The sequence below is a fragment of the Dendrobates tinctorius genome, unplaced genomic scaffold, assembly GCF_039654945.1.
Source record: "Dendrobates tinctorius isolate UK_male_01 unplaced genomic scaffold, ASM3965494v1 ptg000070l, whole genome shotgun sequence".
NCBI classification, from domain to species: domain Eukaryota; kingdom Metazoa; phylum Chordata; class Amphibia; order Anura; family Dendrobatidae; genus Dendrobates; species Dendrobates tinctorius.
In genome coordinates this window covers 91,956,214-92,244,571 of record NW_027361738.1, presented here as the reverse complement: position 1 = coordinate 92,244,571, position 288,358 = coordinate 91,956,214, and the positions used below count along the sequence as shown (strand labels likewise).

General features: G+C 42.8%; 4 protein-coding genes and 1 long non-coding RNA gene across 5 annotated transcripts; 1 reads left to right on the top strand and 4 right to left on the bottom strand.

Annotated features, from left to right (window-relative positions):
* Positions 1-8,088: 8,088 nt before the first annotated feature.
* Positions 8,089-13,764, bottom strand: ARL4A (ARF like GTPase 4A). The gene is made up of 2 exons (XM_073582126.1): positions 13,613-13,764; positions 8,089-11,379 (listed from the first exon to the last, which is right to left on the bottom strand). Exon 2 carries the CDS (start codon positions 11,320-11,322, stop codon positions 10,720-10,722), a length of 603 nt encoding a protein of 200 aa, XP_073438227.1. The 5' UTR covers positions 11,323-11,379; positions 13,613-13,764; the 3' UTR covers positions 8,089-10,719.
* A 37,737-nt stretch (positions 13,765-51,501) lies between these two features.
* Positions 51,502-162,279, bottom strand: SCIN (scinderin). The gene is made up of 16 exons (XM_073582125.1): positions 161,951-162,279; positions 155,142-155,296; positions 150,667-150,828; positions 114,115-114,264; positions 101,067-101,156; positions 95,796-95,928; positions 87,152-87,240; positions 80,526-80,741; positions 79,540-79,661; positions 75,172-75,262; positions 58,501-58,671; positions 55,923-56,100; positions 55,157-55,278; positions 54,917-54,994; positions 52,309-52,369; positions 51,502-51,902 (listed from the first exon to the last, which is right to left on the bottom strand). The coding sequence occupies exons 1-16, from the start codon at positions 162,141-162,143 to the stop codon at positions 51,769-51,771; spliced, it is 2,145 nt and encodes a 714-aa protein (XP_073438226.1). The 5' UTR covers positions 162,144-162,279; the 3' UTR covers positions 51,502-51,768.
* A 28,186-nt stretch (positions 162,280-190,465) lies between these two features.
* On the bottom strand, positions 190,466-240,437 carry LOC141095801 (scinderin-like). Its single transcript, XM_073582123.1, has 16 exons — positions 238,356-240,437; positions 236,267-236,421; positions 232,676-232,837; positions 221,100-221,249; positions 216,960-217,052; positions 215,868-215,994; positions 208,090-208,178; positions 207,419-207,634; positions 201,818-201,939; positions 200,829-200,919; positions 196,886-197,056; positions 195,826-196,003; positions 195,420-195,541; positions 193,966-194,043; positions 193,218-193,278; positions 190,466-190,885 (listed from the first exon to the last, which is right to left on the bottom strand). The coding sequence occupies exons 1-16, from the start codon at positions 238,540-238,542 to the stop codon at positions 190,752-190,754; spliced, it is 2,136 nt and encodes a 711-aa protein (XP_073438224.1). The 5' UTR covers positions 238,543-240,437; the 3' UTR covers positions 190,466-190,751.
* On the top strand, positions 193,967-255,554 carry LOC141095802 (uncharacterized). Its single transcript, XR_012233475.1, has 3 exons — positions 193,967-194,105; positions 250,534-250,786; positions 255,347-255,554. It is a non-coding gene; the product is annotated as an uncharacterized lncRNA (long non-coding RNA).
* On the bottom strand, positions 242,902-287,746 carry LOC141095800 (scinderin-like). Its single transcript, XM_073582122.1, has 16 exons — positions 287,271-287,746; positions 284,183-284,337; positions 281,241-281,402; positions 274,525-274,674; positions 256,275-256,367; positions 255,313-255,439; positions 255,105-255,193; positions 254,531-254,746; positions 252,058-252,179; positions 249,770-249,860; positions 249,263-249,433; positions 248,234-248,411; positions 247,598-247,719; positions 246,510-246,587; positions 245,783-245,843; positions 242,902-244,734 (listed from the first exon to the last, which is right to left on the bottom strand). The coding sequence occupies exons 1-16, from the start codon at positions 287,461-287,463 to the stop codon at positions 244,601-244,603; spliced, it is 2,142 nt and encodes a 713-aa protein (XP_073438223.1). The 5' UTR covers positions 287,464-287,746; the 3' UTR covers positions 242,902-244,600.
* Positions 287,747-288,358: the final 612 nt, after the last annotated feature.

Sequence of the window (288,358 nt, the reverse complement as noted above, 5' to 3'; positions counted from 1 at the left end):
GCCTCTGCACAGAGTGATCTGTCTTGTAGCCATTTTCTCCAAGCCTAAAAGAGGGAATAAACATGAGAGACGACTATGCCAACAAGACTACAGGTAATGGAGCTTTGAAGGAGTGGAGATGACTTGGGTTGGGTTACAAAGGCTTATCACAATGTTATATTCACTTCTCCAGAATCTCATTGCACTTGATCCCCATCCTGGACTCTAAGCCCCCTTTATATTTAGCGATGCACCAGCGATCCCGACCATGATACGACCCGGTCAGGATCGCTGGTGTAAAGCCCCCTTAAGATGTCATTCAGCAGCCTGGAGTCATTGAAGTGATAACATGTAAATGATACGATTCTGTCAAAACATCTTTTGCATCGCTGCTTCCGTATAATGTATCCCGTGCTACATTCCACAGAAGTCCTAACACGCCGTCCATGTGAGTCTGTGACCAGCTGTTCGCTGTGTACTCATACTGTACACCGACATCTCGTGCAGACCCCCGTCACCTTATAGTACATGCCACAGATTCCTCTATCCCCAGGCTTTGTTTTGACAGGATATGAATGGACGTCTATTATTGACATTGAAGCAAAAACATTAGTATAGCTGAAAGGCGACGTACACTGTGACTCGGCTAACCCCAAATACGAAGTCAAAGTGGGACCCTTCCTTTAGAACCTCCTCTTAAAAATCATAGAAGTTAAGGACGCCTTTGACATAAAATAAATGCTTTATTTTTTACATGTTATTGGTTATCTTTGTGTAATAAACATTTCAATCTGCGATCTTCATTCTTTCATTCATTTTCAGACCTTCTGATAAGCAATTTGCAGCCTGATCCAAGTTTCAGATTTTTTTCCTTGTGTGAGTGTCTCTCCCAGTAATATAGGATGGATATGAGATCCGTGGGTCAAACAGTATTGTAGGCTGGATGTGAAGTCTGCATGCCTCTCTGTGATATTGGCTGGAAGTGAGGTCTGAATATCCTCCACTAACAGAGGAGGATGTGAGGTCTGTGTGTCTCCCTGTAATATAGGCTGGATGTGAGCTCTGTGTGTCTCTCCCAGTAATATAGGTTGGATGTGAGGTGAGTGTGTCTCTCCCAGTAATATAGGCTGGATGTGAGCTCTGTGTGTCTCTCCCAGTAATATAGGCTGGATGTGAGCTCTGTGTGTCTCTCCCAGTAATAAAGGCTGGATGTGAGGTCTGTGTGTATCTGCCAGTAATATTGGCTGGATGTGAGGTCTGAATGTCCTCCAGTATTATAGGCTGGATGTGAGATCTGTGTCTCTCCCACTAACATAGGCTGGATGTGAGGTATGAGTCTCTCTCTCAGTAATATAGGCTGGATGTGAGGTCTGTGTATATCTAGGTTGCTTCTGACTTTACTACCTTAAGGCCCCGTTACATTTATCGATGCACCAGCGATCCCCACAACGATATGACCCGGTCAAGATCGCTGGTGCATCTCTAAATGGTCACTAGTGAGCTGCCAAACAGGCAGATCTCACCAGCGACGCAGCAGCGGTCGGCGGTTGATACTTACCTGTCACATGCAGCGAAGGTGACGTCTTCCGCCTGCGTCCATGGAGTCGCTCGGCGGCGCCAGCAGGAAGCCGGCAACGAGAAATGAACCAGGCCGAGCTTGCGCGATCAGCGATATCCAGCGGGGAGTCGGGTCGGAGGTTTGGAAGTCATTGAGAGAGGATTCCTGGTCACCGGAGTGGCTCCATTTGCTCCTTCATCACATCGATCGATGAGGTTGTGGTAGGGATTGTGGAACTCCTGATGGGAATGTCAGAACTCAAAGTCGCCCTTGCTCTCTAATGGAGAACACCCAGTAAAAATATTTATCAAGAAATTATCTAAAAATGCCCTCACTTTGATGGTGGCGCAGACATGGAAATGTCACTTCTGGATGTGGGAGACTCAAGAACATCAGGATCTACATCAGTCACCGAAGTGCAGAATCTTCCTTCTGAATGTTATAATATATAGGGTAGCGGAGGGTTCATTGAGTTCCAGAACGTGGCAGAAGGCATGTAAAGGTTATGCAAACCTTCATAGAGAATTAATTTTGTTTAATTGTTTATTTGTTTCTTAAATGCAAAATATACCAACTTTATAAAAGTTATATTAAAAACGTTCTACCATTTTACTGCTGTAGACTGTAAGTCCTCCCTCTAGCTCAGTGCTTTGGCAAAACTGTTGGAAACCCCTCCAAGCTCTTGCTCAGTTCTGATGTCTCTCTTTGCGCTCCACTCCAATTTATCAGCATTAGTAATAGCAGCAGGGAGGTGGTTCTTAGCAAATCTCCATGGTGAGGAGAGGGTAGGAAGCATGAACAGTCTCAGGGAGGAGCAGAGAATACAGGCTACAGATAAGAAGGAAAGCACAAGGCAAATAAGTACTGGAAAGAGCCTGTGCTTTTATATAAAGCCCCCTTCACACATAGCGAGATCGCTAAAGCGTCACCGATTTTGTGACGGAACAGAGATATCAGTAGCGATCTCGCTACATGTGACACCTCCGACCCAACTCCCCGCTGGATATCGCTGTTTGTAGGATTAGGGACCGCAACTCAATGCTCAATTCTAAGCCGGTGTGTAGGAATAGAGTGCTACAAAAGCAACAGTCGCCCTGATGCCTATGGGCCCAATGAGCCCTTAACAACATGGAGCTCCAATTTTATAAATGGAACATGGTGGGTGGAGAAACCTGGTCCTGATTTTTAAGCTGGACTCTCTCTTTGAAAGCTTCATACCCGTGTGGATTCTTCCCTGTTGTGAGCTCATTTTTTCGGGTTTGCCTCTGGCTTCTGGTGAGGGTTATGGAGCTGGCTGTGCTGACAGAGGAGTAGTGAGTTCTCTATCTCGACTCCCTCTGTTGGTGAAGGGAGGTAATGAAGCTGATCTAAATGGCAGAGACCGGCCACATGAGGAGGAGGACTGCAATTGGACATCAGGAGTTTCTGATTGGATTTAAGGCAACCAACTCCCTAGTTTCTTGCTGGTGATTTTTCCTGACTGTGGCTCCTGGTTTCCAGTTTGGTTCCTGCCTTCCTAAAGCTAAGTTTTCTCTGCTATTGTTCATATGAGTTTTTGTCTGGTTTAGTTTTTGTGTTCAGCCAGCCCTGGCTGGGACTGGGCTGAATCCCCATTTTGTCTCTGATCAGTTGATCTCTTTTGCTCTGTCTTCAGAATATACCTGAGTGCTGATATAGTGATTTGAAGTCTAGTGACTTCAGGGCCTTTTTCTATCAGACGTGTTGGACATTCTTTTTGGCAGGGTTTTTTGCGTGATTGCAGATAGCAGCTTTTCTTTCCTGTCCTTTCTAGTTAGCGAGGGCCCCATCATTTGCTCAGCCTTTCTATCTGTGTCTGTGTTTTCATCTTGTTTCACCAACAATACATGTTGGGGGCTGTCTATTGCTTTGGGGGTCTGCTCTGGGGCAGTTTAGATTTTCCCTTTCTTTCTTTAGGCTTATTTAGTTCTCCGGCCGTGACGAGGCGTCTAGGACCAACGTAGGCACGCTCCACGGCTACTGCTAGTTGTTGTGGATAGGATCAAGGGTCTGCAATCCGCTAGTTACCAACCTCTCCGGTTTTCTGGGCTTAGCTTGCTTTTTGTTTTTTCCTCCTCGGTGACTCATTCATAACACTTCCCCTTATTATCATCCTAATTCCATAAATATTTATGCAAATTGATACTTTGCTGCACTGCAGCTCTGGGAAAATCTCATTACTGCCAATTAGCGCAGTGCATGAGCCGGAACGAGGCGCGTACCTATTTGTTCTGTCTTATAAACTGAGAAATCTGGTGGCAGCTAAAATCACTTAGCAGTTTCCACATTTCGTCAGCTGCCATGTAAACACGTAACGACGGATAAAGAGAGAGCGAAAGTTGCAACCAATTAGTGGAATGACTGCAAGTTACATAAGGAGTAATGAGAACTGTAGAGATCAGGGCGGAGTGATATAATAACCAAAAGACGACAGATACAAACTTCAGCCACTGAACTTCCCAATGACTAAGGAAGAAGCCGAGGAGGAGGAAAAGGACACGATGTAAAAGATCTCAGCTTGTTCTTTGCACATTCGTGTTTACATACAAAGTTTGATTCAATGGTGTCCCATCTTGAAAATTCTCAGAAGGGAGTGGTCAGAGGATTGAAAATAAAAATACACTTAGGCCGGGATCACACACAGCAAGATACGGCCGAGTCTCGCAGGTTAAAACCAAGCTCTGGCGCCGGCACTCTGGAGCGGAGCGTGCAGCCGCACAGCAATACATGGAGCTGCACGCTCTGCTCCAGAGTGCCGGTGCCAGAGCTTGGTTTTAACCTGCGAGACTCGGCCGTATCTCGCTGCAGTGTGACTCCGGCCTTAGGGTCCAATTCTCCATATTTTATTTGCTTTATTCATTATTTAATTTTCACTTTATATAAGTTGATGGGTGATGTCCCAGCCTATATTCACACATCTTTTTATCACGGCAATGCACACAGCAGACACTGGTCTGACCCGATCTCAGAGACTTCTGACAGGCGGCCGCTCCGTGCATCATGGTCCATGTTCAGACAATGATAAAAGGCTAGAACATTTCGATTTACAAAATGACACCCATCAAGCCCCATTTTCAAAGGACCATGTAGGCCTGAACCATGTAGCCTGGGAGCGCAGCAGATATTTTTCTGCCCTTTTAATTTTTGTGCTGTTGCATTCGACCATTTTTTGTGCGTTTTATACTACAGGATCAATAAAGCAATTCTTTTAAAGAACCTCAGAAAATGAATGTACCGGTAATTACTTTGGAGTGTTCCAAGTTAGGAGAATATCCACGTTGGGACGCCATCGATGACCTAGTGATGCCGGGATAGTCCTACAGCCACTATGAGGCCTCTTCTCATTAACTACATGGATAAATACATTTGTTATATGGGCCCTTGTTCTTCACAATTACAAAACCTGGACCACCCACCTAACTCACAAAATTGCACTGGATGATCAGGTTTGTTTTTTAATCTTGCAAGGGATTCTATTATGCTATATTCCAGAATTCTTGCGTTTTCTAGACAATCAGATGCTTAAAGGAATTCTGACTTTTTCTAACTTGAGATAGTTTGGGAATTGTTATATAAGCAATTTGTTAATACAAACTCACAGAATGTCAGCACAAACCTTGTGGTCTGATGGAATGAAAAGAATTTAGGAGACACTAACAAAATTCTTCACTTTCCACCATGAAGCGTCCAAATAAACAAAACTCCTGCGTGAAATAACAGATCAGTGTGAAACAAAAGAAAAAAAAACAGGGGCAGCTTCTGTGCTGCTCCCCAGGATGTCAGACTGCTGGTGAGTTATGTTGTTACTGTTTTGACTGAGGCATTAGGGCGATTTCTCTACGGGGAAGTGGGCAAAAACTTTCAAAAAGGGACTCCACATATGGACTTCTACTTATGCCATGGATCTGAGTGGCCTGTGCACCCCAAAGGTGAAGCTGCAGGTGCTGATGACTAGGATGGGTGCAGGATGCCTGCTGATGTAGAAGTGAGCGGTGGTGGAATAACCCTTTAAGTCACATGTTTGTGGCCTTGTATATAAGCAAATGCCAATAATCCAGATTACCCTATAAAGTAGATCTGTCACTATACAGCCTGAGCAGTGTGTGAGGGAGGGTGCCCGCTTCAGTGTGTTGCTTCCCTGCCAGAAAGAAGTAGTGGAGGAAGAGTAGCCGACGTCCCGGGGCACCAAAAATTCTATTGAAACATTTTCATAGCAAAATCAAAGGATAGGATTATCTCTTAAAGATGCAGAAAATTTATATTTTTGCACGTTCCTTTTTTCCTCCCCTTCTTCCATGAACCTTCAAAACTTTGCCCCCTATGTTCATAGCTATATGAATCCACTTGTCTATACTGAATGATTTGTAGTTTTGAATTATGCCATTTACGTTACCATATAATGCACTAAATAGAATTTTTCTGTTCAGGGTTTCAAGGTTACATCATTCATTGTACAAGGAAAGGCCCTAGCAATAGGATTGTCCAGATCAATACAATTACTGTGAGGCCAAATTCGGGTCCTTTTTATTTTTATGTATTAAGTTTGTAAAAAAAAGTTCCAGTATATAAAAAAAAGTTTCTATTTATTTTCTAACATTTTTCATTTTTTCAGAAATTTGTATTTTGACTTTTCTCCCATATGGCATTTACCTTAGGGGTTAGGCTCATAAAAAAAAAAGTTTTACAAGTGACAATACTTTTTTTGTAACAGAAGCATGGGTGGAGAGGGCGATTCAAGATTATGCTTATTTACGTCAATATTGTTAAAGACAAACTCTGCTCCCAAAGGTAAAAAGCTTAACTTTATACTGTATTTTTAACAGCCCTGTGTGTCTGGAGTCTGCAATCGTCTGATCACTTGTACTACAGGGCGGGCCATTTATATGGATACACCTATATAAAATGGGAATGGTTGGCGATATCAACTTTGTTTGTGGCACATTAGTATATGGGAGGGGGGAAACTTTTCTAGATGGCGGCCATTTTGAAGTCAAGTCATTTTGGATTCAACTTTTTTCCCAATGGGAAGAGGGTCATGTGACCCAAACTTATCGAGAATTTCACAAGAAAAACAATGGTGTGCTTGGTTTTAACACAACTTTATTCTTTCATGAGTTATTTACAAGTCTTTGTTTACAGCCATTGACCTGACACAGAGGTGGACACGTGAGGAGCGGATAGAAATTGTGTTGATGCCTGGTGAACGCAGTACCCGGGTCATTGCAGCAGATTTCAATGCAAGACGCCCTATGCAAGAAAACTGTCACCATTCCCATTTTATTTAGGTGTATCCATATAAATGACCCACCATGTATATACTGTAAATGCCGTATGAAGCCCAAGAGGAGCGCCAAAATGGCTCCATTCCTCAGTCCACTCCATACACATGTAATGGTACATCATGGAGCAGGAAGGGAGTTAAAGGATAGTTTGAGAAATAGCTGGTCTGGAGGAGGAACACAAATTGTAAACATCACCCCATTTTATTTTTTTTTTTAAAACACATTACAATGGCTGCCACCATAAGCACTCGTGCACACAACTGTGCTATCCGTTGTTTTTAATGGCTCGTACTGGTTCCCATGTTATTCTATGGGGTTGTGCACATTTGATTTTTTTTATCTCAGTGGTCCGAGGCATGAACGATTTACCTCTGAAAAATCAGATGTTGGTCATTTATATCTGTGGGTCTAATACCACAGACCATTTGGTTATCATCCAAGTGTGGTCTGATTTTCACACTGACTGAAGGTGGAGACCTTTTTCCCCCTGAGCAACACTGAGAAAAGTCGTACCAGATTTGTCTTACGGTCACATAGCCCTAGTAACTAAAAGTGATCAGGATTTTAAAGGAATTTACACACTGACATGGCAGAGCTGAACATCAGACCGCCATTGGTCAGCGAGACACCATTGCAGGGGCCCTGTGGACCATCATCTCAGGGCAGCAATTTACAGAAAGTCCATGATCGCTATACCGGTCAGCTCTGCTACATCCGAGTATAAATGTGTGTATATACACATACGTGTGCACGCGACATACAGCACCAGAGACTGAGCTGTGATGTGATGACCCTGCAGGTGGCGGCCATTTTGTTTTTCATTATAAAACAGACATCACCGTAACAAACACGTGTGCAGGCTGTCGCACGTGTCTGACAGTGGTCGCAGAGCTGTCAGGCAGCTGCCATAGGGTAATATATAGATTTAAGGAATAAAATGAAGTGTAATATTTATCTAAAGCAGATCACATCTTAAAGGAGATCTCCATTTCTTGATTAAAAAGCCCATAGCAACCACATTCTCATGGCCGGCCAGCAGACATTAGGACATGAGAGCAGCGATTAGGTGGGCTGTTGTACAGTCATTAATACACAAGACAGTCAGGGGCTGCGGTAATGATCTACATATTGTGGGTAAGGGATGAACAGGTGACGCGAGGCCTAGTACATTGTTGGCCTGCTCTACACCTTCAATAAGCTTTATTTATACAATCCTGGAGAACAATTAAACATCAGGTTCAACAACCAGAGTTGTGAAGATGTAGAACTTTATTCAAACATGTCAAATAAATATATTTAAAAAAAATATCAGCTTTTTTACATTTGTCTTTTTAATGACTTGGACAGAAAAGTTGTTGTGCACATTCATCATATTATTGACCAGTTGTTAAAATCCATGACAAATATAGGCTGTCGTTTTCTAGTATCAGCCAAGTCAATACCCCGTCATTGGCAGGAAGTACAATGTAAATTCATCACAGATCGACCTCAACACCGGGCAACAAGCAAACCAGGTAGAGAGAAAAACAAAAAACAAAAACACATGGCTGCTTTCTTCCAAAATGACACCACAGATTGTGTGGAAATGTAGCTCAGCCCCATTTAGTTAAGAGAAAAAAAAAAAAAAGTTAGGGTCACACTTTGCCAGTTCTCCTCCCAGAACTCTACTCAACTCCAGGTCAGCCTAAGGCGTGCATCAGGGCCACACGCGCGCATCAGGGCCACGCGCGCGCATCAGGGCCACGCGCGCGCATCAGATTAAGAGGAACTGAAAAGATTATATAGTTTAGTCAACCTCCCAACCCTAGAACTGACGCAGCAAAGAAGCATCCGGCAGCCATTTTGAACCTCTGAATTGTAAAGAGCTGTGAATATGTTGGCACTATATAAAGATTATTTGAGTGAGAGGGAAGGAAAAAAAAAAAAAAAAAAAAGTGGTAAATCAAAATTTTTTACATTTGACCAAAAGTTATGCGATTCACTTCTCATTAATCTCTAGAAAACTAAGATAAATGAGGCACCGTTTCTGAAAGAAAGCAGCAAATGTATTTTTCCTTTAATCCCACACTAATGGTGGATCATGGGGTGGGGAGAGGATAAAGGTGGTCTGATCACCAAACAAATCTGCACATCTAAGGCTAGTTTCACATTTGCATTTAAGGCCGCAACAGCGGCCTGCGCACGGCTGCCACTAAGCCCCGCCCCCTGCCGTGCCTCTGCCAGCAGCTCCGCCTACAGGCGCATGATGCTGCATGCGTCCCCTACCTTTAGCACTGGGGACACAGGCCGTGCGCAGGTATGCGTTTGGCGGCGCATGCATCCTTTTGACGCTGCGCCGACCGCACCAATATTGCAACAGGTTGCGTTAGGCGCTGGTTGGCACAGCGTCAAAAGGATGCATGCGCCGCCAAATGCATACCTGCGCACGGCCTGCGTCCCCAGTGCTAAAGATATGGGACGCAGGACGCATGCAGCGTCATGCACCTGTAGGCGGAGCTACTGGTAGAGGCGGGGCTTAGAGGTAGCCATGCACAGGCCGCCTTAAACGCAAATGTGAAACTAGCCTTAGGGCCTTGTTTCCCTACCACTCAGATAACGTCTACATACAATACAGCGCCTATGACACAGCAATGGTGGGCGATTGCTCTGCATTAAGTAACACCGGTGACCAAGGAAAAAAAAAAAAACAATTAGCACATTTATTTTCTTGTAGGCATGGTTGACCCTTTAGAGTTGAGGCTAAATTGGAAGCAACTACCGAAATGTCAGCAAAATTCACAACTTTTCTGGGGCTTTTGCTAAATTTAGCGCTTTTTTTTTTTTTTTTTTAAAGTATGGCATTTGGTTTTCTCCCGCCTGCAAAGATTTTCACTACCTGTTGCAACCATTTGAGGGTGCTCTTTATTAAAAGGGGTATACAGTAAGGAGGTGACAAAAGGAGAACTACCGTAGGTGGAGCTAACTGTACCATAACAATTATACCTGCTACTTTCATCCCACCCCTCCCCAAAATACACATTTAAAGAGTAAAAAAAAAAAAAAATTGTTACCATCCATATTGTGCTTCTGTACCAAAGTATCATGACTTCTAAAACTGCACCCAAACAATGACGTCATTTTAAAGAGTGGCTTTAAGTTAACTAAACTTATGTCAAGTCTCAATATTGAATTATACGTGACCTTTTCACTCCAGTCACAGTCAAAGCTGCATTCGTGAAACTGAAAAATAAAATACAAAAATTCTGGATGCAGCTTTGGCTGCAATTGGAGTTTATATAAAATGAGATTATCTAAACTAGTGTGAGAAAAGTGAAGGAAGCCATGTTGTAACACAGGACATGGAATTCCAGTCCCCCCCCCCCCCCCATCCATAGACAATTCATTGATTTATTTAATGCACAGCATTGTGAGGTCACAAAAAAATTTACACCTAAAAGAAAAAACAGAAATCATTCATGCACTGCATGAACGAGTCCTAAAAGTAAAGATCTGCGTGGATTATATCCGGCCCCCCGCGCCGATATAGTTGGAATGGTGGATACTGTATAAGATCAGGGAGGGCTGCGAGGAACGTCTGATGACCCATTTCATCTCCACTGCGTCTCAGAAGCATTCACTCTCCTGAAAAGGCTTCATACAAAAGTCAGCACCTTGCAAACATTCACGAGGCCGCGCGCACCCGCTGACGTACACGGTCGGGTCTCCTGGTGCTTACACGACTCAGACGCCGCGAGAATCACTGCACGACTAGAAATTAAGATGGAACGTAACTTTAACACCAGCCGGGTCCAGGGATCCCGACCTAACCCTGGGTAACGTCAGCATACTGACGGGCAGAACTACGCCGTTTTGCCGCGCTCCACGGACCCCCGCGACGAGCTTTCATCTCTTTTTCTTCTGCTGTCGGAGCATTTTCCTTCGCTTTATGATCATTTCGTAGAGCTTCTCAATGCCCTCCCTCAGGCCGTCCCCGATAATGGCGCAGGTGGGCTGGAGGTGCCACGGCGTGGACGAACTGAGATCGTTTAGCGCCAGCAGCTTCTCAATTTCTGCCAAAGATAAGGAGTTCCTGAGGTCTTGCTTGTTAGCCACAACGAGAACCGGGACTCCTTGGTTCTCGGAGATTTTGGTAATTTTGTACAGTTCCGTTTTGGCTTCCTCCATGCGTTCCGCGTCCACAGAGTCCACCACAAACACAATCCCATCCGTGCAGCGGGTATAAGACTTCCACAGCGGCCTCAGTTTCTCCTGACCTCCAACGTCCCAGAAGTGAATGGTAACAGATTTGGAATTGCCCAAGGGAACTTTAATCTTCTCCGTGTTAAATCCTTTGGTGGGGACGGTGTTGACAAATTCGTTAAACTGTAACCGGTACAACACGGTCGTCTTACCGGCGCAGTCCAGACCCAAAATGACAATGTGCAGCGCCTGAAACGGAGAGATCCCCGAAAGGATAGGAGTCTGCTCTGAAAGGCCATTTCCCATGTTGTAGAATACTATAAAACCAGTTTGAGAAAATCCAACTCTATTCCAATAAGTTGCCTAAATAAAACAGAAAAAATAAAAAAATAAAAATTAATAAGACATAAAAAAACCTGAGAAATCAAATAAATTTAATCAGGTTAAATTCAGTGAAAACAAAATGCTTTTTGCATTGTGAAGCAAACACCTAGCTAACATTTGTCACCGTGTAGCCCCAGCCCAAGACGGTGTTCACACTGACGGCAGTGTGCATGTATAAAAAATTCACAACATTTGAAAGGAGCCATAAAACAGTGAAAAATATAAAATCACAAAGTCAAGTTTTTAGGACTGAAGTCCAGATTTAACTTGATAATTGACGCAGCAGAAGAAAAAATATAAGTGCAAATTTATTAGTAAAGGAACAGAATATAAAAAGTGTCCAATTAGTAAGAAGTTATTTTAATGAAGGGTGCAGTTAACTACAGCAATAGAATATATTGCATATTGATATTACTGAAGTATGGATTTAACCCATCATAGTAACAGTATACAGGAAAAAAGAACGCAAGAATTAAAGATAAAGAAAGAATAGGCAAATACTGCACTCGTGTGTATTTTAATAGGGTGCGGATTTAAAATGTTAATTCTTTAAAATAGGAATGAGTAAGGGTCTATGGACCTCAGGAGAGGTAGGAGCGTGTGAGGCTGCGCGGTGCACGCTTACTAATGTATGATGGCAGCACTAAATTATGCATGTAGGCACCAGACCGAAGACTCAGACCAATACATGGATTATGACTGACAGCCCAGAGCTGCCAAATAATCCCACCGCCCCGGTATCCCTCCGGCTGATAATGGCCGCTCCTGGCGATAGTGTGCAGAGAGGAAAAACAAATCCTGCAGGAAGAGGGGTGATGGCTCGGTTAAGGACTCAGTGCTACATCACCTTACGCCGCCTGTGGGGGGGAATGTTTGGGGCACTGGGAATGGGCCCAGCCGGGAATAGTTTTACTGGGCCAAATGTATATATAAGGCCCACCGGGTGCAGAGACACTGCGGCATACTCCATGGGGGGCACACGGCTCATTAAGACCGCCATACTGCAAAGCTGTCAGGTCACGTCAGGAGTTAAATAGACAAGGATTAACTAATAACACCCCCTACCATCCCAATGCACTAAACTGCTATGGGCCAGTCACTTTACAGTATGCTTACAGGGGTTGGAAGACTATTGCCACTTCTTACAATCAGGATGTGCAAAAGTTTACCCCCCCCCTCTACTAGTCTGTACATCATGCACTTATCTAGACCAGTGACAGGATAGTAAGTGATCCTTTCATGTATAAAAGCAGCAAATGACTGCTGAAGTATGTGTACCACCCCCCCCCCCCCCCCCTATTGCACATTATACATCTAAACCCACACCATGGCATAAAATCCAGCTGACATAGATCAATGCGTTACAAGACTACTGTCAAAACACAAGGAATGTGATTGCAAAAGTATCTACACCCCTGTATTAGTCTAACACAGGCACAATGCACTGATCCAGGTCAGCCATATTGTGGTGCAAGGATTGATGCAAGACTTGTCACTAAGCAGCTGAAAAGTATGTGCACCCACAACACTAGACCTCACCTGGCAAATCCACTGATCTACAGCCACATTTTAATCTGTGGATTTTTTTTTTTTTTTTTGGCAACTGTGAAAACAAGCCAGGTGCACAAGTATGTGCACCCCAACCCTACCCCTTTCAGTTTGCACTGTAAATACAATCCACTGATCCGTCTCTATGTAGAGGTCTAGTACAACTGTCTAAAAGCAGGGAACACCCAGATGCAAAAATGTGTGCACCTCAACAATCCTGGTATAATACAAGAGACCACGCAACAGGTGACAGCCAGTATTTAGGAGGCTAAAAGTACAAAAGTGTAAGCACCCCATCGCTAGATCAGACCAGTACAGCTAAAAGCAGATTCTTATCAACCAAAAAATAAGGCAGTTGTAATAAGTATGTGCACCCCAGTGAGAAGGCGATCCTACCAAGTGCAACTATTGCAGAAGTATGCGCACCCCAGTGCTACATCACATCGGCTTTCTTCCTAGGATAACAGAGCAGGTGATCCCAGCATACCGCAAAAGTATGCGCACCCCAATGCTAGATTGCTGGATCATATGGCAGGTAGACCGGTCTCAGACACCTTAAAGGGACAACGCTGCCTCAACTGGAACGCAAAAGTCTTCACATCCATGCGCAAAACGCCCTATAAGCTGGTAACCGGTGAGGTATGACGAGGATCCGGAGCCGTACCTGTGCTGCAACGGTGGCCGCGGTGCTGCAGAGTCCGCACACACAAAAACCGACCTCTCCCGGCGGCGGCGACAGACTGACAGCAGCGCGGCACCAGGCGAGAGACACAGAGCCGAGCCACGCCCCCTCAACCAAGGCGCGCGCGGATTGGTTGACGAAGCACTGCCCCCTTCATGGCCTTGTCTCGCCTTCTCATTGGTCCAGACTCCTGTCCGTCATGTTTATTGTCCAGTTTCACCTGTTGGCGCCAAATAATGGTCGTGACTGAGACAACAATGCACGACAGATGGCGATACCGGCGGCCCCTGGAGGCTGCAAGCGACATAGAGGAAGCAGGAGTCGGTGAATGATGTGTCATACAGAAATTGTCATTTAACAAGGCCTCGAAACTAATACAGACCTTACACCCTCCCCCGAAACCTGTACAGACCCCAGACTGGACCCCAAAACTAATACAGACCTTACACCTTCCCCCAAAACCTGTACAGACCCCAGACTGGACCCCAAAGCTAATACAGACCTTACACCCTCCCCCAAAACCTGTACAGACCCCAGACTGGACCCCAAAACTAATACAGACCTTACACCCTCCCCCAAAACCTGTACAGACCCCAGACTGGACCCCAAAACTAATACAGACCTTACACCCTCCCCCAAAACCTGTACAGACCCCAGACTGGACCCCAAAACTAATACAGACCTTACACCCTCCCCCGAAACCTGTACAGACCCCAGACTGGACCCCAAAACTAATACAGACCTTACACCCTCCTCCGAAACCTGTACAGACCCCAGACTGGACCCCAAAACTAATACAGACCTTACATCCTCCCCTGAAACCTGTACAGACCCCAGACTGGACCCCAAAACTAATACAGACCTTACACCCTCCCCTGAAACCTGTACAGACCCCAGACTAGACCCCAAAACTAATACAGACCTTACACCCTCCCCTGAAACCTGTACAGACCCCAGACTGGACCCCAAAACTAATACAGACCTTACACCCTCCCCCAAAACCAGTACAGTCCCCAGACTGGACCCCAAAACTAATACAGACCTTACACCCTCCCCCAAAACCTGTACAGACCCCAGACTGGACCCCAAAACTAATACAGACCTTACACCCTCCCCTGAAACCTGTACAGACCCCAGACTGGACCCCAAAACTAATACAGACCTTACATCCTCCCCTGAAACATGTACAGACCCCAGACTGGACCCCAAAACTAATACAGACCTTACACCCTCCCCTGAAACCTGTACAGACCCCAGACTGGACCCCAAAACTAATACAGACCTTACACCCTCCCCTGAAACCTGTACAGACCCCAGACTAGACCCCAAAACTAATACAGACCTTACACCCTCCCCTGAAACCTGTACAGACCCCAGACTAGACCCCAAAACTAATACAGACCTTACACCCTCCCCTGAAACCTGTACAGACCCCAGACTGGACCCCAAAACTAATACAGACCTTACACCTTCCCCCAAAACCAGTACAGACCCCAGACTAGACCCCAAAACTAATACAGACCTTACACCCTCCCCCAAAACCAGTACAGACCCCAGACTGGACCCCAAAACTAATACAGACCTTACACCCTCCCCTGAAACCTGTACAGACCCCAGACTGGACCCCAAAACTAATACAGACCTTACACTCCCCTGAAACCTGTACAGACCCCAGACTGGACCCCAAAACTAATACAGACCTTACACCCTCCCCTGAAACCTGTACAGACCCCTGACTGGACCCCAAAACTAATACAGACCTTACACCCTCCTACAAAACCTGTACAGACCCCAGACTGGACCCCAAAACTAATACAGACCTTACACCCTCCCCCGAAACCTGTACAGACCCCTGACTGGACCCCAAAACTAATACAGACCTTACACCTTCCCCCAAAACCTGTACAGACCCCAGACTGGACCCCACAGCTAATACAGACCTTACACCCTCCCACAAAACCTGTACAGACCCCAGACTGCACCCCGAAACTAATACAGACCTTACACCCTCCCACAAAACCTGTACAGACCCCAGACTGGACCCCAAAACTAATACAGACCTTACACCCTCCCCTGAAACCTGTACAGACCCCAGACTGGACCCCAAAGCTAATACAGACCTTACACCTTCCCCCAAAACCTGTACAGACCCCAGACTGGACCCCAAAACTAATACAGACCTTACACCCTCCCACAAAACCTGTACAGACCCCAGACTGGACCCCGAAACTAATACAGACCTTACACCCTCCCCTGAAACCTGTACAGACCCCTGACTGGACCCCAAAACTAATACAGACCTTACACCTTCCCCCAAAACCTGTACAGAACCCAGACTGGACCCCAAAACTAATACAGACCTTACACCCTCCCCTGAAACCTGTACAGACCCCTGACTGGACCCCAATACTAATACAAACCTTACACCCTCCCCTGAAACCTGTCCAGACCCCTTACTGGACCCCAAAACTAATACAGACCTTACACCTTCCCCCAAACCCTGTACAGACCCCAGGCTGGACCCCAAAACTAATACATTCCTTACACCCTCCCCTGATACCTGTACAGACCCCAGACTAGACCCCAAAACTAATACATTCCTTACACCCTCCCCTGAAACCTATACAGACCCTGAAACTAATACAGACCTTGCATCCTCCTCTGAAACCAGTACAGACACTAGAATCAACTCTGAACCTAATACAAACCTTACCCCCCCCCCGAAACCTATACAGACCCCAGACCTGTTCTCAAAAGCACTACAGACCCCAGACCAGTACCCTAAACTAATACAAAGCCCAGACCAAACCCCCAAAACTACTACAGACCCCAATGGACTGGGAAAGTGTGTACTTAGCATCTCGCTCTTGGAGATTCGCCTTCTGCTTCTGGAGGTTTCGCCTTTTCTAGGGACAGATCAGGAGTTGGTGGTTATTGCACTTGTTGGCGGTGATGGTCGCACCAAACATGAATGGGTTGAACATGGGCAGCGGAGTTAGTCTTTTCTCTGTTGGTATTTTCCACTTCTTTGAAACATTTATTTAGCATTTGCCCCCTGATGTTTTTGTGTTTTTGGTCTCGGGTAGTAATGACGATCCTAATGATACGTCAGTTCAAGCATCTGCTTATGTGACGTGCAACTAAAAACAGAATGGGGTAGAAAGTGGCACGTGGTGGAACTTCGCTCCTCCGTGTCGCTTTTTCCGCTATGTGAGGAATGTCACATGGACGTGTTGATATCTGCAACTGCGCAGATAATTATCCAGTAATAAGATCAGTGAGGCCATACAGTGCCTTGAAAAAGTATTCATGCCCCATGAACTTTTAATGTTAGACCCACAAACCTAAATGTATTTTATTTGGATTTTATGTGATACCAACACAAAGTAGCAACTGTTAGTGAAGTGGTTTTCCAATTAATTTATAAATATAAATCTGAAAATTGTGAGGTGCATTTATATTCATCCCTTCTGTAGTCTGATACCTCTAATAAAAATTCTAAGCAACCAATTACCTTCATAAGTCACAACTGTAATTAGTAAATTGAGTCCACCAGTGTGTGATTCCTTCTCAGTATAACTATAACATTAGGGATTGAATGGCATCATGAAAATCAAGGAGCCCACCAGACTTGTCAGGGATAAAGTTGTGGAGAAGAGTAAAGCAGGTTTAGGTTATAGAAAAATATCCCAAGCTCTGAACATTTGAGCACTGTTAAATCAATCATCCAAATAATGGAAGGAGCATGGCACAACTGCAAACCTATCAAGGCATGGCCGTCCACCTAAACTTACATCCCAAGCAAGGAGCGCTCTAATTAGAGAAGCAGCCAAGAGCCATGATGACTGTGTTGGAGCTGCAGAGATCTACAGCTCAGATGGGATATTCTGTCCACAGGACAACTATTAGTTGTACACTCAACAAATCTGGCCTTTATGGAAAAGTGGCAAGAAGAGAGTCATTTTTTAAAACATAAGAAGTCCTGTTTGTAGTTTGCAAAAAGCCAAGTATGAGACACAGTGAGTATGTGGAAGAAGGTGTTCTGGTGAGATGGAGACGGAAGGAGAACATTTTGGCCTAAATGCAAAATTCCATATATGGTGGAAAACTTAACACTGCACATCACCCTGAAAACAACATCCCCACCATCACAGATGGTGGAGGCAGCATCCTGCTGGGGGAGACTTTTCTTCAGCAGGGGCAGGGAAGCTGGTCAGAGGTGATGTGAAGATGGATGGAGCTAAATACAGGGAAATTCTGGAGGAAAACCTGTTAGAGGCTGCAAAAGACGAGACTTGGGTGTAGGTTCACCTTCCAGGAGGACAACGACCCCAAACATCCTGCCAGAGCACTGCTGCAAGTAAGCCATGTTTTCATGCACTAACAGTAAGCAGTAAACTTGAAAAAGATGATAAACAGCAACATAAGGGTATTAGAAAGCAAACAAAGCTTGTAAATGTAGACACGTTTCCATTCACTGAAAGCAAGATCTTGACAAGGACTATTTTAGAGCCTGTATTAGAAAGTTGCAGAACTTTTCTGTAGTTATTAGCTTGGGGAGCTCTCTGCTGTCTGTAGCCCCTGACTCCTTGAGAAGGGAGGTAGTAGTAATCGTTCCCCCTCCTGCAGTGATACGAACCATTGCTGACTGTTTCCCTTTGTGTCCTCGACCACTTTTACTTTATGTCTGTTTCCAATTAATATTAATTATTTTTTTTTGGTAGGTTTAGAATTAGTGTATAACCGGACTGACAACCACACCTGCCGCACCCGGGTGTTCTGTACAGTAGGTGAGGTGTTGGCTTCTTCCCGCACCCGCTGGGCTGTACTTTGCTCATTTCAGCAGGGGATGTTGCAAGTTTGCTTTCTATGTGTAGATGAAGCTTCATCAGTGCACAATGAAAGGTTCTGCAAATTTCCAATAGACTTTTGGCCCCAGTTCATAATTTTTTTATTTTAAAGTCACTTTTTTCTTGCCATATTTGCTGCAGTTTTTTTTGGCTCCAAATTCTTCAGAAGGTGCTCATAAATTGGATGCAAAAATCCAATGTTCCCTTTTTTGTCTTTTATCTTTTTTTTGCGCCGTTTTAAAGCGAACGAGTCACACGACCCAATAAATGTCCTCAGAATCTTTTCCCGTTTGTGCCAAAATATTCTACCACTCCGGGAAAATTGGAGTAACATTTGCGCAGAATTGTAGCGACTTTTTACAAAACCATAAATAATGACTCGGCTGCAAACTTCTGGGTTGCAAAGCCGCTCTCACAATGGTGAAAAAAAAAACAACAACAGCAACAACAACATGGCCAACAAGGAGAAAATAAGCTTCAATACTAGGTGCAACTCAAAAGAAGAATTTGGCCCAAATGAAAGACAGACTTAAAGCACCAAAAACTAAGTAAAAAGGCACAAATGCAATAATAAATTGGGCCCTTTGTGTTTCAGCTCCTAGTTCTTCTTTCTGTCACTGAATGGGGTCATTCTTTTTACACTGGAAACTCCTGACTAAAAGTAACCACAGGGATGACAGGTTTTATCTTTTGTCTTGGGCTCTAGATTAAGGCTGTGTACCCACGTTGCGTTTTTTAAGCGTTTTTGCCACTGCAGAAACGCTTAAAAAATGCATTCCCATGCAATCCTATGGAATTCCGCAGTTGCTGTGCCAATGCTGCACATTTTTCCGCTGCGGAATCGCATAGCGGTAAAATCCGCAGCATGTCCATTAATTCTGCGGAATCGCTGCGATTCCGCTGCCATAGGATTGCATTGAAACACTCACTTTAGGCATGTGGCTATGCCCACCATGTGTAAAGTGAGCGCTTCATGTGCGGATGGTACCCAGGGTCTGGCGAAGAGGACACTGTCCTCCATGCCCTGGGTGCCATATTCCTGTAAAAAATAGAATTAAAATAAAAAATAGGGATATACTTACCCTCTGTCAGCCCCCGGAGCCCTCCCGGTCCTCATTGGCGCTGGTGGCAACTTCCGTTCCCAGGGATGCATTGCGCGAATGACCTCTGATGACGGCAATGCATCCCTAGGAAGTTGCCACCATCGCCAATGAGGACTGGGAGGACTGCATAGGCAGCATCAATAGTAAAAAGTTGGTCACACTTGTCAAGCACTATGTAACTTAACGTTTCTTAAACCGTCTTACTACCCAGAGATTTTAACAACTTGGCAATTTTTATTTTTTAGTTCTATTTGATGACCTAAAAGTAGAATGCAAGTAATTTAAATCATCCAGAATAATAAATATATATCTAAAAAAAACTCCTACACTTAGGTAGGAAGGAAGGATCATCCCCGCGCTGCCGCAAGAAGAATTCCAAAAATTGTAGAGGTTTCAGCGTGGTTTATTCTACGCGTTTCAGGGTTCAGGTGACCCCTTCATCAATATTTGTGCTATGTCCTGATGAAGGGGTCACCTGAACCCTGAAACGCGTAGAATAAACCACGCTGAAACCTCTACAATTTTTGGAATTCTTCTTGCGGCAGCACGGGGATGATCCTTCCTTCCTACCTAAAGGTACCGTTACACCTAGCGATGCACCAGCGATCCCGACTAGCAATATGACGCGGTCAGGATCGCTGGTGCATCGCTAGGTGGTCGCTAGTGAGCTGCCGCACAGGCAGATCTCACCAGTGACATCGCTGGGGTCGGGGGTCGCTACTTACCTGTCAGACGCGGCAATCCTGCGTCCTCCCGCCCGGCTCCACGCGTCGCTCGTCGGCGCCACAGGAAGCCCAGCAGGAAGTGGCCGACGAGGAATGGTCCAGGAGCTTCTCGCGCGACCAGCAAAAACCAGCAGGGGAGCCGGTCGGAGGTAAGTATCACATGCAGCGATATCGCTAGCAATATCGCTGCAACGTCACAAAATCGGTGACTTTACAGCGATATTGCTAGCGATATCGCAGTGTGTAACGGGGGCTTAAGTGTATGCTTCAACCAGGTCCTGCACTGACCTGTGGATCTGCAGCAGCCGCCATTAATATATGTCTTTCCTTCACTCTCACCAGGTGAGTAGTTCTCTTGGTGGGCAACTCTGTGTAACGTTTGATAAGACCCTATTTGCGCTTTTGTGTCTCCCTCTTTTCCCTGATGAGATTTGACTCCTGTCAAACATACACCGTGTGTTTTCTCAGTGGCCCGGCGAGGTGAACGATGCAATCACGAGCAGGCATTTTTCTCTGTCATCGTCTGATCTTATGTATGATCACAAGGGTCAATGCACATTCACTTAAAAACGAGGCCTATTGTGATATCTATCGCCATTCCATTATGGATTTCTCACATTTTCCTCGCGGACTTGCACTTGTAAAACGTCCACTGACCGGCTACTTTTTTTTGGGTGGTTTAATAGACTTTTTAAATGTTAAGATCACATTTTTTACCTATGCACACAAAACGGTCAGTGTGTCGTTGTTTTCAGCAGCGCATTATTTTGTGCTCCTGAAAACAATGACAGTGTGTGCATGAGTAACCGGTCAGCACTTTTCCCAATAATTGTGTAATGTAAGTTCAGTGTTAGATCTAATGAAAATCAAAGGAGGTTCTTTCCTTTAACCAGGGCTGTGGAGTCGGAGGCAGAGTCATGGAGTTGGAGTCGGAGCCCATTTTGGTGGAGTCGGAGTCATGGAAATTGAGGAGTCAGACTTGGAGGTTTGGCTTACCGACTCCACAACCCTGGTATGAGGGAGTCAGAGTTGGTGTCATGGAAATTGAGGAGTCGGAGTTGGAAGTTTGACTTACTGACTCCACAACCCTGGTATGAGGGAGTCGGAGTTGGTGTCATGGAAATTGAGGAGTCGGAGTTGGAAGTTTGACTTACTGACTCCACAACCCTGGTATGAGGGAGTCGGAGTTGGAGTCATGAAAATTGAGGAGTCAGACTTGGAGGTTTGGCTTACTGACTCCACAACCCTGGTATGAGGGAGTCGGAGTTGGTGTCATGGAAATTGAGGAGTCGGAGTTGGAAGTTTGACTTACTGACTCCACAACCCTGGTATGAGGGAGTCGGAGTTGGTGTCATGGAAATTGAGGAGTCAGACTTGGAGGTTTGGCTTACTCACTCCACAACCCTGGTATGAGGGAGTCGGAGTTGGTGTCATGGAAATTGAGGAGTCGGAGTTGGAAGTTTGACTTACTGACTCCACAACCCTGGTATGAGGGAGTCGGAGTTGGTGTCATGGAAATTGAGGAGTCAGACTTGGAGGTTTGGCTTACTGACTCCACAACCCTGGTATGAGGGAGTCAGAGTTGGTGTCATGGAAATTGAGGAGTCAGACTTGGAGGTTTGGCTTACTCACTCCACAACCCTGGTATGAGGGAGTCGGAGTTGGTGTCATGGAAATTGAGGAGTCGGAGTTGGAAGTTTGACTTACTGAATCCACAACCCTGGTATGAGGGAGTCGGAGTTGGTGTCATGGAAATTGAGGAGTCAGACTTGGAGGTTTGGCTTACTGACTCCACAACCCTGGTATGAGGGAGTCGGAGTTGGTGTCATGGAAATTGAGGAGTCGGAGTTGGAAGTTTGACTTACTGACTCCACAACCCTGGTATGAGGGAGTCGGAGTTGGTGTCATGGAAATTGAGGAGTCGGAGTTTGAGGTTTGGCTTACTGACTCCACAACCCTGGTATGAGGGAGTCGGAGTTGGTGTCATGGAAATTGAGGAGTCGGAGTTTGAGGTTTGGCTTACCGACTCCACAACCCTGGTATGAGGGAGTCAGAGTTGGAGTCGGTGTCATGGAAATTGAGGAGTCGGAATTGGAGTCGGAGGTTTGTCTTACCGACTCCACAGCCCTGCCTTCAACTATCAATCTACTAATTTCAAAAGCTTCTAGGTGGTAGGATGGTGCAGTTCTGGTTTGGAGGATGGGGGTGGGAGCGCTCATTTGCATTGCACCCTCTTTACTTTCTCCCCTTAGGCTTTGTTTTGGCACAGTGGCCCGAGAGCAGGGGAGCGTCACCCATGTGCTCTGCAGTCATTGTGACAGACAGGGTTTTACACCACTAAACTGCAAGACAGAATGAGATATTAAACAACCGCAAGCTCAAAAACTCCTCATCTCATTGGTCAGCTGGAGACGGCACGACGGGAGGTGTCTGTGCTCGTTTGTGGCCCGGGGTTGTTCTTGTATTGTGTTCTATGGTCACGTGGAGCAAAGTTAGGCATGTTATTACTTTTAATGTCTTTATGTATTTTTTTTTCATGTTTTTTTGGAAGCTATTCCAAATCTGTGTGTTGCAAATAATCCAAAAATGGGCCCTTTGTGGAGCAAGTAGGAGCAGTCTTTAAGGAATAAATTAAGTGATGATTTAGAATGTAACGCTCTGTTCTCTCTTCTGACCTGTCAACAGATAGGGAATCGGGATGTTTTCTGCCCTGTGAGCAGACAGGACAGGTGGAAATTTTAATCGACATATGAACACAATATAAGGCTATGTTTACACTGAGTTTTTTTTTCAGGAATTTTTGTAGCGTAAACTCTCAAATCCTCCTCCAAAAACTACTTTGAAAACTCTTCCAATTCATTTCTATGGCAAATCCATTATGCTGTTTATATGAGGTTCTTTATTTTGTTTTTTTTTTAATTTAGTCAGTTTTGAAATACTCCTGGAAGGGGGGACAAAAAGGCATGTCATTACTTTGAAGCGGATCCTTATGGAAACCTCTCCAAGCCTAGGCATTATCCAATGAAAAGGCTGCAAAAAAAAAGCTGTAGTAAAAGAAAATCTCTTCCAAAACCACATCAAGAAAAGAAAAACTCCTCCAAAATGTCCTGAAAAAAGGTTTCCTGAAACGTACGTTTTTTTTGAACTTCCGAAAAATAAATTAGTGTGAACATGTCCGAAGGTGTCCCAAACGCTGCATCACCCCTCCTGTGTATTTGTCACTTTTTTTTTAGCAGAGTTAGGCTATGTGCACACGTACCGGAACTCTCGCGGAAATTACCGCGAGAATTCCGGAATTCCATTCCGCGGGAAAATCGCATTTTAAATTCCCGCGATTTTCCCGTGGAAAAACTAGCATTTTGCAAGCGTAATTAGCTTGCAAAATGCTAGCGTTTTCCAAGCGATCTGTAGCATCGCTTGGAGAACTGATTGACAGGTTGGTCACACTCGTCAAACATAGTGTTTGACGAGTGTGACCAACTTTTTACTACTGAGGCTGCCTATGCTGCATCAGTAGTAAAAGATAGAATGTAAAAAAAAATAAAAAATGGTGTTATTCTTACCTTCCGACGTCCCGCGCATCCGTTCCCAGTAATCCTTTGCGAAAATGCCCGCGATGACGTCCGTTCTCGCGGGATCGCGATGTCTCGCGGTAATTCGCGATGACGTCGCGCGAATGACCGCGAGACTTCGCGATCCCGCGAGAACGGACGTCATCGCGGGCATTTTCGCAAAGGATTACTGGGAACGGGAGCGTGGAGAGAGGCGGGAAGGCTGCGCGGGACGTTGGAAGGTGAGAATAACAATATTTTTTATTTTAAATTCTATTTTTTACAGGGATATGGTACCCAGAGCCCAGTGGACAGTCTCCTCTCCTCCGGACCGTGGGTACCATCCACAATTGTTCTGCTTACTTTCCGCATGGTGTGCACAGCCACATGCGGGAAGGAAGCGGAACAATGCATTCCTATGGGTGCGGGATCGCCGCGATTCCGCAAATTAATGAGCATGCTGCGTTTTTTACCGCGAAGCGATTCCGCCGCGGTTAAAACCGCAGCATTAGCACAGCATTGCGGAATCCCATAGGAATGCATGGGATGCTTATTTTTCGCGTTTTTGCGGCAAAATCGCGCGGTTAAAACCGCCGCGGAAACGCGAAAAAAACGCCACGTGTGAACTCAGCCTTACTGAGAATATAGGGAGGGAGCTGCCGTCCTGTGCTGCTAATGACCGGACAAAAGGAAAACAGGTTTGCAGCAGATGGAATGGAGCAAGGGAGGGAGCACAGATCTCAAAATTGACTACCAAAGACAATCTTCTGTAGATGTTTACACCTAGCCTTAGGGTGCCATTACACTAAGCGACGCACCAGCAATCCCGGCAACGATACGACCTGGTAAGGATCGCTGGTGCGTCGCTACATGATCGCTACATGGCCGTCAAACAGGTAGACGTACCCAACGACGCAGCAACGATCCAGCGATCCCTATAAGGACCTCGGCGGCCGTTGGGACCTTGTCACACAGCTGCGATTCTGCCAACTCCCACCTGCATCCATGAGTTCTGAGTCGCTAATGAGGTCACTCGTCGGTGTCAAACACAGCGATGCGTGCTGGCTAGCGGGACACCAGCGATCAAAAAATGGCCCATGACATTTCTGCACGATCAGCGATATCGCAGCAGGGGCCTGGTTGCCGCTAAGTGTCACACCTAGCGAGATTGCTGGCGAGGTCGCTGTTGCGTCACAAAATCGGTGACACTTCAGTGATCTCGCTAGCGATCTCGCTATGTGAGACGGGGCCTTTACAATGAATAAAGAAAAGTATCAGGAGCGGCCGAGGGACCACGTTACATATTTGCCACCTGTCCTATTACGGATTTGGGCTCTGTTATATAATGTTCAGGTGTTAATTAACATTTCCACTTGGTCCATCAGCTCGCAGGGCAAAGACTAATGTAAGGTTGCGTTCACACGTTCAGGTTTTTTCGCGGCGGTTTTTAACGCGCGATTTTGCCGCAAAAACGCAAAAAAACAGCATCCCATGCAATCCTATGGGATTCCGTAATGCTGTGCTAATGCTGCGGATTTTCCCGCGGCGGAATCGTGTCACGGAAAAATCCGCAGCATGCTCATTATTTTTCGGAATGGCGGCAATTCCGCCCACATAGGAATGCATTGTTCTGCTTACTTTCCGCATGTGGCTGTGCCGACCAATGCGAAAAATAAGCAGAACATTTGTGGATGGTACCCACGGTCCGGAGGAGAGGCGACTGTCCTCCGTTCTCTGGGTACCATATCCCTGTAAAAATAGAATTAAAATAAAAAAATCGGGTTATATTCACCTTCCGACGTCCCTCGCCGCGTCCCCAGGCTTCAGCGATACACGCGGCAGGTCCCGTTCCCAGTAATGCATTGCGATGACCTTTGCTGACGTCGCGTCTCGCGATGCTGTAGCGGACTGCGACGTCATCAAAGGTCATTGCCGCAATGCATCACTGGGAACGGGACCTGCTGGAGCATCGCGGAGGCCTGGGGACGCAGTGCGGGACGTCGGAAGGTGAATATAACCCGATTTTTTTTTTTATTTTTTTTTAATTATCTTTAACATTAGATCTTTTTAGCACTGACGCTGCATAGGCCGCCTCAATAGTAAAAGGGTTGGCCCATGGGGGCAAAAAATGTTCTTTACGGACACATGAATAGGTCGGTCAGCTGAATTCACCAGGGGAATATACGGGTGACTACACACTTTCCCTGGAGCTGCTCCTCAATGGAGTGTATATGCCTTGACAGACAGACCAAGGTTGATCTCTCTTTGCTGCTGAAAAATCCGATGAGTGTTTCAAGTTGAAACTGCTTCAAAAAAAGCTCATTTTTTGAGGAGTTTTCTTAAAAGTTTTTCTTTCCCTGAAGCGCTCTTGCAAACCCTTTTAATTAGACGGTGCCGAGTTTGGAGAAGTTCCTTTCAGCATCTGTTTCAAAGACGTAACATCGCGCACTTCTGATAAATGCCTGGTAAAAAGAAGCTTCTTCAGAAAAAAAAAAAACCTCGTATGAACAGAACAGTGGATTTCCCATAGAAAGGCTGTGCACACACAGCGTTTTTTAGCGTTTTTTTTAGCGAATTTGCCAATAAAAATGCTAAAAATAAGCTTCCCATTCATTTCTATGCATTTTGCAATTTTTGTGCATATTGATGCTTTTTTTACCGCGAAAAAAACGCTTTGCGGTATAAAAACGCAGCATGCTCATTAATTTCATGGAGTTTTCCACATTTCTGGCTATTTCTATGGGTCTGGAACCGCGCGGAAAAAAAAAGCATAAAAACCGCGCGTTTTTTGCGTAGAAAACGTGCAGAAAAAAGCGCGCGGTTTCTGGGAAGGGAGTCCGGTTTTTAAGCAGAAATTTTCTGCTACGTGTGTACATAGCCAAATAAATAGGAATTGTTTTTGAAACCGATTTTGAAATGAAAGTGTATCAGCTCGAGAAAATATAAAAAAGCTAGAAAAAAACTGTAAGGGTATGTGCACACGGTGCGGATTCTGCTGCGGATCTGCAGCGTTTCTGCAGCTGCGGGTCCGCAGCAGATTTAGGTGCGTTGTACAGTACCATTCTTTTCAATGGTAAACTGTAAAACGCTGTGCACATGCTGCGGATTTTTCCGCGCAGTTTTGTCCTGCGGATTTATCTGCGGATTTTACTACAAAATCCGCAGAGCCAAAAAACTCTGTGTGCACATACCATAAATGTGGCCTACAAGTTGCCTTCTGGGACATCAATGACATAAATTAAAAATGACAAATTGCTGATCGATTTCTACCGGAATCTCAGGCCACATCTTGGCTTCTAATTGATGGGATGTACCGTGCATCTAATGTGCTTCACGTGAAGTTCCAATGACGGTAGCTTACAACGACCAAAAACAAAAATCCAACAAGGCTCCAAAAATGTCAGTTTCAATTAGGGCTTGTCCATGATGGAATAAATCTTTAAAAGTTTGTTCTCGAATGTTAGAGAAAAATTGTGGATTATGGTAAAAATACGTAAGTGCATGTTTAAGTTTCCTTGGCAAGCAAACCTCAAAGAGAAACATCTGCCCAGTATCTTTCACTAAAGTGATCCAAACAGATGGACGGCCTGTGACGGATGAAACCTCTTTTCATATCCTCTTTTGTATATCAAAAAAAGCCATACCTTTTATATAGATACCACTTATTTTATGGCCTTTGTTTTGGAGGCAGATGCCTCCACAACCGTTATGGCATATAGGACAATTGCCTATCTTTAGGTTCTTTCCAATGGGAAAATAAAACATCAAAAATGTCATTGTGCAAATATTTTTGAACAATACATTGTAGGTTTTTCAGCATATTCTGTTCATTCAAAAACTCAATTTCCAAAGTTTTTGGGGGGGTTTTTGAGGACTATTTTTTGGAGCTACTTTGTTTCCAAAAATGCCTGAAAAAATCAAGTAAAAATCATTCGAAAGATTATTTTGCTTCATTCTGTTGTAAAGCCACTTTGCTGGTGATGTGCTTTTTTCCCTTCACTCCAGCCTGTTTTCACCTTCATGACCTGGACAAATTTTACAATTCTGACCAGTGTCACCTTACATGTGGTAATAACTCTGGAACGCTTCAACGGATCTGATGATTCTGAGATTTTTTGTTTTGTGACATATTGTACTTCATGGCAGTCTTAAATTTGTTCTATGTGAATTGCGTTTATTTGTAAAAAAAAAATCAGAAGTTTGGCGAAAATTTAGCAATTTGTCAAACTTTTCATTTTTATGCCCTTAAACCAGGGAGTTATGTCAAAGAAAATAGTTAATAAATTACATTTCCCACTGTCTACTTTACAATCTATATCTATAAGCATATATTTTTTTAGGAACTTAGAGGGTTTTAATGTTGAACAGCAATTTCTCATTTTCCCAACAAAATTTACAAAACCATTTTTTATTTTTTTGAGAGACCACATCAAATTTGAAGCAATGTTGAGGGGCTTGTATGACAGAAAATGCTCAAAAGTGACACCATTCTAAAAACTGCACCTCTGAAAGCGCTCAAAACCACATTAAAGAAGTTTATTAACTCTTCAGGTTGCTTCACAGGAAAAAAAAAATCATTTTTCAAAAATTAACATTTTACTTTTTTGCACAAAAATGTAATTTTAGTCCCATTTTTTTTTGTTTTCACAAAGGTAAGAGGAGAAAATAGACCCTTAAATGGTTGTGCAATTTCTCCTGAGTACGCCGATACCCCATATGTGGGGGAAAACTACTGTTTGGGCGCATGGCAGGGCATCAGACTTTTTGAATGCAAAATGACCTGGAATCGATAACGGACGCCATGTTGCATTTGCAGAGCCCCTGATGGGCCTAAACTACTCCTTTATTATACCCCAGGACACAGTCTGGTTTGTGGACCTGTGTGGAGGTGCCTTATACAGTGGTGGGGCTGATGCCATCATCTTAAAACCATGTATGGTGTTCAAGAAAAGGACATCCCTCTTGTACTTGACCAACAGCATGTTGTCGCTACATTGGTTTCTGCTCTCACCTTTTTTGAGCAGCTGCCCAATTATTGACCTAGGGAGGCCTCTCTGGTTTTTGCAAATAGTATTGCAGGCTGCGGTAATTCGCCCTGAGAGGGACTTGAAGAGTGGGATGCTGGTATAAAAGTTATCTATGTAGAGGTAATAACTTTGATCCAGCAGTGGGTTCACCAAATCTCGCACAATTTTTCCACTCGCTCTGAGGACAGGGAGACGTTCAGAGTGTTGACTCTGGGTGTCCTTCCCTTCATAAACCCTAAATCTGTAGGTGTAGCCTGAGGTGCTTTCACACAGTTTCTACAGCTTAATTCTGTACCTGGCCCCCTTACTGGGCAGGTATTGTCAGAATTTGACCCCCCCCCACTTCCCCTTGAAATGGATTAGAGACTCATCGGCACAGTTTTTTTTTCGGGAATGTACACCTCAGCAAACTTGTTGCTGAAGTTATCAATGACCGGCCGAACAAAAATCGATCAAATCTGGGGTCATCTCTGGGAGTACACTGTGCATTATTGTTGTAATGTAAAAATTTGTGGATGACCTCAAAGTGTTTACTGGTCATAGCCATGCAGAACAGTGGAGTGTTGTATAGAACATGAACTCTCCAATATTGCCAAAGTTCTGGCTTCTTCACTATTTTTTTGTGAAGGGACAAGGTCCCAACGCTTCATTATTTCTACTGCATCTATGGGAATCCAGATAGAGAATGATGAAGTTGGATTTTGGGTCAAAAATTGCTGGGCATAAAAATTTATCTCTGGCCACCATGAGGTTTACAAAATCTTCAGAGAAAAATAGTCTGAAAAAGTCGACTTCTGTGACGCCAGTGGTGTCACATTGGATTCCTGATTGCGCCACAAAATCAGGAATCTGTGGCTCATAATCTTCACGAGGTGAGGTCCATAGGGGGTCATAAACGGTGGGCACCGGCTCATTTGTGTCCTGGCGTGTCTGCTTGACTGGTCATCCCTAATCAGTGCTCGGGGGCTGCAGGACCCATAAAAAATACTGCCAAAAATCAAGCGATCAAGTACTAACCGATGCTCAACGGCAGAAGGGATAGAGAAGTGATTAGGTAGAGTTGTCAAGAGGGTGATTGGGGTGCATTAGGGAAAAATGGAACAGGAACAGATCAGTAACGTCTTTGTGTCATGATACAGTTATCCCATCAAGGCCTGTAATTACTCTGAGCGCTTCATCGCCTTGATACCTTCTAGCGTAGAATTGTGACTGCATGTGGCCTAGTGTGAAGGTCTCACTGGTTTGCAACTCAATTAGAGTCAGAGAATGGTAGAGTTGGAGGGGACCTCCTGGGACATCTGGTCCATCCCCCTGCTCAAAGCGCAGGATTCACTAAATCATCCGAGTCAGATGTCTGTCTAACCTCTGTTTGAAGACTTCCATTGAAGGAGAACTCACCACCTCTCGCGGCAGCCTGTTCCACTCAATGATCTAACTGTCAAAAAGTTTTTTCTAATATCTAATCTGTGTCTCCTCCCAAAATCTGTCGATTCCAGCTTCATTTAAGGACACATCTGGTTTAGACGATATGCAACATAAGTACATTTCCTAGGATTCTAGCGCCAATCAGTGCTGCGGCTGGTGCCGCTTGCTGTTGCCTGGCTCCAGCCTATGAACGGTGCTGTTATAGCACCGATCATAGCTGGACTCCAGCGTTTTAGGTGTTTTAATTGCCTGAAATACTGAACTCGCTGTGATTGGCTGTTCACAATTGAACCGCCTATAACAGCGATCTGAGTTGTGGGGGCGCAGCGAAACTCTCCGTGTCCCAGCGCCCTGCTGTTAGAATCAGCAAGCACCTTAATGCGATCACCGTGCATTCGGTCACAGTGATGCAGTTTAGCCAGGTCGTATCTATACGTCCAAGGTAGGGAACCCCTTCCCAGGCAGGACGTATGGACATATTCAAGGTCATGAACGGGTTAAAGAACGCCTGGTGTAAAAAAAATAAAATAAAAAAAAAAAGCGCTTGTCACTGATGGAATCCACTCCCAACTAGGCACTGTCGAATTAGAGGGCTGCAGGAAAAAAACTTTCAAAACGCTTCAAAAACTCTTCAAAAGATTTCCCGAAGAATTTACTAAAGCAGTTTACTCTTGAAAAACTCATCATTTTTAAATGCCTCTAAAAACTGCATCTGTACATTAGTGTTTATGGTCAAAAGAATTAATTTTTTTTTAGTTTCAAGAAGAGACATATAATAAGAGGGAAAATAATTTACAAGTACAGAAATGACCCATAGAAAAAGTAAAGCGTTCTTTACCATAAGAACTAATAATCTGTGGAATGGTTTACCTCAGAAGCAAGAACTGCCGATTGTTTAAAAAAATAAAAAGGTTTACATACTTTTTTAGTAATCTTTAGTCTAGTGGATTGATAATTGGGATTAGGAAACAAAAATTAGCTTTTCTGGAGCAGATAATAGCATGCATTATGGTTATACATATAACCCTTCCTTTTATCCTTTACCATCTCTTGGTTGACCTTTTATCTTTTTTCAGCCGTATTAACTATGTAAACCTCATTATGGAGGTTCTTCTCCTTAAGGCCCTGTCACACTAAGTGATATCGCTATAACGTCACTGGTTTTTGTGACGTAGCAGCGATATTGCTAGCGATATCACTATGTCTGATACCTCCGACCGCTCCCCCGCTGGTTATCGCTGATCGCGCGAGAACGTCCTGGACCGTTTCTCGTCGTCAGCTTCCTGTGGCGCCGACGAGCGACGCGTGGACGCGGGTGGGAGGACGTCAGGATCGCCGCGTCTGACAGGTAAGTAACGACCCCCGAGCGCCGCTATATCGCTAGTGAGATCTGCCTGTGTGGCAGCTCACTAGCGACCACTTAGCGATGCACCAGCGATCCTGACCGCGTCATATCGCTGGTCGGGATCGCTGGTGCATCGCTAAGTGTGACAGTACCTTTACAAGTAAGTTTTATACTCCTTTCTATATCTTCAGAAAATCCAGATGGCCAAGAAAAGTTCTCTGGCCAATTGGTAAAAAAAAAAAATAACAACCTGGGGTGTTGTGTAACCCCATGGCGGTTTCCTAAGAGCACTTAAAATGAAATGGATATTTTAAATTTACTGTGATTTTAGGCAATGCAGCACAAACATTTTAATTGTTTACTCTTTCTCTGGAATATATAGTGTGGATTAAAAATGTATGCAACGCTTTAAGAACACTGGAAGTGATGATGACCAATATATTTTCCATTAGGCCACAACTATAATTAGTGAAATCAACTTGTCTGCTTTATGGAATGAAAATTAGAAGTTTTAAATCTGATTTTATTTATTTATTTTTTTTTTATTCTCCATGCTCTACGCTACTGCACTGCTTCCTTTAGAATGGCTGCTACTAGAGATGAGCGACTTTGCCTTTTAGAGGGTCGAGTCGGGTTTCATGAAACCCGACTTTCTCAAAAGTCGAGTCGAACAAAATCGTCCGACTATCGGGGAAAGTCGAAGGCCGACTGAAACACGAAACCCAATGCAAGTCAATGGGGAAGCAAAGTCGGCAGGGAGTGGAGGACACCTACATGCCGGACCCCTTTTTTAAAAAGTGCGCAAAATCTCTCTCACCGGACGCTGCACATGTCATCTTGTTGCCCATAGTGTACGTCCTTGTTCGGCTGAAAAAAAAAAGGCACGTGCAAGCATTCTGTGAAATCCGAATTTGGCGCTCTGCTCAGTGACCGCATGGCCGACCTCACGCTATGGTTGGGTTTCGCTCGACGAAACCCAACTTTGGCGAAAGTCGGCGACTTTTGAATCTGACCGACCTGTTTCGCTCAACTCTATCTGCTACACATAGTTTAAAAATAGTGTATTAGGAAAATAGTTTATTAGGCAGTGACAGAGAGTGGGCAGCACGGTGGCTCTTTGGTTAGCGCTGTGCTGGGGTCCTGGGTTCGAATCCCACCAAGGACAACATCTGCAAGGAGTTTGTATGTTCTCCCCATGTTTGCGTGGGTTTCCTCCGGGTACTCCGGTTTCCTCCCACATTCTAAAGACAGGGAATTTAGATTGTGAGCCCCATCGGGGACAGTGATGATAATGTGTGCAAACTGTAAAGCCCTGCGGAATATGTTAGCGCTATATAAAAATAAAGATTATTATTAAGATTATTATTATTATAAGCTTTGAAAAGTTGGGAGGAAGAGAGGGCTTCTTCTAAATGAATCTGAAAGATATTTTCTGGCAATCTAGCTACAAACAGGACTAATCATATTTCCATGATGGCAATCTATATACCTAAAGCTTTATTTAATAAGCGTGCAGTAGATTAAAGGTGACCTCCTGCACGTGGCTGCATTTATTTATTTTATTGTATTCAAAAATAGCAGCAGCAAAGGAAACTGATTAACTTCTTCCTTGCATAATGTAATCAGTATAAGACTCTGTAACGGTGATTTCCCCCCAGAGCAAACAGTTGTCACCAGGTTCTGTCTGACATCAGGAATCTGCTCAGATCTTCTGATGTGGATACAGTTTGTTGGAAAATGTTAATTTCAATCATCAAATCTTCCATTCCGTTCTCTACGTATTTCCTCCATGAAACTTCCAGCGCCTTCACTTGCTGCTCTGTGGTTTAATCAGGTCTGTGGAGCCAAAGCTCCTGACTCCCTACTCTGGACTCCACAGCATTGCCTCACATACAGTGCAGCACAGATTCATCTCCACTAAAAAGCTTAGAACAGGGACAGAACAGACATTTATAGGACATTTCATGACTTTCCCAAATCATTATGAAAAAACTTTACAGCACATCCTGCACTGAACTACTGAACCCAATTTATTATATTTTTTTGGAGTCGGTCCATTTTATACCGACTCCACAACTCCGACTCCACAGCCCTAGTTTCCATCTAAGCTTTGCTTGAATGAGACAATTGTAAAAGTTTACAGAATGCGCATATTGCAGAATAATAGCCAACTGTACACTGAAAAAAACTCACAATGAACAGCCCAAGGTAAGGGGAAACCAAAATGTTGTGTAAACGGAAGAATAGACAACAGATTAGAATTCTTGTACATAGGAGCAGTATTATAGTAGTTATATTCCTGTACATAGGGGTAGTATTATAGTAGTTATATTCTTGTATATAGGAGCAGTATTATAGTAGTTATATTCTTGTACATAGGGGGCAGTATGATAGTAGTTATATTCTTGTACATAGGGGCAGTATTATAGTAGTTATATTCCTGTACATAGGGGTAGTATTATAGTAGTTATATTCTTGTACATAGGGGCAGTATTATAGTAGTTATATTCTTGTACATAGGGGCAGTATTATAGTAGTTATATTCTTGTATATAGGGGAAGTATTATAGTAGTTATATTCTTGTACATAGGGGCAGTATTATAGTAGTTATATTCTTGTACATAGGGGCAGTATTATAGTAGTTATATTCTTGTACATAGGAGCAGTATTATAGTAGTTATATTCTTGTATATAGGGGAAGTATTATAGTAGTTATATTCTTGTACACAGGGGCAGTATTACAGTAGTTATATTATTGTACATAGGGGCAGTATTATAGTAGTTATATTCTTGTACATAGGGGGCAGTATTATAGCAGTTATATTCTTGTACATAGGAGCAGTATTATAGCAGTTATATTCTTGTACATAGGGGGCAGTATTATAGCAGTTATATTATTGTACATAGGGGCAGTATTATAGTAGTTATATTCTTGTACATAGGGGGCAGTATTATAGCAGTTATATTCTTGTACATAGGAGCAGTATTATAGTAGTTATATTATTGTACATAGGGGCAGTATTATAGTAGTTATATTCTTGTACATAGGGGGCAGTATTATAGCAGTTATATTCTTGTACATAGGAGCAGTATTATAGCAGTTATATTCTTGTACATAGGGGGCAGTATTATAGCAGTTATATTATTGTACATAGGGGCAGTATTATAGTAGTTATATTCTTGTACATAGGGGCAGTATTATAGTAGTTATATTCTTGTACATAGGGGCAGTATTATAGTAGTTATATTCTTGTACATAGGAGCAGTATTATAGTAGTTATATTCTTGTACATAGGGGCAGTATTATAGTAGTTATATTCTTGTACATAGCGGCAGTATTATAGTAGTTATATTCTTGTACATAGGGGCAGTATTATAGTAGTTATATTCTTGTACATAGGGGCAGTATTATAGTAGTTATATTCTTGTACATAGAAGCAGTATTATAGTAGTTATATTCTTGTACATAGGGGCAGTATTATAGTAGTTATATTCTTGTACATAGCGGCAGTATTATAGTAGTTATATTCTTGTACATAGAGGCAGTATTATAGTAGTTATATTCTTGTACATAGGGGCAGTATTATAGTAGTTATATTCTTGTACATAGGAGCAGTATTATAGTAGTTATATTCTTGTACATAGGGGCAGTATTATAGTAGTTATATTCTTGTACATAGCGGCAGTATTATAGTAGTTATATTCTTGTACATAGGGGCAGTATTATAGTAGTTATATTCTTGTACATAGGGGCAGTATTATAGTAGTTATATTCTTGTATATAGGAGCAGTATTATAGTAGTTATATTCTTGTACATAGGAGCAGTATTATAGTAGTTATATTCTTGTACATAGGGGCAGTATTATAGTAGTTATATTCTTGTATATAGGAGCAGTATTATAGTAGTTATATTCTTGTACATAGGAGCAGTATTATAGTTGTTATATTCTTGTACATAGGAGCAGTATTATAGTAGTTATATTCTTGTACATAGGAGCAGTATTATAGTAGTTATATTCTTGTACATAGGAGCAGTATTATAGTAGTTATATTATTGTACATAGGAGCAGTATTATAGTAGTTATATTCTTGTACATAGGAGCAGTATTATAGTAGTTATATTCTTGTGCATAGGGGAAGTATTATAGTAGTTATATTCTGGTACATAGGGGCAGTATTATAGTAGTTATATTCTCCTACACAGGGGGCAGTATTATAGTAGTTATATTCTTGTACATAGGAGCAGTATTATAGTAGTTATATTCTTGTACAGTCATGGCCAAAAGTTTTGAGAATGACACAAATATTAATTTTGACAAAGTCTACTGCCTCATTTTTTATAATGGCAATTTGCATATACTCCAGAATGTTATAAAGAGTGATCAGCTTAACAGCAATTACTTGCAAAGTCAATATTTGCCTAGAAAATGAACTTTATCCCCCAAAACACATTTCAACATCATTGCAGCCCTGCCTTAAAAGGACCAGCTAACATCGTTTCAGTGATTGCTCCATTAACACAGGTGTGGGTATTGATGAGGACAGGGCTGGAGATCAATCTGTCATGATTAAGTAAGAATGACACCACTAGACACTTTAAAAGGAGGCTGGTGCTTGGCATCATTGTTTCTCTTCTGTTAACCATGGTTATCTCTAAAGAAACACGTGCAGTCATCATGGCACTGCACAAAAATGGCCTAACAGGGAAGAGTATCACAGCTAGAAAGATTGCACCTCAGTCAACAATCTATCGCATCATCAAGAACTTCAAGGAGAGAGGTTCCCTTGTTGCCAAAAAGGCTCCAGGGCGCCCAAGAAAGACCAGCAAGCGCCAGGACCGTCTCTTAAAAGTGTTTCAGCTGCGGGATCGGGTTACCAGCAGTGCAGAGCTTGCTCAGGAATGGCAGCAGGCAGGTGTGAGTGCATCTGCACGCACTGTGAGGCGGAGACTCTTGGAGCAAGGCCTGGTCTCAAGGAGGGCAGCAAAGAGGCCACTTCTCTCCAGAAAAAACATCATGGACAGACTGATATTCTGCAAGAGGTACAGGGAGTGGACTGCTGAGGACTGGGGTAAAGTCATTTTCTCTGATGAATCCCCTTTTCGATTGTTTGGGACATCTGGAAAACGGCTTATTCGGAGAAGACCAGGTGAGCGCTACCACCAGTCTTGTCTCATGCTAACTGTCAAGCATCCTGAAACCATTCATGTGTGGGGTGGCTTCTCAGCCAAGGGAATGGGCTCTCTCTCAGTCTTGCCTAAAAACACAGCCATGGATAAAGAATGGTACCAGAATGTCCTCCAAGAGCAACTTCTCCCTACCGTCCAAGAGCAGTTTGGCGATCAACAATGCCTTTTTCAACATGATGGAGCACCTTGCCATAAAGCAAAGGTGATAACTAAATGGCTCAGGGAACAAAACATAGAGATTTTGGGACCATGGCCTGGAAACTCCCCAGATCTTAATCCCATTGAGAACTTGTGGTCAATCATCAAGAGACGGGTGGACAAACAAAAACCTTCAAATTCAGACAAAATAAAAGCATTGATTTTGCAAGAATGGACTGCTATCAGTCAGGATTTGATCCAGAAGTTGATTGAGAGCATGCCAGGGAGAATTGCTGAGGTCCTGAAGAAGAAGGGTCAACACTGCAAATATTGACTTGCTGCATTAACTCATTCTAACTGTCAATATAACCTTTTGTTACTCATAATATGATTGCAATTATATTTCTGTATGTGATAAAAACATCTGACAAACACACATAAAAACCAGAGGCCAGCAGATCATGTGAAAATATAATATTTGTGTCATTCTTAAAACTTTTGGCCATGACTGTACATAGGAGCAGTATTATAGTAGTTATATTCTTGTACATAGGGACAGTATTATAGTAGTTACATTCTTGTACATAGGGGACAGTATTATAGTAGTTATATTCTTGTACATAGGAGCAGTACTGTAGTAGTTATATTCTTGTACATAGGGACAGTATTATAGTAGTTATATTCTTGTACATAGGGGACAGTATTATAGTAGTTATATTCTTGTACATAGGAGCAGTACTGTAGTAGTTATATTCTTGTACATAGGAGCAGTATTATAGTAGTTATATTCTTGTACATAGGAGCAGTATTATAGTAGTTATATTCTTGTACATAGGGGACAGTATTATAGTAGTTATATTCTTGTACATAGGAGCAGTATTATAGTAGTTATATTCTTGTACATAGGAGCAGTACTGTAGTAGTTATATTCTTGTACATAGGAGCAGTACTGTAGTAGTTATATTCTTGTACATAGGAGCAGTATTGTAGTAGTTATATTCTTGTACATAAGGGGCAGTATTATAGTAGTTATTTTCTTGTACATAGGAGGCAGTATTATAGTAGTTATATTCTTGTACATAGGAGCAGTATTGTAGTAGTTATATTCTTGTACATAGGAGCAGTATTATAGTAGTTATATTCTTGCACATAGGGGGCAGTATTATAGTAGTTATATTCTTGTACATAGGGGCAGTATTATAGTAGTTATATTCTTGCACATAGGGGGCAGTATTATAGTAGATATATTCTTGTACATAGGGGCAGTATTATAGTAGTTATATTCTTGTACATAGGAGCAGTATTATAGTAGTTATATTCTTGTACATAGGGGCAGTATTATAGTAGTTATATTCTTGTACATTGGGGCAGTATTATAGTAGTTATATTCTTGTACATAGGAGCAGTATTATAGTAGTTATATTCTTGTACATAGGGGGCAGTATTATAGTAGATATATTCTTGTACATAGGGGCAGTATTATAGTAGTTATATTCTTGTACATAGGAGCAGTATTATAGTAGTTATATTCTTGTACATAGGGGCAGTATTATAGTAGTTATATTCTTGTACATTGGGGCAGTATTATAGTAGTTATATTCTTGTACATAGGAGCAGTATTATAGTAGTTATATTCTTGTACATAGGAGCAGTATTGTAGTAGTTATATTCTTGTACATAGGAGCAGTATTATAGTAGTTATATTCTTGCACATAGGGGGCAGTATTATAGTAGTTATATTCTTGTACATAGGGGCAGTATTATAGTAGTTATATTCTTGCACATAGGGGGCAGTATTATAGTAGATATATTCTTGTACATAGGAGCAGTATTATAGTAGTTATATTCTTGTACATAGGGGCAGTATTATAGTAGTTATATTCTGGTACATAGGGGCAGTATTATAGTAGTTATATTCTTGCACATAGGGGGCAGTATTATAGTAGTTATATTCTTGTACATAGGGGCAGTATTATAGTAGTTATATTCTGGCACATAGGGGGCAGTATTATAGTAGATATATTCTTGTACATAGGAGCAGTATTATTGTAGTTATATTCTGGTACATAGGGGCAGTATTATAGTAGTTATATTCTGGTACATAGGGGATAGTATTGATGGTTATGTTTTTTGGTTAGTATTATAATTTTTTTTAGCTCTCTTTATAACTGTTCACCAAACCCCTCTAGACACACTATGACTGGACAGGTTGAGATTAGCAATGAGGGTTGACGTGTTATCATACTCAGGTGTTATCTTGCTCGGGTGTCATCCTAGTATCTATGGCGTGCTTGAATAATATGTTCGCGTACGCGCAGCTGTATGATATGAGGCTGTTAGACATGCAGCTGCAGGGACTGGAATATACAGTATTGTCCGAGCACGTTCGCTCATCACAGACGTGGCATAGTTGTGTCAGCTGTAACTCGTCTTCATCAATATGATCCCTCTGCGTAGAGGATGGATGGACAGGCCACTCGGTGATCGCCTCTCCTGCCTTTGAAGCTGGAATATCAGCATTTATAAGATTGTTTGTGTATTTGACCCTTTTTGCTGAATTTCCTTCTCTCAGTTTGTCATCCTTCTCTTCAGCAGAGCAGGCGGGGAGCAGTGGAGGACAATATCACTCATGACCCCACTGAGCAGATTATCCTGCCCCTGCTGACAGTGATTTACACCAGATACTGGGACAAGTGCTGCAATTATCACATGTCTGCCAGATCTGGAAAGAAAGAGGATTTCAAGGCTTTGACCAATGCAAATACTTAACTAGGCCTAAATTTGTGATCCCGGGGTAATTCACATTTTCGTAAGACAATGGTGTTGTGTTATTCCTAGTATTACATAATGGGCTAATCTCAGCTGCCTGTAATAACCCGACATGCTCAGGAATTACGTGGTTATATAACTTCTGCTCCTAGGTGTTTATAGATTCCGCTACACGGAGGTAAACGCTGCTACTTACCGCTAATTAGTAAATGGCCTCAGAATTCATTACTCATTCATACCATTGTGTATGAAATACTTGATAAAAGATAAACCAAATTTTTAAAGAAAAAAAATAAAGTGCGAGTGGTTTTTATTTATATAGTGTTTGGGAGAACCCTGAAGAAGCTCTGTGCGAAACCGCTGCAAATTCTCTGTGTACAGGCCAAAAAAAGGTGGGCATATAGATACCCCAGTTATTTTCACTGGACTTGATAATCATAGTGCTGCTGTTTTATGGACTGTATTATAAAGGTTTTTTGGTAAGAAATATAGAGGCCTGCACCCACCATCTATAGGGATGGGAGCTGCCTTTACTTTCTATCTGTCTAGATATGAGACGGAAATATGTTAAATAAAGTGTTACATTGTGTTCTTCTGTCCTCATGTCATTAGGTGATTTGTTACCATTTCACACTGTTGTGTATTATTGTCTCATCATTGCGGTATAATTGTGGCGTCATATGTAGCACATGGGTGAATGTGAGTCTGCCATCCTGTACACATAGTGTTAGCTGGGATGATACTCCTCCTGGTATCTGCCCAAAAGTTTCCTGTGTGCTACAGGGCTCTTAGTCTTTCACATGAAAATTACTTTGAGTTTCTTTGCAATTAACATCTCATTGTCTTTTAATTTCCTCCCGAGAATTGCTGGCAAGGTCATCTCCATAGGGGCAATGCTGCTGTGTACAGAATGTGGGGTGAATCTGGGACAAAATGGCTCATGTATGGTCCTTATAGACATCTGAACTATATGGAGAAAAATATCAGAAACTCTCTCCAGCCTCCCAGATTCCTGCTTGCTGCGCTCGGAGGATTGAGCATTCAGTCCTCCAGCATGGTCGCGCTGCTTTCCCGGATTCTGAGCTCTCTGGTGCTGCTTAGGGGTAGGTGCACACGTTGTGGATTTTTCCATGCGGATTCTGCAGAATTTCCCCTGCGTTTTTACACCTGCGGATTCCTATAATGAAATAGGTCTAAAAACGCTGCGGAATCCACACAAAGAATTGACATGCTGCGGAAAATAAACCGCTGCGATTCTGTGCGGGATTTTCCGCACCATGTGCACAGCGGATTTGGTTTTCCATAGGTTTACATGGCACTGTACAAGGCATGGAAAACTGCTGCGGATCCGCAGGGCCAAATCCGCAACGTGTGCACATACCCTTATTAGGCAGCTTTGCCTCGGCAACATCGGAGGAGTACAAGGACACTGAATATGACCGGCAACATCAGAGGAGTACAAGAGCACTGACTATGACCGGCAACATCAGAGGAGTACAAGGGCACTGACTATGACCGGCAACATCGGAGGAGTACAAGGGCACTGAATATGACCGGCAACATCGGAGGAGTACAAGGGCACTGAATATGACCGGCAACATCAGAGGAGTACAAGGGCACTGACTATGACCGGCTCTAGAACTGCGTTTGTCAATAATATAGCAAACATCTAGCAAGCCCGCGCTCCTTGCCTCGTACTGCGGCAACTCTTGTAGACTGAATAGGTGGCTAGGAACCAAGGCAACAAGCAATAAACTATCAGATTAAATCTTTTGACAAGTGGCAAATTGCAAACTTGCTTGTTTTTAAGCATTTAAAAAGTTGAGACAATTCCTGATATTTTCAAAATGGTCTGACTGTATAATGATCCATGGAAGCCGTTTTCCTCCGGTTAGTATAGGAGCCTGGGGGCCTCACTGAATGTCATCCCTTTGTCCTGATGGGACATATTGCCAGGGGTCAGCCTGAAGGAGCAGGCACACAGGTATCGGGAACCTGTCTGCATGGCTTTACATGTGGAGATACTTGTAAGGCTGTACGGGCGCCTTTCCCCTAATAAAAAAATTATTTTTTTTTCTTTAGAAATGTAGAATAGAAACTACAAAACTTAATAGCAAAGCCACAAAAAGAGGACTGAAAATCCTCAGAAAATCAAAGAATTAATACAGCAGAAAAGGGTCCGTAGTGCTCACCTCCCCAGGTCTCCGAATGAACGCACAAACCCATGTAATAAAGATGGCGGCTACACAGGTGCAAACTAAGACCACTCACAGCCTACTAATACATAGAGGGGCGGAACTGTGAAAATGCGTTATTACATATGGATGTTGCGGTGCGGTTGTATAGAGGCCACTACCAGTCATTATAATTGTAGAGTAGAAACTACATGCAAATTAGACAGGAAGAGCACTGGGTGCGTGTCAATGCACGTAGACTGCATCTTCTGAGTGCACTGACCACGCCCTCAGTGCACTTCCAGCCTGATTTGCAGGTAGTTTCTAGTCTACATTTATCATGACTGGCACGTCAGATATGTAGAAATAAGGTATACTTTGTATTGGGAGAAAAGCCTCTATACAACCGCACCGCTACAGCCATATGTAATGATAGGCAGATAGGTTCCCTTAAAACAAATTCTTTACTAAACTACTTGCAGTATGATAGGTAGATGTTGACAATATGTCCTCTTGGCCATACCAAGTGTGTCACATTCATGCCGGCAGAATTTGCTTTACTTATCACATTTTTTCTCCAAATATTGGTGGTTTCAAACACTGCAACTTATGTATCAACCAAAGGTTGTAGAACATGTCACACGTACAGTATTCTCTACTAAATCTGCCGTAAACCTCCCAAAACAATGGAGCTCCCAAACACCAGAAGATGCCCCCAAAGTCGGGAAACTTAACCTCCATCTCTTAGCGACCTCTTTTCCAGGGCAGCACCGAGGACATTTGCTCTTCACATGGCCTTCCCTTCCATCTCTATGAATTAAAGAAAAGCCAGAAATCCAAGACACTTTTGTGAAGACCCCACCATTTTCAGATGCATCTCTATCAGAAGTTCATAAAATAGAAATTCGAAATCCATTAGAAAGAATCTGGATTTCTTGGTGAAGGTTCCGGTGGTGGGGTGTCGGGACGCAGCGCTCCCCTGTGACTGCTCCCTATCCCTTGCACTGTGATATTCAGGACTTGTGACACATTAATTAGGAGCTTATTACATGTTCTTCACTGATCCCTTAATGGAACATGGTCACGTTAACCTCACAAAGGAAGAAGCAGAATGTGGAAAGTGCCATCATGCAGAGTGCAATGCTGTTACAGGGGCTTCATCATTTTAGTGCAAAGGACAAAAATAAGCAGTAAATGGAATCTGAGGATGTGAAGGCCACGCGTCCCCTCTCCTACGCTTCACCCTGCCGATGTGCTTCATCTAATTAGTTTCTAGGATAAGTAATTGCAATAAGAATAAGCTTTACCAGAAAGTCACTGTATATGGAGCCAACATCCATTAAGGCCCCATCACACTAAGCGATATCACTAGTAATATCGCTATAAGGTCACTGGTTTTTGTGACGTAGCAGTGATATCGCTATGTCTGATACTTACCTCCGACCGCTCCCCCGCTGGTCGCGCGAGAACGTCCTGGGCCGTTTCTCGTCGTCAGCTTCCTGCTGTGACGACGAGCAACGCGTGGAGCCGGGCGGGAGGACGTCAGGATCGCCTCGTCTGACAGGTAAGTAGCGACCCCCGACCCCTGCGATGTCGCTGGTGAGATCTGTCTGTGTGGCAGCTCACTAGCGACCACTTAGCGATGCACCAGTGATATGACGCGGTCAGGACGTTATAGCGATATTGCTAGCGATATCGCTTAGTGTGACAGGCCCTTTACAGTGTAAGGAAGATTATCAGACAAACCTCCCCACCCCCACATAAGATCAGCAGCACACATTCCAGATTCTGGGATTAGCACCATATCTTCCTCTTTTTGGTATTACTAACACTTCCTTCTCTTGGAGTTGGCATCATCCCTTCTTTCTCTGTGATCCGGATCACCTCTTTCTTTTGGGAAGGACATCACATCTTCCATGTCTTTAGTTGGCTACACACCTTTCTCGTGGTGTCTGCTGGCATCTACCTCCTCATAGGGTCTGCTGTACATTCTCTTTTTCTTGAAATCAGCAGCACATCTTACTCATTTTGGGATAAGCACCAAATCTTTTTAGCATAGACCATACATGTTTCTCTGTTTCTCCTCTTGCCAGTGGTTGCACATCCTTCTCTTGGGGTCACCTGGCATCTACTGAACTTCTCCATAGTGTCAAATCTTTTTAAAATTGGCTTTATTTCTTCTTGCTCTTGGGATCCGCAGAACATTTTTTTTTCATAGTTAGCATACATTGCTCTTGGATCGGTTGCACAACACCCATCACTTGGAATGGGGTGCACGCCAACCTTCTTTCTGCTTCTGTAGCACACCGTTCTCCTCTTGGGGACGGCTGAACACCTTACTCTTGGGGTCGGCTGCACACACCATCCTCTTGGGGTCGCGGCTGCACACCTTACTCTTGGGGATGGCTGCACACCTTCCTCTTGGGGATGGCTGCACACCTTCCTCTTGGGGATGGCTGCACACCTTACTCTTGGGGATGGCTGCACACCTTACTCTTGGGGATGGCTGCACACACCATCCTCTTGGGGTCAGCTGCACACACCATCCTCTTGGGGTCGGCTGCACACCTTCCTCTTGGGGTCGGCTGCACACCTTCCTCTTGGGGTCGACAGCACACCTTCCTCTTGGGGACGGCTGCACACCTTCCTCTTGGGGTCGGCTGCACACCTTCCTCTTGGGGTCGGCTGCACACCTTCCTCTTGGGGACGGCTGCACACCTTCCTCTTGGGGTCGGCTGCACACCTTCCTCTTGGGGACGGCTGCACACCTTCCTCTTGGGGTCGGCTGCACACCTTCCTCTTGGGGTCGGCTGCACACCTTCCTCTTGGGGTCGGCTGCATACCTTCCTCTTGGGGTCGGCTGCACACCTTCCTCTTGGGGTCGGCTGCACACACCATCCTTTTGGGAACGGCTGCACACACCATTCTCTTGGGGTCGGCTGCACACACCATCCTCTTGGGGTCGGCTGCACACACCATCCTCTTGGGGTCGGCTGCACACACCATCCTCTTGGGGTCGGCTGCACACACCATCCTCTTGGGGTCGGCTGCACACACCATCCTCTTGGGGTCGGCTGCACACACCATCCTCTTGGGGTCGGCTGCACACACCATCCTCTTGGGGTCGGCTGCACACACCATCCTCTTGGGGTCGGCTGCACACACCATCCTCTTGGGGTCGGCTGCACACACCATCCTCTTGGGGTCGGCTGCACACCTTCCTCTTGGGGTCGGCTGCACACCTTCCTCTTGGGGTCGGCTGCACACACCATCCTCTTGGGGTCGGCTGCACACCTTCCTCTTGGGGTCAGCTGCACACCTTCCTCTTGGGGTCGGCGGCACACACCATCCTCTTGGGGTCGGCTGCACACCTTCCTCTTGGGGTCGGCTGCACACCTTCCTCTTGGGGTCAGCTGCACACCTTCCTCTTGGGGTCGGCTGCACACACCATCCTTTTGGGAACGGCTGCACACACCATCCTCTTGGGGTCGGCTGCACACACCTTCCTCTTGGGGTCAGCTGCACACACCATCCTCTTGGGGTCGGCTGCACACACCATCCTCTAGGGGTCGGCTGCACACCTTCCTCTTGGGGTCGGCTGCACACCTTCCTCTTGGGGTCAGCTGCACACACCATCCTCTTGGGGTCGGCTGCACACCCTATTCTTGGAATCAGCTGAACATCTTGTGGTGAGCTGAACATTTTTCTTTTGGGTTCGGTTGCACATCTTCCTCTTGTGGTCAGCTGCATATTTTCCTCTTGAGGTCGGTACCATATTTTCTTCTTGGGGTCAGCTGCACACCTCCTTGCTCTCGGGGTCAGCTGCACATCTCCTTGCTCTCGGGGTCAGTTGCATACCTCCTTGCTCTCGGGGTCTGCTGCACACCTCCTTGCTCTCGGGGTCAGCTGCACACCTCCTTGCTCTCGGGGTCAGCTGCACACCTCCTTGCTCTCGGGGTCAGCTGCACACCTCCTTGCTCTCGGGGTCAGCTGCACACCTCCTTGCTCTCGGGGTCAGCTGCACATCTCCTTGCTCTCGGGGTCTGCTGCACACCTCCTTGCTCTCGGGGTCAGCTGCACACCTCCTTGCTCTTGGGGTCAGCTGCACACCCCCTTGCTCTTGGGGTCAGCTGCACACCTCCTTGCTCTTGGGGTCAGCTGCACACCTCCTTGATCTTGGTGTCAGCTGCACACCTCCTTGCTCTTGGGGTCAGCTGCACACCTCCTTGATCTTGGTGTCAGCTGCACACCTCCTTGCTCTTGGGGTCAGCTGCACACCTCCTTGCTCTTGTGGTCAGCTGCACACCTCCTTGCTCTTGGGGTCTGCTGCACACCTCCTTGCTCTTGGGGTCGGTTGCACACCTCCTTGCTCTTGGGGTCAGTTGCACATCTCCTTTCTCTTGGGGTCAGCTGCACACCTCCTAGCTCTTGGGGTCAGCTGCACACCTCCATGCTCTTGGGGTCTGCTGCACACCTCTTTGCTCTTGGGGTCAGCTGCATACCTCTTTGCTCTTGGGGTCAGCTGCAAACCTCCTTGCTCTTGGGGTCAGCTGCATACCTCCTTTTGGGGTCAGCTGCACATGTAAGGGGGTGAAGAAGAAGAGACCAAAAGAGGTTACCTTCCCTGCTCCTTAACCGGAACCACTTAGCCAGACAGCAGGGTTGCCGGGGGGAAGACTTTCTGCCCTGCACCGACTGGACCATGTGACTGCAAGCGGCAGGGAGGTAGGAGAAGAGGCGGTGGACCGAAAGGTGTGCAGGCAGAGGGTGCGAAAGCAGAGCGCGCCAGGTACGGAGCAGAGTGCGCCAGAGAGAAAGCAGGCTGCAGTACCATGCTCCCAGAGAGAGGAGGCTGAGATACGAGCCATAGTGAGAGCTGTAGTTGAGCACATGAACTCGGGAGCCTCCATGATCAGAGGGGACTTTCCCCTGACAGTGCAGAGACTGTGACCTGAGAGCGCAGCCCCGGTGACCGCAGTGACAAGCCGAGACCCCTGAGTGTGGCAAGTTGACTGCCCAGAGTGTGTAGCATCGTTACTGCAGAGTGACTGTCAGCCTAACTTACAGAGACTTAGAGCAGGAGAGTTCAGCAGCCTGCTGCCAGCTTCAATCTGAGAAGAGACTGCATAGATTTAACCCCGGAGTTCCCAGTTTCCAGGAGACTGAGAAAATAAACCCATTAACCCTTGGTCTGTCTCAGTTCCGTGGCGACATCCACAGTACCTGCAGGTTATTACACACACCTCCTAGCTCTTGGGGTCAGCTGCACATCTCCTTGCTCTTGGGGTCTGCTGCACACCTCCTTGCTCTTGGGGTCAGCTGCACACCTCCTTGCTCTTGGGGTCAGCTGCACACCTCCATGCTCTTGAGGTCTGCTGCACATCTCCATGCTCTTGGGGTCAGCTGCACATCTCATTGCTCTTGAGGTCTGCTGCACATCTCCTTGCTCTTGGGGTCAGCTGCACATCTCCTTGCTCTTGGGGACAGCTGCACACCTCCTTTCTCTTGGGGTCAGCTGCACACCTCCTTTCTCTTGGGGACAGCTGCACACCTCCTTTCTCTTGGGGTCAGCTGCACACCTCCTTGCTCTTGGGGTCTGCTGCACACCTCCTTGCTCTCGGGGTCAGCTGCACACCTCCTTTCTCTTGGGGTCAGCTGCACACCTCCTTTCTCTTGGGGACAGCTGCACACCTCCTTTCTCTTGGGGTCAGCTGCACACCTCCTTGCTCTTGGGGTCGGTTGCACACCTCCTTGCTCTTGGGGTCAGTTGCACATCTCCTTTCTCTTGGGGTCAGCTGCACACCTCCTAGCTCTTGGGGTCAGCTGCACACCTCCATGCTCTTGGGGTCTGCTGCACACCTCTTTGCTCTTGGGGTCAGCTGCATACCTCTTTGCTCTTGGGGTCAGCTGCAAACCTCCTTGCTCTTGGGGTCAGCTGCATACCTCCTTTTGGGGTCAGCTGCACATGTAAGGGGGTGAAGAAGAAGAGACCAAAAGAGGTTACCTTCCCTGCTCCTTAACCGGAACCACTTAGCCAGACAGCAGGGTTGCCGGGGGGAAGACTTTCTGCCCTGCACCGACTGGACCATGTGACTGCAAGGGGCAGGGAGGTAGGAGAAGGGGCGGTGGACCGAAAGGTGTGCAGGCAGAGGGTGCGAAAGCAGAGCGCGCCAGGTACGGAGCAGAGTGCGCCAGAGAGAAAGCAGGCTGCAGTACCATGCTCCCAGAGAGAGGAGGCTGAGATACGAGCCATAGTGAGAGCTGTAGTTGAGCACATGAACTCGGGAGCCTCCATGATCAGAGGGGACTTTCCCCTGACAGTGCAGAGACTGTGACCTGAGAGCGCAGCCCCGGTGACCGCAGTGACAAGCCGAGACCCCTGAGTGTGGCAAGTTGACTGCCCAGAGTGTGTAGCATCGTTACTGCAGAGTGACTGTCAGCCTAACTTACAGAGACTTAGAGCAGGAGAGTTCAGCAGCCTGCTGCCAGCTTCAATCTGAGAAGAGACTGCATAGATTTAACCCCGGAGTTCCCAGTTTCCAGGAGACTGAGAAAATAAACCCATTAACCCTTGGTCTGTCTCAGTTCCGTGGCGACATCCACAGTACCTGCAGGTTATTACACACACCTCCTAGCTCTTGGGGTCAGCTGCACATCTCCTTGCTCTTGGGGTCTGCTGCACACCTCCTTGCTCTTGGGGTCAGCTGCACACCTCCTTGCTCTTGGGGTCAGTTGCACACCTCCATGCTCTTGAGGTCTGCTGCACATCTCCATGCTCTTGGGGTCAGCTGCACATCTCCTTGCTCTTGAGGTCTGCTGCACATCTCCTTGCTCTTGGGGTCAGCTGCACACCTCCTTCCTCTTGGGGTCAGCTGCACACCTCCTTGCTCTTGAGGTCTGCTGCACATCTCCATGCTCTTGGGGTCAGCTGCACACCTCCTTGCTCTTGGGGTCAGCTGCACACCTCCATGCTCTTGGGGTCAGCTGCACACCTCCTTGCTCTTGGGGTCAGCTGCACACCTCCTTGCTCTTGGGGTCAGCTGCACACCTCCATGCTCTTGGGGTCAGCTGCACACCTCCTTGCTCTTGGGGTCAGCTGCACACCTCCTTGCTCTTGGGGTCAGCTGCACACCTCCTTGCTCTTGGGGTCAGCTGCACACCTCCTTGCTCTTGGGGTCAGCTGCACACCTCCTTGCTCTTGGGGTCAGCTGCACCCCTCTTTTCTCTTGGGGTCAGCTGCACACCTCCTAGCTCTTGGGGTCTGCTGCACACCTCCTTGCTCTTGGGGTCAGCTGCACACCTCCTTGCTCTTGGGGTCAGCTGCACACCTCCTTGCTCTTGGGGTCAGTTGCACACCTCCTTGCTCTTGGGGTCAGCTGCACACCTCCTTGCTCTTGGGGTCAGCTGCACACCTCCTTGCTCTTGGGGTAAGCTGCACACCTCCTTGCTCTAGGGGTCAGCTGCACACCTCCTTGCTCTTGGGGTCTGCTGCACACCTCCTTCCTCTTGGGGTCAGCTGCACACCTCCATGCTCTTGGGGTCGGCTGCACACACCTTCCTCTTGGGGTCAGCTGCACACCTCCTAGCTCTTGGGGTCTGCTGCACACCTCCTTGCTCTTGGGGTCAGCTGCACACCTCCTTGCTCTTGGGGTCAGCTGCACACCTCCTTGCTCTTGGGGTCAGCTGCACACCTCCTTGCTCTTGGGGTCAGTTGCACACCTCCTTGCTCTTGGGGTCAGCTGCACACCTCCTTGCTCTTGGGGTCAGCTGCACACCTCCTTGCTCTTGGGGTAAGCTGCACACCTCCTTGCTCTAGGGGTCAGCTGCACACCTCCTTGCTCTTGGGGTCTGCTGCACACCTCCTTCCTCTTGGGGTCAGCTGCACACCTCCATGCTCTTGGGGTCTGCTGCACACACCTTCCTCTTGGGGTCGGCTGCACACACCTTCCTCTTGGGGTCGGCTGCACACACCTTCCTCTTGGGGTCGGCTGCACACACCTTCCTCTTGGGGTCGGCTGCACACCATCCTCTTGGGGTCGGCTGCACACCTTCCTCTTGGGGTCGGATGCACACCTTCCTCTTGGGGTCGGATGCACACCTTCCTCTTGGGGTCGGATGCACACCCTATTCTTGGAATCAGCTAAACATCTTGTGGTGAGCTGAACATTTTTCTTTTGGGTTCGGTTGCACATCTTCCTCTTGTGGTCAGCTGCATATTTTCCTCTTGAGGTCGGTACCATATTTTCTTCTTGGGGTCAGCTGCACACATTCTTGCTCTTGGGGTCAGCTGCACACATCCTTGCTCTTGGGGTCAGCTGCACACCTCCTTGCTCTTGGGGTCAGCTACACATCCCCTTGCTCTCGGGGTCAGTTGCATACCTCCTTGCTCTTGGGGTCTGCTGCGCACCTCCTTGCTCTTGGGGTCAGCTGCACACCTCCTTGCTCTCGGGGTCAGCTGCACACCTCCTTGCTCTCGGGGTCAGCTGCACACCTCCTTGCTCTCGGGGTCAGCTGCACACCTCCTTGCTCTCGGGGTCAGCTGCACACCTCCTTGCTCTCGGGGTCAGCTGCACACCTCCTTGTTCTCGGGGTCAGCTGCACACCTCCTTGCTCTCGGGGTCAGCTGCACACCTCCTTGCTTTTGGGGTCAGCTGCACATCTCCTTGCTTTTGGGGTCAGCTGCACACCTCCGTGCTCTCGGGGTCTGCTGCACACCTCCTTGCTCTCGGGGTCAGCTGCACACCTCCTTGCTCTCGGGGTCAGCTGCACACCTCCTTGCTCTCGGGGTCAGCTGCACACCTCCTTGCTCTCGGGGTCAGCTGCACACCTCCTTGCTCTTGGGGTCAGCTGCATAATTTCTACATCTTGGGATTGCAGGACATCTTCGTCCTCTTGTCATCTCAGATTTGTTCTCTTTGATGGGTGTTTTCTTTTCGTATCAAATTAATTCCCTTCTTCCTGTGATTTGCACATCATCTTCCTCTTGAGATTGGCTGCACATCTTACCTTTGTATACCTTTCTAATCAATGGGACAGGCAGCGCACCGATTTCCTCTCGCTGTGGGAGTTATCAGTCTAGTTAGTTATCAGCACCCCTTCCTGAGGGCCGTGACACCTTCCTTTTCTTGGGATTGTCACGCTCCTGTTTCTGTATATTTGCTCCATCACACATTTTTACCTAGAGTGGGTTAGAGGTTATTCATTGAGTTTCTCATATTCCTGGTGGTCTTGAGTAGTATAGCTGTTGCTACCTAGGTAAATATTGATATCTGTGGTCCTTGGTTATTGTGGATTAGTTATGGGTTTATTAATATCCTATCAGGATGGTGGCTGGATAAGACCAAGAATCTGTTTAGAGGACAAGATTTACATCTTCAGCTTCTTTTTATAGTTTTATTTTTTAATTCTGTCCATCACCACAAGGGGGAGCTCACTGCATTGAGTTCAATGAGAGCTGCATAAACCTTAATCATGAATCCGTATGCAAGGAGCGCCCCCTGGTGGCGGCAGAAATATCTTTTTACAACACAATAACTTTTTTCTCCTAAACAGTGCACAAAACTGGGACATAAAACTCTTGTTCTGAAACTTGTACTTTTATTAAACATTCCAAACGCATAAAAAGAAGTTTCTGAAATTAGAAAACCCATGAACATAATGAAATTTTATTAAAAAGGTAAATATTGCAGAAATGTAATGTAATATTTGTAACATGTTTATCCAAAACAGCCACAAAAAGCAGCACCGGAGGGAATCGCATCAGGGAATATGGCTATATGGCTGGAGACAAGTGGATATTTGGATATTGGCGTCCTCATGTTTCCAGGTTCTTGCACCTTGTCTTATTGCTGCCACCTGCTGAAATCCCAGCCCAGGAACCATCCAGTGAATGTTGGGGGTTCATGTCCCTGTTTCACGGTAGTAATGGGGATTCGTTTATCTCTTCCAGATGGATCGGTGTCAATGTATTGCTTGGCTGGAAGAAAAGAGGAGACATTTCTAGTGACTGTCTACTGTAAGATAACATTAGAGAGCACAGTAAAGGCGCAGTATAGAGTAGAGAGTCAACAGTGACATCTGTAGGTTAAAAGTAGGTACTGCACTTTATCAAAATTAAAACATTGAGCAAATCAAAAGGCGAAAGAAGAATCACAGAAGAGAGGAGAAGGAGAAGGAGCCTCATCTCTGGAGCTTCAGACTTCAGGTGGAGACTTTTCCCTTATTCCACTCTACATGAATGTAGCCATTTTATTTACCTTTATATGACGGTATACAGTATGTCCACTACGTCGCAGACATTTCCTTACCTGAGTCCGGCCTCATGTTACTCATTGTACAATGACACCAGCACAATCCTGATCTACCCGGGGTCAGATTCTTACCTGACTTCAACGATTCTTTCTTCTCTACTTCATTAGCATCTTTCCCGATCCATAAGAAAATCTGAGAATAAAGAAAAAGTCAGTGAGCGGCAAGAAGACCCTGCCCAATACCGGCGACAGCTACGAATACACGATATGTATGTATAAAAATGGTGACTGTGCCGGAGGAGATTATCATGTAAAGCTGCACCAAGACATAAGGGGCAAGAAAGCTGATAATGGCAATGTGAGAAAGCCAGCAACCAAGCTCATACAGCAAACTGCACTGTAATTGTGATACAGTGTACATAGGGGCAGTATTATAGTAGTTATATTCTTGTACATAGGGGGCAGTATTATAGTAGTTATATTCTTGTACATAGGAGCAGTATTATAGTAGTTATATTCTTGTACATAGGAGCAGTATTATAGTAGTTATATTCCTGTATATAGGAGCAGTATTATAGTAGTTATATTCTTGTACATAGGGGCAGTATTATAGTAGTTATATTCTTGTAAATAGGGGGCAGTATTATAGTAGTTATATTTTTGTACATAGGAGCAGTATTATAGTAGTTATATTCTTGTACATAGGAGCAGTATTATAGTAGTTATATTCCTGTACATAGGAGCAGTATTATAGTAGTTATATTCTTGTACATTGGAGCAGTATTATAGTAGTTATATTCTTGTACATAGGAGCAGTATTATAGTAGTTGTATTCTTGTACATAGGGGCAGTATTATAGTAGTTATATTCTTGTACATAGGAGCAGTATTATAGTAGTTATATTCTTGTACATAGGGGCAGTATTATAGTAGTTATATTGTTGTAAATAGGGGGCAGTATTATAGTAGTTATATTTTTGTACATAGGAGCAGTATTATAGTAGTTATATTCTTGTACATAGGAGCAGTATTATAGTAGTTATATTCCTGTACATAGGAGCAGTATTATAGTAGTTATATTCTTGTACATTGGAGCAGTATTATAGTAGTTATATTCTTGTACATAGGAGCAGTATTATAGTAGTTATATTCTTGTACATTGGAGCAGTATTATAGTAGTTATATTCTTGTACATTGGAGCAGTATTATAGTAGTTATATTCTTGTACATAGGAGCAGTATTATAGTAGTTGTATTCTTATACATAGGAGCAGTATTATAGTAGTTATATTCCTGTACATAGGAGCAGTATTATAGTAGTTGTATTCTTATACATAGGAGCAGTATTATAGTAGTTATATTCCTGTACATAGGAGCAGTATTATAGTAGTTGTATTCTTATACATAGGAGCAGTATTATAGTAGTTATATTCTTGTACATAGGGGTAGTATTATAGTAGTTGTATTCTTATACATAGGAGCAGTATTATAGTAGTTATATTCCTGTACATAGGAGCAGTATTATAGTAGTTATATTCTTGTACATAGGGGTAGTATTATAGTAGTTGTATTCTTATACATAGGAGCAGTATTATAGTAGTTATATTCTTGTACATAGGGGCAGTATTATAGTAGTTATATTCTTGTACATAGGGGGCAGTATTATAGTAGTTATATTTTTGTACATAGGAGCAGTATTATAGTAGTTATATTCTTGCACATAGGGGCAGTATTCTAGTAGTTATATTCTTGTACATAGGAGCAGTATTATAGTAGTTATATTCTTGTACATAGGGGACAGTATTATAGTAGTTATATTCTTGTACATAGTGAGCAGTATTATAGTAGTTATATTCTTGTACATAGTGAGCAGTATTATAGTAGTTATATTCTTGTACATAGGAGCAGTATTATAGTAGTTATATTCTTGTACATAGGGTCAGTATTATAGTAGTTATATTCTTGTACATAGGAGCAGTATTATAGTAGTTATATTCTTGCACATAGGGGGCAGTATTATAGTAGTTATATTCTTGTACATAGTGAGCAGTATTATAGTAGTTATATTCTTGTACATAGGAGCAGTATTATAGTAGTTATATTCTTGTACATAGGGTCAGTATTATAGTAGTTATATTCTTGTACATAGGAGCAGTATTATAGTAGTTATATTCTTGCACATATGGGGTAGTATTATATTAGTTATATTCTTGTACATAGGGGTAGTATTATAGTAGTTATATTCTTGTACATAGGAGCAGTATTATAGTAGTTATATTCTTGTACATAGGAGCAGTATTATAGTAGTTATATTCTTGTACATAGGGGCAGTATTATAGTAGTTATATTCTTGCACATAGGGGGCAGTATTATAGTAGTTATATTCTTGTACATAGTGAGCAGTATTATAGTAGTTATATTCTTGTACATAGGAGCAGTATTATAGTAGTTATATTCTTGTACATAGGGTCAGTATTATAGTAGTTATATTCTTGTACATAGGGTCAGTATTATAGTAGTTATATTCTTGTACATAGGGGCAGTATTATAGTAGTTATATTCTTGTACATAGGAGCAGTATTATAGTAGTTATATTCTTGCACATATGGGGTAGTATTATATTAGTTATATTCTTGTACATAGGAGCAGTATTATAGTAGTTATTTTCTTGTACATAGGGAGCAGTATTATAGTAGTTATATACTTGTACATCCAGAACAGAACCCTGAAGTCTTACAATACCTGTTCCCATGTGTCCAGTAACATGACGTCATCTTCTGCCAAGTCTTCTTGTGTAAATTCTCCTGGGACCTCTTCGATCTGAGTTTATATAATAGATGTCAGGGATAAGTACTTTATAGGAATGAAGATGTTACACTCTCCCAATGATTTATAAAGTTTTACGTGATTTTCTGCGTTATGATGATAATAATAGATACAATTTATATTGTATTGGTTTTTGGTGAAAAGCTTCATACTTACCACAAATCTCCCAGACTTGTTTGAGCAGCCATAAAGCCGTGGTGGGTGATTTGCAAGCTGGGATCCGAGGAGCTCAGACGTCTGATACGATTTTTTACCTCCCAGGGAGCTCCAGAAGTCATCTACAGTCAGGAAAGGTTTCCAAGAATTGCATGTCACTAGACTGTGTTTAAAAGTTTTTTCTTTATATTTTATGCCCGATCATCGTAAACATGAAGCAGCTCAGTTTTCATATTATATACTTTTGATACAAGTATCTCAGAAATTAATACACTTTTTACTTTTTAATGTGGCTGGTTCAATATGACAGTGTGGCTCCTTTAGATAAGGAAGGTTGGCCTCTTCTTCCTAGGCTATGCTCCATTTCTGCCCCTTGATTGTGATTTCAGGCCCTACATCTGAGTCTGCCGTGGTCATTTTGTGGATGGGCACATTTTCTATTTAGTATAGAGTATTTCTTACATATAAGATAAGACAGATGTGACTTCATTATCCAATAGTTCAGCCTCCACTGACTTGAAAGGGTTTACCCACAGTTACAACCTATCAACATGACAGGAGAAAAGTATCTGATCATTGGGGATTCCAACAATCTCCAAGAACAGACATCCCGTGTTGGCCATCTAAATCGAGCTGCTCTCGTGCATGCTCGTTACCACTAATTAAAGGTCATGGGCCTGAGAAGAAAGCCAAGAGCAACTTCATTCATCAAAAGCTAATTTAAAAAGATTTGCTTATTAGGATGCAAATAAAAGAACCTTCAGACCTGGCTCCTGTCCTTCTTTTATCCGTGTCGTCTTGCATTTGAGGATATTGATGATATATCCTGCTCCCTTCTCTTCTTCTCCGCTCGCGCCTCTTCCTGTCCACTCATAGCCAGAATTATTCTTCAGTTTCAATACAAACACATCATTGGAATTCAGCGAGGTGGCGGCTGCATCTACCTGAAAATACAGAAAGAAAAGTATTAAGAAATAATGATTCCACGTGTCTTGTCTTCCATTGTACTCACTTGTTGAAGGACAATTGTAAAGTTATCTCCATTGTAACTTCAAATAAACATTAAGTTGTGTGTTACACACCACCAAATAAAGGAGGGAAAAGAAGAAGGGGAAGAATGTTATGTGAGCAGTAAGGGGATGTGAGCAGAAGGGGGATGTAAGGACAAGAAAGGAAGGATGAGATGTGAGCGGGAAGAGGATGTAAAGACAAGAAAAGGAAGGATCAGAAGTGAGCGGGAAGATTGATGTAAGGACAAGAAAAGGAAGGATCAGAAGTGAGCGGGAAGAGGATGTAAGGAGAAGAAAAGGAAGGATCAGAAGTGAGCGGGAAGAGGATGTAATGACAAGAAAAGGAAGGATCAGAAGTGAGCGGGAAGATTAATGTAAGGACAAGAAAAGGAAGGATCAGAAGTGAGCGGGAAGAGGATGTAAGGAGAAGAAAAGGAAGGATCAGAAGTGAGCGGGAAGAGGATGTAATGACAAGAAAAGGAAGGATCAGAAGTGAGCGGGAAGATTAATGTAAGGACAAGAAAAGGAAGGATCAGAAGTGAGCGGGAAGAGGATGTAAGGAGAAGAAAAGGAAGGATCAGAAGTGAGCGGGAAGAGGATGTAATGACAAGAAAAGGAAGGATCAGAAGTGAGCGGGAAGATTAATGTAAGGACAAGAAAAGGAAGGATCAGAAGTGAGCGGGAAGATTGATGTAAGGACAAGAAAAGGAAGGATGAGATGTGAGTGGAAGAAGGTTGTAAGGACAAGAAAGAGAAGGATGAGAAGTGAGCGGGAAGAGCATGTAAGGAGAAGAAAAGGAAGAATGGTATGTGAGCGGTAAAGGGATTTTAGAGGATAAGAAAGGAAGGATGAGATGGGAGTGGGAAGAGGATGTGAGGAGAAGAAAGGGAAGGATGAAATGTGAGTGGTAAGAGGATGTAAGGACAAAAAAGTGAAGGATGAGATGTGAGCGGGAAGAGGATGTAAGGAGAAGAAAGGAAGGATGAGAAGTGAGTGGGAAGAGGATGTAAGGAGAAGAAAAGGAAGAATGGTATGTAAGCGCTAAGGGGATGTGAGCAGAAAGTAGATGTGTGGACAAGAATGGAAGGATAAGTTGTGAGCAGGAAGAGGATGTAAGGAAAAGAAGGAAGAGATGTGAGGGATAAAAAGGGAAAGATGTAAGAACAGGAAGAAGAGTAGGGTGTAGTAAGGGGGTGTAAGGAGAAGACAGGGAAGGAAAACAATGGTGAAGGGCATCTAAGGAAGAAAAGAAATAAGATTTTAGCAGGAAAAGGATGTAAGGAGAAAATAAATAAGCAGAAGGGGGATGTAAGGAGAAGAAAAGGAAAGATGAAATCTGAACGGGAATAGGATGCAAAAAGAATAGGAGGAAGAAGAGGTGTTGGTGGGAAGACAATGGAAGGAAAAGATTTTGGGAAGAGGATGTAAGATCAATAAATGTAGAATGAGATGTGAGTGGGAAGGGGATGTAAGGAGAAGAAAGGGAAGAGATGTGAGTGGAAAGAAAGGGAAACGTAAGACTAGGAGGAAGATGAGGTGTGTGCAGGAAGGAGATGTAAGAAGAGTAAAGGAAAGGGAGAGAAGGTAAAGGAAAGAAAGGGGAGGAAAACATACACAGGGTCAAAGGACAAAAAATGAAGGAAGAGGATGTAAGAATGGAAATATGAAATTTGAGCAGGAAGGGAGTGTAAAAAAGAAGAAACAAGAATGGTATGTAAACAGGAAGGGAATATAAGCAGAAAGGATGATTTAAAGAAAAGATGTGATCTGAACAGGAAAAAAAAAGGATGCAAGGGGAAGAAAGGGATTGAAAAGATTAAGGGGAAAGACATCCAAGGAGAAGAAAAGAAAGAAGAGATGTTAGCAGGATGAGGATGTAAGGAAAAGAAAGAAAACCATGATGTTGGAAGGGATGTCAGGAACTCAAAAGGAGGGATAAGAAGCCGTCTAGAACAGGATTTAGGGACCTGAAATTCAATTATTTAAAATAAGCAGACAGACAAGGAGGAAGGTTCAGAATCTAGAGGTAAGTGTGTAGGAAAAAGGAAATGAAAAATAAGTGGTGAAAGAAAAGATGGAAAGCATGGGGCATGGGAAATGGAAGAAACTGAAGTTGTGTGCATGCGCCGAGTGCCCTGGTGATTGACACATTCATGAAACAGCATTTCCCCCTGGAGCTGGCCATCTCCCTTGAACCATGGAGGTGCTTTTTCTCAGGGCAAGTTCTCCCACAAGGAGGTGCACTTGGATGAGATGGTAATATTGTCCTGGCACTCTCTCTTCAAGTTCCCACTTCTGCTTCGTCTATTATAAATTTCCTTCCAGGTAGTTACCTCCATTATGCGTGTGATGAAAGACAAGTTCCTGCGGACCTGGAAGAGTCTGACCGCTCTGGGGGGCGCCTGACCCCCTTTTCTGGATGTGCCATCTTTGTATATAATAAGAGGCTTTTCTTTGAACAAGCTCAATAGGTGAGAAGGTTCCTTTCCTTGTGTGACTCGGACCTGAAATAGGAAGATATAAGCGCGGTATTTATAACACTAGGTATTGCTGCATTGATACTTCGATTTCTTTTTTTTTTATTACTGTTGATGGTTTTCATTTTTATATTTGACTAGTTCATTAATTCTAAAAAATATTCTAATCAAACATAATAAAAAAAAATCCTGAAATATTAGTTTTCACATCATCCACTGCAGCACACAATAACCTGTCATTTCCAGTTCTTTCATCTCAGCCGTCAGCTTTGCTGTGTAGACTGGGGAAGAGTTATCAGAGTCATCTCATTAACATTAGATTGGGCAATATTAGGAAATCTGGGGTCTGTATTGTAAGGGGATCTTGTCTGGGGTTGAATTAATTTAGGGGGTCTGGTTAGGGGTCTGTAGTTATTTAGAAGGTCATTTTAAGGGGTCTGATCTAGTTTTCTTAACTTTTAAGGACTTTAGTGCTTATAACCTAGGTGTTCTGTATTTATTTAGGGGGGTCCATATTTTTTAAGGGTCCCGCTTATTAATAAAAAGGGTCTGGAAAATTATCATTTTTCAGTGTGTGTTTCTGTGTTTCTACTGTGTGGTCTCTATTAATTTTCAGGTGCACTAAAAAGGGGGTTACATGTTCTGTTTATGTATATGGGTGGGACATTAAGCCCCAGAATTTTGTGGCTTTATATTCCATCCTTTTCGGTTCATTACTCTCCACTTTAAGTCTCAGAATTACCTCTCTATCCACCACATTTCATTCTTTTTCTGGGATTTCGTGATGTTTTTGTACAAAGCAGTTGATAATATTTGTACAATTGTAGCCGTGTCCTAGTTTATGACAAAGGAGGCAGCGCACAAATGATGTGAGGAGGACGGTGCAATCTCAAGAAAGAACACAAAGGAATGGCAGGACGGCGTCTTTTCAGGTCTTAGTAACCATGGTAAAAAATAATATGACCCTTCAATCCTACTGTTTTATGACCTCGCAGCTTCTCACTTTCCAGACAGTTTCTTAAGTATGAAAAAGGTAGAAAGAAAAGTAACCTGCAATTTTATAACTGGACTGAGAGAGCACTACAGAATACTGATATAAAGGGGAGAGACGCGGCGCAGCATGAGGCCAAGGTAATCCTGACACCATGTTCTTCTCATATTGCACCAAGAAAAGATTGTACATCTGTAGCCCAAAATGAAGCGGGTTGCTTTCAATTCACATTTGTAATAAAAAAAAAAGAAATATTTAAACTAAAGTAAATACACAATAAAGCAGGTAAGTAAAATCTTCCATAAAAAATAGAACAAAAATAAACAAAAAAAAGATAAAATATAAAAATACAATATATATATATAGACACACACATAAATTATCCTAATAAACCATTAAGATTAACAAAATGCAAAGTGAAATAGCAAAACAAAAATCTTTCATGAAAAAAGCAAAATTAAACATAAAATTATACAATAAATATAAACACAAAAATTTAAAATAGAATAAAAATATATAAACATCTAAATCCCATAAATATTTATCGTCTCTGCCCTTATTATTCAATTCTATTCACTTGTACAAAGTCAGGGATTTTGTAAGATTACAGTCAGGTGTATGAGTAACTGTGGCGCCCCTGAGGGTTCAGTCGCCACAGAGGTACTGCACCTCCTCCTGAGGTGTGGTGCCCCACCATCCAGGTAAGGTGGAGACACCTGACCACGCTCCAACACGTGCACCCCACACAACATAGTAGTGTAGCAAAGCACCTTTGGTGGCTCCCTGCTTGGAACACGAAGCGTGCTGGGAGGCGGGTGGAGTTTAGTTTTGCATCAAAAGAGCAGGAAGCGCTTAGGATTCAGTCAGTTTGTCACAGGAGTCTGACGAGGTCAGTCTGTGAAAGGAGATCCCCGGAGTGGGATGGATGAAGGAAGTGCTGCAGCCGACCTCAGTGACCTGGGTCCGCTGGCACAGGAAAGGAACTTTGATAGAAAGCCTGACTCTCCATAAGAAGGAAAGGTTAGTACGGAACGTGAGGAGAAGAAGAGAACCAAGGATCAGGGTTAGAGAAGAACCCTTCCCAAGTTCTAAGCGCAAGGCCGGGGTCCGGTCCCCGAGGTTGTACGGATACTAATGGTCCTGCAGCAGACACCGGAGGAATAGAAGTTGTCACCACTTTATTCCCACACCAGACTTGGGGGCACAAGAGCAACGATAATGAGCCGGGACTAGGTAGCAAGGAGTCCCCGAAGCAGGCTACAGCTGTCTGCCGTACAAGTAGAGTTCATAAGAACATCAGACAGGAGGAAGTCCAGTGTAACTCAGTACTGTGAGTACTTCACTAAAGGCGCTAAGAGGGACACGTTCAGAAAAGGCACATATGTTGGCGGAGTGTTGGAAAGGAGTACTTCATCTTGCCTGGAGGTTGGCTGAGCTCCTGACCCGGAGGACACGGCACGGATGCGGGCTCTTGTGCCACAACAGACTGTGAGTAAAGCTTTGGAACTACATGCCCCGGTGTCCTCCACTTATTCCTGCGTCAACCTGCCCAGCACTGCTACATCCCCTGCGCCCGACACTACACCATCTCACTGCTACATCCCCTGCGCCCGATACTACACCATCTTAGGCTGGTTTCACATTTGCGTTTTTTAGCGCTGGAAAAAAACGCATACCTGCGCATGCGTTTTTTCCCCTATATTTAACATGGGTGCGCATACCTGCGCGCTTGTAAGCGCATGTATGCGATTTTCATGCGCTGCGTTTTTTTGGGGTGTGCGTTGGTATTTTCCAGACGCAGCATGTTGCATTTTTTGGCCCTGCAAAAAAGCGCATGCGCACATATGCGCACGTTTTGCGCTAAAAATGGCCATTATAGCCTATGGATGCGCATATGTGCGCACTGGCATGCTCATGTATGCGTTTTTTTGCATATGCGTTTTTTTTTTTTAACCATGGAATTTAGGGGTTTGGGTTAGAGTTAGGGTTAGTTAAGGGGGTTTAGGGTTAGGGTCAGGGTTAGGGTTGGGGTTTGGGTCAGGGTTAGGGTTAAGTATGGTTTGGTTAAGGGTTAGGGTCAGGGTTAGGGTCAGGATTAGGGTTAAGTATGGTTTTGTTAAGGGTTAGGGTCAGGGTTAGGGTTGGGGTCAGGGTTAGGGTCAGGGTTAGGGTTAAGTATGGTTTTGTTAAGGATTAGGGTTAGGGTCAGGATTAGGGTTAAGTATGGTTTTGTTAAGGGTTAGGGTCAGGGTTAGGGTTAGGGTCAGGGTTAGGGTTAAGTATGGTTTTGTTAAGGATTAGGGTCAGGGTTAGGGTCAGGATTAGGGTTAAGTATGGTTTTGTTAAGGGTTAGGGTCAGGGTCAGGGTTAGGGTCAGGGTTAGGGTTAAGTATGGTTTTGTTAAGGGTTAGGGTCAGGGTTAGGGTCAGGGTTAGGGTCAGGGTTAGGGTTAGTTAGGGTTTAGGGTTTGGGTTAGGGTTAAGTATGATTTGGTTAAGGGTTAGGGTCAGGGTTAGGGTTAGTAAAGTCATGGTTTGGGTAGTGTGAGGGGCCACCTAAAAATGTTGGAAAAAAGTGCAAACGCGGTAAAAACGCACTAAAAACGCATACAAATGCATAAAAACGCTGCGTTTTTTTCATGCATGCTCATAAAAATGCTTGAAAAAAACGCAGCAGTTGTATGCTTATGTATGCGTTTTTTCAATGCGTTTTTTTGCGGGAAAAACGCGCTGCAAAAAAAAGCAAGTGTGAAACTAGCCTAAGTGTCACTTCACATACTCTGCCCTGGGACTTCAGTCCTGCCTGTGGAGGGCTATAACATCATTGCTGCACCACACCATTTGTCCCAGAGGATCTGCAGCGTTGGCTTAACATCTTCATTGCCAAACACCACAGGTGGCGTCACAACTCATTCATTCTAATCATCATAAGCACACTGAACATTCCCCCTTTTACAATGGGCGCCCTGGGCCACGGGCCGGGTCCCAGCTGCCGTGACATCTCCCATTGAGGCTCATCGGGCCCGATACCGAGTACCCCGCTGCCCTGGGTGAGTGCGACCCATAACCGATTATACCAAGCAGGTGATAATGATCATCATGCATGAAGGTTGAAACACAGGCGTTAACAGAAATAACTGTATAGGAGGCTTAAAAGTGGGTGAGGAACAGCAAAACTCTGCTACAAAGGTGAGGGTGTGGAAGACAGTTTCACGTTGCAGGTCATCCACTATGGCAAGACTCAGCGCAGCAACAAAACGCAAGGTAGTTATACTGCATCAGCGAAGTCTCTTCCAGGGAAAGATTTCACAGTTTCTAGATGTAACATAACATAGTAACAGTTTTGAAGGCTGAAGGAAGACCTTATGTCCATCTAGTTCAGCCTATTTTTAGTGCAGCTGTTCTGCATTGTTGATCCTGGGGAAGGCAAAAAACCCACAGAGTAGAAGCCAATTTTCTCCATAGGGAAAAAAAATCCTTCCCTTAAGCTGGGTCAACCATCTACCTATAATATTCTGTTATTCTTAACCTTCTATACTGTTACTCACAAGAAAAGCATCCATTCCTTTCTTACATCCATTCAGTGAGTTGGCCATCACCACTTCCTCAGGAAGGGAATTCCAGGGCCTCACTGCTCTTACCGTGAAGAACCCTCTTCTATGCTGGTGCAGAAATTGTCTTTCCTCCAAATGAAGAGAATGCCCCCTTGTTCTTGTCACAGTCCTTGGTACAAACAGTTCATTGGAGAGATCTCTGTATTGCCCTCTGATATACTTGTACATATATATTAGGTCTCCCCTAAGTCTTCTCTTTTCTAGAGTAAATAGACCTAATTTTGATAACCTTTCTGGGTATTGTAGTGAACCAACTCCATTTATCATTTTGAACCCTTTCAAGTTCAGTAATGTCTTTCTTGAGCACTGGCGTCCAAAATTGCACACAATCCTCCAAGTGTGGTCTGACGAGTGATTTGTACAGAGGGAGAATTATGTTTTCATCTCGTGTCCCCAGACCTCTTCTAATGCATCCCATGACCCTATTTGCCTTGGTGGCAGCTGCTTGACACTGGGCACTCCAATTTAGCTTCTTATTGACTAAGATGCCTAAGTCTTTTTCCATGTCTGATTTCCCCAGCAGTTTCCCATTTAGGAAGTAATTGTAGCATCTGTTTCTCCTTCCCATGTGCAGAACCTTACACTTATCTGTGTTAAACCTCATTTGCCATTTTTCAGCCTAATTCTCCAATTTACTCAAATCTGTCTGTAGTTGCAAACTGTCCTCCTTTGTGTTAACTACCTTACATAGTTTTGTATCATCTGCAAATACTGATATTTTACTGTGTAAGCCATCCACTAGATCATTAATAAATATATTAAATAGTAGGGGGCCCAATACAGACCCCTGTGGTACCCCACTAGTAACCCTGGCCCAATCGGAGGATGCCCCATTAATAACCACTCTTTGTTTTCTATCACTAAGCCAGCTCCCTACCCATCTACACACATTTTCCCTTAGCCCAAGCTTTCTCATCTTACTTACCAATCTTTTATGTGGGACAGTGTCAAATGCTTTAGAGAAGTCGAGATAAATGACATCCAATGATTCTCCTGGGTCCATTTGAGAGCTTACATCCTCATAGAAGCTGATCAGGTTAGTTTGACAGGAGCGATCCTTCATAAATCCATGTTGATATGGAGTTAAACATTTATTAACATTGAGATATTCCATAATGGTATCCCTTAGAAACCCTTCAAAAATTTTACCCACAACAGATGACAAGCTTACCGGCCTATAGTTTCCAGGTTCCCTTTTACACCCCTTTTTGAATATTGGTACCACATTTGCTTGCCGCCAATCAAAAGGAACAGACCCTGTTTCTATACAGTCTTTAAATATAAGGATATACCAAAAAGATCAAGGAAGCATAATGCCATAAAATGTAATTTACTTTATTGAATGACGTATAACGAAGATAGACATAAAAAATAGACATAAAAAGAGATGGATATATCGGTGGATATCACTGGTACAAATGTGCTAAACATGTACAGATACACAAAAAATGATATACCTAATAATCCGATGTCGAAGATATCGTGACCAAGTGTATCAATAAGGGGTATAAGAAGTATATAACGTATGTGCATTCTTAGGCGACTGGTTTGAAAAATGCTGTAGTAATATTACTATCAAGAAAGAGGGCTATAGGCATCCATGGCAGTGATATGGCCACCACCCAATATATATGACCCAAATGGCCAAAAAGAGCTCTTAGCAGCTGATACATTAATAAGGCCAAGTTAAATGCACAACATTACTATAATACTTAGGACAAAAATTCATGTCCAAATAGAGAGGTAATGATATATGTATTCACCCCCTGTCACCGCTATGACACTGCATAGACACATATACTATTATAATATAACACTGCTATAATTTGGACAACCCAGTCCTAAAAAAGTGCTAATAGTGCAAAATGTAAGTCTGCTGTCACAGCTGTAACATAAAGTAAACGTGCAAAAAGAATAGGCCAGAATGTTCAATGATTGTAAATGCGCTATTTTAGGCAATTAAAAATGCCAGGTAGCATAAAGTGGTATATACCCACATAGTCATATCACAGACATGGTACAAGGAATGACACAGAGTGTGCATAGCATATAAGTCCCCATAGAAATGCTGATAAGCCCCCTTAATTTAAAGCACATATGACCTGAGATACCGCGGTCCCCGGACAAAGTATTATAGTAATGTTGTGCATTTAACTTGGCCTTATTAATGTATCAGCTGCTAAGAGCTCTTTTTGGCCATTTGGGTCATATATATTGGGTGGTGGCCATATCACTGCCATGGATGCCTATAGCCCTCTTTCTTGATAGTAATATTACTACAGCATTTTTCAAACCAGTCGCCTAAGAATGCACATACGTTATATACTTCTTATACCCCTTATTGATACACTTGGTCACGATATCTTCGACATCGGATTATTAGGTATATCATTTTTTGTGTATCTGTACATGTTTAGCACATTTGTACCAGTGATATCCACCGATATATCCATCTCTTTTTATGTCTATTTTTTATGTCTATCTTTGTTATACGTCATTCAACAAAGTAAATTACATTTTATGGCATTATGCTTCCTTGATCTTTTTGGTATATACAGTAGTTGGGGAGTGCCATGTATTTTCAGGCCCGAATTGTGGATATTTAAATATAAGGAATAGAGGCCTGTCTGTCACATTACTTAACTCCCTTAATACCCGAGGGTGAATGCCATCAGGGCCTGGTGATTTGTCAATTTTAATCTTACTAAGGCGGTTCTGCACTTCTTCCTGGGTTAGGCAGGTAATACTTAATGGGGAGTTTACATTATCACTCTGCATTTCCCCTGGCAAATCCTTTTCCTGTGTGAACACTGTTGAGAAAAAGTATTTAAAACATTTGCTTTTCCCACATCGCTCTCTATGATTTCACCCTCATTGTTCTTTAAAGGGCCGACACCATCAATTTAAATCATTTTACTGTTTATATAATTAAAGAATAGTTTGGGGTTTGTTTTACTTTCCTTAGCAATGAGTCTCTCAGTTTCCACTTTTGCTAAATGTATTTGTTTTTTACACATTTTATTTTTTTCTCTATAACTTTTTAATGCTTCTTCATTGCCTTGTTGTTTTAGCTTCCTAACTGCCTTGTTCTTGTTATTTATTGCCCTTTTTACATCCTTATTTAGCCACATTGGTGTTCTCCTGTTCCTAGCCCTTTTATTTCTGTACGGTATGGCTAGCTTGCAGTGAGTGTGTAAAACTGATTTAAATATTTCCCATTTATTTTCTGTGCTCCTATTTTTGAGGACATTGTCCCAATCAATTCGGCAAAGGTCCTCTCTAAGCTGATCAAACTTTGCTTTCCTGAAATTCAACGTTTTCGTAACCCCCTTCCAGGGCACCTTACTGAAGGACAAGTGGAATTGTGTTATATTGTGGTCACTGTTCCCTCGGTGCCATCGACTCGCACTTCTGTTATTCTATCTGGCCTGTTGCTTAACATTAAGTCCAGAAGGGCCGTCCCTCTAGTTGGGCCCGGCACAAGTGGTGACAGATAATTATCCTTGGTCACTGACAGACATTGGTTTCTGAGATACGCAGGTTTCAGTTTCCCAGTCTGTGTCGGGGTAGGTGAAGTCCCCCATAATAATCACCTCATTGGGATTTGCTGCTTTGTCTATTTGTTTCAATAATACATTCTCAGTGGCTTCTGTTATATTTGGTGGCTTATAACAAACCCCTATGAGGATTGTATTACTTTTCCCTCCTTGTATCTCCACCCATAGAGACTCCACCTCTTCATTTCCCTCTTGTATATCTTCTCTTAGTGTGGGCTTTAAAGTGGACTTTATATATAGACAGACCCCACCCCCTTTCCTTTTTATACGATCCCTCCTAAACAAATCATATCCTTGCAAGTTAGCCACCCAGTCATAGCAGTCGTCTAACCATGTCTCAGTTATTCCTACTAGGTCGTATTTTTCCTCATACATTACCAACTCCAGATCTTCAATCTCATTGGTCAGGCTTCTTGCGTTGGTCAGCATGCAGGAAAGAAGTTTTGCTTCCTTTTTCTTAGCTTCCATCTGAGTACCCTGTCTTGGGTCCTCTTTACCACATCTAGTATCCTTGATTAGTTTGTCCTTCTGCTGCATGTTCTTGTCTGCTGTTTTTCCTCCCATCCCCACTTCTAGTTTAAAGCCCTCCTGATGAGTGTGGCAAGTCTTCTGGTGAATGTGTACAGTTCAAGCTAATTTGAAGAAGCAGCAAGAAAAGGAGCAAATTTATGGGCAGTAGATGCATTGGTTGGCCAAGGAACTTAGTGCAGCGGATGAAAGACACATCATGATTACTTCCCTTCAAATGGAAGATGTCCAGCAGTGCCATCAGCTCAGAACTGGCAGCAACCAATGGGACCCAACTACACCAATTTACTGTTCAGGGAAGTCTGGCCAGAAGTGGTCTACATGGAAGAATTGCTGCTATGAACCAAGACCTTCCACATGGAAACAAGAGCAAGTGACTCATCTATGCATGAAAACATAGGAATTGGGAGCAGAAAATGTCAGCAGGTCTCTGGGCTGAGGAATAAAATGTGAAATATTTGGCTGTAACAGAAGCAGTTTGTTCTCCGGAGGTTGGAGAGCGACACGATAATGAGGGTCTGCAGGAACAGTGACACAGTGGGGGTCCGGCAAGATTTTGGCTACATTTCAGGAAATGGTGTTGGGGACTTGGTCGGTCAGGAGTAATGGTGTCTTCAAAACTGAGAAATCCAGGCAGACACTTATCCATCATGTAATACCATCAGGGAGGTATCAAATTTGTTCTGCAGCCGAACAACGACCCAAAACCTACAGCCAATGTCATTAACGTGAATCTATCAGCAGGATTTCACACCCTAAACTATTTATATGAATATGTAGCTCTTTCATAGATAAGTCCAGCAATATCTTTACAAGGCCAGTCCGCTCCTCCATTACTGAGAAATCAGCATTTTAATTGATATGCAAATAAGGCTGAAGAGCTCTGGTAGATCTGAAGCCTTTTGTCACTCCAGATCTATTTCCCGCCAAGCTCCATCTCCTCTTGCTTGACTGACGGCCTCTGTGCTACTATGACTTCAGGCAAAGAAGCCATCAGTTAAGCAGGCGAGGAATAGAGCTGGAGTGACAGAGGATTCAGATGTACAATAACTCTCTGCAAGTGACAACTCCTTAGAAGAACTGATGAAGGCAAAGGACGGTCACCAAATAGTGAATTTAAATTTCACTTTGTGTGAATCGATTTTCATTAATTTTAATGAGGGTTTGTAAAAGGGGAGAAATCAGCAGCAAAATTTGACGTCCTCCAGATTCTAAACCTGCAAATCAGGTCGGCTTCGGGTTCTTGTTTTTTCTACAGGAAGTTGATCTTATCCAATTTGCTGCCACTGTGTTATACTGTGGGTATGTTTCCTATAAATTCCAGGCACCTACACCATGTGTATAAAAGCCCTAAAAAAAGTTGTTTTCTCTTATGTCTCTACAATAGAGCATGTGGGTATATTACAGTATGGATATAGGTAAAAAAAACCGGAGCTAGCAGAACCTAAGCAGAATAAGTGGGACATCTACTGGTGAATCTTTGTACTGCATGCATAAAATCTGTTTCACCCAAGCCCCAAGTTTATCATTTTAAAGAGGGGTGAATGACTGATGTGCTGTTCATCAACTCTTACAAAGAAGAAAAAAAAAAGTTGTAAAATAGTCCAGAATAATAAAAAAAATGGCTACCTTATGGTATAGTCACTAACTGCTCTTCCTCATGATGAGAACTAAAGCCACACCTGCCCATAGCAGCAAATGAGCAGCTGAGTTTGTGGCAACAGTGAAGTTTTACCGGTAAGATCCTGCACTTACTGGTCCCTGCAGGTGGATAAAGATTTCGACCACATTCGGTAGGTTAAGGCCTCTTTCACACATCAGTTTTTTGCCATCAGTCACAATCCATCGTTTTTTGAAAAAAAAAACGGATCCAGCGATGGATTGTGACAGATGGCCGCACGTTTCATCCGTCATCCGACGGATCCGTCGGAAAATCTTTGTCCGTCGGGAGGAGACGACGTACAAAGGAACGTTTTTTGTGAACGTCAAAAATTCGGACAGCGACGGATCCAGCGCCGTCCGTCGTTGGCTGTAATGGAAGCCTATGGGCGCAGGATCCGTCGCTGTCCGTCAAAAGTCGGATTCCGGAGACGGATTCCGTTTTTTGCAACTGAGCATGCCCGGAATAGTTTTTTCCTTTAATTTAACCCATGCAGCTGCATTTTCCATTCTGGCACATAGAAAATTTCTCTCTCTCTGGGACAGCGATGATGATGTCTGTAAAGCGCTGCAGAATATGATGGCGCTATATAAGTGAGTAAAATAAATAAATCCCAAAGATAGAGCCTCCACTGTCCATGAGTTCATCATTGCAATGAATGGTATGATAATGTGGAGCAGTGCTGTTATTTGGACTAACAGGTTTATCTAAGGCTGGGTTCATATTGCGTTTGTGGGCAGCGTTTAACGCATCCGTTACATAGCGGCATTAACGCACTAATAGACTGCAATAGACGAGCGCATCGCCAACGCATGTCATAATTGGCATTACATTTCTGATCCTGTACTGATCCTGAATAACATCCTGTATTATACTCCAAAGCTGCACTCACTATTCTGCTGGTGCAGTCACTGTGTACATACATTACATTACTGATCCTGAGTTACCTCCTGTATTATACTCCAGAGCTGCACTCACTATTCTGCTGGTGCAGTCACTGTGTACATACATTACATTACTGATCCTGAGTTACCTCCTGTATTATACTCCAGAGCTGTACTCACTATTCTGCTGGTACAGTCACTGTGTGCATACATTACTGATCCTGAGTTACCTCCTGTATTATACTCCAGAGCTGCACTCACTATTCTGCTGGTGCAGTCACTGTGTACATACATTACATTACTGATCCTGAGTTACCTCCTGTATTATACTCCAGAGCTGTACTCACTATTCTGCTGGTACAGTCACTGTGTGCATACTTTACTGATCCTGAGTTACCTCCTGTATTATACTCCAGAGCTGCACTCACTATTCTGCTGGTGCAGTCACTGTGTACATACATTACATTACTGATCCTGAGTTACATCCTGTATTATACTCCAGAGCTGCGCTCACTATTCTGTTGGTGCAGTCACTGTCTACATACATTACATTACTGATCCTGAGTTACATCCTGTATTATACTCCAGAGCTGCACTCACTATTTTGCTGGTGGAGTCACTGTGTACATACATTACATTACTAATCCTGAGTTACATTCTGTATTATACTCCAGAGCTGCACTCACTATTCTGCTGGTGCAGTCACTGTGTACATACATTACATTACTAATCCTGAGTTACATCCTGTATTATACTCCAGAGCTGCACTCACTATTCTGCTGGTGCAGTCACTGTGTACATACATTACATTACTAATCCTGAGTTACATCCTGTATTATACTCCAGAGCTGCACTCACTCTTCTGCTGGTGCAGTCACTGTGTACATACATTACATTACTGATCCTGATTTACATCCTGTATTATACTCCAGAGCTGCACTCACTATTCTGCTGGTGCAGTCACTGTGTACATACATTACTGATCCTGAGTTACATCCTGTATTATACCCCAGAGCTGCACTCACTATTCTGCTGGTGAAGTCACTGTGTACATACATTACATTACTAATCCTGAGTTACATCCTGTATTTTACTCCAGAGCTGCACTCACTATTCTGCTGGTGCAGTCACTGTGTACATACATTACATTACTGATCCTGAGTTACATCCTGTATTATACCCTAGAGCTGCACTCACTATTTTGCTGGTGCAGTCACTGTGTACATACATTACATTATTGATCCTGAGTTTCATCCTGTATTATACTCCAGAGCTGCACGCACTATTCTGCTTGTGCAGTCACTGTGTACATACATTACATTACTGATCCTGAGTTACATCCTGTTTTATTCTCCAGAGCTGCACTCACTATTCTGCTGGTGCAGTCACTGTGTACATACATTACTGATCCTGAGTTACATCCTGTATTATACTCCAGAGCTGCACTCACTATTCTGCTGGTGCAGTCACTGTGTACATACATTACATTACTGATCCCGAGTTACCTCCTGTTTTAAACCCCAGAGCTGCACTCACTATTCTGCTGGTGCAGTCACTGTGTACATACATTACTGATCCTGAGTTACATCCTGTATTATACTCCAGAGCTGCACTCACTATTCTGCTGGTGCAGTCACTGTGTACATACATTACATTACTGATCCCGAGTTACCTCCTGTTTTATACCCCAGAGCTGCACTCACTATTCTGCTGGTGCAGTCACTGTGTACATACATTACATTACTGATCATGAGTTACATCCTGCATTATACTCCAGAGCTGCACTCAGTATTCTGCTGGTGCAGTCACTGTGTACATACATTACATTACTGATCCTGAGTTACATCCTGTATTATAACCCCAGAGCTGCACTCACTATTCTGCTGGTGCAGTCACTGTGTACATACATTACATTACTGATCCTGAGTTACATCCTGTATTATACTCCAGAGCTGCACTCACTATTCTGCTGGTGCAGTCACTGTGTACATACATTACATTACTGATCCTGAGTTACATCCTGTATTATAACCTCAGAGCTGCACTCACTATTCTGCTGGTGTAGTCACTGTGTACATACATTACATTACTGATCCCGAGTTACCTCCTGTTTTATACCCCAGAGCTGCACTCACTATTCTGCTGGTGCAGTCACTGTGTACATACATTACATTACTGATCATGAGTTACATCCTGCATTATACTCCAGAGCTGCACTCAGTATTCTGCTGGTGCAGTCACTGTGTACATACATTACATTACTGATCCTGAGTTACATCCTGTATTATAACCCCAGAGCTGCACTCACTATTCTGCTGGTGCAGTCACTGTGTACATACATTACATTACTGATCCTGAGTTACATCCTGTATTATAACCTCAGAGCTGCACTCACTATTCTGCTGGTGTAGTCACTGTGTACATACATTACATTACTGATCCTGAGTTACATCCTGTATTATACTCCAGAGCTGCACTCACTATTCTGCTGGTGCAGTCACTGTGTACTGTTTGGGTAAGAATACAAGGACAGAACAATGGAAAGGACACCATTGTAGGCATTTACTACAGGCCGCCTGTGCAAGCTGAAGATATGGATGAACTCTTTATGCATCAAATGGCCAAGTTCTCCAAAAAATATGACATAGTTGTCATGGGAGATTTCAACTATCCAGACATTTGTTGGGAATCTCTCTCAGGCAAAACTAACAGGTCAAGGAAATTCTTATCCTCTCTTGCTGACAACTTTATCTTCCAAAAGGTAAAGGAGAAAACAAGGGGAACTGCTACCTTGGATCTAATCCTTATAAACAGGGAGGAAATGGTTGAGGAGGTAAAAGTGGCTGGGACCCTAGGAGGTAGCGACCATGCTATTTTAGAATTTTGGATAACTAGAGGCGGAAGACCTGTGAAGACTCAGACGTCAAGGTTAGATTTCAGAAAGGCAGATTTTAAGGGATTCAGAAAGAGAATTGGAGGGATCCAATGGCTGGATATCCTTAAAGACAAAAATGTCCAGGAAGGATGGGAAATCTTGAAAAATGAAATTCTCAAAGCACAGTTGTTAACAATTCCGAAAAGAGGGAAGAATAGGAAGCATTTAAGGAAACCAGGATGGATGAACACAGAACTTAAGCACATGCTAAAAAGGAAGCAAAAAATGTTTATAAAATGGAAAGAAGGAGGCATATCTAAAGAAGAATATAATGCTGTCTGCAGAACCTGCAAGGCACAAATCAGATTATCTAAAGCTGAAAATGAATTGAGGCTTGCAAGAGATGTCAAAAGCAATAATAAAGGATTTTGGGGATATGTCAAAAGTAAAAGAAAAGTCAAAGATGCTATAGGATTTTTACAGGATGAAAATGATGAAATGGTAAGACAGGATGTTGAGAAGGCTGAACTTTTAAATTCCTATTTTGCATCTGTTTTCTCTCAGAAAGGAAATGTAACATCAACTGTTATTCACTGTCCTATTAAGGGAATAGAAGAATCCAGGATATCTATAAACAGAAAGATAGTGAGGAAACACTTAGCTAACCTAAATGTATTCAAGTCTCCAGGTCCAGATGAATTACACCCCAGAGTACTGAAGGAGATAGCAGAAGACATTTTTGAACCCCTCTCTATAATCTTTGAAAATTCTTGGAGAACAGGAGAAGTGCCAGAAGACTGGAGAAGAGCAAATGTTGTTCCTATCTTCAAAAAGGGGAAGAAGGTGGACCCAGGCAACTATAGGCCGGTGAGTCTGACTTCTATACCAGGAAAGATCTTTGAACAAATTATTAAACAACATGTATGTCAATACCTGGATAAGAATGAAGTGATTAAACAGAGTCAGCATGGGTTTGTAACTAATAAGTCATGTCAGACTAATTTAATTTCCTTCTATGATGGTATTACTGATTGGGTGGATCAAGGAAATGCTGTAGATATAGTATATCTTGACTTCAGCAAAGCATTTGACAAAGTCTCTCATACAATCCTTATTGAAAAAATGACTAAGTATGGAATGGACAAGGCAACTGTTAGGTGGATTCATAACTGGCTTAGTGATCGGACCCAAAGAGTGGTCGTAAATGGCTGCACATCCAGTTGGAAGAATGTCTCAAGTGGGGTACCACAGGGCTCTGTCCTGGGCCCTGTATTGTTCAACATCTTTATCAACGATTTAGATGAAGGAATTGAGGGTAAACTGATTAAATTTGCTGATGACACAAAGCTAGGAGGGATAGCTAATACTAGAGAAGAGAGAGAGAGGATTCAAAAAGATTTAAATAAACTGGAGCAGTGGGCAGCAACTAACAGAATGGTTTTTAACAGGGAGAAATGCAAAGTACTACATCTGGGCAATAAAAATGAAAAAAGCATATATAGAATGGGAGGAATAGGGCTAAGTGACAGCACATGTGAAAAAGACTTGGGTATACTAATAGATCACAGACTGAATATGAGTCAACAGTGTGATGCAGCAGCAAAAAAGGCAAATGCAATTCTAGGATGTATTAACAGAAGCATACAGTCTAGATCACGTGAAGTAATTATTTCCCTCTACTCCTCTTTGGTCAGACCTCATCTGGAATATTGTGTCCAATTTTGGGCACCACATTTTAAAAAAGACATCAACAAACTGGAGCAAGTTCAGAAAAGAGCGACCAGAATGGTGACCGGTCTGCAAACCCTGTCTTATGAGGAAAGGTTGCAGGATTTGGGAATGTTTAGTTTGCAAAAGAGAAGACTGAGAGGAGACTTAATAGCTGTCTACAAATATCTAAAGGGCTGTCACATTGTAGAAGGATCAACTTTATTCTCATTTGCACAAGGAAAGACTAGAAGCAATGGGATGAAGCTGAATGGGAGGAGACACAGATTAGATATTAGAAAAAACTTTTTGACAGTTAGAGTGATCAATGAGTGGAACAGGCTGCCACGAGAAGTGGTGAGTTCTCCTTCAATGGAAGTCTTCAAACAGAGGCTGGACAGACATCTAACTGGGATGATTTAGCGAATCCTGCTTTGAGCAGGGGGTTGGACCAGATGGCCCAGGAGGTCCCTTCCAACTCTACGATTCTATGATTCTATGATTCTATGATTCTATACATACATTACATTACTGATCCTGAGTTACATCCTGTATTATACTGCAGAGCTGCACTCATTGTATACAGTTCCATGCCAGGCATAACATTTAGTTCTGCACACATTTCGCCTGGTTTCTGGGCTTCTCTGTCTTATACATCTGTCTAATAGCAGTAAGTTGTGTAATTGTACATGATGGTAACATTGACAGAGACCTGGACTGCTTGTCCCCCCAGAGAGCGATCCAGCTGCACGGTCAGAAAGGCTGAGGTGGTCAGCTCGTCCCTCGTGGCCTTCGCTCCTTGCCTGGAGAGGAGTAAAGACAGAGAATCAGAATGGCGTCATGTTATAGAGCAGCAGGACAAAAACAACTGAATAAGCAAAGTGGCGTCAATCGCCAGGGAACAAGTTATTATCTTACTCCAACCCTTCAATCTAAAGCACAAAACCTCCATTGTATCCTGTACTCCCTAAGTTATACCAGATAACGAGGTGCCGAATCTCAATTTTACCTTAGACCACCAGGGGACAAAATATTAGCGCCTTTATATACCTTTTTTTCACAGGTACTAACTTTCTTATTTACATCAGACCGTCAGAGAAAAAAATATAAGAATCCTCTCATATTACCTAGAACATCAGATATCAAACTCTTATTTCTCTAGACCATTTGCAGATGAGATATTAACTCCTTCGTGTAGTAACTGGCACTAAATTTCTATTTTACTCAAGACTACCTGAACAAAATTTTAAGTCACTTCCACCCACTAGACCACCAGGGAACACAATATTATTAATTATATGTCATCCAGGTACCAATCCTCTTTTTCACTGTAGACTACAAGTGTATAAAATACTAATTCCCTTCTATACCGCAAACCGCTAGATATTAACCCTCTTATTTACTCTAGACCACCAGGGAACAGGGAATGCCATATTAACCATTGTGTAGCCTACACCTCCAGGTACACAGCCTCTATTTTACTCTAGAGCACCAGGAAACATGGTATTTTCTCACTCCCATACACTAAACTACCAGGGAATATTTCATCCCTTATATATCCAAGACCAACACCTCCTGTTTTAATCTAGGCCACCAGGGAATATAGTATTTTTCACTCATATCGTCTAAACAAGCAGGGATCAAATTATTTAATTCTTTAGATTCCAAAGATTATTAAATATCAATCCAGTATTTCACTCTAGACCATGGGTCCTCAAACTACGGCCTTTTATCCGGCCCCGGGCCAGGCCGACATTAAACTGCACTGATTACAGGGTTGACGGGCCCTGTTATCGCGGGCGGGACGAGGCGCCGAGGAAAGGCGTTGAGCAGCCCTCAGTATGCAGCAGAGACCACACAGCCGACGTGATTATCATCACGTCACGCCGCCTGTGCTGGAAGAAGATGGAGATGAGCGGGCGCCTCTTCAGAGCAGCAGGGGACATTGGTGAGTACTGTTTTTTTCTTTTTAACTCCGGGTCCTATTGGGGACCTGTGCTGCATAATGGGGACCTGTGCTAAGTATTGGGGACATTTATCTGCCTTTTGGGGACCTGTGCTACCTGTTGGGGACCTGTGCTGCCTATTGGGGACCTGTACCTGCCTATTGAGGACCTGTGCTGCCTATTGGGGACCGAGTGCTACCTATTGGGGAACTGTGCTGCCTATTGGGGACCTGTGCTACCTGTTGGGGACCTGTGCTGCCTATTGGGGACCTGTACCTGCCTATTGAGGACCTGTGCTGCCTATTGGGGACCGAGTGCTACCTATTGGGGAACTGTGCTGCCTATTGGGGACCTGTGCTACCTGTTGGGGACCTGTGCTGCCTATTGGGGACCTGTACCTGCCTATTGAGGACCTGTGCTGCCTATTGGGGACCGAGTGCTGCCTATTGGGGAACTGTGCTGCCTATTGGGGACCGTGTGCTACCTATTGGGGACATTTACCTGCCTATTAGGGACCTGTGCTGCCTATTAGGGACCTGTGCTACCTACTGGGGACATTTACCTGCCTTATTGGTGACCTGTGCTACCTTTTGGGGACCTGTGCTACCTATTGGGGACCTGTGCTGCCTATTGGGGACCTGTACCTACCTATTGAGGACCTGTGCTGCCTATTGGGGACCGAGTGCTGCCTATTGGGGAACTGTGCTGCCTATTGGGGACCGTGTGCTACCTATTGGGGCCCTGTGCTGCCTATTGGGGACTGTGCTGCCTATTGGGGACTGTGCTGCCTATTGGGGACCGATCAGGCCGCATTGATGGGCACTGCTCAGGCCGCATTGATGGGCACTGATCAGGCTGCATTGATGGGCACTGATCAGGCTGCATTGATGGGCACTGATCAGGCCGCCTTGATGGGCACTGCTTAGGCCGCATTGATGGGCACTGATCAGGCTGCATTGATGGGCACTGATCAGACTGCATTGATGGGCACTGATCAGGCCGCATTGATGGGCAGTGATCAGGCCGCATTGATGGGCACTGATCAGACTGCATTGATGGGCACTGATCAGACTGCATTGATGGGCACTGATCAGGCTGCATTGATGGGCACTGATCAGGCCGCCTTGATGGGCACTGATCAGGCTACATTGATGGGCACTGATCAGGCCGCCTTGATGGGCACTGATCAGGCCGCCTTGATGGGCACTGCTTAGGCCGCATTGATGGGCACTGATCAGACATTGATGGGCACTGATCAGACTGCATTGATGGGCACTGATCAGGCTGCATTGATGGGCACTGATGAGGCTGCATTGATGGGCACTGATCAGGCTGCATTGATGGGCACTGATGAGGCTGCATTGATGGGCACTGATCAGGCTGCATGGATGGGCACTGATGAGGCTGCATTGATGGGCACTGATCAGGCTGCATTGATGGGCACTGATCAGGCTGCATTGATGGGCACTGATCAGACATTGATGGGCACTGATGAGGCTGCATTGATGGGCACTGATCAGGCTGCATTGATGGGCACTGATCAGGCTGCATTGATGGGCACTGATCAGACATTGATGGGCACTGATCAGACTGCATTGATGGGCACTGATCAGGCTGCATTGATGGGCACTGATGAGGCTGCATTGATGGGCACTGATCAGGCCGCCTTGATGGGCACTGATCAGGCCGCCTTGATGGGCACTGCTTAGGCCGCATTGATGGGCACTGATCAGACTGCATTGATGGGCACTGATCAGGCTGCATTGATGGGCACTGATGAGGCTGCATTGATGGGCACTGATCAGGCCGCCTTGATGGGCACTGCTTAGGCCGCATTGATGGGCACTGATCAGACTGCATTGATGGGCACTGATCAGGCTGCATTGATGGGCACTGCTTAGGCCGCATTGATGGGCACTGATCAGGCTGCATTGATGGGCACTGCTTAGGCCGCATTGATGGGCACTGATCAGACTGCATTGATGGGCACTGATCAGACTGCATTGATGGGCACTGATCAGGCTGCATTGATGGGCACTGATCAGGCTGCATTGATGGGCACTGATGAGGCTGCATTGATGGGCACTGATCAGGCTGCATTGATGGGCACTGCTTAGGCCGCATTGATGGGCACTGATCAGACATTGATGGGCACTGATCAGACTGCATTGATGGGCACTGATCAGGCTGCATTGATGGGCACTGATCAGGCTGCATTGATGGGCACTGATCAGGCTGCATTGATGGGCACTGATCAGGCTGCATTGATGGGCAGTGCAGTCTGTATGTCTCTGTGTGGGAAATTTTATTGCTGGTATATTGTTTTTGTAGCGCTGTATATATGTTGGTATTTTACTATTAGCAATTACAATGATATCAAGAAAGAGAAAAAATTGACTCGAAGTGTAGAATATTCGAAGAGCCCAAAAAATCGGTAAGTTTGATGATTTAACTACTTCTTCATTTTTAATATTGTATTTGTTCCTATTTTGTTTTATTATTTCTAAATAAGATATGTGCAGTGTGCATATGAATTTGGTCCTAATTTTTTTTAAACTATATTCCGGCCCTCCAATGGTCCGAGGGACCGTGATCTGGCCCCCTGTTTAAAAAGTTTGAGGACCCCTGCTCTAGACCACCAGGGAACACAATATTCACTCCCTTATGTACTCTAGATTGTCTCTATTGTACTTTAGATTTCCAGAAAATTACATATATACACTCTTTATATATCCTTTAAAATAGACCATCAAGTTTTGTGCGGCATTTTCTGCCCTAGACCACAAGGAAATACAATATTAGTGCCCTAGACCATCAGGACTATGGATATTGAAGGGCTTATCACGCGTTGGTCAATGCATCTTAAATCCATAAGGTGACGATTCTCAGCACCCCCTCTTTAAAAAGACTGCACCACTCCAGCTAGTTCAGCCTTCATATCGTCTTGCGGACTGGTCCGTACTCGCCGGTGACATACTTTTTGTAGTATTGCAGCATCTCACTGCTAAGAAAAGTACCACACAGGTCAGAGGTCAGCCCCCCTCTGATCTTAAAGCATCACTTTATAAGTTGAGAACATCCCTTTAATGCTGGTTAATCCGCCGTACATTACCCTAAGAGACACCTCAGCTCACCAGGTGTATATGATCTGTCCTTTGGGGTAAGTGTAGAGAATAATGTAACAGTCTCCTCCAAAAAACTGTCCATAGGTCCCCGGGTCTACAGGGATTCGTCCGCTGCTCTCAACTCGCCAAATCTAAAGGAAGCAGAGAAAAAAAAAGAGAATCTGAGGTCACTAATAACAGGAAGCTACTGCAGAATTCAAAATGCAGCTCTGGATGTGACTGGAGCATAAGAGAGTAAGAGAACTAGAACTCTAGTGACCCCTATTGGAAGTATCAAGCCTAAAAGTCATTATTGAGCCTTTAACGAGTCTTGTCACATGACTCAGGATAAAAGGCAAAACAGAATCTCAATTTGCAGACATGAGTTTCTGGGTGTTGCCCCTCATCAGTGCAAATATGAGATCTGATTTGGGTAGGTGAGAGGCTTAAGAATGGGATCTAAGGAGTAATGTTTCTCTCCTTGTGGAAAGTGACAAATGAGGCCTGACATGTCAGGGTGAGGATACTTAAATGCCATGCATGTTCCTCTGGGAAATTAAATATGCAAATTGTCTCTTCAGAGAGGAAGAGGGCTAGAACTCTAGTGCCCCCTATTGGAAGTAGCGATCCTAAAAGTCAATATTGACCCTTTAACAAGTCTTGTCACATAACTTAGAATAAAAGCCGAACCAGAACCTCAATTTGCAGACACAGTGTTTCAGGGTATTGCCCCTCATCAGTGCAAATATGAGATCTGATTTGGCTAGGTTACAGGCTTAAGACTGGGATCTATGGAGTAACATTTCTCCTTGTGGAGAGTGACAAACCAGGCCTGGCATGTCAGAGTGAGGAGACTTAAATGGCATGCATGTTCCTCTGGGAAATTAAATATGCAAATTGTCTCTTCATAGAATAAGAGGACTAGAGGTCCATACTCCACAATAGGTAGAGCTAGAGTTCAAGTTCTTTCTCTATGAAGAGGAAATTTGCATATGGATCATAAGAGACAGTCTAACCTCGACTTTTCCAGATCCGTCATCCACCATATTGTGCTGGGCGGCCATTTCTGGGGATTCATGAAGTTTGGAGGCGTCAAAATCGACCTGCTGAATTTGAGCTATTCGTTCTGTGACGTAAACCTTCCCGAAGCCGTCACTCTGGTCCCGATCCTTCCAATCTCGGAAGAACTGTTTAAAAATGGGAGTCTCCCCTCCTTCCGGAATCACTTGGATCTAGAAGAAATGACAACGAGATGCTTCAGGCAATTGGTTGCGATCTACTGAGAAAGGTGCGTAATATCAGAAAACTGCTGAGAATTTGGAAGCTGAGATCGGGTGTGCTGTATGTTGGGGTACTAGAGAGAGAGGCTTCACCTCTACTTTCCTTTTTGACTCCCAACAGTTACATTTTTTTGGTTGTAAAATCCAAAAAGGACACAATTTATGCACATACACCCAGGGGCATCTCTGCCAGCATCTCCAGCCGGAGCGAAGAGGGGGATAAAGTCTTCCCCAAAATAGCTGTCAGTTACAATGTCCTCTCCATATGAATGGGAGGCGGCCAGCTCGGACCCCCCTGAAGGGGCCAAAATAGAGTGAAACCTGATCAGTCCATATAATACACGCCATACAGTGCTACTGGCCATACCAGGTGGTCTGCCAGGGATTACAGACTGGGAAAGGTCCATTTCGTGACATTGTTTCTAATGGGACAACCCCTAATTGGTTAATGTTCATTGTTCCTTTAAATCAGGTTCTTGCTATGGAGAGAACTCTGAGCGTCAGATGTGTGAGCCGGTCCGGACTTGTAATCTGCTGGGATTAGTGCTGCACTGATCAGCCATGATGTCATATAATGCTGGAGGGGCAGGATTTAGGTGGAGTGATGATGATGATGACGATGATGATGATGATGGCTGCACATTCAATAAACTCAGAGGCTACAACTCCAGACCTGTTCCATACTTGGAGCAGCACCTTCATCAATTTAGTAAATTAGGAATAATCTGCACGAATAAATGGGATCCTTAGAGAAAAACCATAAGAAGCGTATAAATCCTGTATACCATACCGTAATCTCGCCAAATGTACTGAATAGTTCTGCTCCTCCTGTCAATGACATAGATGCAGACAGTACTGCCTCCCTGACTCTCCTTGTAAATCATGTAGGTACAGACAGTATTGCTTCCCTGACTCTCCTTGTAAATGATGTAGGTACAGACAGTACTGCCTCCCTGACTCTCCTTGTAAATCATGTAGGTACAGACAGTACTGCCTCCCTGACTCTCCTTGTAAATGATGTAGGTACAGACAGTATTGCTTCCCTGACTCTCCTTGTAAATGATATAGGTACAGACAGTATTGCTTCCCTGACTCTCCTTGTAAATGATGTAGGTACAGACAGTACTGCCTCCCTGACTCTCCTTGTAAATGATGTAGGTACAGACAGTACTGCCTCCCAGACTCTCCTTGTAAATGATGTAGATACAGACGGTACTGCCTCCCTGACTCTCCTTGTAAATGATGTAGGTACAGACAGTACTGCCTCCCTGACTCTCCTTGTAAATGATGTAGGTACAGACAGTACTGCCTCCCTGACTCTCCTTGTAAATGATGTAGGTACAGACAGTACTGCCTCCCTGACTCTCCTTGTAAATGATGTAGGTACAGACAGTACTGCCTACCTGACTCTCCTTGTAAATGATGTAGGTACAGACAGTACTGCCTCCCTGACTCTCCTTGTAAATGATGTAGGTACAGACAGTACTGCCTCCCTGACTCTCCTTGTAAATGATGTAGGTACAGACAGTACTGCCTACCTGACTCTCCTTGTAAATGATGTAGGTACAGACAGTACTGCCTCCCTGACTCTCCTTGTAAATGATGTAGGTACAGATAGTACTGCCTCCTTGACTCTCATTATAAATGATGTAGGTACAGACAGTACTGCCTCCCTGACTCTCCTTGTAAATGATGTAGGTACAGACAGTATTGCTTCCCTGAATCTCCTTGTAAATGATGTAGGTACACACAGTACTACCTCCCTGACTCTGCTTGTAAATGATGTAGGTACAGACAGTATTGCTTCCCTGACTCTCCTTGTAAATGATGTAGGTACAGACAGTACTGCCTCCCTGACTCTCCTTGTAAATGATGTAGGTACAGACAGTACTGCCTCCCTGACTCTCCTTGTAAATGATGTAGGTACAGACAGTACTGCCTCCCTGACTCTCCTTGTAAATGATGTAGGTACAGACAGTACTGCCTCCCTGTCTCTCCTTGTAAATGATGTAGGTACAGACAGTACTGCTTCCCTGAATCTCCTTGTAAATGTTGTAGGTACAGACAGTACTGCTTCCCTGAATCTCCTTGTAATTGATGTAGGTACAGACAGTACTACCTCCCTGACTCTCCTTGTAAATGATGTAGGTACAGACAGTACTGCCTCCCTGACTCTCCTTGTAAATGATGTAGGTACAGACAGTACTACCTCCCTGACTCTCCTTGTAAATGATGTAGGTACAGACAGTACTGCCTCCCTGACTCTCCTTGTAAATGATGTAGGTACAGACAGTACTGTCTCCCTGACTCTCCTTGTAAATGATGTTGGTACAGACAGTATTGCTTCCCTGACTCTCCTTGTAAATGATGTAGGTACAGACAGTACTGCCTCCCTGACTCTCCTTGTAAATGATGTAGGTACAGACAGTACTGCCTCCCTGACTCTCCTTGTAAATGATGTAGGTACAGACAGTACTGTCTCCCTGACTCTCCTTGTAAATGATGTAGGTACAGACAGTACTGCCTCCCTGACTCTACTTGTAAATGATGTAGGTACAGACAGTACTGCCTCCCTGACTCTCCTTGTAAATGATGTAGGTACAGACAGTACTGCCTCCCTGACTCTCCTTGTAAATGATGTAGGTACAGACAGTACTGCCTCCCTGACTCTCCTTGTAAATGATGTAGGTACAGACAGTACTGCCTCCCTGACTCTCCTTGGAAATGATGTTGGTACAGACAGTACTGCCTCCCTGACTCTCCTTGGAAATGATGTTGGTACAGACAGTACTACCTCCCTAACTCTCCTTTTAATTGATATAGATACAGACAGTACTGCCTCCCTGACTCTCCTTGTAAATGATATAGGTACAGAGAGTACTGCCTCCCAGACTCTACTTGTAAATGATGTAGGTACAGACAGTACTGCCTCCCTGTCTCTCCTTTTAAATGATGTAGATACAGACAGTACTGCCTCCCTAACTCTCCTTGTAAATGATGTAGATACAGACATTACTGCCTCCCTGTCTCTCCTTTTAAATGATGTAGATACAGACAGTACTGCCTCCCTAACTCTCCTTGTAAATGATGTAGGTACAGACAGTACTGCCTCCCTGACTCTCCTTGTAAATGATGTAGGTACAGACAGTACTGCCTCCCTGATTCTCCTTGTAATTGATGTAGGTACAGACAGTACTGCCTCCCTAACTCTCCTTGTAAATGATGTAGGTACAGACAGTACTGCCTCCCTGACTCTCCTTGTAAATGATGTAGGTACAGACAGTACTGCCTCCCTGACTCTCCTTGTAATTGATGTAGGTACAGACAGTACTGCCTCCCTAACTCTCCTTGTAAATGATGTAGGTACAGACAGTACTGCCTCCCTGACTCTCCTTGTAAATGATGTAGGTACAGACAGTACTGCCTCCCTGAGTCTCCTTGTAAATGATGTAGGTACAGACAGTACTGCCTCCCTGACTCTCCTTGTAAATGATGTAGGTACAGACAGTACTGCCTCCCAGACTCTACTTGTAAATGATGTAGGTACAGACAGTACTGCCTCCCTGACTCTCCTTGTAAATGATGTAGGTACAGACAGTACTGCCTCCCTGATTCTCCTTGTAAATGATGTAGGTACAGACAGTACTGCCTCCCTGACTCTCCTTGTAAATGATGTAGGTACAGACAGTACTGCCTCCCTGACTCTCCTTGTAAATGATGTAGATACAGACAGTACTGCCTCCCAGACTCTACTTGTAAATGATGTAGGTACAGACAGTACTGCCTCCCTGACTCTCCTTTTAAATGATGTAGATACAGACAGTACTGCTTCCCTGTTTCTCCTTGTAAATGTGTGGCGCCCTTGAGGCTCAGTCGCTACAGAGGTACTGCGCCTTCGCCTAAGGTGTGGTACCCCACCATCCTGGTAAGTTTGGAACTCCTTTCCACGCTCCCATACCCGCACCCCACACAACTGGGTAGTTCTGCACAACCACATAGCGGCTCAGTGCTTAGAGAGTAGCAGAGCACCTCTGGTGGTTCCCTGCTTGGAACACTGGATGTGCTGGGAGGTGGGTGGAGTTCAGATCCATATAAAAGGTGGGGAAGGTTTAGAATTACAAGTCAGTCTGACAGGAGGTCAGGCGGGAGTAGGACAGTCAGTCAGGAGAGTCTGAGGACGGGTCCGAGGAAGGAGTGCTGCAGCTGCCTCAGTGATCTGAGCCAGCTGGCACGGGAAAGAGAACAGAAGGAGAAAGACGGAGAACTGCAACCTAAGCTTCCATAGGAAAGAAAGACAAGTACGGAATGAAGGAGTAGCGAGAACAGAGAGGAGATGTGGGTTGGTCCCCGAGGTTGTATGGACACTTATGGTTCTGCAGCAGACACCGGTGGAGTAGTTGGCTGTAAATGCACTACTCCCATCTAAGACTTGAGGCACAACAGCAACACAGATAGAGAGCCAGGAGTGAGGCGTCCCTGAAGCAGGCTACAGCTGTCTACCGTGCAAGTAGAGTCCTAGGAACATCTGTCAAGAGGCATTCCAGGGTAACTAAGTACTGGAGTGCTTCACACCACAAGGCGCATTGGCGGAGTTGTTCAGAAAGGTACATGTTGGCGGAGTGTTGGAGAGGAGAGTCCTGACTTGCCCGGGGGGTTGATTGAGTCTCTGCCCCGGAGGACACAGCACGGAGGCAGGCACCAGTGTGTTCCATGAACTGTGAGTAAAGCTTTGAAACTGCAAGCCCTGGTGTCCTCCATTCATTCTCGCGCCAACCGACTCAGCACCACTACATCTGGGTACCATCCTCCACACCGCCTCTCCTGATTTATTACAACTACATTGCCCTGGGACTACAGCTCCACCTGTGGGGAGCTACACCATCTTTGCTGCACCATATCATCAGTCCCAGTGGATCTGCATGCAGCGTTGGCTTACCATCTTGCTTGCCAAACACCACAGGTGGTGTCACGAACTATCCATATAAACTACATTACAAAACCACCATTGACTTGAGCGCCCAGGGCCACGGACCGGGTTACCGCTGCTGTGACACATTCCCCGGACACCGGCCCGGGAGGGCGACCCAAATGATGTAAGTACAGACGGTACTGCCTACCTGACTCTCCTTGGAAATAATGCTGGCACAGACAGTATTGCTTCCCTGACTCTCCTTGTAAATGATGTAGGTACAGACAGTACTGCCTCCCTGACTCTCCTTGTAAATGATGTTGGCACAGACAGTATTGCCTCCCTGACTCTGCTTGTAAATGATGTAGGTACAGACAGTACTGCCTCCCTGTCTCTGCTTGTAAATGATGTAGGTACAGACAGTACTGCCTCCCTGTCTCTCCTTATAAATGATGTTGGCACAGACAGTACTGCCTCCCTGTCTCTGCTTGTAAATGATGTAGGTACAGACAGTACTGCCTCCCTGACTCTGCTTGTAAATGATGTAGGTACAGACAGTACTGCCTCCCTGACTCTCCTTGTAAATGATGTTGGCACAGACAGTATTGCCTCCCTGACTCTGCTTGTAAATGATGTAGGTACAGACAGTACTGCCTCCCTGTCTCTGCTTGTAAATGATGTAGGTACAGACAGTACTACCTCCCTGACTCTGCTTGTAAATGATGTAGGTACAGACAGTACTGCCTCCCTGTCTCTCCTTATAAATGATGTTGGCACAGACAGTACTGCCTCCCTGTCTCTGCTTGTAAATGATGTAGGTACAGACAGTACTGCCTCCCTGACTCTGCTTGTAAATGATGTAGGTACAGACAGTACTGCCTCCCTGACTCTCCTTGTAAGTGATGTTGGCACAGACAGTACTGCCTCCCTGACTCTCCTTGTAAATGATGTAGATACAGACAGTACTGCCTCCCTGACTCTTGATATAAATAGTGTCGGCCAAAACATAACAAAATATAACAATAAGTACAACCACTATCTCTTTTATATAATCACAGACTGTACTACTTCCAAATCTTGTCCCATAAATAAGATGGCACAGATAGTACTGCCTCTTTCTAAAGCTGTGAATAATTTAGGCACAGATAGTACTACCTTGCGGTCCCGTAGGCTGGAGACCACTGATCTAGAAGTCAGACAGGGTCACCTCCAGCACTGGGCTGTCCAGACAAAGTCACCTGGGAGCAGGTTAATCTGTTTCCAAACTTTTTCTCTATGTAATACGGACATTTGTGCCACAAGCACTGATAGGAACAATAAAAGCATCTCACAAATGGTATGACATTATTTTACCACTAGGAGGCGACATAGTATTCTTTATTTTATATTATGCCCACCATGGGTTCTAATGAAGACACAATGGAAGTAACAGGGAGGAAGACAACAGCAGTACCTGAGTATTGCGGGCGTAATTCATCTGCTGTATGAACTCCTCGGCGGTTTTCATGGCCGCTTTCCTCTCATTCACATTTGCATTCTTACCTACGTGAGCAAAATCAGTAAGTGGAAAACTCAGAAATGTCAAATCTCAATTAATAAACATGAAAAGAAAAAATGTTCAAAGGATTTTAATGAGACGAGCACAATAGTTAACGAGTCTCCAAGGCCCGGACAGAGGGACAGCGGCCAAATACAGGGAACGTCAGCTCTGCCGGACATGGCACTGACGGGTCCCTTCCTGTTACCTCAATCCCATAAATGACCGCTGCGATGTGATAATATCAAGATTACAGCCAAGAAAAGGAGGAGAACAAGGACTGTCATTATACTGTACCTTTATGTTTCGTGCATCCCAAAAAAGAAAGCGAGGATCCTAAAACAACTCCATTAAATGGTTAAATGTAATAGATTACAGAGAAAATTATTAATATTATAGTAGTTATATTTTTGTACATAGGGGCAGTATTATAGTAGTTATATTCTTGTACATAGGAACAGTATTATAGTAGTTATATTCTTGTACATAGGGGCAGTATTATAGTAGTTATATTCTTGTACATAGGAGCAGTATTATAGTAGTTATATTCTTGTACATAGGGGGCAGTATTATAGTAGTTATATTCTTGTACATAAGGGGCAGTATTATAGTAGTTATATTCTTGTACATAGGAGCAGTATTATAGTAGTTATATTCTTGTACATAGGGGAAGTATTATAGTAGTTATATTCTTGTACATAGGGGCAGTATTATAGTAGTTATATTCTTGTACATAAGGGGCAGTATTATAGTAGTTATATTCTTGTACATAGGAGCAGTATTATAGTAGTTATATTCTTGTACATAGGAGCAGTATTATAGTAGTTATATTCCTGTACATAGGGGCAGTATTATAGTAGTTATATTTTTGTACATAGGGGCAGTATTATAGTAGTTATATTCTTGTACATAGGAGCAGTATTATAGTAGTTATATTCTTGTACATAGGAACAGTATTATAGTAGTTATATTCTTGTACATAGGGGCAGTATTATAGTAGTTATATTCTTGTACATAGGAGCAGTATTATAGTAGTTATATTCTTGTACATAGGAACAGTATTATAGTAGTTATATTCTTGTACATAGGGGCAGTATTATAGTAGTTATATTCTTGTACATAGGAGCAGTATTATAGTAGTTATATTCTTGTACATAGGGGCAGTATTATAGTAGTTATATTCTTGTACATAGGGGGCAGTATTATAGTAGTTATATTCTTGTACATAAGGGGCAGTATTATAGTAGTTATATTCTTGTACATAGGAGCAGTATTATAGTAGTTATATTCTTGTACATAGGGGAAGTATTATAGTAGTTATATTCTTGTACATAGGGGCAGTATTATAGTAGTTATATTCTTGTACATAAGGGGCAGTATTATAGTAGTTATATTCTTGTACATAGGAGCAGTATTATAGTAGTTATATTCTTGTACATAGGAGCAGTATTATAGTAGTTATATTCCTGTACATAGGGGCAGTATTATAGTAGTTATATTTTTGTACATAGGGGCAGTATTATAGTAGTTATATTCTTGTACATAGGAGCAGTATTATAGTAGTTATATTCTTGTACATAGGAACAGTATTATAGTAGTTATATTCTTGTACATAGGGGCAGTATTATAGTAGTTATATTCTTGTACATAGGAGCAGTATTATAGTAGTTATATTCTTGTACATAGGGGCAGTATTATAGTAGTTATATTCTTGTACATAGGGGGCAGTATTATAGTAGTTATATTCTTGTACATAAGGGGCAGTATTATAGTAGTTATATTCTTGTACATAGGAGCAGTATTATAGTAGTTATATTCTTGTACATAGGGGAAGTATTATAGTAGTTATATTCTTGTACATAGGGGCAGTATTATAGTAGTTATATTCTTGTACATAAGGGGCAGTATTATAGTAGTTATATTCTTGTACATAGGAGCAGTATTATAGTAGTTATATTCTTGTACATAGGAGCAGTATTATAGTAGTTATATTCTTGGACATAAGGGGCAGTATTATAGTAGTTATATTTTTGTACATAGGAGCAGTATTATAGTAGTTATATTCTTGTACATAGGGGGCAGTATTATAGTAGCTATATTCTTGTACATAGGGGCAGTATTATAGTAGTTATATTCTTGTACATAAGGGGCAGTATTATAGTAGTTATATTCTTGTACATAGGAGCAGTATTATAGTAGTTATATTCTTGTACATAAGGGGCAGTATTATAGTAGTTATATTCTTGTACATAGGAGCAGTATTATAGTAGTTATATTCTTGTACATAAGGGGCAGTATTATAGTAGTTATATTCTTGTACATAGGAGCAGTATTATAGTAGTTATATTCTTGTACATAGGGGGCAGTATTATAGTAGCTATATTCTTGTACATAGGGGCAGTATTATAGTAGTTATATTCCTGTACATAGGAGCAGTATTATAGTAGTTATATTCTTGTACATAAGGGGCAGTATTATAGTAGTTATATTCTTGTACATAGGAGCAGTATTATAGTAGTTATATTCTTGTACATAAGGGGCAGTATTATAGTAGTTATATTCTTGTACATAGGAGCAGTATTATAGTAGTTATATTCTTGTACATAAGGGGCAGTATTATAGTAGTTATATTCTTGTACATAGGAGCAGTATTATAGTAGTTATATTCTTGTACATAGGGGCAGTATTATAGTAGCTATATTCTTGTACATAGGGGCAGTATTATAGTAGTTATATTCTTGTACATAAGGGGCAGTATTATAGTAGTTATATTCTTGTACATAGGAGCAGTATTATAGTAGTTATATTCTTGTACATAAGGGGCAGTATTATAGTAGTTATATTCTTGTACATAGGAGCAGTATTATAGTAGTTATATTCTTGTACATAAGGGGCAGTATTATAGTAGTTATATTCTTGTACATAAGGGGCAGTATTATAGTAGTTATATTCTTGTACATAGGAGCAGTATTATAGTAGTTATATTCTTGTACATAAGGGGCAGTATTATAGTAGTTATATTCTTGTACATAGGAGCAGTATTATAGTAGTTATATTCTTGTACATAAGGGGCAGTATTATAGTAGTTATATTCTTGTACATAGGAGCAGTATTATAGTAGTTATATTCTTGTACATAAGGGGCAGTATTATAGTAGTTATATTCTTGTACATAGGAGCAGTATTATAGTAGTTATATTCTTGTACATAGGGGGCAGTATTATAGTAGCTATATTCTTGTACATAGGGGCAGTATTATAGTAGTTATATTCTTGTACATAGGAGCAGTATTATAGTAGTTATATTCTTGTACATAGGAGCAGTATTATAGTAGTTATATTCCTGTACATAGGAGCAGTATTATAGTAGTTATATTCTTGTACATAAGGGGCAGTATTATAGTAGTTATATTCTTGTACATAGGAGCAGTATTATAGTAGTTATATTCTTGTACATAGGGGGCAGTATTATAGTAGTTATATTCTTGTACATAGGGGGCAGTATTATAGTAGTTATATTCTTGTACATAGGAGCAGTATTATAGTAGTTATATTCTTGTACATAGGAGCAGTATTATAGTAGTTATATTCTTGGACATAAGGGGCAGTATTATAGTAGTTATATTCTTGTACATAGGGGGCAGTATTATAGTAGTTATATTCTTGTACATAGGGGGCAGTATTATAGTAGCTATATTCTTGTACATAGGGGCAGTATTATAGTAGTTATATTCTTGTACATAAGGGGCAGTATTATAGTAGTTATATTTTTGTACATAGGAGCAGTATTATAGTAGTTATATTCTTGTACATAAGGGGCAGTATTATAGTAGTTATATTCTTGTACATAGGAGCAGTATTATAGTAGTTATATTCTTGTACATAAGGGGCAGTATTATAGTAGTTATATTCTTGTACATAGGAGCAGTATTATAGTAGTTATATTCTTGTACATAGGGGGCAGTATTATAGTAGCTATATTCTTGTACATAGGGGCAGTATTATAGTAGTTATATTCCTGTACATAGGAGCAGTATTATAGTAGTTATATTCTTGTACATAAGGGGCAGTATTATAGTAGTTATATTCTTGTACATAGGAGCAGTATTATAGTAGTTATATTCTTGTACATAAGGGGCAGTATTATAGTAGTTATATTCTTGTACATAGGAGCAGTATTATAGTAGTTATATTCTTGTACATAAGGGGCAGTATTATAGTAGTTATATTCTTGTACATAGGAGCAGTATTATAGTAGTTATATTCTTGTACATAAGGGGCAGTATTATAGTAGTTATATTCTTGTACATAGGAGCAGTATTATAGTAGTTATATTCTTGTACATAGGGGGCAGTATTATAGTAGCTATATTCTTGTACATAGGGGCAGTATTATAGTAGTTATATTCCTGTACATAGGAGCAGTATTATAGTAGTTATATTCTTGTACATAAGGGGCAGTATTATAGTAGTTATATTCTTGTACATAGGAGCAGTATTATAGTAGTTATATTCTTGTACATAAGGGGCAGTATTATAGTAGTTATATTCTTGTACATAGGAGCAGTATTATAGTAGTTATATTCTTGTACATAAGGGGCAGTATTATAGTAGTTATATTCTTGTACATAGGAGCAGTATTATAGTAGTTATATTCTTGTACATAGGGGGCAGTATTATAGTAGCTATATTCTTGTACATAGGGGCAGTATTATAGTAGTTATATTCTTGTACATAGGAGCAGTATTATAGTAGTTATATTCTTGTACATAGGAGCAGTATTATAGTAGTTATATTCCTGTACATAGGAGCAGTATTATAGTAGTTATATTCTTGTACATAAGGGGCAGTATTATAGTAGTTATATTCTTGTACATAGGAGCAGTATTATAGTAGTTATATTCTTGTACATAAGGGGCAGTATTATAGTAGTTATATTCTTGTACATAGGAGCAGTATTATAGTAGTTATATTCTTGTACATAGGGGGCAGTATTATAGTAGCTATATTCTTGTACATAGGGGCAGTATTATAGTAGTTATATTCTTGTACATAGGAGGAGTATTATAGTAGTTATATTCTTGTACATAGGGGCAGTATTATAGTAGTTATATTCTTGTACATAGGAGCAGTATTATAGTAGTTATATTCTTGTACATAGGTGGCAGTATTATAGTAGTTATATTCTTGTACATAGGAGGCAGTATTATAGTAGTTATATTCTTGTACATATGAGCAGTATTATAGTAGTTATATTCTTGTACATAGGAGCAGTATTATAGTAGTTATATTCTTGTATATAGGGGACAGTATTATAGTAGTTATATTCTTGTACATAGGGGGCAGTATTATAGTAGTTATATTTTTGTACATAGGGGCAGTATTATAGTAGTTATATTCTTGTACATAGGAGCAGTATTATAGTAGATATATTCTTGTACATAGGGGGCAGTATTATAGAAGTTATATTCTTGTACATAGGGGGCAGTATTATAGTAGTTATATTTTTGTACATAGGGGCAGTATTATAGTAGTTATATTCTTGTACATAGGAGCAGTATTATAGTAGATATATTCTTGTACATAGGGGGCAGTATTATAGTAGTTATATTTTTGTACATAGGGGCAGTATTATAGAAGTTATATTCTTGTACATAGGAGCAGTATTATAGTAGTTATATTCTTGTACATAGGAGCAGTATTATAGTAGTTATATTCTTGTACATAGGAGCAGTATTATAGTAGTTATATTCTTGTACATAGGGGCAGTATTATAGTAGTTATATTCTTGTACATAGGGACAGTATTATAGTAGTTATATTCCTGTACATAGGAGCAGTATTATAGTAGTCATATTCTTGTACACAGGGGGCAGTATTATAGAAGTTATTTTCTTGTACATAGGAGCAGTATTATAGTAGTTATATTCTTGTACATAGGGGGCAGTATTATAGTAGTTATATTCTTGTACATAGGAGCAGTATTATAGTAGTTATATTCTTGTACATAGGAGCAGTATTATAGTAGTTATATTCTTGTACATAGGGGGCAGTATTATAGTAGTTATATTCTTTTACATAGGAGCAGTATTATAGAAGTTATATTCTTGTACATAGGAGCAGTATTATAGAAGTTATATTCTTGTACATAGGGGGCAGTATTATAGTAGTTATATTCTTGTACATAGGGGCAGTATTACAGTAGTTAGATTCTTGTATATAGGAGCAGTATTATAGTAGTTATATTCTTGTACATAGGGGGCAGTATTATAGAAGCAATATTCTTGTACATAGGAGCAGTATTATAGTAGTTATATTCTTGTACATAGGAGCAGTATTATAGTAGTTACGTTCTTGTACATAGGGAGCAGTATTATAATAGTTATATTCTTGTACATAGGGGCAGTATTATAGTATTTATAATCTTGTACATAGGGGTCAGTATTATAGTAGTTATATTCTTGTACATAGGGAGCAGTATTATAGTAGTTATATTCTTGTACATAGGGGTCAGTATTATAGTAGTTATATTCTTGTACATAGGGACAGTATTATAGTAGTTATATTTTTGTACATAGGAGCAGTATTATAGTAGTTATATTTTTGTACATAGGGGGCAGCATTATAGTAGTTATATTCTTGTACATAGGGGCAGTATTATAGTAGTTATATTCTTTTACATAGGGGCAGCAATATAGTAGTTAATTATATTCTTGTACACAGGGCAGTATTATAGTAGTTATATTTTTGTACATAGGAGCAGTATTTTAATAGCTATATTCTTGTACATAGGAGCAGTATTATAGTAGTTATATTCTTGTACGTAGGGGCAGTATTATAGTAGTTATATTCTTGTACATAGGAGCAGTATTATAGTAGTTATATTCTTCTACATAGGGGCAGTATTATAGTAGTTATATTCTTGTACATAGGAGCAGTATTATACTAGTTATATTCTTGTACATAGGAGCAGTATTATAGTAGTTATATTCTTGTACATAGGGGCAGTACTATAGTCGTTATATTCTTGTACATAGGAGCAGTATTATAGTAGTTATATTCTTGTACATAGGGGCAGTATTATAGTAGTTATATTCTTGTACATAAGAGCAGTATTATAGTAGTTATATTCTTGTACATAGGGGCAGTAATATAGTAGTTATATTCTTGTACATAGGAGCAGTATTATAGTAGTTATATTCTTGTACATAGGGGCAGTATTATAGTAGTTATATCCTTGTACATAGGGGCAGTATTACGCCACCTGAAGAAGGAGCATAGCGCTCCAAAACGCGCGTCGGGGTGACGCTGGTACATCTTCTGCTCTCATCTCCTCTCCCTATTGCCGTCGGGCTAAACTAGGTATGTTTAACTATACATGTACTGAGAGTTAATAGAGTGCCTCCATATGTTAGCACCGATCTGTGCTATTTCATCTAATATTATGACCCATTTATTAATGACATGGGGGTGCCTACGTGTTTGTTTAAACACTATATTTTCTAGCTGTGATTTACACTCTATTTGAGATGTCTGAAGCATGTGTCAGCGTCTTGGGCTTTTAGCCAATTTTCACATTGTGGTGATTTGCTCTTTTCATCTGTATGCTTTTTATAATAAAGAATCTTTTTATGGATATTTCATAATAATTTTGGACTTGTTGTCGCTCTTTTTTCTGTGTGGTTTGTGTTTACATTTGCGATTAGTCCGTATTTTGGTCCATTACCTTGGCACCATATTTATCTAGCATTGGTCCTATGCATTCATATATTATGATATTGGTGCTTTTGTTGAATTGTTTTCTCATAGGGGCAGTATTATAGTAGTTATATTCTTGTACATGGGGCAGTATTATAGTAGTTATATTCTTGTACATAGGAGCAGTATTATAGTAGTTATATTCTTGTACATAGGGGCTGTATTATAGTTGTTATATTCTTGTACATAGGGGTAGTATTACAGTAGTTATATTCTTGTACATAGGGGCAGAATTATAGTAGTTATATTCTTGTACATAGGGGCAGTATTATAGTAGTTATATTCTTGTACATAGGGGCAGTATTATAGTAGTTATATTCTTGTACATAGGGGCAGTATTATAGTAGTTATATTCTTGTACATAGGGGCAGTATTATAGTAGTTATATTCTTGTACATAGGGGCAGTATTATAGTAGTTATATTCTTGTACAGAGGGGCAGTATTATAGTAGTTATATTTGTTAATATAGTATGTAATATAGCATTTTCTTCCTTTTTCACAATCTGGTATTCAGAATATAACGTTTGGCTTTAGAAATGACTTTTATTTGCTGTAATCTTTTTTTTTTCAAGTCTGGATGAAGCCCTCTGTAGATTTCTATCTCCCCGGTGATCTCGACGACACTGATGTCTTTGAATGTCGCTTTGTATGAGGAGTCTATGATGTCTCTCTGGTTATGATTCAGGCACTTGTTGCGATCACATCGTAGTACCGCCATATGGCGCTGGATGCAACAGTAAAGCTGAAAACTTGATGATTTGATCACGACACAAAACGCGTCGGTAGTATAAACAGGAAGCCTGACCTTTCCACACAAAGATCTTTTTGTCCGCGGAGTGGTCCAGGATGAAACATTCCTCGGAGATCAGCATGGCTTGGGAGAAGGGGTTTTCTTCAGCGACCACAGAGACCTTCATGGACCCGCTGGCATCAGACACCTACAATGGGAAGAAGAGAAAGATTTAGTGGGCCAGCACAGCTGATGTCAGCTTACCCTAGTCCAGTAGCATCTGGCTGTGAGCCATTCAGCCTGAGTGGCTGATAACAGAGAATAATACATGCATTCTTTTTGCAATAGCAATGAAGAGGCTCCTGGGTTCCTGCCCCTTTAAATAGTTGGACAGCACCGACAGGAAAAGGTTATTTGAGAATACAATGTTTCTTTCCATATGCTGCTCACAAAAACCATGAAAAATGTGTCCCACATGGTGTCCTGATTATTCTGGGTCTGTGAATATAAAGTGAGGAACATGGAGGGATCAGATGCCTGGAGGGAAGGATCCGATCCCACTTCTGCTAAAGAAAAATCCCCAATAAATTCTTGTCAGCTATTAACTAGTTAAATCCAATTTTGTTAAAATGTGGAAACAGTCAGAATCCTGAGCAGCAAATGCACCTAGCTGCAAAAACTAAGAAAGTGGTGGGGTTTTTTTAAATTCCCCATCACATACAGAATCTTTGCTTGCTGTCAGTGAAGGGGACATATCCTGGGGGACATCCATGTACTGAGCACAGGTCGATGATCTGCAATGCAGGGGGCCAAAATCCAACACATGTGAATAGGGCCTTAAAGGGGTGATCCACGCCCTTTAATTCCACCATGGTGACGCCAGCTGCTCACGAGTTGTCGGCCGCCTCTAGCCTTACTGATTGTTCTCACCTACACTGACACACTGTAACAAATCCCCAGCCATAGTGTTAGGTCTGCACTGACTTTTAATAACTTACGGTTCACTGACAACAAGCAGAGATCTTGACAATGATAAGAAGTAACATTTATTAGAAGGTTGCAGAACTTTCCTTTAAGCACTAGACTGGATGTCCCCATTAAGAATGACCTATTCCACAGTATTTCTTCCCCCTATAGGCGGCATATTATATATATATATATATATACAGTTGTGTGAAAAAGTGTTTGCCCCCTTCCCGATTTCCTATTCTTTCGCATGTTTGTCACTTACATGTTTCCAATCACCAAACAAATGTAAATATTTAAATACAAATCAATAAAAAGTTTGCGCTTAAAAATGAACCCTCTAGTCTTATACTATAATTTCCTACAGTAACTAGCGCCCCCTACAATTTATAATACTAAATATAAATATTACCAAAGATAACATAAGTAATCACAAAATGCAGTTTATAAATGAAGGCCTTTATTATTAAGGGAAAAAGAAATCTAAACCTACAGGGCCCTGTGTGAAAAAGTGATTGCACCCTAAGCCTAATAACTGGTCGGGCCATCCTTAGCAGCAACTGCTGGACTTGCTGGTGTGTTTTGGATCATTGTCCTGCTGCATAATCCAAGTGCTCTTCAGCTTGAGGTCATGAACAGATGGCTGTACATTCTCCTTCAAGATTTTTTGGTAGACAGCAGAATTCATGGTTCCATTTACCACAACAAGTCTTCCAGGTCCTGAAGCAGCAAAACAGCCCCAGACCATCACACTACCACCACCATATTTTACTGTTGGTATGATGTTCCTTTTTGGACATGCCGTTACTTCTACTCCAGATGTAATTGGACATACACCTTCCAAAAAGTTAAAATTTTATTTAGTGAGTCCACAGAGTATTCTCCCAAAAGTCTTGGGGATCATCAAGATATATTCTGGCAAAACTGAAATCAGCTTTTATGCTCTTATTGCTCAGCAGTGGTTTTCGTCTTGGAACTCTGTCATTCAGGCCATTTTTGCCCAGTCTCTTTCTCATGGTGGGGTCATGAACACTGACCTTAACTGAGGCAAGTGAGGCCTGCAGTTCTTTGAATCTTGAGGTGGGATCTTTTGTGACCTCTTGGATGAGTCGTCGCTGCACTCTTGGGTCATTTTGATCAGACGGCCACTTCTGGGAAGGTTCACCATGGTTACATGTTTTCACCATTTGTGGATAATGGTTCTCACTGTGGTTTGCTGGAGTCCCAAAGCTTTAGAAATGGTTTTAAAACCTTTCCCAGACTGATATATTTCAATAACTTTGTTTCTCATTTGTTCCAGAATTTCTTTGGATCCTGGCATGTCTAGCTTTTAAAGAACTTTTGGTCTGATTCACTTTGTCAGGCAGGTCCTATTTAAGTGATTTCTTGATTGATAACAGGTATATGGCAGTAATCAGGCTTGTGTCTGGCTAGCGAATGTGAACGCAACTTCCAAAAGATGTAATAAACCACAGTTAATTTATGTTTTAAGTGGGAGGCAATCACTTTTTCACACAGGGCCCTGTAGGTTTGGATTTCTTTTTCCCTTAATAATAATAAAGACCTTCATTTATAAACTGCATTTTGTGATTACTTGAAACATTTAAGTGTGACAAGCATGCAATAGAACAGGAAATCAGGAAGGTGGCAAACACTTTTTCACACAACTGTATATATAGAGCTCCGAGTGTTTACTCAGATCTTTCCTCTGCAAGAAATAAACACGTAACATGATTTACATGACGAGGGCGCCGCTCCAGGAAACATCTCCGCTCCTGGGGGAGAAGTCTCCATATACTGATATGCAGCAGTCAGTTCTATGGAGGCTTCTGTAAATGTCTTGCTAGCTTTTATCTTGATTTTTCTATAAGTCAACAGGTATACCTTTAATTGTTTTTTTAATGATTTTCGGCAATTTTTTTACCTTCATTTAAAAATATATAAATCGTTTTTGGAAGTGTTAATGCTGACAAAACGTGCAAAACATCAGCCATTGCAAAGTACTGCGCTCCTTAAGGCTATGTTCACACAGCGTCCTTTAAACTCAGGTGAACCTGCAGTTTTTCAAGCTGAAGACACTTCTGTAAACTTTATTGTTTTTGTTTTTTCCTGGCACGTTGGACATTTTTTATTTTCCTTTTGTGTCATTTTTTCATTAGTTTCCTGAGCATTTTTTGGCCTTTTTTTTTTTTCATTTTCCTGGTTGTTTTTTCCCCACTCCATTGAATAATGAAGCAACTGTAGCGTTCAACAATGGCAAGGTTCTCAAAAAAACACTGGACATCTTCCGAGCTTTCCCATAACTTGCATTATAAATGCAAAAAAACACCAGAAGAATCAACAGGTCAATTCTTATAACCCCTTGTAGAAAATTAAAGTGGCTAAAAAATGTTCAAAAGCCTGAAGATGTGAACAGCGTGATGTTATTACATAGAAAACAACAGAAAGATTCTTTCAGGCAAAGATCGGAGCGAAGTTGCCTGAAAAATATGTGTCTATTATCTATCTATCTATCATCTATCTATCTATCATCTATCTATCATCTATTATCTATCTATCATCTATTATCTATCTATCATCTATTATCTATCTATCATCTATCTATTATCTATCTATCATCTATAATCTATGTATCTATTATCTATCTGTCTATTATCTATCTATCTATCATCTATATATCTATTATCTATATATCATATATTATCTATCTATTATCTATCTATCTGTTATCTATCTATTTTCTATCTATCTATCATCTATCTGTTATCTATCTATTATCTATCTATCGTCTATCTTATCTATTATCTATCTATTATCTATCTATCTATTATCTATTTATCTATCTATCATCTATCTATTATCGATCTATCATCTATCTGTAATCTATCTATTATCTATCTATTTATCTATCTATTATCTATCTATCTATAATCTATTATCTAGCTATCTATCATCTATCTATCTATCTATCATCTATCTATTAGCTATCATCAATCTGTTATTTATGTATCTATTATCTATCTATCTATTATCTATTTATCTATCTATTATCTATCTATTATCTATCTATATATCCATTATCTATCTATCTATTATATATCATCTATCTATCTATCCATTATCTATCTATCTATCTATCTATCTATCTATCTATCTATCTATCTATCTATCTATCTCTATCTATCTATCTATCTATCTATCTATCATCTATCTATCATCTATTATCTATCATCTTTCTCTCCAATTAAAAATAAAAAAAATCCAAAATGTAAAAAACCCAAGAGAGCAGGACTTTCTCTCTTTTTTCTAAGCGATGGTGTGTGGCGCCATTCTCCCTCCAGTACAGGGTGTAGTTAGTGCTGAGTCCACTCAGGAATTACTGCTGAGCTTATTGCAGGGGGAATAATGAATGGTCCACAATTCGTGCATACAGACCCCCTCCCCTTCATTGTTCTGTCGGTACAGCTCGGACCTTCCGCACCCCTTCTGTTGCTGGCATGGGATATTGTCACATGTCTTAGAACACAAGCTTTGCCGTCGCCACGTGCTCCTATTTAGGGCTAATGAATTGGGGGTTTTCCAGTCCATGAAGCAATTTTGGTTTTATAGAAGATTTCTTCTCAAGTAACAGAAGAAATACAGAATTCTGGGTAATTTCTACTTTCTTCTATTTTTGCATATTCCATAGTAAGAAACATCGGTAATCAAGATACTGTACATTGTCCTTTAACTTGTCTACAAAATGCCCATATAAGGAAGACTTTGTCCTGCCCCTGAGTATTCCCGATACCTCTGATTGGTTAAAGAGTTCATCATTTGCACAATAATTTATAAGTTATAGATGATCTTGTACAGGGGACCGCACACGGATTCCTTCTGGGGAACCTCAAACCTTCTAGAAACCCCGCCAAGAAACATTAGGGACCTCAGGTATTAAAGGTGGCGGATTACCCACTTGTACCTAAGTATTAGTGATGTAGGTCACTCCCCCAGTCATCAATCCCACCTGATGAAACTGAAATTGTGGTGTAGGTAGGTATCGGTACCGCACTGCCCCACCACTAGGGGGAGCTGGCAATGTTTGACATTATTCAGGTGCCACAATGCATATGGACACCCAAAACTTCCATCAATGTTACATTATGACATGTCACCAAGAAGAATATAACTGCGAGAGTAGAAGGCGTAGGAACTGCTATGGGGTCTGACAACCTGGGGAGCTAACTCCACTGTTAAATGAGCCCCTAAAATAAACTGTAGTAACAGTCCAATCGTGTGTTAAGGGGATAAAGACTATTAAAGGAGAGACCTACTATTGGTGAACTGCTATGTACCCCAAAAAACTTGTTTCACCCCCAAATCAATGTAATTCTTTCTTACCATATAGAGTTTCGCCATCTTCCTGTTTGTAACATCTGCGACATCATCATTGTCATCTCCAGCCGGGAGGCTCGGCTTCTTACCCAAAACCTGAAGAGTTAAAAATACATCTTAACATTATCAGGTATCAGTCCTCCTATATCATTCTCTTTCCTCTGTATATTGAGATGGTTCAAAGATATGTGTAAATTGTGGAGACCTTGAAAGAAAGCTGCTGCTCTAAGGCTCATAGGGGTTGGTGGTCCTACACTACCTACTGTAAATAGTTATAGTGTTTCCAAAAGAGACTACTAGAAAGAAGGTCACTGCATGAAGATTTTTACAGCCACCACTATGGGGAACACACTATTTACAGATTTATAGAGACACCGCTAGGTGGAACTCACTGCATACAGATTTATGCAGCCACCACTAGGAGGAGCTCACTACATATAGATTTATACAGTCACCACTAGGAGGAGCTCACTACATATAGATTTATACAGCCACCACCAGAGGGAGCTCACTACATACAGATTTATACAGCTACCACTAGGGGGAGCTCACTACATACAGATTTATACAGCTACCACTAGGGGGAGCTCACTACATACAGATTTATACAGTCACCACTAGAGAGAGCTCACTACATACAGATTTATACAGGCACCACTAGAGGGAGCTCACTACATACAGATTTATACAGCCACCACCAGAGGGAGCTCACTACATACAGATTTGTACAGTCACCACCAGAGGGAGCTCACTACATACAGATTTATACAGTCACCACTAGAGAGAGCTCACTACATACAGATTTATTCAGGCACCACTAGAGGGAGCTCACTACATACAGATTTATACAGCCACCACCAGAGGGAGCTCACTACATACAGATTTGTACAGTCACCACTAGGAGGAGCTCACTGCATACAGATTTATACAGGCACCACTAGAGGGAGCTCACTGTAAACAGATTTATACAGCCATCACTAGGGGGAGCTCACTGTATACAGATTTATACAGCCATCACTAGAGGGAGCTCACTATATACACATTTATACAGCCACCACTAGGAGGAGCTCACTACATATAGATTTATACAGTCACCACTAGGGGGAACTCACTACATATAGATTTATACAGCCACCACTAGGGGGAGCTCAGTACAAAGAGATTTATACAGTTACCACTAGAGGGAGCTCACTACATACAGATTTATACAGCCATCACTAGCGGGAGCTCACTACATACAGATTTATACAGGCACCACTAGGGGGAGCACACTACATATAGATTTATACAGTCACCACTAGAGGGGGAACTCACTACATATAGATTTATACAGCCACCATTAGGGGGAGCTCACTACATACAGATTTATACAGCCACCACTAGGAGGAGCTCACTACATATAGATTTATACAGTCACCACTAGAGGGAGATCACTACATACAGATTTATACAGCCACCAGTAGAAGGAATTCAGTAGATACAGATTTATACAGCCACCACTAGGGGAGAGCTCACTACATACAGAATTATACAGCCACCACTAGGGGAAGCTCCCTACATATAGATTTATACAGTCATCACTAGGGGGAACTCACTACATATAGATTTATACAGCCACCACTAGGGGGAGCTCACTACATACAGATTTATACAGCCACCACTAGAGGGAGATCACTACATACAGTTTTATACAGCCACCACTAGGAGGAGCTCACTACATATAGATTTATACAGCCACCACTAGAGGGAGCTCACTACATACAGATTTATACAGCCACCACCAAGGGGAGCTCACTGCATATAGATTTATACAGCCACCACTAGGTGGAGCTCACTACATACAGATTTATACAGCCACCACTAAGGGGAGCTCACTACATACAGATTTATACAGCCACCACTAGGGGGAGCTCACTACATACAGATTTTTACAGCCACCACTAGGGAGATCACTACATACAGATTTATACAGCCACCACTAGGAGGAGCTCACTACATACAGATTTATACAGCCACCACTAGCGGGAGCTCACTACATACAGATTTATACAGTCACCACTAGGAGGAACTCACTACATATAGATTTATACAGCCACCACTAGAGGGAGCTCACTACATACAGTTTTATACAGCCACCACTAGGAGGAGCTCACTACATATAGATTTATAAAGCCACCACTAGAGGGAGCTCACTACATACAGATTTATACAGCCACCACTAGGGGGAGCTCACTGCATATATATTTATACAGCCACCACTAGAGGGAGCTCACTACATACACATTTATACAGTCACCACTAGGGAAGCGTCACCAACCAGATACTTTAGGCGCGGGTCCTGTGTAGGGACAGATTTGTTGTCTTATCCTTGTTCTGCAGTTTACTCAGCCTAATGGTGCCTAATATTGATTGTGGGAGTTTTCCAGCACAGGACACATATTAGCAGTCAGCTAGAAACAAGAAGTCAAACAATGCGACAAAGGCCACCCCGACGTCCGCCTTAAAGGTAAACACTCCGAAGTTCCCATGTTCATGATAAAAGTATCTCCTGGAATCGATACAATACAATTCTAAAGAAATATTCTGTATTCGTTGAGACTTTAGATGCTACTCCCCTAGGACTACCAGGAAGCCCTAGACCACAAACGTTGCTGATATTAACGTTTCCATCACCCTAGACCACCAGGGCTATTACTATTGACTCCTCCCTACCCAACATAATATATTAAGGATGCAGCCAATTTTTACATTTTCTTTATTTCCCAGAGCCATAACTTTTATTATTTTACCATCAGCACAGCCGTATGAAGGTTTGTTTTTTGCGGGACCCAAATCAGCGATTATAGGCCCCAAAAGGAACTGGATGTAAACAGTTAACGGGGCCGAACAACACAGCGCCGTTCATTATGCAGTGGTCATTCCTGTGTACTGCAGCCCAGCTCCTACTCACTTCAACAAGAGCCGATCAGAGGGGGTGACAGGTGTCGGACTCCCGCCGATCTGATATTAATGATGATTGTAATCATTGTAGTCTTAGCACTGCTCCATTTACTACAGTGGGGTATAAGTGGCGAATGGACGGTGCACTGACGCACGTCCATGCCTGGGGTCACACAGGGATCCATATTCGCAGGTAATAGACACATTCCTCCATTTATGTCCTCGATAATCCCCCTGGATATTGTTCTTCTGCAATGTGAGAGCAGCACAGACGAGCCTTTCCCACAAGCAGGCGTAGTCAGGGGTGGCTCCGAAACGCGGCAGGAGCTCAAACCCAAACCCAAATAAGATCAGTTGCTGGGAGTTGTAGTTTCACAGCGGCTGGAGCCGCTGGCCATTTAGGAATTGCACTACGAGCAATAAAGCCTGTCTGTACAGGAGTGATTGGCTTGACAAAGAGGGACAAGGCGAGCAAATCCAGCTGCTCAGCACCCAAGCCCACAGCCTCTCAGTGGCATCGCCCCGGGTGTAGGGTAGAGAATTGCTCATAAGGCCAATTCCATAATATGTAACATTGGCTCCAAAATGTGAAGCCTGTCCACCATTCATTACGATGCATCCTGAAGGCTCAAAATCATCTGTGTCCTTTAGGGGTTAACTCCACATCTATGCAGAGCATTTACTGCAGCTGCAGGGCCGGGCGTGAACATTTACTAACACGTATTTACACAAATATGTGTCATAAGGCAAAAGACTTCATGTACCGCCACCGCCAAACCAAAGCCATTAACATTGGAGAAAGCTGCACAGTACAACTTCTCATTATAGAGATCTTCCAGTATAATGTACCGCACAGTACCACTTCTCTGTGCAGAGTACTTACACTCTATATAGTATGACCGCACAGTACCACTTCTGTACAGAGTACTCACACTCTATATTGTATGACCGCACAGTACCACTTCTCTGTGCAGAGTACTTACACTCTATATAGTATGACCGCACAGTACCACTTCTCTGTAGAGTTCTTACCTTCTATATAGTATGACCGCACAGCACCACTTCTGTACAGAGTACTTACCTTCTATATAGTATGACTGCACAGTACCACTTCTCTGTACAGAATACTTACACTCTATATAGTATGACTGCACAGTACCACTTCTCTGTACAGAATACTTACACTCTATATAGTATGACTGCACAGTACCACTTCTCTGTAGAGTACTTACCTTCTATAGTATGACCGCACAGTACCACTTCTGTGTAGAGTACTTACCTTCTATAGTATGACCGCACAGTACCACTTCTCTGTATAGAGTACTTACCTTCTATATAGTATGACAGCACAGTACCACTTCTCTGTGCAGAGTACTTAAATTCTGTATAGTATGACCGCACAGTACTACTTCTCTGTAGAGTACTTACCTTCTATAGTATGACCGCACAGTACCACTTCTCTGTAGAGTACATACCTTCTATATAGTATGACCGCACAGTACCACTTCTCTGTAGAGTACTTACCTTCTATAGTATGACCGCACAGTACCACTTCTCTGTAGAGTACATACCTTCTATATAGTATGACTGCACAGTACCACTTCTCTGTAGAGTACATACCTTCTACATAGTAAGACCGCACAGTACAACTTCTCTGTAGAGTACTTACCTTCTATATAGTATGACCGCACAGTACCACTTCTCTGTGCAGAGTACATACCTTCTATATAGTATGACTGCACAGTAATAATCTTTATTTTTATATAGCGCTAACATATTCCGCAGCGCTTTACAGTTTGCACACATTATCATCGCTGTCCCCGATGGGGCTCACAATCTACATAAGTACCACTTCTCTGTAGAGTACATACCTTCTATATAGTATGACCGCACAGTACCACTTCTCTGTAGAGTTATTAACTTCTATATAGTATGACCGAACAGTACCACTTCTCTGTGCAGAGTACATACCTTCTATATAGTATGACCGCACAGTACCACTTCTCTGTAGAGTTCTTACCTTCTATATAGCGTGACCGCAGAGTACCACTTCCCTGTGCAGAGTTCTTACCTTCTATATAGTATGACCGCACAGTACCACTTCTCTGTAGAGTACGTACCTTCTATATAGTATGACCGCACAGTACCACTTCTCTGTAGAGTTCTTACCTTCCATATAGTATGACCGCACAGTACCACTTCTCTGTAGAGTTCTTACCTTCCATATAGTATGACCGCACAGTACCACTTCTCTGTAGAGTTCTTACCTTCTATATAGTATGACCGCACAGTACCACTTCTCTGTGCAGAGTACATACCTTCTATATAGTATGACCGCACAGTACCACTTCCCTGTAGAGTTCTTACCTTCTATATAGCGTGACCGCACAGTACCACTTCCCTGTGCAGAGTTCTTACCTTCTATATAGTATGACCGCACAGTACCACTTCTCTGTAGAGTACGTACCTTCTATATAGTATGATCACACAGTACCACTTCTCTGTAGAGTTCTTACCTTCCATATAGTATGACCGCACAGTACCACTTCTCTGTAGAGTACGTACCTTCTATATAGTATGACCGCACAGTACCACTTCTCTGTAGAGTTCTTACCTTCTATATAGTATGACCGCACAGTACCACTTCTCTGTGCAGAGTACATACCTTCTATATAATATGACCGCACAGTACCACTTCCCTGCAGAGTTCTTACCTTCTATATAGCGTGCCCGCACAGTACCACTTCCCTGTGCAGAGTTCTTACCTTCTATATAGTAAGACCGCACAGTACCACTTCTCTGTAGAGTTCTTACCTTCTATATAGTGTGACCGCACAGTACCACTTCCCTGTGCAGAGTTCTTACCTTCTATATAGTATGACAGCACAGTACCACTTCTCTGTGCAGAGTACATACCTTCTATATAGCGTGACCCCACAGTACCACTTCCCTGTGCAGAGTTCTTACCTTCTATATAGTATGACCGCACAGTACCACTTCTCTGTAGAGTACGTACCTTCTATATAGTATGACCACACAGTACCACTTCTCTGTAGAGTTCTTACCTTCCATATAGTATGACCGCACAGTACCACTTCTCTGTAGAGTACGTACCTTCTATATAGTATGACCGCACAGTACCACTTCTCTGTAGAGTTCTTACCTTCTATATAGTATGACCGCACAGTACCACTTCTCTGTGCAGAGTACATACCTTCTATATAGTATGACCGCACAGTACCACTTCCCTGTAGAGTTCTTACCTTCTATATAGCGTGACCGCACAGTACCACTTCCCTGTGCAGAGTTCTTACCTTCTATATAGTAAGACCGCACAGTACCACTTCTCTGTAGAGTTCTTACCTTCTATATAGTGTGACCGCACAGTACCACTTCCCTGTGCAGAGTTTTTACCTTCTATATAGTGTGACCGCACAGTACCACTTCCCTGTAGAGTTCTTACCTTCTATATAGCGTGACCGCACAGTACCACTTCCCTGTGCAGAGTTCTTACCTTCTATATAGTAAGACCGCACAGTACCACTTCTCTGTAGAGTTCTTACCTTCTATATAGTGTGACCGCACAGTACCACTTCCCTGTGCAGAGTTCTTACCTTCTATATAGTATGACCGCACAGTACCACTTCTCTGTGCAGAGTACATACCTTCTATATAGTATGACCGCACAGTACCACTTCCCTGTAGAGTTCTTACCTTCTATATAGCGTGACCGCACAGTACCACTTCACTGTGCAGAGTTCTTACCTTCTATATAGTAAGACCGCACAGTACCACTTCTCTGTAGAGTTCTTACCTTCTATATAGTGTGACCGCACAGTACCACTTCCCTGTGCAGAGTTCTTACCTTCTATATAGTGTGACCGCACAGTACCACTTCCCTGTAGAGTTCTTACCTTCTATATAGCGTGACCGCACAGTACCACTTCCCTGTGCAGAGTTCTTACCTTCTATATAGTAAGACCGCACAGTACCACTTCTCTGTAGAGTTCTTACCTTCTATATAGTGTGACCGCACAGTACCACTTCCCTGTGCAGAGTTCTTACCTTCTATATAGTATGACCGCACATTACCACTCCTTATCTATGTGTTGTGTGGTTGCCAGCATGCTTACATTGTGCATACACAGTACCACCCCTTATCTATACATTATGTGTAATACTTGCAATTAATGATTACATTGCACAGTACCACTGCACTTGGTGCTCAATCTACTGTTATATTATAGGGGTTGCCCCTTATCTGTTAGGCTGGGGTAACTGATTACTGGGGGGTCTGACTTCTGGAATCTCCATCCATCACTGAGAAAGGGGCTCTGGGACCTGAGCTCCGCCATGAATGGAGAGACTCATGCTCGGCCTCGGCTTCATTTATTGTGAATGGGACTGTCGGTAATAGCCCAGTGCAGGACTCCACTATTTCACGCAGTCCCATGGAAAATGAACGGAGCAGAGTCCGAGAGAACCCCATTAGCTAGGAAGCCACAGATCAGAGACCACCATATGGAGACAGAAACGGCAGCAACCTCTCTTAGACAGTCTATAGGGTATGATATACAGAATTTTCTAGACAGGACAACACCGTGCACCCAAAGTAATAAAGACACGTAAAAATAATTATGGATCCATCAACAGGAGCTTGTTAGTGGTTTCCAGGAGCCGGTATTAAAAAACATGTCTGCACCCCAATAGATTGTTCCCACGAGAGGAGGAATAAACGGTCCGGTGACTTGTAGACGTTGTGAGACGTGAGGATGTGGTCGCTGCACAGACGCCGGGAAATCTTCCTCTAACGTGGTGTAATATACCAGAAAATACGAGAAGTGTCCGACACACGCTCTACAGATTATGTGATGACTGGGCGAGAAATGAAGGGCGTCCTGCAAGAGCAATCCCCAACACCAGCGAGGAATACACAGCAATGTCACCACTGGAAGATCTCAGCGTCCTAGACATCAAAACACATGAAGATTGTCTCTACAGTAAGAGCGGTCACACTATAGAGCTGTGTACTGTGAGAGCGGTCACTCTATAGAGCTCTGTACTGTAAGAGCGATTACACTATAGAGCTCTGTACTGTGAGAGCGGTCACACTATAGAGCTCTGTACTGTAAGAGCGGCCACACTATAGAGCTCTGTACTGTGAGAGCGGTCACACTATAGAGCTCTGTACTGTAAGAGCGGTCACACTATAGAGCTCTGTACTGTAAGAGCGATTACACTATAGAGCTCTGTACTGTGAGAGCGGTCACACTATAGAGCTCTGTACTGTAAGAGCGGCCACACTATAGAGCTCTGTACTGTGAGAGCGGTCACACTATAGAGCTCTGTACTGTAAGAGCGGTCACACTATAGAGCTCTGTACTGTAAGAGCGGTCACACTATAGAGCTCTGTACTGTAAGAGCGGTCACACTATACAGCTCTGTGCTGTAAGAGCGGTCACACTATAGAGCTCTGTACTGTAAGAGCGGTCACACTATACAGCTCTGTGCTGTAAGAGCGGTCACACTATAGAGCTCTGTACTGTAAGAGCGGTCACACTATAGAGCTCTGTACTGTGAGAGCGGTCACACTATAGAGCTCTGTACTGTAAGAGCGGTCACACTATAGAGCTCTGTACTGTAAGAGCGGTCACACTATAGAGCTCTGTACTGTAAGAGCGGTCACACTATAGAGCTCTGTACTGTAAGAGCGGTCACACTATAGAGCTCTGTACTGTAAGAGCGGTCATACTATAGAGCTCTGTACTGTAAGAGCGGTCACACTATAGAGCTCTGTACTGTAAGAGCGATTACACTATAGAGCTCTGTACTGTAAGAGCGGTCACACTATAGAGCTCTGTACTGGAAGAGCGGTCACACTATAGAGCTCTGTGCTGTAAGAGGGGCCACACTATAGAGCTCTGTACTGTAAGAGCGGTCACACTATAGAGCTCTGTACTGTAAGAGCGGTCACACTATAGAGCTCTGTACTGTAAGAGCGGCCACACTATAGAGCTCTGTACTGTAAGAGCGGCCACACTATAGAGCTCTGTACTGTAAGAGCGGTCACACTATAGAGCTCTGTACTGTAAGAGCGGCCACACTATAGAGCTCTGTACTGTAAGAGCGGCCACACTATAGAGCTCTGTACTGTAAGAGCGGTCACACTATGGAGCTCTGTACTGTAAGAGCGGTCACACTATAGAGCTCTGTACGGTAAGAGCGGTCACACTATAGAGCTCTGTACTGTAAGAGCGGCCACACTATAGAGCTCTGTACTGTAAGAGCGGTCACACTATAGAGCTCTGTACTGTGAGAGCGGTCACACTATAGAGCTCTGTACTGTAAGAGCGGCCACACTATAGAGCTCTGTACTGTAAGAGCGGTCACACTATGGAGCTCTGTACTGTAAGAGCGGTCACATTATAGAGCTGTGTACTGTGAGAGCGGTCACTCTATAGAGCTCTGTACTGTAAGAGCGATTACACTATAGAGCTCTGTACTGTAAGAGCGGTCACACTATAGAGCTCTGTACTGTAAGAGTGGCCACACTATAGAGCTCTGTACTGTAAGAGCGGTCACACTATAGAGCTCTGTACTGTAAGAGCGGTCACACTATAGAGCTCTGTACTGTAAGAGCGGTCACACTATAGAGCTCTGTACTGTAAGAGCGGTCACACTATAGAGCTCTGTACTGTAAGAGCGGTCACACTATAGAGCTCTGTACTGTAAGAGCGGTCACACTATAGAGCTCTGTACTGTAAGAGCGGTCACACTATAGAGCTCTGTACTGTAAGAGCGGTCACACTATAGAGCTCTGTACTGTAAGAGCGGTCACATTATAGAGCTGTGTACTGTGAGAGCGGTCACTCTATAGAGCTCTGTACTGTAAGAGCGATTACACTATAGAGCTCTGTACTGTAAGAGCGGTCACACTATAGAGCTCTGTACTGTAAGAGTGGCCACACTATAGAGCTCTGTACTGTAAGAGCGGTCACACTATAGAGCTCTGTACTGTAAGAGCGGTCACACTATAGAGCTCTGTACTGTAAGAGCGGTCACACTATAGAGCTCTGTACTGTAAGAGCGGTCACACTATAGAGCTCTGTACTGTAAGAGCGGTCACACTATAGAGCTCTGTACTGTAAGAGCGGTCACACTATAGAGCTCTGTACTGTAAGAGCGGTCACACTATAGAGCTCTGTACTGTAAGAGCGGTCACACTATAGAGCTCTGTACTGTAAGAGCGGTCACACTATAGAGCTCTGTACTGTAAGAGCGGTCACACTATAGAGCTGTGTAGTGTAAGAGCGGTCACACTATAGAGCTGTGTACTGTAAGAGCGGTCACACTATAGAGCTCTGTACTGTAAGAGCGGTCACACTATGGAGCTCTGTACTGTAAGAGCGGTCACACTATAGAGCTCTGTACTGTAAGAGCGGTCACACTATAGAGCTCTGTACTGTAAGAGCGGTCACACTATAGAGCTCTGTACTGTAAGAGCGGTCACACTATAGAGCTCTGTACTGTAAGAGCGGTCACACTATAGAGCTCTGTACTGTAAGAGCGGTCACACTATAGAGCTCTGTACTGTAAGAGCGGTCACACTATAGAGCTGTGTACTGTAAGAGCGGTCACACTATAGAGCTCTGTACTGTAAGAGCGGTCACACTATAGAGCTGTGTACTGTAAGAACGGTCACACTATAGAGCTCTGTACTGTAAGAGCGGTCACACTATAGAGCTCTGTACTGTAAGAGCGGTCACACTATAGAGCTGTGTACTGTAAGAGCGGTCACACTATAGAGCTCTGCACTGGAAGAGCGGTCACACTATAGAGCTCTGTACTGTAAGAGCGGTCACACTATAGAGCTCTGTACTGTAAGAGCGGTCACACTATGGAGCTCTGCACTGTAAGAGCGGTCACACTATGGAGCTCTGCACTGTAAGAGCGGTCACACTATAGAGCTCTGTACTGTAAGACCGGTCACACTATAGAGCTCTGTACTGTAAGAGCGGTCACATTATAGAGCTCTGTACTGTAAGAGCGGTCACACTATAGAGCTCTGTACTGTAAGAGCGGTCACACTATGGAGCTCTGCACTGTAAGAGCGGTCACACTATAGAGCTCTGTACTGTAAGAGCGGTCACACTATAGAGCTCTGTACTGTAAGAGCGGTCACACTGTAGAGCTCTGCACTGTAAGAGCGGTCACACTATGGAGCTCTGCACTGTAAGAGCGGTCACACTATAGAGCTCTGTTCTGTAAGAGCGGTCACACTATAGAGCTCTGTACTGTAAGAGCGGTCACATTATAGAGCTCTGTACTGTAAGAGCGGACACACTATAGAGCTCTGTACTGTAAGAGCGGTCACACTATAGAGCTCTGTACTGTAAGAGCGGTCACACTATAGAGCTCTGTACTGTAAGAGCGGTCACACTATAGAGCTGTGTACTGTAAGAGCGGTCACACTATAGAGCTCTCTACTGTAAGAGCGGTCACACTATAGAGCTCTGTACTGTAAGAGCGGTCACATTATAGAGCTCTGTACTGTAAGAGCGGTCACACTATAGAGCTCTGTACTGTAAGAGCGGTCACACTATAGAGCTCTGTACTGTAAGAGCGGTCACACTATAGAGCTGTGCACTGTAAGAGCGGTCACACTATAGAGCTCTGTAATGTAAGAGCGGTCACACTATAGAGCTCTGTGCTGTAAGAGCGGTCACACTATAGAGCTCTGTGCTGTAAGAGCGGTCACACCATAGAGCTCTGTACTGTAAGAGCGGTCACACTATACAGCTCTGTACTGTAAGAGCGGTCACACTATAGAGCTCTGTGCTGTAAGAGTGGTCACACTATAGAGCTCTGTACTGTAAGAGCGGACACACTATAGAGCTCTGTACTGTAAGAGCGGTCACACTATAGAGCTCTGTACTGTAAGAGCGGTCACACTATAGAGCTCTGTACTGTAAGAGCGGTCACACTATAGAGCTCTGTACTGTAAGAGCGGTCACACTATAGAGCTCTGTGCTGTAAGAGCGGTCACACTATAGAGCTCTGTACTGTAAGAGCGGTCACACTATAGAGCTCTGTACTGTAAGAGCGGTCACACTATAGAGCTCTGTACTGTAAGAGCGGTCACACTATAGAGCTCTGTGCTGTAAGAGCGGTCACACTATAGAGCTCTGTACTGTAAGAGCGGTCACACTATAGAGCTCTGTACTGTAAGAGCGGACACACTATAGAGCTCTGTACTGTAAGAGCGGTCACACTATAGAGCTCTGTACTGTAAGAGCGGTCACACTATAGAGCTCTGTACTGTAAGAGCGGTCACACTATAGAGCTCTGTGCTGTAAGAGCGGTCACACTATAGAGCTCTGTACTGTAAGAGCGGTCACACTATAGAGCTCTGTACTGTAAGAGCGGTCCAATTATTTTTTGTGATGTAATATTGCAATCAGTTGAATGATGCTTCTTGCTGGATGTATTAAACATAAAAGTGATGCAACAATAACACTATATCTGTTACAGACAAACCTCAGCACATGAGTCAATGTCTGCGGCACGATAATCATGTGACCACTGACCGTCCTCACACGTCTCTGGTGATATGGGACGAGATATGGTGTTTTTTTTTCCAGTATAATAAACAATAAATTACCCAGAATGCACTGAAGCTATCACAAAACTCTGGAGAAACTCTTACATAAATATACGTGTGCCACAATTAGATCAATTAAAGGGGATGTCACAATTCCGGTGAAAACGGGTTCCTTCCATCTTTTATTGTTTCTTATAGATTGCAGTCAGGGATCTGTCATTTCTTGGCCATAATGACCTTCAAAACATACATCAATTTAATAAGACTTGTAATACCCCTTTTCGGCACCATCGTTAGCAAATACTTCCCATAGGTATCAATGAAACAGTGCCCCCATCTCTATGAATGTGAAACATTATATTCATATGTAGGAACCAATGTAGGAAGGTTTATATGTGAAATATTTTGGGACATTTTGTGCAAATATCTCACGACAGAGAGAAGTTACACAATTTTTTTAAATTTTATATAATTTTTTACTATTATCTATAAAAAATAAACTCTATACAATACCTTAGTGAGTTCCGGGGGTTCGCTGCCCTCTTCCACCACTACAAGGCCCGCTCGCCCCTTCCTCTCGTTGTCGCGTATTCCGTTGGCTACTTGCGCGGCCTTGTAGCGCTCGTACTTGTTGCACGTCGATCCGCACCACTGGTAAATCACCTGCAACAGAAGAACGCTGTGTGAATAGGCAAAGATTGCTCCGGTTCACCACATTCACAATATTTCTGGAAATGAAGCAGAGCTGAGTTTGTTACTCAGCACAGAGTTTTGTAGGTAATTATTGTATTTTGCGCTAAAAAAAAATTAAACAGTTTTACAATTGGGTTTAATTAAAGATTTTGCACCATTTGCCTTCTATAGCTTCTGTGCTACATTGTCTATTGCTGGAGTTAACTGAGAATCTATCAGTGAGCTCATTGTGCCGGTATGTGAAGAGCGTTTGTAGTTCTTATATCTTGTCTTTTTCTGAGCTCCTTTCCCCTGATTTCTGACCACATCAAAGTGTAATGTGCAGGGAAACAAAGAGCCTGTAAAGCCAAACAGTGCAAAATCTTTAATGAAGCCCAATTGCAAAAATGATTCTTTAAGTCCGAGATACACGTATGCAATATAAAAAACAAGTCTCCAAAGGAACAAAAAAATCCCTTTAAGAACTCTTCATGCCTGATTATATAAAGAGGAGTCATCCACCAAGCCGCACACAAATTAGATGTTAACCCCTTAATAAATGCCCCTTAGGGTTAGGGTGTCTGACGTTTCTTACATGAGTGCTCCTTCTCCTCTAATGGTCCAGAAGGCGGACTCACGTGAGCCCCCCCTTTGCCATTAATAATGCAGAGAGGACCACCCAACTTCAACAGGATGAGGAAAGCCTCTCTTATCCTATGACCCCTCCTGTACTCTGCACCTGTTGACATTTACGACCAAGCTACAAACAACTTTTATTGCGATTCTGTGTCTATAAAGCCATATAGCTCCGCATAGGAGCTGCGTACACAAAACGACAAAGGTTTCTGAGATCAAGCTTTGTTTCGCAGTGCCGCCTTTTTATTACTTTAGATACAACGTAGCGATAAAAGTGTTCCGAAGTAGACGTACGCTCCACCTCTGCTACCCGCATTCCTTTTATATGTTGCATTTTCTTGAAACACTGACTGCTTTTTTATAGCTCATATCTACACATGGAAATATACGACATGATGAATGGCCGAGCCGCGGTTATTAATTGATATATTTATAGAGGCCTCTAATAAAGGTCATCGTCTTTATGACTGCGCCGAGTCAGATGCTACTTCTCTAATCCTACTCCAGAAACGTAATCGAGTTGTTGTTATTATTATTATTATTATTATTATTATTTATTGTTATAGCGCCATTTATTCCATGGCGCTTTACATGTGAGAGGGGTATACATAAAAACAAGTACAATAATCTTAAACAATACAAGTCATAACTGGTACAGGAGGAGAGAGGACCCTGCCCGCGAGGGCTCACAATCTTCAAGGGATGGGTGATAATACAGTAGGTGAGGGTAGAGCTGGTCGTGCAGCGGTTTGGTCGATCGGTGGTTACTGCAGGTTATAGGCTTGTCGGAAGAGGTGGGTCTTCAGGCTCTTTTTGAAGGTTTCGATGGTAGGTGAGAGTCTGATATGTTGTGGTAGAGAGTTCCAGAGTAGGGGTGATGCGCGAGAGAAATCTTGTATGCGATTGTGGGAAGAGGAGATAAGAGGGGAGTAGAGAAGGAGATCTTGTGAGGATCGGAGGTTGCGTGCAGGAAAGTACCGGGAGACGAGGTCACAGATGTATGGAGGAGACAAGTTGTGGATGGCTTTGTATGTCATGGTTAGGGTTTTGTAATGGAGTCTCTGGGCAATTGGGAGCCAGTGAAGGGATTGACAGAGGGGAGAAGCTGGGGAATAGCGGGGGGACAGGTGGATTAGTCGGGCAGCAGAGTTTAGAATAGATTGGAGGGGTGCGAGAGTGTTTGAGGGGAGGCCGCAGAGCATGAGGTTGCAGTAGTCAAGGCGAGAGATGATGAGGGCATGGACTAGGGTTTTTGCAGATTCTTGGGTGAGGAATGAACGGATGCGTGAAATATTTTTGAGTTGAAGTCGGCAGGAAGTGGAAAGGGTTTGGATATGTGGTTTGAAGGAGAGATCAGCATCAAGGATTACTCCGAGGCAGCGAGCTTGTGGGACTGGGGAGAGTGGGCAGTCATTTACTGTAATTCATAGGTTCGTAGGGGGGGTCACGTGAGATGGGGGAAAGATGATGAATTCTGTTTTGTCCATGTTGAGTTTCAGATATCTAGTGGAGAAGAAGGATGAAATAGTGGACAGACATTGAGGGATTCTGGTTACTAGGGAGGTGATATCTGGTCCAGAGATGTAGATCTGTGTGTCATCAGCATAAAGATGATACTGAAAGCCATGAGATTCTATGAGCTGTCCCAGGCCAAAGGTGTAAATAGAGAACAGCAGGGGCCCTAGGACTGAACCTTGTGGGACTCCGACAGATAGGGGGCGAGGTGAGGAGGTGGTGTGTGAGTGGGAGACGCTGAATGTCCGGTCTGTTAGGTATGATGAGATCCAGGAGAGGGCCAAGTCTGTGATGCCGAGGGATGAGAGGGTCTGTAATAATAGGGAATGGTCCACTGTGTCAAAGGCAGCCGACAGGTCCAGGAGGAGGAGGACAGAGTAGTGTCGCTTGCTCTTGGCAGTTAAGAGGTCATTGGTGACCTTAGTAAGGGCAGTTTCAGTGGAGTGGTGTGACCGGAAGCCAGATTGTAAGCGGTCGAAGAGGGAGCAAGAAGAGAGATGGGAGGACAGTTCAAGGTAGACGTGTTGTTCCAGTAGCTTGGAGGCGTATGGGAGAAGTGATATAGGGCGATAGCTAGATACAGAGGATGGGTCAAGAGAGGGCTTTTTGAGGATAGGTGTGATGGAGGCATGTTTAAAGCTTGAGGGGAAAACACCAGTTGTTAGTGATAGGTTGAAGAGATGGGTTAGGGTTGGGATGAAGACTGTGGTGAGGTTTGGGATGAAGTGGGATGGGATCGGGTTGTTTTCAAAAGGTTAAACTAACTTCCGTAAATACTTAACATATTAGAAAAAAAAAGCAGGAAACTTTTTTTTTTTTTGTTACAGGGACAGCGCCACTCTTGTCTGTGTGGCTGAGTCTGGTATTGCAGCTAAGTATTACACATTTGGAAGTGTTAGATATGTATCAGATGAACAATAATTAAGAGGGAGAATGTGCCACATGTATCACTGGCGTTCCTTTAGGGTTTGTGTCCACATTCTATTGTGTAAGAATCCCTGTTCCAAGCTCGGCCCCACAACATGCATTAGGCAGAGAAAAGACACTCATTTTTCCCTTGCTGTTCTTTTAAGAACTATCATGAATCGTCCTTCCTCTAAAAGGAGCTTTTAATTGTGGCTGAAATGTTGGAAGTCACTAAAGTGTTTACTATAATCAGGAGAACATGTCAGCGAGCAATAATGTGTGTTTACTGCAAGAGTCATAATCACTGCTGACGGATATGTCACCTGAGAAATGAGCCGTGTACAGAACATATAATCACTATTTATCATCACATCGGATAGTCCTAAAGGACGTAATATCTACATAAACTGCATGAAAGCGCATAGCCCCATGTACATATTATTAAACAGAATGGTTCCCTGATCAAATATACAAAAATATACAGATTTATACAGAGGTTTACTATAATAGTAGTTATATTCTTGTACATAGGGGGCAGTATTATAGTAGTTATATTCTTGTACATAGGAGCAGTATTATAGTAGCTATATTCTTGTACATAGGGGCAGTATTATAGTAGTTATATTATTGTACATAGGGGGCAGTATTATAGTAGTTATATTCTTGTACATGGGGGCAGTATTATAGTAGTTATATTCTTGTACATAGGAGCAGTATTATAGTAGTTATATTCTTGTACATAGGAGCAGTATTATAGTAGTTATATTCTTGTACATAGGGGCAGTATTATAGTAGTTATATTCTTGTACATAGGAGCAGTATTATAGTAGTTATATTCTTGTACATGGGGGCAGTATTATAGTAGTTATATTCTTGTACATAGGGGCAGTATTATAGTAGTTATATTTTTGTACATAGAAGGCAGTATTATAGTAGTTATATTCTTGTACATAGGGGCAGTATTATAGTAGTTATATTCTTGTACATGGGGGCAGTATTATAGTAGTTATATTCTTGTACATAGGGGCAGTATTATAGTAGTTACATTCTTGTACATAGAAGGCAGTATTATAGTAGTTATATTCTTGTACATAGGGGCAGTATTATAGTAGTTATATTCTTGTACATGGGGGCAGTATTATAGTAGTTATATTCTTGTACATAGGGGGCAGTATTATAGTAGTTATATTCTTGTACATAGGGGCAGTATTATAGTAGTTATATTCTTGTACATAGGAGCAGTATTATAGTAGTTATATTCTTGTACATAGGGGGAGTATTATAGTAGTTATATTCTTGTACATAGGGAGCAGTATTATAGTAGTTATATTCTTGTACATAGAAGGCAGTATTATAGTAGTTATATTCTTGTACATAGGGGCAGTATTATAGTAGTTATATTCTTGTACATGGGGGCAGTATTATAGTAGTTATATTCTTGTACATAGGGGGCAGTATTATAGTAGTTATAGTCTTGTACATAGGGGGCAGTATTATAGTAGTTATATTCTTGTACATGGGGGCAGTATTATAGTAGTTATATTCTTGTACATAGGGGGCAGTATTATAGTAGTTATATTCTTGTACATAGGGGGCAGTATTATAGCAGTTATATTCTTGTACATAGGGGCAGTATTATAGTAGTTACAGTATATTCGTGTACATAGGGGCAGTATTGTAGTAGTTATATTCTTGTACATTGGAGCAGTATTATAATAGTTATATTCTTGGACATAGGAGCAGTATTATAGTAGTTATATTCTTGGACATAGGAGCAGTATTATAGTAGTTATATTCTTGTACATAGGAGCAGTATTATAGTAGTTATATTCTTGTACATAGGGAGCAGTATTATAGTAGTTATATTCTTGCACATAGGGGCAGTATTATAGTAGTTATATTCTTGTACATAGGGAGCAGTATTATAGTAGTTATATTCTTGCACATAGGGGCAGTATTATAGTAGTTATATTCTTGTACATAGGGGGCAGTATTATAGTAGTTATATTCTTGTATATAGGGGCAGTATTATAGTAGTTATATTCTTGTACATAGGAGCAGTATTATAGTAGTTATATTCTTGTATATAGGAGCAGTATTATAGTAGTTATATTCTTGTACATAGGGAGCAGTATTATAGTAGTTATATTCTTGTACATAGGGGGCAGTATTATAGTAGTTATATTCTTGTACATAGGGGCAGTATTATAATAGTCATATTCTTGTGCATAGGGGCAGTATTATAGTAGTTATATTCTTGTACATAGGGGCAGTATTATAGTAGTTATATTCTTGTACATAGGGGGCAGTATTATAGTAGTTATATTCTTGTACATAGGGGGCAGTATTATAGTAGTTATATTCTTGTACATAGGGGGCAGTATTATAGTAGTTATATTCTTGTACATAGGGGCAGTATTATAGTAGTTATATTCTTGTACATAGAGGCAGTATTATAGTAGTTATATTCTTGTATATAGGGGCAGTATTATAGTAGTTATATTCTTGTATATAGGAGCAGTATTATAGTAGCTATATTCTTGTACATAGGGGGCAGTATTATAGTAGTTATATTCCTGTACATAGAGGCAGTATTATAGCGGTTGTATGTTGTATATATGTCTTTGTAGCACTTTGATACCTTATAGCAGATACTAGTCTCTTGTGTCTGTATAACTTGGATTATTGCTCTTCCATAATTATAATTATTATAATTACAATACCCAGTGTTGTTTTTGCTGGTGCAACTTTCAGCTGAACTCAGGAAGATTTTACCTGATTATATATACAGTATATATATTATATAGATAAGATATAACAAGCTTAATCTGTCATGTTGGGGAACTTTATGTCTTTTGGTATTTTTCGTTTGTGGCTTTCACTCTTGTTCCTCTTCCTCGTCCTATGATGATATTTAGTGGCTGTTAATACTGAAACCGTGACAAGTACTGAGATTTTTTACAGGATGTAAGATAATGATAATTCTCTTCTGTATTTTATAACCTGCAAAGCAAAAACTAAAATGACTCGCAGATCTGGTTCTTCTACATTACTGAAGTTCACTTGCCAAGACTTTCACATTTCTTCGCACCTGAGCACAGATGTAATATTCGAGCCTGACTGTAGCTTTTGACATTTGCAGCATAAGGACATTCACCCATTGTTTCTCTTTCCATTTATACTTTGATTTGGTAACTTTTTTAGTAAACCAAGGACAGCTATAAGTTAAAGAAGTATTGCCTGAACTGTACATATCGACGTAGAGTGCACTGGAGACCCTAACACTTTTCTCATCAGTTGTCCATGGCCACTGGACTAGACGCAAATATCTTGCTTATTTATTTATTTATTTTTTTAAGAGATCTATGCTCCACTATTTTTGGCCCCATAGTTACACATTCTTTGGATAAGCTTTGTGTTAATTAATAAAATCTTGTCTGTCTGCCGTCACCACTAAATCCAGTTTATTGCTTTATTATTATGTTTAAAGTATAACTTATATATAATGAGCTCCTGAGCTCCCTCTAGTGGTGGCTGCAGGCAAGTAGAATGTTATCCTTTAGCTCACGTCTATACAAGGAATTTAAGGTTCAAGGAAACTTGAGTCTCCCAGAGTCTCCACCAATTGTCAGGATATAACAGCACAATAATTAGCAGATGTTTTTGGAATATATTGAATTAAAATAATATAAATTTGTTCTGTAAAGCTATAAAGAAGTAGACTTAGCAAAAAATAAAAAAGATAAAGTCAGCCCCATATTGGCTAGGTCTGTGTTGGCATAATTCATGCTTGAAAATGTTTGTTATGTTTGTCTGGGAACTGTGTGACGAGAGCAATCACACATCTTATCCAGGTCGGACACATCCCATTTCTCATGTCCAGGATGGGGCTGATGATTGAGGATCCCGGTGTTATGCTCAAGGAACCTTCTGGAAGAGCTGCTTTACGGGAGGTTGTGGGAGGCTTCACCAGGCACCTATGAGATTGGCCAACCTTTCTGGTAGTCTAGTAGGGATGAGCAAATGGTTATCACTCGAGTGTCACAGAGCTCGGATGCTCGTTGTCATGGTTTGAACAGGGTTCTTGCCCTGCACTCACAGGGTTAAGTGTTGGTGGCCTCTTTCTGGATCTGGGAGGGGTATTTATACTCACTCTTTACCAGGGTTCTCTGTCAGCTATACTGTTGTTCTGGTGTGTCTGACCCCTGGTGTGCGTGTATTCTGTGTTGCTTGTTTGCTTCCCATGTATGACCCGGCCTGTTCCCTCACTCTGTACTCCGTCTCTCGTTTTGGTACTATTGTCTTCTCCGGTTCTGACCTCCTGGCTTGGCTATCGTTACTCCGTTACAGTTTGTCCCTATAGTACTGTCTACTGCCCGTTCTGGTTTTCTGATCTATTGCTACGTCCTGACTATCCATTATGTCTAACCATTTGGTACTGTCGTGCGATCTCGTGCGTTGATCTGGTTTCTGTCTCTGTCTATGCCCCTTGGTAACACTGTCCAGTAGTTACCTTTCTAGGACTTTCCCTGCAGCTCCTAGCTCTGTGGCACTGAGGCCACGCCCCCAGCAGTCACGTGCTTCGAGGTCCTGTGAGCCTGGAGCATGCATCGTCACCACTGCTGCCCTGCTCCACAGGTATCTTTGTGCACAGTTTTTGTACTCAGGACACACGCACTGGCTCAGTGAGCAAGTGCAGTGCGGTGTTCTTGACACTCGTTACTTGGCAAGCAATGGGCGGTGCTCGATGTAAAACTCGAATCCCCACCCTGCATCTTTGGTGCATGTTAGTTAGCCAATAAGCATGCAGGGATTGCCTGCCAGTCACTGTAATGTTGTAGCCATCTTGGTTGTGGCATTACTGTGGTTGACTGGCAGTGTCACATCATCAGAAGTTATAAAAGAACAGGCACCGCCTGGCTCGGCACATTTGCTTTGTTTTTTAATCTGCCTGATCCTGAAGGCTCTTTACCTCTTTCCTATACTATGTACCATTAGACATCAATCTCCACATTTTGAGGCTAAATGGCCTTTAGGCCCCTTAGGAACCAGGATCTTGGTTTTATACAACCTCTATGGCTATGGCCCTGTTGATAGAGACAAACCTACACCACCTGGTATCAACTTATTCCTTTTATGAAGGCAAGTGTGCACTTCTATGGGGAAGCCAGGAGAGATGGTGGTCTACATAAAGGCGCTGTCCAAAGATCTGCCTAAAGCTGTGGAGATCCTGGCCGACATGGTTCAGAATAAGAGACTTGAGGGAGATACAGGAGCTCAACTCTAACTTCGAGGAAGTGAAATTTGACTATCTACAGCCAACGCATTTCAAGGAACTCCCCTTGGACAAATTATTGTGGGCTCATTAGAAAATGTGAAGAGGTTCTCACAGGTCTATCTTTTTGAGTACATCAACCTATATTCTAGCAAACAGCTTCCCATTGCTTTTTATTGGCTTTGGTAACCGGCTTTGGAAGTTTCTTCCCAAATACTGAGTGCACAGATGCTAAGATGGCACCAACATCGCACCTTTAACAGTTATTACCTCTTTCCAGTTTATCACTCACCTAAAACGACCACCTGAAGTATTTCGCACAACAATACACTCAAAAACATAGACTCAAATACACAAAAAAGTGTGAAGAATGAGCTGAAGAATGGATTTTTTGGAGTCTATAGCTATACCAAGAGATGTGGTTACTCACCACAGAGGAATAATAATAATAATAATAATAATTTTTATTTATATAGCGCCAACATATTCCGGAGCACTTTACAATTAAGCGGGGACATGTACAGACAATAAATTCAATACAAGTTAAGACAATTCAAACAGTGACATTAGGAGTGAGGTCCCTGCTCGCAAGCTTACAATCTACAAGGAAATGGGGGGACACAGTAGGTGAAAAGTGCTTGTTATTTCAGGTCTGGCAATTATAATAGGGATTTTCATATAAAGCTGCATGATCCGGTCATCAGCCCGTGTGTTTAAGTGCAATAGACAAGTATCAAATGCAGTTATCATGTGCATGAAGGGTGTGGAGACAGATGAATAGTAGGGTGCAGATTCAGAATAATATTTGGAAGGAGGGAACAGGGCAAAGTTAGCTTGCTGAGTAGTTGATGTGGTAGGCTTGAGAGGAAGAAGAATACTAACAGCAAGTCTAGCTTAGTTTTGCTTTTCGTCACCAAAAAACCTTACATGGTTTAAGGTACACTAAGTTTTGTAAAAAGACTCACATCTCTTCAAGTTGACCACAGAATGCTACCATTTCCTTGCAAGATGCACGCACTAGTAATGTGAGCATATATCTTATGAGAATCTAAAATTAAAATTTTGTGGCAAAAAACAATAAAAAAGACATGTCTACCACCATCCAGTAACTCCAACTCAAAGGCATCTATTTATTGGGTTTCCTGAACTGAAGGAAAGTATATCCAGATTCCATATCACAAATTTTCTCAGTCCTATTACTTGAAAAGGTGGTTTAGCCACATTACTTCTGAGCAACTGCACACCTACGCGAAATATAAGCCTTCACGGGGTATTCCCATCTCCATGATCCTATCCCAATATATAGTAGGTGTACTTCTGAATATAGGTATTTGCTAATATTATTATTACTAGATGGAGGCCGGATGCTATGGCATCGGGAGGGTGGTAATGTCACGATGGGGGAAGGCTTTGCAGCGTTGAGAATCTCTCCCCCCCATGTGCTCACCCTCCTATCCACTCTCTCTTTCCCCATGTGCTGACTTCTCCTGTCTGTGCTCTCTTCTTTGACCTGTCTACCCCATACGCTATCCCCCTTGTCTGCTGTCTCTCTCCTTCCTGTGCTGTTTTCTTCCCTCATGTGCTGTCCCATTTGAGCTGTCTCACCCCAGCGTCTGACCGTGTACAAAGCATACCACAGCTCCTGGGCAGGGGAGGAAGCAAAAGACAGTACTGACATTACAGCAGGAGATCGCAGAGGATACATTTTGTGAGGTAAAATATTGTTTAAAAACAGTCAGTGAAATATTTTATCTCACAAAATGAATCCTCTGTGATCCCCTGCTGTAATGTCAGCATGGTCTTTTGCTTCCTCCCCTGCCCAGGAGATGTGGTATGCTCTGTACACGGTCAGACACAGACAATTTTTAAAATTAACTTTCGTTCGTGGGAAAACCCCTTTATTGTGACCGGCTTCCTCTGCCTGTAGACACATTGCGTATCTGCCACCAGGATCAGCCGAATGATTCACTGCACCTGCGCGGAATTCGCGCTGGCATAGTAAATCAGACCGCCACCATCTTTGTGCAGACAGATAGCGGCGGTCACATTAAAACTGCGCATGCGCTCCTCCTATACAAAGATGGCGCCGGTCAGTGAATAACTCGGCTGATCCCGGCGGTGGCGTGTTCGCAATGGTGTTCCGAGTACGGCATATACAGTGTGTGTTTGTGTGTGTGTGGTGCGACGGTGTTCTGCTGGTGGCACCGCATAAGAGGCTGGTACCACCAGCAGTTTCCATATTGAGACACCCATCACTTGGGTGTCACAATATGGCAGTCGGTGAACTTCTGCCACTTGGAATTCTGGGATCCGGACACATCTGCTTTGAGCAGGGGGTTGGACCAGATGGCTCAGGAGGTCCCTTCCAACTCTACGATTCTATGATTCTAACAGGAAATTAACACATTACAAGGTAATTATATATTAGATTACACCTACTACATATTGAAATAGAATTTTGGAGATGGGAATATCCTTTTAAGGCTCAAAATCATAATGACATACCAAAATAAAAGCAAACACAAATGTATGTGTGACTTTCACTATTATAGTTAAGATCTAGGAGGAAAATTGATGTTTTCGAAATATTTTTATTTTCCGAAGTAGTTCTAATTGTATCCTAATAAACTAAAACATATAAATATATGGTTTGAAATAAAATGATAAGTAATCCCTTAGAGTAAGGATCATGATGAAGTTTTAAAAAACCTCAATATATTGGTTCAATTTTTACTTGCTATCAAGAATTTAGCTGTAAAGAGTACAGCGGTAGCAACTAGGTATCTCAAAAGACATAAGAAAATACCAATATTAAAAATGGAGCACTATAATTTGTGGCCATTGTTATCAATTTTAGATCGAGTCCTGTGAGCTTCAACTTACACTTCTCTGAATTATTATTTGTTTAATATAACCATTACTACATAATGTAGTCAAAGTTTCCAAGGAACCATATCTCATTTTACAACTGCCACAACAGGCAGCAGATGAACCAAGATGTACTCAGTTTTCCACAATCATAAATTACTTCAGTTTCTTTGCTGTATTTCAGTTCTAAGGTTGTAATTGTACACATTCCTACTCCATATAGATTTCATAGAGTCTATAACAAGCACTGTTCTTATCACTGGGGCAGTGTTATAACCCATGACGGTTCCCTTTTTTTAACATTTACTTATTAATATACTTCAGTCTGCATTGTGATTGCTATAAGTGTGTGCTAGAAGTGTGAAGATTAATTTAAGAATTAAAACCAGAAGGATGTATACAGACTGTGCCCTGCTACCTGCCACCATCGCACTCTAACAAGCATCTCTATTCTTCCGACAGGTATGTCCATCCACCCAGCTCTCCTGCTCTCCTGCTGTCTGTCTATGAAGGACACACAGTGCGTCACCCAGCTTTGCACATAGACTTGCCTCTGCACCTAGCATTCACATGGTATGTCCATCCACCCAGCTCTCCTGCTCTCCTGCTGTCTGTCTATGAAGGACACACAGTGCGTCACCCAGCTTTGCACATAGACTTGCCTCTGCACCTAGCATTCACATGGTATGTCCATCCACCCAGCTCTCCTGCTCTCCTGCTGTCTGTCTATGAAGGACACACAGTGCGTCACCCAGCTTTGCACATAGACTTGCCTCTGCACCTAGCATTCACATGGTATGTCCATCCACCCAGCTCTCCTGCTCTCCTGCTGTCTGTCTATGAAGGACACACAGTGCGTCACCCAGCTTTGCACATAGACTTGCCTCTGCACCTAGCATTCACATGGTATGTCCATCCACCCAGCTCTCCTGCTCTCCTGCTGTCTGTCTATGAAGGACACACAGTGCGTCACCCAGCTTTGCACATAGACTTGCCTCTGCACCTAGCATTCACATGGTATGTCCATCCACCCAGCTCTCCTGCTCTCCTGCTGTCTGTCTATGAAGGACACACAGTGCGTCACCCAGCTTTGCACATAGACTTGCCTCTGCACCTAGCATTCACATGGTATGTCCATCCACCCAGCTCTCCTGCTCTCCTGCTGTCTGTCTATGAAGGACACACAGTGCGTCACCCAGCTTTGCACATAGACTTGCCTCTGCACCTAGCATTCACATGGTATGTCCATCCACCCAGCTCTCCTGCTCTCCTGCTGTCTGTCTATGAAGGACACACAGTGCGTCACCCAGCTTTGCACATAGACTTGCCTCTGCACCTAGCATTCACATGGTATGTCCATCCACCCAGCTCTCCTGCTCTCCTGCTGTCTGTCTATGAAGGACACACAGTGCGTCACCCAGCTTTGCACATAGACTTGCCTCTGCACCTAGCATTCACATGGTATGTCCATCCACCCAGCTCTCCTGCTCTCCTGCTGTCTGTCTATGAAGGACACACAGTGCGTCACCCAGCTTTGCACATAGACTTGCCTCTGCACCTAGCATTCACATGGTATGTCCATCCACCCAGCTCTCCTGCTCTCCTGCTGTCTGTCTATGAAGGACACACAGTGCGTCACCCAGCTTTGCACATAGACTTGCCTCTGCACCTAGCATTCACATGGTATGCCTTTCAGCTAACCCCAGCTTACCCCAGTGTTATTTATGACCTTGTTTACTCTGGCTTGATCATATACATCTGGTCCACTCTTAATTGTCTGGCCAAGATGAGCAGAGACCACTCCTCTCTGCTTCACACCTGACTGCACTTAGTTGTACATATATTGCAGAGTACAAGTCTGCATAGACTTCAGTCTGCATTGTGATTGCTATAAGTGTGTGCTAGAAGTGTGAAGATTAATTTAAGAATTAAAACCAGAATTGAACCAGAAGGGAACTGAAGGTAACTGGACACAGTCACTGTAAACAATGTTTCTGTTTGTTTTCACTTTCACCCCAATAATCCTTCACTTTCTGCTAATTCCCCTAATCCCTACTCCTAGTAAGGAACTGTTCATCTCTTCTTCAATCCTCCCCATCCACCTCACCTCCGCCTCAAAACTGTTCCTTAACATACAATCCTCTGTCTCCAAACACAGACAGCCCCCTCATGCCCTCTCCTGCTCCCACCTGCTAACACTTTCTCTGCTCCTTCTCACTGCTGGTGATATCTCTCCAAATCCTGGTCCTCCTCACCACATTCCCACAGTCATTTCTACCTCCCATCCACGCTCTATCACAACCTTCCGTAACCTCTCCAACCTTATACCCATTCACCCAGCCCCCGCTTCCCCAGTCCCACTAACAGGAGCTCTGTGGAACGCTCGCTCTGTCTGCAACAAGCTTTCCTACATCCATGATCTTTTTGTAACTACCAAACTCTCCTTCCTCGCCATCACCGAAACCTGGCTCACCCCTTCTGACACAGCCTCTCCTGCTGCACTTTCGTATGGCGGCTTCCACCTTTCTCACACCCCCCGCCCCAGCAGCAAACATGGTGGAGGAGTTGGTTTTCTCCTGTCAGATACCTGCTCCTTCACCCCAATCCCACTGCCACCCTCTGTTACCCTCCCTTCCTTTGAGGTGCACTCTGTGCGCATCTACTCCCCCTCCAACCTCCAACTGGCTGTCATCTACCGCCCCCCAGGGCCAGCCACCACCTTCTTTGACCACTTCACCACCTGGTTACTTCATTTCCTTTCCGCGGACATCCCTACTATCATCATGGGCGACTTCAACATCCCCATTGACACTTCCCTCTCAGCTGCCACTAAACTTCTATCTCTCACTTCCTCCTTCGGCCTCACTCAATGGTCTTCTACAGCCACCCACAAAGATGGCCACACACTGGACCTCATCTTCACCCGCCTCTGCTCCCTATCTAACCTCTCTAACTCACCTCTTCCTCTCTCTGACCACAACCTGCTCACATTCTCCTCCCTCTTCACTCCATGTCTACAATCCCCACCCCACAAACTTTCACACCCTCGCAGGAATCTTAAACACCTTGACCTACACTCATTCTCCGAATCCCTCCTCCCTCTTACAGATATAAGTTCCTTACACAATGCGGATGACGCTGCCGCTCTATATAACACCACAATAGCTGTAGCTTTGGAATCCGCTGCCCCACTTACACATACCAAAACTCGCAAAATCAACAGACAGCCCTGGCACACCAGCCTGACCAAAGAGCTGAGGCGAGCTTCCAGGGCTGCTGAGCGCAGATGGAAAAGATCCCACTCCAACGAGCATTTCATCGCATTCAAACAGTCCCTCACTACTTTCAAGACCACACTCGCCACAGCTAAACAAACCTACTTCTCATCTCTCATATCCTCCCTGTCTCACAACCCTAAACAGTTATTCAACACCTTCAATTCTCTCCTCCGCCCCCCAGCACCTCCTCCCTCCCCACTCATCTCAGCTGAAGACTTTGCCTCATTTTTCAAGCAGAAAATTGATAACATCAGGGACAGTTTTGGTCAACAACCCCCAGAGCCCTTCCTCCCGACTTCCCAGCCCTCCACCTTCAAAACCAACTTCTCCACCATTACAGAAGATCGACTCTCCACTCTACTCTCAAGATCACATCTCACCACCTGTGCACTCGACCCGATCCCATCCCACTTCATCCCAAACCTCACCACAGTCTTCATCCCAACCCTAACCCATCTCTTCAACCTATCACTAACAACTGGTGTTTTCCCCTCAAGCTTTAAACATGCCTCCATCACACCTATCCTCAAAAAGCCCTCTCTTGACCCATCCTCTGTATCTAGCTATCGCCCTATATCACTTCTCCCATACGCCTCCAAGCTACTGGAACAACACGTCTACCTTGAACTGTCCTCCCATCTCTCTTCTTGCTCCCTCTTCGACCGCTTACAATCTGGCTTCCGGTCACACCACTCCACTGAAACTGCCCTTACTAAGGTCACCAATGACCTCTTAACTGCCAAGAGCAAGCGACACTACTCTGTCCTCCTCCTCCTGGACCTGTCGGCTGCCTTTGACACAGTGGACCATTCCCTATTATTACAGACCCTCTCATCCCTCGGCATCACAGACTTAGCCCTCTCCTGGATCTCATCATACCTAACAGACCGGACATTCAGCGTCTCCCACTCACACACCACCTCCTCACCTCGCCCCCTATCTGTCGGAGTCCCACAAGGTTCAGTCCTAGGGCCCCTGCTGTTCTCTATTTACACCTTTGGCCTGGGACAGCTCATAGAATCTCATGGCTTTCAGTATCATCTTTATGCTGATGACACACAGATCTACATCTCTGGACCAGATATCACCTCCCTACTAACCAGAATCCCTCAATGTCTGTCCACTATTTCATCCTTCTTCTCCACTAGATATCTGAAACTCAACATGGACAAAACAGAATTCATCATCTTTCCCCCATCTCACGTGACCCCCCCTACGAACCTATCAATTACAGTAAATGACTGCCCACTCTCCCCAGTCCCACAAGCTCGCTGCCTCGGAGTAATCCTTGATGCTGATCTCTCCTTCAAACCACATATTCAAACCCTTTCCACTTCCTGCCGACTTCAACTCAAAAATATTTCACGCATCCGTTCATTCCTCACCCAAGAATCTGCAAAAACCCTAGTCCATGCCCTCATCATCTCTCGCCTTGACTACTGCAACCTCATGCTCTGCGGCCTCCCCTCAAACACTCTCGCACCCCTCCAATCTATTCTAAACTCTGCTGCCCGACTAATCCACCTGTCCCCCCGCTATTCCCCAGCTTCTCCCCTCTGTCAATCCCTTCACTGGCTCCCAATTGCCCAGAGACTCCATTACAAAACCCTAACCATGACATACAAAGCCATCCACAACTTGTCTCCTCCATACATCTGTGACCTCGTCTCCCGGTACTTTCCTGCATGCAACCTCCGATCCTCACAAGATCTCCTTCTCTACTCCCCTCTTATCTCCTCTTCCCACAATCGCATACAAGATTTCTCTCGCGCATCACCCCTACTCTGGAACTCTCTACCACAACATATCAGACTCTCACCTACCATCGAAACCTTCAAAAAGAGCCTGAAGACCCACCTCTTCCGACAAGCCTATAACCTGCAGTAACCACCGATCGACCAAACCGCTGCACGACCAGCTCTACCCTCGCCTACTGTATTATCACCCATCCCTTGAAGATTGTGAGCCCTCGCGGGCAGGGTCCTCTCTCCTCCTGTACCAGTTATGACTTGTATTGTTTAAGATTATTGTACTTGTTTTTATGTATACCCCCCTCACATGTAAAGCGCCATGGAATAAATGGCGCTATAACAATAAATAATAATAATAATAATAATAATATATTATCATTTTATGTATGAGAATTTTTTTAATGAATGAGATAATGATTGTACATCATTTTGCCTAGTACGCTGCAGCATTTTAATATGTTTTTTGTATACGGTATATACAGAAAACAGAAGTGTTTTATTCTTTCATATATTTGTAACAATATTGTCATGATCTCAGTGCGGGTTTGACTCGCACACGTGGGGTTAATGTCTGGAACCAGTGCTGATGACTGGCATTTCTGGGGTTAAAGGTTGTGATCCCAGTGCAGGCTTACCTGCACACCTGGGGCTATGATTGTGGCCTCTCTCTGGTTCTGGGAGAGGCTTCTTATAGCCTCAGGATGTTCCCATCCCCATCAGTTATACTCTTGCCCTTGGCATAGTGTGGTGACCCCTGAGTGTGTTTTTGCTGTGTTCTGGTTGCTTGATAATCTGTGTATGACTCGGTCTGTTCTCTGGATATTGCTTTGGATTCTGCTTGGTTCCTTCTATGTCTGTTTGGTTTTGACTGCTGCTTGGCCCTGACTATCCGCTCTGTCTCATCCTTGGTACGTTACTGCTATCTCTGTGTATGAACCCCGTTTTGCCTGACTCTGAGTAATTCTGTATAGTGTCTTTCCATCTCACTAAGCAGGATGCTAAGCCCCGCCCCCTTGCAGTCACATGACCGTAGGTCCGGTGTCTGCTTGCTAAACTTCAGCATCCACAGGTCCTGTGCATCGGTACTTTCCGGCTGTACCTGCCCCCGGGCCCCCCTACAGTGCGGGTGAGTCCCTGCTCAGCAGAGGCTGCACGCCGGCGTTGACAGGATCCTGACACTCAGGACACGCGCACTGGCTCAGTGAGCAAGTACAGTGCGGTGCTCCTGACATTATAACTGACCAGTAAGTTTTTGGTGGGTTTTTTTTTCTCTGCTGAGAAATATGGATCCCATACAATCTCTTGCTGAGCAAATGAAAAATCTGAGTCAGATGTTTCCAGGTTTATCTCTGGAGCAGCAAGCTCTGGCTCATTCTCAGCAGCAGGTTTCTGAGACAGTGCGGGGAGCTCTAGCTGCTGGGTCTCTGGGGGCTGGGGCGAGTGATGTTGTTTTGGTGTCCCCAGAACCACCTGCTAAACTGCCTGATTTTTTTTCTGGGAACAAAAAGGAGTTCAGGGTCTTCATGGAGGGGTGCAAACTCTTCTTTAGTTTGAGGCCACGTTCCTCTGGGGACGAAAGTCAGAAGGTTGGAGTCATTGTGTCTCTGTTAAGAGGGTCCCCACAAGCTTGGGCTTTCTCCCTTCCTCCCACTGCCCCTGAAAGAGTGTCTGTGAATGCATTTTTTGAGGCCCTTGGGCACATACAGTGGGGCAAAAAAGTATTTAGTCAGTCAGCAATAGTGCAAGTTCCACCACTTAAAAAGATGAGAGGTGTCTGTAATTTACATCATAGGTAGACCTCAACTATGGGAGACAAACTGAGAAAAAAAAATCCAGAAAATCACATTGTCTGTTTTTTTTTCCTTTTATTTGCATATTATGGTGGAAAATAAGTATTTGGTCAGAAACAAGCAATCAAGATTTCTGGCTCTCACAGACCTGTAACTTCTTCTTTAAGAGTCTCCTCTTTCCTTCACTCATTACCTGTAGTAATGGCACCTGTTTAAACTTGTTATCAGTATAAAAAGACACCTGTGCACTCCCTCAAACAGTCTGACTCCAAACTCCACTATGGTGAAGACCAAAGAGCTGTCAAAGGACACCAGAAACAAAATTGTAGCCCTGCACCAGGCTGGGAAGACTGAATCTGCAATAGCCAACCAGCTTGGAGTGAAGAAATCAACTGTGGGAGCAATAATTAGAAAATGGAAGACATACAAGACCACTGATAATCTCCCTCGATCTGGTGCTCCATGCAAAATCCCACCCCGTGGGGTCAGAATGATCACAAGAACGGTGAGCAAAAATCCCAGAACCACGCGGGGGGACCTAGTGAATGAACTGCAGAGAGCTGGGACCAATGTAACAAGGCCTACCATAAGTAACACACTACGCCACCATGGACTCAGATCCTGCAGTGCCAGACGTGTCCCACTGCTTAAGCCTGTACATGTCCGGGCCCGTCTGAAGTTTGCTAGAGAGCATTTGGATGATCCAGAGGAGTTTTGGGAGAATGTCCTATGGTCTGATGAAACCAAACTGGAACTGTTTGGTAGAAACACAACTTGTCGTGTTTGGAGGAAAAAGAATACTGAGTTGCATCCATCAAACACCATACCTACTGTAAAGCATGGTGGTGGAAATATCATGCTTTGGGGCTGTTTCTCTGCAAAGGGGCCAGGACGACTGATCCGGGTACATAAAAGAATGAATGGGGCCATGTATCGTGAGATTTTGAGTGCAAACCTCCTTCCATCAGCAAGGGCATTGATGATGAAACGTGGCTGGGTCTTTCAACATGACAATGATCCAAAGCACACCGCCAGGGCAACGAAGGAGTGGCTTCGTAAGAAGCATTTCAAGGTCCTGGAGTGGCCTAGCCAGTCTCCAGATCTCAACCCTATAGAAAACCTTTGGAGGGAGTTGAAAGTCCGTGTTGCCAAGCGAAAAGCCAAAAACATCACTGCTCTAGAGGAGATCTGCATGGAGGAATGGGCCAACATACCAACAACAGTGTGTGGCAACCTTGTGAAGACTTACAGAAAACGTTTGACCTCTGTCATTGCCAACAAAGGATATATCACAAAGTATTGAGATGAAATTTTGTTTCTGACCAAATACTTATTTTCCACCATAATATGCAAATAATAGGAAAAAAAACAGACAATGTGATTTTCTGGATTTTTTTTCTCAGTTTGTCTCCCATAGTTAAGGTCTACCTATGATGTAAATTACAGACGCCTCTCATCTTTTTAAGTGGTGGAACTTGCACTATTGCTGACTGACTAAATACTTTTTTGCCCCACTGTATATGATGAGCCTGACCGAGTGCGATTGGCAGAGGACATGGTGATGAGTGTCTGTCAGGGGAACACTCGGCTGAGTGGTTTTGCACAGAATTCCGCCGCTGGGCCGCAGAGGTCTCTTGGGACGACGCCGCACTCCGAGGACTCTTTCGCAGAGGCTTGTCCGAGCGGTTACAGGATGCCTTGGCATTACATCCCCCACCTAACTCTCTCGAGGACGCCATGACCCAGGCCGTCCGGATGGACCGCAGGCTGCGGGCCAGGGGGGTGATGCAGGCGGAGACTCCATTGTTCCCTAGTGGAAAAGAGACTGTTTCTGTACCCATGGACGTAGGGGCTCTCTCCCTGAAGGAAAAGGAGAGACAACGCCGGAGAGAAAAGCAGTTATGCTTCTACTGTGGTAAAACGGGACATTGGAAAAGGGAGTGTCCTGATTGTCCATCCTCAACCCGGTCGACGGGAAACGACTAGGTCTGGGTAGTCAGCGGGGAGACTACTCAGACCCTCAGGTACCCTTTTCCTCGTTTTCTAAGGTGTTGCTTCATGTGGAACTGTCAGTGGACGATTGTTGTTCTCCCTCTACAGCTTTCGTGGACTGTGGATCATCCATCAATCTCATTGACTCCCAATTGGTCACACACTGTAAGATAGGGACAGTTAGACTTAAGGTTCCGATCAAAGTGGTGGCCATTGACTCCTCCCCCCTCACTAAAGAGGGAATTCTCTTTATGTCTGACTTGTTTTCACTCAAAGTGGGCGCTACCCAGGTGGAAAAATTATGTTGTTTGGTTCTGGACAATCTACCAGCAGGATTGGTGTTGGGCATGCCCTGGTTATAATGCCATAACCCTGTCATTAACTGGAAAACGGGGGAGATTGTTCAGTGGGGGTTTAATGATTCGATGTTATGTGATAAGTCTGCACTATTGGTTGAACCTGTTAAATCTGTATCTGTGTCATCTGTCGAGCTGGAAGGTATTCCGGAGTACCTGAAAGAATTCGAAGATGTGTTCTCTGAAAGCGAGGCCGAGACGTTGCCGCCACATACACCCTTTGACTGTGCTATCGAGTTAGTCCCAGGGGCTAAATTGCCTAAAGTCCGTCTGGCCCTGAGCGCTTGGCCTTGAAAGATTACATTGCTGAGAGTCTTCGCAAAGGACACATACGTCCCTCAGTCTCACCTGTGGCGGCAGGGGTTTTTTTGTTAAGAAAAAAGATGGTGGTTTACGTCCCTGCCTCGATTTTCGTGAGCTGAACAAGATTACTGTACGAAATACGTACCCCCTTCCGTTGATTCCAGATTTGTGTAACCAACTTTCAGAGGCAAAATGGTTCTCCAAACTGGATCTTCGGGGGCATATAATTTGATAAGGGTCCGGGAGGGGGATGAATGGAAAACCGTGTTCCTCACGACCGAGGGACTGTTTGAAAATTTAGTCATGCCGTTTGGTCTTACCAATGCCCCAGCCATATTTCAGAATTTCATCAACGTGGTATTCTCGGATCTCATTGGTCGTTTTGTTGCCATTTACTTAGACGATATTCTGATATACTCACACGACAGTCAATCTCATCTGAATCATGTACGAACCGTTCTCCAAAGACTGAGGGAAAATCATCTGTATGCCAAATTGGAGAAATATGTGTTTTTTATTCAAGAATTGTCTTTTTTGGGATTAATTGTGTCCTGTGAGGGTTTTCGCATGGACCCCAAGAAGGTGCAGGTCATTGCGGATTGGGTGCAACCCCGAGACCTTAAGGGTCTTCAGCGCTTCTTGGGGTTCACCAATTATTACCGCAAATTTATTCGGGGGTTTTCACAGGTGGTCAAACCACTCACAGATCTTACTTGTAAAGGTGCGGATGTGAGAAACTAGGTCCTCGCTCGCAAAAGAGGCCTTTGCGACCCTGAAAAGAAGCTTTATGTCTGCTCCTGTGTTAGTACAGCCAGATCCGTCCAAACCATTCGTCGTGGAAGTGGACGCCTCTGAGGTGGGGGTGGGGGCGGTGTTGTCCCAATGGCCTGCCAGTCTAACCAACCTCAGGCCATGTGCTTTCTTTTCCAAGAAGTTCTCTGCTGCGGAAAGAAATTACGACGTAGGCAATAGAGAGCTTCTTGCGGTCAAATTGGCGTTTGAAGAATGGAGGCACTTTTTGGAGGGGGCCAGTCACCCGGTTACGGTGATCTCGGATCACAAAAATTTGTCATACATTGAGTCTGCTAAAAGACTAACACCCAGACAGGCCCGTTGGTCACTTTTTTTTCCCATTTTCAGTTTACGATTACATTTCATCCAGGGTCTAAGAATGTCAAGGCTGACGCCTTATCGCGCAGTTTTCAGCCGGTGTCACCCCCTGAGCCACCGTCCTCCATTCTTCACCCTGGGGTTGTGATTGCAGAGGTCTCATCTGAATTGGAACGGGAGATTCAGGGGGCCCAGTCGCGGGCCCTGGCGGCCAAGCCAGAGTGGAAGTTGTTTGTCCCAGAGCAACTTCGCCTGAAACTCTTGCAGGAGTTCCATGAATCCAAGTTGAGTGCTCACCCTGGTATTTCAGCCACATGTCTGGCGGTGGCTAGGATCTTTTGGTGGCCTACCCTTGGTTCGGACATAAAAAATTCATTGCTGGTTGTGGGGTCTGCGCTCGTTCTAAAAGCGCTCATAGCCGGCCGGCAAGGGAGCTGATGGCCTTGGCAGTGCCCGAAAGACCATGGACTCACTTATCCATGGATTTTGTTACCAATCTCCCTCCATCTAAGGGTAATACAGTGGTATGGGTAGTGGTGGACAGGTTTTCTAAGCAGGCTCATTTTGTACCCCTGTCCGCACTACCGTCAGCTGAGACGTTGTCCAGGTTGTTTGTGCAGCATGTGATCCGGTTGCATGGGGTACCCCTGAATGTGGTGTCTGATCGTGGTGTGCAGTTTGTGGCTAAGTTTTGGCGTGCTTTCTGCAAAAAATTAGGGATGTCTCTGTCCTTTTCGTCTGCATACCATCCTGAGAGCAATGGTCAGACGGAGCGCACTAACCAGTCCCTGGAACAGATCCTCAGGTGTCTAACCTCTGCTAGACAGAATGACTGGTGCGATGCACTGCCGTTGGCTGAATTTGGCTTCAATAGTCGGGTGAGTCAATCCACGGATATGACTCCTTTTTTGATCAATTATGGGTTCAGTCCTCATTTTGGTGAGTTTTCTCGTTTCGACTCGGGGTGTCCCGGGGCTGAGGGCTCTGTTCAGCGATTACAGAATACGTGGGCAGAAGTTCAGCGGAGTATATCTAGGTCTCAGGGCAGGTATAAGTTTTTCGCGGACAGGAAACGAACACTAGGGCCCATGTTTCAGGTTGGAGACAAGGTTTGGCTCTCCACTCGAAACATTAAGCTGAAGGTTCCTTCAGCTAAGTTGGGGCCCAAATTCATTGGCCCATACAAGATTGTGGAAAAAATCAATCCAGTGGCGTATAGGCTGTGCCTTCCACCCTCTTTCAAGATCCCTAATGTCTTCCACAAATCTCTACTGAAACCTTTTGAAGCAGTCCGGGGAGACTCCGAGTCTGCTGCTTCTCCTGTTTTGGTCGAGGGGCAGGTGGAGTACGAGGTTGGTCATATTGTAGATTCCAGGTTGGTACGGCGGTCGGTACAGTACCTGGTTCACTGGAAGGGGTATGGATCGGAAGACAGTTCCTGGGTACCGGCCCGGTTGATGCATGCTGATCGCCTGGTGCGAGCTTTCCATGCTAAGTACCCAGGCAAGCCTGGGGATCCAGAGGCCCCCCGTTGAGAGGGGGGTACTGTCATAATCTCAGTGCGGGTTTGACTCGCACACGTGGGGTTAATGTCTGGAACCAGTGCAGATGACTGGCATTTCTGGGGTTAAAGGTTGTGATGCCGGTGCAGGCTTACCTGCACACCTGGGGCTATGATTGTGGCCTCTCCCTGGTTCTGGGAGAGGCTTCTTATAGCCTCAGGACGCTCCCATCCCCGTCAGTTATACTCTTGCCCTTGGCATTGTGTGGTGACCCCTGAGTGTGTTAGTGCTGTGTTCTGGTTGCTTGATAATCTGTGTATGACTCGGTCTGTTCTCTGGATATTGCTTCGGATTCTGCTTGGTACCTTCTATGTCTGTTTGGTTTTGACTGCTGCATGGCCCTGACTATCAGCTCTGTCTCATCCTTGGTACGTTACGGCTATCTCTGTGTATGACCTCCGTTTTGCCTGACTCTGAGTAATTCTGTATAGTGTCTTTCCATCTCACTAAGCAGGACGGTAATCCCCGCCCCCTTGCAGTCACATGACCGTAGGTCCGGTGTCTGCTTGCTAAACTTCAGCATCCACAGGTCCTGTGCATCGGTACTTTCTGGCTGTACCTGACCCCGGTACCCCTACAGTGCGGGTGAGTCCAAGCTCAGCGGAGGCTGTACGCCGGCGCTGACAGGATCCTGACACTCAGGACACGCGCACTGGCTCAGTGAGCAAGTAGAGTGCGGTGTTCCTGACAAATATAATGTATCAGTAATACATTATTTAATACCAAATACTTCCAAATGCTATACTATGGGAACCGAGGAAACAAGAAGTGGTATCACCCAGGCATTGCACAGGAAGAACCCACTGGCAAACCAGCTTCAGGTAATGAAAGCTGTTTATTGGCTATAGATTTCAAGTGTACGGTTTGTCCTCTTCATCAGGCACATACATACACTAAAAATCACATACTGGCTCATAATGACATCACAATTACATACTATAATAATAATAAATTTTATTTCTATAGCGCCAACATATTCCGCAGCACTTTACATTTTAGAGGGGACTTGTACAGACAATAGACAAATAGACATTACAGCATAACAATAATCACGTAGATTATAACAGATACCAAGAGGACTGAGGGCCCTGCTCGCAAACTTACAGTCTATGAGGAAAGAGGTAGACATGAAAGGTGGGTGGTAACAGTTGCCCTGATTGTATGGACCAGCCATAATGTTAAGTGTGTAACAGTACAGACACAGAGGGCTAATGGATGCATAAAGCATGTGGGAACATGAGACGGGGAACCTGGTTATAGTAAACTTTTGCCTGTGCCACACAGGGATAGATTAGGTTAATGTGTTGAGGCGATAGGCCAGTCTGAATAAATGCGTTTTCAGGGCACGCTTAAAATTGTGGGGATTGGGGACTAATCGTATTGACCTGGGAAGTGCATTCCAAAGAATTGGCGCAGCACGTGTAAAGTCTTGGAGACGAGAGTGGGAGGTTCTGATTATTGAGAATGCTAACCTCAGGTCATCAGCAGAACAGAGGGCGCGGGTAGGGTGGTATACTGAAACAAGGGAGGAGATGTAGGGTGGTGCTGAGCCATGGAGGGCTTTGTGGGTGAGGGTAATAAGTTTATACTGAATTCTGGAGTGGATGGGTAGCCAGTGTAATGACTGGCACAAGGTAGAGGCATCGGTGTAACGATTGGTGAGGAATATGATCCTGGCTGCAGCATTCAAGACAGATTGGAGAGGGGAGAGTTTGGTAAGAGGGAGACCGATTAGAAGAGAGCTACAATAGTCGAGACGAGAATGAATAAGAGAAACAGTAAGAGTTTTTGCAGAGTCAAAAGTAAGAAAAGGTCGAATTCTAGAAATGTTTTTGAGGTGCAGATGACAAGAGCGAGCCAGTGATCGAATGTGGGGGGCAAAGAAAAGCTCGGAGTCAAGTATGACCCCAAGACAGCGGGCATGTTGCTGGGGAGTAATAGTGGAACCACACACAGAAATGGCAATGTCGGGTATAGGTACATTAGTAGAGGGAGGAAACACAAGGTGTTCAGTCTTTGACAGGTTCAGTTTCAGATATAGTGAGGACATGATGTTAGACACAGCGTTTAGACAATCGCCGGTGTTTTCTAGAAAGGCTGGCGTGATGTCAGGAGAAGAAGCGTATAATTGGGTGTCATCAGCATAGAGATGGTACTGGAAACCAAATCTACTGATTGTTTAACCAATAGGGGCAGTGTACAAGGAGAAGAGGAGGGGGCCTAGAACCGATCCTTGAGGAACCCCAACAGTAAGGGGAAGGTGAGAGGAGGAGGAACCGGCAAAAGATACAGTAAAGGAGCGGTCAGAGAGATAGGAGGAGAACCAGGAGAGAACGGTGTCCTTTAGGCCAATGGAACGGAGCATAGTGAGGAGGAGCTGATGATCCACAGTGTCGAATGCTGCAGAGAGATCCAAGAGAATTAGCATGGAGTAATGACCATTTGATTTAGCTGTTAGTAGATCATTAGAGACTTTAGTGAGGGCAGTTTCAGTAGAGTGTAAAGAGCAGAAACTGGATTGGAGAGGGTCGAGAAGAGAGTTTTCTGAGAGATAGCGGATAAGACGGGAGTGGACCAGGTGTTCCCGGAGTTTAGAGATAAAGGGAAGATTAGAGACAGGTCTATAGTTAGCGGCACAGTTTTGGTCGAGGGATGGTTTTTTAAGTAGTGGATGTTTGATGGCATGCTTAATTGAGGAGGGAAAGATACCAGAAGAGAGAGAGAGGTTAAATATTTTAGTTAGGTGAGGGGTGACAGCAGGGGAAAGGGACTGGAGGAGATGTGACGGAAATGTGTCACTGGTGCAAGTGGTTGGGCGAGAAGATGCAAGGAGCCTGCTTACTTCTTCTGTGACTGGTTCAAAATCAGAGAGTGAGTTAGATGCAGTGGGGGAGGGAGGACAGTGCATGGTATGAGGGGAGTGGGAGATAATTTCCTGTTGAATCTGGTCAATTTTTTCTTTGAAGTAATTGGCCAGATCGTCAGCTCGGAGCTCCGTGGTTGGGGCCTGTACTCTTGGATTGAGTAGAGAATGAAAAGTGTCAAAGAGACGTTTCGGGTTATTGGACAGTGAGGTGATGAGGGTGTTGAAATAGGTTTGTTTGGAGAGGTGAAGGGCAGTGTTGTATGTTCTAAGCATAAACTTATAATGGATGAAATCTTTGTGTAGGTTGGATTTTCTCCACAGACGTTCGGCACACCTGGAGCACCGCTGCAGAAAACGTATTTGCACTGTGTGCCAGGGTTGTCGCCATCTGTGTTGTGGTGTTCTATGTATAGGGGGTGCAAATTCATCCAGGGCACTTTGAAATGTTTCATTGTAATGCTTCAATGCAGAATCAGGACAGGAGAGGGAGGAGATAGGGGCCAATGAAGACCGCAAGTTCTTCATAAGTTTCTGGGCGTTAATGGCCTGTATGTTTCTATAAGTCTGGACAGTGGGGGTGACCTGAGCGGCCTGGCAGTTATTGATACAGAAAGAAAGAAGATTGTCGTCAGAGAGCCGGAGAGGGGAGTTTGCAAAATCATCCACTGCACAAAGCCGAGAGAAGACCAAGTCGAGGGAGTTTCCATCTTCATGCATTGGAGAATTAGTAAGCTGCGAAAGACTAACAAGGAGGTTAGAGATAAAAGGTGAGTAGCAGATGGGGAGAGGGGAAGAGCAATGGGGATGTTGAAATCGCCCATGATGAGGGTAGGGATGTCACAGGAGAGAAAATGTGGAAGCCAAGTGGCAAAATGATCCAGGAACTGATGGGAGGGGCCGGGAGGACGATACACCACCGCCACTCGCATGGAGAAGGGGGTGTAGAGTCTTACGGCATGGACCTCAAAAGAAGGGAAGACAAGTGAGGGTAGTTGAGGGATAACCTGAAAGGTACATTTTGGTGATAGGAGCAGACCAACGCCTCCACCTGCTCTATTGTCTGATCTTGGGGTATGAGAGAAGTGTAGTCCCCCGTATGAAAGAGCAGCAGCAGCGGTAGTGTCTGACTGCTGGATCCAGGTTTCAGTAAGAGCCAGGAGGTTAAGAGAATTAGAAAGGAAAAAGTCATGAGTGAAGGAGAGTTTGTTACACACTGAGTGAGAATTCCAAAGTGCAGAATTAAGAGAGACAGATGGCATGCAGGGAATATTAATAAGATTAGAGGGGTTTCTGAGTGTAGCAGTTGGAGGGTTTGACTTTCTATAACATGGGGGACCAGGGTTGGGAGCAATGTCTCCTGCGACTAGGAGAAGGAGGATAGAAAGAGTGAGCAGATGGTTAAGTGATTTGTGAGAGCGTCTCTGGTGTTGAATGGTGGGACTGACTGCATCTGTGCAATTTAACAATGTGAAAAGAGCGTGAGTGCTATACATAGGAGAGGAAAGGAGCGAGGGGCCGATATGGATGGAGTGTAGAGAGTTAATGCCAGGGCGGTGGATGTGTGTGAATGCAGCGGACAGGATATAAATTACACAAATGCATATGGTATATATTTGTTGTATGCCAAATGTACAGGGAGTAGATGTATATAAATGTCTTACCTGTCTCCTGCCCTGTCTAACTGCCATGTTATAACTGTCAGTACTTTGAAACATGTACTTCGATTATATGTGCATAAATGCCCCTTGCATAAATGCTCCCCCAAGCTATGTCTGAATATATAGGAGCCTAAGGCTTAGATTTTGTTTCCTTTTTTTGTGCTCTCTCTCTTCTCGTTAATCAATCAAACTAAATTGAGACAGCAGGACCCAATAAAATGTTGTGGTCAGATAAACAGATGTCCAGCACTACATGGATCATAAAGCACAAAAGTTTCTTGACCTCACAACATAAGGGGACAAGCAGAGTAAGTTGAAATAACTATATACCAGATATAAGCTGGTATATAGTTATAAGCTACAATATTAAAAATTGATATCTCCATTCGATGACCCCATCTTTTTGCAATACTTTGCTTTCGCGCTGTCTGTAGACAATACTTACCTAATATCCAGCACTCAAATGTCAGTTCTGCCCTAATGTTTATCCAAGCCGATCTAATTGGCACACTGAACAGAGTCTTTTTGTGTTTGATTGCGTAGACAGAAAAAAAAAAACAAATACTGTCTCATAATATGAGAAAAAGTGGTATAAATCTGCTACAAGGTTTACAAAATAGATCCTGGTAAATGGGCGTAATTATATTTTATGTATTTTCTGTTAACGCAGGGGTAAAAATATAATTATTTGTAAGGAGAAATAATGAATATGTGCTGCCATATATTAGCTCAACTGCTCCCATATATGCCATAGACTTTAATAGAGAGTAGACTATATGCTTGACTTGCTCTCTCCTCCTTTCCTACCTTCCTCAGCCGCCATCAATCATTTTTCTGAACATGTGTGGGGTCAATTGTGTGATTCAGTTCTTTCTTTTGTTCCAGTCGAACAACTATCAGACTGGGAAAGCTCAATGGACAATAATTGGCGCTGGGGACAACTCAATTCCTCCCATTCTTATGTCTCCGCTCACTACGCTCACTACACTCTCCCTTTGAAATCAATGGATTTTGTATCTTTTTTAATCTCAGTACATATCACTAATTATCATCAACAGAATAACCTCACAGATATATATTGTCTGAGATATAGCTAAGCCAAATAAATTGAAATGTTATTGAATTATGTCGTTTTATATCACATCCTGAGCTGCAGTCACCATCCTGCTGTCTCCTGTTATCACTACTTGTTCAGTGTTTGCAAAAAACTGAAATGGGGAAAAACAAACTGTCCAAGAAACTCTACAGTGTGGGACGTCAAAAGCTGTGGACATAAAAAATATATATTATTCCTTATTTTAGTGGTTAACTTCAGTTACTAAGCTTCATTTCTTCATTCATATTTAGACCACTGATATGAGGGTCAAAGTTTCAGATAATTTTTTTCCTGTGAAATTGTCTCTCCCAGTAATATAGGCTGGATGTGATGTCTGTATACTTCCCCACGGTAATATTGGCTGGATGTAAGGCCTTTGTGCATCACCGACTGGTAACATAGGATGGAAATGAGATTTGTGTCTCTCCTAGTAAAATAGAATTGGTGCGATGTCTATGCAACCTCAACCTCAATTAATACAGGCTGGATGTGATGTCTGAGTGTCCTCAAGCAATATAGGCTACATGTGAGGTCTGTCTCTCCCAGTAATATAGACTATTTGTGATTTCTGTGTGTCTCTTCCAGTAATATAGGCTGGATGTAAGGTCTGGGCACTGTCCAATAATATAGGCTGGATGTGAGCTCTGTGTGTGCCTCTCCCAGTAATATAGGCTGGATGTGAGCTCTGTGTGTGTCTCCCAGTAATATAGGCTAGATGTGAGGTCTGTGCGTCTGTCCCAGTAATATAGGCTGGATGTGAGCTCTGTGTGTGCCTCTCCCAGTAATATAGGCTGGATGTGAGCTCTGTGTGTGTCTCCCAGTAATATAGGCTAGATGTGAGGTCTGTGTGTCTGTCCCAGTAATATGGGCTGTATGTGATTTCTGTATGTCCTCCACTAATATAGGCTGTATGTGAGGTCTGTGTGTCCTACAGAAATATAAGCTGGATGTGAGGTCTGGATGTCCCTCCCATAATATAGGCTGGATGTGAGGTCTGAATGTTTCCCCTGACCCATAATATAGGCTCGATGTGAGGACTGGATGTCCCCGCCATAATATCGGCTGGATGTGAGGTCTGGAAATCCTCCAGTAATAAAGGCTGAATGTGAGGTCTGCGTGTCCTCCAGTAATATAGGCTGGATGTGAGGTCTGTGTATCCCTCCCAGTAATATAATAATCTTTATTTTTATATAGCGCTAACATATTCCGCAGCGCTTTACAGTTTGCACACATTATAATAGCTGTCCCCGATAGGGCTCACAATCTAAATTCCCTATAAGTATGTCTTTGGAACGTGGGAGCAGTGTGACTCTCCCAGTAATATAGGCTGGATGTGATGTCTGCGTGTCTCTCCCAGTAATATAGGCTGGATGTGAGGTCTGTGTCACTCCCAGTAATAATATAGGCTGGATGTGAGGTCCGTGTCACTCCCAGTAATAATATAGGCTGAATATGAGGTCTGTGTGTCTCTCCTAGTAATATGGGCTGGATGTGAGCTCTGTGTCACTCCCAGTAATATAGGCTGGATATGAGATCTGTGTGACTCTCCCAGTAATATAGGCTGGATGTGAGGTCTGTGTCACTCCCAGTAATAATATAGGCTGGATGTGAGGTCCGTGTCTCTCCCAGTAATAATATAGGCTGAATATGAGATCTGTGTGTCTCTCCTAGTAATATGGGCTGGATGTGAGCTCTGTGTCACTCCCAGTAATATAGGCTGGATGTGAGATCTGTGTGACTCTCCCAGTAATATAGACTGGATGTGATGTCTGCGTGTCTCTTCCTGTAATATAGGCTGGATGTGAGATCTGTATGGCTCTCCCAGTAATATAGGCTGGATGTGATGTCTGCGTGTCTCTTCCAGTAATATAGGCTGGATGTAACGTCTGGGTGTGAGGTCTGGGTGCTGCTGTCTTGCTTCATGCATCTCTAGATAATATCCTTCCTTTTCACACTGTTGACATCTGTGTGCAACACCCTCACCTGCTGCTATCTCTAAAAATGAGAGAAGGGAGGAGGAGTGTAGAGAGAGCCATCAGAACCATCAGAACCGAGCACGAATTTGTAACAATTTTGTGGACAACTCAGCTAGATAAAAAAACAGGCATTCTGCAGCAGTAATATGTACAGTTTTACTGAATATTATTTTGTAAGTTGCTAAACTTTGCATTAAGGAAGGAACTGAGCAATGAAAAAAATCTATATGAAGGTGTACACTGTCTTTCAGGAAATGCTGACAGGTACAGGGTGTCATTCCTACAGCAGAATCTAAGGTTAGTGAATGTAATAGAACCAGTCCAATAACAAACAGCAGAATTGTGAGTGCAGCTCTTGAGGATGATACATACTAATACAGTAAAATATATTTGACTTGCAGCTAAGTCTCCTTCAAATAAGTATAGCGCCACTGTTTCTGGGAGCAAGAAGACATTCAGTAGTACTTAGGGCAGAGCGTTCACGTGAGGCCTGTATATGCACAACTCCATCACTCCACATCAATCCATGCCGAGTAGGAGCAGTAATCCTGCCGCTGGGGGATGACTCATGGAAAAAACGTTTAGGCTGTGTGCACACGCTGCGGATTATGTGCGGATTCATCCGCGCGGATTTTGTAAAATCCGCAGGTGAAACCGCAGGTCAAAAGACCTGCGGTTTTACCTGCGGATTGCTCTGCGGTTTTGCCCTGCGGTTTTTCATCTCCTCAATGGAGGAGATGGCAAACCGCAGGAGAATCCGCAGAAAGAATTGACATGTCAATTCTTTCTGCGGATTGAAAACCGCAGATAATCCGCGCGGAAAATTCCGCACCGTCTGCACTGCGGTTTTTGATTCCCATAGGGAATCATGGTACTGTACACCGCAGCAAAAACTGCTGCGGGTCCGCAGCGGCCAAAACCGCTGCGGAACCGCAGCAAAATCCGCAGCGTGTGCACACAGCCTTACAGTGCCATTCAAAATTATTCATACTACATGAACTGTTCCTCATTTTTTCACGTTACACCGACAAACTTAAATGTATTTTTTTAGGATCTCATGTGATAAACGAGCACAAGGTAACGAGTATTTATAAAGTGTAAGGCTATGTTCACACGTCGTGTTTTTTTCGCGTTGGTTTTCGATTTTGCCGCGAAAAATAAGCATCCCATTCATTCCTATGGGATTCCGCAATGCTGTGCTAATGCTGCGCTTTTTTCCGTGGCGGAATCGCTTTGCGGTAAAAAACGCAGCATGCTCATTAATTTAGCGGAATTGCGGCGATCCCGCACCCATAGGAATGCATTGTGCCGCTTATTTTCCGCTGTGGCTGTGCACACCTTGCGAAAAGTAAGCAGAACATTTGCGGATGGTACCCACGGTCCGGAGGAGCAGAGATTGTCCTCCGGGCTTTGGGTACCATATCCCTGCAAAAAATAGAATTAAAATAAAAAATATTGTTATTCTCACCTTCCGCGTCCCACGCAGCCCTCCCGCCTCTCTCCACGCTCCCGGTCCCAGTAAGCCTTTGCAAGAATGACCGCGATGACGTCGAGATCTCGCGGGAAAACGACGTCTCGCGGTCATTCGCGATGACGTTGCGGGAGCGCGAAGTCTCGCGGTCATTCGCGCAAAGGATTACTGGGACCGGGAGCGTGGAGAGAGGCGGGAGGGCTGCGTGGGACGCGGAAGGTGAGAATAACAAATTTTTTTTTTTAATTATTTTTTACATCCTATCTTTTACTACTGATGCCGCATAGGCGGCCTCAATAGTAAAACGTTAGTCACACTCGTCAAACACTATGTTTGACGAGTGTGACCAACCTGTCAATCAGTTCTCCAAGCGATGCTACAGATCGCTTGGAAAAAGCTAGCAATTCTGCAAGCTAATTACGCTTGTAAAACGCTAGTTTTTCTGCAGGAAAAATCGCAGGAATTTAAATGCGATTTTCCCGCGGAATGGAATCCGTAATTCTCGCGGTAATTTCCGCGAGAGTTCCGCTACGTGTGCACTTAGCCTAAAGGAAATGATACAAAGAAGAAGGGACAAAAACGTCACCTCTAGATGTGGAAAACTTTCAGAGACATATCACAAAAGACCTGCAGCGAAAGGTGGTCCTACAAAGTATTGACTAAGGCTGGTTTCGCATTAGCGCTTTTTTGCGCAGCGCATCGTGCGCATGCGTACCTATGTTTAACAAGGTGGGCGCATGGTCTTGCATCAGCACGCGTTCGTCTGCGTTTTCGTGCGCATGCGTTTTTTTCATCGTGTGCGCCTAGGTGCACAAGACGCGACCTGTTGCATTTTTGGGTCCGTTGAAAGGCGTTAAAAAAACGCTTGCGCATGGAATGCGTCAAAATAACGCATTACAGTCTATGGGAACGCAGGCGTGCGCAAGGACATGCGTTCGTCTGCGTTTTCGTGCGCATGCGTTTTTGGCGTAAATATGTGTAGACACTGGTTTTAACCCCTAGAGAACGAATGCGCATAAAAAACACAAACGCATGCAAAAACGCATGATGTGTCTTTTGCATGCGTTTGTATTGCGCACGAAGCGCTGCGCAAAAAAACGCTAATGTGAAATTAGCCGTAGGGGGGCTGAATACAAATACACATCACAATGTTCAAATTTTTTAAATATTTAGAAAACTTTGGATCATTTCCTTTACTATTCACAAATACTTGCTACATTGTGTTGGTATCATATAAAATAAATCCCCCCGATATACATCTAAATTTGTGGGTGTAATGTGAAAGTTCACAGGGTATGAATACATTTTCACTGCACTGTACATCCATAAGTATTAACTGCAATTGTAAAGCGCCATAGAATAAATGGTGCTATAATAATTAATAATACTAATAATAATACTATGGACTTTATAGATGAGACCCTGAAGACCCTGCGTAAGAGCAGCTCTCATTATGGTGAACACAACTTCATGCATCACACACGGCTATCCATTCACATGAAGAAATACAAGTATCACGTACATGCCATGCAATGTTCCCCTTATACAGCTGGATGCAGCTCTGGGGGGAGTTAATTAAAGCTCAATTTCACCTTTAATAAGCATGGAGGCTGCTATGCGGTTATGTGGTTAGGCGATCAGCTCACTAAAAAGTGAATAGGGATTGTGTAACACTTCAGTTCTCCTGCGGGGGCGCTGTAGGGAAATTGAGTACTTTTTGCAAGGTTTCTCCGTAGTATAGAGCTGGTGGTCTCAGCAGGCGGACACTTTGTGACTAGTTTATTTTCCAAGAGACCCTTCTGACAAGTAAAGAGGAGAATTCCTAGACGCATAGAAGGGCGGATGAGCTTGGTTACTTCACTTTTTGCCCCATAATATGGGCTCATAGTTATAAATCCAGAATTTTTTTTTTTTTAGTTTATATCGACGATCACATGCGGACGTCATATCAGCACGTAAGTCCATAGTTTAAAGAGGTCACCAAATTTAAAGCAAGTGAACCCTATATACAGTACAGATTCTACTGACTCATGGGACGAAAGAAAGAAGACTTTCGGCAAATACCGGACTCACCTAAGCACACAAATGGCGTATATAACATCTGCTGCAGCCCCGTAAACAAACACATCACAACCGGCTGATCCTGGGTCAACAGGAGGACAGTTTATCTAAGGAAATACACCCCAATCTCTGTGTTCTTATGTCTCTATTACTGCCGGGTATTGTGTTCTTCACCTTTCATGTATTGTTCTCTTACCATCCAATTCATATATTATATTTCAATAATAAGTTACATAGGAATGAAAGGTCGGTCAGGGCCAAGTACGTGTAACCTGAAATTATATAGGAGTTAAAGAGGACCTGTCACGTCCCATAAAAATAACAATTTTCCCCCTAGAATAAGTGCCGCCGTTCTCCTGAATCCGGTGATGTTTTTCTTTTGTTCCTGCTCCTCTCCATTCCTGAGATATGGACATTTTTTTATCCTATGGAAAAATCTAGCCATTTTAGCCAAGTGGGTGTGGCCATTAACTCTCTTTTAACCATAGTTGTTTTGAGGACCACACCCACTTGCCTAAAAATACTAGATTTTTATATACAGGAAAAAAATGACCATATATCAGAAACGGAGAGGAGCAGGAACAAAAAAAAAAACAAAACATCTCCGGATTCAGGAGAACGGCGGCGTTTACACCGGGCACAAAAATAACACATTTATGAGAAGTGACAGGTCCTGTTTAAAAGACAGTCTAAGCAATGTTTTCACTTTTTCATCATCTTGTTCCAAAAGCTGTAACATTTTTATTTATTGGTCAACGTGGTCACACAAGAGTTTTTGTTTTTTGATTTTTTTCAATGGTGGAATTTTGAGATACATACTGGTATAGAATTATTATAAATTTATAGACATTTTTTTTCTTACTTCTGCGACAATGAAAAATGTTTTAAAATAATAATTTTGTGAAAAAAAAAAAGATGTTTCAATAAAAATACCTTGAAAATAAAATGCTTCCACTTACACAATGAAAACACAGAAGGATGATGATGTTCACAATAACTTATAAGAAAATAAAGATCCGCCTTCATTTAAAAATAATAATAATACCAGAATTTGTGATTATTTTTCGATATTCTGAGAGCCATGACGTTTTAATCCTTATCTGGGAGGATCTGTGTCAGGACTTGATTTTTGCAGGACGAGTTGACGTTTGTACGGTATCGTTTTGGAATACATTTGACCTCTTGATCGCCTTTTATTCCATTGTTTGTAAAATGGGATGAGCGAACATCAGCAAATAAGTCATTGATTTTCATTCCGTTCTTTACAGAGTTCAATGTTTAAGTATTAGCATATGGCTGAGATCCTTAGAGACATGGTGATACCAGTTTGTATAAGTTATTATTACATTTTTAGTTTTTAATTTTATAAAACAACTTAGATATAGAAAAATGTGTTATTGTTCCTTTTTTTTTGGGAGGGGGATGATTTTATATTTTAATTATTTTTTTTATTTGTTAGCATTATTTTAACCTATTTTTTTTTTTTATTAAATCACACTTCAGGACTTAAACTTGTATGAGCCTGATCTCTCATATTGTACACTGCAGAATTCTATGCCTGTCAGTGTACATGATAATAGGTAAACTATCAGCAGCTATGGGGGGGCATCGCTGGGCCCCTGGTTGCCATCTTAATCCATTCGTACCCTGTGATCACAACACAGTAGGACTAAGGGGTTGGACAGAGGAAGCCTTCTCCCTCTGTCGAGCTAAATAAATGTTGGTGTAGCCATTAATAAGGGATTAACCTACCTACATGTAAGGGGTTACCCTACCTGGATTGAAGCTGGATTCAGTCCCGACATTATCAGCCAGGACAGAACTATGTACTACAATCCCATAACTGCAATTGATACATAAAACTACAACACTTAATGTTTCCATAACAAATACGTTCTACAAATCCTTCCTACCGGTACTTACAGATCCTAGATCTACAATGAAGCAGTCTCCGCTGTTGAAGCTGGACCAGTTCAGGGGAACCTCCGTCGCTCGCACCACTCTCCTTCCTTTGATGTGAAACAGACGTTGTGCGGTGAGGTCATTAGTGACCACGTGCGTGAAACCAGAGGCCACTCCGCCAGCCTGAAAAATGATATAACGCAAAACGTTACGATAGGAATGTTAAGTGTTATCTCCGAAATCGACAGATTTTTGGAAATAGGCAAACACTCATGGTGAATGTTGGTGGACTTGTGTGGATGAATGTCCTCTCAAGTGTGCCATCAAGTGATCAAAGAAATGGGAATTTTGGATTTCAACATGTCTATCCTTTTACATACAGGGAGATTAAAGCTGGTCTTTATTATTACAGGTCCCTTTCTAACCTATTTGACAGGTCCCTTTCTATCCTTTTTGACAGGTCCCCTTCTAACCTTTCGACAGGTCCCTTTCTAACCTATTCGACAGGTCCCTTTCTAACCTTTCGACAGGTCCCTTTCTAACCTTTTCGACAGGTCCCTTTCTAACCTATTCGACAGGTCCCTTTCTAACCTATTCGACAGGTCCCTTTCTAACCTATTCGACAGGTCCCTTTCTAACCTATTCGACAGGTCCCTTTCTAACCTATTCGACAAGTCCCTTTCTAACCTTTCGACAGGTCCCTTTCTAACCTATTCGACAGGTCCCTTTCTAACCTTTCGACAGGTCCCTTTCTAACCTTTTGACATGTCCCTTTCTAACCTTTCGACAGGTCCCTTTCTAACCTTTTCGACAGGTCCCTTTCTAACCTTTCGACAGGTCCCTTTCTAACCTTTCGACACGTCCCTTTCTAACCTTTCGACAGGTCCCTTTCTAACCTTTTCGACAGGTCCCTTTCTAACCTTTCGACAGGTCCCTTTCTAACCTTTTGACACGTCCCTTTCTAACCTTTCGACAGGTCCCTTTCTAACCTTTTCGACAGGTCCCTTTCTAACCTTTCGACAGGTCCCTTTCTAACCTATTCGACAGGTCCCTTTCTAACCTTTTCGACAGGTCCCTTTCTAACCTTTTCGACAGGTCCCTTTCTAACCTTTCGACAGGTCCCTTTCTAACCTATTCGACAGGTCCCTTTCTAACCTATGAAGACTGATAGTCCCGCAGTGAATCACTGTGTAAATGTATCAGTGGGGAAAAACACATTGACCAATTTTCAGTCTTCAGCCCGCCAATATCGGTTTGGTCAACAGCAGTCTAATGTGTATTGAGGGCCACAGACAGATGACCGTTGAACAGACTAAGGATCCGGCATGTCCAATTTTGGACTACCATTCGTTTTCTTAACTATGACATAAGCAGCCATCAGACAAGTCTTGTAATGGCTTTCTCAAAGAGCGAGCGTTCCCGCGTATGGGAGAGTCAGGCGAGATGGCTGCTGGGTGAACGATCAGCTGCACTGTTGGTCAACCAACAGCTATCTACAAGATATGACGGGGAGAGGGGATAAAAGAGGTTTTTCACGTTGTACAATTCCATGACAATTAATAAACTGCAAAGGCTGTCCTTTTTGGGACCCCTCAACAATCATCTGCAATCTGTTGGTAAGATTGGCAGGAGGCGTCCACTCACCCAAATGCATCGTTGTTTAGGAAAAGAACCTCCTTGCAACCAGTCTGGCTGAGAAGTAAGGATGCATGAAAATGGGTAGGATGCATTATTTTACGAGTTAAGGAGGACATGGCCAACAGCTGAAGCTACTCTTTTCTTCTACACAAAGGATAGTAGGTGGTAGTGGAGAACATCATCATCAAACCTTCCTTTCTCCAATATGGTGGTGTAATCCCAATCTTTTTCCCCCAACATCTGTTGGGGAAGAGTCCTCTTTGATTTGATGCTCATCCTGTCAAAATCAGCTGTTTCAAGTGACATCAGTCTATATTGGGGTTTTACTATACCCTCAATGGACAAGCTGATCCAGAAAATGCCCTCCCCATATACAAAGTGTGATTATTCCCCTGGAGACCTCAGTTTGACCAACGTCATCATCGTTCTAGGGGATCTAAAAGTAGCAGTCTCACCCGCTGCCAAATAAAAGACCAGTATTATAAAGGGCGCATGGTAATATAGGGACATTTTACAGATTGAAGTCATATCTAGAAAAAAAAAGTTTCCCTTTGCTTTGAATCATCCGATGAGGTTGTTGGAACATCAAAGCTTTGAGCAGTTGTTGGGCAGATGATCAATGGAGATGTAACAGATGTAATACATGGGACTGAATGTCTACGAGGGGCAGATGCCAGGCAGGCGCCGTATACTCCGAGGACAGTCATGTGGACCGTATACAGAGACTTTACATCTCGGCATCAGAACCTGACGATGTGCGATCAGTCTTCTGTCATCACAGTTTACTACTTGACAGTTAACTGTCACTTTGCTGATTTACCAACATCCTGCTCTTCCGCTGCAACAATGAACTCTTTCAACCCGGTCGTCTAGATTTTTGATGTGTTACTGCTGTGTGCTAGACATTGTATCCCCGCTGAGCATCGCTTTTGACACTAGTAACTCATTGTACAAAATAACTATGTAATGGTTTAGGTAGTGATAACCTTGGGCAGCTCAGTGGTTGGCACTGTATGGTGGCTCAGTGGTTAGCACTGTATGGTGGCTCAGTGGCTAGCACTGTACTGTGGCTCAGTGGTTAGCACTGTACTGTGGCTCAGTGGTTGGCACTGTACTGTGGCTCAGTGGTTGGCACTGTACTGTGGCTCAGTGGTTGGCACTGTACTGTGGCTCAGTGGTTGGCACTGTACAGTGGCTCAGTGGTTGGCACTGTACTGTGGCTCAGTGGTTGGCACTGTACTGTGGCTCAGTGGTTGGCACTGTACGGTGACTCAGTGGTTAGCACTGTACTGTGGCTCAGTGGTTAGCACTGTACTGTGGCTCAGTGGTTAGCACTATACTGTGGCTCAGTGGTTAGCACTATATGGTAGCTCACTGGGTAGCACTGCATGGTGGCTCAGTGGTTAGCACTGTTTCTTCACAGTACAGGAGTCCTGGGTTCAAATCCAACCAAGGACATGAATTGAAATGCAAATGAGGCTGAAGAGCTATGGTCGATCTGAAGCCTCTGTCACCCCAGCTCTATTCCCTGCCCAGTGCTGCCTCCTGGTTGACTGACCTCTGTACTGTGTGACTTCAGGCAAGCAAGAGGAGGAGCTTAAAAGTCATATGCAAATCAGATTGGAAGTGCCCAGGGGGTGTGTCAATGCATTTAAACTACTTCTTCCATGTGCACCGTCCAGTCTGGGCACACCTTGTTGTCGCGGTAGGATGGCTTTTATGATTTTTGGATGAAAATAGTGATAATTAAGTCCCCTGTTTTATTTACATGAATTATTACTCTTCACTTATTTACTTACTACAGGGTATTTGCTAATTTTGTTTTTCTAGGGTTTTGTCTGTGAAATGGCCACAGTGTGAACATGCTCCTACATATTGTACATATACCAACTTATTCTCCGGCTCATTTCTTTGCTTTTGTTGTAGTGTATGGCTGTGTAGAGCATTGTCCTCTAATAAAAATGATACCTTTTTTGTAGTGATTAGATGTGCTAGTCAAGAAAAATCCAGTGTAGAATTCATATGCAAGTCAGGCCGGAGAGCATGCCAATGCATTTGATCACCTTCTTCCAAGTGCATAGACACGCCCCCTGTGCACTTCCAACTTGATTGGCACATGGCTTCTATGCCTGATTTCTCCAAATTGGCGCATCGGATCTCCCCAAAGAAGGTATCATTTTTATTAGAAAACAGGTATCTACACAGCCATACCGCTACTAACACGTAAAAAACGACTGACAAATTCTCTGTAACAAGTAAGAAACTCTTGATGTTGATCTTTTTTCAAAACCAAGTAATAATATATTCACTATAAGCCTCCTTTTTGGGAATGTCATATTTATTATGGACCAGAGAGATAGTTTGATATAAAGGGTGGGGGGATGGTAATGGGGGAAATAACAACCTCTGAACTTGAGACCAATCCAGTAACAGAAAAACACAGTCCCCAGTTTGACGTGATAGTTCCAAGATTATGGGGATATCAAAAAAAGGGGTGGTAAATAGTGAACATACGCGGTTTTGGGACTGGAGCAGGACATAAACTTTCCTATTTTACTAACAATCATCTGTTTGGATACATGATCCATATGGTTCAAGAGTTTCCTGAAGTTTGGGGGCAACTGGAGTTTTGGGGTGGGGGCTTCATGTAAAGGCTGCTATTGTTTGCCCTAACCAATCACATCCACGGCTCCCTGTGAATATTCTAATAAAAAAAGATTTAGAATAGAGCAGATTGGATTCTGGCCAAGTCCCGTGTTCCCTGATGCTTCTGATGTGACCACTGCTGCCTGCATCGAGTTAATAAGAACTCTAACTTTAGGAGACCACCGTAGCAAAATGTATTGAATTCATCGTACCTTATACTTAATCCCTCCTTTAAAATATCCAACGAACACTCCGGATTCATATCCTTGCATTTCTCTGTACTGAATGGGTTTTCCTCCAAGGTAGTCATCCAGTTGCACGGTGAAAATGGCGGCTGATGTGCTTTCATCTTGGGAGCATTCGTTCCCTAAAGAGGAAAAAGTTGGAATATTCTTATAAACATGAAAACCCCTCCTGATGCATCACTTGTCGCCTAACTAGTATACCCTCATACAGTAGCCGCATAGACCTATGCGGAGCCTTCATCATACAACTCGCGAACCATATAACGTCATCCAGTAACCAAATAGCAGCGTTACACAGTGAATAAATGACAGCTCCACACAATGCTCAAATAGGGGCATTGACTACTAAATAGTGGCACCATACAGCGCTCAAGTAATATACCCGCATGTAAAAAACGAATAGAAAACCTATACAGTGCCTAAGAACACCCAGTGCCAATGTAATGTGTCATCATACTGTAACTGAAGTAGAAGAGACTAAATAACAGCATCACATAGTGCCTAAATATTATCCTCTCATATGGTAACCATATTACAGAGGTATTCTGTGCCTGAATAATACAGTCACAACATGCCCATACTGTATATATTCATATAGGAACCATATGAAAGCTTTTCAGTGCCTAAGTAAATTAATGGCAATAAAACATACCTCCATACAGTAACTAAAACAATATCGTCACATAGTGTGAAAATTCTGTTATATACCCTTATACAATGATATAACAGTATAATAAATAATAGCGTCACGGAGCCCGAATATGTTAATAAAGTAATAAAAATAACAGAGCTATGCAGCGCCAAAATAGTAGCATCATACAGTGCCCAATACTGTGAGCTATAAAGTGGCATCACATATAGGAGTATAGGCCACACGATCGCGCTTTATTCATATCCACTCAACCCAATGAATTGAGACTCGAGCTCCGATTGTGTCATCCGGCGTCATATCATCTCGCCAAACAGTGCACTCATCAACTAACGTAGTAAACTCACTGCCGCTGACTGATAACAATGTATCACCGTGTTTATTCCGGTTCATTCTAGTGACTGGGATTGTTGCACGCTGTTATCGATACTTCCACACACGTTTTGCACAACACGAACGAATAAAGAGAAAGGGACTCATCCTCACTCTCTCACCGCTACCTGACTTCTAAGAGTTAATTTCTTGCATGACTGTGCATCGCTTGGGTTTCCAACTCCTTAATCCATCATCTAATCAGATAAATCAGAATGATAGAGTATTTACAACCCGGGACCAGGTCTTATTGCGCACTCTATGGTGGCAGTATATGTTGGGCACTATATGGCAGGACAATTGCTTTGATTCCTCTTGAAATGTTTCATAGATTGTAGCTAAAGAATTTTATATAGTTTTCTATTATTTTTTTTTACACAAGTTGAAGGCGTCCAGGATACAATTCACAACAATATTTAACTTATGGTTAAAGATCGCGGTGATTACTCTGCATCTGATTTCTGTGCATAGTCACCGGTTATGGACTGTGCCCCATAACTGCATGAGCGTCCAGGGGTCAAAATTCAAAGTAATTTGCGCTGTCAGTAATTATTGTTTATGGCGGTCGGGGACCTTTCATAGTTCTAGTCTCATATTGTACAGGAGATGTTTTATTGAATAATGCAGACCCCAGACCAGACATCCTAAACAGAGACCCTAGTAGAAGTGCTCTAAGGAAATTGAGACCACAGACTAGACCCCCTAAACTAATACAACCTTCCAGATCAGACCCCCTAAACAAACTTAGATCCCAGACCCCATAAACTAATATAAACCCCAGATAAGACTCACTAAACTATCTTAAATCCCAGACCCCAAAAGCTAATATAGACCCCAGATCAGACCCCCTAAACTAGCTCAAATACCAGACCTGGCTCCCTAAACTTTTATAGGCGCCAAAAGAGACCCTTTAAACTGTTTCAAATCCCAGATCAGCCCCCCTAAACTAATGTAGACCCCAAATCAGACCCCCTAAACTAACTCAGATCTGAGACTAGGTCCCCGAAACTAATATAGACCCAGATCAGACCCTCTAAACTAGCTCAAATCCCAGACCAGGCTCCCTAAACTTTTATAAATGCCAGACCCTTTAAACAAACTCAGATCCCAGTCTCAGCCCCCTAAATTAATGTAGACCCAAGTGCAGACCTTTTAACCTAACTCAGATCCCAGACCAGGCCCTAAAACTAATATAGTCCCCAGACCAGACTCTCTAAACTAATTCAGATCCCAGAGCAGGCCCCCTAAACTAATATAAGCCCCAGACCAGACCCCCTAAACTAACTCAGATCCCAGACAAGGCCAACTAAACTTACAGACCTCAGAAAAGATCACTAAGTAACTCAGATCCCAGACCAGATGCTCTAAACTAAAACAGACCCTAGATCAGAACCTTGCTTCCTAAATTTTTATAGATGCCAGACCAGACCCTTTAAACTAACTCAGATCCCAGACTAGGCCACCAAAACTAATGTAGACCCAAGGGCAGACCTCTTAAACTAACTCAGATCGCAGACTAGGCCCCCTAATCTAATATAGACCTCAGATCAGACCCTCTAAACTAACTCCAAACCCAGACCAGGGTCCCTAAACCTTTACAGACCCCAGACGAGACCCTTTAAAATAACTCAGATCCCAGACCAGGCCCCCTAAATGTAAATAAAACCTAGACCAGACCCCCTAAACTAATTCAGATCCCATGTCAGACCCCCTAAACTAATATAAGCCCCAGACCAGACCCCCTAAAATATATCAGATCCAATGCCAGATCCCCTAAACTAATATAAGCCGCAGACCAGACCCCCTAGACTAACTCAGATCCCAGACCAGGCCAACTAATCTATTACAGATCCCAGGAAAGATCCCTATGTAACTTCGATCCCAGGCCAGATGCTCTTAACTAAAACAGACCCTAGATCAGAACCTGACTCCCTCAACTTTTATAGACACCAGACCAGACCCTTTAAACTAATTCAGATCCCAGACTAGGCCCCTTAAACTGATCAGTAGATCCCAGATCAGACCCCTAAACTAACTCAAATCCCAGATCAGGCCCCTTAACTAATATAGACCCCAGATAAGACCTTCTAAACTAATATAAACCCCAGCCCAGATCTCCTAAAGTAATATGAACCCCAGACCAGACCCCCTAAACTAATATGAACCACAGACCAGACCCCCTAAACTAACTCATATCCCAGACCAGGCCAATTAAACTATTACAGACCTCAGACCAGCTCCCTAAGTAACTAAGATCCCAGATCAGACCCCCTAAACTAACTCAGATCCCAAACCAGACCCCCTAAACTATTTCAAACCCCAGACCAGGCCCACTGAACTAATACAGAATTCAAACCAGTCCCTGTAAAATATTTCAGACTACCAACAAGACCATCGCAATAAATACAGACCTCAGAACAGACCTTGTCAACTAACACAGACCCCAGACCATGGCCCCTAAACACAAATCTCAGACCAAACCTCCTAAACTAACGCAGACCCCCACCCACCTCCGTATGGATATCACAGCCTTTAAAGAGACCCCTAAATATCAGGTTTATTTTATAGGTCACGTTTGTGTATATATTGACATACTCGTTATCTGGATATATATATACAAGCACTAATCGATCCGCTTATATATACACCGCCCCCCTGCCCATACTTTCTGTCTATATTGCAAAGAGCACATTAGGAAGGAAGCCATCCGTCATAAAGGGACGTCAATATCACCGTAAACCGCTGATGCTTAATGTGCTGAGTAAGAGGTTTCTCTGCACCGTTCCTTTAAGTACGGCTCGTTAATGGCTAAAAGGGGAATCTCCGGTCACAATTCTTAAAAAAATGATTTACTTGGATCCGTGCCTGACTCAGTGCCCAGATCTCACAGCCCGTGCCCTAGCTGGCGAGGTCTCATCTCTGGAGAAATATTTATACTGCACATGGCGAAGATTACAAATACATTTCCAGTATTCCCATAGTCCCGGAAGCTGAGATATGGGGAGCTGTTTGCAGAGGTTAAAGTGTCCTGACTCCTTAGATGATGAGCAGATCACAAACAACAATCAGTTCTATGGGAACTCGGTGGTAAGTGTTCACATTTCCTACACTGCCTCCACTGGAGAAAAAAGGGATTGCACATTATTGTACAAATCTAGGGTTGAACATTAGTGACAAGTGACAACTGCGGGAACAATTCAAATTATTTTTGTACGTTACGTATCATAAACTGGAGAACGTAGTGACAACCACCATAGTGTGGCACCCATAACAGTTGTCACTTCCCTTCCCCCACTGTAAAGTGGTTGTATCGACATTTTGTAACACCGGTGGATGAGATGCTTCCCATAAGCTGACATTCTCACATCCTACAGCCTATTGTTAATGTTTCACTACGAGGATGGAGTTTAGTTCTCAGGACCCCTCTAAATTAGATAATGTCTCATATAGAGATGAGCGAACACGAACTTAAAAGTGTGGGGTTCGTACCAGACATTTGGTGTCCAGGGGTAAATGCCAAATGTGGACTTCTCCCGGAAGCCCAGTGCAATGTTCCAGGAGAGAGAGAATATTTTCCAGCTCAAAAGTTTGGGTCCAAGTTCAGGTAAAGTTCTGGTTTAAGTTCGGGTAAGGTCCTGGTACCCGGACCCAACTTTGGAATAAAGTCCTTGTAAGGGACCAGAACCTGCTCTTCCACGCGTCCGCTCATCCCTAGGCACAAGCCGTCTTGGAGTAACTCAAGATGCTGGAGGCCATCAGAAAGCTCCAGATGTTGAAAAAAGAATATGGATAATATGGTCATAGTAGGTGATCACAGTCATTAATCACAGAGACCCCCTGTGTCCTCTTTAGAGCCCATTGTCGAGTTTTTACTTTTATTTCAATTCCCAATAAGTCGACCGATATTTAAAGGATTGTCATCCCTGTAATGATTTCTTTTGAAAAGGGTCAGATGGGCCTGAAAAAATCCATCCAATAGAAGCGATAATCACATCTTCCATGATTTCGGTTCCTCCATTTTCGGGTCTATGCTTCCTTCTCAAAAAAGAACAGGAAATGACCGATCAGCCAATCACAGGTGGCAATGGTGACTGTGACCTGCCTCCACAGTGATAATAATTACCTGTGTGTTAAAAAGGATCTGCGTTCTCTTTTAGAGTCTGTCCATTGTAGAGTTTTTACTTTTGTTTTAATTCCAGGTATTCCCCCGAGTGTTCTGCTTTTTACTTTTTTTAAATCCACCATACGGTTACAGAGATACAATCCTTTATATCTAGTACAAATTTTTATGGCCTTTACCAAGGGGGCGTAGCTCCCAGGATAATAATACAGATCAGGCTAAGGACACGCCCCCGAGGATCCTTTGAGCCCCGAGTCCTTGGTAAACACCGAAAAAATTAGCACTAAAGAAAAAGACCCATATCTCTAGAACTGTATGGCAGATTTAGGAGAGGAAAAAAGTGGAATACTCAGAGGAGCAGCTGGGAAAAAAGAGCGAATCTGGATACTTTTCACCGGTGACAATTCTTTTTTAACAGGAACCAAGAAGTCACTGGTGCCTGAAAGCATGAGAGCAGCGGGGAATGAGCGAGTTAGATTTATCACTTACTCAAGTATTTTTTTGCCGTTCAGACCCTTAGCAAATGGACAATTTTTTTTTAAAGGGGACCTGTCACTTGCCATAAATATATAATTGTTGTACAGGGTTTAAATGCCGCTGTTCTCCCGAATCGGGCGCTGTCATTCTTTTGTTTCTGTGCCTCTCTGTCCCTGAGATATGGCCCCCTCTTCCTTGTATATAAATCAAGTGTTGCTCGCCAAATGGGTATGGTCTTTAAAAAAAAAAAACAGTTCAGGACCACACCCACTTGGCTAAATAACTAGATTTGTATGCAGAAAAGAAGGGGCTATATATCAGGAATGGAGAGGCGCAGGAACAAAAGAAAAAAATCGTCGGATTCAGGAGAACAGCGGCATTTACGCCAAGCAAAAATATATATGTTAACTACAAGTGACAGGACCTCTTTAACGGGGTTTTCCAGGTTGTAAAATAAAAATACATTTTATACTCCTTAATACGTAATTATGAGTTAATAAAGGTGGTGATTCTCATCTAGATAGTGGACACTAAGAATGTATCTCTCTATGGTGGACTAGTCCTTTCCTGTATTACCCGGACGGCGCCACACATGTCCTCAGGTTGGGTCTGGTATTGCAGCTCAACTTTATTACTTTCAATGGAAATAAGCTGCAATACCAGACCCAACCTGTGGACACAGAGGGCAGTCTTTTTGGGAAAAAAAAGAAGCTATGTGTTTCTAATCCTGGACAATCCCTTTAAATCACAGCACCATAGACTGTATTATCCTGGGAAATATTCGACTAACATTTAGTAAACACGAAATAATGAAAACTATAATTCAGGTTCCAACTGGCGGCTCATCAGCAGATGAGGCTCATTATACCGTCACTCCAGTTTGGACATGCCCTAAGGAGGTTATTGTCACCGCCGCCTACACCTTCACAGGTGATCACCATGGCGCGCAGATCTAGCAGAGACGAGTTTGTCATATGGCATAACTCATGAAAAGATGCTCACTTCCCCCCTATGTGTCACTGACTGCAAGATCTCGGCTTAGTGAATTCTTCTTTCCCCGCGTGCGTCCTGCACCGATTCAGCTCTGCTACATCTGTCTCGTATTCCGATTAATATCCAACCCAGGAGCAAAATAATGCAAAAATAGAGAGAACCTACCCAGCCAGAAGTGCAGGTCATAGTACTTGCTGTTATTCTTCACTATGGTATTTAGGACCAGATAAGCGTCTCCAACGTAGAAGTTGCCATATAGGTTTTCAGGGACCGGGGCCAGGTCCATTTTCTCAATTCGCCATATCTGGAGACCAGACTTTTTGCCAGCATCGGCGAACTCCTTGTGATAGAGGACCATAGTGGGATGCAGAAGAGAGGAGAACAAAGGGAGAAGAACTTCTGGAGCAGCAGCTGGGCGCCCTACAGATATACAGTGGGACCAGGAAAAGGCAGTACTGACTGGTAGAGTAGGTGTGTTCACTGCAGACTGGGAACACACACTGACAGAGCAGCTATTCATGCACAGGACTATTCATAGACGGCTGAAAATCAGTTTTCTAGGTGGAGACCTGAAACATTGCAAGACATTGGCTTTTCTATATTATTAAACCTGGTGCAAAATATTCTATAAACCCCTTCACTTCCCGAAAACTCATCATAAAGCGCCCCCTTATCAGCCCCTACAGGCAGCCTAATAGACAGCAGGAGCCTGCAAGCTGTTTTTAGGGAGACAGTGAGTGCACCCCCTAATTACATGACACATGATGTGTCGCCTAACCGTGCACATAACTGGGCAAAAACTTCTATAGTGTACATTTCATACGGGACATAGTATAATAAGACATCGAAAAGAATATTGTGCATGAGAAGAGGAAATGAGGAAAAGAAGCACAAAGAGGAACAAGATCACAGATCTAGATATAGAAAATGTAAACATAGATTTCTTTGAAATTTCTTCAAAATAAGGAATAATAAACAGTGCAGAAAATATTTATAACTATTTTTTTCTTGTACACAGAGGCAAGTGTTCTAGTAGTTATATTCTTGTACATAGGGAGCAGTATTATAGTAGTTATATTCTTGTACATAGGGGACAGTATTATAGTAGTTATATTCTTGTACATAGGAGCAGTATTATAGTAGTTATATTCTTGTACATAGGGAGCAGTATTATAGTAGTTATATTCTTGTACATAGGGGGCAGTATTATAGTAGTTATATTCTTGTACATAGGGGCAGTATTATAGTAGTTATATTCTTGCACATAGGAGCAGTATTATAGTAGTTATATTCTTGTACATAGGGGGCAGTATTATAGTAGTTATATTCTTGTACATAGGGTCAGTATTATAGTAGTTATATTCTTGTACATAGGGGCAGTATTATAGTAGTTATATTCTTGTACATAGGGGCAGTATTATAGTAGTTATATTCTTGTACATAGGGGGCAGTATTATAGCAGTTATATTCTTGTACATAGGGGGAGTATTATAGTAGTTATATTCTTGTACATAGGGGCATTATTATAGTAGTTATATTCTTGTACATAGGGGGCAGTATTATAGTAGTTATATTCTTGTACATAGGGGGAGTATTATAGTAGTTATATTCTTGTACATAGGGGGAGTATTATAGTAGTTATATTCTTGTACATAGGGGCAGTATTATAGTAGTTATATTCTTGTACATAGGGGGAGTATTATAGTAGTTATATTGTACATAGGGTCAGTATTATAGTAGTTATATTCTTGTACATAGGAGCAGTATTATAGTAGTTATATTCTTGTACATAGGGGCAGTATTATAGTAGTTATATTCTTGTACATAGGGGCAGTATTATAGTAGTTATATTGTACATAGGGTCAGTATTATAGTAGTTATATTCTTGTACATAGGGGCAGCATTATAGTAGTTATATTGTACATAGGGTCAGTATTATAGTAGTTATATTCTTGTACATAGGGGCAGCATTATAGTAGTTATATTGTACATAGGAGGTAGTATAATAGTAGTTATATTCTTGTACATAGGGGCAGTATTATAGTAGTTATATTCTTGTACATAGGGGCGGTATTATGGTAGTTATATTGTACATAGGGTCAGTATTATAGTAGTTATATTCTTGTACATAGGGGCAGCATTATAGTAGTTATATTGTACATAGGAGGTAGTATAATAGTAGTTATATTCTTGTACATAGGGGCATTATTATAGTAGTTATATTCTTGTACATAGGGGCGGTATTATGGTAGTTATATTGTACATAGGGGTAGTATTATAGTAGTTATATTCTTGTACATAGAGGCAGTATTATAGTAGTTATATTGTACATACGGGTAGTATTATAGTAGTTATATTCTTGTACATAGGGGCAGCATTATAGTAGTTATATTCTTGTACATAGGGGCAGTATTATAGTAGTTATATTTTTGTCCATAGGGGCAGTATTATAGTAGTTATATTCTTGTACATAGGGAGCAGTATTATAGTAGTTATATTCTTGTACATAGTGGCAGTATTATAGTAGCTATATTTTTGTAAATAGGGAGCAGTATTATAGTAGTTATATTTTGTACAGGAGCAGTATTATATTAGTTATATTCTTGTACATAGGAGCAGTATTATAGTAGTTATATTCTTGTACATAGGGGCAGTATTATAGCAGTTATATTTTTGTACATAGAAGCAGTATTATAGTAGTTATATTCTTGTACATAGGAGCAGTATTATAGTAGTTATATTCTTGTACATAGGGGGCAGTATTATAGTAGTTATATTCTTGTACATAGGGGCAGTATTATAGTAGTTATATTCTTGTACATAGGAGCAGTATTATAGTAGTTATATTCTTGTACATAGGGGCAGTATTATAGTAGTTATATTCTTGTACATAGGGGCAGTATTATAGTAGTTATATTCTTGTACATAGGAGCAGTATTATAGTAGTTATATTCTTGTACATAGGGGCAGTATTATAGTAGTTATATTCTTGTACATAGGGGCAGTATTATAGTAGTTATATTTTTGTACATAGGAGCAGTATTATAGTAGTTATATTCTTGTACAGAGGGGCAGTATTATAGTAGTTATATTCTTGTACACAGGAGCAGTATTATAGTAGTTATACTCTTGTACATAGGGGCAGTATTATAGTAGTTATATTCTTGTACATAGGGGTAGTATTAAAGTAGTTATATTCTTGTACATAGGAGCATTATTATAGTAGTTATATTCTTGTACATAGGGGCAGTATTATAGTAGTTATATTCTTGTACATAGGAGCATTATTATAGTAGTTATATTCTTGTACATAGGGGCAGTATTATAGTAGTTATATTCTTGTACATAGGGGCAGTATTATAGTAGTTATATTCTTGTACATAGGGGGAGTATTATAGTAGTTATATTCTTGTACATAGGGGGAGTATTATAGTAGTTATATTCTTGTACATAGGGGCAGTATTATAGTAGTTATATTCTTGTACATAGGGGGAGTATTATAGTAGTTATATTGTACATAGGGTCAGTATTATAGTAGTTATATTCTTGTACATAGGAGCAGTATTATAGTAGTTATATTTTTGTACATAGGGGCAGTATTATAGTAGCTATATTCTTGTACATAGGGGGCAATTTTTATTGTATAAAACCAACAAATACAATTAAAATAAACAGAATTCTTCCTTAATACAAAACAAATTCTCATGAATGCATCAGACAATAATTATACAACTAAAATTAATACATTAGGAATAAAGGTAACTTAGAGTTCACTCCTGTGGAAGGAAGAATATGAAATAAACACTTTTAGTAACACGGTCATGTTATTATCCCACAGACACATTCCTCCATAGTTTCTCATTACTCTGACTTTTCTTTATCTCTATCGCTCTTATCCATCTGAGCTCGGACAGTATCTTTGTGGCTGCGGTGACGGGATGGAAGGGCTCGCTGTGGAGAGACACTCGGGTTCTCATGTGCCAGTGGTAATACTTAATGGTGGTAATGATCAGGTACATTGTCCCCCGGTCGATGTTACCTTCAGTGGATGGGACTCCATAGATAATGTCAGGGTATTTCAGGGACAGCAGTCTGGGGATTTTCAGCTTGGTCGATACTTCCGTCCATATTTCCCTACCTCCCCAGCAATCACAAATAAAATGCTCCATGGTTTCCTCCTGCTGAAAACCAAGGGGGCAGTTCCGATCCGAAACACTTAAATATTTTAAGTTCCCCCTCACAAAGAGTTTCCCATGTAGCGACAGCCAAGCAATGTCAAAAAACTTTGCTGGAAGTCGCCTCCCGTTGAGGAATCAGAGACTGTCCTGAAGAGTCTTGGTGGCACAATCCCTTAGGGCCAGTGGAGAGTGGAAGAAAGTCCTACATATATGAGCACACAGATCTTTCCTCGTATTACTCTCAATGTAGGACTAATCCAGTCCCCACTTCCTGACACACTTCAGACCATATTCCAGATACTGGGGGAGGTGGTCACCTGTCCATCTCCTCCTCTTGAGACTGCCGCCTCGCACCCAAGATTCCGCAAAAGGCAATATCCAATACCTGATACTATTCGCCCACAGGGAGCTACTGTTTGAATCCATGCTCCCAAAATTTACTTTCAGAAACAAGGAGTCAAAGAAAACCCTTGGATTTAACATATCCAGCCCGCCCTCACTCCGCTGTAGGTACGTTATTCCCCTCTTTATCAGGTTCATCCTGTTCCCCCACAAGAGCTGGAAGAACAGGCTGAGGAGCCTCGCCGAGAAGGATTCTGGCAAAGGAAAAATGACAGAGACATACAAGAAGACGGGGACCAGGTAAGTCTTCAACATAGCAACCCTTTCTCTGTAAGTCAGCCTCCAGTTCTTCCATCGCTGAACCTTTGCATTTCCGGTCTCCAATTTCTCCTCCCAATTTAGGCTGGCATTATCTTCCCTCCCAAATTTCACCCCTAAGACCTTAATATGGGTGGAGGCCTTAACAAACTGCGGCAGATCAAAGTCTGGGTCAGATTGCAATGTCCACAGAGCTTGACTCTTCTCAAGGTTGACCAGAGACCCGGAGGCCTCTGAGTAACTTCTGATGGCCGCAGACAACATCTGCACCTCATGAGGATTAGATATCACCAGCGTCACATCATCCGCGTAGGCAACCACCTTCAGAGGCAAGCAGTGGGGGACCGGCACCCCCCAAAAGTTACACTCCTGCAGTGACCTCAGAAACGGGTCTATGGCAAAACCATACAGGAGTGGACTCAGCGGGCAGCCCTGTCTCACCCCCGCCTCAACTGCAAAAGTGCCACCCTGCCAACCATTAATCAGAGGAAAGCTCACCGCCTCTCTGTACAAAGTCTTCAGCCAATCCACAAATTGTCCTGGAATACCGTACTTTGACAAAGTGGCCCACAGATAATCATGATCAACTCTGTCAAAGGCTTTAGCCTGGTCCAGACTGACAACATATCTCCCACACCGCAGAGCTTTACATCTCTCAAACATCTCCCGTATCGAGATGACCGCTCCAGAGATGTTCCGCCCTTTTACTGTGCCAAACTGAGAGCCTACCAACAGTGCCGAGGACAAACAGACTAACCTAGAAAACAGGATCTTCGCCAGAATCTTCCTGTCAACATTCAAGAGGGCAATTGGCCTCCAGTTCTTGATGTCGCTCGGCTCCTTACCTTTAGACAGCAGAATTAATGAGGACACTCTCATGGATGGAGGCATCAGGTGATTTTCTAGACAATTTTTGTAAACATCCACAAGAATTGGAGCCAGGAGGTCTCTGAATTTCTTATAAAATTCTGCTGTTATACCATCCGGACCTGGTGCCTTCTTCAGATGTAACTTATCAATGGCCTCCTTAACCTCCTCCACCGTTAATTCTGCTGTCAAAGGAGAAAAGTCCAGATCATTAGTATCAGGCGTTGGAGTTGCCTCCAAGAATTGAGTCATTTTATGTTTATCCAAAGCCTTCCTCTGAAACAAGTCAGTATAATAAGATTTCACAACCCCCAGGATACCCTCCCGAGATTCCTGCAATACACCCTGGGAGTCAATGAGACCTGTGACCAATTTATTGGCCACCCGCTCCCGGCAATTCTCAAAAGGATCAGGTGCCCCTAAGACCCCATAATCCCGTTCAAGAACCAAGGAGGTATACCTGCTGTACTGATACTGCCTTATCTCAGATTTCAACCGGTCGATCTTCTCTTTGTTACCCCCGCCCTCCGAATAGAGTGACTCCAATTCTTTGCGCAGCCTTAGGTACTGGCTATACTTACTCCTGCCCTTCTTAACTGACAGTCTCTTCAAGAGGTATCTGATATCATCCTTGACGTCCTCCCACCAGTCGGCCATGTTGTCATAGAAGTCCACTCTCTGTAGATGACCCTGCAAAAGGGAGTGGACACAACTCTGGACAGAGACATCATGGAGGAGGCTGGAATTGAGTCTCCATAACCCGCTACCAACATCAGCTCGCTTAGTGGCCCCCAGGCAGAAATATAGGGCAAGATGGTCTGAGTATGGGACGACTCTCTCACTCATGGCACCAATGACTTCCATGGGACTTACAAAAGCCAGATCTATTCTACTGCCTCTATTGGAGCAGGAATAGGTTAATTTTGGCTTTCGACCTCCCCGTTTAAAGACGTCCCCTAATCCGGCCTGCAGGACTATGTTATTCAAGATCCTACCATCCCTCGTCACGGTTCTACCTGAGGAGCTGTTACCTGATGTCAGTATGGCATTAAAGTCCCCCGCCATTATCACTGGAAGAGAGGTGAACAGATAAGGCTTGACATCATTAAATAACTGTATCCTGTCAGTCACCGTCTGTGGCCCATAGATGTTAATAAGCCTAAGTCGCCTCCCATGGACAGTGACTTCCAGGACCAGACACCTTCCCATAACCACCTCCTTCATCCAATGTACTGTCACATCCCTGGTGTTAAACAGAATGGCGACCCCGGCATACGGCTCCACAGCCAGTGACCAAAAAGAGGGACCAGACCGCCATTCCCTCTCAGCCTCCCTCATGAGCCCCTGAGTCGTCAGCCGCGTCTCCTGCAGAAAGAGGACATCTGCGTCCAGGTATCGGAGATGGTCATAGACAGCGTGCCTCGTCCTCCTCACCTTAATGCTGTTCACATTACTGGATGTTATTTTTAATGAGAAATCCGCCATCACAATGCCACAACAGAGGAGCAGAGATGTAAAAGCCGCCATCATAAGTCTGGGTCACAGATGTTCTGACTACCACCGGTCTCCATGTCAGACTGTATCTCAGTGTCAGCAAGTACGGGCTTCCGTTTTGTAGGGGGATCGTCCGCTACGTCCCTGTCATACTCAGTCTCTATTCTTTTTATCTCTTCCTCCAAGTCCCCATCAGACTCAGACAAAACATCAAACTTATTGGACACGACCATCACACCTGCCGAACTCTGGACTTTTTTCCTGCCACCCTGGCTAGTGACATACTCCTCCTCAGGTTTACGGGAGGCCTTGTCCTTTTTTTTCCTTTTTACCTGATTACAGCCACTTTCTTCAGCTAGAGATGGTGATACTGAAGTGGTGACTACATGTGGCTGCTGGACCTGAGGGACGACCTCCATGCTCCCCTCTGTACAAAGCTGCTCTGATGTTACCTGAGCGGACCCCTGGTGGACCTCTGACCTGGTCAGTACTGTCCCTGACATTAAAGCCTCCTCCTCCTGAGCCTCTGTCCCTGTCACTAACTCCTCATCAGGAAGGAGCTTGCATATATTGTGCCAGGCATCAGGACAGTCTCTGTCAGGGTGGCCGATCTCCCCACAGAGATTGCACTTGATGTTCTGGCAATCTGCCGCTAAGTGGCCAACTTCCCCGCACAGGCTGCACTTTACCACGGTACAGGTGTTTGCCAGGTGACCCACTTTACCACACTTAAAACACTTTCGTGGCTGCCCAGGGTAGAAGCAAACCCCCTTCTCCCTCCCGATAAAGAAGGAGTTGGGTAAGTGAGCCGTGATATTGTTGTGCTGGCGCAGTTTCACCAGCACCTTCCATCCACCGGTCCATATACCGTCCTCATCCCTGTTTTTGGTGAGGTCGGAGACAAGGTCACAATGCCTCCGGAGCCACACCACAATGTCCTGCGGGGGAACAGCCTCATTCCAAAAGATGATATTAACCGTGGCGGTATCCGGCTTAGATATTGGAATGAAGCTGAACTTATTCCAGCCATCAGCGTCCCTGAACTTGGGGAAATTGGCCCAGAATCTGTCCAGATCAGACATAAGCTTAAAGCTGATATCATAGCCCTGTCTGTCTGGCAGATTTATGACCGCCAAGATATTAACCGACGCAAACCCCATCTGGCGGCACAGAAGCTCCCTGACCACCAGCTTCCTGTCCGGCAGATCCTCCTTGGCACCTCTGTGCCTGAACCGCACCACATTCCTCCTTTTGAAAGCCTGCCCAGTGTAATTGGCGCCGGAGGTAAAGGACGGAGCGCCGCGGCTCCAAACATTACTGGGAGGGACCTGTGGGGCCACACTGGGCTGACTGACAGGGCGAGGGTCTGCAGCGGAGGGGCCTGTTGCACCTTGTGTGCTGGAAACCAAAGGGGGGAAATCACAGACATTTTGCACATTATTATCATCATCATCAATCTCAATAGCATCATCAGGATGCGCAATGTCCACCACAGTCTCTGTACCCCCTTCAGCCCCCGACCCCACATGAACAGTATCAATATTCCCAGAATTAGTGCTCTCCTGGGCTCCAACAGTAGATGCAGTCTCATGTCCACTATGTTGCTGTTGTGCTGGGCATGCTGGGACTTGTGGTAACGCTGGGATCTGAGCCTCTTGCTCCTGCTTGGGGTCTGCCGCAGGTAGTTGCGGCTGCTGGTGTAGCATCTGACCCTCCTTAAAACAGAAGCTAGCGGGCTGCAGCACCGGCCGTACCTGCTGCCGGGTCGCACCTGGGACAATGTCTGTGCGGGAACCAGCAGAGTCCTGCGTGCAGGACCTAAACTGCTCCTGGTTCCTATATGTCTCTGCCAGGGGTCCCATCCTCGCCAGCACACAGTCTATGTCCCGCACCACAGTCGCCAGCTCTACCCCCAGTGCATTCAGTCTCTGGTCATATACAGAGTGATCCCCAGGATTAGCAGCCTTCACCTTGTAAATGCAGTCAATTTCCATTTGCAGAAGATTCCTCTGCTGCTGCAACTCACCCATCCTCCTGACCAGTCCTGGTATCTCCTCTGCCAGCTGTAGCTCTGGGGCTCGCGCGGCTCCTTCTGGGGTCTTGCTTTAGGGGTTGACACGTTGGTTTTTAATGTCGCTGGTTTTGTGGCTCCAGCATCCGCAACACTTTTACCGCTGCCACCAGCCTGCAACCTCGTGCGTCCAGAGCTCGCCATGCTGGTCACCACATGTCCCAGCTGAAGGTTCTCCTGGAGTGTTTGCTTCTCCAGAGATGTCCGTCTCTGTCTGCCTGGAGTGAGCTGCACACCTGAAGCTGCTGATGGACTCTGCCTCACCTTCTGTGCAGCCACCTGCCCTCCAGCACTCAGGTTCTCAGCAGAAGATGCCTTCTGGGATTTCCTTCCAGGCTCTGGACACTGTTTGCCTTTACTGGCCGACTGTTTAACAGAAACATCCTTGCACACAGACAAAACTTTCTCTTGTTTCTTTCCTGTGCTGAACTTCAACACAGGATCTTTCTCCATGCTGCTGGGACTTCCATTCTGAGGTTTTTTTCCAGCAGAGGCAACTCTGGGATTTCCATCCACATGAGAAGGATGGGAGTTTCCTCCCAGTGTAGGCCTGGAAGCCTGGGCCTTGCTTGGGGAGCTTCCCAGCCCAGGGTGGCCCCTCCCTGGGCTTGCTCCAGACATGAGGAGAACCACAGACACACAACCTCACAGCTAGGAGGCAGTATTATAGTAGATATATTCTTGTACATAGGGGCAGTATTATAGCAGTTATATTCTTGTATATAGGGGCAGTATTATAGTAGTTATATTCTTGTACATAGGAGCAGTATTATAGTAGTTATATTCTTGTACAGAGGGGCAGTATTATAGTAGTTATATTCTTGTACATAGGGGCAGTATTATAGTAGTTATATTCTTGTACATAGGAGCAGTATTATAGTAGTTATATTCTTGTACAGAGGGGCAGTATTATAGTAGTTATATTCTTGTACACAGGAGCAGTATTATAGTAGTTATACTCTTGTACATAGGGGCAGTATTATAGTAGTTATATTCTTGTACATAGGGGCAGTATTATAGTAGTTATATTCTTGTACATAGGGGCAGTATTATAGTAGTTATATTCTTGTATATAGGAGCAGTATTATAGTAGTTATATTCTTGTACATAGGGGCAGTATTATAGTGGTTATATTCTTGTACATAGGAGCAGTATTATAGTAGTTATATTCTTGTACATAGGAGCAGTATTATAGTAGTTATATTCTTGTACATAGGGGGCAGTATTATAGTAGTTATATTCATGTACATAGGAGCATTATTATAGTAGTTATATTCTTGTACATAGGGGCAGTATTATAGTAGTTATATTCATGTACATAGGGGCAGTATTATAGTAGTTATATTCTTGTACATAGGGGCAGTATTATAGTAGTTATATTCATGTACATAGGGGCAGTATTATAGTAGCTTTATTCTTGTACATAGGGGCAGTATTATAGTAGTTATATTCTTGTACATAGGAGCAGTATTATAGTAGTTATATTCTTGTACATAGGGGCAGTATAGTAGTTATATTCTTGTACATAGGGGCAGTATTATAGTAGTTATATTCTTGTACATAGGGGCAGTATTATAGTAGTTATATTCTTGTACATAGGAGCAGTATTATAGCAGTTATATTCTTGTACATAGAGGCTGTATTATATCAGTTATATTCTTGTACATAGGGGCAGTATTATAGTAGTTACTGTATATTCTTGTACATAGAGGCTGTATTATATCAGTTACATTCTTGTACATAGGGGCATTAACTAAAGACCCAAGATCATGGAAAACCAGGAGATACCCAGACAGGAAATATAATAAAATATATGTTTATTGCAAAATGACAAAAAAGTGGTACAATATAGATATGTGCCCGTATCAAGATCATACACGAAAAATATTTTTATAATCACTGTATTGCAAATGGTGGATAAAAGATATCACAAACATGATTAAAAATAAATCAATTAATACATAAAACGCACACTGAACCCATATAGTGATACTAGAAAATGTTTATTGATACAAAAGAGTTATACATAAGATCATGATAAAAACATGACAGGCATCCCACAATACATGGCAATAAAATATAACGCACAAAGATGCATATAATATAATTGCCTATAACAATCTAATCCAACTAAAGCAATGTATCCATAACCTCCCTGTTATTGGGCTCATGAGGACCAAAGGGCCCTAATACTGTTCAATAATTAAATGGAACATGCATCCATCCCTAATGACTGGTGAAAGTACATAGGCCATAATAAGCCACCGGGACAAATCCCCAGAATAGATAGAACACCCTATGATAGGGTAATACCCAAAAATAATCAAGCCAGACAATGTATACGTCACCCCAAAAGGTTAAGAGCTGTAGTAAAGAGCAGACATGTGTGATGCCTGTCGTGTTTTTATCATGATTTTATGTATAACTCTTTTGTATCAATAAACATTTTCTAGTATTACTATATGGGTTCAGTGCGCGCTTTTATACAGTGGTGCTTTTTCTCCTCGTTTTGACTACTATTTCCACTGTTGCGGCACCTGTCCTCTATATATAATATGCTATATTGCACAGCTAGTGCGCCCTATTTTGTTTTTTGTATGTATTAAGTGAATACATAGTGAAAAATACATAAAAGTCAGCACTAAAAAGTGTTATAAAGACACATGAAATGCTACAAATAGGAGCAAAAATAATGTGCACAAGTGTTAAGCGATGTGCAAAAATATGATCAATGCAATAACGTATCAATGATTAGTAAGAAGTGGAAAAATATTTTTATATAAAATGTTGAATCAAAAAGCCACAAAATAGGGTCAAGGACAAAAGTGCACAAGTGTCAAAATTAATATAGTTGCTTTAGGACAGCATCCTAAAAGTGCATAGTGCTAAAGTGTCAAAAAATGGAAAAAGGGGAATATAACTTTAAGAGCCACCTGATCGTGCTACCACACTTCCCGACGCGCGTTTCAGAAGCAGGTTCCTTCTTCAGGTTCCTTCGCCACCCCGACGAAGGAACCTGCTTCCTAAACGCGCGTCGGGGTGCGTGGTTTTCCTTATGCTGTCTGCATTTATAATTTTTAGTTGTCTCTGAGCTGGTGAATGCAAACTAGCTGCCATATAGTCTCCGATACACAGCACACACAAGCATGAGTGCTTCCTACCTCCCTATCTATGTTTAGTTTTTGTTCAGAAACTTGGAGAACATTATAACCAGTAGCGAGCAGTGAAGCTGTGATTCCAGCTTTGTCGTGAAATAAACACCTACTAGAAAGCAGCAGCATGGCTCATGTGTATATGCCTCTGTTTCTTTCACTTTGCTCCAGTTTTTTTCTCCCTTTTCCATCTGTATAGACTTCTCTTGGAAACTAATTAGATCTTGTTTTGAGATTTATCTTAGAGTGTATTTCATTGTGAATGTTGAGTTGAGGAGTTGGGGGGATGAGAAAGGGCTCATAAGTGGATGAAGAAGCATATTGCTCTGATAAGATTCTGTATATCACAAGGTATATTACAGACATTCTCTCATACTTAGAATGCTATGAAGGACGGTTCTATTATTTCCCCGACCCGTGAGTAAGGAGCTGTGTAGATTATACCGTCAGGGTGAACATAGAGTACAAGTCTTCTGAGTTTACGGAGCTGTAGGAGATCAGAATTGTTTTGCCTGTTGAGGTCTGGTTTTGATTTTGCAGCTCCAGTTAATGAATTTTGAGGCTTTGTTGCTAGGTAATGTATCCGTAGGCAATGGAGAAAAAAAAACGTATAAATCTGACTCCGGGATCATGGAGAATACACAGTGCACTGAGATTTCTGCAGGGGGCTATAAAGAAAATGACTAAAACACTCCTCTGATTGGCGCGTCCACTTTTCTTGAACCAAAATGTCTTGTGGGGAAATAGAGGCCCCCTATGCAATTGGACTGTCTTATGAAAAGTGTATGCGGTATATATCATGCCAGAAGTTCCTCTCCCTTGTGAATAATCTTGTTTGTATGACCAAGCTGAGCATGCATGATAACATGTGGTCTGGAGTTAATGTCTCTGGTGTTCGGTGTTTCCTGGGAAGTCAATCTGTGCCTGTCCATCAAGACTTGAAGCTTAAACTTGACCTTGTGGCTTTATGATTGGTCAGCTCAGCTGGTAGCACTGCCCACGAGGAGCTGCTGTTCCCTCATTATATCAATAGTATCTCCAAGACATTTCTTTTCTTGCAAAAACAAATATTTTACGTCCAAACGTAATAAAAGGAACATCATGGAAAATGGCAACTTACACTGTGAAAATGATAATAATCCCTCATGAACATGGCTTCAGGGCCCAGCGCCCTTCTCCACCCGTCTTTCTCATCATGAGCTACGCCTGCTTTCTTTCTCACTCTTCATTCACATGAGGCTGGTGTGGCACATAGTATGGTAGGACATATAGTAGTTAGGGACCATCCATATTAGAAGGTCACCTTGACGTGGTTGGGTGGCTTTTTGCACTCCTTGATGAAACAATGTCTCACTGTATTTTCTGAGCCATTCTTTTGTTCTTGTTGTTTGCATTCTGCGTTGTTACTTTAATTATTTTTACATATTATTGTTTATAAAAATTACGGGAATATGCAAGTAATTTTTTTAATATATTTTATGACTTTAATTAAACATAAAAAGTAGTTTTTATAAAAGATAATCTTGCTTAAAGAGAAACCTGCGCCTGATTAATGCTTGCCTAAACCACGGGCAGCATGAATCAGATGCTGTCTGCATGATTTGAGCTGAGGATATCATTCTCTGAGCTGCCCGAGCGCTTCAGTGAGAACATATTGTAACTGTCCAGCCGGAGACCATAAGCAATAAAAGTACCAGTGCTGATCCAATTGATTAATGGGTCTCTTACTATGGAAGACATCTGTCAATCATGGACATGTCTCGTCTCCGGCTATGGTCCTTGGCCGGATCTTTAAAGTACATTTTCTCTGAAAACACCAGAAAGTTTCCGATATAAAGGTGCGGTAATCGTGAAGCCAGGATCTGATTCATGCTGCCCGTGATTTGAGCAGCAGGAATCAGGCGACAGTTCCATTTAATATTTATTTTTCCTATGAATATAGTATAACAATTAGATCACATTGGAAACCTATGAACTGTAATGTATTATAGCTTGTGCATGTAAGATACACCGGCAGCTGTTAGAGCATATTTCAGGGAATTCTCTCTAAACAACCCGGGAGTCTTTGATAAGCCCAGGACTCTCCCTGCTATCTATCATCCCAGCGATCAGCAGTCAGAGATAATAACCAAAGTTCTAATTATTGCAATAGGTTGGTGTCACAAGGGTGTCACGTCCCCCTGGAAGACCTGGAGTCACGTCGGGTAATGATTTGCGGGTCTTCTCTAGAGATGGTGTGATTTGTGTCCCATATTAAATGGAGTTAGTTTCCTCTCGTGCTGAAGAGGTTAACGACCCTTTCTATGCTGGACTGAAAAATGCATCTTCATTTCAGCTGATTCTGATCTAGTCATAACCTCTTCCTATAAAAGACAGTCAGACGTTCTTGTCCCTGCTGGTGAAAGATTTGTCTTCCTGTGCTGAGTGCTACAGCTAAGTGGTTGGAGTGGAGTTGTGTTAGTAGTGATCTGTAGTTTGCTGTGGTATGTGTGTGATTATCTTGTGGCCCCTGTTCCTATTCAGTTTATTCCTCCCGGTCCTTATCCTTCTCCCTATTGTTGGTTTTTGCTTTTGTATGATAGAGGTATTCTGTTATGCCTGTTTTGTCTTTGTGTCTTGCTTATTTTACATTTCTGTTTCATGCCTCATGGGGTGGGGGAAGGGACATATCAGGGTCTAACAGGAGCATAGTAAAGTTGAAGACTCAGGCCTCTCTACCTTCAAGAGTACCCCAGGGACAGGCATAGTTAGGGTCCCAGTTGCAGGGACAGTTTGAGGCCCCCCTTCCTTACCAAAGACCCTCACAGCATGACATTTGGATTCTCCGGATATTGCTTTTCTATCTCACTTGCATATATCCAAGGTAAGATCAGCTAGCACACCTCTACAATGAGATAATTTCCAGAAAACAGCGTCTTATATCTCAGCTCCACTCTGTACATCGCTGCTTCCATCACACGTTGGGCACCATGTCCCTCTTACACATAGATATAAAGTTTAGCTTTCATTCTATTTAAGGAGTTGACCTTTGTATTTTTAGCCTATTTGGTCATATTCTCTTGCTGTTAATTAATCATCTTTATGCTTCTCAGTTGCTCTTCAGACTATTTCTTAATAGCCATTTTTCACATGACTGATGAGTCTAATCTGCTCTCCTGCAAGCAGCGGTTTCCTGCAGTGATCTTATAGTTTCTATTTATGGCTTTTATCCGAATTATGTTTATTTCAGTCTGAGTCTGCTTTATGCTTGTAATGGTGAAAGGGGTTGGCATCTTTACATCACTTCATCCGAAGCGCGACATTGTGATTGGTGATGTACGACTGCATGCAGCTGCTCGGCCATAAAGCTCCCGGTGGGGCATAGTGTATGTGCTGATATTAAACCGATAAATGATGCTATACATGCCTTATTTCATCTCTATCAAAATGTAAAATCACAATTAGAAGCATGATGATATCTACCACCTGGGTCCTCCAAGAGCAAAGATATACTTTAATGTCCAAAAAAGAGAAACAGATTCGGCACCGCTGCACCACCGTGGTCTCTTAAACAAATCTAAAGAGACCCTTCACACACTTTATGAACGCCACATACCCCAAGGAACGGTTGCTCAATCCTGAAGAAATATAACAAAATCAATAACACAATGGAAGAAAAAAGGATGGCACTCACCGTTACCATAAGTAGAAGTCTTTATTTCATGGATAAAAATGCATGGGCTCGGAAGCAATGCAAAGAGTGCGGACGACGGCCGTTACGCACTCCTGCACTTCAACAGTTCCTAATTTAGCCCCCACATGAGCTCATCAAGGGAAGGTTTGTGAGCGTATCTTTGATCTAATAAAAAACAGAAATTGGGCTTGGTCATATGGCATTCTGGAAGATATAGTTCACTGTGAAAGTGTTCCTTTTTCCCAATCAGAGTGTTTCCCTCCATAAAGAGCCATTCCTACTGTCACAATTCTGTTGTCGGATGCCCCAGGACCAGGGGCTCCTTCCCTGTCCCTAACGCTAGAGGCGCCCTACCTCGCCCTGTTCCCCAGATTACTTCTGATGGGGAAGATGCCGGGGCCACATACCTTGCCTTAGCTCCTGAACCTGCCCTCAGTCTGTAATATGCCCCACCCAGGGAAGAGGGGAGTAGTAGTGTACCGTAATACACCAATCAGACTAACAAGGTAATATGAACGGGGTAACGAAAAATACCAAACATACAAATATACTCACATATAAACAATAGAGGTAAACATCGGGGAGTGGAGGAAGGGGTAAAACCAAAGTAGGAGGAGGGGAATTATCACGCACTCAAAACCAAACAGTCACAGATAAATCCACCAAACTCCTCCAACAATAACCAACAACAACCTCCAGTCATGCAGCATAAGCCTGCTCGGACAATGAGTGCTAGCCAGGGCTCAGGGCCAGGAGATGGGAGTGGCTAACAGTGTACAGCTGAGAGCCTTAACACTGAAGGAGCTCTCAACAGAGCAGATTAACCCAAGCACTGCCAAAAGAAATTTACTCCGTTTAGTATGAAGATGAACTGCTTCTAATCAGTGCAGGAGTAGGAGAAACCAGACGCTGTGGTCTCCTGGCTCCTCTCTATCGCAGTAAACCTGTGAGACACCTACATCAGGTTTAGCAATTTTCTTTCGTTATTCCTTTTTATTTGATGTAGTTGTATATACGGTATTGTTTTGTTCCCAATTTGTATCATCTTCATATATTTTTTGATAGACACTGTCTGCCTTTCCAGATTAAATGTATAAAATTTAATAGGTCTGTTCCTCTTGCTCTGTAAACCGCATCCATGAAGTCATACGCTATCTGTAATTGGTGTTCAGTCGGCCTGTATGAACAATTGGTGATGGCAACTAGTAGTGGTTCCCTTTTTTTGCTATTGTGGAGCTGGCAGTGACCTACAAGGGCAGCGTCGGACTGGCCCACCGGGGAACCGGAGGATTCTCCGGTGGGCCCTGGCATCTGGTGGGCCCTGGCACCTGCAGGCATACAGGGCCAGCAGTTGCCTAGGGCCCCCGCTGCTCCAGGGGCCCCCAGCCAGTGGTGTGTCGCACACCATGCAGCTGCTATGGGGGCCCCTGCCAGCGGAGCAGCAGCGGGTGTCAGGAGGCAGGAGCCCCTGTCCCCGCTGCTAAAGAGAAATGAATATTCACTGCGAAGCAGTGAATCTCATTTCAGGTCTCCACCCCCCAGAGGCCCCGCCCCCAGCCCAGTAAGCTGCTCTGCATCAGGGCCGGCGCCGCCCTCAGTCCTCTCTGCTCCTGGCTCACAGCCAGTGCGCGATGACGTCACTACATCGCGCACCCGCTGTGTGTCTGGCAGAGGGGGCAGCTCCTGACACTGAAGCCGGGATCAGCGTGGGAGCGAGGAGGAGAGGTGAGTATTGTGGTTTGTTTTTTTTTTTTATATCTCTCTCGCTCTCTCTATCTGTCTCTATCTATCTATCTATCTCTATTTCTCAATATATCTCTATATATCTCTCTCTCTTATATCTATCTTTCTATCTCTATCTATTATCTATATCTATCTATCTCTATATCTATCTCTATCTATTATCTGTATCTATCTCTATCTATCTATCTTTATATCTTTTTATCTATATATATTGCCAGACCTGAATTAACAAGCATTTCTCACCTACTGTGTCCCCCCATTTCCTTGTAGATTGTAAGCTTGCGAGCAGGGACCTCACTCCTAATGTCATTGTTTGAATTGTCTTAACTTGTATTGAATTTATTGTCTGTACATGTCCCCGCTTAATTGTAAAGTGCTGCGGAATATGTTGGCGCTATATAAATAAAAATTATTATTATTATTATTATTATATCTATCTTTCTATCTCTACATCTATCTCTATATCTATCTATATATCTCTATATCTATCTATTATGTCTATCTATCTATCTCTATATCTATCTATCTTACTCTATCTATCTCTATATCTATTATCTCTATATTTATTATCTATCTAGCTACCATCTATATCTATCTATCTTTATCTATATATATCTCTATCTAATATCTATATCTATCTATCTCTATACCTATCTATCTATTTATCTATTTATCTATCCGTTATCTATCTCTATATCTTTTCTCTACATCTATCTCTATATCTATCTTTCTATCTATATCTATCTATATCTATGTCTATCTATTATGTCTATCTAGCTATCTCTATTATCTATATCTACCTATCTCTATATCTTTCTATCTTACTCTATCTCTATATCTATCTGTTATCTCTATATTTATTATCTATCTTTATCTATCTATCTCTATCTATTATCTATATCTATCTCTCTATCGATCTCTGTATCTATCTCTCTCTATATCTATCTATCTTTATATCTATATCTATCTATCTCTATATCTATTATCTCTATATCTATCTACCTATCTATCTCTATATATATATATATCTGTTTCTCTCTATATCTATCTCTATATCTCTCTCTCTATAGCTATCTATATATTATCTCTATATCTATCTATATATTATCTCTATATCTATCTATCTATCTATCTCTATATCTGTTATCTCTATATCCATATCTATCTCTATATCTATCTATCTCTATATCTATCTTTCTATCTAACACTATATCTCTATATCTATCTCTATATCTCATTATCTATCAATCTCTATCTCTCTCTCTTTATCTATCTATTGATCTATCCATCTCTATATCTATCTGTTATATCTATCTATTATCTCTATTATCTATATCTATCCATCTATCTAGCTATCTCTATCTATCTCTATATCTCTCTATATCTATCTTTCTAACTCTATATCTATCTATCTCTATACATATCTCTATATCTAGCTATTATCTCTATATCTATCTCTATATCTATCTTTCTATATCTATCTGTCTCTATATCTATCTCTATATCTATCTATCTATCTCTATATCTATCTATCTCTATATATCTCTATATCTATTTTTATTTATAGCCATCTATCTATATATATTTATCTCTATATCTATCTATATATGTCTATATTATTATTATTATTATTATTATTATATCTGTATATCTCTATCTATATATCTATCTATCTCTATATCTTTCTATCTATAGCTATCTATCTCTATATCTATCTATCTATCTATCCATTATCTATTTTCTATCTATCTCTATATCTATCTACCTATCTATCTATCTATCTTTCTTTCTATATCTATCTTTATATCTATCTCTATCTATCTCTATCTATCTCTATCTATCTCTATCTATCTCTATGAATCTTTCTATCTATATCTATCCATTATCTACTTTCTATCCATTATCTACTATCTATCTCTATATCTATCTATTTCTACATCTATCTTTCTATCTATTTCTATCTAACTCTATATCTATATATCTATATAGAATTATACCCTATGAGGGGGGCAGTATTATACCCTATGAGGGGGGCAGTATTATACCCTATGAGGGGGTGCATTATTCCCTATGAGGGGGCAGCATTATACCCTATGAGGAGGCAGCATTATATCCTATGAGGGGGTGCATTATACCCTATGAGGGGGTGCATTATATCCTATGAGGAGGCAGCATTATACCCTATGAGGAGGCAGCATTATATCCTATGAGGAGGCAGCATTATTCCCTATGAGGGGATGCATTATTCCCTATGAGGGGGGCAGTATTATACCCTATGAGGGGGGCAGTATTATACCCTATGAGGGGGGCAGCATTATTCCCTATGAGGGGGGCAGTATTATACCCTATGAGGGGGGCAGCATTATTCCCTATGAGGGGGGCAGTATTATACCCTATGAGGAGGCAGTATTATACCCTATGAGGGGGGCAGCATTATTCCCTATGAGGGGGGCAGTATTATACCCTATGAGGGGGCAGCATTATACCCTATGAGGAGGCAGCATTATACCCTATGAGGAGGGCAGCATTATTCCCTATGAGGGGGTGCATTATACCCTATGAGGGGGTGCATTATACCCTATGAGGGGGGCAGTATTATACCCTATGAGGGGGGCAGTATTATACCCTATGAGGGGGCAGCATTATTCCCTATGAGGGGATGCATTATTCCCTATGAGGGGGGCAGTATTATACCCTATGAGGAGGCAGCATTATACCCTATGAGGGGGCAGCATTATACCCTATGAGGGGGGCAGCATTATTCCCTATGAGGGGGGCAGTATTATACCCTATGAGGAGGCAGCATTATACCCTATGAGGGGGTGCATTATACCCTATGAGGGGGGCAGTATTATACCCTATGAGGGGGGCAGTATTATACCCTATGAGGGGGGCAGTATTATACCCTATGAGGGGGCAGCATTATACCCTATGAGGGGGTGCATTATTCCCTATGAGGGGGGAAGTATTATACCCTATGAGGAGGGCAGTATTATATTCTATGAGGGGGTGCATTATTCCCTATGAGGGGGGCAGTATTATATTCTATGAGGGGGTGCATTATTCCCTATGAGGGGGGCAGTATTATACCCTATGAGGGGGGCAGTATTATACCCTATGAGGAGGCAGCATTATACCCTATAAGGGGGTGCATTATTCCCTATGAGGGAGGCAGTATTATACCCTATGAGGGGGGCAGTATTATACCCTATGAGGGGGCAGCATTATTCCCTATGAGGGGGTGCATTACACCCTATGAGGGGGTGCATTATTCCCTATGAGGGGGGCAGTATTATACCCTATGAGGGGGTGCATTATACCCTATGAGGGGGTGCATTATACCCTATGAGGGGGTGCATTATTCCCTATGAGGGGGGCAGTATTATACCCTATGAGGGGGGCAGTATTATATTCTATGAGATGGCTGCATTATATTCTATGAGATGGCTGCATTATACTATGTGAGGGGGCTGCTTTATATTCTATGAGGGGGCTACCCCAACTCCTGCTACATAATTAAGACATGTACAACCTTATATTATACCCGGATATTAGTGTGTTTTACCGCATAATTGGTGGTCTGGTATTTAACTCTATGCAGCTACATAGTGGGCCCCAAGAATGATTTTCTCTGGTGGGCCCAAGGTGTTCCAGTCCGACGCTGTACAAGGGTATATATATATTCTGTGGTTTGGTATGGTATATACCATACGCTCACTGTGAGATCCCCAATAACCGGCCTAGTAGTGGAAGCAGCTGCGGCCTCGTCCATCACTCGTCAGTCAATTGCGTAATTGTCCTGATGATTGGAGGCGGTGGAGTTGCGTTCCTATGACAAAGTGATGACAGCAGTGGGATCTATCTATTATCTATCTATATATCATCTATAATATATCTATTATCTATTTATTAATCTATTATCTATCTTTTATCTATTTTCTATCTATCTATCTAAACTGTGTTCCAAATTATTATGCAAAAAGAGTTTAGGAGTGATAAGGTTAGAATTTTTTTGTCATTTACACTCATTGCTGGTGATGTGTGTCAGGACTCTTTATATCACTGAAAGCAATTGCAGATACCTGTGCACATTAGTTTGGCAGGTGTGTCCAAATAAAGGCAAGACTACTTAAGAAGGCTGTTCCACATTATTAAGCAGCCTACATTTTTTGCCAAAATGGGAAAGAAAAAGGATGTGTCGGCTGCTGAGAAGCAACAAATTGTGGAGTATTTAGGTCAATGCCTGACTACAATCAACATTGCCAAGACACTTCATCGTGATCATCGCACAATCAAGAAGTATGTAGCTGATTCCCAGCACACACGTGTGCGTGCTGATAAGGAAAAATTGAGGACTCTTTCCAACAGGCAATTGCGTCAGGTTAAAAGAGCAGCTGCAAAAATGCCTTGTCATAGCAGCAGACAAGTTTTTGAAGCTGCTGGTGCCTCCAACGTCCCCCGAACAACAAGATGCAGGGTCCTTCAGAGGTTTGCAGCTGTGCGTAAGTCATCCTGTCGACCACCTCTATCCACTGCACACAAGCAGAAACGGCTCCAGTGGGCCAAACGATACATGAAGACTGACTTCCAAACTGTTTTGTTCCCCGATGAGTGTCGTGCAACGCTCGATGGTCCAGATGGATGGAGTGGAGGATAGCTGGTTGATGGACACCCCATGAAAACACGGCTAAGGCGCCAACAAGGAGGAGGTGGAGTGTTGTGAGTTCATTTTCCCCTTCACCATTGAGGTCTGATGAACTCCCTCTTCTGGTGAAGGAAGGTAGTGAGGCTGATTACCAAGCACCTGAGCAGAATGATGATGACTGGGTGACTGGAATTGCTGACTGGATATAAGGCAGCCGACGCCCTTCTGCCTTGCGGGTGATTTCTCTGAGGGATTCTAGGAGACCAGTCTGATTCCTGCTCCTCAAAAGCTACGTTTTCTGCTCTGCTTTTTGCATTTGTGTTTTGGTTTTGTTTTGCCTTGTTTTTCTGGATTTCTGCCATTCCCTGCTGGGGTGAGCTGAATTCCTTTTTGCTCTGTCTTCAGAAAATAACTGAGTACTGATATAGTCTTTTTGAAGCCTAGCGTCTTCAGGGCTTTTTTCTCTATCAGTCTGTTGGCTCTTGTTTTGATAGGGTTTTTGGTGGATTGCAGACAGCAGCTTTTCTATCCTGTCCTATTTAGTTAGCTTGGGCCCCATCATATGCTCAGCCTATCTTTCTATCTGTGTGAGTGTTTTTTCATCTTGCTTCACCGTCATTATATGTTGGGGGCTGCCTATTGCTTTGGGGTCTGCTCTGGGGCAGTTTAGATTTCCCTTTCTGTCTTTAGGCTATTTAGTTCTCTGGCTGTGACCGAGGGGTCTAGGGCACCGTAGGAACCCCCCACGGCTACTGCTAGTTGTTGTTGATAGGTTCAGGGGTCTGCAATCCGATAGCTGCCAACTTCTCTGGTTTTCTGGACTTAGCTAGTATTTCTGTTTTTGCCTCCTACGGTGACTCATTCATAACAGTGGAGTAATTGTTTTGGGCTGGAATCATGGGGAGAGAGATTGTCGGCCCCTTTAGGATCCCTGAAGGGGTAAAGATGAACTCCATAATCTATGTGGAGTTTCTAAAACAGCACTTCCTGCCATGGTTCAAGAGGAAGAACCGTGCTTTACGCAGCAAGATCATTTTGATAATGCACCGTCTCATGCTGCAAATAACACCTATGCATCTCCGGCTGCTATGGGCATAAAAGAGGACAAACTTATGGTGTGGCCACCATCTTCCCCTAACCTCAACCCCATTGAGAACCTCTGGAGCATCATCAAAAGGAGTGTCTATGATGGCGGGAGGCAGCTCACATCTAAGCAACAGCTCTGGGAGGGTATTCTGTCCACAGGCAAAACAATTGAAGCACAAACCATCCAAAAACTGACAAATCCAATGGACGAGAGAGTTCAGAAGCTTCTTTCCAACAAGGGTCCTATGTGCAAATGTAACATCACCGAGAAGAAAGTTTTGACTTGAAAACTTTTTGATTTCATTTTGTAATAAGCTGATAATGCTTATAACTTCACCATTGACCATTTTTTTGTTCAAAATAAAAAGGTTGAAAACTCTGCTGTGCATAATAATTTAGAACATGCATTTTGAGTGTTTCTTATTTTTAAAAATATACTGTTTTCATGGGCAGTTTGTTCAAAAACATTGCAATTATACTAGAATATTAGATGACTGGAAAATAACAATGACTGCAATTCATATAGGTAATTTAGAGAACATATGAGGAAATATTTTTTGCATAATAATTTAGAACACAGTGTATTATCTATCTATCTATCGATATATCTCATAGTGGAGTAAAGACTACAAATTAGAAAATATGTAGGTATTACAGGAAGCGTTGACCCTTTTCACTTCCTGCTGTTCGGAGTGTGAAACATCTCGTGTAATCTTAATATACTAGTGACCACAATGTCACCGCTGGAATTTCAGCTCTACAGAATAATACATGTGAATTTTACTCTTTGACGTCCGCTGGTTTATCCTAAAGTCACAAAGAGGAGGCGCTTATAACAAGGGGCTGGACCATGCAGGGACCAGAATAAAGCACGGGTGGGTGTGGTTTGGGGCGGGGCTTAACAGGATACAACTGTCAGGAGATAATGAATTAGCAACAATGTATCTCTATTGTATAAATATGACAGATGAAGACACAGCGGAATTCTGTTGCCATGGTGATTTCTATACCGCCTGGTTTGTACTGTAAACATTACTGACTTCTCTAATGTCTATGTCCTTCAAAAGAGCTTTCAGAGATCTACAGGGCAACAATTCTAATAGAGGGTTCATCATAAGAACTATGCAATATTTTTGTATATTGTAAAATTAGGCTACAAACAGGGCAGACGCGAGGAACCTTTATAATACGACCCTGGATGCCATGATGGCCATCAGCGACCTGCAATCATGTTGTGGGGGGAGTCTTTGGCTTTCAGAAGAGACACCTTCTTCTATTTCCAAACTCTTAAATGATGGACAGCGTCATCTAAGAGGCTAAACTGCTACTATTGGAGCCATCTCCGACTGCGGCAGGTAGACAGGGGTGTCAGCTGTATAACACCGTCAGCACCAGAATGTCGGCTTTCTGACATATGAATGACAGATGCTGCAAACTGTAGAGTGCACCCCCTAATTAGCTGTGCGCCACAGCTCTTACCCAAAGGCGCTTGTGCCGTTTCTTTGCCGTTAACCCTTTAATACCATACCTTAAAAACCCTAGAAGATGTATGGAATCTTTTTTACACATTGATTATTCTACCTGTGGCCAAGATGTCGTACAGTCAAATTTATAGAAAAAGGCCCCGGAGTGGCTGCAGCGGTGCGCCGTGCAGCCCCGCGCATGTTACAGGCAGTGTGTAAACTGCAGACCATTGTAGAATGTTTCCTGTGTATCGCAAGCATAAAGTTCCCCACCACCATTAATATGTCCAAGGATTCAGTCAGACCTGATGTAGAAGATCCCCCTCGTATCCCCCCATATTATACAATCCCATACAGTGCTTGATTCTAAACTCCATAAAACTGGGACAAAACTGAATAATTGATGAAGCTGCATGCTTGTGATGATTCACGATGAACTGTGCAAAAATAATAATAATCGTAACGGAGAAAATGATACACTAAACAGTGAGAGTCTGTAAAGCGCTGTGGAATATGTTGGCGCTATAGAAATAAAATTATTATTATTTTATTAATTATTATTATTATTATGTTCGCACAGTGCAAGCGAGACGTTGTTTCTTTTTCTGTTCTTTAAAAAAATTGTGACAAAAGCGAAGTCTTGTTACAGCGATTTAAGAAACTGCAGCAAAAAACAGCAGCGTGAGAACATGTAGTAAAGATGTCTGCACACAGGTCGTATCCGCTGAGACATTTCCGCAGAGGTCTGCAGACAAGCTGCTGATTTACCCCACATTTCAGCCTGTGCAGTGCTGAGCATGTGTCCCATGTGCACGTGCTCTAAGGCTGCCTTCACAAAGAGTTTGTATTCATTTTATTCAGTTTTTACAAAGGGACTTTTTTTTTTGTAGCATTTGTTTTATTAGTACATGTTTCTGCCAGGAGATGGACACACTGCCCACGTTCCCCCTTGAAGATGCGTCTATTGTTATGATGTGCAATGTGTATTGTGACACGAGTTATTGCTGGCGGCATAATAGTTCGACAGATGGTAGGGAGAGTTAGGGTTAATATTTGGGACTAGCCCGTAGTGGGAGGGGCTAAAGTGCAGGGACAGAGACAGTTTAATGTTAGGAAGTTAGATAGGGCCCAGCGTGCAACAGAAGCAGACCTAAGGTCTGATAAGTCAGAAGAGCCACGTGACGTGGGTGGAGTGTAGAACGAAGCAGTAGATAGCGTGACCCTGAGTAGAGAGAGCGAAAATGGCCGAAGGACAGAGTGAGGCGCTGGATACGGGCCACAAAAAGCGCATTTCTTGTAGCGGGTCTCACATTTTCCTATTTACTTTTAGCTGGAGTCCGGGAAATTTCTCAAAATTCTCAACTGCAACACTGGAAGACCCGGAACAAGAAGACAACCGGACCGGGGACTGTGATAGAGGGGACGTTATGGGGAGAGTCGACGAGAGGGGAGTATCATAATTCACTGGGTTTTTTTTTGGGGGGGTGTTCTTAACACCTCCTTGACCCCGAGAATTTAACCAAATAATGGCTGGCTGGGGGACATTTTGTGGATTAGCGAAAGTCCTCAAAGCTTCGGATTCATTAAAATCAACATTTTTTGGGAAATTTGTAGCAAAATTAATTATTGTAGAATCCATTTGCTCATCTTTACTTCGAGCTCATATTCAGCTTTAGCCAAAAAAATAAACCTCCTTCAAAAATGCTGCAAAAAATGAATTTTGAGAAAAAAAAACATCTTGCGTCAATGACATGCGGAAAATGAGGATTTCGAATAGCTTGTTTATTATCAGCACTATTGGCGGTATTATTAGTATAATAATAGTATTATTTTTTAGCTGAAAAAAAACCCATTATATACCCTAAAAAGCCATTAACAGACATGTTCATCGCCGGTGGGTTTGGATGAGCAATGACCAGGATTTTTTTTTTTTGCTGAAAAATTGTGCAGCCAATTAATACAGGAATAGCCGCCCTCATGTGTGCGCATCGTTTCATCCTCATGCACATGTGGAAATGTGTTAACGAAACTTCAAGGGACTCGAACTAAATCTGCCCGGTCCATCCGTATGGGCCCGATTCCCGATTCCTAGTTTTCCAAGGGTTGTACAATAATCGGGATGTTTGTGTTGTTCATCCAAATCTTCCTGATTCATGAGTATAAACACCAAAACTGCAGTGAAGACTGACACTTAATAGCGCATGATACATAACATTGCAGATTTCTATGTAGTGATGGTAATAGCGATTTTAGCACGTTGACTTAACTTTGCGAATATTTTTTTTTATGTACTGTCCCTTTAAATATAATGGTTAATAATTAACCGCAAGTATTGACTAAAGGAGGAAATATGTAGACCATAAATACTAAATAACACATGTTTCCCGAGGTCTCCTATTTTTTTTTTCCCTCTTTTATAAATGGAAGACATTTGCTTTGGATAACATGCCGGCGGCGGAGGAGGGGGGGCACTACAATGGTTAATAATTCATTGTGCCGGGGGGGGGGGGGCGGAGGAGCATTTATGACATAATGACCGGGGTGCAGAACGCGTTACTGTGTGCATAGCGTGACATCGCAAATCCACACACCCTCCTCGCTATCACCGTATGGCGCCTTTATCTTCAGTGTGTAACGTCCCCTTATACATCGCCGTCAACCGTGTCCTTGCTGGATGCTCAGCATCGAGGGATCGCACTTCTGTATCTGATGGAGGGGTCTGGGCTTGGTGATGAGATTTTGACCCCCGGCCTCCCCCCAACATCAGGGTCTGACCTCATAAATGATCTTCTGGATGAAGAGGCAAAAATCCCCACAAACGCCTCTAAAATTTTGTAGAAATCCTTCCCAGAAGAGCGGAGCCTTTATATCTGCAGAGGAGCGACTCCATATTAATGTGTATGGATGTAGGATGGGAGACAGTGAAGCCCCCGGATGAGGATGTGGGGGGCTAAAAACAGCATGATGTGGGGACCTGATTTCAGCCATGTGTCACTTATTGAGCTGATTACTACAGTTTTATCTGCTGCATCCTATAAAACACCGCCCACACACCTCTGATTGGCAGCTTTCTGTGCATACTGTGCATAGGCAAAAAGAGGCCAATCAGTGGTAGGGGCAGGGTTAGACCAGCTGGCAGCAGGTTTACTAGTCCTCTATCGATAAAACAGTGATTTTATCCTGTATAACCCCACTCACATCACTGATTGGCAGCATTCTGTGTACACACTGTGCATAGGAAGAAAGATACCAATCAGTCCTCGAGCAATAATCTCCTGCTGATGTTACAATGATTTTTATGAAAACTATAGCAAGCAGCCCAGTAAGTGACACATCGCTGATATCAGGGTCTCAGCCCCAACACTATGCTGCTCGCAGATTAGATGTCAGAAACCTGGTGACAGATTCTCTCTAATGCCTCAATGTTGGGGTGTGCGCTGTATAGAAATGGGGGGGGGGTTCATGAAAATGTCTGAATGATTGTGAATTTTATAAGATAAAAAAACGCCACTTTAATCCTTGTGATACAAGAACGTACGAGAATAAGGTGAAGGAGTAGAGGTCACCGTCCATACCGTGGATCACAGACGACCATGCAGCATGGTCGAACCCCACCATTAAAGGAAAAAAAATTCTGTCCCCCACGGATCCATTACATTCTTCTTTCTTTTATTATTAGTCGAAATCAAAAACTTTGATACATTTGTGAGACGCTGATAAGTTGTTGTTTTTGTTTTTTGTTAGACTGCAAGGTCCAAATGGACAATGTAATCCCAGCGAGCAGACGAGACGAGGCTGGCCAGTTACACGAGGCCAATACTCGCTGGCATCACCAGGAGGAATGAGCCCGACGCTCCACGGAGGATCCCGACCTTCACAAGATCTTGATGGATGAGGTATATGATTTGTCCAAAACGTCCAGGTAATTTGTCCTTTACTGTTGCCATTTTTGGGAATCCCAAGCCAAAAACCAGCCGGTGAACGTAGGCGGCTCGTGTCCTTGCTTGACGACGGTGATGGGGATGGTTTTGTCTCTTCCTGATGGATCACTCTCCAGATAACGTTTGGCTGTAACCAAAGATACGTCAGTCAGGTGAATCAAGAAAAAAAGATCACAAAACAAGTGAGGCACAGGGACGTAACGATCGCGGTCGCAGAGAGCAAGCCGGCCCGTGTGGGAGGGCCCGCCGACACCAGCGCCTACTCCAGCTGGACGTGCATTGGAGGACACACATCCAGATGAGGCAGAGCAGAGACCCGCCGACTCCCTATGCTGCAATACCCGCCACCGGCCAATCAGCTGACGACGGCGTGCTAGCGGCATATGCCATTGACATCATGCTGCCGGCTACAGAAGAGGACACCGCGCGGCGAGGGAGCAGAGGAACAGAAGATTAATCTTTTTTTATGCTTTGGTAGACAGATATACATTATACCAGGATGGGGCGTAGGATGGGGGTCATTATACAAAAATATTATTCAAAATGGGGGTCATTATACTAGGAAGGGGCCTAGGATGGGGGTCATTATACCAGGATGAGTGTCATTATACCAAAATAACTAGAGTCTCCTGGTCCCTGGTGCAAAATTTGGATCTTGGTCCCCACCTCCATGTTGGTCAGATGTAAGGGCCTTTATAGTGTTCTATATCCTATAAATACATACAGTACATGTTATAGTGGCCCCTTCCTGTAATAATGTCCCCCATTCTGGTATAATGACCCCCATCCTGGACCTCATTCTGGTGTAATGACCTCCATCCTGGTATAATGACCCCCATCCTTGACCTCATTCTGGTATGATGACACCCATCCTGGTATAATGACTCCCATCCTGGATCCCATTCTGGCATAATGACGCTCATCCTGGACCCCATTCTGGTATGATGACCCCGATCTGTTATAATGACCCCCATCCTGGATCCCATTCTGGTATATTGACCCCCATCCTGGACCCCATTCTGGTATAATGACCTCCATCCTGGAGCCCATTCTGGTATATTGACCCCCATCCTGGACCCCATTCTGGCATAATGACCCCCATCCTGGACCCCATTCTGGTATATTGACCCCCATCCTGGACCTCATTCTGGTATGATGACACACATCCTGGTATAATGACCCCCATCCTGGATCCCATTCTGGCATAATGACCCCCATCCTGGACCCCATTCTGGTATGATAACCCCGATCTGTTATAATGACCCCCATCCTGGATCCCATTCTAGTATAATGACCTCTATCCTGGAGCCCATTCTGGCATAATGACCCCATTCTGGAGCCCATTCTGGTATGATGACCCCCATTCTGGTGTAATGACTACCATCCTGGAGCCCATTCTGGTATGATGACCCCCATTCTGGTGCAATGACCCCCATTCTGGTATGATGACCCCCATTCTGGTATAATGACCCCCATCCTGGAGCCCATTCTGGTATGATGACCCCCATCATGTAGCCCATACTGGTATGATGACCCCCATTCTGGTGCAATGACCCCCATTCTGGTATGATGACCCCCATTCTGGTATAATGACCCCCATCCTGGACCCCATTCTGGTATAATGACCCCCATCCTGGAGCCATTCTGGTATGATGACCCCCATTCTGGTATAATGACCCCCATCCTGGAGCCCATTTGGGTATGATGACCCCCATTCTGGAGCCCATTCTGGTATGATGACCCCCATTCTGGCGTAATGACCCCCATCCTGGAGCCCTCTCTGGTATAATGACCTGCATCCTGACTGTGAGTGTTAAACTGTCCATTAAAGAAGTTCTTCACTTGGGACAGTCTATACTTAATAGATGGTTCACTAAATATAATCTGATCGATGAGTGTTCCCCAAGTGATTGGCTGTAATCCATGAGCCACTTAGTGTTTGTTTTCTCAGCAGTGCCTCAACAGGAGGAAATCGGCATTACACCGTATCCATTCTTATCTGTTGGTGTCTGTGTCACACAAGACAGGACAGGTCCTTCAGAGAAGCTCAGGCCAAAAAATGAGGACAGGATCCCCCATATTACTTGCTGAAGAGAGTATATGGAAGGGGGATTTCTAAACTCTATAACCCATGTAGTTTTTCATAATCGCCTTCCTGTTTAAAATAATGTCACTTTCTATCGTTGACGTGTCCAACATAAAACAAAATCTGCACAATTATTAAGAATCTATTGGCCAAGGCAGAAATGGTATGTATGGACCTCAAAGTGGAGCAACATGAAACTGGTGGGTTGTCCCATCTATGTCCTGACAGGTCAGGGGTCTCCGACCCGCAGATCTCTCAGCACTTGGGAAATTACTGGCTCCTACAATTAAAGAGCTTGTCCCGTCAGGGATCACTATAATCATGGGGGAAATGGAGGTGGTAACGAAGGAACCTACAAGAGAGACGGACTCACCTGCCACCTGCGATTCCTTCTTCTCTTCATCGTTGGAATCAATCCCAATCCACAAAAATATCTAGAAGAAATGACCAAAAACGATGTTTAGAAGATAATCAGGACTGAGGAGGGTGATTCTGATGAGTGGAGAGGAGTTAGAGGAGGTCCGTGAGGTTGGACCAGGGATGGACTGGATCCCCATAAGATCCTCCAGATGGGCCCATGCAAAGGTGGGAGCTGCGACTGACCCTGAGGGGCCCAGACACCAATATTATAAGTGGCGCTTCCTGCAGTAATGGGGGACTCTGTTATAGATTTTGTATTTTTGATTGAACCTTACTTAAAGGTCACAGAATCCCATCGCCAATACTGGGAATCATCATTGCAACAATGTCTTTGGAAATGTTTGAGAATGGAGTGTTCACAGGAATCCCAGGCCCCCAGACCTGCGTCATCAATATCATCAGAATGGACAATCCCTTTAAGCCCTGGTCCATAAGGAGTTAAAGGGTATGTCCTTCATTCTTTTGTTGGGTCCGGAGCTCTGTGCAGATAAATGATACAATACGCAGAGTCTGTACCGTGGAGCTCGGAGAAGTTAGATATTATATAGCTTTGGTTTTCGGCGTCCTCCGCTCACTGGATGCGGTATAATTCTGTATGAGATTAGCCCCCTCTAGTGGCGGCTGCAGGTAGCTGTGCGTCACTGGGAAGTACTTTAGTGCTACGCCCCCTAGTGGTCAGAAGTTATTCCAGCATTTCTTACCTGTTCCCAGGTGTCCAGCATCATGACGTCATCCTCGGCCAGGTCTTCTTGTGTAAACTCGCCGGGAACTTCTTCAACCTACCAGGCGCCGTGGAGGAGATAGGAGATTGCAGGGTTATTATAGACATTGCCAGAAAACAGTGAGTACAGGCGCGCTCCTGAAATTCTCTGCGCAACAAGTAATGCATACTGTATGGGAATATCAGTTGCAAGACCCCAAACTATGTACCTGAACATCTTCATCCCCTATAGGGTGGCTTTTTTAAGTTAAAAATTTGCACCGAAATTTTGATACAATTTGGAGGCGTCGTGTTAGGGTATGTACACATGTTGCGGATTTGTTTCGGATCCACAAGTGATTTACAGTACAATGATGACCCATGGGAAAAAAAATTTGCTGTGCACATGCTGCGGAAAATTCCGTACGGAATCCGCAGCGATTCACTTTCCGCAGCATGTCAATTCTTTGTGCGGATTCCGCAGCGGTTTTACACCCATTCCATTATAGGAATCCGCAGGTGTAAGAACGCAGGGGAAATCCGCAATAAATCCGCAGGAAATCCACATAAAAAACGCATGGATTCTGCAAAGAGATGCAGAAAATTCTGCACAGCAATCCGCAACGTGTGCACATACCCTTAGGGCTCGTTCTGCTGTCGTCAGTTTTTCGTGTGCATTTTTTGTGCCTATTCTCATCTAGGGTGCGGTTCACATGCGTGTGTATTTTTTGGGACTGAGTGTTCCTTGCAAAATAATGAAGACTTGTCCGATTTTGTTCCACGTCTTGGATTAATCTGGCCAATGCAGTCGTGTGCTGTCTTATTTTTTATGGACTGCTTGAGGTTTTTCCAGCTTCTATCAATCAGTTTTTTTGTATTTCATCCAAGAAAGATAGAAGAAACTCGACAAACGCTGAAAATCTGATCAGAAACACAATGATGAATCTCAGGCAGTTTTTTTTTTTTTCCATGTTAACCCTTGCCTTATCACGCTCTTCCCCTTTAAACCGAACTCCATTGCTGAGTAAAGTGGAAACCCGTGAATTAAACACCATAAACAAGTCCAAAACTTGCGCCAACACTTTATGCATTCAGCCACAACGTCTATACACATTCATAATAGTAAATCTGCCCCCTTTGTGTTCCGGTTTCTCCCCATAGATCTCTGCTATTTGTCAGTGATTGGCAGCAGTGGTGAACCCGCCTATAGACCGGTCCTGATCACAGCTGCTACATTTGTATCCAGTCTATGGAATCCTGTGATGTCAGATTGTGACAATGTATCACAGCTGGTAAAATGTATCCGAGTGCAGCTCAGTCATTGATATGTGATACATGGGAGATCGGGGTCCTGGCTCTGGATAAGACATAGGGGTCTCACATGTAGGACCCCTCCTATCATGTCATACTTAGGGATACTTAATTAATGAAAGCTATGAAGATTCGGATTATTACCAGAAACCTCCCGGTTCTGTTGGAGCATCCGTACAGTTTGGGTGGATGATCTTCCAGTTGGGTTTCTAGGAGAGGAGACGTCTGATATTCCTTCTTCCCGCCCAGAGTTGTCCAGAAAGTGTCTGATGAAAGAACCACGTTCTTGGATTATAATCTGTATAAATAGTGTTACATTGTGTCTTACTGACCGTGCGGCTACCAGGAGACAGTGAACTCGTTTCCTCCCAGGAGCCGCCAGCTTCCGGTCGAGGGGACGTGGACAGAGCAGCCACAGTCAGCACTTGTTATACTGTACACCACACTGTGACCGGCGGCTGTACGCGCCGCGCTCCAGGACTGTGATTGACAGCCGGGTCTGCAGCGCGAGAATGACCACAGAACGTCCGTCTGCTGATTGATCTCGTACCTGGCTCTTTGCCTTCTTCCACTTTTGTTCCTTTCCACTTCATAGTCGTCACCAGATATTCCGCACCTTTGATTTCCTCCACATTTGCTCCTTTCCCAATCCACATAATGGCCGTGTCACTTTGGAATTTCAGCACAAAAGCATCGTTGGCGTTGAGCGATCGGGCGTCAGCGTCAACCTGCACATACACAAGGGCTCACTTATTCCGGAGTCTGATCTGTGAAATCAAAGGGGTTGCCCAAGTTTAGAAAAACATAGTTGCCTTTTAGCTAAAAACAGCGCCACCTCATCTACAGGTGGGGTATGGTACTGCAACTTGGCATCAATAACTTCAGTGTAGCTGAGCTACAATACCAAGCGCAACCTGAAAACAAGACTGGTGCTGTTTCTGGAAGAAGAAAGTCGGATGTTTTTCAAATCCTGGACAACTCCTTTAGATTAAAAAAAAAAAATGAGTTCACATAAATGAAATGGCTGAAAAAAAAGTTTATCACCTGTGCCCCATAACAATATCATCCACAAAGCCCCTATTATAGTGAACGCCCCAGTAATGCAAGAGCAGGCCACAGTTCCCATAACAGTGCCAGCCCCTGTGCCCCACCAAAGTGATACCAACAGTGTTATCCTAAATGTTATAATAGATGACCATAGTGCCCCCGTAACAGTGCAGTTCCCAATACGCCCTTTACAAGTGCCGGCTGTTGTGCCGCAATAATAGTATCCTCAGAACTGAGTTGTCTGCATTACACAGCCGTCTACAATATCTTCATACCATGAAATATGTGCCATATCCACCGCAGAGGTTAATGTCCCCACAATAGTGTAAGTCTCTGCACCCCCATAAGTGTCAGCCAAGATTTGCTAACCCAATGGGTTTTAGTCCCCCATACTCTCATGACATTGCAGCCGTAACAATGCCACTTACAACAGGATCTAGGGTGACAATAATTGCCACCATATCGGTTGTCACCGGACTTTCCTAGAAATGGCTGAAAATAAATTTTTGACCTATGGAGGCATTTCCAAAATGTGACGCTCCCGTATTTGTTGCCTCCCTTACCTCATTTATCCTCGTGATCGATCCTATGTTCTTTCTGACTTGGAAGAGCCGGATGGCGCGCGGAGGAGCCTGGCCGCTCTTCCTGGACGTGCCGTCCTTGAAGACGATCAGCGGCTTGTCTTTGAATATGGCCAGAAGATGTGGAGGCTCCTTCCCCTGAGAGACGCGAGTCTACAAAAACAAAAAATGAGAAACTTCTACTATTATCCCCACCTACCATGGGCTACGGGCCGTCCTGGGGTCTTCTACTAATGTGACGCTGGAGGAGCTCGTACCAATATTTTATCATTTTCCAGGTCACAGTGATGGCTACTGATGGGTTCATCGCCTTAATCCAGGCTTTCTTAACACCTATCAGCTTTAATAATGACGCTTTTCGATATGTCCCTAATAAGATGTCCAGAAAAAAACTAAATTGGTGACCCTGAGCGTAGAAGTCGTAGTGCTACAATGTTACTTCTCTAGTAGGATTTTTAGTAGTATATTTTAATAACAGTCGTATTTTTAGCATTCGTACGCTGGTTTAGTTGTATATTTAGCAGCGATAGCAGTAGTATATCATATTATAAGTAGTAGTAGTATAATATTTTAGAAGTTTGAAATGTCTAATGTTAGTAGTAAAACCAAAGAAATGAGGCGGAACACAAGTTTAGCATAGAAGCAAAGTGTAGGACCGTGTTCACACTGCGGCCGTTTAACAGATAGAAACAAAGTGAGCGTATACCCTGCAGTAAGGAAATAGCAACCGACACTAGATGGTGGCCCGATTCTAACGCCTCGGGTATTCTAGAATATGGCCAGCGGGAGACCGACGTTCTAAAGATGGTCCAGGACGATCGGCGATCTCACAGCGGGGGGCCTGGTCGCTGCTGCGTGTCACACTGAGGCTAAGTACCCACGTTGCAGAAATGCTGCGGAAATTTCCACAACTCCCGCCGCGGGAAAAACGCATGTGAATTCGCATGCGTTTTTCATGTACGGAATTCAAGCTCGTTCCAAGCTTGGAATGTGATTGGCAGGTTGGTCACACACAAGCATAGTGTTTGACAATTGTGATCAACTTTTTACTATTGATGCTGCCGATGTGGCATCAATAATAACAGAATATTAAAAAAAATTAAAAAAAAAAAGTTATTCTCACCTTCCGACGGCCCCCGATCTCCTCTCCACACTCCCAGCATCTTCCGGTCCCAGTAATGCTTAGCACGAAGGACCGGAGATGTCGTCACTCTCACGAGAGCGCAATATCATCAGCGGTGTTTCGCGCAAAGCATTACTGGGACCGGAAGATGCCGGGCGCGTGGTGAGAGGAGGGAAAGAGGCCGGGGGCCATTGGAAGGTGAGTATATCACTATTTTTTATTTTAATTCTATTTTTTACAGGTTTATGGTACCCAGGGCCTGGAGGAGAATCTCCCCTCCTCTAGACCCTGGGTACCGGCTAGTACCGGTCATCTCCCGGCTGTGTCGCCGCTGACCTCCGTGTGGCAGGAGATGACCTGCGGCAACCGTCGGGAGATCAGCAGCTAGCGCCGCAGATCTCCCAACGGTGGCGTGCGTCATTCAAATTCCGCGCTAATTCGCGGCCAGACTGCGCCTGTCGCTGATTGGTCGCACCAGGCCGGGTGCGACCAATCAGTGACGCGGGATTTCCGTTACAAACAGACAGAATTAGACGATTATATAGTGAATAGGGGACATAGTATAAACTGGTATTGATTTAAAAAAAAAAAAAAAAAAAAAGCATAAAATCCATCCCATCATGACAAGGTGTAGCCAAAATCATGATGATCCTGTCCACTGGTATTAAAACATTATCTTGTATCAGACGACCTCGATGTAGACGGGGACAGAGCACGGACGGGGTCCGATTGGTCAGACCATGGGAAGCTATGTAAATGAAATGCCTAGCTCAAAAAGGAGCCACGAAGTACAAAAAAACGACAGCAATACCAAAAAATCAAGTCTAAGGCGTAATGTTTCTCCTTAAAGAGAGCGACATACCGGCTCTGGCATGCCAAGGTAAGGAGGCTTTTTCGCCGTGCAATGCCACTCCAACTTGCGATTCGATTAATGAAAGTGGCCAAAAAATGCACAGCATCATTCTACGCTAATCAGAAGGCTGTGTGGGTCAGAAAAGGCTTGCATGACTACTGGAATGGACGCTGCCTCTCTATAATGCCTTATAGCTGTCACAGCACATGGGACAATGCAGCCAAATCAGGTGGGACTGAAAGAGCCTGTGTAAAAGCTGAGGCAGTGAATGCAGCAGCCATTTTGTGATGAATCTGGAGAGTGAGACGACGTCACAGCTCCAAGCTCAGTAAAGAGATGGGAGTCAAAAACATTACCCATAGTGTGTGACAACACAACCGTGAAAAACAGCTGCCATCTGCTTCTCCATAGACCGATATGTGAGAGTCACTTGGACGTTACTAATGATCTGGTTACATTAATTTGTATAGCAGTTTGTTTGCCGATCTGCAGTCATTAAATTGCCTTTTTATGCAGGCGGACCGCACTTCTGAAGTGCATGTAAATTATTCCGTGCACATAGGATGCCATTGTTCTCGGCAGCACGAGTCCTGTTTACACCTGACAATGCGCTGCCGAGAACTATGACTTCTAAGCCAGCTTTAAAAATCATTTCAAGCATTTTACTTGCTCATACTGTTAATTTTGCAGTGGAAGCAGGCTGTCAATATCCGGAAATAATTTTTCCTAGGAATGCTCGTTCACAATAATTTTGAATTGTAAATATATAATTTAGGCTGTAGTTGCACTGAAAAGTGCTGGATACAGTCCTAGGTGTCCTCAGAGTGTTACACGCATGTGTTCAGGGCAAATGGGGCCTTGTGATTCACGGAACATGGAGTCACTGAGAATTTTTTTAATATTTTAATTCTTATTCATTTTTTTTAGAAATAGTTGTAAATTGTTTACATAGTTTTATCTAAATGTTTTTTTTTTTCCCTTTTATAAAAAGCTTTATTTGATCAATGACGACAATAATTTCAATGTGTCCGGTGTGAAGATAATAACAATAGGAGATATTTAATTACATGTGTCCGGCTTTGTGCTGTAGAACCGTCCGGACACAAGTGTAATGTGCGGCAGTCCCCCTCCTGTAGCTGTCGCTCGCCTGTCACCGACAGCTGCTCATTCACCTCCATAGACACCATGTTATCAATGGTCGGCAGAAGGGGAAGACCCCTAGTGACCGTCACTATAAAGATCTGCGGGGACCGTGCAGCGGTATACGGCTGTGCTGTCTCTAGGTATATAGGAGTGAGGGTCGTGTAATGTGACCGCTCCTAGCGGAGGAAAAGTCAGTCCTATGTAAGTTTCATATTTATATCCCGGAGGCTGAAAGCTTCTCTCCCAGGACTCATTAATGTATGACTGTACGCAAACAACCACCCCTCCCCCACCATTATCATCACTAGGTGGCTCTATTATCATCTGTCTATTATCTATATATCTGTCTATTATCTATCTATTTATCTATCTTTCTATTATCTGTCTATTATCTATCATCTATCTATCATCTATCTATCTTTCTATTATCTGTTTATTATCTATCTTTCTATTATCTATCTATCATCTATCTATAATGTATCTATTTATCTATCTATTATCTGTCTATCATCTATCTATCATCTATATGTCTATTATCTATCTATTTATCTATCTATTTATCTGTCTATCATCTATCTATTATCTATCTATCTTTCTATCTATCTGTCTATTATCTGTCTATGATCTATTATCTATCTTTCTATTGTGATGAAAACGAGCAGAAGATTGGAAGAGGATTATTAATAATTCATCCTGATGTTATGACATGTCAGAGATAAAGCGAGTGGATGATATAAGGGCAAAAACAGGAATGTAATAGGTGAAACGCCGCGCTGATATAACCCCGGTATCAGTACTGTACTGACGTGAGTGGCTCCGGCCTTGATGGAGCGATCCAGCTGCACCGTGAGGAAGGCGGACGCCATGATCTCATCCTTTGTCGAATGATTCCCCTGCCTGAAAGGAACAAACGGATCAAATCTATCACAAAGAGGAAATCCATTAATCTGGAATCCAATGGTTTGGAAAATCTTCTTCATATGTAATGTGGCCCTGTGCCAGATAATCAAGAAATAGCCCGATAATCCAGCAGATTGAGGAGACCAGTCCGGCAGCTCATTGGGGTGAGGAGCGTCCTTGGTCATCAGGTCGTCGTCATCGCGACACAAGGACTGCGGTAGTTAATGGAGTTGTCCGGTCTATAATGCCCATTGTCAATACCGTGTTGGGTTGTATGGGGTCACTAGTGGGGGGTCCTCTGGGCAGGCTCCAGATCTCTTATGTAAAGAGCGTCCCTCACTCTGGAGGACCCGTCCTATAAATGTGCATAGGCACGGTGTAGTAAAACATTTCACCTGTAGGGGCGCTGTAGGGAAATTAATGACCATTTACCAGACTTTACCGTAGATTATAAATAATTGCTGAGGATCTCAGTGGAAGAATACTGTGTGAACAGCCATAAAAACATATCTAAAAAACGTGAACCCCATGTTTGAAAATTTGATACTAACTAAATTATCACAATTTTGCTATAAAAAAAATAATATAAATAAATACCATTGTAATTATTAGATATGTATATTTCAAATCAGCAGATAATATTGAGATCAGCAGCTCTACACAACTTATAGGTCACCTGTGACCGGCAGAGTACAGCCTCAACCTGAGCAGACCTATCTAGTGATGACTCACATTCCCTATACAGTAGCAGCCCGGAAGAATGCCGCCCTCTACTGGCCACATCACTAAAGTGATACTAGTTTGTAGGCTTAAAAAAAAGGTTTATTCTTTTTTTCAAAATTATTATTTTTTTTTTTTTAGGGATATCAACAATTAAGGAACATTAATCACTCACCAGGTATAGATCACTGTTCCCTTAGCACAAGTGTATAAAATGATGTAACAATCCCCACCATAGAATTGCCCAAATGTCTTCGGGTCTATAGGAACTCGTCCGCAGGATTCCACTCGCCAAATCTTAGAGAAGAATAAAAACATCAATCACAATAATAATCATGGAAAAAACGTCTATAGGATCCAGTGTTAAAACTGATTCGATTTTCTTGATTTTCACACATAGGGGGCAGTATTATAGTAGTTATATTCCTGTACATAGGGAGCAGTATTATAGTAGTTATATTCTTGTACATACTGTAGGAGCAGTATTATAGTAGTTATATTCTTGTGCATAGGGGCAGTATTATAGTAGTTATATTCTTGTACATAGGGGCAGTATTATAGTAGTTATATTCCTGTACATAGGGAGCAGTATTATAGTAGTTATATTCTTGTACATAGGGGCAGTATTATAGTAGTTATATTCTTGTACATAGGGGCAGTATTATAGTAGTTATATTCCTGTACATAGGGAGCAGTATTATAGTAGTTATATTCTTGTACATACTGTAGGAGCAGTATTATAGTAGTTATATTCTTGTGCATAGGGGCAGTATTATAGTAGTTATGTTCTTGCACATAGGAGCAGTATTATAGTAGTTATATTCTTGTACATACTGTAGGAGCAGTATTATAGTAGTTATATTCTTGTGCATAGGGGCAGTATTATAGTAGTTATGTTCTTGTGCATAGGGGCAGTATTATAGTAGTTATATTCTTGTACATAGGAGCAGTATTATAGTAGTTATATTCTTGTGCATAGGGGCAGTATTATAGTAGTTATGTTCTTGTACATAGGAGCAGTATTATAGTAGTTATATTCTTGTACATACTGTAGGAGCAGTATTATAGTAGTTATATTCTTGTGCATAGGGGCAGTATTATAGTAGTTATGTTCTTGTACATAGGAGCAGTATTATAGTAGTTATATTCTTGTACATAGGGGGCAGTATTATAGTAGTTATATTCTTGTACATAGGGGGCAGTATTATAGTAGTTATATTCTTGTACATAGGGGGCAGTATTATAGTAGTTATATTCTTGTACATAGGGGGCAGTATTATAGTAGATATATTCTTGTACATAGGGGCAGTATTATAGTAGTTATATTCTTGTACATAGGGGCAGTATTATAGTAGTTATATTCTTGTACATAGGGGCAGTATTATAATAGTTATATTCTTGTACATAGGGGCAGTATTATAGTAGTTATATTCTTGTACATAGGGGCAGTATTATAGTAGTTATATTCTTGTACATAGGGGCAGTATTATAATAGTTATATTCTTGTGCATAGGGGCAGTATTATAGTAGTTATATTCTTGCACATAGGAGCAGTATTATAGTAGTTATATTCTTGTACATACTGTAGGAGCAGTATTATAGTAGTTATATTCTTGTGCATAGGGGCAGTATTATAGTAGTTATGTTCTTGTACATAGGAGCAGTATTATAGTAGTTATATTCTTGTACATAGGGGGCAGTATTATAGTAGTTATATTCTTGTACATAGGGGGCAGTATTATAGTAGTTATATTCTTGTACATAGGGGGCAGTATTATAGTAGTTATATTCTTGTACATAGGGGGCAGTATTATAGTAGATATATTCTTGTACATAGGGGCAGTATTATAGTAGTTATATTCTTGTACATAGGGGGCAGTATTATAGTAGTTATATTCTTGTACATAGGGGCAGTATTATAGTAGTCATATTCTTGTACATAGGGGCAGTATTATAATAGTTATATTCTTGTACATAGGGGCAGTATTATAGTAGTTATATTCCTGTATATAGGAGCAGTATTATAGTAGTTATATTCTTGTACATACTGTAGGAGCAGTATTATAGTAGTTATATTCTTGTACATAGGAGCAGTATTATAGTAGTTATATTCTTGTACATAGGAGGCAGTATTATAGTAGTTATATTCTTTTACACAGGGGCAGTATTATAGTAGTTATATTCCTGTATATAGGAGCAGTATTATAGCAGTTATATTCTTGTACATAGGGGCATTATTATAGTCGTTATATTCCTGTACATAGGAGCAGTATTATAGTAGTATTATTCTTGTACATAGGGGCAGTATTATAGTAGTTATATTCTTGTACATAGGGACAGTATTATAGTTGTTATATTCTTGTACATAGGAGCAGTATTATAGTAGTTATATTCTTGTACATAGGAGGCAGTATTATAGTAGTTATAGTCTTGTACATAGGAGGCAGTATTATAGTAGATATATTCTTGTACATAGGGGCAGTATTATAGTAGATATATTCTTGTACATAGGGGCAGTATTATAGTAGTTATATTCTTTTACACAGGGGCAGTATTATAGTAGTTATATTCCTGTATATAGGAGCAGTATTATAGTAGTTATATTCTTGAACATAGGAGCAGTATTATAGTAGTATTATTCTTGTACATAGGGGCAGTATTATAGTAGTTATATTCTTGTACATAGGAGCAGTATTATAGTAGATATATTCTTGTACATAGGGGCAGTATTATAGTAATTATATTCTTGTGCATAGGGGCAGTAGTATAGTAGTTATATTCTTGTACATAGGGGCAGTATTATAGTAGTTATATTCTTGTACATAGGAGCAGTATTATAGTAGATATATTCTTGTACATAGGGGCAGTATTATAGTAATTATATTCTTGTGCATAGGGGCAGTAGTATAGTAGTTATATTCTTGTACATAGGGGCAGTATTATAGTAGTTATATTCTTGTATATAGGAGGCAGTATTATAGTAGTTATATTCTTGTATATAGGGGACAGTATTATAGTAGTTATATTCTTGTACATAGGGGCAGTATTATAGTAGTTATATTTTTGTACATAGGGGCAGTATTATAGTAGTTATATTCTTGTACATACAGTTGTGGCCAAAAGTATTGACACCCCTGCAATTCTGTCAGATAATACTCAGTTTCTTCCTGAAAATGATTGCAAACACAAATTCTTTGGTATTATTATCTTCATTTAATTTGTCTTAAATGAAAAAACACAAAAAGAATTGTCCTAAAGCCAAATTGGATATAATTCCACACCAAACATAAAAAAGAGGGTGGACAAAAGTATTGGCACTTTTCGAAAAATCATGTGATGCTTCTCTAATTTGTGTAATTAACAGCACCTGTAACTTACCTGTGGCACCTAACAGATGTTGGCAATAACTAAATCACACTTGCAGCCAGTTGACATGGATTAAAGTTGACTCAACCTCTGTCCTGTGTCCTTGTGTGTACCACATTGAGCATGGAGAAAAGAAAGAAGACCAAAGAACTGTCTGAGGACTTGAGAAACCAAATTGTGAGGAAGCATGAGCAATCTCAAGGCTACAAGTCCATCTCCAAAGACCTGAATGTTCCTGTGTCTACCGTGCGCAGTGTCATCAAGAAGTGTAAAGCCCATGGCACTGTGGCTAACCTCCCTAGAGGTGGACAGAAAAGAAAAATTGACAAGAGATTTCAACACAAGATTGTGCTGATGTTGGATAAAGAACCTCGACTAACATCCAAACAAGTTCAAGCTGCCCTGCAGTCCGAGGGTACAACAGTGTCAACACGTACTATCCGTCAGTGTCTGAATGAAAAGGGACTTTATGGTAGGAGACCCAGGAAGACCCCACTTCTTACCCCGAGACATAAAAAAGCCAGGCTGGAGTTTGCCAAAACTTACCTGAAAGAGCCTAAAACATTTTGGAAAAATGTTCTCTGGTCAGATGAGACAAAAGTAGAGCTTTTTGGGCAAACGCATCAACATAGAGTTTACAGGAGAAGAAAAAGAGGCAAAGAAAAGAACACTGTCCCTACAGTCAAACATGGCGGAGGTTCCCTGATGTTTTGGGGTTGCTTTGCTACCTCTGGCACTGGACTGCTTGACCGTGTGCATGGCATTGTGAAGTCTGAAGACTACCAACAAATTTTGCAGCATAATGTAGGGCCCAGTGTGAGAAAGCTGGGTCTCCCTCAGAGGTCATGGGTCTTCCAGCAGGACAATGACCCAAAACACACTTCAAAAAGCACTAGAAAATGGTGTGAGAGAAAGCACTGGAGACTTCTAAGGTGGCCAGCAATGAGTCCAGACCTGAATCCCATAGAACACCTGTGGAGAGATCTAAAAATGGCAGTTTGGAGAAGGCACCCTTCAAATATCAGGGACCTGGAGCAGTTTGCCAAAGAAAAATGGTCTAAAATTCCAGCAGAGCATTGTAAGAAACTCATTGATGGTTACCGGAAGTGGTTGGTCGCAGTTATTTTGGCTAAAGGTTGTGCAACCAAGTATTAGGCTGAGGGTGCCAATACTTTTTTTCTGGCCCATTTTTGGAGTTTTGTGTGAAATGATCAATGTTTTGCTTTTTGCTTCATTCTCGTTTGTGTTTTTCATTTAAGACAAATTAAATGAAGATAATAATACCAAAGAATTTGTGTTTGCAATCATTTTCAGGAAGAAACTGAGTATTATCTGACAGAATTGCAGGGGTGTCAATACTTTTGGCCACAACTGTAGGGGGCATTATTATAGTAGTAATATTCTTGTATATGGGGGCAGTATAGTAGTTACATTCTTGTACATAGGGGCAGTATTATAGTAGTTATATTCTTGTACATAGGGGCAGTATTATAGTAGTTATATTCTTGTACATAGGGGCAGTATTATAGTAGTTATATTCTTGTACATAGGGGCAGTATTATAGTAGTTATATTCTTGTACATAGGGGGCAGTATTATAGTAGTTATATTCTTGTACATAGGGGGCAGTATTATAGTAGTTATATTCTTGTACATAGGAGCAGTATTATAGTAGTTATATTCTTGTACATAGGAGCAGTATTATAGTAGTTATATTCTTGTACATAGGAGCAGTATTATAGTAGTTATATTCTTGTACATAGGGGCAGTATTATAGTAGTTATATTCTTGTACATAGGGGCAGTATTATAGTAGTTATATTCTTGTACATAGGGGGCAGTATTATAGTAGTTATATTCTTGTACATAGGGGCAGTATTATAGTAGTTATATTCTTGTACATAGGAGCAGTATTATAGTAGTTATATTCTTGGACATAGGGGCAGTATTATAGTAGTTATATTCTTGTACATAGGGGCAGTATTATAGTAGTTATATTCTTGTACATAGGGGCAGTATTATAGTAGTTATATCCTTGTACATAGGAGCAGTATTATAGTAGTTATATTCTTGTATATAGGAGCAGTATTATAGTAGTTATATTCTTGTACATAGGGGGCAGTATTATAGTAGTTATATTCTTGTACATAGGGGGCAGTATTATAGTAGTTATATTCTTGTACATAGGGGCAGTATTATAGTAGTTATATTCTTGTACATAGGAGCAGTATTATAGTAGTTATATTCTTGTACATAGGGGCAGTATTATAGTAGTTATATTCTTGTACATAGGAGCAGTATTATAGTAGTTATATCCTTGTACATAGGAGCAGTATTATAGTAGTTATTTTCTTGTATATAGGGAGCAGTATTATAAAAGTCTACATTAAAATAAAAAAATTCTAAAATTACCTCGGCTTGTCCTGACCCGTCGTCGATCATGTTGTACTGAGCAGCCATTTTTGGAGAGTTGTGAAGCAATTTTGCATCAAATGGAGTTTTCTTAATATTTGCAATTCTTCCCTTAGTGACCACCTTCCCGAAGCCTTGACTTTGGTCTTTGTCGCTCCAGTCTTTGAAATACTGTTTGAACATTGGGGTCTCCCCTTCCTCCGGTAGAACTATGATCTGTAACAGGAGCACATGGAGCTTAAAAACCGATGTCATTAGAAATATAATAGTTCACAGGACTGGGAAAAAGTCTGACATTTATTAAAACTTCATTTTATCTACTGTTTACTGGAATATTTACTTTCCTGTGGATAAGTTATAAATGTGCAAGACGTGAGAATCAGTTTAAGTAAACCAATTCCTGGAACAGCCGTTATGTACAGTACAATATGGGTTATAAATGTTAATTCATTTATTTCTTTTAATTTTCTAGAATATGAAATCATTTTGTTTCCAGAGGAGTTGGGTCTTTTGTTTTCGGTCCACTGCTACCTGTCCATCCTTACAGCCCATCACGGTGTTATTTATCCTTACACAGGAGGTAACGGGGAGATTCAATTCGGTTAGTTCTACCCTGAAAATATGTTTGGAAAATGGTAGATTTCCTTTTTTCCCGAGTCCGAAGTTAATACCTGAGTGTTGGCGGCGTGATTCATCTTCTTCAGATAATCTTCTGCAGTCTTCAGAGCCGTATTTTTCTCCTCCTTATTTGACTTTTTGCCTAAAAAAAATTTATTTTAAAATGTATGTTTTACAACTTTCTAACAGTTCCGTTTCTCCGTTAGAAGGTTCTCTCAAAAATACAGCAATTTTTGCTTCTTTTTTTGCATGGTTAATGGTGTCCATCTGACATTATTTGCTCCCAAGATAGGATGGATGTGTTTTTTTCTTGCAGAGTTCTGTGTTTTTAATGGAACAGACAGTCAGAATCTCAAATGCTAGTGTGAACCTGATCTTAGATATGCTCCGAGCAATATTAGTGGACACCAATGTATCTGGTCTACAAAATGCCCTGTGAGCTAAACAGCCTGATCTCTGGACCGATACATTGTAACAAACTACCACAGAGATTTGTTCAGCAGATGAGATGTATCCATCTACTATCTGTGTATTAGAAATGAACAAATTTATTTGTGTAGAATTTAATTCTGCTTGAATTTTTGCAAAAAAATTCTATATTCTTAAGAATACTGATGATGATGATTATTTTGTTAACACCTAATTGTTATCTGATTGTGTCATATAGGAAATTTGTATATTTAGGAGTTTTAACAATCTTTATTCGTCTGCAGTGTTTTGGCTCCCTCTAGCGGCCAGAGTCGTGTTCTCGTCCTATTCTGTCTTTTCTTATGTCTGAATCTCCTCCCTTCTTTTGCAATGCATTATGGTACTTCACCTCCATTTTCCCTCCATTCCCTTTCATCTTGTATCTAAGGAGGATCACATCTATTGCTCTCCCCTTGCGATTGCATTGCCGGTATGTATTTATGCTCTTTATAGTTAACTCCTGTCCTAGTATTAGCCTAGCTTACTAGCTTTGTAGATGTTCATGCACAATGTTTGACATGTATAATATGTATTTCTGCTGTACCCTGTACTGATTGTATATATTATGATTGTTTACAGTTTCACCGCGCCAATATACTATCAAGTTCAATAAAAGCACAGATTCAACCACAGTCTCATTATTGGACCCCGGTATGGTGGTTTAGCTTTCTGTATAGCTGCAATGAGTCTGCCTCATTTAGTGAAGACAGAACAGGAGTTATCATCTGTAGGCACTATTTTGCTGGATCTTAAACGGGATATCCCTGACTTTGTGAAAAACAAAAATGTGCCTAAGCGCTAACAGGCAGATAGTTGCTGCTCACCTGCCTGTTGTGCCCAACGCTGTTCACCACCGGCACAGAGCAGTCACAAATCGCTCCTGCTGGCTAGTCAGCTGGCTCTGATGACATAACGTCAGAGTGATGGCTTCTTTTCCACCCTGCTTTGTCAACAGAGTGTGACTGCTGATGTCATGCAGATTGACAATCAGCTCCCGATGTCGGAAGTTATGACCTGTCAACAAAGCAGAGCGGAAAGGAAGCTGACGCTATGTTGATGGGATGTCAGTAGAGGCAGCTGAATTGCTGGCAGGAGCGGTCTGTGACCGCTCTGTGCCATGGAAGAATGAAACCGGGCACAGCAGGCAGGTAGCAACTAGCTTTCTGTTAGTGCTTCGGCACATGTTTTGTTTTTCACAAAGTCACGGATATTAACTTTGAAAGGGCTGAAAAACATTTATTTAAAAAATGTACTACTCCCCTCCCAGCTCACTTGTCCCACCACCCCTGCAGCCCGCCACCTGTTCTTCCGCTTCTCGTCTTTTCCCCATTCCTTGTTGCACATATTTTCTTCCCCGCATCATGTTCCCACATGCTTTATGCATCCATTAGCCCTCTGCATCTGTACTGTTACACACTTAACATTATGGCTGGTCCAAACAATCAGGGCAATTGTTACCACCCACCTTTCGTGTCTCCCTTTTTTGTTCCTCATAGACTGTAAGCTTGCGAGCAGGGCCCTCATTCCTCTTGGTATCTGTTATGATCTATGTGATTATTGTTATGCTGTAATGCAGCGGCGTATCTGGGGGGGGCAGCCGGGGCATTTGCCCCGGGCGCAGCCAGCAGTGGGGCGCAGTCGGGCCGCCTAATGCAGCGGTCCACAGTGTCCTCCCTGGCGGCTGCATTCTGCCGCCCCCCCGGCCTGGGAGTTGGCGGTTCTCTGTGTCAGCTGTCAAGCTGACAGCCGACGCAGAGAAGAAGCGAGTGCCGGCTCCCAGGGAGCAATTGTACTGGCGTCTATACAGATGCCAGTGCAACTGCAGCTCTGACCGCCGGGCCAGAGTGACGTCAGCAGCGTGATCAGGTCATGTGATCACGCTGCTGACGTCACTTCCCGGCACCCAGAGAGAACCCTGGTGGTAAGTGTGCTCCACTGTGGAGCTGAAGACCCACCGAAGATGGGAGATGGGGGGGGATTTGTAGAGGGCATGGGGGTTAATGTGTGGGAATGGGGGTTAATGTATGGGGGGTTCATGAATGGGGATGGGGGTTAATGTGTGGGGGCATTGAGTGGGGATGGGGGTTAATGTGGGGGGGTTAATGGATGGGGGTTAATGTGTGGGGGCGTTAATGAGTGGGGATGGGGGGTTAATGAGTGGGGATAAGGGTTAATGTGTGGGGGGGTTAATGAATGGGGATGGGGTTAATGTGTGGGGGCGTTAATGAGTAGGGATGGGGTTAATGAGTGGGGATAAGGGTTAATGTGTGGGGGGTTAATGAATGGGGATGGGGTTAATGTGTGGGGGCGTTAATGAGTGGGGATAAGGGTTAATGTGTGGGGATGGGGTTAGTGTGTGGGTGTTAATGAGTGGTGATGGGGTTAATGTGTGGGGGTATTTGGAGTGGGGATGGGGGTTATTTAATGTGTGGGGGGATTTGGAGTGGTGATGGGGTTAATGTGTGTAGGGGTTAATGAATGGGGATGGGGTTAATGTGTGGGGGCGTTAATGAGTGGGGATGGGGGTTAATGAGTGGGGATAAGGGTTAATGTGTGGGGGGTTAATGAATGGGGATGGGGTTAATGTGTGGGGGGTTAATGAGTGGGGATGGGGTTAATGTGTGGGGGTTAATGAGTGGTGATGGGGTTAATGTGTGGGGGTATTTGGAGTGGGGATGGGGGTTATTTAATGTGTGGGTGGATTTGGAGTGGTGATGGGGGTTAATGTGTGTAGGGGTTAATGAGTGGGGATAAGGGTTAATGTGTGGGGGTATTTGGAGTGGGGATGGGGGTTATTTAATGTGTGGGGGGAATTGGAGTGGTGATGGGGGTTAATGAGTGGGGATTGGGTTAATGTGTGGGGGGATTTGGAGTGGGGATGGGGGATTTAATGTGTGTGTGGGGGATTTGGAGTGGGGATGGGGGTTATTTAATGTGTGTGAGGGATTTGGAGTGGGGATGGGGGTTATTTAATGTGTGTGAGGGATTTGGAGTGTGGATGGGGGTTATTTAATGTGTGTGAGGGATTTGGAGTGTGGATGGGGGTTATTTAATGTGTGGGGGTGATTTGGAGTGTGGATGGGGCATATAATGTGTGGCGGGGATTTGGAGTGGGGATGGCGGGTACTTAATGTGTGGGGAGATTTGAGGAAACAAAATGAAGAGTATGTATGAGGAAACAGTATGGGGGATTGGTGCAGACACAGTATGATGGGTGCAGACAGTATGGGGAGCGAATGGGTTAATGTAAGTGGACACAGTATGGGGAGTGAGGGTGATGGGATGTGTGCAGACACAGTATGGGGAGTCGGGGTATGTGTGAGCAGACAGTATAGAGAGTGAGGGGGTAAATATATGAGGAGACAGTATGGTGAACAGAGGGATGTTAGAGGAGGGAGAGGAATAGTGTGAGGTGACAGTATATTGCAGATATTTGTATTTAGGGGCATTATAATGACACTTCTATCTTTAAGGGGATCGTGTGGAGATTTGCTTCAGAAGACCGGAGAAGATGGAAGTCTGCAGAGACGGCTGGTGATGAGAAAACTCATCATGGGGTTTGGACAAGAAGAAGAAAAGGAAAACGACTGCAGAGACGACGTCATCTATGAGGTACTTGGATGTAAATGTTATTTGTGATACTGACTAATTCTCAAGTTTTTAGTTATGTTAGGAACATTAAAGGGGTTGTCCAGGTCTGTGCTGAGTCTGCAGTCATTCTATGTGAGTGCAGATTTCTGAATTCTCACAGTGCTCACTGCACACTGTCAGGATTCTCTCGTGCCGGTAATTTACATACATGCGGTCAAATGCTGACTAGACATGTGTGGCCTCACTCAATGAAAATGACCGGAGCGAGGCCGGGCATGTCTAGTCGGAATGTGGCCAGAAGTATATAAATCACATGCTTGTACTGACATGACCGTGTACTCTTGCCACCGGTATGGGAGAATCCTAAGTGTGCAGTGCATTCGTTGTGAGAATTCAGAAGCTGCAATGTCAGGATTCATCTCTGCAGGTTGCCGTAGTCATCACATGGACACTTCACTCATATGCGATTTTCATAGTTATGGTCCTGTGACAACGAGCTTCTCTTCCTGCTTCTCTCAGTTTTTTACTGAACATAGAGAGCATTAGGAAGAGCAGCTCGTGGGTACATGGCTAAGTGTGCAAGTCGCATATGTACTTGTGCGGGGGGGGGGGGCGCCGAACCGAATTCTTGCCTCGGGTGCAAGAAAGCCTAGAGACGCCTCTGCTGTAATGTCTATCGTCTGTACAAGTCCCCTCTATAATGTAAAGTGCTGTGGAATATGTCGGCACTATAGAAATAAAAATTATTATTATTATTATTCCCGAGTTACGGCACCATTAGACTAATTGAGCCTGGAAGTGAGCAGGCCGAAGAGAATATGTGCAACAGGCGAAGGGGAAAAGAAGAGGCGCAAAAAACGTACCGAGGGCGGTGGGACAGGCGAGTGATGAGGTATTATTTGTTTTTTAACATCCTATATTTTTTATGCTCTGGCGTCTGAGGAGGATCATAAATATTGATTCACCAGTATCTGAAGGTTTTGAGATTCGATTCAGGCAAAGCTGCCATTTTGCTCTATTCAGAAGGTCCTTGCCTATTTTCTTTGATCTGGTTACTGGTGCAGTCTACACTTGGTCATCTTCTGCGCTCAACAGATCCTTTTATAGCATTAAAGCCTAGTCAGAAAAGGAGGCCATTGGTTGAACTGGCAGGGAGGTTGCATGTTCGACTGCTAGTCCAATAAAAAGTGTATCGTTAACATAAAGTAAAGGCCTGACTATTTATGGCCATGCTTTTAGACTCTTGCTATAAAAGCAAAATGGGAGATATTTTTCCTTGGCTTTTGAAAGCAAATACAATTTTGGCTAACCACAAGGATAAGTTGTATTCCAAACTCAACAAAGTTTTTGCCAACAAGATGCCTGCTGACCACATGACTGATCAGGAGACCCCTCTCAGCTACTGTATCTGCAAACTCAATGCACCCCAGAATACACCCCCAGAACCATCATCAGTACATGAATACACCCCCAGAACCATGATCAGTACATGGATGCAACATCAGAACTATCATCAGTTCATGAATACTTCACAAAAAGATTCATCAGTGCATGAATTCATCACCAGAGCCACCATCAGTACAGAAATAGACCACCAGAACCTCCATCAGTACATGAATACATCACCCAAACCATGATCAGTACATAAATACAGCAACCGAACCACTTTCAGTTCAAGAATGCATCTAAAAGACATGAGTACAATAGACAGCAGGGAGGCAGCAATTTACCAGTTCTGTGAGCCAGTTCTCATGCTAACCGTGTGAAATATAGCGTGGCACTACTGCAGGGTGCACAAGTAGGTTACCCAGACCAAAGAGTAATGATAAAATAACTTGGCACTCAACTTATGGCTTTCATGAAGTGGAAAAGAATTTTATTTTTGCAGTCTGCAAAACGTTTCGGCCCACGTGGCCTTCATCAGTCTGCGTCAAAATATAACAGGCAAGAAAAACAAAATTATAAACAACAAAATATTGACCTAATCATCATAATATTGTTCAGATATGATATACAGTGATTGGTACAGCAATATAGTGAGGAGAATGACATAAGTACAGAAGAAAAATACTGATATTCATGTCTGAAGATAAACCAGATAAGAGGACGGAAGAAAAAACACGAGGAAACAATTGGAATAGAAAAAATAGAAAAATGAACCTACCCGACTGCTTTAAACAATTTGATAAGGAGGTAATGAGGTAAGTAACGTGCCAAGGTTAATGAGCTGAAAGCAGATGCTCATATATATATATATATACACACAATACTACTGTAGGTATTGTGAAATCATACCAGGGGTGAGGACTATAATAGTGGGCTGTCCCGCTCACTGTCCAGGTAAATTTCCGTGTAATAACCAATATGTGGTCGGGTAGGTTCATTTTTCTATTTTTCCTATTCCAATTGTTTCCTCGTGTTTTTTCTTCCGTCCTCCCATCTGGTTTATCTTCAGACATGAATACCAGTATTTTTCTTCTGTACTTATGTCATTCTCCTCACTATATTGCTGTCCCAATCACTGTATATAATATCTGAACAATATTATGATGACTAGGTCAATATTTTGTTGTTTATAATTTTGTTTTTCTTGTCTGTTATATTTTGACGCAGACTGATGAAGGCCACGTGGGCTGAAACGTTTTTTTGCAGACTGCAAAAATAAAATTCTTTTCCATTTCATGAACGCCATAAGTTGAGTGCCAAGTTATTTTATTAGTTCTCATGGTAACAACTGGGTCTGAGGATGGCCAAACCCCACTTCTGGTGATGGGACAGTGATGGTCTTTGGGAGACAACTTGGACTGCTGCTTGAGGCAGTCTGATGGTACCTCCTGCTGACTGCACCCAGGAAAATGTCCCACCTGCCCCCTCCAATTTTCACCTGAACATCATATTCTATGGACCGCCACGCCAGACTTATTTTCTGCCTTTCCTTTGTGTTCTTTAGCTATAATGTTCTGCGGCTTGGAGCTGTAGCCTTTACAAGAAAATAAACCAAAAACATCTCCCAAAAAGAGATAATTTTTGGATAAATTGTTAAAAAGCTGCTGCTTCTTCACATTCCAAACAGCAAAGTTGTTTCTGCCCCCCAAAATGGATAATTTTTGAACCACCGCCTGTCAGAAAGCCACTAATGCTGTATATTCTTTGATCCCAGCAAAGAGCAAACAGATGAACGGCATACTAGGGCACACAAATCGCCTCATTACCAGACGGAGCTGTTTATCTGAAGTATTGCGGCATATAATTCAGTCAAAAAATGGAGGTGCTTGCATGAAAAAACATAAATATTTCAATGTGAAGCAAAAAAAGAAGAAATATGCAGCACTCACCAATGTAGCTGAAAAACTGTGAGTCTTTATTTCACATAATTTCCATCAAATGTGTGGACATGCAGGATGTGGAGGAATGCTAGGGGAGGGAGGTGCCGGACAACGGCCGTTTCGCGATTACTCACTTCTACGGGTATATTCTTTGGCCTAACAGTCATCTACCCCCACAAAAAGTGATGGTTTCTTTAAAATGAGTCTAACGGTGCAGTGTGTTTACCCGTAGATACAGTATGTGGAGATCACTGTGCCATTACTGAGGCTATGTCTGCTTAAAGAGCTGGGAAGCGGTTGGATACAGTCCGAGGAGACCTCAAAGGGTTACGCAAGTCTTTTCAGGGCGGACTGATCTGCCACAAACGAAATTTCAGGGAAAAATTCTGCGAAGCTGATGACATTGAATTTCTAAAAATCCGTTCATATTTATATTATCATTTTACCTTTCCAAACAAAGATCTTGTCTCCTCCGTACAGGATGAAACATTCCTCAGTCAGCAGCATGGACTTGGAGAACGGACTTTCCTCTGAAACTGTGGTTATCGTCATGGATCCAGTTTCATCTGAAACCTGTAATATAAGTGATGCGTAATTGACACCTGTCTAATATTAATGATAATTCTTATTATCATTGTACTTATTGCTTAAGTGCATGCTTAATCTCCTCAGTGTTCCTCCTCCCTGTCGCTGCTGACAGCTCCTCAATGTCCCTCCTCACTGCTGCTGACAGCTCCTCAGTGTCCCTCCTCCCTGCTGCTGATGGCTCCTCAGTGTTCCTCCTCCCTGCCGCTGCTGACAGCTCCTCAGTGTCCCTCCTCTCTGCTGCTGAACTCCTCATTGTCTCTACTCTTTCATAGGGGAGTTGCATAATTTTCTTTATGAATATTAGGCATAATGGGGATCTCGGAAGAAAGTGAAGCACCATCATATCCAATTACTTCAATTGCATGTGTAGTTTTCAGAATAAGCTGTACTCTCTGTGTACATGAAGAATAACACAATATTTGGCCATCATCCTGCGTTTTTCACGAGTGTTCCCCTCAGCAGGTTCCAATTCTCAGTTATCTCTGCAGTAGTAGGTAAAGACTAGCTGCTATGATGTCTCCCATACACAGCACAAACAGACATGAGCGGTTCCTGCTCTCCTGTCTACCTCTGTAGCACATGTTCAAAAGTGCCAGCAGCAAGGAGGACGTTGCACAGAAGTACTGAGGAGTGTAGCACTGAATCCTGCTTTGGAGTGAGATAAAACACTATAACAAGTAAACTGCAAAGGAATTTGGCTCAGTGTCACGCTCTGTTTATTGCCCTCCTCTATAGACTTCATCAGTGAGTTGTTGGTCCTTGATCCCAAGAGGAATATTAGCAGTCCTGGAGCAGAACACATTTTAGCTATTTTTCCAGAATTAATGATATGTTCAGGAGGTAAGGGGTGGAGTAGGGGCTCATAAATGGAGAAATATGATGTATTACAAAGCTGCTTACATTCTTTTACTATTGATTTATTTCAAGTTTGTTGATACTTCTTATCTCACCATGTGCAGCTTCGCCGTCGCCCTGTTGGTAACATCGGCGACTTGGTCTGTGTCCTCATCTCCTTCCGGCAACTTTGGTTTTGGACCTAAAATCTTTAACACATAAAAATTTGTTGGATAAGATAATCCGTAGATCATTTTCCATCAGCTGCTGCAATGCTACAACTCCTGACATAACAGGCGTTGGAGTTTGTATCAAGTGCAGAATCACAGAATGGAGAATAGCAATATAAAAAGAATCACATTTTATGTCAAATAAATGGAGTAAAAGCAATAAAGTGTTATCCCTTTAAAATTAAAGCTGGATGAATATAATGGATAGGTGCCAATTCTCTCTGCTGGTTTGGTGCAATGTATCAGTCTGAGTTCACAGAGCATTGTTTATACTGGATACGACTGTATCCACTTGTCAGATGACGGCAGGATGAGATCTATGCAGAATTACTGTCTGTGAATGGAAACAAGAGCGTCCTTATTCACTGACAGCAAATGGGGATCATGAAAATGGTGAAAAATAGAAACACAAGTTAGAAAGTTGTAGAACTTTTCATTTATGAAGAGATTAATCTTTACTGATACAAACACAGAAAAATCTAATAACGAGAAAGATGTTCAGCAGACGGCAGAAGATTATCTGTCGTAGATGAACTCTCTCACTGACACTCAGGTCTTCTATGTGTATCGGATTGTCTGTATTATGAGATGAACCCTGTGCTCCGGGGACGTCCCCTAGCGATAGTGAAGATACCTCTGCGATACGATTAACCATTAACCAGATGTGACTGCTCCACGGTGCCCGCTGGGTATAAAAGTGCCAATGTGCATGAGAACTGCCAGCTCTCCCGATTCCCTACTCTCGGGGCACTCAGCCCTGCATTCATATATTTCCAGTAGAAGAGGAATAATCCATACAGGCAGCATTTTATATTCCCAGAGAACAAAAGGATCGTGCAATCAAACTTTTCGGTCTTAGTGCTCATACTCACTGCATAGAAATACATGTAGCCGCACGCTGTGGTCCGAGTGCCGGCAGCAGTGCCAGGTTTTCATGCGAGAGACTCGCACAAGAATCGTGTGAGTCTCTCTCAAGTGAGTATGAGCCCTTAGACTACAAGTCTGCAGTCCCTCTATGAGACTGCAGACCTGTGAATCCTGACGTCTCGCACACTGCGAGGTTTCTGCAGGGAGAGGTTGGTCATGTAACCGCAAGTAAGCAATTTCTCACTCTGAACTGCAGTGAACTCACCTGCGCTCAGCGCTGCACAGTGAACCTTTTTCCTCACGTTACTAGCGGTGATTTCACTGCGGTCACCGCAGTTCATTGGCCCGACTTGCACTGAAGTGAGCTGGGAACACAGCCTCCGTGACCTGCGGTAACCTCGATGACGTCACCAACTCTGAAGCTCATTCTCCCATGGTTTTCCGCCTGGATGGTCGCATCTTGGCATCGTCCAGGTAGTAAACCAATTATCACGGACATGGATTATGGAGTAGGACGGTATGTCACAGAGGTGAAGGATATTGTTTGTTTTTTTTATTATTTTTACAGAAGACCAGGGCTTCAATGGAATGGGCGTAAGGTGAGAAAAACTGTTTGCTATTTTTAAATAAAACGGTGTGCATTTTTATTTTAAATAAAGGACTATTCTGGGTGTTTTTTCCCCCATGTGACTATCGGGTTAGTAATGGGGGCATCTTACAGACTCCTCTCCATTCCTAACTGCTGGGCTTGATGTCACCAGACAATACAAAGGTGTCATCAATCACACAAATATGAAACTCACTTGCCACCACCACAGTGAAAATGGGAAGAGCAGGGCAGAGAGTCAGAATTGGTGCATCTAATAGATGTGCCTTTTCTGGGGTGGCAATGGGCTGCTATTTTTAGCTAGGAGGGGGGTAATATTCATGGCCCCTTACCAGCCCCCCAGCTGTCTGCTTTAGCTAGACTGGTTGTCAAAAATGTGGGGGACCCCACGCCGTTCTTAAAAACAATTTGTTTAAATAATTTTTTATAAAATGATGTGGGGACCCCTCTATTCTTGATGACCAGCCTTAAGCTGACAGCTGAGGGTTGCAACCCACAGCTGTCAGTTTTGCCATGCTGGTTATCAAAAATAGAATAGACCCCACATCATTTTTATATAATATATATATATATATATATATATATATATATATATATATATAATATTTATAGCGCAGACTGATGAATACTCCTCCCATCAGTGGTGCCTGCTCTAGCTGTTATTAGCAGCAGTAGGCATAGGCTAATGGGAGTAGTACACTTTCATCAGCTGACACCTCTGTGACCTGAGGTAAACTTTTTACAGCCTGTCACAGAGCTGGTGCTCTGACCGGCGGTAATCATCTTACCACAAATCAGAGCTGCTGGTGTTTTTCATGCTGTTATGCAGATGAAAACATGGAAAATGCCCAATGTTCGGGTGCCGAACCCAAACAGTAATATGGACTTCCTGGAGGAGTCTGTGTTTGGGGTCCATGCCCGAACAGTAGGTGTTCGGTATAGATCTTGAACTTTGCTGTTCAGGTTTGCCCATCACTACTCAGGATCAGTCATCTAATGTATATGAATAGTGAGTGCAGCTCTGGAGTATAATACAGGATGTAACTTAGAATCAATAAAGGTTCAGTAATGTACACAGTGACTGCCCCAGCGGATTAGTTAGCACACCTCTGGAGTATAATACAGGATGTAACTCAGGATCAGTAATGTATGTACACAGTGACTGCACAAGCAGAATAGTGAGTGCAGCTCTGGAGAATAATACAGGATGTAACTCAGGATCAGTAATGTAATGTATATACACAGTGACTGCCCCAGCGGATTAGTTAGCACACCTCTGGAGTATAATACAGGATGTAACTCAGGATCAGTAATGTAATGTATGTACACAGTGACTGCACAAGCAGAATAGTGAGTGCAGCTCTGGAGAATAATACAGGATGTAACTCAGGATCAGTAATGTAATGTATGTACACAGTGACTGCACCAGCAGAACAGTGAGTGCAGCTCTGGAGTATAATACAGGATGTAACTCAGGATCAGTAATGTAATGTATGTACACAGTGACTGCACCAGCAGAACAGTGAGTGCAGCTCTGGAGTATAGTACAGGATGTAACTCAGGATCAGTAATGTATGTACACAGTGACTGCACAAGCAGAATAGTGAGTGCAGCTCTGGAGAATAATACAGGATGTAACTCAGGATCAGTAATGTAATGTATATACACAGTGACTGCCCCAGCGGATTAGTTAGCACACCTCTGGAGTATAATACAGGATGTAACTCAGGATCAGTAATGTAATGTATGTACACAGTGTCTGCACAAGCAGAAGAGTGAGTGCAGCTCTGGAGAATAATACAGGATGTAACTCAGGATCAGTAATGTAATGTATGTACACAGTGACTGCACCAGCAGAACAGTGAGTGCAGCTCTGGAGTATAATACAGGATGTAACTCAGGATCAGTAATGTAATGTATGTACACAGTGACTGCACCAGCAGAACAGTGAGTGCAGCTCTGGAGTATAATACAGGATGTAACTCAGGATCAGTAATGTAATGTATGTACACAGTGACTGCACCAGCAGAACAGTGAGTGCAGCTCTGGAGTATAATACAGGATGTAACTCAGGATCAGTAATGTAATGTATGTACACAGTGACTGCACCAGCAGAATAGTGAGTGCAGCTCTGGAGTACAGTACAGTATGTACAGTAACTCAGGATCAGTAATGTAATGTATGTACACAGTGACTGCACCAGCAGAACAGTGAGTGCAGCTCTGGAGTATAATACAGGATGTAACTCAGGATCAGTAATGTAATGTATGTACACAGTGACTGCACCAGCAGAATAGTGAGTGCAGCTCTGGAGTATAATACAAGATGTAACTCAGGATCAGTAATGTAATATATGTACACAGTGACTGCACCAGCAGAATAGTGAGTGCAACTCTGGGATATGAATCATAAACTTTTGAATCTGTACCAGTTATTAATGTATATTTGCTTCAGTTATATTGTATTGAACATTAGCCGTCATATTAGGTTTCTCGTAGGGTAAATCCACAATGTAGTCAGCTTTAGTAAGTACATAATTCTTTAGGTGTTACCTTTATGAGATCACTAGGCTCACTCCCATCTTCTACCACGATTAGTTTTGCTCTGCCTTGTCTCTCATTGTTACGGATTCCATTGGCGAGCTGCGATGCTTTGTGGCGCTCAAACTTGTTGCATTTTTCCCCGCACCACTGGTAAATTTCCTGTAGAACAAAAACAAATGTGTTGCTCATCACTTTCATTGCTGAGAAATTATATCTTTGTTTACAACCTGCTCTGTCCCATTTGCGTTCTTCATTGGTATTTAATCACTTTCCATGGGATGTGCAGGGACTGGAAATCATCCATAAATAATCCCAAACTGAAGTCATTCTCACTCTCCTCAATCCCCTTCAGGTCCAGTTTTGTCATTGCCTTGTTTACTTCTCTGTTTCCATGTTTACAATCATAGAATCGTAGAATGTCAGAAGGAATCTCCAGGGTCGGTCGTCGTGTCCAATCCCCTGCTCAATGTTGGATTCACTAAACCATCTCAGGCAGATGTCTGTCCAGCCTCTGTGTGAAGACTTCCATTGAAGGAGAACTCACCACCTCTCGTGGCAGCCTGTTCCACTCATTGATCACCCTCACTGTCAAAAAATTTTTTCTAATATCTAATCTGGATCTTCTCCCTTTCAGTTTCATTCAATTGCTTCTCGTGTTTCCATTTGCAAATGAGAATAATAGTGATCCCTCTACACTGTGACAGCCCTTCAGATATATGTAGACAGCTATGAATTCTCTCTTAGCCTTCTTTTCTGCAAGCTAAACATTCCCAGATGGTTTACCCATTCCTTGTAGGACATAGTCTGCAGTCCGCTCACCATCCTGAGAGCTCTTCTCTGAACTTGCTCTAGTTTTTTAATATCTTTTTTTAAAATGTGGTGCCCAGAACTGGACACAGTATTCCAGATGAGGCCTGACCAAGGAGGAGTAGAGGGTGATAATTACTTGGCATGATCTAGACTCTATACTTCTCTTAATACATCCTAGAACTGTGTTTTGTCTTTTTTGCTACTGCATCACACTGTTGACTCATGTGCAGTCTGTGATCTATTAGTATACCCAAATCCTTTTCACACACGCTGTTGCTCAGTTCTGTTCCTCACATTCTGTAAATGTATTTTTTTTTCTTGCCCAGATGTAAAATCTTGCATTTCTCCCTGTTAAATACCATTCTATTAGTTGCTGTCCATTGTTCAAGCTTATCTAGATCCTTTCTAAATCCTTTCTCTGTCTTCACTAGAGTTAGGGCCCCGTCACCCATAGCGATCTCGCTAGCGAGACCGCTGCTGAGTCACAAGTTTTGTGACACAACAGCGATCTCACCAGCGAGATCACTGTGTGTGACAGCGATCAGCGACCGGCCCCCCTGCCGGTATCGCTGATCGCTCTTGGAAACCGCTGGACATTTCTTCCATCGCCGGTCTCCCGCTGGCCAGCACGCATCGCTGCGTGTGACAGGCAGGAGACCAGCGATCAGCTGGTAACTAACGTACACATAGGGTATCTAAGGGATGCACATCCCTTAGATACCCGATGTGTACGTTAGTTACCAGCGCGCTGATGCAGGGAGGTGGTAATTAACGTACACATCGGGTATCTGAGGGACGCACATCCCTTAGATACCCGATGTGTACGTTAGTTACCAGCTCCCTGCATCAGCGTGCTGGTAACTAACGAACACAGCGACGCCGCGCTCTCGGCGTCGCTGTGCTGATCGCTGGTGAAGCTGTCTGTTTGACAGCTCACCAGCGATCACATAGCAACTTACCAGCGATCCTGACACGTTGATATCGTTGTCGAGATCGCTGGTGAGTTGCTATGTGTGAGTCCAGCTTTACCTATCCCTCCTAGCTTTGCATTGTCAGCAAATTTGATTAGTTTACCTTCAGTTCCCTTATCTAGATCATTTATAAAATTGTTTACCAACACTGGGGCCAGGATAGAGCCTTGTGGTAACCCACTTGAAACGCTTTTCCAATAGGATGTGCATTTATTACCACTCTGAGTATGATCACTTATCCAGTTATGAATCCACCTAACCGTAGCCTCGCCAATCCCATACTTGGTCATTTTTTTCTATAAGGGCAGTATGAGATATTTTATCAAATGTTTTGCTGAAGTTGAGATATAGTATATCTACAGCATTTCCCTGACCCACCAAGTCAGTGATTCCATCATAGACGTAAATTGTATAGTACATGCTATTCAATAATTTGTTCAAAAATCTTTCCTGGTATAGAAGTAAGGCTCACTGACCTATCATTTCCTGTTTCCATCTTTACTTTTTTGAAAATGGGGACAACATTTGCCCTTCTCCAGGCTTCTTTGAAGCAGCTGATACATTGTATGATGCTTAATGCAGGAGCATGACAAGAATTCAGAGCCCAAAAGAAAGGTCCTCGCATCATACCCCTCCCCACAGGCACTAAACATAACTTATTTAACAGCTTTCTTTTTCATTTAACCCCTTCAAGACCCTGCTCTTATTCGTTTTTGCGTTTCTGTTTTTGCTCCCCTTCTTCCCAGAGCCATATTTTTTTTATTTTTCTATCAATATGGCCATGTGAGGGTCTGTTTTTTGTACTTCTACTTTTTTGTACTTGTAAGTTGTACTTTGGAAAGACACCATTAGTTTTACCATATTGTGTCCTCAAAAATGGGAAAAAAAATCCAAGTGCGGTGAAATTGCGAAAAAAGTGCGATTTCATGTTTTTTAAAAAAATTTTTTTACCATGTTCACCAAATGCTTAAACTGCTATTCTGATTCTCCAGGTCATTATGAGTTCATAGACACCAAACATGTCTAGGTTCTTTTTTATTTAAGTAGTGAAAAAATAATCAAAAATTTGTTAAAAAAAAATTGTGCTATTTTCCGAGACCTGTAGCGTCTCCATTTTTCATGATCTTAGGTTGGGTTATGGTTTATTTTTTGAGTGCCGAGCTGATGTTTTTAATGATACTTTTTTTTACGATCTTTTGATCGCCCGTTATTGCATTTTAATGCAATATCGCGACAACCAAAAAAATGTAATTCTGGCGTTTTGATTTTTTTTCTCACTGTGCAGTTTAGCGATCGGGTTAATCCTTTTTTTTATTAATAGATCGGGCGATTCTGAATGCGGGATACCAAATATGGGTGTTTCATTTTTTTTTTTTTTTTATTGATTTTGAATGGGGCGATTTCAACTTTTATATATATATTTAATATTTTTAAAAACTTTTTTTTTTTTTTTTTTTTTTACTTTTGGCATGCTGCAATAGTCTCCATGGGAGACTAGAAGCTACCATAGCCCGGATAAGCTCTGCTACATACAGGCAATGATCAGATCGCCTATATGTAGTAGAATTGCTGTTTTGCTATGAGCGCCGACCACCAGGTGGCGCTCATAGCAATCCGGTACTGACAACCATAGAGGTCTCCAGGAAACCTCTGGTTGTCATGCCAATGGACCGGTGACCCGTGATCACGTGACGGGGGGTCACCGGTGCGCGTATTTTCGGCCCGATGGCCGGAAGCGCGCGTTACATGCCGCTGTCAGTGTTTGACAGCGGCATTTAACTAGTTTATAGCTGCGGGTGGATCAGGATTCCACCTACGGCTATTGCGGGCACATGTCAGCTGTTCAAAACAGCTGACATGTCCCGGGAAAAGATGTCGCCGGAGCCCACATCAAAGGGAAGGAAGCTACCTCCGCCGTACTAGTACGTAGGAGGTCATAAAGGGGTTAATGTTTCATTTTATGCTACAAAAATAAACAAATTGAAAATGTGAAGTCTCAAAAACAAAAAAAGCCTAAAAGAGTTTTCCCTCTACTTTTGAAAAGTTTATAGCAGATTGACTCTGGCCGAGCAGCCAATCCGAAGCTTAAAGGGAACCTGTCAGCAGGATTGTGCTCAGTAACCTACAGGTATTGTCAGGTTGGCGATGTTATACTGATTACCTGGTGATGGAATCCGCCTTGTGGTAGTTAAATCTTTATTTTCAGTTTTGAGTTAATGATATGCTCCGGGGCGGCCTGTGGCGAGTCTTCATGTGGTGTTCTGCTTATATATTCATCTGTATAACTTATGACAGGTCACGGATCCCTCAGTGATCTACCCCATATTTTACATATTTAATATACGGTAATATGGTTTGGAAATAAAAAAGAAAATACATATTCATCAGGTAGGCGCCGGCGGTGACACTTGCACTGCAGCATGATACGGTGGATGAAATGCCTGTTTTTCCTTTTATTTAGACATACTTTTATTTGAAAAAATCAAAATGGCGCCGGCATGCGAGCCGGCGCAGTAGCATCTATCGCTGGCGCCATCTTGAAGGAGCCTTCTTTTTTTTTTTTCTTTTTCTCTAGCAAAATGGCGCCTGTGCAGTAGCATCTATCAGAACACGACAGATGCTACTGCGCTGGCACGGCCAATGGTGCCATTTTAATTGAGAGTTTTGTTTTTTTAAAAAAAAAAGTGTAAATAAAATGAAGACAGTCATATTATCTATTGTATTATACTACCGCGCAGGTGTCGCGGCCTGCCTGATGAATGTGAATTTTTTTTTTTACTTTTCAAACCATATTCTATGCAGTATGTAAATTAGGGGGCAGGTCAGTGAGAGATCAGTGACCTGTCAGAAGCCATAAGGATGAATATCTAAGCAGACCGCCACATGAAGCCCCGCCCACAGCCCCTTCCACAGGCCGCCCCAGAGCACGAGAATCTCATTAACTGAAAGCTGAAAATAAAGATTGCACAACAACCACAAGACGGATTTCATCACCAGGTATCATTGTAATCAGTATAACGGCGCCGACCTGACAGTGTGTGTAGATTACTGTGCACAATCCTGCTGACAGGTTCCCTTTAAGTGGTCAGTGGAGTGGTGTCACAGCTTTCCAGAGGTAAATATTTGTTCTTTATTTCATAAGTCTCTATCATCTGTAAACTGTTTTTTTTTCCCCCCAGTGAAAGATGAGTTCAGGAGGCGAGGGGGCAAGGGGGAGAAAAGAAGTGGCTCATTTGAAGATTGTGAGCCCTCGCAGGCAGGGTCCTCTCTCCTCCTGTACCAGTTATGACTTGTATTGTTTAAGATTATTGTACTTGTTTTTATGTATACCCCCCTCACATGTAAAGCGCCATGGAATAAATGGCGCTATAACAATATATAACAATAAATAATAATAATAATAATGAGTGGAGAAAGAAGCAGACATCTCTGATAAGATACTGCACAAAGGTTTTTTTATAATCACATATATATGTACAGGCTGTTGAAAGAACCGATCTCATTTAATGGATGTAAAATGTACTACAAAGTGCATTTCTTACATGTCTTATGATTTCTATTGCTGTACTTTGATCATTCTAGAAGGAATTCCTTAATATTTTTGCATAGATTAACGACTTGATAAATGTATATCAGTCATTTACATATTTACTGCATATTGTATCGATTAATAGGATACAGAACAAGGAAATATCTGGAGCTTTTTGAGCCCCGTGTATTTCTCGTCAGGGTCGCTATCTGCAGTCTAAAACCTTTGTCTCCAATAAAAGAACGCAAGGGTCAAATGCTACAAATAGGTGAAAAGATTAAGGTTAAAGTGCAACCGCGGTGAAAAAGATAGACACCGAAGGCAAAGAATTCCAGGCTCTCTCCCATCTGCTCCGTGGTTTCCCAGGGAAAAAATAAAAACTTACTATAAAGTCCAATGTTCAATCCGCTAAACTTGAACTACAAGGAATCCTCCAGATGAAAGCAGCAGCTGGGCTCTCCTTCACTTGGGGCAAAGGTTCATATTACTGTGCTTGCCTAAATCGTGTTACCATAGCTAGGAGATATCTGGACATGAGCTAATTTTTTAAATGCTAATTCGCCAGCTCAGCCATACTTTCAAAAAAGTTAAAATTTTTGGTGAATTGATTCACAAGTCCTTGAACAGATGTGTATGACACTCTGAGGTCTCATAGGACTGTAATGAACTAGGCTCTTTAATGCAAATACATCCTATGTAATATCAAAGTGAACTCCACATATGGATAAATAGATGATAACCGTTCTCCCACGCCGCGCCGTCACACACTATCTGTACAATTTATTCACTTTTCTGCTTTTATTTCTGAGCTGTGACATCTGCTTATTCTCCAGATTCATCCCAAAGTGGCTGCTGAATTCCCTGTCTCTGCTTTTATACAGGCTCTGATAGTCCCTCCTGATTGGCTGATCTATTTCATGTGATGGAATAGTGACAAGGAATAATAGGGTAGCCCATGCGGCCAATCTCAAGGTCCATGAGCCTTCTCTAGTTGATGCAATCTTTTTGAATGTATAAAATGGTAAAGGGTATCTTTGCCGATTCGCTTAAAATGGAGTGCAAATTACTAGAATTTGCCAAGTGCAGTGAACGTCAAAAAATTCTACTTAAAAACTTTAGTGTTGGTGGAGTGTGGCTTATGTGGATGGGAACAGAAAATGGACATACACATGGATGCAATCAATTAAGGGGCGGCACAGTGGCTCAGTGGTTAGCGCTGCAGCTTTGCAGTGCTGGGGTCCTGGGTTCGAATCCCACCAAGGACAACATCTGCAAGGAGTTTGTATGTTCTCCCCGTGTTTGCGTGGGTTTCCTCCGGTTTCCTCCCACAATCTAGATTCCCTATTAGTATGTCTTTAGAATGTGGGAGGATTGCAAGGGTGATGCCAATCCTGAAAGAGAACCTCCTTCAAGCACAAGAGGCCCAGGCAAGATTCCTCCCACAATCTAGATTCCCTATTAGTCTTTAGAATGGGGTCTACAATCGGTCGGCATGGCTGAGACAGTTTAACCCTGGAGACCGAGTGTTGGTGTTGATTCTCACAGGAAAAAGTAAATTTATGGCCAAGTGGCAGGGGCCATACGGGAGTGACGTTAACTAAAAGTTCCAGCCAATGACAAGAAAGCCGTATCAGGAGTTCCACATCAATCTGCTTAAACTGTGGAGAGACAGGGAACCGGGGGAAGTTACGTGCCTGAGGGCCATTCCTGAGACCAGGGTCAAGATGGCAGACCAGTGGCAGACACTGTCAGCGGCCCAGAAACAACAGTGCTGAGAACTGCTTCAGTGGTACCGGGACCTGTTTTTTGGAGTTGCCAAGAGGTATGCAGGTTGTTGAACATGAAATCCTGACAGAACCGCATATGTGGGTGAACCAAAAGATGTATAGAAACCCCAAAGCCTGCCACGAGGTGATTTTAAAGGAGGTGAAGAGAATGTTGAGCCTGGCAGTCATCGGAATCAAAGAGGGGTTGGTCCAGCCCCATTGTCCTCGAGCCAAAGCCTGATGGAGTTTGGCATTTCTGCAGCGACTACAGGAAACGAGGTGTCTAAAGTTGACGCGTATTGGATTCCCCAAGTGGATAAAGTCATAGAGAGGCTACAGTAAGCCAGATATATCACCACCCTGGGCCTAACGAAGGGCTACTGGCAAATCCTCATCTCTCAAAGTGCCAAAGAGAAGACTGCCTATTCTACATCTGATGGTTGCTTCCAGTATACTACAATGCCGTTTGGGCTGCAAAGAGACACAGCTACCTTCCAGAGGGCCATGGACAGGATCCTGGCCTCTTACAAAAAGTACACTGCAGCTTACCTCAACAATATTGTGATATTCTGCCCGGAATGGGAAAGTCATCTGCAGAAGATTCAGGCCATGCTGGATGCGCTGAGAAAGGCTGGGTTTACCATAAACCCAGAGAATTGCACCATAGGGAGGCAAAATACTTGGGCTACATCATTGGAAGAGGCAAAATAAAGCCGCAAGGGAATAAGGTGGAGGTAATCCAAAATTGTCTGCAACCAGTCTCCAAGAAACAAGATCGGGCGTTTTTTGGGAATGGTGGAAAACCATCTGCGGTTTATCCAGAATTTCGCCATGATAGCCGAACCCCGACTGACCTCCCTTCTTAAGGGCACGAAGACGTAGATGGCCAAATGGTCTCATGAAGCTGTAAGCAGCAGATCTTGATCGCAGCTGACTCCAGTGGGGAATTGTGGCGCCCCTGAGGCTCAGTCGCCACAGAGGTACTGCACCTTCTACTAAGGTGTAGTGCCCCACCACCTAGGTAAGTTGGGAACTCCTTTCCACACTCCAACACCTGCGTCCCACACACAGGATAGTTCAGTAGGTCCGCCTAGCAGCTTCAGGCTGGGGGTAGCAGAGCACCCTTCGTGGAACCCTGCTTCGTAACACGAGATGTGCTGGGAGGTGGGTGGAGTTAGTATAAAAGAGAGGGAAAGTTGAGGATAGTAGGTCAGTCTGACGGGAGGTCAGGCGAGAGGAGTTCAGTTCTGAAGTTAGTTTTGATTTCAGTTTGAGTTCAGTTTAGAAATAGTGCAGCAGCTGCCTCAGTGATCTGAGCCAGCTGGCACGGGAAAAAGAGAACAGAAGGAGAAAGACGTAGACCTGCAACCTAAGCTTCCATAAGTGAGAGAAGGAACAGCGCGGAACGAAGGAGTAGGAGAACAGAGAGGAGTTGTGGGTTGGAAGAGGAACCCTGCCTATAGGTTCTCAGCGCAAGACCGGGGCCCGGTCCCTGAGGGTGTATGGACATTTATGGTTCTGCAGCAGACACCGGTGGAGTAGTTGGCTGTAAATGCACTACTCCCATCCAAGACTTGGGACACAACAGCAACCGATTTGTGAGCCAGGACTCTGAGAGAAGTCCCCGATAGAGGCTACAGCTGTCTGTCATACAAGTAAGGTTCTAGGAACATCTGACAGGAGGAACTTCAGAGAACTACGGTACTGGAGCTCTTCACATTATAAGGCGCAATAGAGGAGTCGTTCAGGAAAGGTACATGTTGGCGGACTGTTGGAGAGGAGAACCCTGACTTGCCCAGGAGGTTGATTAAGTCTCTACCCCGGAGGACACGGCACGGAGGCAGGCACCAGTGGGTACCACGAACTGTGAGTAAAGCTTTGAAACTGCAAGCCCTGGTGTCCTCCATTCATTCGCCGTTAACACCTTCAGCACCGCTACACCTGGGTAACAGCATCTATACCATTCTGCGCCTCTCCTCATCCATTGCACCTACACTGCCCTGGGACTACAGCTCCACCTGTGGGGAGCTATACCATCTATGCTGCACCACACCATCAGTCCCAGCGAATCTGCATGCAGTGTTGGCTTACCATCTCCCTTGCCAAACACCACGGGTGGCGTCACGAACTATTCAAATAAACTTTAACACCATTAACATCACGGCCATTGATATTGGGTGCCCAGGGCCACGGACCGGGTCACCGCCGCTGTGACACATTCCCCCTGACACCGGCCCAGTACCGAGTACCCCGCTGCCCTGGGTGTGAGGGGCGACCCAGAATTCATAGTCCAGATGGACACCTCAGAGGTCGGGTTGGGAGCTGTGTTGTTCCAAGAAGTAATCAAAGGGAAACGTCCAGTCCTGTATTTAAGTAAAAAACTCTCCTACTTTGAGACAAATTATGCCATTAAAGAAAGAGTGCTTGGCCATCAAATAGGCAATTGACACCCTGAGGTACTACCTGTATAGCTGGAAGTACAGGCTAGTATCAGATCATGCTCCCCTTGAGATGGATGAGGGAAAGGAATTTGTGAAAATGTCCAGGTGACTAGATGGTTTCTAGGGCTACAGGACTTCACCTATCATGTGGACCAGAGGTCTAGGAAACTGCACGGTAATGCAGAAGCCCTGTCTAGTCTTCCTTGCTTGGTGACTGAAGGTGTCATAACCCCCGCTTTGGGCAGAGGGGGGTGATATGTGACAAAGTCACTGGCTAAGTACTGTAGGGGAAATGTGTATATTTGTGGCTGTTTGCTTCAGTGATATGAACCTAGGAAAAGGCTCCAGCACACTAGGTGCTGAGAGGTGTTAATCGGCCATGTTTAGACCTAAGTTGAATGAACAGCTGTAGAGAGGGTGAAGTCCAGAGGATAGATACACTTCCTTCTGGCTCATTCAGTGTGGAGTGTGCTGGGAGGTGCAAGCTCCAGAGCTGTGCCTTCAAGATAAGGAAAACTGAACTTTTTGTTGTTTGTTCCTGAGTGAGCCGATCCCCGCAGCAACACGGACTGTGCCATACAATATATTTTTTTCTCGTTCAGCCAGAAAGGCCACGTTTGTTTTGCTAACGCTGCACTGGTTTATGCAGTAACTTTTAATAAACCAGTGGAAGATTTAAAGAGACAGCGTTCCTGTGTCTACCTCTATGTGCAGCCGAGTGAGTCGATGTACCACAGTGGAATGAGACAGGCAAAACTTATTCAGATCATTAACTCATTTTAGCTTCAGACCAGGCCCTCTGAAAAAAATTCAGACCCCCCCCCCACCAGACTGCACCACAAATTTACTGAGTTCTCTTGTTTTCCAGCTTTACAAGAGGATTAGGATGTTGTGTCCCCACAGAGCTTAGTGTGGCAGAAGTGAAATATGGAGCAAGGGGCTATGAGAACGCCGCCCGTGTTATTAATTGGATTTTATTTGCATGATAGCAATCCAATAAAACAGATATCTTCCTTGGTAAGAATTGTGCACGGTGCCTGGAAGGTGCGCAGCACTGTTTTTTAGGGTAGAAGAGTTGTAGCAGAGGGTGACTCCAGGAGGTGAGCAACAATACCCTTTTTTTTCCCTTGAAACAGCACTGAAAATCCTTGTTTTTTTTTCATAAGATTCAAATAGGGACAAATAATTGTGCCTTTGAGGGAAATTTAGAATTTTCCATCCATTTTTTTATGCTGCTTCTGTGAAATGGGAAGAACAAAACAGAAATGTTGGCATTATGTGGGTTTTTTTAATGTTGTCCACCATATACAGTGGGGGAAATAAGTATTTGATCCCTTGCTGATTTGGTAAGTTTGCCTATAAAGTCTATAACTTTAAAGGTCGGTTAATTTTAACATTAAGAGATAGAATATCAAAAATAAAATCCAGAAAATCACATTGTATAAATTATATAAACTTATTTGCATATTTTGTACATAAACAGATAATACTTAATCACCTTATAGTAAGGCGGCCAGTAGTGCGCCAATGGTGGCCCCACAACTCTCCTCAGGCTATGTGCGCACGCTGCAGATTTGGCCGCTGCGGATCTGCAGCAGTTCTGCAGACAGTGTACAGTACCATGTAAGTCTATGTGATTTACATTCTGCTGTGCACATGCTGCGGATTTTTAACGGCGGAAAAGCTGCGTTTTTGAATCCGCAGAAAGAAATGACATGTCAAATCTTTCTGCGGATTCCGCTGCGGTTTGCCACCTATTCCATGGTCCAGGTGTCAACCCGCAGGGGAAAACCGCTGGCCAATCCGCAGGTCATTTTACCTGCGGTTTTACCTGCGGATCCGCAGATTCAAATCCGCGGGTGACTCCGCAGCGTGTGCACACAGCCTCATGAAGGCACCAGACTCATAACTGTGTCTGTTTCATTTCAATATTTTGGGTGCTGTTTTTCTTACTAAGAGTATGAACGTATATATACGTAATATTCTGTATCTACACGGAGCCTCTTATTAAGGTGATGGATCATCTAAAAAAATTACAATTACATTTTGATTTAGTTCTTATACTCACAGCTCCGACATCAACGATGAAACAGTCTCCGTTGTTAAAACTTGACCAACTGAAGGGAACTTCTGTAGCCCTGATCACCCTCCTTCCCTTTATGTGTAGAAGTCGTCGTGCAGTGAGGTCATTAGTAACCACATGTGTAAAACCAGAAGACACTCCACCAGCCTGAGGGGGAAACGTGATCATGTGTTACACAGAAACTAATTGTTGTACATTTGGGGCCGTATTGTAGCAACAATATGCTAGAACACAGCACAGTATTATAATAGTTATATTCTTGTACATAGGGGGCAGTATTATAGTAGTTATATTCTTGTACATAGGGGGCAGTATTATAGTAGTTATATTCTTGTACATAGGGGGCAGTATTATAGTAGTTATATTCTTGTACATAGGAGCAGTATTATAGTAGTTATATTCTTGTACATAGGGGCAGTATTATAGTAGTTATATTCTTGTACATAGGAGCAGTATTATAGTAGTTATACTCTTGTACATAGGGACAGTATTATAGTAGTTATATTCTTGTACATAGGGGGCAGTATTATAGTAGTTATATTCTTGTACATAGGAGCAGTATTATAGTAGTTATATTCTTGTAAATAGGGCAGTATTATAGTAGTTATATTCTTGTAAATAGGGCAGTATTATAGTCAGGGGCATAACATCCTCTGTCGCAGGGTTCGCATCTGCAACGGGACCCCTGACCGCTTAGGGGCCCGGACCACAGGGCCGCCAGTCAGGGCATTAATGCCCTAACTGGCGTATGGAGCCCCTATGAGCAGAGGGGGCCTACACAGACGCCGGCACAGTTCAAAGCAGTGATGGAGGAGAGAGCATCAGCTGACGCTCCCTCTCCCATCATTCCCCGCTCTGCCTCTGACACACAGCGGGTGCGCGATGACGTCACTCACTGTGTATCAAGCAGAGCAGGAGACAGGAGCAGCCAGCAGCGTGGGCACAAGGCACAAGGAGAAGGTGAGGAGAGTTTTATTTTTTATTTTTTTTTTTTTTTATGCAACAGTGAGTACAGCCAGGACTGTGGGGCCATTCTCGGGGGGGGCTGTATAAGATAGTGCTGTATACCATGATGCTGTATACAATGGGGGAGTGCTGTGCTGTATACCATGGGGGAGTGCTGTGCTGTATACCATGGGGAGGGGGGTGCTGTATACCATGTACATAGGGACAGTATTATATTAGTTATATTCTTGTACATAGGGGCAGTATTATAGTAGTTATATTCTTGTACATAGGAGCAGTATTACAGTAGTTATATTTCTTGTACATAGGAGCAGTATTATAGTATTTATATTTGTAATGTAAGATATGTCTGTAAAGTATGATGTTTCTGGAACATGCTAGAATTCTCCCATTTCACTCTACTGAGGACATTGTAGCCTGTCAGAGCTGTAGCGTCCCCCCTTCCCCCCCTCCTTAACAGCTCTGTGTCCGCATGGGTAATAGGACACTTCCTCTACAAGCATTTGGCCCCTCTCCACAGAAAGCAATGTTGATTAGTTAAGGGAAAGCATTTCTTTGTTTGAGACATGCGGCTGAAATAAAACAATGAGAGATATTAAAGAAGCTCTAGCGGGCACCTCCCTCGCGGCAGAGATATAATAATTACATTTCTGTGAAGGGCAGGAAACCAGCTTTCTAACCCCTAATTTTCACAGTTCTAACCCCTCCAGAAACTGAGATATGGATTGCTCCCAAATGGAGTGTCTTAATTATGGCATGCTTGGTTTTGTTTTATTGGATTCGATAAACTGAGAAAAATGAGACCATCGGCGTGTCTATACGAGCTTCCCTAGTTAAGATATAGCTATAAGTTTTTTAGTTAAATGGCAACTTGGAGAAAGGGGGGCTGAACTTCTGCAGACTGCCCCTTTCGTGATGTAACCGACCCTAGGTAGATATCCCTCCCTTGAAATTCCTCAGTTAAGCTGGAGTTTTGATGTTGAAAAGACCTGCAGATGTCTGGGGATGTGTGGCTCCGCCTTCTTTCCTCACATGGCTTGCCTAAAGAACCATAAGCAACTGTAAGTGTAATTTCTGTTTTCATCCCTGTTATGTTGATATTTGCATTGTACATATTTACTGTCTCAACTTTGTAACAACTTTTATCTGTGTAATCACTGCCCACCTTTTGGGAATAAATGATAAAATTATCAGTCTAAGAAACGAACTATGCGCCCTTTTTTAGATAATCGCTACTAATTTGGGGGTTTACCACGGACCCTCTTAATTAACTCTTTGATTAAGTGAATCGTGGCTGGTGGCAGCGTGGTGTGTTCGGTTGGTTGGGCTAGTTGGCAGTATGGAAGGGTCTTATATGCGGTGGCCAAAGCATTGATAATTCCCTTACTGCAGTAGTCTAATTGCCCATGCACAACAAGCAGCCCATCCAGTGACTAATTATCTTAGGTGCAGTTCCCTGACTGACCTGAGGATAAGAGGGGGCGCCGGAGAGCTGCGAGTTCCAAAGTGGAACTGAGAAAGTGGGATATACATAAATCCCCGCAGTTCTTAGAAGGTTGTTAGCAGTGGTTAGGGCAACCAAAATACCCCCCTGCGATAAATTGTTAGAGCAAGATTAGCTTGCTGTATATTTTTGTCACATGGTACCAGTGGCGGGATAACCAAGATAAGCCCCCACTGTGCCTGTGATAGCCGTGTGCCGGCAGTGCGTCGCATCCCTCCGTCCGCTGACATACCCATGTCAGTGGTGTCATATTGGTGGCACAGGGTGCGCTTTCGTCACAATATTCTTATACATAGGAGCAGTATTATAGTAGTTATATTCTTGTACATAGGGGGCAGTATTATAGTAGTTATATTCTTGTACATAGCAGTATTATAGTAGTTATATTCTTGCACATAGGGGCAGTATTATAGTAGTTATATTTTTGTACATAAGAGCAGTATTATAGTAGTTATATTCTTGCACATAGGAGCAGTATTATAGTAGTTATATTCTTGTATATAGGGCCAGTATTATAGTAGTTATATTCTTGCACATAGGGGCAGTATTATAGTAGTTATATTCTTGTACATAGGAGCAGTATTATAGTAGTTATATTCTTGTACATAGGAGCAGTATTATAGTAGTTATATTCTTGTACATAGGAGCAGTATTATAGTAGTTATATTCTTGTACATAGGAGCAGTATTATAGTAGTTATAGTCTTGTACATAGGGGCAGTATTATAGTAGTTATATTCTTGTACATGGGGCAGTATTATAGTAGTTATATTCTTGTACATAGGAGCAGTATTATAGTAGTTATATTCTTGTATATAGGGGCAGTATTATATTAGTTATATTCTTGTACATAGGGGGCAGTATTATAGTAGTTATATTCTTGTACATAGGAGCAGTATTATAGTAGTTATATTTCTTGTATATAGGGGGCAGTAATATAGTAGTTATATTCTTGTGCATAGAGGCAGTATTATAGTGGTTATACTACACCATTGCTCCTATATAAAAAAATATATTACACATATAATTATATACTCATGTAATTATAATATTCTACGATTAATCCACTTTTCTGGTCTTGTACTCCTGAAATAATGTTTTTTGTACCTGATACTTAATTCCGGTTTTGAAATAACCCAGAAACGCGTTGCTCTCACAGTTATGGAGCTCCCGATACTGCACAGCTTTTCCACCCAGGTGGTCGTCCATCTGTACAGTAAATATGGCTGCCGCTGTGCTCTCATCCTGGGTGCATTCACTCCCTAAGAGGTTTATAATAATAATTATTATTTTATTATTATAACTACATTTATTCCATGGCGCTTTACATGTGAGGAGCGGTATACATAATAAATACAAGTACAGTAATGTTAAACTCCACGGATTCACAGATGTCTACAAGAAGTCGTGAGCGCACACTGACAGTGCCCATTCCCTTCAGATAGTAGTGAAGAGCCCCAGTCGAGTGGAGCAGAGGCATCGACTCTTTCTAATAGGAATGCCAAAGACTAGCAGAGCGCTGCGCTCCGTAATCTCCGGCACTCCCACTAAGCCTGGGTGCACCGTTATCACCTAACACTGGAAAATTAGAAGGAACCTGTCACCAGGTTTTCGACATATAAAGTAGAGCCAGCACCTACAGTACTATGAAAACTCAATATACAGTATGTCCCCAATCCTCTATTTGATTGATTGGAGCTCCACTGACCCCGGAAGTATCGGTGTGCACGGAGGATCATTTGTATTCGCGTCTTAATGATACAAATTAATGCAGCGACCTCCCTTCTCTGGAAAGACACTGGTTTTCTTAAAGAGCCTGGAGGAGGTAAAGAGCTATAACAAAATATATATATATTTAAAAAAAAATTGAATCTCAACCCAGGCGCCGTCACCCTAGACACCGGACCTCTGCTGCCTATAGGCAAATCCAGACCAGCCCGGGAGGCGAGGTCACAGATGTACGGAGGACACAGGTTGTGGATGGCTTTGTATGTCATGGTTAGGGTTTTGAACTGGAGTCTCTGGGTAATGGGGAGCCAGTGCAGGGATTGACAGAGGGGAGAGGCCGGCGAATAGCGGAAGGATAAGTGGGTTAGACGGAGGGCAGAGTTTAGAATAGATTGAAGGGGTGCGAGACTGTTAGAGGGGAGGCCACAAAGCAGGAGGTTGCAGTAGTCGAGGTGGGAGATGATGAGGGCACGGACTAGGGTTTTCACAGATTCTTGATTTAAAGAATGTACAGATCCGGGAAATATCTTTGAGTTGGAGTCTGCAGGAAGTGGAAGGGACTTGTTATGTGGTTTGAAGGAGAGATTAGAGTCCAGGGTTACCCCGAGGCAGCGAGCTTGTGGGACTGGGGAGATGTGCTTTTACATATAGTAAAACAATAGAGAAGAGAAAAGCTGGGGTTTGTCCGCGCTAGACAACAAGGAACCAACCGATGCTGCCCTGATGAAGTGGCCAGGAGGCCATGAAGCGTGTTGGCTTGAATGTGAATAAAGGTTTGCTTGCATCTTCGGTTGGTTCCTTGTGGTCTAGCGCGGACAAACCCCGGCTTTTCTCTTCTCTATTGTTTTATCTGCATCCCGGGATCTGCAGCAGCCAAAACTTCCTTAGGTGGTTGTGACCCTTCACAACCACATCAGGTGAGTGGATTACCTTTGTTAAACACGCTGGTGTCCCTCATTTACCGCCTTAGTGCGCTCCCCCTCTTTTTATTTTTTACATATAGTAGATACATCATATAGATATTACTTTAAGTATTAGTTTTTAACTTTTACAAAACTTTTCAGGAAAACTGAGCCCTCGTGACACTTTAAGAGAGTTTTTTTCAGTTGCATTTACAAGGAGCCTCATTAGGAATAATTTTCAGTTTTTCAACTCCCCCTACCATCAATTTTCCTATTTTGGAGATAAGTGGCACCAGATCTACATGTTAGCCGCTTATCTCAACAGCTCAATGTGCAACAATTTCCCGTCGGCCAAGATTAATGTCCGTATTACAAGGACAGAGGAACAAGTTAGTGGTCAAATGGTCATTGTAGTAACTGTTGTGTCTTGAGGCCATTTTTGGATTTCCTACATTGAGCGTCTCTTCTATTAAAATCTGAACCAATATATGTGTTCTCGTATTGGTTCCTTGTATGATGAACTTGATAAAAATTTCTCATCAAATATAAGACCCATTAACACTTACCTAGCCAGTAGTGCAGACTGTAAATCTTGTAGAGCGTCATCTCCACCGTGTTGAGCACCAGATAGGCATCTCCTATATAGAAGTTTCCATACTGCTCCTTGGGGACCTCCGCCAGCTTCAACTTCTCAATCCTCCAGATCTGGAGCCCAGCTTTCTTACCAGCCTTCTCAAACTGTTTCACATCCATGACTGGTCGATCACTGGGATCTGCGGTGGCCGGAGTCCGGATTTACTACAGAAGCAATTGTATCAGGATGCAGAGTGCACAGATCATAAACTGGATTATATAGGGAGGAGAATGCCATTCCAGACCAATCGGAGCATAATGACGCCATAAATTGCACGTTCACACTTACTACAACTATAATCACTAAGAAATAATCTAATATCCGGCAAGCACTGCACTAGAATGGGCATTAAACAATTAAAGGGAACGTCAACCCTTGAATCTATGTGAGTCACATTTTCTGGGCTGATGGATTTCTTGATATATTCCTCTTTAGACAATATCTTTTGTTTTTTTTTGATAGCGCTAAAATTTAGAGCCGAAATGTATAAACAAAGAGTTAAATGATAACATTCTCGCTACATAAGGAGCTAAGTAGAACCCAGTCAGCAGGAACGCAAAGACAGGAGATAAAGTGTTGAAAATTCTTCTTTTTATTGCCATAATCCACAACGCGTTTCGACAGATGATTCTGTCTTCCTCAGGTGGCAGTATACAAGATTACAAAGGGGGGCAGGTATTTAAAAGGGGAAGTGACCAATAGGAAGTGATAGGTAATTTAATTACACCATAAACAATTAAAAACATGGTGAAATAAAATTATAAAAAATAGTTACACGACAGATAAAAAAAAAGCAAACAATCACAATATAATTAAGAAATGCGAAATACAAACTGTTTAAAAGCAAAAATAGATAAATAAGAGTGCTTCATAAAAGATACAAAACCAAACGGACCTCAATAAGCTTTCTCAATTGTGAGATCATTTAACCCCTCTGGTGCCAGTGTGCCCAGTTTAAAAATCCAAAAACTTTCTCTCCTAATTAAAGTCTGTCGATGTCACGGGGCAGTAGGAGGAAAACAGGAGACGTGGAACCAGGGCCCCTGAACTGCCCCTCAGGCTAAGGAGGTGGCCTGACTTTCCTTAACTTGGGGGTACACTTGATGGTAGTGAGGCCCAAGTCCCCAACCTGTCCATATCTCCTGTTTAGCCCTGAGCTAAACCCACAACCCCCTCCCCAGGAGGTGAGACAGGGAATAAAGTGAACTGCACCAAATAACACAAAAGGAAAGACAAAACAGACACCATGGGGTTAACGCAACTAAAAACCAAAACTTAGCTTTATCTGCTGCCATTGCTCCAAGCAGCAGAGAAAGGCACCCGATCAGCATCCAGCAGCAACTCCACTGCTCCAGATAAGCTGAACCCCCTGTGCACCAAGTAGGTCCAGTCTTCACCAAGGTTGGCTAGCAAATGACCAGTATTACCAAGAGGGAGCAGCAGCAGCTGATGACCTTTAATAGGAAGGAAGGGGGAGGTCACCACCTGCTGACTAATTAAACATGTAGTAACACCAGCGGCCACCGGGGGGAAAAACCCATCAGCAGACAAACTACAGTTGTAGTAACACCAGCGGCCACCGGGCGCAATACTGACATTAACCCCCGATGGCCTGAAAGAGAAAAAGGTTTATACAAGAGAGTCCAGACTCTTGACACAGATCCAAAAATGGATCGTGACAGTCGAAACACGTTGTGGATTATGCAATAAAAAGAATTTTCAGCACTTTATCTCCTGTCACCCGGCTGGAGCTGCATTGTACTGCCCTAACCACGCACGGCTGGCGCTCCTCTATGACCATCTTCATCTTTACCTGAACATTCTCGCTACCGGCATTTACCACTAGAGGGAGCTTAGGATTTAACAAATAATTTTAAAAATTGTTACAAATGGTTGGCAAAAGAATAACACTAGCAAACATTTGAAACTTAGTCAAATATTTTGTCAGAGGAATACGCTTCTTGTTCCTACCTAGGAGCTAATTCTTTTCCTCTCCCTGCCTCTTGAATGTGTCAATCTCTCTGAAAAACTGCTACGTTTCATCTTTAGATCACGAAGGACTTCCAGCTGAGAAATCAAATTTCAGTTGCCTATAGAAGTCTATGGAAAGTGGAGCAGGAGGCAGGATCAAAGTGATTAAAAGAGATAGTGGAAAAAAAGGGAGGCAGTTGCTTTCTAGTAAGTGTTTTTTTTTCTTTTATTATTTCACTGCTGGATTCACAGCTACGCTGCTTAATGCTTCTGTATAAAGTCCTCCATGTTACTGTTTTAAATCATGGGCAACACAGACAGGAGAGCAGGAATTCCACATGTGTGTATGCTGTGTATGGAAGACATCATAACAGCTTGTCTACACCCACCAGCTCAGAAAGAACTGAAAATCAGAAATGTACCCTGCAGATGGAAAACTAGTGAAAAATGCAGGATACAAGTCATTGTAAGATATTCTTATTCTGCTGGGCGAAATACACATCATCCAGAAAGAAGTCAGTAATTGGTTAATACTTCTTGGCGCAATGTATTTCTGAGCACAGAATCACATTTACATTTTCTCCTGACCCTAATTCTCTGCCGGTTATAATTTTTATCTTGGCACTTGGATGAGAAAACGGTAGCTATTTATTTGCGCAGGCAATCGATGACAGATGTTTCGGTCCTAAGTCGGACCTTCTTCGGTAACAGAGCAAATGACGGGCTGCAGCGGAGCGCGCCTCCACTGCAGCTGCAGCTCCCTGTCATTTGCGCTCTTACTTCTGATTTCCTTTTACTCCGACTTGATACTTATAGCTGACCCTGATCTGACTTCACTCTTCACTCGCCTGTCGATTCTGCTTCTCATTCCTTCTTCTTGGTTCTGACCTCAGCAATGCACATGCTTTGTTACTGACCTGGCTAGTCAACGACTATCTGCCAAAGTGCTCCCCCGGACAGCATTTACTCCGTTACTGCAATCTAGGAGCCCTGTTGTGACCCCTGTACTAGAGTTAAAAGGTGAAGGCTTTGGTTCCTCTGGGACGTGTAAAATGGAGTGACTTATTCAAAATCTGTCCATGGAAGTCCTTTTAGAGTTGCACATAGACTTCTTTTAACAATCATATAATGGGCAAAAAAAAGTGTTATTCCTCATGCGCACACACACATGACAGCGTATACTGAACAGTCACCTAGAACTACAGATATGCTGTAGACTCAGTACACAGTAGGCTCCTGAGCTCCCTCTAGTGGCAGCTCATCATGCCAGCTTTGCCATCTATGTGCATGTACTGTTCTCTTTCCCATTATTACATGCAGATTCTGTTACCTCTGACATCTCTCCTCCTGTGTCCTCAGCTTTTCTCTCCTCTCGGTCACCCTCTGCTCTCCAAACTCTTCTATTTTTTCTCTTTTTTCCCCCATTTCTCTCTCACTTTTATATCCCTCTCTTCTACTCATTTTCTTGTATTTGTTCAGACTGTTTCTCGCTCATCTCTTCATCTCTTGATTGTTCTCTTCTTCCCTTCTTTTTCATCTGTCTCTCTTCTTCTTCACCTCTTCATCTTTTCTTCTCACACTTTGTTTCCTGTCACTTTTCTTGGTCTCTGCCTTCCATTATTTTCTCTTTCTTTTCTGCTTCTCCTTCACATAATCTTTCCATTTTCTCTGTCTCTTTTCTCTCTCATATCTGCATATTTTATTCTGGTAATTCTTTGCTTTTTTTTCTTCTTTTGATACTTTCTTCTCTTGCTCTTTTTTTCCTCTTCTCTTTCTCGTATATTCTCCATTCAGATACATTTCCTTCACTTGGTACAAAGGTTTTGTTCTGTACCTTAAATCTGTATATAAATATCATGGCCAAGACAGAGAGGGTATTGACTAGATTGTTGGCACTCAGCGCCTCCCCGGGGTCCATGACCCGACAGCCCTCACCACAGCTATGCCACAGTCTCTTTTATCTCTTCGCTCGTTGCTTCTATTATCTGTTCATCTTCTTCTAACGATCTTCTTTCCCGGTATAAAGGTCAGCTGATTGCCATTTGTCTGGGTTTAAAGAAAGTCTGATCAACTGCTATCACAGGAGAAATCTGCTTCTATGTGGCGCCCCCTGCAGGGTCAAATGTAGTATGACATGCAGGGTATATAAATCCTATGTCAACCATCCATCGATCATCTATTACTTATATATACATCAGCATTTCTAATGTCAGAGATTTTCCTGCCGGCTGCCCCAGATTTCCAACGACAGCCTCATTGAACTGCATTGATGCCAACATGATTGTCTACCACTGTACGCTCTCTATATGGGGGTAATATTGGTCATTAATCCAGTTTATCTCCAGGTGCAAGAACACAGAGTACGCACTCCAAAACACAAAGTATAGCGCCATTACTGACCGATGTATAGAAACATTTCACCTTCATGGGTCCGAGCTGAAACGTTGCTGCACATTCACGATTAAAGAAAACTTTAGATATTTATCAAATAAATATGTGACCTTCACTTTAGGCTTTTAAAATTAATTTTATTTGCTTTTCATTTCTCATGTTCCTTGACAGGATAACAACTCTGCTCAGGATAGAGAGGGGTGCATCATCTATCTCTATGTATATGCCTCGTCCCCTTGAACTCTGCTGTACAATAAAAGGAAGTTCCAGCACCTATAATGCACACAGCACGATTAGCCTTTGCTGTAATCTTCTGTATACACCAAATATATAGTATTTATGATGCTGGTAATTATCAGCATGGCTGTTTAAGAGTCAGTTATTACAGGTGGTTATTGCTTTACTACTCTGACTGTCATTTGTAACACTGATATCCCCGAGCTGCGAGATATACAGGTCACACGTACATAACCTGTTGGTAAAAGCAAGGCCGTATCCATAGGGGATGCAGAGGTTGTTGTCAAACAGACCTTACCTTCGAACCTGATAGGCTCTCAGGGTCTCTACTCCCCATAGGAAGATGCCAAGGTTGTAAGTGGCACATGGGGGCTGTTTGTAATTTGGATAAATCAGTGATAGATGTCGCAAATCAGTAGTGCAATAGATGATGGTTCATGTCCTATAAGGGGAAAGTGATGACTTTCATGCCATAATACCATCTTTTGATTCCAGTAGCCTTTCTATAACGAGGAGAGGGTAGGAGGGGGATGCAGCTGCAGGGAGATATGCAATTTATGCTGTGAGAGGGAAAGGAGGGGGATCATGCTACAATTACTGTGCCCACCCCCATTGATATCGACTTAGAAGGATTCAAAAACGTAAGCCATTCCCTGTATGAAAGTCCTCCCCAAATGATTGAAAAAAAGCAGTTTAAAGGCAGGAAATCAACTTCACTACAATAAGGTCCAAAACTAATATAATACTTTTTTTTGCCTTTGCAAAGCACCAAGTTAAGAGCTGTAGTCATCAGATGGGAGTTGTAGTTTCCCATTAACTGGAGAGCCCTAGGTTGACCAAGAGGCAAATCTTGAGGTTTTTCATTCTACAGAGACACCCAGTTGGGGTGAGCACCATGATAGACCCAACATAGTGTTACAGGAAGGTGTCGTGCTGGGTTGTATAATTAATAGGGTTTTATTGTAGCCAAAATAATATATTACCTATCTACTGGTTAGCATATAAATATTTTATTGGTAGTGGTTTATCTGTCGTGGTGATGGTGGGATATGACCCCCTAGGACCACCACAATTGCTAGAGATACACTAGTCCCCAAAACCAACTGTAAATAGTCTGGGTGAGTGGTGGTCCATCATGTGCCCTCCCCCTCCATCCAAAAGCATGGACAAAGTAAATCTTTATAAACGAACATCAAGATTAATGGCAGCCCCTTATCTAACTCCTACTATACATTTTCAAGTTAAGGAGCAAAGATCATGGTTGGCATTTAGTAAGAGACAGCTAACCACTGATCACTATGATTGGTGAAGGTCTCAGCCATCAGACCCCACCCAACTAATAATTATCACGAATCCGGTATAAAGGTGATACATACTTTTCTTTGGATGCTTCTTTTAAAGGATTACAATGAGTCTGTTGCTTAGCAACCGTTTAGAATGTTACAATTCAAACATTCCATCACTAGGAGGAAAGAGCCGGAGGCACCACGCATGATCCCAACCTTTATCTATTTTAGCACAAGATCTTGATGGATGAGGTATATATATTTGTCCAAAACGCCCAGGTAAATTTGTCCTTTACTGTTGCCATTTTTTGGAATCCCAAGCCAAAAACCAGCCGGTGAACGTAGGCGGCTCGTGTCCTTGCTTGACGACGGTGATGGGGATGTTTTTGTCTCTTCCTGATGGATCACTCTCCAGATAACGTTTGGCTGTAACCAAAGATACGTCAGTCAGGTGAATCAAGAAAAAAAAAAGAGCATAGTGATGTAATAAACAAGTGAGGACCAGAAAGGGCGTTGTAAACTGACCATAAGGGAGTTCTCCACTCGGAACAGACCATATTTTTCCCTAAAAAAAAATAATCTGATCGCAAAAAATGTATTCTCTATTTGAGCTCAGAGCGACCAGCCGTTTTCTGGGAGAAAATCTGGTAGTAAGTGTTCAAATTCTCTGCAGTGCCTCCACAGGAGGATGGAGGTATTACACAGTGTCCATTGGAATCAATGCAATGTCTGTAGAATGCAAGACGGGTCCTCCAGAGTGAAAAGCCCCCCTTTATTAACTCAGAATCCCAAAATGTTGTATTAGAAAAGTAATAGCTAATATGGAAAAACCTTTTTAATTAAGTTTGCAGTGGTTGAGAGTAGCCATCAACTTTTTCTGGTTGTGTCTTACTTAAAACAAAATACAGTATGTACCCTCATAGGGAACAGATTAGCAATACAATATTTTCTTCCAAAATCAAATTTGGAGCAATGTGAATTGCCCTCCTAAGTACTGGGGTTCTCCTAGCATGCCCTAACTGTCCTTGGCTTAATGTTGGAGATGACAAGCTTTAGGCAAATGGTTGACTTCCTAAAAAGTAGCCCCACCAGACGAGTCTGTACCTAAGCACCCCACTAAAGAGGGGTCGCTGAGCATGAGAACCTAGATAGACATGGTCTCAATGACTTTTCTCAAACATGTACCCAATGAGTTCAACATATAATATCAATTCGTAGTGAACATCTGCAGACTGCAGCTTCTCCCAGGGATGAGGAGAAGATTAGTTCCTGGTGACGGGAGCTGCCTTACTTACTTAGAGGTCTATCAAGATTAGATCAACCCATTAACCTTTAGCCATGATATTTTTGACAGGATCCTTCAACAATCATGTGTTTATGGGAACAAACCAGGAATAAACAATGTGGCTCTTCATCCAAGATTAAAGCCCCTGATGGTGCAGCCGGAGAAGGGACAGACGAGACACGGACTCACCTGCCACCTGCGATTCCTTCTTCTCTACATCATTGGAGTCGATTCCAATCCACAAAAATACCTATAAAACATTACAAAAATGATGTGTGTAAGATAATCTGGACTTCTAATGAGCAACAACAGAGATGACCGGGGAGAGGTCCATGGACTGGATCACCAGAAGATCCTCAAGATGGTCCAGCGTCTTTATAGATAGGGTTGTCCTCTCCTGGACTTCATTATCTGAGGCAGCCAATGGAACTGATCTTTTTGTGGGTTCCTTACGTTTTTTAATGTAGGGGATAAGGCACTCACCAAAAAATCTACCGTAATTATCTGTATTGATGATGTGAAATGGGGATTAAGACGTTACAATAATGGAAGCACCTACTGCATCTTACAGCATGATGCAGCTAGAAGGGGCAAAAAGGCTGCAGCTGCTCCCCGGGCCCCAGTGACTGAGGGGCCCAAAGGAAGTAACATTATAAATGATGTGTATATGTATATATATATATATATATATAGTAGGTGGAGGCTTCTGTTACACACCGGAAGCATCATGTTCTGTTTCTGCATGGGTCCCATTGAACTAAGGGATCACAGAACCCTTCAGAGTTGTTATACCCCATAAACATGATTACTTCTTGAATATCTCAGGTACGGCTCTTATCACATAGTGTTCAATAATCCAGATTATCCAATAATCCTGTAGCCAATCCCATTTCAGTCAGGTGATCGGCGAAATTACCTGCTCCCAGGTGTCCAGCATCATGACGTCATCCTCGGCCAGGTCTTCTTGTGTGAACTCCCCGGGAACTTCTTCAACCTACAAGGCGCCGTGGAGGAGAGAGGAGATCGCAGGGTTATTATAGACAGAAAGTAGCCAGATGCATCCACCAACCTCACACCATCCCATTCCTGAAATACTCTGGACAGCAAGTATAGGACATTAGCTGTAATATTAGCTACCAAAGTTTTTTGTTCATCTCTACGTCCTGGCAGGTCAGTTTATATTGAGACTAAAATTTGGGTGCAATTTTGGCATATGGTGTCACATTTTAGGGCACACTTCTTTACTCTAAGTCACACCCCTAAGGATCAACTTTATTCTCATTTGCACAAGGAAAGACTAGAAGCAATGGGATGAAACTGAATGGGAGGAGACACAGATTAGATATTAGAAAAAACTTTTTGACAGTTAGAGTGCTCAATGAGTGGAACAAGCTGCCACGAGAAGTGGTGAGTTCTCCTTCAATGGAAGTCTTCAAACAGAGGCTGGACAGACATCTGACTGGGATGATTATCGAATCCTGCTTTGAGCAGGGGGTTGGACCAGATGGCCCAGGAGGTCCCTTCCAACTCTACGATTCTATGATTCTGTCATGTTCCCGCTTCATTGTTTTAACAGTATTGGTAAAACTTTTAACAAAACTTTAGTGCAGCTATCTGTAACATGTGACGCACAATTGTAAATCTGCCCCTTTGTGTTTCGGTTTGTCCCCACATCCTAGATCTCTGCTACTTGTCAGTGATTGCCAGCAGCGGTGAACCCGCCTATAGACCGGTCCTGATCACAGCCGTTACATTTGTATCCAGTCTATGGAATCCTGTGATGTCAGTCAGGACTCCAGATTGTTGCAATGTATCACAGCTGGTAAAATGTATCCGAGTGCAGCCCAGTCATTCACATGTGATACAAGGATGATCGGAGTCCTAGCACTGGCTAACAGAGAGGGGTCTCACATGTAGGACCCCTCTCTATCACATCCTATTAAAGGTGGGCATAATGGGAAAAAAATGTAATTCTACGAAACCTTTGAAGAATCGGATTATTACCAGAAACCTCCCGGTTCTGTTGGAGCATCCGTACAGTTTTGGTGGATGATCTTCCAGTTGGGTTTCAAGGAGAGGAGATGTCTGATATTCCTTCTTACCACCCAGAGTTGTCCAGAAAACGTCTGATAAAAGGACAACATTTAAAAGATTATAATCTGTGCAGTCAGAGATCAGGGAAATACAAAGTGATCGTGAATTCAAATCAGAACTGAACTTTTATTTCCTGGGTTGTCCCGGCATCTCATAGTCTCCAAGGCAGCAGGCAAGTCTCCTGCAAAGCTGCTGGCAACCACCACTAGGAGGCGCATGTTGAATCAGAGGGAGGTAGTGGAATGTATGTGCCGGGAGCTCCCCCTAGTGGTGGCAGCAGGCAGCCAGAACTGCTTTTATGTAAGTTTATGAGATTTGGATCTTTACATCAGAAAAACATCTTAAATCGAATCTGTGGGAGGCATTGTATGGTGCATCTACAGAAAGAGGTACAGGAATTGGTGGCATTTCTGGCAGATAATGTATAACTGTTACCATGTCGAGCATTGTATAGTGGCACCTGTGGTCAGTGATTTTATGTCACATTTGTGGCAAGGGCATGTACGTAATGATGACAGAACGTCCGTCTGCTGATTGATCTCGTACCTGGCTCTTTGCCTTCCTCCACTTTTGTTCCTTTCCACTTCATAGTCGTCACCAGATATTCCGCACCTTTGATTTCCTCCACATTTGCTCCTTTCCCAATCCACATAATGGCCGTGTCACTTTGGAATTTCAGTACAAAAGCATCGTTGGCGTTGAGCGAGCGGGCGTCAGCGTCAACCTGCACATACACAAGGGCTCACTTATTCCGGAGTCTGATCTGTGAAATCACTAAAAAATATCATTCCAATAAAAATAAATCTACTAAATACAACTCCTTAAGTTCCTACAAGCTCAGCGTCTTCATATAAGCCCCAGTTGTCAAAAGTGTGTCACGTCCTCCTGGGAGATCTGCGGTTAGAAGTTCACTATGTATTGTGAATTGCACCTCTTCCATTTAGCCTGTGTGTTTGTGTCCCATATTAAATGGATTTGGTTTCTTTTGGTGCTGAAGAGGTTAAGACCCTTTCTATGCTGGTCAGAAGCTGTATTTTCAGCTGTTTCCGATCTGGTCATTACTTCTCCCTATAAAACCTGGACAGACCTTCTCTTCCTTGCCAGTGAAAGTTTTGCTTCCTAGCTCCTTGGAAACTCTGTGCTGAATTGGAGACCATTGTTGCTTCAGGAGATTGTTGCATGGTGTTTTTGGGTGTAGGCTTTCCTCAGTGTCCTATTCCCATTTGGTTGGTACATTCCTACCCTTCCCTATATACCTCCTTACTTTCATGAGTGTTTATATGTTTGTTTCTTCTGTAATCCCTGTTTTGTCTTTGTGTCTTGCTTACCGTACATGTCTGTCCCATGCCTCATGGGGTGGTGGAGGGGATAGATCAGGGTTTAACAAGAGCAGACTAAGGTCGGAGACCCAGGCCTCTCTACCTTCAAGAGTACCACTGGGACAGAGATAGTTGGGGTCCCAGTTCCAGGAACAGTTGAGGCCCCTCTTCCTTAATGAAGACCGTCACCACATGACACCAGTATAAGAGAACTCCTGTACTTTCTGAAGGGATGTTCCTGTAACATCTTCTTTACCTCATTTATCCTCGTGATCGATCCTATGTTCTTTCTGACTTGGAAGAGCCGGATGGGGCGCGGAGGAGCCTGGCCGCTCTTCCTGGACGTGCCGTCCTTGAAGACAATTAGCGGCTTGTCTTTGAATATGGCCAGAAGATGTGGAGGCTCCTTCCCCTGAGAGACGCGAGTCTACAAAAACAAAGAAAAATAAAAAGAAAATGTATGGCCCTTGGAAGAAGGGGAGGAACAAAAACAAAAACACAAAAATGAAAATTGTCCATATCTGGAAGACTTGGACGCAAAAAAAAAAAAGAACGGATGTAAACATGTGACAATACATTTGCATCTGCCTTCAATAGACTGCAATGTTTTATAAAAAAAAAATGTTTTTCATCAAAAGGATGAAAAGACGCAGCAGTCTGAGCAGTCTCTGTGTGCATCGATATTAGGGGGAAACAAAGCTGAACAGCACATAATAGGTGAAACCCCGCGGAGATATAACCCCGGTATCAGTACTGTACTGACGTGAGTGGCTCCGGCCTTGATGGAGCGATCCAGCTGCACCGTGAGGAAGGCAGACGCCATGATCTCGTCCTTTGTCGAATGATTCCCCTGCCTGAAAGGAACAAACGGATCAAATCTATCACAAAGAGGAAATGACCAAATAAATGGCGGATTATAGGGAAAATAATTGGATGGTTAGTGGATGCTTCCCCTTCCCGCCTACCCCTAAGAGCTGTAAGTTCCTTTACTCCTCCTCATCCTCATCGCCGTATGAGGGCTTGTATTTTGCAAGACAAGGGGGGAGTTGAGAAGGACAACGTTTATTTTTACCATTCAATGTACTGGAAAATGGGGAAGAAAAATCCCAAATGTGGTGGAACGGTAAAAAAAAAAAAAAAAATTCTGCCTCTCTAGGATGTTTTTTTTTTATTATTTTTTTGTTGTTTTTTTTAAAAAGCTTGATTTTTTTTTTTTTTTTTTGCCTAGCAAGGTGATGATTATATTAGTATATTAAATGTTTTGAACATTTTTATTGCCTTTGCCTCTTATTAGGGAAGTATGGTGGGCAAACATTATTATTATTATTATTATTATTATTATTTATATACCATTAAACATGCTTCTATATTTTTTTCTCTCTGTACCATTTTCATGGATGTGACTTTAACCAAAAATGTTTTTGTTTTTTTTAATTAACCATTTTAATAAGAGAAGCGGTGTGAATTAAATTTTAAAAACATTCTATGTGAAACTTTGTTTCCATTTTTTTTTTCCTCTCCTTTTAGAAAACGTGAACTTCTGTCTATCTATTTAAATACAGCTGAAATGTAGAATATAGATATTCTCCTCGGATCCCAGACGCTATACAGAACAGGGATCAGATTTTTCCTGGCGCTACGACCACACGTCTGCACCATCGCGCTATTCAGGTCAATGACCGCTACACATACTGACCTCTACTGGTCAAGTGTAAGAATGCAGGCTCCAGGCTTAGAACAGGATTTTTCTCCTAACACAACCCTGACATCAAAGTTGCAGGTAAAAACCATCTCTAAGCTTTAAAGTTGCCACAATGAGAATGTAGAACATTTTATAATGCTGCATTTTTTTTTTTTTATTTTTTTTTTGTACACAAAAAAACAAATGCAGCATCTTAAAGTTTTGGCAAAGTGGATGGAATTTATGGAAACTTCATCCCTACATTACTTTTTTTTTTCCACAGCGTAAACTTTTCTGCGTGCTGCGTTGCTTTTTTTTTTTTTTTTTTAAATCAGCAACTCAATTCCTCTTGCAGTAAATTTGTGTTTTATTTTTGTCCCTGTAGATTTGAAAGAGTTGAGGAAAATTCATAAGTAAAAAAACGCATATGAAGCAGAGAACGCATGTTAAAAAAAAACACACTCAAAAATGGAATGAGAAAATGCAAGTAAACTAAAGTAGCAAATTATTGCAGAAGTGCTGCAGAAAATCTGTAGCATCAGAAATGCCACAAATACTCAGCAACAAAACTTTGCCTAAGTTCACATGCAGCATTTTTACACCAAAAAGAGCGTTTGGAGGAGAAATGCTGCATACAGTATTTAAAAAGCTCTAAAAACGCCAAATGTGAACATAACCCAAGACTTAAGAAAAGGAAAACTCATAAAATTAAACCTCTGTCAGCTTTAAAGGGGAAAAAAAATATAATCTGCAAATAATATTGGAATTTCTATTTACATACTCCACCCATTTTAAAGAGCTAAAGGGGTTATATCAAATGGCTAAAGGGGTTGTCACCTTTCAGAAAATCCTGTCCATAGGCACAGATGGTTAAAAAAAAAAATAAAAAGATAAACTGTGCTTTACTCACACTCTCCAGGTCCAGCACTGAGTCTCCACCATGCCTCCTGGTGTGTGGTATTGTCTGCAGCAGTCACCACACATTGGTAGAGCAGCAACCAATCAGTGATCTCAACAGCTATGCCCCTGTAGAAATAACACCCAGCGTAGAGCTTCTGCACTGAGTGATTGGCTGCAGCTCTGTCGACATAAAATCAATGCTGCAGCTAATATCAAATACTGGGAGCAGTGGCAAATAATCACCAGTTGACCGTGAAAGGGTGAGTAAAGAGCAATGGCATTTTTTTTTTATTTACGGTTGTTGGTAATTTCTGAAAAGGGAAAAATTCAAGCCCTGATACAGCAGCAACAATGGAGAGAAAAGAAAGGCATGACAATAAAAAGTGCAAAAAATTGCTTGGCCTTTAATGTTTTTTTTTTTTTTTTGTTTGAGGGAGAGTCGAGAATTGTGTCTTCGATTTTCTACTCACCAGGTATAAATCACTGTTCCTTTAGCAGAAGTGTACAAAATTATATAACAATCCCCACCATAGAATTGTCCATAAGTTTCAAGATTAACTGCGACTCTACCAAGGGATTCAACTCGCCAAATCTTCAAGAGAAAAATATATTCACCACAAAGTAGTTAAACACCTATACGTAGGGGCAGTATTATAGTAGTTATATTCTTGTACATAGGGGACAGTATTATAGTAGTTATATTCTTGTACATAGGAGAAGTATTATAGTAGTTATATTCTTGTATATAGGGGGCAGTATTATAGTAGTTATATTCTTGCACATAGTGGCAGTATTATAGTAGTTATATTCTTGTACATAGGGGCAGTATTATAGTAGTTCTATTCTTGTACATAGGGGGCAGTATTATAGTAGTTATATTCTGGAACATAGGGAGTAGTATTATAGTAGTTATATTCTTGTACATAGGAGCAGTATTATAGTAGTTATATTCTTGTACATAGGGGCAGTATTATAGTAGTTATATCCTTGTTCATAGTGCAGTATTATCGTAGTTATATTCTTGTACATGGGGGCAGTATTACAGTAGTTATATTCTTGTAAATAGGAGCAGTATTATAGTAGTTATATTCTTGTACATAGGGAGCAGTATTATAGTAGTTATATTCTTGTACATAGGGGCAGTATTATAGTAGTTATATTCTTGTACATAGGGGGCAGTATTATAGTAGTTATATTCTTGTACATAGGGAGCAGTATTATAGTAGTTATATTCTTGTACATAGGGGCAGTATTATAGTAGTTATATTCTTGTACATAGGGGGCAGTATTATAGTAGTTATATTCTTGTACATAGGGAGCAGTATTATAGTAGTTATATTCTTGTACATAGAGGCAGTATTATAGTAGTTATATTCTTGTACATAGAGGCAGTATTATAGTAGTTATATTCTTGTACATAGGGGGCAGTATTATAGTAGTTATATTCTTGTACATAGTGCAGTATTACAGTAGTTATATTCTTGTACATAGGGGCAGTATTACAGTAGTTATATTCTTGTAAATAGGAGCAGTATTATAGTAGTTATATTCTTGTACATAGGGAGCAGTATTATAGTAGTTATATTCTTGTACATACGGAGCAGTATTATAGTAGTTATATTCTTGTACATAGGAGCAGTATTATAATAGTTATATTCTTGTACATAGGAGCAGTATTATAGTAGTTATATTCTTGTACATAGGGAGCAGTATTATAGTAGTTATATTCTTGTACATACGGAGCAGTATTATAGTAGTTATATTCTTGTACATAGGAGCAGTATTATAATAGTTATATTCTTGTACATAGGAGCAGTATTATAGTAGTTATATTCTTGTACATAGGGGCAGTATTATAGCAGTTATATTCTTGTACATAGGAGCAGTATTATAGTAGTTATATTCTTGTACATAGGAGCAGTATTATAGTAGTTATATTCTTGTACATAGGAGCAGTATTATAGTAGTTATATTCTTGTACATAGGGGCAGTATTATAGTAGTTATATTCTTGTACATAGGGGCAGTATTATAGTAGTTATATTCTTGTACATAGGAGCAGTATTATAGTAGTTATATTCTTGTACATAGGGGCAGTATTATAGTAGTTATATTCTTGTACATAGGGGCAGTATTATAGTAGTTATATTCTTGTACATAGGGGCAGTATTATAGTAGTGATATTCTTGTACATAGGGGCAGTATTATAGTAGTTATATTCTTGTACATAGGGGCAGTATTATAGTAGTTATATTCTTGTACATAGGAGCAGTATTATAGTAGTTATATTCTTGTACATAGGGGCAGTATTATAGTAGCTATATTCTTGTACATAGGAGCAGTATTATAGTAGTTATATTCTTGTACATAGGAGCAGTATTATAGTAGTTATATTCTTGTACATAGGGGCAGTATTATAGTAGCTATATTCTTGTACATAGGGGCAGTATTATAGTAGTTATATTCTTGTACATAGGAGCAGTATTATAGTAGTTATATTCTTGTACATAGGGGCAGTATTATAGTAGTTATATTCTTGTACATAGGAGCAGTATTATAGTAGTTATATTCTTGTACATAGGGGCAGTATTATAGTAGTTATATTCTTGTACATAGGAGCAGTATTATAGTAGTTATATTCTTGTACATAGGGGCAGTATTATAGTAGTTATATTCTTGTACATAGGGGCAGTATTATAGTAGCTATATTCTTGTACATAGGAGCAGTATTATAGTAGTTATATTCTTGTACATAGGAGCAGTATTATAGTAGTTATATTCTTGTACATAGGGGCAGTATTATAGTAGCTATATTCTTGTACATAGGGGCAGTATTATAGTAGTTATATTCTTGTACATAGGGGCAGTATTATATTAGTTATATTCTTGTGCATTTTGGGCAGTATCACAATAACTTAAATAAAAATAGCCTGTGTAAATTTACCTCAACTTTTCCTGACCCGTCGTCGATCATGTTGTACTGAGCAGCCATTTTTGGAGAGTTGTGAAGCAATTTTGCATCAAACGGAGTTTGCGTAATATTTGCAATTCTTCCCTTAGTGACCACCTTCCCGAAGCCTTGACTTTGGTCTTTATCTCTCCAGTCTTTGAAATACTGTTTGAACATTGGGGTCTCCCCTTCCTCTGGTAGAACTATGATCTGTAAGAAGCGCATGGTGCTAATATAAGAATGAGAATGGAAATAACATAGAGCAGGAAAAAAAAAAAAATTAATCTAGTAAAGTCTTTCTAACTACTTCATGTTGGATTATGCATGTACAGCAGTTGTGGAAACTATGGGAATTGTGGTCTCTTATTCTTTGTCTTCTTGCAAATATCCATATATAAATGCCTGAGAGACGCCTGTCCTGCAGCAGAGACTCACATCTACTCGTGTGACCACAGTGAAAATTGCTTGATATTAAATATATATATTTAATATTAGAAGAAAAAAATCTGCTTAACATGAAATCTTGATATAAATAGGTCACTCTATGGTCATACATTCCATTAAATACCTGAGTGTTGGCCGCATAATTCATCTTCTTCAGATATTCTTCTGCAGTCTTCAGAGCCGTCTTTTTCTCCTCCTTATTTGACTTTTTGCCTAAAAAAAAATATATTTTTTATAGCTTATTCACTGTGGGCAGAGAATAGTATTTATTATTATTATTATTATTATTATTATTATTATTATTATTATTATTATTTATTTAATATTTTTACCTTTCCAAACAAAGATCTTGTCTCCTCCATACAGGATGAAACATTCCTCAGTCAGCAGCATGGACTTGGAGAACGGACTTTCCTCGGAAACTGTTGTTATTTGCATGGATCCAGTTTCATCTGAAACCTGAAACATAAAAGACCTATAATCTCGCACATTGAAGAGATAACTATATTTTTAAGAAACTTTTCTGAATAAAGTGTTTTGTTTGTACATGAGTAAACACGATTTCTGGCCATTAGATGATTGTATCCTGCATTTCTCATCCCTCGGAGGCTCTGTCTCTAATTTGCAGTTGACTCTGAGCTAGTAGGTGGAGACAATCTGCTATGATGTCCCCCATACAAAGCACAAACAAAAAGAAGGATTCCTGCTGTTTTAACCTTTGATAGCACAAAGAAAGAAGCAGCATAGGCAGGAGATCTATACTCAGCAATAATGAGCAGTGTAGCTGTGAATCCAGCACTATGATAAGCTGTCTAGAATCTTCACTGCCTCTAACTCTGCTCCACCTCTCTGTTCTCCATAGAGTAAACTATGGGTGTAATCTACCCCTCACTTTGATGGTAATCTGTTTGCTGCTTCTAAAAGTTAATGATGGAAATAGGAGAAGTGGCTCATAAGTGGAGAAAGAAGCAGATTTCCCTGATCAGATTAATAATGTTCCTATTTGGATCTGCAGTAATCGTTTATAGCCAAGCCAGCCCCCTTCTCTGTCTATGTATCAGCTATGAGAACGGCACTGGCTTATCTATAGCAAAGAGTACATGGATTGTTCATGTATTACAGTCATCTATGAATTGCAATAGGCACAAAGCAGCTGGTGATCGGCTCACAATTGGGGTGGGAAGCTTTAGAAAGTGATCTTCTCTGAAATGCTGGGATCTATCCTGATCCCAGGATACACACAGATCTCAAGGCTGCCAGAGAACTAACAGGTGATGATTTCCTTCCATCTCACCATATGCAGCTTCGCCTTCGCCCTGTTGGTAACATCAGCGACTTGGTCTGTGTCCTCATCTCCTTCCGGTAACTTCGGCTTTGGACCTAAAATCTTTAAGAATACAAATAAGTAATCTGTAAGTAAATGTTGGCTCCTTAAGTGTCTCACACAGAGTGACTGTAGACCTATCAATTTAGACCAGACAATCCCTTTAAATTTGTAGCTAATAGTCCAGGAGAGGCAAGTGTGATAGATTCCAGGTCTAGTGTTCCATCTAGTGTCCCATGCTGCTGGTGGGCTCTCATGAATTGCCCAATCTGTGTGCCGAGTCCCTTCATTTTATAAGTATATTCTATATGGCAGTAATGCAGCCGAAATATCATATATTCAGTGTTTGTACAGAGGCGGCTGTATTTTGTTGTTTGCTATGTAGTAACAGCAGCTTGCACCTGTTCACACTTGTTTTATTTTGTTCAGAAATGCTGATCAGTTGTTTTTTTTATAGATAGATAGATATGTATATAAAAGATGCATACATGGGCGGATATACCGCCTGTGCAGCTGCACCACAGCCCGGAGGTGGAGGGGGGCCTCTGCAGGGCGGCTAATAATGAGGGCAATCTGGCCTGTTTCTCCGGGCCTGAGGCTCCGGGGGGCCCCTGGCCAGATTGCCCTCATGAGCGGCAGGCAGGGAGCGATCCCAGCAGCCCAGCTGCATACAAGAGAAAATGTGCCAGAGAGAGGAAGCAGCTGGAGGCGGTGATGCTCCCGCTGCGGGAAAGAGTGAGGACAGGTGAGAGATGTGTGTGTTTGTGGGTGTTTTTTTGGTATGTACATGTGTGGGTAGAGATGAGTGGTGGTGTGTGTGTGTGTGTAGGTGGAGGAGAAGGCAGTGATGGGGAGGAGGCAATGATGGGTGTGACAAAAGCACACCCTGTGCCACCAATATGTCACGATCCCACCACTGACACGGGTATGTCAGCGGACGGAGGGATGCGACGCACTGCCGGCAAATGGCTATCACAGGCACAGTGGGGGCTTATCTTAGTTATCCCGCCACTGGTACCATGTGACAAAAATATACAGCAAGCTAATCTCGCTCTAACAATTTGTTGCGGGGGGTATTTTGGATGCCCCACCACTGCTAACAACCTTCCAAGAACTGCGGGGATTTATGTATGTCCCACTTTCTCAGTTCCACTTTGGAACTCGCAGCTCTCCGGTGCCCCCCTTACCCTCAGGTCAGTCAGGGAACTGCACCAAGGATAATTAGTCGCCGGATGGGCTGCTTGTGCACGGGCAATTATACTACTGCAGTAAGGGAATTATCAATGCTTTGGCCACAGCCACTCATTCAGCATGTAAGACCCTTCTGTTCTGCCAACTAGCCCAACCAACCGCACACACCACGCTGCCACTAGCCACGATTCACTTAATCAAAGAATTAATTAAGAGGGTCCGTGGCAAACCCCCAAATTAGTAGCGATTATCTAGAAAAGGCTCATAGTTCGTTTCTTAGAGCATGAAGACAGACTGATAATTTTATCATTTATTCCCCAAAGGTGGGTAGTGATTACAGAGATAAAAGTTGTTACAAAGTTGAGACAGTAAATATGTACAATGCAAATATCAACAGGGATGAAAACAGAAATTACACTTATAGTTGCTTATGGTTCTGAAGGCAAGCCATGTGGCTGGGAAAGAGGGCGGAGCCACACGTCTCCACTCATCTGGTGTTCTTGTCAGCACACACTCTGCAGCTCCAACTGAAGAATTGTAAGGGAGGGGTATCTTATAGCCTAGGTTTGGTTACATGATGAAATGGGCAGTCTGGAGAAGTTCATCCTCCCTTTCTCCAAGTTGCAATTTCACTGTAAAACTTATAATAACTATATCTAAACGAGGGAAGCTCGTATAAACACACAGATGGTCTCATTCTTCTCAATTTATCGAATCCAATAACACATCACCAATCATGCCATATGTTGTGAGTTCATTTTCCCCTTCACTACTGAGGCCCGAGGAACTCCCTCTTCTGGTAAAGAAAGGTAGTGAGCCTGATTATCAAACACCTGAGCCTAATGATGATGACTGGCTGAGTGGAGTTACTGACTGGATATAAGGCTGCCAAAGCCCTTCTGCCCTGCGGGTGATTTCTCTGTGGGATCCTTGGAGACCAGTCTGAATTCCTGCTCTTCTAAAGCTAAGTTTTCTGCTCGGCTTTTTGCATTTGTGCTTTGACTTTGTTTTGCTTTGTTTTTCTGGATTTCTGCCATTCCCTGCTGGGGTGAGCTGAATTCCTTTAGCTCTGTCTTCTGAAAATACCTGAGTGCTGATTTAGTTTTTGAAGCCTAGCTGCTTCAGGGTCTTTTTCCATATCAGCTTGTTGGCTTATGTCTTTGATAGGGTTTTGGCAGATTGCAGACAGCAACCTTCCTTTCCTGTTCTGTTTAGTTAGCTTGGGCCCCATTGTTTGCTCAGCCTATCTTTCTATCTGTGTAAGTGTTTTTTCATCTTGCTTCACCGTCATTATATGTTGGGGGCTGCCTTTTACTTTGGGGTCTGCTCTGGGGCAGTTTAGATTTCCTTTTCTGTCTTTAGGCTATTTAGCTCTCTGGCTGTGATCGAGGGGTCTAGGGCACCGTAGGAACCCCCCACGGCTACTGCTAGTTGTGTTGATAGGTTCAGGGGTCTTCAATCTGATAGTTGCCAACTTCTCTGGTTTTCTGGACGTAGCTTCTATTTTTGTGTCTGCCTCCTATGGTGACTCAATCATAACAGCCATAATTAAGACACTCCATTTGGGAGCAATCCATATCTCAGTTTTTGGAGGGGTTAGAACCGTGAAAATTAGTGGCTAGAAAGCTGGTTCCGTTGCCTACGCAGAGATGTGATTATTATATCTCTGCAGTGTATGTTTTTTGCGATATGACTTGTTTTAATACTTTCCATAGCTGAATCCAAGCCCCTGGTTTTAAACAAAGACATCCTCTCCACTCAGCTTAATTAACATTCCTAGCTGTGGAGAGGGGCCAAATGCTTGTAACAGGAAATGGACGGTGTCCTGTTACAGTTGCAGGCAGACCAGCACACACACAGCTGCTAAGAAGGGAGAAACAAAAGGAGGGGGGCTGCAGCTGTATGGCAAGCAGCTTTCTCATAGAATGGAAAATTCTGGAAAGTTCCAGCAGAATCATGCCTTGCAGTACATTACAATGAGGGTGATGGGGAGAAGGAAATAATGGGGGTGATGGAGAAGGCAATGATGGGATGATAGAGAAGGCAATCTTGGGAGTGATGGGGAGAAGGAAATAATGGGGGTGATGGAGAAGGCAATGATGGGAGTGATGGGGAGAAGGCAATGATGGAGGTGGTGAAAGGGCAATAATGGGGTGGTAGGGGAGAATGCAATGATGGTGGTGGGGGAAGAGACAATGATGGAGGTGGTGTGGGGGAGGAGGAAATGATGGAGGTGGTGGAATGGGTAATGATGGGAGTGGTGGGGGAAGAGACAATGATGGGGGTGGTGGGGGAGGAGGAAATGATGGAGGTGGCGGAATGGGCAATGATGGGGTGGGGAAGAAGACAATAATGGGATACGGGGGAGGAGGACAATGATGGGTGTGGGGGATTGGGATGGGAGGAAGAGGGACTTATAATGGGCTTAGGAACAGGGGGAGGTGGAGGAAGACACTATTATCGCTTATTATGTCTAACACAGTCCCTTAGTATATAGTGTACATACTTATTATGTATAACACAGTCCCTTAGTATATTGTGTACTCACTAATTCTGTATAACACCATCCTTAGTTACAGTTTCCTGTTATGAATGAGTCAGCGGATGAGGAGAAAACAAAAATACAAGCTAAGTCAAGAAAACCGGAGAGGTTGGTAGCTATCGGATTGCAGACCCCGATCCTATACACCACAACTAACAGTAGCTGTGGGGGGTTCCTACGGTGCCCTAGACTCCTCGTCACAGCCAGAGAACTACATAAGCCTAAAGAAGGAAAGGGGAAATCTAAGCTGCCCCAGAGCAGACCCCAAAGCAATAGACAGCCCCCAACATGTATTGTCGGTGAAATACAGATGAAAACACAAACACAGACAGAAAGACAGGCTGAGCAAACGATGGGGCCCAACTAACTAGATAGGACAGGACAGAAAAGATGCTGGCTGCAATCCGCAAAAAACCCTACCAAAAATGTCCCAACCGTCTGATAGGGAAAAAGGCCCTGAAGTCGCTAGACTTCAAAATCACTATATCAGCACTCAGGTATATTCTGAAAACAGAGCAAAGAGATCAAATTATCAGAGACAAAAATGGAATTCAGCCAGTCCCAACCAGGACTGGCTGAATACAAACACTAAGGAAACAAGACAAAATCTCATGGAATAATAGAAGGGCAAAAACTTAGCTTTTAGTAGACAGGAACTAAACTGGATGCAAGAGCTCAGAGCAGAAAGGATCACCAGCAGCCCTGCAGGGCGTCGGCTGCCTTATATCCACTCAGAAATTCCAGATGTCCAAACACACTCCGCCTGTTCAGATGACAGGTTCTTCCCATCCCAATCAATTTCACTACCTCTCTTCACCAGCAGAGGGAGTTCATCAGACATCAAAGGTGAAGGGTAGAATGAACTCACAACAGTACCTCCCCCTTGAGGAGGGGTCACCGAACCCTCATCCACGCCACCAGGGCGATCAGGATGGGCCCGATGAAAAGCACGAACCAATCTTTTGGCATGAATATCGGATGCAGGGACCCAAGAATTATTCTCCTGGCCATAACCTTTCCATTTAACCAAATGCTGGAGTCTCCGTCTAGCCAGACAAGAATCCAGTATCTTCTCAACCTCATATTCCACATTACCTTCAACCAATACAGGGTCAGGAGGTGCCACCACAGGAACTACTGGCTCAACAAACCTCTTTAACAGAGACTTATGAAACACGTTATGGATCTTGAATGTAACAGGAAGAGCCAATCGAAAAGAGACCGGATTAAGAATCTCCAAAATCTTGTAAGGTCCTATAAATCTAGGTTTAAACTTTGGAGAAGCCACCTTCATAGAGATATTCTTTGATGACAACCAAACCATATCACCCACCTTAAACCGGGGACCAATGGTCCTATGCCGGTTGGAAAACCGCTGGGCCTTTTCCTGGGAGAGAGACAACTTAACCACCACTTGGTCCCAGATCTGGTGCATTCTCTCCACCACAGTGTCAACACCTGGGCAGGCAGAAGACTCCACCTGCCCTGAAGAGAATCGAGGATGAAACCCAAAGTTACAAAAAAAAAGGTGACATCAAAGTGGCAGAACTAGCTCTATTATTTAAAGCAAATTCGGCCAAGGGCAAAAATGAAACCCAATCATCCTGATCAGCAGAAATAAAACATCTCAAATATGACTCCAAAGTCTGGTTTGTTCTCTCCGTCTGCCCATTGGTCTGAGGGTGAAACACAGAGGAGAAGGACAACTGAATTCCCAGCTTGGAACAGAAAGTCCTCCAAAATCTAGAAACAAACTGAACTCCTCTGTCGGAAACAATGTTCTCAGGAATCCCGTGCAAGCGAACGACCTGTTGCAAAAACAAGGGCACCAACTCTGAGGAAGATGGCAACTTAGGGAGTGGTACCATCTTAGAGAATCTATCACAAATCACCCAAATAACAGTCATTCTCTGAGAGACCGGCATATCAGAGATAAAATCCATTGAAATATGGGTCCATGGCCTCCGGGGCACCGGCAAAGGCATCAACAACCCACTGGAGCGAGAATAAGGTTTAGACCGAGAGCAAGTCCCACAGGACTGCACAAAATTCCTGACATCACGAGACAAGGCGGGCCACCAAAAAGACTGACTCACCAAATCTCTAGTACCAAAAATGCCTGGATGACCAGCCAATGTGGAGCAATGAACCTCAGACATCACTCTCTTCCTCCACTGGTCAGGAACATACAATTTTCCAATGGGACAACGCTCAGGTTTGTCCTCCTGAAACTCTTCCAGAACACGTCTCAAATCGGGCGAGATGGCAGAAAGAACTACCCCCTCACCTAAGATGGTAGCAGGCTTGGTCACAATAGGAGAATCAGCAAAGAAACTCCTAGAGAGGGCGTCTGCCTTGACATTCTTAGTGCCCGGAAGAAAAGAGACCACAAAATCAAAACGTGTGAAAAACAAGGCCCACCTAGCCTGTCTAGGATTCAAGCGTTTGGCCGACTCCAGGTAAATCAAATTCTTGTGGTCAGTAAGGACTACGACTTGATGTTTAGCTCCCTCCAACCAATGTCTCCACTCCTCAAATGCCCATTTCATGGCTAACAGTTCCCGATTCCCCACATCATAGTTACGTTTGGATGGGGAGAACTTTCGGGAAAAGAAAGCACAGGGATTCATTTTAGATGTTACAGGATCTTTTTGGGACAAAACAGCTCCTGCACCAATCTCAGAAGCGTCCACCTCTACCTGAAACGGGAGTGAGACATCAGGTTGCCGCAAAACCGGAGCAGAAGTGAACCTTCACTTCAGCTCCTGAAAGGAAGAAACAGCCTCCGGAGACCAATTCAGCACATCAGCACCCTTCTTAGTCAAATCAGTCAATGGTTTGGCAATACCAGAAAAATTAGCTATAAATTTACGATAAAAATTAGCAAAACCCAAAAACTTCTGGAGGGCCTTCAAAGAAGTGGGCTGAACCCAATCATAAATGGCCTGTACCTTGGCCGGGTCCATTTCAATAGTTGACGGAGACAAAAGAAATCCCAAAAAAGAAATCCTCTGTACACCAAAAAGGCATATCGATCCCTTGACATACAGGGAATTCTCCCTCAAAATCCGGAACACAGTCCGAACATGTTCTACATGAGAGTCCCAATCCTTGGAAAAGATCAAAATATCATCCAGATAGATGATCAAAAATTAATCCACAAAGTCTCGAAAAATATCATTCATGAAGCACTGGAAGACAGAAGGGGCATTAGTGAGCCCAAAAGGCATCACCAGGTACTCAAAATGTCCCTCCGGAGTATTAAATGCCATCTTCCATTCATCCCCCTGCTTAAGATTATACGCCCCCCCTGAGGTCAAGCTTGGTAAACCAGCAAGCACCTTTAACTATGGAGAATAGATCAGAAATCAGGGGTAACGGATACTGATATTTAACAGTAATTTTGTTGAGGGCACGATAGTCAATACAAGGCCTTAATGAACCATCTTTCTAGGCCACGAAAAAAAACCCAGCACCTAAGGGTGAAGAGGATGGTCTAATATGACCCTTCTCCAACGACTCCTTAATATAGGATCACATAGCCTCGTGCTCGGGTACAGATAAATTGAAAAGTCGACCCTTGGGAAATTTACACCCAGGGCTCAGCTCAATTGCACAGTCATAACTCCTATGAGGAGGCAAAGACGCAGACTCATTCTCACTAAATACATCATAAAAATCAGCCAAATAGTCAGGAACATCATGCGACTGGGAAGAGGTGGAGAAAATAGGAGCGTCACTAAGGGCACACCGACAACCCCAACTCACCACAGACACAGATTTCCAATCCAAAACTGGATTATGGATTTGCAACCAGGGAAACCCCAGAACGATGGTATCATGCAAATTATGCAACACCAAAAATCTGCAATTTTCTTGATGGTCTGGGGCGACCCGCATTACCACCTGGGTCCAAAACTGAGGTTTATTCTTCACCAAAGGAGTAGCATCAATACCCCTCAACGGGATAGGCGTCCGCAGAGGTGTCATAGGAAACCCACAACGTTTACCAAAATCCAAGTCCATCAGGTTCAGAGCTGCTCCCGAATCCACAAAAGCCTTAGCGGAAAATGTGGACAGGGAGCAGATCAGAGTAATTGCCAGAAGAAACTTAGGTTGAACACCACCCACAGCAAATGTGTGTGCAAAACGTTTCTCTCGTTTAGGGCAGACAGAAAAAATATGAGAGGCATCTCCACATAAAAAGCACAGGTTATTACGCCTTCTGAACTCCTGACGTTGCGCCCCAGACAAAACTCTTTCACATTGCATAGCTTCAGACATTAGTTCAACAGGTGGCAACACCTCTCGTGTAGTTTTGCGTTCACGCAAACGCCGATCAACCTGAATGGCTAATGACATAGAATCGTCAAGACCAGAGGGAACAGGAAATCCCACCATAGTATCTTTTACGGTTTCTGACAAACCCTTCCGAAAGAGAGCTGCCAAGGCACCATCATTCCAGGTAGTAAGGACCGCCCACTTTCGGAATTTTTGACAGTACAACTCTGCAGAATCCTGACCCTGGCTCAATGCCAACAGGGCCTTTTCAGCCTGATCAATAGCATTAAGTTCATCATACAACAACCCCAAGGCCTGAAAAAATGCGTTCACATCAGTCAGAATAGGATCATCAGGTTTCAAAGAAAATGCCCAATCCTGGGGATCGCCGCGCAGCAAAGAGATGACAATTTTAACCTGCTGCGTGGAGCTCCCCGATGAGTTAGTCTTCAAGGCAAAAAATAATTTACAATTATTCTTAAAATTCTGAAATTTAGACCGATCCCCAAAAAACACATCAGGAGTAGGGATCTTTGGTTCAGCAGCATGTGAATGAGCAAGATAGATGGAAATTCCCCGCACTTCAGCAGTAAGCTGCTCCACATGATCAGACAATTGCTTAATCTCCATTGAGAAAAAATTCCCTCTACGGCCTCAGAGAAATAGAGGAAAAAATATACACAAAAAAAAAAATTCTGACACTTTTTTTTTTTTTTACAATTCTCTCCTGCTATTGAGTACCCTAGAATCTGCGGTATGGCTGGTGATTCTGTTATGAATGAGTCACCGGAGGAGGAGAAAACAAAAATACAAGCTAAGTCCAGAAAACCGGAGAGGTTGGTAGCTATCGGATTGCAGACCTCTGATCCTATACACCACAACTAACAGTAGCCGTGGGGGGTTCCTATGGTGCCCTAGACCCCTCGTCACAGCCGGAGAACTACATAAGCCTAAAGAAGGAAAGGGAAAATCTAAACTGCCCCAGAGCAGACCCCAAAGCAATAGACAGCCCCCAACATGTAGTGTCGGTGAAATACAGATGAAAACACAAACACAGACAGAAAGACAGGCAGAGCAAACGATGGGGCCCAACTAACTAGATAGGACAGGACAGAAAAGATGCTGGCTGCAATCCGCAAAAAACCCTACCAAAAATGTCCCAACCGTCTGATAGGGAAAAAGGCCCTGAAGTCGCTAGACTTCAAAATCACTATATCAGCACTCAGGTATATTCTGAAAACAGAGCAAAGAGATCAACTGATCAGAGACAAAAATGGAATTCAGCCAGTCCCAACCAGGACTGGCTGAATACAAACACTAAGGGAACAAGACAAAATCTCATGGAATAATAGAAGGGCAAAAACTTAGCTTTTAGTAGACAAGAACTAAACTGGATGCAAAAGCTCAGAACAGAAAGGATCACCAGCAGCCCTGCAGGCCGTCGGCAGCCTTATATCCACTCAGAAATTCCAGATGTCCAAACACACTCCGCCTGTTCAGATGACAGGTTCTTCCCATCCCAATCAATTTCACTACCTCTCTTCACCAGCAGAGGGAGTTCATCAGACATCAAAGGTGAAGGGGAGAATGAACTCACAACAGTTTCCTCTTTTACTATGTATAACACGGTCCCTTATTACATACCATCCTCTCTAGTTATATAGGGTGCCGTCCCTTATTATATAGCTTCCTCTGCTGTTATGTACAGTGCTGTCTTTTACATAGTGTATTCTTGTTAATTTTGTTATTCACAGTGCCCTCTTTTATTACATAGTCCCCTCTCTTTTTAGATATAAAATGACTGCTGATCTAGGAGCCGGTGACCAGACTACCAGTCCATCAACTCCTCCATTAGAAAGGAAGCTTTCCCATGCTCCATCAGCCATCATTGCATTATACAGCTAACAAGACAGGATGGTATGTAATAAAAAACAGGGCTCTATATAATCCAATATGTAATGGACGGTTCTGTACATAGCAAGAGAGGGCACTGTATAAGAGAAGGCAATATACATAATATAGGAGACTATGTAATATATATACATGTATGTGTGTGTGGCTATATATATGCAGCTTTGTAGCCATAAAAGGAAGGGGGCCCAGACACATTTCTTGCACAGGGGCCCCAAGCTGTCAGTGTCCGCCCCTGGATACATAGATTATACAGAGAGAGATACAGATATAGTAGATACAGTAGATTGGCTAATATACACAAATACTGTACATGGATAAGAAAAACATGAGGCAATATAAATATATATATGAGGGCAAGATAGCTATAAAGGCAAACACACTGATATCACACTGTACCAGCAGAATAGTGAGTGCAGCTCTGGAGTATAATACAGGATGTAACTCAGGATCAGTAATGTAATGTATGTACACAGTGATTGCACCAGCAGAATAGTGAGTGCAGCTCTGGAGTATAATACAGGATGTAACTCAGGATTAGTAATGTATGTACACAGTGACTGCACCAGCAGAATAGTGAGTGCAGCTCTGGAGTATAATACAGGATGTAACTCAGGATCAGTAATGTAATGTATGTACACAGTGATTGCACCAGCAGAATAGTGAGTGCAGCTCTGGAGTATAATACAGGATGTAACTCAGGATTAGTAATGTATGTACACAGTGACTGCACCAGCAGAATAGTGAGTGCAGCTCTGGAGTATAATACAGGATGTAACTCAAGATCAGTAATGTAATGTATGTACATAGTGACTGCACCAGCAGAATAGTGAGTGCAGCTCTGGGGTATAATACAGGATGTAACTCAGGATCAGTAATGTAATGTATGTATACAGTGACTGCACCAGCAGAATAGTGAGTGCAGCTCTGGAGTATAATACAGGATGCAACTCAGGATCAGTAATGTAATGTATGTCACAGTGACTGCACCAGCAGAATAGTGAGTGCAGCTCTGGAGTATAATACAGGATGTAACTCAGGATCAGTAATGTAATGTATGTCACAGTGACTGCACCAGCAGAATAGTGAGTGCAGCTCTGGAGTATAATACAGGCTGTAACTCAGGATTAGTAATGTAATGTATGTACACAGTGACTGCACCAGTAGAATAGTGCGTGCAGCTCTGGGGCTGGGCCGGTTTTAGGCAAAGTGGGGCCCTAGGCAAAGTTTAAAATGGGGCCCCAAATGCTAACATATTGCACATCACACAAAAGCATTTCAATTGTATTTACATGCGCTGAGTTCAGGCCGCTAATTGATCGACAAATTGAAGAAGTCGTTCAACACTTGTTTCTCGGCCTCTTTCCACCATCTGAGAAAGAATGATGGGGACAGAACAATCACTAATAGATCACTAAGAGTGTGTGCACACGTTGCGATTTTTGCTGCGGATCCGCAGCGGATTTGGTCCTGCGGATCCGCAGCAGTTTCCGTGCGGTTTACAGTACCATGTAATCCTATGGAAAACCAAATCCGCCGTGCACATGCTGCGGAAAATTCCACGCAGATTTGCTGTGGTTTATTTTCCACAGCATATTACTTCTTTTTTGTGGAACCGCAGCTGCAGTGTAAGTTCCGGGACATACAAATCAATCAATCTCTCATCCGCACTGCCAAACCGCGCTAGAACCTGCATCAAATCCGCTGTACACATGCTAGGAATCCGCAGGAAAAATGCATGTGTTTTACCCTGCGGTTTCTGCCAAGAGATATGGATTCTCTGCAGAAAAAGCCGCAGACTAATCCGCAACGTGTGCACACACCCTAACAGATCACCATACAGTATCATGTTATCAGCAGCACATCTACAGTTTACACCCCATAGTCTTCCATATAATATAATCTGCCCCATAGTCCTCCATATAGTATAATACACTCCTCATAGACCTCCTTATATTAAAATACACTGCTCAGTCCTCCATATAGTATAATACACTCCTCATAGTTCTCCATATAGTATAATGCACCGCCATAGTCACCCATGTAGTACAATTCACTTACCATAGCATAATGCACCCTATAGTTCTTCATATAATGTATTCCCCATAGTCCTCGATACAGTATAATGCAGCCCACATATAGTATAATGCAGCCACCCAATAGAGCATAATGCAGCCACCCCACAAAGTATAATGCAGCCCCGCCATACAATATAATGTAACCCCCATAGAATATAATGCAGCCCCCATCTTATAATATAATGAAGCCACCCAGAGTATAATGCAGCCACGCCACAGAATATAATGTAACCCCCCCAATAGAATATAATGCAGCCCCACCCCCCATATAGTATAATGAAGCCCCTCCATAGAATATATGGCAACCCCCTCATAGGATATAATGCAGCCCTTTATATAGTATAATGTAGCCCCTCCATAGAATACAATGTAGCCCTCCTCATATAGTATAATGCAGCCCCCATCGAATATAATAAATATAATACAGCCCCCCCAAAGAATATAATGTAGCCCCAAATAGAATATAATACAGCCCACCTCCCCATAGAATATAATGTAGCCCCCCATATTATATAACACAGCCTCCCCCTATAGAATATAATTTAAAATGTACCCCCCATGGTATATAACACAGCCGCATGGTATACAGCCCAGCCCACCATGGTATACAGCCCAGCCCACCATGGTATACAGCCCAGCCCACCATGGTATACAGCACAGCATGGTATATAGCTCACCATGGTATAATACAGCCCAGCATGGTATACAGCCCACTATGGTATAATACAGCCCAGCATGGTATATAGCCCCCCCAGAATGGTATAATACAGCCCAGCATGGTCTAATACAGCCCAGCATGGTATATAGCCCCCCAGAATGGTATAATACAGCCCAGCAAGGTATATAGCCCCCCCAGAATGGTATAATACAGCCCAGCATGGTATAAAACAGCCCAGTATGGTATATAGCCCCTCAGAATGGAATAATACAGCCCAGTATGGTATAATACAGCCGGGCATGGTATATAGCCCTCCCCAGCATGGTATGATACAGCCGAGCATGGTATATAGCCCCCCCAGCATGGTATGATACAGCCGAGCATGGTATATAGCCCACCCAGCATGGTATAATACAGTCCAGCATGGTATATATCCCCCCCAGCATGGTATAATACAGCCCAGCATGGTATAATACAGCCCAGCATGGTATATAGCCCCCCCAGCATGGTATAATACAGCCCAGCATGGTATAATACAGTCCAGCATGGTATATATCCCCCCCAGCATGGTATAATACAGCCCAGCATGGTATAATACAGCCCAGCATGGTATATAGCCCCCCCAGCATGGTATAATACAGCCCAGCATGGTGTTATACATCCCAGCATGATATATAGCCCCCCCAGAATGGTATAATATGGCCCAGCATGGTATATAGCCCCCCAGAATGGTATAATACAGCACAGCACGGTATAATACAGCCCAGCATGGTATATAGCCCCCCAGAATGGTGTAATACAGCCCAGCATGATATATAGCCCCCCCAGAATGGTATAATATGGCCCAGCATGGTATATAGCCCCCCAGAATGGTATAATACAGAACAGCACGGTATAATACAGCCCAGCATGGTATATAGCCCCCCAGAATGGTGTAATACAGCCCAGCATGATATATAGCCCCCCCAGAATGGTGTAATACAGCCCAGCATGGTATATAGCCCACCCAGCATGGTATGATACAGCCCAGCATGGTATATACCCCCCCAGCATGGTATATAGCCCCCCCAGCATGGTATGATACAGCCCAGCATGGTATATACCCCCCCAGCATGGTATGATACAGCCCAGCATGGTATATAGCCCCCCCCAGCATGGTATGATACAGCCCAGCATGGTATATAGCCCCCCCAGCATGGTATGATACAGCCCAGCATGGTATATAGCCCCCCAGCATGGTATGATACAGCCCAGCATGGTATATAGCCCCCCCCAGCATGGTATGATACAGCCCAGCATGGTATATAGCCCCCCCAAGGATGGTATAATACAGCCCAGCATGGTATATAGCCCCCCAGCATGGTATGATACAGCCCAGCATGGTATATAGCCCCCCAGCATGGTATGATACAGCCCAGCATGGTATATAGCCCCCCCAGCATGGTATGATACAGCCCAGCATGGTATATAGCCCCCCCCAGCATGGTATGATACAGCCCAGCATGGTATATAGCCCCCCCAGCATGGTATGATACAGCCCAGCATGGTATATAGCCCCCCAGCATGGTATGATACAGCCCAGCATGGTATATAGCCCCCCCCAGCATGGTATGATACAGCCCAGCATGGTATATAGCCCCCCCAAGGATGGTATAATACAGCCCAGCATGGTATATAGCCCCCCAGCATGGTATGATACAGCCCAGCATGGTATATAGCCCCCCCCAGCATGGTATGATACAGCCCAGCATGGTATATAGCCCCCCCAGCATGGTATGATACAGCCCAGCATGGTATATAGCCCCCCCAGCATGGTATGATACAGCCCAGCATGGTATAATACAGCCGGGCATGGTATATAGGCCCCACAGTCCAGTACTCACACTGATTTAGAAAAAAAAACACTCCTCACCTTCTCCTCGTGCCTGCGCTGCAGGCTGCTCCTGTCTCCTCCTGCTCTTTCTGGTACACAGAGAGAGCGCGATGACGTCATCGCGCCCCTGCCGTGTCAGAGGCAGAGTGGGATTGATGGGAGAGGCAGCGTCAGCTGACACTCTCTCCTCCATCACTGCCTCATTCAATGCGGCGGCAGCGGCAGGAGTCGGCGTTGGGGGCAGGCGGGCCTCCCTGCCTCACAGGGGCCCCATAGCGGCTGTGTGATGTGCCACTGGCTGGGGGCCCCTGGAGGAGCGGGGGCCCTAGAGAGCTGCCTGGTCTGCCTGCCCATAACACCGGCCCTGCTCTGGGGTATAATACAGGATGTAACTCAGGATCAGTAATGTAATGTATGTACACAGTGACTGCACCAGGAGAATAGTGAGTGCAGCTCTGGGGTATAATACAGGATGTAACTCAGGATCAGTAATGTAATGTATGTACACAGTGACTGCACCAGCAGAATAGTGAGTGCAGCTCTGGGGTATAATACAGGATGTAACAGGATCAGTAATGTATGTACACAGTGACTGCACCAGCAGAATAGTGAGTGCAGCTCTGGGGTATAATACAGGATGTAACTCAGGATCAGTAATGTATGTATGTACACAGTGACTGCACCAGCAGAATAGTGAGTGCAGCTCTGGGGTATAATACAGGATGTAACAGGATCAGTAATGTATGTACACAGTGACTGCACCAGCAGAATAGTGAGTGCAGCTCTGGGGTATAATACAGGATGTAACTCAGGATCAGTAATGTAATGTATGTACACAGTGACTGCACCAGCAGAATAGTGAGTGCAGCTCTGGGGTATAATACAGGATGTAACTCAGGATCAGTAATGTATGTACACAGTGACTCCACCAGCAGAATAGTGAGTGCAGCTCTGGGGTATAATACAGGATGTAACTCAGGATCAGTAATGTAATGTATGTACACAGTGACTCCACCAGCAGAATAGTGAATGCAGCTCTGAAGTATAATACAGGAAGTAACTCAGGATCAGTAATGTAATGTATGTACACAGTGACTGCACCAGCAGAATAGTGAGTGCAGCTCTGGGGTATAATACAGGATGTAATTCAGGATCAGTAATGTAATGTATGTACACAGTGACTGCACCAGCAGAATAGTGAGTGCAGCTCTGGAGTATAATACAGGATGTAACTCAGGATCAGTAATGTAATGTAAGTACACAGTGACTGCACCAGCAGAATAGAGAGTGCAGCTCTGGGGTATAATACAGGATGTAACTCAGGATCAGTAATGTAATGTATGTACACAGTGAGTCCACCAGCAGAATAGTGAGTGCAGCTCTGAAGTATAATACAGGAAGTAACTCAGGATCAGTAATGTAATGTATGTACACAGTGACTCCACCAGCAGAATAGTGAGTGCAGCTCTGAAGTATAATACAGGAAGTAACTCAGGATCAGTAATGTAATGTATGTACATAGTGACTGCACCAGCAGAATAGTGAGTGCAGCTCCGGGGTATAATACAGGATGTAACTCGGGATAAGTAATGTATGTACACAGTGACTGCACCAGTAGAATAGTGAGTGCAGCTCGGGGTATAATACAGGATGTAACTCAGGATCAGTAATGTAATGTATGTACACAGTGACTCCACCAGCAGAATAGTGAGTGCAGCTCTGGGGTATAATACAGAATGTAACTCAGGATCAGTAATGTAATGTATGTACACAGTGACTCCACCAGCAGAATAGTGAATGCAGCTCTGAAGTATAATACAGGAAGTAACTCAGGATCAGTAATGTAATGTATGTACACAGTGACTGCACCAGCAGAATAGTGAGTGCAGCTCTGGGGTATAATACAGGATGTAACTCAGGATCAGTAATGTAATGTATGTACACAGTGACTGCACCAGCAGAATAGTGAGTGCAGCTCTGGAGTATAATACAGGATGTAACTCAGGATCAGTAATATAATGTAAGTACACAGTGACTGCACCAGCAGAATAGAGAGTGCAGCTCTGGGGTATAATACAGGATGTAACTCAGGATCAGTAATGTAATGTATGTACACAGTGAGTCCACCAGCAGAATAGTGAGTGCAGCTCTGAAGTATAATACAGGAAGTAACTCAGGATCAGTAATGTAATGTATGTACACAGTGACTCCACCAGCAGAATAGTGAGTGCAGCTCTGAAGTATAATACAGGAAGTAACGCAGGATCAGTAATGTAATGTATGTACATAGTGACTGCACCAGCAGAATAGTGTGTGCAGCTCCGGGGTATAATACAGGATGTAACTCGGGATAAGTAATGTATGTACACAGTGATTGCACCAGTAGAATAGTGAGTGCAGCTCGGGGTATAATACAGGATGTAACTCAGGATCAGTAATGTAATGTATGTACACAGTGACTGCACCAGCAGAATAGAGAGTGCAGCTCTGGAGTATAATACAGGATGTAACTCGGGATCAGTAATGTAATGTATGTACACAGTGAGTCCATCAGCAGAATAGTGAGTGCAGCTCTGGAGTATAATACAGGATGTAACTCGGGATAAGTAATGTAATGTATGTACACAGTGACTGCACCAGCAGAATAGTGAGTGCAGCTCTGGGGTATAATGCAGGATGTAACTCGGGATCAGTAATGTAATGTATGTACACAGTGACTGCACCAGCAGAATAGTGAGTGCAGCTCTGGAGTATAATACAGGATGTATCTCAGGATCAGTAATGTAATGTATGTACACAGTGAGTCCACCAGCAGAATAGTGAGTGCAGCTCTGGGGTATAATACAGGATGTAACTCAGGATCAGTAATGTAATGTATGTACACAGTGAGTCCACCAGCAGAATAGTGAGTGCAGCTCTGGAGTATAATACAGGATGTAACTCGGGATCAGTAATGTAATGTATGTACACAGTGACTGCACCAGCAGAATAGTGAGTGCAGCTCTGGAGTATAATACAGGATGTATCTCAGGATCAGTAATGTAATGTATGTACACAGTGAGTCCACCAGCAGAATAGTGAGTGCAGCTCTGGAGTATAATACAGGATGTAACTCGGGATCAGTAATGTAATGTATGTACACAGTGACTGCACCAGCAGAATAGTGAGTGCAGCTCTGGAGTATAATACAGGATGTAACTCAGGATCAGTAATGTATGTACACAGTGACTGCACCAGCAGAATAGTGAGTGCAGCTCTGGAGTATAATACAGGATGTATCTCAGGATCAGTAATGTAATGTATGTACACAGTGAGTCCACCAGCAGAATAGTGAGTGCAGCTCTGGAGTATAATACAGGATGTAACTCGGGATCAGTAATGTAATGTATGTACACAGTGACTGCACCAGCAGAATAGTGAGTGCAGCTCTGGAGTATAATACAGGATGTAACTCAGGATCAGTAATGTAATGTATGTACACAGTGACTGCACCAGCAGAATAGTGAGTGCAGCTCTGGAATATAATACAGGATGTAACTCGGGATCAGTAATGTAATGTATGTACACAGTGACTGCACCAGCAGAATAGTGAGTGCAGCTCTGGGGTATATTACAGGATGTAACTCGGGATCAGTAATGTAATGTATGCTGACAGTTAGTGACTGGTGCTCACATTATTCTGTTACCTTAATGAGATCACTAGGCTCACTCCCATCTTCCACCACGATTAGTTTCGCTCTGCCCTTTCTCTCATTGTTACGGATGCCGTTGGCGAGCTGCGATGCTTTGGTGCGCTCATACTTGTTGCATTTTTGCCCGCACCACTGGTAAATGTCCTGTTCAAAACAATCAAACATGATATATTTATATATTTGAACATTCAGCATTGCTGTGACCATGCGGCCATGTCTGCTGTTGCGGATCTGATTGCCATCACTCTCATCTCAGCATTGGAAGAACCCTGTAGATGACATTAGAATCATCTGTGAGATAAATTCTGTGATTCGTTTTCTCTCCACTTGTCTCCATTATACTCCTGTCTGGATACAGTTTATGGCGTTTATAGCTGACATATTCTGACTTTGCTTTTGTTCCGAGCTGACCAATCTTTCTTTTCATTGGAATTTAAAAATTTTAAAATAAAGGCGAAACTCCAGACATTACCGAAACCTTGTATTACGTTTAGTGCAGGGCCATGAAGGGACAGAACATGGCACGAGGAATTAAAAAGGACGATCCGACTTCCTATGCCCTATAGTAATCATATCACATTGTATCCGCTTTAGATTGTAAGCTCTTTCTCCTTCTGGAGATTTTATGTGACAGGTTTCGTCAACCATTTTGCATTGTTTGCCTTCCATAGTGCAACACAAGCACTATGCTACCGACTGCAAAACGGGATAACCGAGGATCTGTCAGTGAGCTCAATCTGACATTCCGACGAGAGATTCTAATATTTTTTTTACACATCTCTCAGCGGACGTATGACCACAGATCACATCAAAGTTCAATGTGCAGGGAAACCTAGAGCCTTAAAAAAGAAAACAATAGAAAACTTTTTAACAATACCCAATTGTAAAAATGATTAGCCTCAAGTACAGTGGACAGAAAAAGTCTACACGCCCCTGTGAAATTACATTTCCTTAATAATTTCATCGGGTCAGCAAATTACATGTATTAAAAACTCAGTCACCCCTCTGCTAAAGGGTTATGGCGAACAAACATGGGTCTGGGGTGTAAAATGCAATAAAATAGAATGGATTTCCTCATTTGCATTACTGCAGCTTAACCCTTTCTTTATAGATTTTTTTTCTTCTAGAAGGAAATCCTGAAACTTTCTGTAAAAATGTATCATTTACCTGGTAATTTACATGTGGTTAGAATTAATAGAATTCTTTCTTCAAGCAATAAGGAAATAATTGCTAACAGAATTACCTTCAAGTTTTTGAGTTATTTATTGCTAAGAGCAATTTTTATAATATGTTTCATCAGGGCCATTATCTGCAATCAAATATCTTTGCCCCCAATAAAACAGGGTAACGGCCAAAGGATACAAACACGTGAAATTAAAGTCTAATTTTAAGAATTGGGGTTAATATGCAACTAAGAGAAGCCGTACGGACGCGGATCAGGTCGCTGAACTAAACCCATTTGTTGTGTGATTAACAAGGAAATAAATGCGGAAAAGTTACTAAAACGTTCAGTTCCCCCAAGCCAAAGCCACAAGAAGGTGTTTGCTTCACCAGGGGCAAAGTTTTAGGTTTGCTCCACTAATTCTATATCTACATGCCCCAGTAGACACCTTCCTTCCCAACACCACCAACCAAGTCTTTAAAAGTTGTAGTCAAGATATCTTTAGACTTTGGTGTTGGTGGAGAATCATGTGTCCGGTTTGCAAACCCTGTCTTATGAGGAAAGGTTGCAGGATTTGGGAATGTTTAGTTTGCAAAAGAGAAGACTGAGAAGAGACTTAATAGCTGTCTACAAATATCTAAAGGGCTGTCACATTGTAGAAGGATTATCTTTATTCTCATTTGTACAAGGAAAGACTAGAAGCAATGGGATGAAACTGAATGGGAGGAGACAGATTAGACATTAGAAAAACTTTTTGACAGTTAGAGTGATCAATGAGTGGAACAAGCTGCCACGAGAAGTGGTGAGTTCTCCTTCAATGGAAGTCTTCACACAGAGGCTGGACAGACATCTGACTGGGATGATTTAGCGAATCCTGCTTTGAGCAGGGGGTTGGACAAGATGGCCCAGGAGGTCCCTTCCAACTCTACGATTCTATGATTCTATGTGGATGGAAAAGGTAACAAACAAGAAAATTCCTCCAGGAAGTCGAGACAAACCTTCTCCAATGATCCAACTGAGAAGATCCAGCTCAACGTAGAAGACGAGTTTATGAGATGAACTGAGAAGACGAAAAAACAACTAGAAGGATGGAGATGGAGAAACTTATGGAAATTGTGATATTCAGAAGATCCAACTAGGAGGCGAGACATCGGGAAGAAAAATTGACCAAGAGCCAAAAAATTGACAAAGGAATCAATTTATGGATCTCAGAAGAGTTTGGAGATGATACCCCTCAAAAAAAACAAGGATAAGCTAAGAAGACACTATTCATGTGATTTCCTGGAGTATCGGGCAGCTCGATGGCTTCACAATTCATACATAAAACGTTGGTCGCTTTTTATCTGTAATGGGTTTGTCACGTTTGGAAATCTGTTTTCATAGAAACTATTGAGGAATTCCCTACAGAAATAATAGAAGAGGGTCCCTATGTTCAGGAGTCTCAACTCTTGGCCAAAATAACGAGTGGTTATAAAGAGTGTCTATCACACTGGACCCGGCAATCAATATGTCATAGGTGGTGACCCAACGCCTGACACCTCCAGTGGTTCTCAGAAAGCATGTGATACATTGTTATCCGTAGCCATGTAGCCATGTGTCATACGGCATCCCACCTGAATGTGGAAGAGTTGTGGTACCTGACACCGATGTATGGATGAGAGCGGTACGCCACGAACTGCAGAGACTCCTGCTCGATCACATCTCAGGTCTATTAACCCTTTATGTATATTCAAATTACAAAAAAGTCAGACTCTGCTATTTCCACATTGATAGTCTATCACTGAAAGAACATTTTGCTCAAATCTGTGGTCATCACACCTTCTTATATCACAAGGTGAACATGGCCGACCATCATAAGACTTTGCCAAAAAACAGCAACCTTGTACGCCTTCAGAGTCCTCCTGGATGGAGAAAGAAAAATGTTGTGAAGAAGAAACGGAGAGTGGTGGTCATGGGGGATTCCCTGTTGAGAGGAACAGAGGCCGCTATCTGCAGACCGGATATAACTTCAAGAGAAATGTGCTGTCTTCCAGGTGCAAAAATTAAAGATGTGTCTGACAGGATATCAGGACTCTTCAGACCTACAGATGACTACCCATTCCTGCTACTACATGTGGGGACAAATGACACCGCAAGAAACGACCTGGAAACCATCTGCAGAGACTTTGAAGACTTAGGCAAGAAAGTGAAAGAACTGGGAGCGCAGGTGGTCTTCTCTTCCATCCTCCCAGTGGATGGCCATGGAACAAGGAGGTGGAATAAGATTCTGGAGGTGAACAACTGGCTACGTTGATGGTGCCATCAGCAAAGATTTGGATTTCTGGATCACGGAGTGAACTACTTATACGATGGACTACTTGCTAGAGATGGGGTGCACCTTACAAAGACTGGAAAACATGTATTTGGAAGTCGCCTTGCTACACTTGTAAGGAGAGCTTTAAACTAGAACAACATGGGAAGGGAAGCAAAAGACCAGAAAAAGCCATACACCTGACAAATGCTATTGAGAACTCTGCTATTAGAAGTGGAAAGGAAGAACAAAGACGAAAGAATCTAATTAATAAAAATATTGGAGAAAGAGAAACCAATCACAAACTAAAATGTTTCTATACTAATGCACAAAGCATGGGCAACAAACAAGGAGAATTGGAACTACTAACACAGGAAAAGAAATATGATGTCATTGGAATCACTGAAACTTGGTGGGACGATACACATGATTGGAATACAAGACGAGAAGGATACAACTTATTTGCAAGAAACAGACTTGATAAACGAGGAGGGGGTGTCGCATTGTATGTTAGAAACGCGTATATCTGCACAGAGATTGAAGCTTCAGAGACTGGGAGTTCTGTGGAAACTGTTTGGGTAAGAATACAAGGACAGAACAATGGAAAGGACACCATTGTAGGCATTTACTACAGGCCGCCTGTGCAAGCTGCAGATATGGATGAACTCTTTATGCATCAAATGGCCAAGTTCTCCAAAAAATATGACATAGTTGTCATGGGAGATTTCAACTATCCAGACATTTGTTGGGAATCTCTCTCAGGCAAAACTAATAGGTCAAGGAAATTCTTATCCTCTCTTGCTGACAACTTTATCTTCCAAAAGGTAGGGGAGAAAACAAGGGGAACTGCTACCTTGGATCTAATCCTTATAAACAGGGAGGAAATGGTTGAGGAGGTAAAAGTGGCTGGGACCCTAGGAGGTAGCGACCATGCTATTTTAGAATTTTGGATAACTAGAGCCGGAAGACCTGTGAAGACTCAGACGTCAAGGTTAGATTTCAGAAAGGCAGATTTTAAGGGATTCAGAAAGAGAATTGGAGGGATCCAATGGCTGGATATCCTTAAAGACTAAAATGTCCAGGAAGGATGGGAAATCTTGAAAAATGAAATTCTCAATGCACAGTTGTTAACAATTCCGAAAAGAGGGAAGAATAGGAAGCATTTAAGGAAACCAGGATGGATGAACACAGAACTTAAGCACATGCTAAAAAGGAAGAAAAAAATGTTTATAAAATGGAAAGAGGGAGGCATATCTAAAGAAGGATATAATGCTGTCTGCAGAACCTGCAGGGCACAAATCAGATTACCTAAAGCTGAAAATGAATTGAGGCTTGCAAGAGATGTCAAAAGCAATAATAAAGGATTTTGGGGATATGTCAAAAGTAAAAGAAAAGTCAAAGATGCTATAGGATTTTTACAGGATGGAAATGATGAAATGGTAAGACAGGATGTTGAGAAGGCTGAACTTTTAAATTCCTATTTTGCATCTGTTTACTCTCAGAAAGGAAATGTAACATCAACTGTTATTCACTGTCCTATTAAGGGAATAGAAGAATCCAGGATATCTATAAACAGAAAGATAGTGAGGAAACACTTAGCTAACCTAAATGAATTCAAGTCTCCAGGTCCAGATGAATTACACCCCAGAGTACTGAAGGAGATAGCAGAAGAAATTTTTGAACCCCTCTCCATAATCTTTGAAAATTCTTGGAGAACAGGAGAAGTGCCAGAAGACTGGAGAAGAGCAAATGTTGTTCCTATATTCAAAAAGGGGAAGAAGGTGGACCCAGGCAACTATAGGCCGGTGAGTCTGACTTCTATACCAGGAAAGATCTTTGAACAAATTATTAAACAACATGTATGTCAGTACCTGGATAAGAATGAAGTGATTAAACAGAGTCAGCATGGGTTTGTAACTAATAAGTCATGTCAGACTAACTTAATTTCCTTCTATGACGGTATCACTGATTGGGTGGATCAAGGAAATGCTGTAGATATAGTATATCTTGACTTCAGCAAAGCATTTGACAAAGTCTCTCATACAATCCTTATTGAAAAAATGACTAAGTATGGAATGGACAAGGCAACTGTTAGGTGGATTCATAACTGGCTTAGTGATCGGACCCAAAGAGTGGTCGTAAATGGCTGCACATCCAGTTGGAAGAATGTCTCAAGTGGGGTACCACAGGGCTCTGTCCTGGGCCCTGTATTGTTCAACATCTTTATCAACGATTTAGATGAAGGAATTGAGGGTAAACTGATTAAATTTGCTGATGACACAAAGCTAGGAGGGATAGCTAATACTAGAGAAGAGAGAGGATTCAAAAAAAAATATAAATAAACTGGAGAAGTGGGCAGCAACTAACAGAATGGTTTTTAACAGGGAGAAATGCAAAGTACTACATCTGGGCAATAAAAATGAAAAAAGCATATACAGAATGGGAGGAATAGGGCTAAGTGACAGCACATGTGAAAAAGACTTGGGTATACTAATAGATCACAGACTGAATATGAGTCAACAGTGTGATGCAGCAGCAAAAAAGGCAAATGCAATTCTAGGATGTATTAACAGAAGCATACAGTCTAGATCACGTGAAGTCATAATTTCCCTCTACTCCTCTTTGGTCAGACCTCATCTGGAATATTGTGTCCAGTTTTGGGCACCACATTTTAAAAAAGACATCAACAAACTGGAGCAAGTTCAGAAAAGAGCGACCAGAATGGTGACCGGTCTGCAAACCCTGTCTTATGAGGAAAGGTTGCAGGATTTGGGAATGTTTAGTTTGCAAAAGAGAAGACTGAGAGGAGACTTAATAGCTGTCTACAAATATCTAAAGGGCTGTCACATTGTAGAAGGATCAACTTTATTCTCATTTGCACAAGGAAAGACTAGAAGCAATGGGATGAAACTGAATGGGAGGAGACACAGATTAGATATTAGAAAAAACTTTTTGACAGTTAGAGTGATCAATGAGTGGAGCAGGCTGCCACGAGAAGTGGTGAGTTCTCCTTCAATGGAAGTCTTCAAACAGAGGCTGGACAGACATCTGACTGGGATGATTTAGCGAATCCTGCTTTGAGCAGGGGGTTGGACTAGATGGCCCAGGAGGTCCCTTCCAACTCTACGATTCTATGATTCTATGATTCTATGATTCATGTACTGTGACTGTATCGTCTGAGAGTCAGCCTTAAAAAAAAACAATAAACAGAATTTTTTTATATTTATTTTTCTTAAATGTACTAGACCCTTTACTCACAGCTCCAACATCAACGATGAAACAGTCTCCGGTATTGAAACTGGACCAACTGAAGGGAACTTCTGTAGCCCTGACCATTCTTCTGCCTTTGATGTGAAGAATTTGTCGTGCAGTGAGGTCATTAGTAACCACATGTGTAAAACCAGAAGACACTCCACCAGCCTGAGGGGGAAACATGTGATCATGTGTTACATACATGTTCATTGTTGTACACAGACGGCAGTATCATAGTAGTTATCTTCTTGTACATAGGGGCAGTATTATAGTAGTTATATTCTTATACATAGGGGCAGTATTATAGTAGTTATATTCTTGTACATAGGGGCAGTATTATAGTAGTTATATTCTTGTACATAGGTGCAGTATTATAGTAGTTTATTCTTGTACATAGGGGCAGTATTATAGTAGTTATATTCTTGTACATAGGGGCAGTATTATAGTAGTTATATTCTTGTACATAGGTGCAGTATTATAGTAGTTTATTCTTGTACATAGGGGCAGTATTATAGTAGTTATATTCTTGTATATAGGGGGCAGTATTATAGTAGTTATATTCTTGTACATAGGATCAGTATTATAGTAGCTATATTCTTGTACATAGGGGCAGTATTATAGTAGTTATATTCTTGTACATAGGGGGCAGTATTATAGTAGTTATATTCTTGTATATAGGGGACAGTATTATAGTAGTTGTATTCTTGTACATAGGAGCAGTATTATAGTAGTTATATTCTTGTACATAGGCGCAGTATTATAGTAGTTTATTCTTGTACATAGGGGCAGTATTATAGTAGTTATATTCTTGTATATAGGGGGCAGTATTATAGTAGTTATATTCTTGTACAAAGGGGGCAGTATTATAGTAGTTATATTCTTGTACATAGGAGCAGTATTATAGTAGTTATATTCTTGTACATAGGGGGCAGTATTATAGTAGTTATATTCTTGTACATAGGGGCAGTATTATAGTAGTTATATTCTTGTACATAGGGGGCAGTATTATAGTAGTTATATTCTTGTACATAGGCGCAGTATTATAGTAGTTTATTCTTGTACATAGGGGCAGTATTATAGTAGTTATATTCTTGTATATAGGGGGCAGTATTATAGTAGTTATATTCTTGTACATAGGGGCAGTATTATAGTAGTTATATTCTTGCACATAGGCGCAGTATTATAGTAGTTATATTCTTGTACATAGGGGCAGTATTATAGTAGTTATATTCTTGTACATAGGGGCAGTATTATAGTAGTTATATTCTTGTACATAGGGGGGCAGTATTATAGTAGTTATATTCTTGTACATAGGGGGCAATATTATAGTAGTTATATTCTTGTACATAGGCGCAGTATTATAGTAGTTATATTCTTATACATAGGAGCAGTATTATAGTAGTTATATTCTTGTACATAGGGGCAGTATTATAGTAGTTATATTATTGTACATAGGGGCAGTATTATAGTAGTTATATTATTGTACATAGGGGCAGTATTATAGTAGTTATATTCTTGTACATAGGGGGCAGTATTATAGTAGTTATATTCTTGTACATAGGCGCAGTATTATAGTAGTTTATTCTTGTACATAGGGGCAGTATTATAGTAGTTATAATCTTGAGCATAGGGGCAGTATTATAGTAGTTATAGTCTTGTACATAGGGGCAGTATTATAGTAGTTATATTCTTGTACATAAGGGCAGTATTATAGTAGTTGTATTCTTGTACATAGGAGCAGTATTATAGTGGTTATATTCTTGTACATAGGAGCAGTATTATAGTAGTTATATTCTTCTACATAGGAGCAGTATTATAGTAGTTATATTCTTGTACATAGGGGGGCAGTATAATAGTAGTTATATTCTTGTACATAGGGGGCACTATTATAGTAGTTATATTCTTGTACATAGGCGCAGTATTATAGTAGTTTATTCTTGTACATAGGGGCAGTATTATAGTAGTTATAGTCTTGTGTATAGGGGCAGTATTATAGTAGTTATATTCTTATACATAGGAGCAGTATTATAGTAGTTATATTCTTGTACAAAGGAGCAGTATTATAGTAGTTATATTCTTGTACATAGGGGCAGTATTATAGTAGTTATATTCTTGTACATAGGAACAGTATTATAGTAGTTATTTTCTTGTACATAGGGGGCAGTATTATAGTAGTTATATTCTTGTACATAGGGGGCAGTATTATAGTAGTTATATTCTTGTACATAGGGGCAGTATTATAGTAGTTATATTCTTGTACATAGGGGGCAGTATTATAGTAGTTATATTCTTGTACATAGGCGCAGTATTATAGTGGTTATATTCTTGTACATAGGAGCAGTATTATAGTAGTTATATTCTTGTACATAGGGGGCAGTATAATAGTAGTTATATTCTTGTACATAGCGAGCAGTATTATAGTAGTTATATTCTTGTACATAGGGGCAGTATTATAGTAGTTATATTCTTGTACATAGGGGGCAGTATTATAGTAGTTATATTCTTGTACATAGGGGCAGTATTATAGTAGTTATATTCTTGTACATAGGAGCAGTATTATAGTAGTTATATTCTTGTACGTAGGAGCAGTATTATAGTAGTTATATTCTTGTACATAGGAGCAGTATTATTGTAGTTATATTCTTGTACATAGGGGCAGTATTATAGCAGTTATATTCTTGTACATAGGGGGCAGTATTATAGTAGTTATAATCTTGTACATAGGAGCAGTATTATAGTAGTTATATTCTTGTACATAGGGGGCAGTATTATAGTAGTTATCTCTTGTACGTGAAAAAGTATAACCGTTAATATATCTTTTAATATATTTTTAATTCTGTAATTATATTTTAGAAAAGTTCAGCATATATGATATCTGTTGTGTTCTAGAACCATTCCACTTTTCTGGTGTTATACTACTAAAATAATAAGTTACAAGGTTTTTGTACCTGATACTTAATTCCGGTTTTGAAATAACCCAGAAACGCGTTGCTCTCACAGTTATGGAGCTCCCGATACTGCACAGCTTTTCCACCCAGGTGGTCGTCCATCTGTACAGTAAATATGGCTGCCGCTGTGCTCTCGTCCTGGGTGCATTCACTTCCTATGAGGGTTACATTGTCTGACTCTTCTGATACATTATGTACAGATCACATATGTTCTAGGTTTAATTTACATAGTGCAACATTAACATTTCCCAGTGATTCTTTTCATTCTGATCATTCTTCCAATATTGACGCTACTTTGTAGCGAGCTGTTAGCCGTAGTTAGTTTGCATCATGTGTGGCCATGGCAGAGTGGCATGTCTGCACCCCTTCTGGACAGGGCAGAGCATGGGACTCGGGTACTGGTGTCAGGTGGGTGCCTACAAGCCGCACTGCCTTGTCCCAGGGGCACAGAGAAAGTGTGATTGAATGCAGTAAAATGAGGTGGGATCTGGGGGTAGAAAAGTAAAACTTTGATTGCTAGTTTGTGTTAGGGAACTGCCAGCCATGCAATTGTCCAATATATCAACCCAGAAGCTCCCACACTATGACACACAATGAGCCTGATTCATTATTTCATTTCTGCCTATTTTTTTGTCCAGTTAATCGTTTTTTATTTTTTTTAACTGTTTTTGATTTGCACCAGTACTTCTTTTTATTTGTGCCTTTTTTTAACTCTTAGTTATGAGTGCTTTCCTATTTTTTGTATTTGTAATTTGGGGTTGGGTTTTTGATCTTTGTTTCAGATTCGTTATTTTTTCAAGAAATGTTTGCAAACATATCCCTCAGTTCCCTTCTAAAGTAATTTTAATTTGTTTTGGCTTCAGGTAAAAGTCTTGGATCCAAATATTAAATGCATATAGATGGCGACATATTATAGATTTTTACTGATCAGACCCACGAATTCTGACAGTATCTATAAAAATAAACTTGAGTGTGTAGTCTCCCCTGAACTGTCCCATAGTGTGAACAAGTATCTATGGATCTACCAGGATCCATATTTTTCCAATTGGACATACTGTAAGTGGCGCCATATATGCATGGTAACCACTAATCTCCATTTCCCAACATACAGTTGTGTTAAAAAGTGTTTGCCCCTTTCCTGATTTCTTATTCTTTTGCATGTTTGTCACGCTTAAATGTTTTCAATACCAAACAAATGTATAAATATTCAATAAAGATAACACAAGTAATCACAAAATGCAGAAAATAAATGAAGGCCTTTATTATTAAAAGGGAAAAAAATTCAAACCTACAGGGCCCTGTGTGAAAAAGTGATTGCGCCCCTAAACCTGATAACTGGTTGGGCCAACCTTGGCAGAAACCACTGCAATCAAGCGTTTGTGATAACTAATGAGTCTTTTACAACGCTCTGGAGGAATTTTGGCCGCTCATCTTTGCAGAATTGCTGTAATTCAGTCACATTGGAGGTTTCCGTACATGAACTGACTTTTTAAAGGTCATGTCACTGTATCTCAATCAGATTTGGGTCAGGACTTTGACTAGGCCACTCCAAAGTCTTAATTTTGGTTTTCTTAAGCCATTCAGAGGTGGACTTGCTGGTGTGTTTTGGATCATTGTCCTGCCGCATAACCCAAGTGTGTGTCAGCTTGAGGTCATGAACTGATGGCCGGACATTCTCCTGCAGGATTTTTTGGTAGACAGCAGAATTTATGGATCCATTTTTTCACAGCAAGTCTTCCAGGTCCTGAAGCAGCAAAACTGCCCCAGACCATCACATTACCACCACATTTTAGTGTTGGTCTGAATGCTGTGTTACGTTTACACCAGATGTAATGGGACCTACACCTTCCAAAAAGTTCAACTTTTGTCTCGTCAATCCACAAAGTATTCTCCCAAAAGTCTTGGGGATCATCAAGATGTTTTTTGGTAAAACTGAGACAAGCCTTTATGTTCTTATTGCTCAGCATTGGTTTTCGTTTTGGAACTCTGCCATGCAAGGAATTTTTGCCCTGTCTCTTTTTTATGGTGGAGTCATGAACACTGACCTTAATTGAGGCAAGTGAGAGCTGCTTTTCTTTGGATGTTGTTGTGGGGTCTTTTGTGACCTCTTTCATTAGTCATTGCTGCGCTCTTGATGTAATTTTGATAAACCAGTCACTCCTGGGGAGGTTCACCACTGTTCCAAGATTTCACCATTTGTGGATAATGGCTCTCACTGTGGTTTGCTGGAGTCCCAAAGATTTAGAAATGGCTTAATAACATTTTCCAAACTAATAGATCTCAATTGATTGGTTTCTCATTTGTTCCAGAATTTGTTTGGATTGTGGGATGATCTCTAGCTTTTGAGGATATTCTGGTCTGCTTCACTTTGCCAGGCAGGTCCTATTTAAGTGATTTCTTGATTGAGAACAGGAGTGGCAGTAATCAGACCTGAGTGTGGCTAGGAAATTTTGTTCTTCGCTACCTAAAAATGTGATAAACCTCAGTTAATTTACGTTTAAGGGGATGAAGTGGGAAATCACTTCTTCACACAGGACCCGGAGCTTTAGGGTATGTGCACATGCTGCGGTTTTGCTGCGGTTTTGGCCCTGCAGAACTGCAGCAGTTCCGCAGACATGGTACTTTACCATGTTAGCCTATGGGTTTTCAAAACCGCAGTGCTCACGCTGCGGTTTTTTACCTGCGGAAAAGCTGCGTTTTTTTTTCCGTAGCATGTCAATTGTTTCTGCGGATTCTGCTGCGGTTTGCCACCTATTCCATTGTCCAGGTGTCAAACCGCAGGCCAAACCGCAGCAAAACCGCAGGTCACTTTACCTGCGGTTTTACCTGCGGTTCCGCGGGAAAAAACCCGCAGGTGAATCTGCAGTGTGTGCACATACCCTTAGATTTCTTTTTCCCTTAATAATAAAGACCTTCATTTATAAACTGCATTTTGTGATTACTTGTGTTATCTTTGTCTAATATTTACATTTGTTTGTTGATCTGAAACATTTAAGTGTGACAAACATGCGAAAGATTAGGAAATTGGGAAGGGGGCAAACATTTTTTAACATCACTGTACAAATGCAAAACCTGTAATAACACTTACCGAGCCAGTAGTGCAGACTGTAACTCTTATACAGCGCCATCTCCACCGTGTTGAGCACCAGATAGGCATCTCCTACATAGAAGTTTCCATACTGCTCCTTGGGGACCTCTGCCAGCTTCAACTTCTCAATCCTCCAGATCTGGAGCCCTGCTTTCTTACCAGCCTTCTCAAACTCCTTGTGTTTCACATCCATGACTGGTCGATCTCTGGGATCTCCGGTGTCCTGAGTCTGGATTTATTACAGAAGCAATTGTATCAGGATGCAGAGTGCACAGATCATAAACTGGATTATATAGGGAGGAGAATGCCATTACAAGCCAATCAGAGCATAATAACGCCATAAACTGAGAGATGCACGTTCACACTTACTACAACTATAACAACAACTATAATTACTAAGAAATAATCTAATATCCAGCCAGCACTGCAACAGAATGGGAACATAATGACTTAAATGGGAAGCCCACCCATGACTAGCACCGTGCTCCATCTTCCCTCTCTGCATCCTGCTCCATCTTCCCTCTCTACATCCTGCTCCATCTTTCCTCTCTGCACCCTGCTCCATCTTCCCTCTCTGCACCCTGCTCCATCTTCCCTCTCTGCATCCTGCTCCATCTTTCCTCTCTGCACCCTGCTTCCATCTTCCCTCTCTGCTTCCTGCTCCATCTTCCCTCTCTCTGCGCCCTGCTCCATCTTTCCTCTCTCTGCGCCCTGCTCCATCTTTCCTCTCTGCATCCTGCTCCATCTTTCCTCTCTGCACCCTGATCCAGCTTCCCTCTCTGCACCCTGATCCAGCTTCCCTCTCTGCACCCTGCTCCAGCTTCCCTCTCTGCACCCTGCTCCATCTTTCCTCTCTGCACCCTGCTCCATATTTCCTCTATGCACCCTGCTCCATCTTCCCTCTCTGCATCCTGCTCCATCTTTCCTCTCTGCACCCTGCTTCCATCTTCCCTCTCTGCTTCCTGCTCCATCTTCCCTCTCTCTGCGCCCTGCTCCATCTTTCCTCTCTGCAGCCTGCTCCATCTTTCCTCTCTGCATCCTGCTCCATCTTTCCTCTCTGCATCCTGCTCCATCTTCCCTCTCTGCAC

Bases quoted from the DNA above. Each gene is read 5' to 3' on its own strand.
- LOC141095801 (XM_073582123.1), bottom strand. From the start codon at position 238,542: ATGGATGTGAAACAGTTTGAGAAGGCTGGTAAGAAAGCTGGGCTCCAG. The intron at 221,250-232,675 runs GTGAGTATAAGA...TTTGTTCTACAG, and splicing joins TCATCGTTGATGTCGGAGCT to GAAATTTACCAGTGGTGCGG. The intron at 197,057-200,828 runs GTCAGTACAGTA...TTGTTTTTGTAG, and splicing joins TCAAGGCCGGAGCCACTCAC to ACTCGCGTCTCTCAGGGGAA.
- SCIN (XM_073582125.1), bottom strand. From the start codon at position 162,143: ATGGTCCTCTATCACAAGGAGTTCGCCGATGCTGGCAAAAAGTCTGGT. The intron at 58,672-75,171 runs GTCTCTGTCAAT...TTCCTATTTCAG, and splicing joins TGGGGGGACAAGCAGTCCAG to GTCCGAGTCACACAAGGAAA. The intron at 54,995-55,156 runs GTAAGTATGAAG...ATATAAACTCAG, and splicing joins ACAAGTCTGGGAGATTTGTG to ATCGAAGAGGTCCCAGGAGA.
- ARL4A (XM_073582126.1), bottom strand. From the start codon at position 11,322: ATGGGAAATGGCCTTTCAGAGCAGACTCCTATCCTTTCGGGGATCTCT.
- LOC141095800 (XM_073582122.1), bottom strand. From the start codon at position 287,463: ATGGATGTGAAACACAAGGAGTTTGAGAAGGCTGGTAAGAAAGCAGGG. The intron at 255,440-256,274 runs GTGAGATGGAAG...TTTATGTTTCAG, and splicing joins CGAAGGCGAAGCTGCATATG to GTTTCAGATGAAACTGGATC. The intron at 252,180-254,530 runs GTAAATTTACAC...TTTCTCTTGAAG, and splicing joins ACGGGTCAGGAAAAGTTGAG to ATTTGGCGAGTTGAATCCCT.